The sequence below is a fragment of the Gavia stellata genome, chromosome 9 (assembly GCF_030936135.1).
Source record: "Gavia stellata isolate bGavSte3 chromosome 9, bGavSte3.hap2, whole genome shotgun sequence".
Taxonomy (NCBI): domain Eukaryota; kingdom Metazoa; phylum Chordata; class Aves; order Gaviiformes; family Gaviidae; genus Gavia; species Gavia stellata.
In genome coordinates this window covers 31,395,125-31,683,482 of record NC_082602.1, presented here as the reverse complement: position 1 = coordinate 31,683,482, position 288,358 = coordinate 31,395,125, and the positions used below count along the sequence as shown (strand labels likewise).

General features: G+C 40.2%; 6 protein-coding genes across 10 annotated transcripts; 2 read left to right on the top strand and 4 right to left on the bottom strand.

Annotated features, from left to right (window-relative positions):
- Positions 1-41,671: 41,671 nt before the first annotated feature.
- Positions 41,672-73,469, bottom strand: NHLRC2 (NHL repeat containing 2). Its single transcript, XM_059821009.1, has 11 exons — positions 73,307-73,469; positions 71,003-71,155; positions 63,667-64,122; positions 61,180-61,301; positions 59,315-59,444; positions 48,945-49,044; positions 48,237-48,468; positions 47,650-47,772; positions 46,342-46,551; positions 45,001-45,226; positions 41,672-42,161 (listed from the first exon to the last, which is right to left on the bottom strand). Exons 1-11 carry the CDS (start codon positions 73,467-73,469, stop codon positions 41,896-41,898), a joined length of 2,181 nt encoding a protein of 726 aa, XP_059676992.1. The 3' UTR covers positions 41,672-41,895.
- A 1,136-nt stretch (positions 73,470-74,605) lies between these two features.
- On the top strand, positions 74,606-92,147 carry DCLRE1A (DNA cross-link repair 1A). Its single transcript, XM_009813761.2, has 9 exons — positions 74,606-75,050; positions 76,630-78,198; positions 80,134-80,267; positions 81,468-81,586; positions 83,304-83,447; positions 84,362-84,507; positions 84,943-85,097; positions 91,159-91,300; positions 91,941-92,147. Exons 1-9 carry the CDS (start codon positions 74,633-74,635, stop codon positions 92,105-92,107), a joined length of 2,994 nt encoding a protein of 997 aa, XP_009812063.1. The 5' UTR covers positions 74,606-74,632; the 3' UTR covers positions 92,108-92,147.
- A 15,589-nt stretch (positions 92,148-107,736) lies between these two features.
- On the bottom strand, positions 107,737-123,736 carry PLEKHS1 (pleckstrin homology domain containing S1). The gene is made up of 13 exons (XM_059821539.1): positions 123,706-123,736; positions 122,364-122,455; positions 122,152-122,258; positions 120,663-120,797; positions 119,235-119,310; positions 118,452-118,559; positions 117,670-117,765; positions 113,981-114,091; positions 112,872-112,987; positions 111,349-111,558; positions 111,137-111,238; positions 109,078-109,213; positions 107,737-107,805 (listed from the first exon to the last, which is right to left on the bottom strand). The coding sequence occupies exons 1-13, from the start codon at positions 123,734-123,736 to the stop codon at positions 107,737-107,739; spliced, it is 1,389 nt and encodes a 462-aa protein (XP_059677522.1).
- A 4,419-nt stretch (positions 123,737-128,155) lies between these two features.
- Positions 128,156-153,353, bottom strand: CASP7 (caspase 7). Its single transcript, XM_059821134.1, has 7 exons — positions 153,345-153,353; positions 152,091-152,203; positions 133,679-133,827; positions 132,646-132,774; positions 131,961-132,136; positions 130,324-130,462; positions 128,156-129,681 (listed from the first exon to the last, which is right to left on the bottom strand). The coding sequence occupies exons 2-7, from the start codon at positions 152,201-152,203 to the stop codon at positions 129,458-129,460; spliced, it is 930 nt and encodes a 309-aa protein (XP_059677117.1). The 5' UTR covers positions 153,345-153,353; the 3' UTR covers positions 128,156-129,457.
- Positions 153,354-160,068: 6,715 nt separating this feature from the next.
- On the top strand, positions 160,069-211,426 carry NRAP (nebulin related anchoring protein). Of its 5 annotated transcripts, none has more exons than XM_009809861.2 (42): positions 160,069-160,316; positions 160,583-160,677; positions 161,381-161,468; positions 164,543-164,647; positions 165,192-165,296; positions 165,959-166,066; positions 166,935-167,039; positions 167,657-167,764; positions 169,328-169,432; positions 172,161-172,265; positions 174,005-174,121; positions 175,880-175,984; positions 176,920-177,027; positions 177,723-177,827; positions 180,227-180,325; positions 180,773-180,877; positions 182,470-182,577; positions 183,418-183,519; positions 184,021-184,218; positions 184,442-184,546; positions 186,043-186,141; positions 188,056-188,160; positions 188,630-188,737; positions 189,214-189,525; positions 190,589-190,693; positions 192,862-192,960; positions 194,792-194,896; positions 195,291-195,398; positions 196,186-196,299; positions 197,745-197,942; positions 199,784-199,891; positions 200,933-201,031; positions 201,804-201,908; positions 202,271-202,378; positions 204,016-204,327; positions 205,623-205,727; positions 206,406-206,504; positions 206,614-206,718; positions 208,270-208,377; positions 209,042-209,353; positions 209,601-209,753; positions 210,998-211,426. In XM_009809861.2, the coding sequence occupies exons 1-42, from the start codon at positions 160,245-160,247 to the stop codon at positions 211,097-211,099; spliced, it is 5,217 nt and encodes a 1,738-aa protein (XP_009808163.2). In that variant the 5' UTR covers positions 160,069-160,244; the 3' UTR covers positions 211,100-211,426. The 5 variants fall into 5 exon arrangements, with proteins under 5 accessions (XP_009808163.2, XP_059677391.1, XP_059677394.1 ...); XM_059821408.1 differs by having other exon boundaries at positions 209,601-209,782; positions 211,033-211,426; XM_059821411.1 differs by lacking the exon at positions 175,880-175,984 and having other exon boundaries at positions 209,601-209,782; positions 211,033-211,426.
- Positions 211,427-212,708: 1,282 nt separating this feature from the next.
- Positions 212,709-235,391, bottom strand: HABP2 (hyaluronan binding protein 2). The gene is made up of 14 exons (XM_059821357.1): positions 235,361-235,391; positions 234,675-234,760; positions 226,447-226,483; positions 221,268-221,396; positions 220,045-220,152; positions 219,479-219,595; positions 218,995-219,114; positions 217,843-218,014; positions 217,309-217,403; positions 216,933-217,173; positions 215,913-216,055; positions 215,429-215,563; positions 213,780-213,925; positions 212,709-212,885 (listed from the first exon to the last, which is right to left on the bottom strand). The coding sequence occupies exons 1-14, from the start codon at positions 235,389-235,391 to the stop codon at positions 212,709-212,711; spliced, it is 1,737 nt and encodes a 578-aa protein (XP_059677340.1).
- Positions 235,392-288,358: the final 52,967 nt, after the last annotated feature.

The following is a 288,358-nucleotide window of genomic DNA, read 5'->3' as shown; positions in this document are numbered from 1 at the left end:
GAAGAGCATAGAAACACAGAGCAAAGTAGGAAAGCCTGTGAGGTGTCAGGAAGACGCTTTTGGTCATTGCCTCACCTCCTCCCACCGCGTAAAAAGACAGTTAATTTCCAGTTTTAGTTTTCGTTAGCTAGTCATTATTTACCACACCTAATTTGTAATTGATGGCATAGATTTTATCTGCAAAGTTAATATATCACTTATTTTCCTAATAACTGATTTTGTAAAGCTTTACAATGTCACTGTGCATAATTTTAAATATATACAGGATTCCTGAATGCTCCTTCAAACAGGAATCAGAACGTCTGTGTACAGTAATGTGCTATTACACCTATGTTGCACAATAATATTGCAATCATGATGTTTAAATTGCAAGTCACAAGCATTAAGTTAGAACCAAAAACCAACACCCTTCTCCAGTTTTAAAAAGTATTAATACGAGTATGTCAAATTCCCACATGCCTCACCGATGTATGGGGCAAAAGTTGTATCCTGCAGGCAGACTGTAACAGAGCTCATAATATTGCAGGGAGTTATTTCCATCACATGTTGATTCTTCTTGCAGCCTGGGACCCTTTCTGCTGACTTCTGCATTGAAACAAGAGCTTGGGAGCTTCTCACGCTCTTGGTCTGTATCTCCCTGGGTCATATAGCCCAGCAGACGGGCTCAATGCCCGCCGTGTCACTCAGTGCTTCTGCAGCGATGGGGTGAAGCCGAAGATCCGAGGGCTGGATTCAAACCGGTCTGAGAAGCGGAGTACTGCCCAGGAGTCATAACTCTTTGTTTCTGACTTTGAACACACCTCTTCATGTGGGACATTAGCCAGGTCTACAGTGGGTCAGCAGGTGCAGGTAGAAGGCTAACTAAATACAAGAAAACTCTTCCGACTGACACCGTGGCCTTGCTGTATTGTACAGTCCTCATGACAAATCCCTATACCCCTGTTTTCTTCTCACCTGCTTACCACTACTCAGATAAGCTTTTTATTAACTCGCCTCAGCTGTAGATCTAATGCTGACAACTGCTGTGCCAATTGCAAAGGTTGCAAAGGTATTTTTAATATCTAGAGCTGACTAATGCACACAGCACTCGCTGTGCAGCAGTAAAACATCACAGGAGGGTGATATGAAGCCACTTCATTCCCTTATGCCCATATCCCAATTAAAGCTTAAAAAAAAGGCTGTGAATGCATGATTAAATATATGTGGAAAATGTGTTTGCACTCATCCACTTACATCATGTGTGTTGAGTAGAGAAATTTGCTCTCACCTCTGGTTACCTGACATTCAAAGTACTCATTTTCCATTTTTCATTTGCAACATGTGGACTCCCTTCTCTTTCCTTTAGTTGCAGTTGGCTTCACCGTGTCTTTTAGTTACCATTACTCACAAGTAAAACCGTATGAAGATACACAGCACAGTCCTTTCAGTCAACATAAGCTTTTGACAGCTTGTCCCCCCAAACCATTTATTACTGACTGAGTCGTGCTGTCGTGCGGGATGACTTCTGCTCCTGAAAGCTATAGACCTGAAGCAACTTCAACATTTTCAAAAGCGTTTCTGACACATTTAATAGGTGAGAATTCATCACCACAAGCTATAATTTCAGCCAAGGGTGGGATACAAAGGCTGACTGGACCTGTGTATGGATAAACACCACCACCGGCTGTACCAACCCTGCACAACCCCAAGATGCTAGAGGAAATATCAACACTCATGTTGAGACAGCGTCACCTCAGATCGTGTCTCTCTGTGAGACCTTACCGGGAGGCAGAAGTAACTTCCTTGCAACTTTTTTACTACCAAAAGATCAGTACCAAGTCAGACTGACAGGGTGTTAAGCTTTGTGACTGAAGGCTCCAGTTTAAGAAAAAGCACAAATACACTTGTATTGTTTTGCATACACAAATCCCTAGGAATGAAGAGCCAAATCCTCCTCTTCTTCAGTGTAAACCTTGTGCTGTCCGAGGTGCCAGAAGTCTGATTGCTTCGGATTTGCACTAGACAAAGCAGGATTTGCTCAGTGGTTTTTGTCTGAGATTTATTTCTTTCTCCTGTTTGGTCCACCTCTGATGAGAGTTTAATATGGTAAACTGAGTAACAAGAGAAGAATAGCAGCTGCCCAAACTACTCTAAAAACACCAACTTTCCCAAGTCCTTCACCTCTCACTTACTGTTCCTCATATGGCAATATTAATAAGGGCAAACTTCTGCAGCTAAGGCTTAAAAAGACAAAACCTTTAGCAGTTAAAAGAAAATTAATTTGTCAGGCGGGCTGACAGATTAGTCAACCCAAGCAGCTGTGTAATCCTACAAGGGCAAGTTCCCAGCTCTGTGGCAGCACTAGTAATGTTGTATCTGCTGAGTTGATTACATTTTCTGGTACGTCAGACTTAGCTAAAGAAGGAAAAGAGAATAGAAATTTATGTTGGCATCTGTCTGCTGCAAAGATCATCAGGAGAACTTAGGCATTAAGGAGTAGAAAAGAATAGAAAATAACCCCAAATTGATATTGCCTGGATTGCTCATTATAATTTAAGAAGCTCCCTCTGTTCTCCTTAATCCTCTCCATAAAAAAAACCTCCATTGACACATAAAAACCAACACATCCTTATGGGTACAGCTGTTATTCTTCTAGTCCTGCATTTTACTCCAGAATAGGAAGGAACCAGAGATTGAAGTTTTCTTTGGTATTTAAGCAGGCATTTGAATCATAATGGGATTCTCTGTAGGTGGCTTTTCTGAGGACTGCAGCTGAACTTGCTTCTTTAAGGTTCTCTGGACACTTCTTTCGGGTGCGGGTGTCATTAGATAGTCCTCCTGTTATAAACATCCGAATACCTCCTATAGTTATTCTCTGATCCTTCTCAGACAGGGAATTGTTCTCTTTCTCCTTCAAGGAGAATTAAGGTGTCGAGGAAGTTACTGCTCTGGATGAACCCAAGGAATCCTGGTAGGGGAGGGAATGGACCCCACAATTCAGCATTCAGTCCTCTGGTCTGGATATTGATTTTTCTGGGACAGCGGTTTTTTTTCATGGTGCAGCAATGAAATCCAAAAGCAGTCCATCACAAATCAGCTACACGTCTTGAAGGGAAAGACAGAGTTCTTCTCTTTGATGACTCTGCCATGCATCTAGGTTATTGTCTAGATCTTTTCAACATATGTGTCTTGGCCCGTGATACTATTTTCAGCCACAGGAATTTTCTTACCTGAAAGAAAAATGACTTTAAAGCTGTACAAAATTAAGCTACCTATAACTAGAAGATACATGACAGAAATAACTTGACTAATATGACAACCAGATATTCAACTAGGATTCTAATATTTCAGCCCTCAGCAGAATACATCTTGCCTTTAAGAGAGAATTTTACATGTTATCTTTAAGACAGAACTTACAGCAATTTTGTGATTTTCTCCTCCCACAGTATTGTATATAACCAGCTGCACATGGGAAAATTCTCCAAAGGGTGACAAATCTTTTCTTGTGGTACCTGGGAAACTTTTATCTTCTTAGCATTAGAAGCATGGAGAAAAGATCACACAGCAATTAGTTTACTGCTGAAAATTCAACACCTCCTTGATATTTGATGCAATTTTTTGTCTGTTGCTGAGATGTTTTGGATGGGGAAAAAAAATCACTCCAGAAGCACTACCTACTATAAATGGCCACATACAAAGTGTTTCAGAAGCTTGTTAAATTTGTGTAGTGCTATAATTCCTTGATGAAGGCAATATGTGCAACTCTGAAGATGATCTATGAGAAGAAACAGAGCCTAAAGAGATCTGAAGATTCAAGGCAGAAAGCTTTGGAGGAACAGAAAAGCAGGTATCAAAGCAACTGGCCTTGGAACAGAGAGTCCCATGCTAAACAACTCTTTTATCTGCTTGACTGGCGCTAGGGATGTAATCATGCCGTAGTTATACTGACACTGGCAGTGAACAGAGAAAGGTTTGACATTCCTTTTCCTTTACTGGGAGGGGATACCATGTAAAAAAATGGTAAAAAATTAAGACTGTAGGCAGAAAAGAACAAGCCAAAACCTGAAATATTCAAAACGTTTTCCTATTGAAATTTAAAAATGTACCATAATTGGAAAATGCAGAAAACAACCCTCAGCTGATCCAATGTATGATTGAGGGGGGTAAAGAACTGCAGAGATACCATTGATTTTCCTTCTATGTTTTTAAAATATAATTCAAAAATTCACCCATATCTTCAACATTTGTTAATGAAAGAGAGCATAAATATATCTGATAGAGCAATCTTGCTACTTTTAATCATGCTAGAACAAGCTCAAGGCTTTGATTCTTCGGAGAAGATGGACAGAATGGTTGAGGTTGGAAGGGTCCTCTGGAGGTCACCTTGTCCAACCCCACTGCTCAAGCAGAGTCACCTGGAGCAGGTTGTCCAGGACCATGTCCAGTGGATGATGTCCACTTCAAATACCATGTGATTTGCAACGTTGGGGATCAACACCGGGATAAGGGTTTTCATCCTGTTTCCCACTTGAGCCTTGTGGTCTATTTGTGTATAAACTCTTCTGGGATAACCAGATGTTCTAGATCAGCAGAAGGAACAAGAATGACAACATGAGTGAATGAAGTTCTAGGGCACAAAAGAAAACACAAATCAGCTTTTAGAGTCATTACCTCTGAATTTTTGTCATGTAAAGCAGCACATGCGAACCCTCAGATAATTTGTTAATTTGTTCTTAAAAAAGAACGCAGTACGTTTTATACTGCGTCAGCCAGTCCGGTATGCTCCATTTACAGCATCAAAGGGACGTGAACTTGAACCTCAGTTGAAACAGAGACCATTCTAGATAGTGCCCCAAGATTAAGCAATGTTTTGAAATCAAGTTCAACGTAAGTCTTCTGTCCTCTGTGGAGTAAGTTATCACTAGTTCTGCAAACAGAAAAGAATATCTTATGTTTCCCAGAGTAAAAGGGACGCCACGGACTGAGAATCCAGCCAAAATCAGAATAACTTCACTGTATATCATGTTTATTTTAGCTGTATATCTTGGGCTAATGAAGCGATCACTTTTGCAGTGGGCAAAAGGACAAAATTTATAAAGGTTCAGGCAACCAAGCATTTATGATTTTACTGTAGATGTATACATCTTTCTGATGCAACAAACATACAGCAGACTGAATACTTTTCCCCACTTGAAACAGGAGGAAAGCTGAAGAGGCTGAAGAGCCATTGTGTTCTAAATACCATGAAATGGATTGGTGCTTTTCATATCTATATTTAGTAATGATAAACATTGCACACAGAGATTTGTAAACCTAAAGAGGGTACTGAAACCCTCTCATGCTCTTGTAAGAAATACAGCAATATCTGTTCTCTTAGTGAGGCAAAATGCAGCAACTGTTTAACGTGAAGAAGGAGACTTAACAGTTCCCCAGGAAACTATCTTGTGGTTAACACAGGTGTTAAAAGACACCTTTAATTCATAAATCCTGTTAGAATCATACACCATTCTTCTTCCTTTTTATTCTAAAAGGTGGCAATGGGAGTCAAAGTCACTTCACATTCTTACTCAATCTGAAGAGCCCAGCTGTCCGAAAATCACGAGTCAGAGGCCCAAGGGAGACAGACCACAAAGCTGCCTATCTCCGACACCTAGCCTGAACCAGATCACTCAAAGTCCTGCAACAATATGCGCCATTTCATGTGACGGTGCATTATCTAGGATGCTACATCTCCCACAAACCTCAAAAGGCAGGTGTCCAAAATGTCTTTGTTCTACATGGGTGCAGATGAGGCACTTCCTTGCATGCCTATATTGGTTAAAGAAGAATGTAGAGTCAAACAGGCAAATCAGCACTGGCAGGTATGGTCACTTGTTTTGCACCTGCACGTATTCAAGTATGCCACAAAAGACTGGACGTGCCTCCCAACATTGCTGTCAAAGTAAAGGAGTCAATCTGAGTAACAGCCTGAAGTAAAATCTCTTACTAAATTTAACCACACAAGTTATTCAGTATTCTGTCTCCTTCGCCTTTGTCCGTGTACAGAGGTATGACCAACGTGCCTGGTGACTCATACCAAGAGACAAGAATAGCATCAATGAATTACTTGAGTGTTTACAGCAGGACTTGCCAGAAAGGTGCCTCATTCACAATTTTAGATAAGACTTCAACTGCAGTTTGTCATACAAAGTCCAATTGCTTTGAAATCTGAACAACTGTGACTTTATTAAGCTTGTCTCAGCTAAAAGTTGCTATTTCCCTATTTTGCATTAGCTGAACTTCCACACGGCTCTTATATTATTGCAAGCCTGTCAGAAATCTCTCAGCAGGAACAGGAAATGCCAGCGAACTGTAAAAGTGAACCATCCATTTCTAATAGCATACTGAAGGAGGGTGATAACTTGTTGAGTAGATTATCAGGAAACTTTCTTACATGATAAATCTTTTTAGTCATGCAAAAATACGGAAAGACTGAAAAAGGTCTGGAGAAAACAACTTATGCAATGCACACTCAGATCTTCCCAGAACCATCAGAGGTTTCAGCGGAGTTTTTCTTGAATCCTAGCTTTATTACCAGAGCGTTGCTACAACTCTCCAGAGAAGACTGTACACACCATATCTATGAATAGCGTAATTGTGAAACAAGGGTACCAGTTCAAGTGTTTACTGTTGTTCCTGGTACTGGAACAGCAAGTTTTCTGTGGAGAATATTCTGGTCAGCTGCAAAGACACTTTTATTAAATTTTAATTTGAAAAATGTTTTACATGAAGTTAAGTTTGGTGGTAATAATCCTCTAATGGGTGGCAAGTTAATTCATCTGTGAGAATAAGACTAGGTACAGAGCTTTATCTTTAGGTTGTTTCTTAAGGAGGCAGCACCTGGATCCCTCTTAGAAGGATAGCTACATCCACAGATGAAAAAGAACTATTGAATTCCTCCAGAAATCTCCAGGAAAAGAGTGAAATGTCTATCTGACATTTCTAGTGGTTTTCAAATATACAATGTGCCCTTCTATTTTTGATTCCTGTGGGTTATTATGAAAAATAATTCACTTTGAATCAACATTTATGTGAGAGAAAACTCTGAGAACTGCAAAAAGGCTGCTCTAGGACTCTGTGTTTACAGGCATCTTCATTCAGGGATCTCTAGTGTCTCCATTCTCCCACGATCTGAATTGCTCTACACAAATATATCTACAGACAGAAACACTGTTCAGGCATAACTATACTGGCTTGTCTATGTCTGCCATGTATAGCTGAGCTCTTCTTTTTCCCTTACCTTTTCTGGTAAGGCCACTGTGGAGTTGCTGTTCGTCGTGACCACTGCATGACTCTGTTGAGGTGGTAGCAAAGCCTACTCATCCGTGAGTCTGCTGTGGAACTTGTGGTTTCATAACTTAGCAACTTCAAACAGAAACGGGCATGATACTGCTCTTCTACCTCTAGCAAAGTAAATATCAAGTGCCTGAATGTGCTGTGACCGCGTTGACACGATCAGGTGTTGTGGAAAAAAATAGTCTCCTCTTTGCAGCCTATCATTTGATTCTTTTATTTCCCAATCCCATCCACTCTTCTATGCTTGTCCAACATCTGATCAATTCGTTAAACAAAATGTTTTAGTTCTTGTGGGTAAACATCTCTGAAAACCTGTTTTTCGGTGCTGTGCAGAATAAGGGCACGGAACAATAGACTCACCACTCCTGACCTTCATGCAGTCCCTAGCTACTACCTGTCTTCCTAACGTTCCTGTCTGAATACTATTTTTTTGATCACTTTAGCAAAACTGAAATTCAGCTCCCCATGTATTTTCCAGTACTTCACCATTCTTAAATGCACAATCTCTTTTCTCTCACTTTTCCTCGTTTACTCCTCAGTCATTCCAGGATTATCGCTAGTCCAACAAAAGCCAGAACCCACTGTGGGGGTACCACACTTCCAGCTTTTCAACTACCCCTTCGCCTTGGAACTATTAGCATCTACATACACCAGGCAGGTAAAGGAAAAGAAGTGGACAAATTGTGGGTTCTGCAGTGATGGTAGGATCGGGTATAAGTCCAAGTCCCCAGTAGGTCCTACTTCTTCCTCTAAAATCCCTTTTCTTTTCATTTCGTGCATCATGTATCTGGAAAGCCTTGATTTAGCTCTGAAGTTTTTAGGTGACAGTAGCTCACTTTGAGTGTCTTTGCAGTAAACGCATCTCAGCTGAGCAAGTGGGAAGACCTAGGCTGAGCTGGGAGAAAACTGACATCAATGTCTGTGAATCACACAAACATAATTTGCATTTCAAGCTGACCTGGTGCATCTAGCTGTTCCTTAATGAGAAATTTACTGAAATGATGCTGTGTCTGCCTACACAGCCCCCCATAACAAGGCACTGATTGCATTGGGGATCAGAGTGAGCTGCTTTCATCGGCATTTTGAGATACTTGCCAGTTAAAAAAAGAAAAAGAAAATAAGTTTGGGGGTTTTTAACTGAAAAATTGTTCCTCAGAGGAAAAGAAGCAGTGTTGCTGGTCCTCAGAGTACATTTTGCCATGATACTTATCCTTATCCTTATCCTTATCCTGCCCCTCCAGCAACAGTGAAGCAGCAGGTGCCTTTAGTTATATTAAGAATGATGGCATTTGGTGGCCATAAAGTCATTACATATGTGAAACAAGACTTGCACTACACAAAGACTGTGCTGTCAGGGCAGCAGTTTGAATGCCATCCCGCTTCCTTATGGTCAACAGTTGTTTTCATCTGAGGCTGCAAATCAGTCTCTGAGACTTTGTTGAATTTACATGAATTCTTAATGTCCATCTGTCTATATTAGAGAACATTTTATCAAACACGGTATACTTTTAGCAGAGGGGCTGAAGGAGGAACGGGCAGGAAAATTAAGCTGCCCTGTTGCCTCCTATAAGCACTCCCCTAGGCAGACATGAGTGAAGCTTGCACTAACAGGAGGTCCTAGCCAGGTCTGATGCTAGCAACAGACTTGTGCCTCCATGACTGTTAATACAACACTCTCCCACGAACTGCAGCCAACCAATTTCCTTCTTCACGCTACAGCCCACTGGGGGTGTGAGACGCTGAATTTGCACGTCTGAGCCCTGGTGGCAAAGAGACATGCTAAGTGATGGCAGATGCTTGCTCTGAGTGTACACGTGCAGTGCTTACAAAGGCGTGCGAGGAGGGAAAAAAAGAAGAAATAGCACTGGGTGCAGTGATACAGTCTGCCCTTACTGTTGCTTTAAAGTTGGGAAAGATATAAAATGAGATAGCTGGAAAACTTCAGGAGAATGGTGATTGAGGTATTAGATAATCAGCACCTATTTCTGGAAGAGATGACTTTTAGGTGGACCATAACTTGTGTTGAATTCAATTATATCTTACGACTGAAAAAGCTGATCGAGGATTTTTTCTTAAATGTAAACACATTTTCCTTCAACGGTTTTTTAAATGAAATGTTTCCTCTTGGAAACAGTGAAACTTTTTTTTTTTTTTGATGTTTTCCAAATGAAACTTGCCCTTTTGAAAAGGCATATTTTGCTAAAACTGTATTTAAAACTAAATGTCTCAAAAAAGAGCATTAAATGAACTGAATTCTTTTTAAAAAATAGAGCTTAAAGGGGAATGAAACATAAAATATTTGTGTCCCTGAAACATTCCTGTTTTGTTTTGTCCAGAATTAAATCACTTTCCTCTGTCTTTTTTTAGAGTCGGGATACACTGGATGAAAACCCCCTGTATTTTCCTACAGAGTAAAGGACATCAATAATGTTACAGAATATGAGTGGAGGTTAAGCCCTGCAAAGGCTGATCAGAGACAGATGGCAGCAATAAGCCTTTCCACAGACTACTGCAAAAATAGACCCTTGCCACTCTTAGGTCATTTTGTTTGAGGAAAGCAAAGTAAAATAGCTTAGAACAATGATACGCTGTGTGTCATTGGTAGTAGGAGCACACAGGAGGAGATCAGCAATGGAAAAATGTTCCTGCAAAAGATGCTGTGTCTGCTAGGGCTCTTTTCTCCTCACAAGCTAAGTGTTAATCAACAGCCAGTGGTGAAGACGTGACTTTTTGGGGTTTCACATAGTTGAAAAACTTACTGCAGTTGTGAAGCTGACTTCGACTGCATACATTCTTGAAGTACAGTACTTGAGGGAGGAGGGGAATGCAAAAAGCTGCATGATGTTTTTAGACTTACTAACTAAACAGAAGCTTTCTCCCAGATTTAACTGTGTATTCAGATAGTTAGACCTAAGTAGACTTTGTCTTTTAATTAACTCTCGGTGGCAATAAAGACTATGAAAAGAAAACTGGAGTTGATAATAAGTTATAGTATAGTGCTTGCAAACTTGCTGCACTAAGCACACGCTAATTTACTATGTTTCATATGAATTACCACTCCACAGAAAAATAAAGCAAGGAAGGGGCACAGTGGCTACCTTGAGCTCATTGAAGAAACTAAAAGGACAGTTCTGGGTTCCCACACTGACATGTTCTGCTTTTTAGCACATGTATCATTACATGAGTACACTAGACTGCTGTATCTCCTACATCTGTCTACATTTTTAGCACAATTCAGTCTCTAAGCTGTGTTGCCACTAAAGGAACCAGGCATCTGATCCTCATTCAAGCATCGGAAGGAGTTTGCGGTGTCACTGAATCTGTCCCTCTCTGCGTGTCATGTAACCCAGTGACGAAACGTGTCAGTGTCGGTCTCTACGCTAGACAAGCTCTTACACCTCTTAGAAGGCTGTCCCCGTCTCACAGAGCTCTCTTGTGATGCCAGCTGAGGTACCTACACCACTTCCAGTTGTGCTGCGTTATGGAGTACCACTGTCCCGAGACCTTTATGGATAAAGTGATCAACTCAGTAATTTTTACCAACCTTATCTGGGGATTCAGAGCGTGTATTTATTGATGTTAAATGGAGATCAGAAGGTCCTTTTCCTCCTTTATGGTTTTGACATCATTTTTGAAAAGCCAGTTTTGTCTTGGCTTGTATTGTATAACTCAGAGTGGTCTCTTCAGGTCCCAATTACCCAATAGCTAAAAGACCACAACATGACAGTATCTATAAAATCAATATCTTTCTACCTGTTATGAAGCAAAAAAGGTACTCAGTTCTACCAATCAGTCCTCCCTATACCAACTAGATATCACAGAATCACAGAATCACAGAATCACTACGGTTGGAAAAGACCTGTAAGATCATCAAGTCCAACCTGGACTGAGAAAAACAATGCGTGAAGAAGTCACAACAGCTTACTCAGCAAGTCAGTCAGTATGGTATTATTTAATATAAAATGTAGGGGAATCAGTCCCTCTGCCGAATGCATCGCATTTCATTTTTATTCAGCAATGTGAGAACAATTCCAAAACAACATGAAAGCATCTCTGTCAGGTGTGTAAAGGCGTACTGAAAAATGTCAGTAGGGTGGTGCTTTTAACAGCAACCTCATCTAGTATTTTATAGGTTTATAATTGAGGAGACTGTATATATTGTTTGTGTGTGTATGTGAACACTGACCTTTTTTCCCATACAGCTAGTAGACAAGCAGTGTAGTAGGACTCTGGAAATTTAATTTTTACCATCACCATTGGCCTGGCAGGTTGATTTCGACGAATTTTCTTTCAGCGCACATACCTCAAGTGCTTTGATTAAGTTTCAACCAGATTGACTAGGATTTAGATTACTGACAGTGTTGTCGAGTTGCTATGAACACCTGATCTGACTAGTTTAGCATAAAATCTGGAGGATGTTTATCTCCATTTTCTGGGAGAGTGGAGATCAGGTAAGACCAGCTTTGTCATTTCACCCTAGATCAATCTGATGTCCCAGCCTCTGGTGTGCTCTACAGAGCAGCTTTGAGCTGGAGCACAAACCAGTTCAAGGCAGTGGAGTGGACCTGAGCACAGCCAGGGAAGTCCTCAGGAGCCAGACAGACTGGCTGTGCCGTTAACTGTTGGTTTGCTATGCATGTCACATTTTAGCAAGAACAGTAAGCGATAGACCAGGAAACCTGGGATGGTCCTATAATTAATAGCTTGTGTTTAAAATGAAAGATTAAGCACGGCCAGTGTCCATTATTGTAGAAATATAGACGGTTCAAAACTGTTTTTCTAAGCAAAGGAATTAAATCACAGTGAGTTGAAGAGTTTGTGGTTACTTGACAGTGCGGCTTTCTCCAGCAGAAACCAAAGAATTCTCTTTTAATTGATGTCTTCTTTCCAGAGAAGTGTGCTCTCTCCTAACGCTTGGATCACAGACAGGCCTGATCCAGACCACCAAGCAGCACGAACTTTGGCCGGTGGCTGATGTAAAAGCAGACTCAAATCCAGATCTATAAATCCAGGAATAGGTCCCACTTCTGTCATTTGTCAAACTCGAGCAATTAGGGAGTGCATAAGCGCCAAAGCTTGTGCAGTCTCATGATTTTCTCTAAAAGACTTAACAGAAACCTGGAATTTAAACACTGCTCCATGTATACAGACTAATGCAGGAGCAAACTTAGATTTCACGAAGGTATCTCAGATTGCTCCTGATTTCTCCATCTTTATATTGACCTTCTTTGCAGCTTGCTTTCTGTAATGGAGGAAAAAAAGAGGGAAAACCTGCCTCTTCTAATCTGAGAAAAACTCTTTGGAACATAAATGGGGAGATGGGCACAGGTCCATCCTAGCTTGGTTTCTGACATAAATAGTCTGTTCTGCAGATGCTGATCAACATGCTAAGTCTTCTGAAATACAATGTTTTCTTTATGCCCCAAACTTCTTTTTAGCAGTAGAAATGCAAAGTGTTGTATTAAATCAACAGTGGTATCTCATGGTCACGGGATGGTATAGACAGTCCTTTCCATCTCTCTCTGAATATGTGAAAAAGAGCAAGCAGGTTGAGTGTAGCCACTATTCCTTGCAGATCTCCAGCTGTTTCATGAAATAGTCTATCAAAAGGTTGTAAAAAGGAGACTTCTGTCTCTGATTCCTAAGTCACTGCTGGAGACCATCTGTTCCCAGTCTTACTTTATAACCTGCCTCCAGCTTGAAAATGAAAAAAACCCAGCTTTTTTTTCATATACCTATTCCGAGGCTATTGCTTGGTTTAGAACAACATTATATTACGTTAGATGTATAATATTAGCACGGCATTAAATCACAGATACAGAGCTGAACCCACAGAAAACATTTTCCAGCACAGGCAGCCAGGCCGGCAGCTTCGCTGAGCCCGCAGCTTGCTCGATGGCTCTCGGCAGTTCCCTGGCGTGGAGGGAGCCGGGGAGGTGGGTGGGACTGGCAAGGAGCAACACGAATTCCAACAGCGGAGGGCAAAGGACAGGAGAAAGGCAGCAGCAGAAGCAGCACACAAACAGCCCTTCAGCAATCGGGTTAATTTCTTACGTGAGGTCAAGCTTGAGTACTACTTGCTTTCAGCTTCACACTTTAGAAATGTTATTGCTGGTTAAAATTTTTTTTTTTTTGCCAGACAACAATGGTGAAGATGAGCTCTTCAGCTTTGATAACACAGGCCCACCACCCTAAAGAGACCACATGGGAGCGGAAGGTCCCATAGATCTGTAGCCAGCACAGTACCCACGCACAAAGATGGGTTTGAGCTAGGCTTCTGAATCCATGCCTGACAGAGACAGTTTGTGCTTCTCAAGCTCTGTTTCTTCCTGGCAGAGCTGGAGAAATGCGCTGTCAAGCCCTCGCTCACTTCAGTGCTTCTACCTAGCCAAAAGCTTGGGGAGAAGGAACCCCCTCCATTATATTCAGGTTTTCTTTGCAACACAAAAGGACGTAAATAATTACTTCAGTTAGACTCTTTGGAAACCGATTGAGTTACTGGAGAAAGGCTGGTAGGGAAGTATCATTTCCATCCAACATGTACACACTGCGAATACAAATTGCCAAACAGAAGCTTAAGCTCCATTTTAAGAGAAAGTTCAGCGGGAGCATCAGAGGTGTTGACTTCCACAGCAGCTTGAACAAACCTTCAGGCTGACTTGAACCATCATGTAACAAAACTCTTGCTAATGCACTTCATCGCCCACAGCCCAGGGACTGTGTGTGCTTCCTATTCCACGTGCCTGTCACTTAGGCTCTTCCCCTTGATTAAAGACAATAGATACCCATTACTTCTTTTCTGTAATTTCTTTTGTTCAGGCTTGGGGCCTCTGTAATTGGCCATGGTGATGTTCATTGTGAAGGAGGTGTGAACAGGTTGGTTTCCTGGGACACTCCTTGACTGGCCTTTTTTCCTCAAAACAAAAAAAGAATGAAGAGATCGTGGAACAGTTGCCTAATTAACACAAATATGTATGGCTTATCAGGGTGTTTAGATGTAAGGAGCAGTAAAGAGGAATAAGACCTGGCTTTTCAAAAGGATTTAATTCAGCCTGTAAAGGTTTGCAGACATATCCAGCAAATCTCCAGATAATTAGGCCTGTTTCTGGCATACCAAAGCAAATTGTTTAGATCTTTTTCCTTTTAAAATCACATTGTCCGGAATGCCCTCATTGATAGCAGAAGGATGAAGCTCAGAGGCATAAAATATTTTGTGTAAGAAAACAACACAGCTGTAATGGTCTTTTCCATTAATTTCCATGAACTTCATTCTTTTTCCTGGACAGACTGCCACAAGACAATCAGGCAGGTTTCAGAGCACGTGCGTTGCCAACCACTGCTGAGCCCGTAATCTGGAGTAAGAAGGGGCAGCATCACCTCAGATGGCTGCACAAAAAGCAGCTCAAGTGAGAAAGTATCGACTGACCGCCTCGCTCTCCCTCTGCCTTCTCAAAGCCCTCTAATGCATTATCACTTCCATTACTACTGGAATGAAAACACATAGGGCTTTCCTGCCTATGGAAAATGAATGTATTTTCATCTATCGCATGCATGTGAAGCCAAGCCAAAATTAGTAAGAACTTCGTTTTAATACCATGCTGAGAATGTTTTATTCACTGAGTCTCCTTGCCTCAAGACATGCTGCTGCCTTAGAGCAGAACTCCCACACATTCTGGTTTATTACCAAAGCTCACATTTTATAGGCAATTCTTAATCCTCATGTTATTTTGTTACTCAGACAAATTTATCTAAATCTATCTGCAAATTTTTGCAAATACAGACTGTGCTGTCTGAGGATGAAGGAGTCTGGGACTAGCTGCATAAGGGAATACAAACATCATGGTTTTCATTTCCTTAGACGTTGCAAGCCAGGAAGCTCATCAGGCCATTTGAAAACTCCCTTTTGCTGCACTCAGGGAGGCAAAGGCTGGCAAAATGAGGCTTACGAACCCCACCTCAGTCTAACTCTAATGATAGGAAGTGCTCTAAACTTATAAAAGGGGACTCCTGGTCTCTCTTCCCAACTGTCACTTTTTAATTCTGGGAGTGGAAACCTTCAAATTCGTTATAACTCAGTTTTATTATTTCTAAAATGATGGATCAACATGCATCTTTACCCTGTACATTGATGTCTTCAGATGTGACAGTAGAGTGTATGACTTAGGTCTCCCTTTGATGTGAGTATTGGCTTCTGGCTGATTTTCTCAGTTTACCACAGCTGACGATCTTCCAAATAAGCATCAACATTTTTTCATAATAGCCCTTCCTTCACCAGCAATGCATAATTTAAGTGTGTCCTTCTGTTGTCCTATGCTTCATTGATTCAGAAGGATGCAGGAAAGGGGGGTTTAAGAACAGATATAATTTGTTAGCATGCATTTAAAAACTACCTAGAGTTTCTTTGGGGTCTATCAGAAAGGTTGAAAACTATGTCAAAGCTTATACAAATACTTAAGTGGAAGGATTTCCAACCTAAAGCTAAATAAAATAAAATAAAATATGTGGTGCAGAAAAAGAGAACTAAACCATTGTTTCACATTTTTTTCTGTTTGTGTATTTGTAAAATGTTTTCCAATGGATGCACAGATCCATTTATTGCAAATTGAAGCAGACCCACATCAGGTTTAATACTTTCAAAGAGCCCCACATGATGTTCCACCAAACCACAGGGACCCATGGGTCATTAGGTGGAAACAATTGAACTAGATTTCCAAGTATTTCCTTACGCTGCTCACAGATACATTCATCAGTTCCCCACACACCCCACTACAATGTAAAGGAATGGACCTGTAATATTACATAGTTTACATGGTACACATGCTGTAATTCAGCATGGTAGAGAAGAGGGTGATTGGCAGAGCAACTCAAGGCATCAGATACTACTTGCCATGAGCAATGGGAAAGAACTAGCTCCCCAGCCAAGTTCTGATGTCGGTGACATCAATGTCAACCTGAAGCAGCTGCTCTGAAATCAATGGATTTGCACCTGCATGGTTGAGAGCAGAATCTGATTCTCAATCTATAATTTAGAGGGGGATCGCCCTGCTACCTTGCTATTTTCCACATTTTGCATGGCTCTAAAGTGTATTCTGAATCTTTAATGTGTATCATTGATTTGTGGAAAAGGCATCATCATTAAACTAATTTGCTTTAGACAATTCCGTTCACCTGAAAGTTTCTATTCTTTCTATTCCATGGAAAGAATAGAAAAGAAAGCAAAAAGAAATGGACAGAGTCTCTGGAAAATCAGGGACCTTAGCCATCACTTAATTATAGTGTTGAACTAAAATATCAGCTTTCCATTTCAGGCTTGTTCAATATTAAAATTGTAGAACAGTGGTAAGAATTTGGATCTATATTACAGATACTGTTTTGTAAAAATGTTAAAAACCAGTGAGACATGGGTTTGTGTATAAACTATTAAAAACTGCATAGGAGAATCTCAGCACTAAGCAAATTACAGTGCTCTGGGCTCCCAAATGCTCTGAGAAGTACTGCTAGATTTACATGAAAGTAAACTTCATTATCATTAATTTTCAAATGTTAGACACAGAGGTTAATCAAATAATGCAGCTTTTAATTTTCCCCTTTTAAATCTCTGTACAGTACTTGTGATTTGATATTTCATCTCTAACAGTCTGCCAGCTGGGAATGCTGATGCATAATGGAAGGCTGCTTCCTCATTTTCAAACTTTGGAATAACCAAACACGTACACATCAAAAAAAAGTTGTAAAAGAAGAAATAGATCCATTTGGTGCTGCTGAAGGTTTCCCATTAAAAACTCTGTAGAGATGTAGCCAGAATAAAAACAGCATGTAATAAATAGTCCAGACTTTTTAGTGGAAAGAAGGGGGAAAGGCCGTATGAGTATTTGTACTTCTGAAGCCATAGGCTGAATTGTGATAAACTAGTAACATGCAATTTAACCAACTTTAGTTGAAGTCTGATGGAGAGAGAGGATGTTCTTTGTCCTCCTATCGAACTCTAGTTGTTGCTAGCTTGTACATTTTGCTGTTGTTTTTAGAGATTCATCTCAGTCATAAGATCTGTTTTTGAGTAATCACCATCTATGAATGCTACAAAGGGTAGCATTTTCCTCATGTCAATTCATACATTTCTCTTAGGAAGACTGATAATGCAAAAACATGGAGTCAGGTTGTTTCTAATTACTAGATTATCCTTAACTCTTTTATTTCCTGCATGTTGTTCAATGACGGCAACAGAGGGATTAATTTAGATGAAGTCTGCCGTCCACATAAACACACAGATGAAGAGCCAAGGAGCCCTGGTGTGGGCATGTGCTGGATGGTCTTCCAGGAAAACGTACGCTAACTCTGGAAAGTTACAGATGGCTTTAAGATTGAAGACCCATGGAGTGAGTCTGTCCCACTTCCAAAATGAACGTCACTGTTAGCTCTTATATCTGCTGACATTCTCAAATGCCACTCTAACATGCCACCTACGTGGACCATCTGCCTGTTCTTGCTGGAGCCTTGGTGAGTGCTGAACCACCACCAGTGGCTGGGTACAACCTCACAGGTGGCCGCTGGAGTGTATCAGCTCCCAGCGATGTAGAGCTAGGGGGAGAAAGTATTTTTATTAACAGAAAATAATAAACATAGGGAAGGAGTCCTGTGTAAACAGGCTTCTGGATGCAGCTCTGTAAATGAGCAGACCAGAAGAGCAAACAACTCTTGACACTGCTAATGAGTCACTCCCACTGTGTAAAGGACAGTGGTTTTGTGGAGCTGCTATTTCACATCTACTCCACAGAAGATAAGACCTGCATTAGGCTGTATTTCTTTTGTTCCATGATTCAGGAAAAAAAAAGGTACTATGATAAAAGCACAGGCTGGAAAGAAGATGAGGATTCCATTCAGAACTCTGTTAAATTCTTTCTTTTTGTGAGCCAGTTATTTTCCCTCTACATATCTCAGTACCTGAGGTACGTCCTTCTGAGACAGCTATACCCATGATACAGCTGAAGTTTGATACATTAATGTTTGAAAAAGTATTTAAATAGATATGAAAGATAGAGCTGCATTTAAACTGAGTTATATACACATCATTACTGCACTGATTACTATTTTTTGTATACAAGCTTCTAATAACACCATTTAGTGGGACTATTCTGGGTTCTCACTGTCATAAATAAGATTGAGATTCCACCTTGATTAAGAAATATCTGTCAGTACGAAAGGGTTGAGCAGTCTCATTCTGGTTCACTTAGTATAGGGGTATAGATAAAGCTATGCCTATAGATTAATATCACTAGCAGGAAACCTCTCAAATGCATGATGCTGGGAGATTCAAACTTCCCTTTGTAGCCACATGAAAGTGTATGATGTCATTCTTTTGGGGGTTTATTAGGAACATAGGTCAGCAACAGGACACGTACGTAAAATGTCTATAAAAATGTTGCTGCTTTTCATATGACCTGTAGAACTTAAGGTCAAGCCTTAAGGCAGAATTTAATAAAGCCAACTTCCGTCAACTCAGTTTCTACTTCTTTAGAATGCTACCTTAGCTTATTTTTCCTCCCAAGAAAAGTTTTGAAGTTTAGATTTTTTTCTGTTTGTTTCAGCTTCCCTTACTGATATTGAAAGAAATTTGAGAAGAAACCATGGCAAGTTCAAGAAAAGAGGGTAAATATTGCTCTCTGGGCTGGAGAACCATGGCTTCTTTAGAATTGCCAGCAAAAAACCAGCAAATCCAGAAGCCAGGGGAAGGGCAGTAATTTTAAAATTTCTAAGTAGCTCTGACTATCCCCGGTAATCAGCATTGCACTCAATCAACTGAGGGTGGAGAATAGAGTGACAATTCAAGCTATCTTTTCTCATGGCATTTCAGGCCCCTCGCAAGATGGTAATGACCTGCAAGTAAAGTAAGGATGTAATATTTCAAATGTTACAGCAAGCAGCAAATAGGGCTTTTTAAAGTGCTGATATCATCACTATGAGGTGTAGATAAGAAAGGGAACAAACTGACTGTATAAAAATTTCCTTCATCATTCGAAAAAATGCACTATTAACTTTGACGTGAAGTGACTCCTAAAATGTGCACTGATAAAACTTAAATCTTTGAAATACACTGTGTTGTTCAGTGTTTGAACTAAAGTCTACCTGGAGAAAAACTAATTTCACAGGTGCTAGAATTACAGGACCCAGCAATGGAAACGAAGTAGATGTCCCTGCATTGATCAGGATCATATGTTCTTGTACCTTTTAAATGCTTTGTTCAGCTTCACTTGAACAAAGTGAATTTCCACATTACATTCATTTCCATACACCTCAGAAACAAAATAATTTACATTTAAAAGCATGTTCCAATGACAGAAAGAAAGAAGCCTGTGAGTTTAATAGAAAAAGGCTCTAGTGTCTGGAATATTTAAGTAAAATGGCTACATTAGAGAAGTTAGCAAGGTGGTGCTTTCCTGCAATCAACTATTGCAATGGAAAGTACATTTTAAGGCAGAAAAGAAGAAGGAGGTAGAAAAAAAGGCACAGAGAGAAATAAAAAGCCAAATGGTAATAAAAAAAAAAATCTATAACTGAGCTGGCAAAGCTACATGCCAAGTTTCAGCTAAGGACGTTGAATTTCAGCTGACAGGTTCATCTAATTTACTGCTTTGTTTTGGACATCAGGTTAAAACAGTTTAAAGAAAAGCTGGACCAACACAGCTATGTCCTGAGTTTTCCAAGCGTGATGAGCTCAGCTTGGAGAAGGAACTGAGTATTTGACCTTACTGTGCAGAACTTGGGTTCTCAATTTTCTTTCGTTCTTATTATATTTTAAAAGGGTTATTAAATCATGTATCTTATCAAGAGAAAATGTTTTCAGGGCAAGGATTTAAAAGCTCAAGAAGGACTTCAGACAACACTGAAATAAGGACTTGTGCTTAAGGGTAAAATTCAGACTGCTTACTCAGGTGGTGTGTAAGTCTAGTCTTGGAAAGCAATCAGCTTGCTTGCACTCCACCAGTGCCCAACCCTGGAAGAACCTAACCACCACCTCCATTTTTGACTGCTGAAATCTCTACATTAAGTTTAGGCACTCACATGTGTTTGGGAGGGCCATGGTACTGAGGTGATAGTGCTTCCCTTCCCCCTGGGACAGCAGCAGTGGCCCAACAGCCCACCCCTGCTCAAGCACTCCTGCTCCATTGCAGGACTCGTGCGGGGGAGCCCTGGCTGAGTCCTTGCTCAGTTAGATGGCTGACATCTGAGTGAAACCCATTCATGCTCTGAATCTCGAGTGCACAAATGGATAATGACTGGTCCTGACTGGTGCTCATGGACAGAAGAAGAAAGGGACTTTAGAAAGACTTCCCATGCAAGGTGTTTGTAAGCACTTAATCTTCCTGTACACTCTGTGAGGAGAGAAGAGTGTCCCACTTAGGTAACACTTAGGTACCATTGGCCTTTCCTACAATCGTATAGAGAAGTCCTGGCATTTTGTTGAGGTATTCTCAATCATTTAAAGGTGTAATTATCAGTAAGCAGTTGTTGGACAAGGCATCGCTACAGTTCAGGGATTCGTGGTCTCTAAAGTGGGGTGCGCCACAGAACAACTCATGCAATTGAGTCTTCTGAGAGGTCGATTTTAAGCACGTGCCTAGCATCTAACCTAACACTGCTACGTTATTTATTCCCTTCTCAAATGATACTCCAATGCAAGGCTCTGCTCTTCTGTAGTCATTAAAAAGCTGTAACAACAGGGGTATTATCTCCAGATTCCAGCTAAGGCAGCTACTTTCACTTTACTTACATTTTCCAGGTGATAGTACGGCAGGGAGCAACACATTTTAAGTTGTTATGTATGTCATATTCCTGTATGATGTGCCATAGAATTGTGTTTCCATATGATAAAAGTGGTATATTAATATGCTGGGCTGTGTTTGTATAGCCCTTAAGTGACCTCTCAGATGAAGGGTGCTATGTACATTTAAGTACACATTAAGAACAGCAGAATCACTTCCACAAAGCCCTGTCTCAGTCAGCTCTGTTGAGATTTTAGCTTGAAAGCTTAGCTCACAATTGCAATTGTTAGTGTCATACCTCACTTTCCAGACCCTAACAGTAGGAGAGACACTTGACATATGGACAAAAATTTCCTGCCCCATTTTGCAGTAGATTGGAAAAGTTTCCCCCACTGTGTACTGTGTCTCACACAAAAATCAGAAGCCCAGGTTGTTACCTCTCTGCTGCTCATTCCCTGTCACAGTAGCAAAATTTTCAGCTTCAAATGGCGTGCCCGAGCCATAATGAGCTGCAGAATCTTGCAGCTTGCAATAACTTCTCTTTGCAACCGATGTGCATCTAGCACTGGTTTGTCATTGCATCCTAGGTCCAACTTCAAGAGCAGACCACAAAGGCAAATGGAGTTGCTTATCCAATAATATTCTCCATGGGCACATGTCCTTTTTTTTTAAAATGACAAACAAAAACCAAGATGAAACATTTTAGAATGCTGCAGCATGACTGAAGTGCTCAACCCTAAGGATGTCTAGTAACCAAATAGCAAGTGATGCTGCAGATGATGACTTAGATGAGCTGGCAGAACAGCCTAAGGTCTGTACACTCTGTTGCCTAGCCACATTTTGAAATCATTCCAATTATCAAAATAGTCTAGAAAGTCTGCTCTGTCTTCCACCTTCCCAACACAAATAAAGTCATGAACATGTTGGCTGGATTTAATCTGTGTATCTTTGCTTTCTGCACATTCTTTCTGGTTTGGGATAGAGAGGTATAGTCCTCTCATCCACAGAACAGGCCCAGTCCTGGCAGCAGCTATTCAACGTTAACCACATCTGGGGATGAAATGTACTGCGTAAAAATGGCTGTTACTGTCTCTTCAGCATTGTGCTTTAGCTCAGTTCTGGAAGGACCTGCTTAAAGGCACTTCTCTTTCCCACTTTTCTCAGTATTTCGCCTTTCTGCAGAGTCAGCCTAATGCCAGTTAGCTGTGATGATATATTCTTGGAGGTGGTTGCATGACCAATGAGAGTAGACACGCCACCCATAATAGGTATTAAATAGGTATGAGGTGGGCAATGCTTATTCGCTTCCTACTTGGAAGTCTTCCGGCCAACAAAAGTTTTGGTTTCTCACATGAATGAGCAGAGTTTTGGCAGATGTAACCTAGCTGAAAATGTTATCTATAGGAATGAAACCCACAATATTATGGGTCCCTTCCAACTCGAGATATTCTATGATTCTAATATTCTGTGAGTGCTTCTGTCCTCCTTAACACCACACAAACTATCAGAAATCTTGGTTTTACTGTTCATGGATATTGTTGCATATCTGCTGCCAGCTGTTCTGCAAACCTTGCTTGTGGTCTTTCTCTCAGAATTTTAAATCAACTTTACAGGGAGCTAAGGTCTAAGGATTTGCAAATGTGGTGATTTAATCAACTCCAGAACCACATGCCCAGGTATATATTTTCCTACAGTTTCAAAGTAAGTCTTTCATAGCTGGATGATTCATTTTCTTTCCTGTCTGATGTATAATTTTAGCAGTGTTACTTGTTGAAGAAGAAAAGCAGCAAAGGTCAAGTTTTAGCTGGAAAGCAATACGCAGTTTTGAGGCACTTGTCATTGTCAGGGGAAGTAATGTCAAAGAGACAGGGAAGTGAAAATCATTTTTGGATTCCAAGGTTGTGGAAGTGTTCGTTAAGTATTTGCATTGTGCAAGGTTCTTAAAAGTGGCATTCTGTTAGCACTTCTTTTTTGTTTTTTCTTGTGAAAAACAGCCTAGTTGCTTAAAATTTCCCAGTGAGTTTGTCTAGAATTTTCAATACCATTCAGGTGACTTCACTTCTGTTATTGCTGCCACCTTGAAGCTGTGGTCTTCCAGTCCACAGCAACTGCGAAGTAAGCTAAGTTACTGTGGCCTTCGCAGTGTGGGCTCACTTACATAACCTTGCTGATAACATAGGCCACAAATGTCCAACTGATCTTTTTAAGTTGCTGTAACTTGACTTAAGGTGTAAGAATATTTTTGTCAAAATACCCTGATGCTCCAAGGGCTCCCAGTTAAAACTTGATCCCTGTGACACGGAGTCAGCGACATTCTCAACATCCATGAAAGCTCCCGCTGTCACCTCCACCCCTTCGGTGAGGTTTAGGTGTGACGCCAAGACCCTCACTTGGGGTGGTGATTTCCAGCAGCCCCTGGCAGTTTGGTGCTCACTGGAAGACATTTCATTACTGTCGGTGCCCTTTAGTTCGAGTCTGAGCTCTCCAAGGATCCCCCACAAACTGCTAACCTATGGATGTGAAAAACTGCAGCCATACCCATCCTTGAAAATGTTGCCCTGGCTGTCTGAGCAGATTTAAGAAAATCACTGATAATAAGTCTTCCAGTATTTCCTTTGTATATAAATTTGTATCTCCATTTCCCATTTTTCCTGATAAGTTTTATTCTGTGATTTATATCCCACACAGAAGTAAAGCTTTTTAAATATAGAAGACCTCATGATGCACAGCTGTTACAAATGGTTTGTAGTTAAATTAAACATATTAAAAATATGTTCTACACTTAAAGAGATGAGTGATCTTTGTTGCCTCAGTTTATAGACACCAGAAGAAAAACAGCCTGCTGTTCAGAAAGCGTTGAACAGCCATCCTTTGAAAATTAGATCCATTTCAGGGAACGTTAGGTTGGGAGTCCCAGAATTGAGTGCTTAAGTCACCTAAAAATATTTATAACAGAGAGCTCACCTGACAATCTGGGAACACTGGAGTGCTCCCAGGATTTGGAAAGATGAAAGACTTCATGGTAGACTAGCACTGCATTGCCAGATTCCTCTTTGATATAAAATTTAATTTTGAATTTAAAGCTGCTTGGGTTATTTGATTTTTTGTTGTGTTTATTGAAGGATGTGCTCTGTGAAAGTGTTCGCAGATTTTAAAATCAAAGGAAAAGAAGAATTCCAGGAGATTAAAGATGAGAGTGCATTAACTAACTCAGATTTAGGATGACAGAGCATTGTACAGTGGACAAAATCTTGCTTACAGGATGGAGAATGTGTACTACCAAGCTGGCATGCATAAAAAATTTGACAAGTGATATTAACCACCTGGCCATACTGAAAGAATCTGTTTTAAGAAGTTGTGTAAATAAACTTTGATAGTTTGCATAATAACATGTTCTTATAATCTCTGGAGTTGATGAGTTCAAAGAGCAGGACGGAGGAGATTAGCAACATGAGCCTTTCTTTGGAAGTGAGATTCAAATTCATCTGTACCTTGAACAGACTGGAACATTTTTTACCACCATGAGAAACTCTTATAGATACATCATAGATTTTTAAAATTTTTTTAAGAAGTTTTACATATTTATTTTGTACGGTAAATGGTACCTACAGGCTTAATTCAGGGCTTTTAACTCCTTTTTCACACTGCAGAAGGTTTTCATTAAGAACGCAGAAAATGCAATGCAACCTTTCAAATATCAGGCTAAGAAAAAAAACAATCTAGGAAATGCTTTTTATGACAGGGCTATTTAAATATAATCACATATCTGTCATCATACAGGCCTGCTTATAACAGGTTGTCAGTTCTCCTGGAGAGGGGGTGATCTGCAGTCAAAGGTTTTAAATAAGTAAGAGATTTTTAAGATTTTTAAAAAGTCTATAATGGACATCTAAGAAAAAATCCGTGATTTTCATCATTTATTTCTATTAAAGCAGCACTCAGCAACACCAAATCGGGGCTAGAGCCTCACTGTGCTAGGCACATGAAAAAATTAGTGTGTGCTTATGCAGTTATGTGTTTATTTATGGGCTCTTTGCCATCAGCAGCAATGTGCCTGGACAATGAAGCATGTACAGAGTTTTGAAAAACGGGGGGCCAACAAGTAGACTCCAGAAAGATCATAGTCTTCCAAAACAAATCTTTGGTAGAATTTGTCTTCTGGGCTATTCGTCCCCAGCGACTATGTCTATACTAGCAAATTAAAGCTGTGTAGGACCTTGGCACTGAGAGGACCTGGCATGGAAGAGCACAGATGCTACTGGACTCTCTGCTTGTAAGCTGCCTGGCCCCGCCAACAACTCAAGCCTACCTTGGAAATTTTGAGAGCGGTTCTACTTGTAGGCATCAGGCAGGCCAAGGGCTACTCTAACAACTTGCTTTTGCTTACCGCGCTGAGCCGATATGAAACGTCTCGCTTTTGTTTTATTGCACTCCCTCTGTGTGTCGTGTCCAGTTCCTGCTTCTTAGTTTATTCTGGGATTATCGGTTCTTCTGGGCAGGCAGCTCCCGCTATGCACAGTCCTTCGCCCGCCACGGCTGGGCTGGGCACCTGGGCTCTGGTGCAGCACCTCCACGTCTGCCACATACAGTTCATCAGGACACGCAATTTTGTCTCTGGGGAAATGCTGACACCTAAAAATGAGTTTTCCTTCTCAGTAGGAAAAATAATATGAAAACAATTTTACTCTGATTTAGAAGTGATTTCATAAGTCAAAACTGAGAACACGCCCCAAAAAGCCAAAAGATGTTTTCAACTGAAGTTAAACAGCTAGATAGTGCGGGCAGGGGAAAGAGAAAGTATTCTAGAAAGCTGGCTCAAACACCTTGTTTACGTTCTTCTAACTGAAAAAAAATTGAAATGCCATTAAAATTGTCAGTTTTGCACAAAAATTTGTAATTTGATGAAACAATAAGTAGAAAAGCTTGCCAAAAATATTAGCAAGCCAGCACCAACACGAACAGTGCTTCATTATGGTCTAGGGGATTACAAAACTGATATGTAATCACAGAGAACTGAGTACTCTCAACTCCCACTGCCGTAATGGACAAGACTCGACTTGGGCTCTGTTGTGTTTTATGACAGTTTTGGTCAAGCAGCCTTACATTCTTGACTAAAATATTAATTGCATTAGCTATAGGGGGTTTTAATCTTAAAAGATATATGCGCAACTCTCTTTGGACTGTAAAATAAACAAACCCAAGTTAGGGTATCTGGAAAAAATAATTAAGTCCCTAAGATAATATCTTAAAATTTTTGCTGAATTTTATCGGTCTTAGATGCTTATCTCCCTAATGTTACTGTCATGTACTAGGTGCTTTACACTTCAAGTCCCTCCATTTTACAGAAAAGGGAAAACAGCACTTTGTTCCTTCCAATATTTTCCTTAGAGACTGTATTATCTTAAAGGAAAATCAACTAGGGGAAGGTGTGAAAGAGTTAAAAAGGCAGCTTTTAGTGAAAAGCTGAGCTCAGGATCCCACGCATACTGGAATGAGGCTTTGCAAGTTAGTTCTAATAAAACATGAGAAAATACGGTTAGAATATCAGACAGGAATTCTTCAGGATTAAAGGTAAAAATAAACCAGGCCAGGCCAGAAAATTTATGTACGATTGCAGAAGTTCCCCAGGAAAAGGCTTCCTGACCATCTATCTGTCTGGGTATTCACACTGCACCTGGAGTACTCCTGATTCCTCACTGACACCGAGGTCTCACACAACTCCATCTCAGGGCAAGGCTTCCCACCTTCTCCGGCTGACCAGGAGATGTCGATCCTGGCAGACTGCTGGCCTCAGTTATAAATGCCTTTCATTACCTCTTGCCTGGACTGTAGCTGTGCAATACTGAAGACTAAATCATCACTGTTTCATGAATTACAGCAAAGTCATGGCCCAGGAGTATGTCCAAACAGCAAATGAGAGATCATTACATGTCTCCCTCCTCTACTGAGACAGGCTTCCCATGGAAGAGTGCCATCTAACCGGCATTAACAGGACTTAGACCACTGCCTTTCCTCAGAAGAAATGACTTACGGTCCAAACAGCCCTCCCCTGGCAGAGGGAGCTGACAGCTTCTTAGGAGGATCCACTCCATCCTGTGCCACTCCACAGGAGCATGTGTCCCCCAGAGAATATGGGAATGACGGGAAGCAGCTTCTGATGCTGCATGTGGAGATGTACGGAAAGAACAGGTTATACAGAAGAGCAGACCTGTGGATGAGGAGATTGAATCCTTCTGCTCAAAATACCAAGTAAAATCCATGAAATTGTTCACCATCTTCCAGATGCTCAGTGCCAAACATAAAAAAGTCAGGTAGGTGTTAAGAAAGAACATTGATCGGTCACTCAGATCTCCATTATAAGGGTAACAACCAGCAGTTCAGGAGACATCCTTGTGGCTTGTTCAAAGCCATGGAGTGAACTTCTATGGGAATTAAACATAGCCACAAACCTCACCTCCTACCGACACTCCAAACACACCTTTTGCAACAGCCCACAACGGGAAGGTCCATCCCTTCACTCACATGTGAGTAGGATCTGTTGTATTTTGGTGGAAGACGGAGGTACCACAGTGCAGGATCAAACCCTATGTCTGATGCTCTTTTGTTTTTTATCCGTTTCAATCAATTGTCTCTTTACCCACTAGAACAAACTAAAAAAGCCAATAAATATTGTGAAGACAGATGCATCTCTAGCCAACTTCAACATTTTTTCAGCATGTGATCAAACATCCCTATAAAAAGCATGACAAAATCTTTGGACCCTTTAGGACTTGAACCCGGAGAGATGTCCAGCTCAGCTGAACTCCATGAGCCCTTCTGGAATTCCTGGACTAAGGACATAATCCCCCCAGTTCAGGAAGGTTTTTTAATTTATTTGCTTGTACATTGTTGAAGCTTCAGCGGGACAAGCAATGGGAGATATGTCTACAAACAGATAGGCAAGGGCAAGACATTGGAATGATGGAAGCAGAACTTCAAATTTTGCAGAAGTCATTTATTTTATTTTTCTGGCTTCTGAATCTATTTTTAAAGCTGTTTTGCTAAGATTGAGCACTGCTAGAGAAATAAACCTGTCACACCAACTGCTACTATCATTTATACTACCACAGAGTCTAGGAGTTCTTCTCAGGAAAAACTCCATGGCATTAGGTGTTGTGTAAACACATAGGGAGAAGAAAGTCCCGTATCCCCTGAGAGCTTACAACCGATGTACAACACCAGGCAACAAACGATCCAGTTCAGCCAACAGACGGAGCCTGACAGCGAACAATGAGATATTGTTGGTTTAAGAGTGAGTGATCTTAGTCCAGGAGAGCCTAAATGTTGACAATATTTCAGTGTTGAGAGAAAGGCTTTGCTAGCGTTGATGAGGAAATCCTTTTGAAAATTAAGGGAAGCCTCAGAGGTACTTTTTGCAAGGTTTGCAAGATTAATAGTGGATAATGGTGCAGAAAGATAAAAAAAAAAAATCAGAGGCTGGAGTTGGTATCTTGAAAATTAATAAAAACCCACAGATAGGATATGGCTATGCTGTGAATGGCACATTGAAATATGCAGAGGTGCAGCATAAGCTTGATACTAGCAAGTAGGGAGAGCTGGCAGTTGGATTCAAGAAAGTAATGTTTCAGTCATCACCCTTCAGGCTACAAAACCAACACTTGACAAAGTCACATTTTGGATAGGTGAGAGCAGGACAAGATTCTGTTAACTAACATGGACCTAGTGAGATGCTGAAATCTGAATGAGTGCTGAAGTTCCAAGGCTTGCCTATAATCAGCAGGATTGCTTGAAAAAGGAAAGGAGTAACATGAGGGAATAGTGAAGAGATGATTAGGAGTTTTCAGCTATATTAAATTTTATAAAGTCAATGGAAGATAAAGGATGAGACTTGAGTTTGATAGAAAGATACCATTCTGGAGGAGAGAGGTAGGACTCTTGACTCCTCAGCACAGGTGCTTGCTGAACTTTGTACCATCCAGAGACAAAGTGTGCAATGGGAAGAAGGAAGGAAGAGTGGCAGTCCAGGGGAATTCCCACAAAAAGCTGGAGATGAGGAAAGACGGATGAGGAAAGATGAGGAAATTCGGCCAAGGACGTGATGAAGTAGCCGTTTCCAAAGTATGCAGAGAGCCTGAATAAAGGGAAGTACAGAAGCAAACAAAGTGAAAATTTCAGAACTAAAAGACTGGTTGTATATGTTGAAGGCAACTGACAGGCCAAGAAGATTGAAGAGATTTGGCTAGCCATAGGTCATTAGAAACCTTGCTGAGAGCAATTTCAGTGGTCAGCATGGGGACAGCCAAATTAGTGGAATGTAATATAGAAGTGAAATAAAGGAAGCAGGAGCTCTTGCTAATAGCACGTTTCATGAGCGTAAAAAGAAAAGGGAAAGGGATGTACAGGTTTGGAATATTTTTTCCAATATGAGAGAAATTAAATTACTTTCCTTTCGTGAGTGAAAAGAGCTGCAAGTGGATAGTCAAGGGGCTACAAGCTGTGGAAGAACTAATTAGAGAGATGAAGGTAGAGTGAAAAGCATGAAGCGATAGTCATTAAGAAGAAACTCAGCAGAGATTAACGAGAGCAGTGCAGCAACGTAGGGATAAATGCATCTATTTGCTGCCTGGGTAACTCCACTCTCTGGTTAGAAGCAAGAAAATTTATTCCACCTAAGGGTTCAGCCTTCACATGGTTTCTATCATAGAGTCAAACTTACTACTAAATCTCAGTCTCTTCCCAAATTGAGGAGATTTCAGTAGACTTTAATGCTGAGATGTACTATTGAAGTGCCATGCTAGAACATAATCCTAGTGGATTTTCCTCACTAATTTCCTTGGTTGACAAAAAAATGAATAGAATATATCATTGCTTACAATAGTCCTCATATTGTTATGCTGACAGGTCAGAATTACTTCAGAATAACTTGATCACTTTTTTTCTGAAAACTTCTTTACTTGACTGTAAGCATTTCTCTGTTGAAAACATGCAACTTTTCTAGGCTAACAACATAAACTCGTTGGGATTTTTTGCAAATACCAAATTAGCTCTTTCCTGGGACCACTTTAATCATAAATACGAATTTCCTTCAAGACAGTGAGAAGCTTCAACACATATTAAACCCAAAAGAATCCTGATCATTTTTCCTTGCTGCCGTATGAGGTACTCCACAAGCTTTCTGTATGTTAGGAGAAGGTAGAAAACAAAGACTGTGACAGGTTCATCTGAGCTAGACTGTTGTATGAAAACAGACACGTGCCTGCCATCAGATGTCTACAATAAGGTAGTCTCTCCTACTGTCAAGTCCAAAACTGTGATATGAAGAGTCCCAGAGGGCATCACAGTGATCAGGCTACCACAGTACGTGAAAGCAGGAGAGACCCTGAACCGAGTGTGTAAGAAAAATATATATAACCATGTGAGTGAAAGGGGATATACTTACATAGACCAGAAGCAGGTCACAAAGTTGCTGACACTCTCCATCCACTAACATTTAAAAATAATTATTTTGTAAAATCAGCAAGCTTGCTGTATATTAGAAAAAAAATGCTTGCACTTCTCTATAGAATATAGCATCCATCCTACTTCACTTCTCTTGGTAAAGTTCTGTATTTTCCCTGTGTTTTATGCATTTCCATGTAACTTGAGCCTACTGGAAAGAGAATCATTCTGTTCAGCATCCTCAAGTAAATAAAAAATTTTAATGCCCTGCTAGTTTAAATTCATAACTAAACCTGTTATGATTCAGTAAATGTTTCATTTTACACTTACCAGTGAATCTGTGAAGCAAATTTTGTCACTCTTTGCTAGGGACTCCATTTCTGAGCATCCCAGTACATCCTCTGCACCTTCCTCTTGCGGTCTAAGACGTTCTGCCACACGCACGTCCTTTGATGCGAATCTGCGATAACGACAGCACTTCATAGCACTTCCACTGCTAGAAGCACAGCAAAAATGCTAATTAAATCCATCTTCTTCACTCAACTGCATAAAGGAGAGAAAAATTTAAATGATGGGTTTTTCAGTAGCCCCCAGCAAATTTCCCTTGGATTTAACTGTCATTTAGGCATTGATGCTCCTACGCACTGCTTGGTGCATTTCCATTTTATATTCTCTCCTGTGATTCCATTTGTTGAATGTATTAAGAGTCTGAAAAACAGTTACATCTCTCATTCTTAATGATCGCTGTATTTTAGTATCAACCCCAGACAACAACTTGGAAAACATCACAGCTTTAGTCAAGTCATGAGTGTGTCAGTGTGCATAGGGAGAGGGAGGCAAAGTGCAGAGGCCTTGATGTAACGACTGCTTACGACCATTAAACTGCCAACTCTGCTCAAAACACATCGCACCTGTGTGCCGGCACCTCAGACGCAGGGTTCGGACCTTCGCAAGGGAAGTGGTGCGCTTTCCCAAGCCCTGCTGTAGAACGAAGATGTTAAACCTGCCTTCTCCTTAGTAAACAAAGATGGTGTTAGAACAACTTTTCAGTTCTCTAGGACAATAATTGCAACGATAGCTTCAAAGATCAAAAAATAACATTGCAGTTCCATGGTGGAAGGAATTCACAAGTGAATATAGAGCACAGGAGTATATTTGACTAAATATTTGGTTTTACTGAAGCAACCTCTTCATAAATATCTAATTACTCCTTAATATTGCAGCTTTATTCAGTGTTTGGAAAATATACCCACTATTTACAGCCTGTTTTTAGGAGCTCTGGGCACTGATAAGCCCACATACTCCGCTTAAGGGAATGCCTGAGATAGTTAAATCTCTCCATGTTTTTCCTGAGGGTTACAACTTGCTAACGCTTTTCCAAAAAATGAAAGAAACGTGCTGCTGTAGCAATACTTTAGAAAGCTATTCTTTTACACCTGAAAGCCTCACCTCTGCTTTGATTTCTGTGCTTAAGGAAGAGGGCAAAGGAGAACAAACCGGCTCTGAAAGCCCAGTTACAGCGAGGGTAGAATTTCGCTGCACAGCGGCACGTAAAAGAGCCATCAGGTATCGTTTTCAGTTTCTGGTGGGATTGTGCGCATGAAATACCAGGGTGACAGGCTGAAAAGATAACGTTCAGATGAGGCAGCAGGGTCATGGTTTTGAACAGCCACAGGAAACTACTTCAGATGGGAAGGACAGGGCGGGGAGAGAAGCCTCTTAAAGCCCCATCTACCCAATCTCCGGGTAAGTTCCTCTTGGCAGGAGATTGCAGAATCGCTTGCAATAACAAGAAAATACCTTGGCCCCGCTAGCGAATTTAAAATTAAAGGCTCCTTTCCCTTGCTTTTAGAAACAACTTAATTAATTGTTTCCTAGAGCACTGACTTTGCAACTACAGAAGTCTCTACCGGGCAGTGCCTTCCTGGCTTCTAGCAAAACGCGCAAGTCCACCTCAGTCACAAAAATGCCGTTATACACACAGGCATCTATAAATTTGCACATAGAATGTGCGAGTCTGTGTACATACAGGCTTATTGTTTTAAGAATACTTAGATAAAAGTAGGAGGTGAAGGTATCATTTTGGAAATGACGACTGAAGGCAAGTAAATGATCAGCTTTATGATCCGAGGCTAATGCTAAGATGCTGCGAGATGACATAACCTTGCCTCAGCTAGCTGAGTTAGCCTTAGCAGAAGCTTTAGATCTACTTTATAACAAAATATATGAATTGCAAATAGGTTTGTTTGAATGTTTGTCAAATCTGGACTTACTGCAACAGGCTAAGCTGAATGTATTTAATCTGGATGGAAATCAAAGAAAGTTAGTTGAGTTTTATAAGTAGTATGTATAAATGTTTTAAATATTTGAATAGATGAGTAACATGAGGAATAATCTTTAGCAAGCAGGGAAAAAAAAATCAACATAGCTACACTACTCTTGCTGGGGCTTATCTATAGCAAATATGCCAGAATTTTTGGAATACGATGCTTTCATTAACGACAAATCATTGTATCAATAAAAACATGATGAGCAGCATAAATAAGGGATTATCTTCGTAGGTATGTTGGTATCGGTCCTCACTTGTATTGGTGCACACGAGAAGCCTGTATTAGTACTCTGTATCCATATGTTCTTAATTAAAGCTGCAAACCTGTTATCCAAGTAAAACAATTATAACAAAACAATTGTATTTTTTTAGAAGCTGCTGTTAAAATATGGTTCAACTATAATTATTAAACAGGTACCCACATACTGCAAACTGTGGCACAGTTTAGCCACAGTAATATGACTAACAGTGCTTCAAAGTGGAGCTCAGTGCAGCGAGATCTGTTCCAGTAGCTAAGCTTGCTCTGGGATCTCTGCAATAAACTGAAGGCTACAGTCAGTCTGTGACAGATGCAGTACACCATTTCTCATCTCTCTTATGTGAAGAAATGGAATAAAACCAGATCTCTTGTTTCCAATCTCAATGTTTCACTGCGTAACATTGAAACTGGGGAGTCCTCACAACTGCACCGTGTTTTACCAACCCTCAGGTCACCGCATGGCCGGCTGGCACCCATGGCTGCAGAGCCCTGTGGCAAAGAGTGTGAAATGAATATACTTGTTAATTAAAGGACTTTAATCAAGCTGTAACCCCTTACAGCAGATGCATTTCATAACTTCCACATCTGTGCTGAGGTAAAGATTGACAGACAAACTCAGCCTTGAAAGAAAAGATAATATTTTTAATGTTTATTTTTCCATGAAAAAGCTTTACAAGGAGAAAGAGGTTTCACAGGAGAAAGAGTACATTCTTCAATCACTGTTTGTTTGTTGAATTGAATCCAAGGCTGACGTTTCTTCTACAGTGTATTTATTTGTTCTCATAATATCACAGGACATTTACCTTTTATTTAAAAAGGATCATAATCCATGAATACTGTTAAGAACGTTATTTGGCAATGCTGTATGTGAAGAATTTACACAATCTACATCTGTAGATTAAGTGCCTACAGTTTTAATTCTTCACATATTTTGTAGTAACAAATATAAAACACATCTTCTAAATGTTCAGATATTTGAAAGGATTTGCATCACATGTAATGGAAAAACAGGAGGTTTAGTACCTCAAAAAGCAGACAAAAATATTCCAGTGTCCACAAAGCAACACTGAAGTTCTCAAGGAAGAAAAAAAAAATCGCTGTCTTTACGCTTAAACTGTATGGAGACATTTATTAAGGTGTTAAGTGCTCAAACGTGACTTTCTTCACTAGTAATATACTGCTGGGACTTTTAGACATCCCAGCATCATAACCTAAATGAAGTTACATGGTTTCACAGTGAGAGAACCTGACCGTTTCTGGCTGCCTCTACACACAACCTTCTGCCATTTAAAGAATCTTTGCTGATCTGTAGAACAGGAGAAAGAAACCCCAAAACAAAGACCAACCCTCCACCCCTAAAATACCAAGCATCATCCATCCTCACCCTTTTAGATCAATGAATGTTTTGCCTTCCATCTCACTCATACCACAATTTCAGCAAGCTGTTTGAAATCTCCCTGCCAAGTTTGTTCTGAAGTGTACAGACGAGGTAACAAATAGTTTCAGAAGTAAGTTCACAGGATTGTGGAAAAAAACATTTTAAAGTACTTCAGAAAAGTAGCTTGAACAAAAAGCACCTTAATTTCAACTTAATTCAAAAACATGAAGGAGAAGGAAAGCTCTTCACAGTTTCAGAATTAGTAGAATTAAAAAGCCCTGAACCTTGCAAACCACGAAGGTCAAACACATTATTTCAATCAGTACTCCCGCATTTCTGTAAAGATACACTTTCAAGTATTTTTATGCAAGGCACTGATTTTTTCCTTCAGCCATTATGATGTGATGAAAATGCAGAATTTCTGTCAAGCTGGGCTGAACTACTGGCCCTAAAGAGATTTGCCACTAACCTTGGAGCACCTGGATTTCACCCAGTAGCAGTTTTACAACTACCTTATTTTTCTTTATTAATTTCTTTATAAAATCACATAGATCCATCGCAGGTTTTAATGATACAATGATTAGTAGTACATTAATGGTAATGATTTACAGAAGAGAAAGTCTTAATTGCACTAATTCTCCTTTAAAAGTGAAATTGGATAGTTTTGAAGTTAAATATTCAAAATATGAAACGTTTAGCAACTCTGTTCCTCTACTATCAATTCTAAATTTTTAAAATCTGTAAGCCAGTTATCTGCTACAGGCAACTCTGAAGACAGATTCCTTAAATGTATGGTTCAAGCCCAAGTATTTAAATTTAATCAAAAGTTTGAAAAACAAGCTCTTATTTTTAAAAAACATGAATGTAAAATCAGATTGGGAATTGTTATCTTGCTTTCTATGAAGTCTGACAATGGACAGATGGGTTGTGTTTCTAAATACTTAGTCAAAAGGGGAAATATACAGTGTGGAATATTGCCCTTCTGAGGCATGTTGAGTACAGAGCACTAAATTAAGGTAGACATAGGAAGAGATTTTTACAAGTGGGATTTCTTCAGCTCAAAATTGTCGATGTTTCAAAGGAACCAGGCAAAACTTGAAAAATACTTGCAATTCTTTTGCTTAGCCCTAGGGCCTGCAATTGGACAAAGAGTTCTCTGGTATGCTTGAAAGCAATGGACCAACAAACAAGTACACTAAGCACTAAGTAATTATAGCTGCACGAACACTCAACTTACATACAAGGTTTCTAATTTTTCAGCTGCGACAAAAATGTGTTATCCTCTGAAAATAATTAAGCACAATCTGCAACAAGATAGCAAACCGGGGTATCTTGAAATCACGTAATAGCCAAAGTATTTAATTTATAGTATCAAGGTTTCCTGAAACTAAGAGCCATCAAAATCCCTGCACAGGCTACTCAAGTTTGACAGGATGCTCTGGGAGATCTAGAAACAACTTCAGGACCTCACTGGATAGGGCCAGAGGTAAAGGTAAAAATTTTGACAGTACCTGCATCAGTGTAAAGCTTGATGAAGCTGACCTGGAGACATAATCTTACCCTAACAGCACCTAGAATTATGGGGGAGGGTATACATAGGTCCTAGAATCCAGTAATTATTACCAGGTTATCTTAAGCGTACTAACAAATCAATTGATTGAAGATTTTTGCAGGAATAGTAAATGCAAAATTCTTGCCTTCATTATGGAGCAAGATTTTATAGGCCATAAATAAAAGTAGACCTAGGAAGCAGGTAACCCCAGAAAGCAGGTAACCCCAGAAAGCCAGTATGCACTGGGTCTATCCATTTTGAGAATCAGTGTCATGGTGTAACTCATCTTGAAACCCTCACCCTCATCTGTACCCTTTTGGAGTGAGCTGCCAGGTAAGGTTATCTTCGTTTGGGACAGCCCTATTGCCCTTGCTGTTTACATCCCCATCCCTAAAGCAGGGGAGGGTCAAGGAGCTGGTGGAGGCAATCATCCTACTTGGATCCCTTCATGGTAACAAGATACTGGCTGCATTTCATTCTTGGGGAAATGACCAGAGGAAAAGATAGATCAAAAAACCTAACCAAAATCCCCCATAATGTTATGACAAAAAAAAAAAGGTAAACTCAGAAACTCAATCATAGGTCTGCTGAATCCTTAAGAATGAATCCTAATCCTTAATGAGAGTAAGTGATTTTACACATGATAGTATAAAAACTGTAAGATGTAAGAACAGCTGCTGCTGCTGGAGGACAGTAGTCAAATTTGGTTATATGAACATAATGGAATGTAATATACTAGAAATACCGTTTCTAAATTCATGATCTGTTGTGGAATACAAAGACAGATGTAGTGGTTTAATTAAAAAATAACCAGGTCTCACATTTTCAACAACTGTCTCCAACTAACTGTCACCATTCTTATACTTTACCTGCTTGGGACAGAGAAGCTGCTCTAATCCCTGACAAAACAATTTCAACAAAAATTATAATGATTAATTCTAAATACTAAATCTTTGCTAACATAAATCAGTAATTTTAATTGATTATATGAACAACTGAGCTGGCAGATTTGAGTGGAGAGTTACTGTGGGTGGCTGATAAGCTGCTACACATGGTAAATTCTCCTCAGGTAGCACAACTGCAGCCTGGAGGACACATGTACAGTGTGTCATAGCATCTCTCGCACATTATACAAGCAATAAAACTTAAACTTTTGAGTTGCAATACACAGTTTACGGACACACTTCTGTGGGAGTTCAGCTGCAATGTGTCTCTGATGTAAGTCTTAATGAATAACAGTGATTTTAAAAAATTACCGATTGTAAGAATGTACCTAAATCTATGCTATTGTCTGCTAAACTATAAGCCATTTTCAACTAGGTGTATCACTCATAACTCCACAAAGTCAGACATTTAAAGCTTTCATGTATGTAGAAAACCTTGTTAGGAACCAAAAATTCAAGAGAACTTGTGGTCAATAATACAACTCTCTTTGCTAAAATAAATAGTCAATAATTAAAGGAACAGAAGGACTAGTCAATAATTAAAGGAACAGAAGGACATGCCCTTGCACGAGAAGGAAAGTCACTTTATTCTGATCATCCCCCTCCTCTGAGCAAGACATAAGGAATACGTTTTTCTTGACATTCTCACAAAAAATAGTTTTACCCATGGTTAGAGCTACAAGATTTGCCCACTGGTATTAAAAAAGTGCATTAAGAATATATACAATGTACTGGAAGCCATATGCACCTTTTCTCAGGCTAAGCAGATAAGGCATTTACGTGATGCTGTAAAACTGCTTTCTCATGTATTACTCATCTGGTCTGTACTTGCTTTGTATCACGACATTACCACAGCATTATACAAACACAATGCTCTACAAGTGGAAGATATGAGAGGCAAAACATGAAGAAGTGCATCCAGTAGAAAAGTCCAAAATAACATGTGAGAATCTAACACAAAAAGGAATCAACTAAAAATGTATGCATAAGATATGTGCCCATCAATAGGTTTACACAGTCAGCATCCCTCCTCTTCCTGCAACAGAAGGGAACAAACTACAGAAAGTTACTACTGAATTCAAACAACATGAAAAAGCTACTAAAATACATTACACTCCCCCTTCAAAACCACATTCTCTTTTTTGTAGTCTAATGAAGAATATTGTACTGTAATTAAATAAAACTTCTAAAAACATCTCATGGAACTATTAATATAGTCATTCAAATCCAAAAGCTGTTCCAGGAAAGCACACACTAGAACTAAACTGCAAACGCCACTGAACTTGTTTCCATTATACAATACAACCATGACCAATATTCTTTAGAGATTTGCTATGGTAATTTATTAATTTATTAAGGTCTCATGCAAAACCTATTAAAGTCAGTAGAAAGACATGTTTTGAAAAGGTCTTGAATTACATACTTCTACTGTAAGATACAAACCTGGGAGTGCTAAGCCATACCAATCTGCTCAGAATTTTTGTATCAGGAAACACTAATAAATTACCATACAAAGAGATAGCAGTCATCAGTATATCTGATTTTTCAGTATTGAGACAGAGTAGTAACATTTTCTGTTTTTCTGAATCATGATTTTAAGATGCTTTCTGGTACTCAACTGAAATACATTTCTGTAGTTTGTACATGTTATTCTGTTTGCCTGTCTGGTTACATTTATGGCACTTGTTGCTTTACTGTAAGAGCATCTTGTAAACTCTGCAGGAAGCAATGGAAATCGTATCCCTAAACATCATAAGCTTTTAAACCCCATGTTTTTCTAATTATAGAACATTCAAACGTCTATAGACCATAAGTGAAACAGAAGGAGCAACTCCGGGAATGTGTCTGCTACTCCTTGGACAAACAAAACATAGCATTAGGCTATATGATTAAAGGCCAATCACAGTAAACACACTGACTGAGCAAGGAGCAGAAGAATCCCAGTAACCTCATCAGCGAGAACTGGAGCACACTAAGAATCAGCTGCTCCTAAGATGATGAAGGAGAACTACTAGAGCAGTGTCCCTGTGTGAAACCCACTACAATGAGGCAGGAAAAGCAGCTCTCCCTTGCAAACTAAAGGGGTTATTGCCTAAAAAGTTTGAGGACTTCCTGGATGCGGGAGAAAAGCATTTTGAGATAATACAGCTTTTCTTTGTAAATAGTGGGTTATGTGTCTTTTTAAGACGGTATCACACCTTCTGCCTCTCCTTTAGTATAAAGCCATTACAGTGCAGCAGCAAGGAATGCTCTGAGGCTTTGCAGGAAGCGTAATAGTAGGATGGCTATAGCATACCACCCCCCCACTCCCCTAGTTCATGTAAGATTCAGTCACCTGCTGCAAGACATGGACTTAAAAGAAAAGATAAAGAAAAAAACGGTTCAAACAGATATATTCCTGTTCTCCACTAGTAAAGCTGCAACTGTTTTGCTCGAAATAAAATTGTTTAAAATTTGGCGACAACTAAATATTTAAAGGTCCTTTACAGTTTGATCCTGGACTTCAGCTTGATGTTTATGCAACAGCTTTCCTACTACCTAATACCACCCTTTCTTAATAAGCTTATAGTGGTTCTGAGTGTGTCTAGATCCAGTGACTAAAAGTCGAAACTTGAAAACAAAAAGGCTATGACTCTTAAACACACATTTATATATGTACATTTAGATAAAAAACATTTCTACAACACTGTATTTAAACATTACACAGTATAGTTAAAAAAAGTTAGGAATACACATACTTTCCCCTACAGCAATACATTAATTTAAAAGTGTCAATAAGAAAACAGATTTGTTGATTTTTTTTTTTTTTTTTGGAATACTGGAATACAGGCAGAATTTGATGATTTCATCCAACTGAAATAGACAAATATAATGTGATTTTAGTTGAAAATTAGAGAAAAAATATCCATCTGTTGAATTATATGTTCAAGATAACTGTAACAGTTTGGTTTGTTATTCTGGACTTCTGAAACTAATGCTTGTTTTTTTCAGTAAGCAACGGAAAATGTGTGAGCTAGCTGGAAGCTGATCTAAGGTTTCCCGGCTACTATCCAAAGTTAAACAAACAAACAAAAAAAATTCTGAAAGAGTGAGTTGTACTGAAGTGTAAAAAATTATAAATGCCCAGATCAGTTTCTTTACCTTCGTCCTTCCAATAGCATTTGAAATCTGTGAACAAAGTAGCACAGCTTTCTCCTTTTTCAAAATGGCACGTGAGAATTGAGAGGCTTACTCAAAGATGCTGAAACACTGAATTAGAAAAGTTGCTTAAAAAACAAACACAAGAAAAATAACAGCTCAGCCCTTGCCTTGCTGACAGGTGAGATAATAACCATTTCTGGTACTACAGAGAACTTGCAGATAGACTGGCATTTCAATGGAAGGAAAAACCACACCAGTCCATATGGTTCCCTTAAAACAAAAGCCTCTCAGGTTCATGACCAACATTTCAATCAGCCTTTAAGTAAGAAAGAACAACAACAAATCATACCGGGGATTTACTGACAGGTGTCAGGAACAATGGTGATTGTTTTAGAAAAGACTATATAAAAATTCTTTCATGACTGTACGTTACAATATATGTAAAAATACTAACTTCAAACTTAAAACAAAATCATCTCAGAACTGATCCTCATGACCAGAGCATGGAGCCTAATCCAATTACCACTTAAGCACTTTGGAAACTTTTCCAGTTCAAGTAAAAAACTTGCACCCCCTCCTGTATTCCTGCTACTTACTATGGCAAATTGAAGGAATTTTACTTGCAAAACACTTAACCACCAAGGCAGAGCTTTGTAATACAGTTTTAAAGCACCTTACTCAAAAGTTACCAATTTTCTAGCAAAAGCTCAGAACCTCTAAAAATGAATGCAAATCCATTATTACATGTATAGTTCTGGTTCAGCGGCCACTATTACAAATTGGGGGATTAACAGTGACTTCAGAAGACTCTGAATCAGACTTCAAGAGTATAATATTCTTCTTACTATTACATATTTGCAAGACAGAAGTCTTCAGACAAGTCTTTACAGAGAAATCATAAAAGTAGGGAAAGGAAAGTGATTCATCCTGCTTGAAATGGTTGACATTTAATTTTTGCAGTTTAGATATTCAACCATTATCTACCACTTACTATAAAATGTAAATTGGTATGTATCAGAAAAACTCCAGCATGGTTTTGTGTTTTTTTTCTTTATATATATATATATACACACACACACACACACATTAGAGAGAGGCACATTCTTTGTTAGAAATCAGCATGAAATTAATCTGCAGGAACTTGAACACTTCCTTTCAAAGACATTTTTTCATGAAACAATGCTCTTCATATAAGGCAGTCATATCTAGTTAAGCAAAACACTCAGTTTGCATAAAATTAGAGTTGCACCTAGTTTAAGATGTATTTTCAAAATACACGTGTCATAAATGCCATTACAGAAAAAGAAGTAAGATACTTCTTTTACAGCCTGGAGAAAGAAACTATTCGTTTTGACATTCTATTAAAATTTAATAAGGGCACAAAAGGAAGTCGTTACTGTTAGTCCAAAATGATCTAGCTATACTAACAGTATGTACAGCGCAAAGAACTTCTTCGAGTAACATCACAAAGTAACACCAGCTCTTTCAAAAGGACTCTAAAAATTGTTGCTCATTGCTTCGGATGGCATACATCCAATATATTCACAATTGGCAACAGAGTCTAGAGTATCACAATATTATTGCTGCTACTGTAATGAAAAGAAATGAGGTTGTGATGATAAATTTTCACGTTAAGCTGTAGGGAACTCTACTTCATTTTACCAAGTATATTACTTCTTAGCTTTGTCATAAGCCCCAGGAAAACGAACAACAGAGAAAAGTTTTTCTCCTGCAGAAATGGTGGATGGTAAATTAAAGCATGAAATTAGCTGTCTCTGGGTTAGTTGATTAAAAATGTGTGCATCAATTCAACTTGAGTCAAGCTGCCTTGGTTTGTACTAGCTATCTGTAAAGGCTGACTGAATGAGATTCCTTTCATCATACAGGCACTGCTACTTTTGCTGCAATAGTAGAGGCACGCTTTGATAGCCAGGATAGCTTCAGCTGACAGACAGCTCCTAGGTAACTGAAAGGGAATGACAGTTTGACAGGAAACATCCTTTATTTCTCCAGACAGACATTGTCCTTGAAGCAACCAGGTATTATCTGTAAAAGAAGAACAAGTTTTATCATTAGGATATTTAACACCATGCCTGAAACCTACAGAAAACACTAATTTTACCTACAAGACAGCATGGACTTTCTTTCCATATGCAACATTACGGGAAATTTCCTTCCCGATTTTTCCAGTTGGGGGGAAAAAAAAAAAAGGAAAAGTAATTTACAAATGCTTCTTTAGCAGTCCTTGAAAGATGGAGAGATCCATAGTTTTGCTTCAGAATTATAGGTATGTATACAGTACATCTTATTTAAATGTAATGGATCTGCAATTTGTCCTACACATTCTTAAGAGGATATGAAAACTTATTCTGAGATATGCAAGTAAAACTCCTTAAATTAATGGGCTGCTATACATTTGTATCAGTGGTCTAATACTCCAGGTGAGATATCTGCCATAAATGCATAAAACTGCAGGCAAATTATGGCATTTCCAAAGAGAAGTGTTGGCTTTACAAGTGGGTTGCTGCAATTTAGCAACGTTCAGGCTGACTGTTGCAACAGAACTTGAGTTTCACATTTATTTAAATATTTAAGAATACGTGAACTGAAAAATGAACTGCACAATAAATGTACTTAGCTCATTGCATTGTACTCCGTATTTTACTGCATGTAGGATGGATGAAGTGCTCTTTTTGGCATTTTTCAGAAAATACCTAAAAGTTGGCTCTAGAATTTATGAGCTTCAAATGACTTGTTGAGTTTAGGTTGCTTACATTCTCCAATTTTACTAAACTTTGAAGCTATCACATATATTTTTACTTCAACAATATTTGCAGATTCTGTAGGCCAAAAAGTGTGCTGATTCTCCTGGAAAAAGTCTATTTGTACTCCAAAAGCACCAACTGGGATGAGAAACTACTTTAAATCATGAGGCATATAAACAAATTGCAGCGCCTGTGCAGTATTTGTTGACTGCTTTTGAAAGCAATCAATTTAATTAAGCTACCACATGGACACTTTGAAAGCCGGCCAATAAAAGACAAGTCAAGAGATGAGGAGATGGTTACTTTCAGATCAGTTTAACTGCATCTACAAGGAGGGATAACTATTAACAAGTAACATTGTAAAAGCCAATATGGCATGTAAATTCAGCCAGAGAACAATTACTAAAAATAAGTAGAATTTTAATATCTAGCAGCATTTCTAAAAAGAAATGTTTTCCAATGCAGTGCAACAACTGAGAGAACATAATTGAAACATAAATGTTCTCTCTGTTGCTTTCAAAAATCTATTGAAGGTGCAAATGAGGCAGTATTAACGTCAAAAACTTGACACAGAAACTAAAGAAAATTACATTCTTGACTTTTCTTTTTTTAAAAACTGGTCAGCATTAAAGAGTCAGTAAAGGCTTCCTCTGCTCTATACTGGCTTAGTGGGTATCTTGTTCACTCCCTCCAAGAGGTAACAGTTCTCTGTACCATGCATCACTTCTTTAGGGTGCCTAGAGTTTAACAGAAAACATGTTCGTAAAGTTCAGAAATTTCTCAGAAAGTCTGAATGCTAAGTGTCCTCCCTTCACCTTCAAGAACACTACTTTACGGTAGCAGTTTTACCTGGGCACACAGCACCTACCATAGGATACTTTTTAGAAGTATCGACATTCCAGTGAGATAAAAAATTTTCTCCTAGAGCGTAAATGGATTAAACTTAAAGCAAACGAGTCACACCTGAGTAATTCAATAACCAGGCAAAACTGTTTCAATACACAAAGAATGTGAAAAAATATGGGTTATTCTGTATACTGGCTTTCATATAGTACTTCCAAGGGCACGGATAGATTCTCCCTTTTGGGTACAGCTAGACCACAGGAAAGCACTGTCTCCAAACACCCACTAATGGTCAGCCTGTGCAAGAAGGCATTTCAGATAACCTTGCTATTTTTGTACTGAAGAGAATTTTAGGGAACACTCACACAGTCTATTCTACCAATCATGTTATGGGCATAGTAATCCTCAGCATAAGGATGGCAACGATGGCTAGAATTAAACCACTCCAGTCGCACACCATGGGAACATGTTCAGTGTGCTCTTTTAGAACACTTAAGAGTTGAGAGAGATTAGTTTAGGCTCAGAAAACTGCCATTACATGAAATAATATTTCCATTATTCCAATATAATAATAATAATATTCCCATTTCACAGTAACCAAGGTACATATTGACTGAAAGAGTTGTCCAAAGTCACACAGGAAGTCAGCAAAAGAACTTGCAAGAAAGGCCATTCACTTCTGCTGCCTTGACATATCATAATCTATCTCTTACATAGGAAGGTGTGCCGTACTATACAAATATTCATGCAGAAATAGACAAATATGAATTATAACAAAGTAGGTTCAAAGTAGTTAGTTATAAATGTACTTCAAATACTTTCTGGAAGAAATAAAAGCAAAAAAAAAAAAAGGAATCTCTTTCAGGAATATACTTCAGCTTCATGGTGAGCTCTCTCCCAGAAACAGATGGTAGGCGATAAACTGTTCATAGAGACAGAGTGGAGAGGGCAAGCATTTAAGGGGGATGAGTACCTTTGCAAGCCATCACTGGCAGCTTGTTCCAAGAGAGTTAAAAAAAAATAAAATGCAGGATATATTAATTCAAGCAAAGAGCAGCCTATCAGGTGGGTTTTTTTAATCTTTGCACTCAAGCTGTTAAATGTATCAACTCTAAGTAACATGTATTGCATCACAGGGTCAAATGGAAACACAGGACTGGGAGAGACATTTTGATTCATCAAACTGAGATCCCTTGTATTGCAGGCACGTCATGATATAACCCACTTCATATCTTACCTACTCCTCTTCAATTGATAAAACAAGCCAGGCACTTTACCTTCTGCTGTGATAAACCAGGAATTAGGTGCTTCTTCATTCAGTTTTGAATCTGGAGGAAGAGTCAACTTTAATAAAAACTGAATTGTCTGGCCAGGAGCTACAGTTAGTGAAGGAAGTTGAACGTTTGGTGCAGATTTAGGCAGTTTTGGAAGGTTTGCTATTTTATCCTTTTGCACAGGCAGGTTATCTGGAACATCGCATGCTTCTGGATTCAGGATAGGCAACTATCAGTAGAAATCAAACAAAATATTTATTGTTATTTGTACTGGAAGCAAATAGGCTTTCACAATACAATCACAGTTTCAAAGCTGACATGGACTAAGAAAACTAACACATGATAATATGGCTGTTGGACTAAAACTTTCTGACAGATTGCAACAATACTACAATGACAAAGAAGAAGGGAAGGACAAAATGATTTTTTAAAATGAAAAAGAGAAAACCGATTAATCCAAATAAAAATAGTATTTACTATAAAAATCATAAAATCCACGACTACTTTAGAGTATCCACTACTTAAAGTATCCTTTAATTTAAAATTTTAACAGTTGCATTATATTTTTACTTTAACTAAAATTTATAGATATTTTCTTCTAATCTGGTGGTAAACTGAATGCTTCGATAATAAAATCCAAGATTTTAACCATGCAGATTGCACAATAAAGGAAAGGATAATTTCCCAGAAAAGCCAACAACATGTTATATGATAATTTAAACACACATTAGGATCATGTACTATTGAATACAAGAAACATACAAGAAGACAGTTGGACCATTATGTCATATATATATGTATGTACATATCTATGAAAACATTAAGACATAGTGCCATTGTAAGGACAGGAGCACGAATTTGTTTTGCCTTCTTGTTTATAAGCAAATACAGCAGTGCTCAATTATGACAGTGGTTTTGATTTGACAACTTGGAAGCCTGCTATGTATCCCGTTTTAAGTCACTGACCTCCCAAAATCATCTCTTACAGCTTAATTACAGGACATGGTAATCGATTTCAACTTCCACTTGTTACAAAGTGCTCATGAAATGCTTTTCATACTGAAAAACTGGGCTGTATTTTTTAATAACTCATGTTTCTGTATTATTCTTTTCTACAGGATCATCACTTTCTGTTTTCACGCAAAAGTTGCCTCTCCAAAGACTAAGGCTTTCAACAACTGTGCTAACAGGCAATGTTTATTTGCCAGATCATCATAAAACATTCTGTGAATATAGCTACTGTACCCAAAAAGTGATATGATTTTTATACTACTTGCTGAAGTCTGTAATAGTAATTTATATCAAGAAACACCACTATCAGCCTGTTGAATAAGTATTACTTGCCATGGAAAGAATTTTTGTTTCCAAATCCAGCACTTTAATCTGATGATTATTTGTGTCTGCAACGTACATCAAGCGGCCATTTTCTTCAACACACAAACCTCCTGGTTCATTAAAAGTTGACTGTGTAAAGCTGGAACCAATAACGTTGCTTGCTTCTCCTGTGCCTGCCAGGGTAGCACAGTTCTTCATCTTGGGATCTACAACCTTAATCTAAGATAAACAAAGATACAAAAAAAAAAAAACTTCTCTGAAAAAAACCCACCAAGATTTAGAAGTTCTGCATTATCTTATGCCCCACATTTTCAGAAGCCAGCATTAACTTTGAGTACCTTAGTGACCAAACGTGTGTCCCAAACGTGTGTCCCAGAAGCTACGTTACCACACTTTACCAAATGACATCTCCCATCTGCCCCCCTCCCCATTCCCTGCTGGACTTTACTTCTTTCTTTGGTCTTCATTCAGTGTTCCCTTTCACAATTTCAAAGGCACCTACCCCTCTGGTATAAAAGTATGCTGAATGGCTTGCTTTTCTCATGTTTGTTCCCTTTCTGGAAACATTTGCAAAATAGTAAAAGCATAACAAAACTGGCAGGCTAACTTCTATATAATTTTATCTAAAAACAGATGAGGGCTTTTTTTTCTTAAGGTAATAGCAAAAAAGTTTATAATGTTTTATACAATACCCGAAACAAAATTTCATTTGCCACATAAACTTCAATAAACATTTAGTGTTATATACTTTATTCTTCATATTAAAACAAATTACTTTTCTTTTAATGTATTTAATCAATGTACAGTTAACAACCTTCTAGACATGAAAGCTTATACAACATCACATAAGAACAATCACACAAAACAATCTCTCTTATCTCAGAGTTCCCTGGAGGCAACGCACAATACTTCTCAAAACTTGGGTGGCTTTTTTAAGGGAAAAGAAAGTCCTCTTGTTCTCCTAGTTTTATCAAACCTGCAGCATTCCTGACTAAGCACTCCTGGCTCTTTTGCTCTAGTTCAGCATCTTTGGGAAGATACAAGGGAAGGGTTTTAGTCTGAACTGTAACTTGGCTTTTTAAATTAACCTTCCCCAAGGGACCATCATATCAATGCAGCAGCATGTGACAGCAAAACAATGGTAAAGAGAAGGACCCATAAGGGAAGGAAGGAAAGAAAAAGAACCCACAAAAGAACTCGTATCATTTGTTTCCTCAGCTTAACCGAACCAAGCACAATCTTTCTATGTTCCTAAAATAATCCTGTGTAGTAGTAAAAATTGCAAAGCCTGTATATAACAAGCTACTATATGCTTACCTTATGATTATAGGAATCTGCCACATAGAGTAGTTTTCTTTTCTTGTCCCATGTTACTCCTAAGGGATGCTGCAGCTTTGCATTTATGCCCGCTCCATCCACATCACCAAAGGCAAACAAATTCTGAAAAAGTATTTTATTGAATTAATACATTTGATTATTCAATATTGACATGAATTTAAAGATTGTAATTAAATGGAAATTCACTGGCTTAAAAAAGATTAAAAAAAAATAATCAAGACAACTTCAAAGCAAGGATACTGAAAACTTGGAAATATGGATGCGAACCATGGAAACGGAAAGTCTCACATTTATGTTATCAATATGAATCCACCTGGCTTTAATGACCACACAATGCTGAATCAAGTTGGCTATCTTAAAAATAAGTGAAGCATTTGTTATCTGAGGAGCAACAAGCTGCACTACAACCTCAGCGTCACAACCGGCACACATTTGCATTCCAAGCAGTGGAGTTAAGAAATTGATGGCCATGGAAACTGATTTACCCTCTCACCCCAAAAGTGGTTCCTCCAGGTCAGGCTTGAGGAATATTAGTAGGGCAGTGTGGGGAAGTTTGAAGTGATTACCAATGGATCTCTCTCTCCTCCTACAAGGTGCTTCACTGCTCCGTCTTTCAAAGAGATGGTTCGCACAGTGCTGCTCTCGCTATCCGCTACAAAAAGGCAGTTCCATGGTTCCTCGGAAGCCAGAGAGAGACCTGAAGGCTGTGCAAAGCCTGCCTTATGCGGGTATGCGTTGTTTCTGTTCTCTTCATTTCCACTCCCAGCGAATCTAAGGCATACTCCTTTCTTTAAATCACTAAAGGAAAATAGTACCCAAGTTCAAGAATGAGTTTGAAATACTTCAGACATTATGCATAAACAGAAGCTACAGGACAAGCACTTGTGAGTTACAAAACCAACTCTACTGCAGTACAAGGAATTATTCAATGCCTTTGTGCTAACTGAAGTTAGCACAAAGTTTATCATTCATCACTAGATAATTCAGCAAATGCAATGAAAAGTAACATTCAATTATATGAATGTACCCTACCAAGTCACAGTATTACAGCAAAAGTAGCATATTTCATTTCATCTAACAGATATGGGAAAAAGCAGGCAGACTTTAAAGGACACACACCTTTTAGGTCTGAACAGAAGCAGCAAGCTTCAAGCTAAGTACAGCTTGAGAAAAATTATTTTTAGTGTAATTTGATCATCTCTCTCTTTGGGGTTTGAAAGCTGTTTTACAAGACAAACAGGCAATTTCACATGTCTCTTATTACAGCTGCTTACCTTCCCTTTGGTAGTTTTCCACCTTCCAACATCAATGCCCATACCTGATGAGTGCCTGCCATTGCTATCCACAAAACATCATCTTCTTGGGTCCCTGAAACTTTTAAAAAATGGATGTATAAAAACAGATGGCAAAAAAAAAAAGTATCTTTGGAAAAGTTTTATAAAACAAAGAAATCAACAAACCAACCCTGCCATCCCCCCTACTCCAGCTTACCTTCTGCCACAGGGTAGAAAAAAAACCCAAACAACAAAAAAACAGAGAAAAAGGAGAGAGAGAATGTCTTTCATCTACCAAGAACTCTGCTATTTTTCTTCTGTACTCTTCCCAAGGATATAAAAATTGTGGTTTTAATACATTTAATACATGCCTGGTAAAGGCAGTATTTCAAACAGGATTTGCTCTTTGCAACACTTTGTATTGGGTCCATGTTTCACCTGTTATTTTTGGATTCATACTGGCCAACAAATATGTACATATCTTTGCTAAGCATGGTTTTTGGGGGGTGGGTGGGTTTTTTTTTTTACTAAGCTAGTGACAAAATTAGATATTCCGAAAAACTACTGACAACTGTATACAGGTTTTGAGAGAAATAACAACGGCAGTACCTTTGTTACATTATGTACAGAGTACATAATGTTTTTAAGATAAGGGTAACTGATGCTTGGCTGTCATGTAGATTTACACTCTGGAGAGCAACAACTGTTGTTTATTCAAAGATTAGATGTGATGTGGGCAGTTACTAATGCACTAACCATCCAGTTTCCAAGTAGTACTCACTATGCACATGTACATGTGGTATCACAAATGTGTAATCTCAAAGTGTAACACTGCTATTCACCAATCCAAATCTATAAAATTACATAAAGCTTGCCCAGATAATACTTCACAAATAAAGTGATGCAAATGGAAAGAGAAAAACATGTAAGTGCTCTATAGCTTTAAACATACCACATTACAGCATAAGAACAAACGCATGAAGACAAGCAGTGAAAGACCATTAAAAAAAAAAACCAAAACCCAAACCCAAAAGAAATTTACTTATCTTAGCCTTTTCTGAAAATCTTAAGGAACAGAAAGCTGACATTTAAAAAATGCACTAAAATGGGGACACTATTATCTTTCTAACACTGTATTAGTCTATACACATTGTATAGCACTGTCCCATCTAGTCAAACAACATAAAAATGTTTTTTTAAATGAATGTATCAGGTATTGGAATAACTATTAGCCAGTCAACAGAAAAATACCTTCAAATTGCTCACTGAAACTTTTTATTCACATGAACTTACAAAACACTATGCATCTCATAGCTGTTTCTGCAAACAATCTAATGGATACCGCCCCCCCCCCCCCCCTTTTTGGAGTTTCAAAATAAAAGCAATTCTATACTAAATGCTTGCAAGCTTTTAAACGTGAGAAGTTAGTCCAAATCAATCTTCCTAAAATGAAATTACCTCTATTCCCCCAACTGAGATCCTGCTGTTGTTCTTCTAATCCTAAACCTTTCTTACATTACACACCGCAAGAGGGAAGAAAAAGCATCCTTCTGTCTCCAGAATCAGTTTTCTCATACTCTGACCCCTCTTCAGAGTAGCACTGGTATGACTTTAATGCAGTTTATCTTCAGCCTTTTCTGTTTCTTGGATCAAGATACAAGTTTCCAAGACTGCGATCAAAGGAACTCTGCTGACTCGCTCCTGCACCTCCACATGGCTCCATGTTTCGATGCAAACTAGAGCTCCAAGAATAAAAGTCAAACTTCCAAAGCACCTAAAAGCTTTTCTTTGAGCATGAAGGCTTGCAAAATGAGTTGGAAAACACGTTTTATGAGTCACCAGAGATGTTCCCGAAGTACTGGCAATGCCAAAAACACCCCAATAAAAAAATCCCCAAACCTACAGAATCACCTTTGATTAGAGCTTGTTTCTAAGAGATTTAAATTGAGAAAATGGCCAATGAATTCATTTCACTACTTCCTATATAGCGTATGTTCAAATTCAGGACTTTATGTTTCCATGATGCATATCTTGCACTTTTCAGATGCTACTATTCTGAGTACCCCAGAGTGAACAATGCTAAAATCACTGGTCAATTCAGAAAGTGAGCTTTTTATCTTGCTATGCTGTGCAGTTCATTCTGAGGGATCTCAAAAATGCTTTTTAAATTATTTAATATTCACTTCATCCACCAATGAAAAGAAGGAGTAAGACTAGAACTGAGCACTTTAGAAAAATCTATTCTATTCTTCATCTAGCCAATGCTCTAATTTCACTCACTGAAAACTCCTTTGTGACAACTGTACGTTGAAAAATTGAAAAGGTTTCTTACTTCAATTCTGCACACTGAAAGGCTTATCAAATACGAGACACAGGGAAAAAGTATCAATATTAATTTCAAATTTTACTGAGTATGTAAGATCAATAGAGAGGAGATCCTTTCTTCAACTAAAGAACAAGACAGGAAAAATAAGTAAGAGCTCTACAACCGTCATAAATTTTAACGCAATTTAAATATTTTCTACTGGATGGCAATCAGAACAAAGAGAACGGATGCATGCATGGAAACAGCACAAGCATACTGAATTGTGGAAAATATGTCAGAACTTTAATAAAAAAAAAAGTAAAAACAATGCCTATAGCTGCACAGTTAAGGTTTTTTAATCACACAATGGTCCTGACACTACAGAGTTTTATGCTTTATGTTCTGAAACAAAAGACAGAAAAACCTCTTCTTTGAGGATAGAATAGTTTGAGAACATGTCACCATTGTCATCCTTGTACCGTTCTCACAGGAGAAGGGTCCAGGGAGGACCAGCATGCTAAAATTATGGTAATGCCATCATTATCATAACTCCTTATCATCCTTGAATGGAAAGAATTTATTTTTAAAGAATTGATTATAAAACAGCATAAAAGAACAAAGCAATTATTTTACATTTATTCAATTAAGCACCACATTCCAACCTATCTTGAGTTGTTTTAAAAATCCAGTGTAGTTTCTCCTTATTAGGGTATGTGCTTTCTTATCTTTAGTGCTGCCTGTATCAAAGAGAAGTATGGCTTGCAAACGTGATATACTTATGTTATAAAGATTCACTAATAATAAACTAGAGCTCTGAATTCACTGGTGTTCCATATTATATGATGCTTCACTTACTAAACAATGATTCAGTTTCTGAATCTGCCTCTGCTATATATCTGTGTTTTAAGAATTCACAGTCCTGTTTGTACACGTACACAACTTTAAACAGTTCCGTAATACTGTTGACCATTAACTGTGAGTCCATCTGAAGGCACAGAAAATACTTTATTTCATACCAGTCAACAGCGATATCAGTTTGAAGAGATTCCATTCCCAGGACTACGCACACTTCCAGCTTCCCTGTCTGGGGACTGCATGCTTACTTCCAGTCTGGGAATTAAAAGCCTGGGAATCAAAGTTACATTTTGTGGCTGGCACCACTGACATTTTCTAAATAGATTGAAGTCTGAAAATATTATTCTTGTCTACTAATTTTATCTTTAAAAAAAATAACAACAAAGAAGTCTGTTGGTACACTCATCCTCTGCAAAAAGGGCTATATAACACGCCCTCTGGTTTACAGATAGGCACCCTGCCTATGTGCACATGTGAATGCAAGTCTTGTCTTCACTTAAGTCAGTGGAAGTTTAGCAAATCAAATCCAAATCTGACTGACAGAACAACTAGAGAATCGTTGTTCTTCAGTGAGACAGAGATAGCAAAGCCCCAAAGGAATGCTTTAGCACTGTAAGTCTGGACTGTTACATGTACACATCATCCTTTTTGGAAGAGTAAAAACTAATTTTCTTCTTTTTTTGCTGTGCTACCTGGCACTCTTTCACATAGTGTTGCATCATGCAAACAGCATAACCCTTTATGAAACAAAATGCTTCAGGAATTTTCCTCCTTAGTTAACATACCCGCCCTCTCATCAAGGGAAATCCTTGTACATAGATACCAAGGGGATGTCATACAATGGGAGATAACAGGTAGCTAAAAATGATGACTATAATGAAATATTTTCTGTTTCTTTCCCAAGTTTTCTAACCCAGGCCTTCTGACGTAATGGCAGTAAATACTTCAAAAAAATCCGAAGTAGAAGTGATAGCATTTGTTAACATGAAAGAACTAATTCAATTTAGTGTTGGGATACATCACTGTAACTACAGAAAAAGCTAAGTCTGGTCATGCATTTTATTCATTCCTATTTAAGCACAGCAAATGCATACACTTGAGGGTACTTCAGCACGGCAGTCTCCCCTAGCTCCCAACAACCACATTCCATATTCAAAAGCATTTTCAGCATCAAAGGAGAACAGTTAAAAACTGTCTCATTCTGACCCCAGCATGCCTGACAAAGACTCTGTAAGACTTGTCAAGGATGTTTATTTTCAGCAGCTCTGCATCTGGAATTTTACATTTAAAACAGTATCTGATACCTGAACTAGTGTTTAGAAATTTGATTTGTAGTTTTAACTTCTTTGTCATGAGCATACATTTAATTCACAGAACAAGACTACAGACTGGGGAACAAACAGAATGAGAAATCATCATTCCAGGTACAAATATAATAATGTTTTATAGAGGGCATTTCTATTCATGGCCTTCAAAATGTTACTAAATTTGACATCTGTTAAGATGTTAACACTGCTAATCCAAATGCTTCTTTTTACTGCAGAAAGTAATCATCATCATCATCATCCACTTTGTCAAGATGTAGAGAAGTCCAATTTACTAGAAAATTAGTCTGTCAAACTAAATTATGTGGGATTACTGTTGGATATTCAGTCACAACTCCCATTACATCCTTATGTTAAGACTTTAGTCTTTGTATGTTTCTGTCAAAGGCATGTTTATACTAAAATACTAATGTAAATATCTAATTTCTTGACCTGTTTCTATAGTGAACATGTGAAATATTAGTAACTTTTGTTGCTATTATTATTCAGCAATACCATAAACTCCTTAATCTCTTCATTTTTGCCTGGAATACGGAACCAGAGCATTCAGTCAACAGTTTAACTGGGTTCCTGTAGAGATAGTCTATTGGGCTGGTCGCACAAAAAGCTACTAGTTCTGAAAGTTTATCCCTCCTCAGTCTTCTCTCAAATGTTTAAAGTAAAAAAAATAAATCCCAGTTTAGAAGCAGGAATGAAAGCTGCTTAGGGGTGACAGAACCTGTACATAAATTACATTAGGACATGGAAAAACTTCAGTTAAATCTATTTGTCCCTCTCTGTGATTCTGCCAACAGTATGAAGCTGGTTGACCCACTCAGAGAATATACAGAAGAAAATAGTGCCCTTCAGAAGTCCTCCCAAAGCAAGACTGGGTAATGACCTGCTTCACTGCAACTTCTTAATGTCATATTTCTCAAAAGACTTTTTCTCCTTAAACAGGTCTTACACACGAATGAAACCCTGTAATAAGTCTTCCACTTTACTTCAGCCTTATCTTTAATGAAGAAGTTACTTGAAATCTCAAAGAAAAGTATTTTAAATAAAAATAATAAGCATTTACAAGTGAATTTAGAATCTAGTTCAAGAAGAGAAGACAGACAATGCTGTTCCATGTCAATGATATCTCTAACATGATTTTCTGTGCAACCGAACTTGTATGATGGCAGATGCAACCCAAAGCTGAATGGGGTATCTTTGAGTTTGTACTTTGCATAGGGAACTATGCAACACTGGAATAAGCTGCCCAGGGGAGTGGTGTAGTCACCCTCACTGGAGGTGTTCAAGGAACGTGTGGACGTGGCATTGTGGGACATGGTTTAGTGGGCATGGTTGTGTTGGTTGATGGTTGGACTTGATGATCCTACAGGTCTTTTCCAACCATAGTGATTCTGTGAAACTGCTACAAAGAGATGAGAAGGCCTTTTGTATTCCAAGTAAATCTACATTGATACATCATGCAGTCATTTTACATATGCAATATATGTTTAGAGTAATTCAAATTTTGAGTTGTCCAGAAAAATTATTCCTAACTAATCCTTGATGATCACAAAAGCAGCTCTTCTATTTTCAGCTATTACCAAGGAAAATTCCTTTCACAGGACAGTGAAGGCTAGAGCCTCAATACCAGAATAAGACCAGACTAGAAGGAAAAAGAAAAGTGACATGTAGAAAGCATACTTTCAAGATCTAGACAGTTCAGACATAAACAGTTCATATATGGTCTAAGGTCATCCAGGAAGTGCTAACTGCTTATCACTGAAGTGATTATTATTTTATTTTTTTGTAAAATTAGGGAAGAATCACCATGAGTAATTCAGAAAAAAAAGTGTTTCCTCTGGAATGCAGTGGTACTAAATAATCCTCTAGCAGAAACACAGGGAGAAAAAAAATCTTACATACTTTTGCCTTTTAAGGGCTATAAAAATTGTACCAGTATGATAAGGTAGTGTACTTTCGTTTAAATAATATCTATGCAACACCTAAATTGACATAAAAATTTCCAACTGTTTTCTGAAAGCATGGTCAATACTGTACTTGGGAGTTTCTATAAATAGATTACAATCATGCAATTTAAGACCAGATTTTGGAATGTGAAACACACAGTTATGTCACCAAGCACAGGTCATTGTCCTGTTCCTTCCAGCAAGAATGCAGCTATCAAGAACATTTCACGCTCAGATCAACTGTGCATTTAAGTTTCACTTGCTTTCAACACCCACTGAATAAAAATAGAAGGGGACAACAGAGAAAGCTAAAAAAGCACACAGTAATTTTATGATGTATTTTTAAGCTGCTGGCCCTCCCCCTGTATTTCCTGCACAATCTATGTCAATGCAAATTTCAGCACCAGCTTCAACAAAGCCAGAATTTAATCCATGGAGTTCATTCAAGAATTTTAAAGGGGGAGGGTAAAACACAAGCTCAGTGGCCACAACTGAAGAAATAAAAAAGATGACAAGGAAGAATACTGTCTGCCTGAACCCTAGCATGTATTTTGTCTCCATTAACTCCCCTACCATAAAGAGACATTTGTGCCAACTTTGTTTTAAATGGTATCTCACAGTCCCTTAACCTCTTTGCCTCAGACTTCAGCATCTGTATAAAATGAGGAAACAAAAAGCCTATTATCTCATGGAAATATCATAAGGATGCTTAAAAGCATGCTACTGAGTAGTAGCTGTTCTGAATATTAACTTACCTGTGCCCTCAAACTTTTTTCCCCTCAGTATTTTGAATTTCACAAACTATACATTAAAATTTTAAAATGCAAACATTGAAGTCTTTTAATTGTTCAATATATACTCTAAACTGTATGTAGGAGTGATCTCAAGAAATGTAAGTGATACAGAAAAAAATGTCTCTTAAGAGGTAACCTCTCCCTTTGAGACTTTGAAAAAGGTCAGCATAAGCTATTCAATACTATCTAGTGTAGTACATAAACAGCTTAAACATTTAAACTACTTTTTTTCTCCCTTTCATGTTCTGGATAGCATGGCTTTGGACATTGAAAGGAAACTCACAGAAGCATCACTTGTTTAAAAACTATAAAATCCATAAATCTGTCTTCTGAAAAGAAAAAATGCCTCTTGTACACAGTTTAAGCTATAAAGATCTAAGGAAAATGGGAACATATGATGTTATTTCCCATATTCCACGCCAGTTAACACAAAAGTAAAACTTACGAATTTTGTAATAATGAACCTAAACAGTTGAAGTGTACACTACCTCCTGCAACTTGCACAGAGATACATATAAGCATACATAAAAAATGTGCACTGCTGTGTGAATGCGAACAAAAGTAATTTTTGGAACTCTCATCAATTACTTCATCCATTCAAATGCACAAATAGACACTGGCATACCAGTTTCAATATACTGACAACAGGGTATCTACTTGTAGGACAGCACACTGAGAATCACCAACAGAAGGCTGGGTCTCTGCCCAGGACAGTGAAGATTTCCTACAAAACTGTGCTTTGCATGCATTTACTGAATAACAAATGCATAACTATGATATACTGGCTAGCAACAGAAGATCCTACTAGGCTCAAGCAATCTGCAGTAACAATACAACTTTGACTAACTCTGCTGCAGTGTTGACAAACTATTTTGATGTCTGGCAATGAATCTAAAGAAGTCACTGCAGCTCATGACAGTATCTATGCTGTAAGACAAATGCACTCCAGACTACAAGACACAGTCCTGCTTCCTCATGCTCTGGGATAGACTCCTGTTAGCATTCTACTCAATATAACCCTCCATTTTGACAACTCGCTCTGGTTACAGTTTTCTAAAGAGTTTTATATAGCTATTACAGTAATTTACATTTTTCCTAGGTTACTTTGCTCACACAAAAGCATATAGAATCTTAAAAAAAAACCCTGAAAGCACACTCCCCGCCCCTTTTATCTATTTGGCCTATTATCCTCTCACAGAAGGAATTTAAATTGATTTAATCTCTTCCTAACTGACAGGTTATATTATATTTTGTAGAGATCTAAATAGACAACTGACTGGTAGGTTCTAATTGAATATGAAAAAAATCTATACTGGTCTGAACAGAGTGTATTCAGAAGATCTGATTTTTATGTAAATGGTTATAAAAATTCAGCAGTCAGTGTAGAACAGTGCAGATGACTAATCCTCTACAGGTGACTAATTCAGTGATTACTATGTTCATGTTGATAACAATCATATCCATTAACATTTAACAAGCAGAGCTCTCAAAAATAAAAAGTATCAACAGATATTCAACTACTAGCAGAAGAAAGTATCATGAAAAATAGAAAGTAAAATTATAGGATATTTTGAATAGTTCTGTTAACCAGCTTAAGTTTCTGAAGCACTGATGAGTTATTAGTCTCTTCCTTTGCTGATCTGCGAAAAAGCTCTGCAATAACATCACAAGAAGATCCACTTGCTGGTTCAAGATACCTTGAAAACTATACCATCTAGTCACACAACAGTCTACAGGTTCACAAAAGGAAAATCAGGTGGGATAAAATTCAGCAAAACTCATGCCTTCATTAATAGCAACCCACATCTGATGAGATTCTCTTTCAGGTACTCCTTCTTTCTCTTGCAAGTAGGATTCCATATGCTTAACACAGATTGTAAGGGTCATTGATGAAGCCTTTCCAAAAAGTGCCCTTGTTTTTCTTTTTTTTAGAAGACATGTTACTAAAAGTGTTAAATCTAAAAATTAATGTTGGTTTCTTATTTAAGTAGTCAAGGCTGCTGGTGGTACACTATCCATACTGTCAATGTATTTGTACCAGAAGACTTCTATACAATCAGCACTTATGAACTAGCTTTATGATCCCTTAAATTTAATTTGAGTTTGTCTTCCTCCCTTGTACTGACCCAAGATTATAACAAATGCTTCCAGGTCAGTAAAATGTTCTAATTTACTAATCTTGTAAAGCACCTCTAATATAAAGATATCAGACTTAAATCATTCTACTTTCTCAACCCATTAATCTGCAGATTCAAGAAATCCCAATGTTGGAAGTCAATTTTTATGCCTGGAATACTGACCTAAGGGTTTTACACCACATTAAAGCATTGTTCTGTCATTGTTAAGAAACTGGCATCTGCAACTTCTAAATTGTATTGAAATGGACATATGAGAAAATAGAGTATTAACTCACAGTTAATAACAGTTGAAAACATGGCAGTTATGCTATGTCAAGCTCAGGTGTGTGTTACGTGAATTGGGAAACAAAGCTACTTAAGTCCTCAGAAGCTGATTCTTGCATCCTATTACGTAAAGATTTAATTTTTACCCCCTTCTGCTTGCAAGGTTTTTTTTGACGTATTCCTCTCCTATCAGACTCTATCATGATCTTGAGCCTAATGATTTTACATCACCTAAACAGGAATAAACAGAGGTCTCCAACTAAAATTATTTTTACTTCCTAAACTCAAATATTTACAAGTGGTCAGACATGTCTGTATAGTCAAGGAAAGGAACTTCTAGACAATGCCCACTTCCTGTAAAATCTAGCTGCTTCTTTAGTGATCCTGGCATAAAGCACTGGCCTAACAAAAGCAATCACAATTCCCTTCTGTATTTTGACCCAGTAATTATATAACTTGCTCCAGAAGTTATTTCTTTTATCTATATAACACTCTCTCTCTCTATATATATATAAAAACTATATAACTTGTTACAAAAGTTCACACCATGTAACGGTTCACATTTTTTCAGGATCCAAAGCAGAACTGCAGTTATCACTTGCAAATGAAACCACTGTTTTTAGACTCACTTGTAAAGTAAGTCTTTACTTTTCCACATCTCAGATTATTACCAAAACAGGAAAACATTTAGCAAACAGTCATGCATGTGTAAATATGAGATGTCAAAAGCTCAACTGATACAATACTTGAATTTCCGAAGACCACATCCCATGGAGAGCTGATAGGCTGCTCTTCTCCTTTTGCTCCACCTTCCTTATCAACACCTTGTATCCCAATGCCTGCTACAGTGGTCACCATCTCTAATTCCAGGTCAATCTACAAGATACAAAATTATACATGCTGAATGTACAACGTTCACTTGACTGAAGTTACAGATAATTCGAGCTAGATGTCAAAAACAGAGAGGTTTTGCTGACAAATAAAAAACAAATCCTAACAAATTTCAGGTATTTATTTATGTGGGAAAATAATTAATTTTACCGCAATACTTGCTGATATAAGGGGGAAAAGGGGGAAGCAGTGGGCAGCAGAAAAACCATGTGCCTGGAATTCTCTTCTACACGCAACAAAAATTAACACTGCTCTGTCAAGGTTTGCTCAGCAGTCGTAGAAGAAAGCATCAAAATTTTCTAGAGAAGTACTCAGATGGACAGTGGATGTGGATGTTTTATTTTAAACTTCTATACGAACACGACATATAAATTCAGATACTATAACAGTATCTCCCATCTCTATATAAAATAATCTGTACAAAGCAAATTATTTTTGCAGTTTATTTCATGCCCTGGAGCAAAAAATGTTTTTATTTTATTTCTGCAACCTAAATCCCTTTCGTTTTCCTTCCCCTTTTGCCTATTTTTTAAGTGACTTCCAATACCTCTCATGAATGTATTGTGATGATCATGTAAAAAGGGAGTCTTCCACACATAGCATCTTCTAACTATTGTAGTAGTAAATGCATTCTTTTTGCAAGGCCCATGGCCTGCACATCATTTGAAAGCACGTCCTGTAGCTGCTGTATTACTTTAATTCTTGGATACCCTCATGGCACATTTAGGTGAAAGGGAACAGCTAATTATTATGAAAAATGCTGAAGCAGTACGATCCAGATCTTCAGATGTTTCTGTGCTGTCTTTGCTACTGCAACACTTGATTTCCTGTGGTCATCAGGCTACAGTGATGAATATTAGTAAGATGAGGAACCTGGAACAATCTACTCATAAAGCAACAATGTTTCTTTACCAACAGGGAGCCTTGGTCCTTTCCAGAATAAAACCTGGTAGCCAACTACAATGAATACAGTGCAGGGAGTTTGTGGACTAGTGCTTTGAAATGAAACACGGAATGAACCTACTTAACAGTACAAAGGCACTGCAAATTGAGTAAGGATGTGCCTCCTCTGATCATGCATCAGACATATTGGTGAGGATCTGAGTACAAGATCTTCTGAGATGCATAAAATACTTTTAATAATCAGGTAATATTATATTGCTGAATTTGACCTAACCAAATGTAAGATCCAATGGCAATATATATAAAGACTAATATTCCTATGTGCTAAAACCTTGCAAGTGTTTACTCAAAAAAAAATCCACAGGCAGACAATTTTGAAATTAAAGCAGTTACCTGTACTTTAGAGACCCAAACAGCTAACAAAAGTTTAGGTATTCACTAAACCCTAGTAGTACAATAACTTTAGATAAGAATCTGATACTACTGGAAGTGAAACAAAAACAATTTCTGCTTCCAGTACTTAGAATAGATGTTTCTCATAATAGGAAAGTAAAAGTCACTAGGGAAAAAAAAAAAAAAAATCAGTTATACTAGAACGAGTGGCGCATATCATCTTCATTTGAAAGGAAGCAGAAAAGTACATGTAACCCTTTTAAAAACAAACTGCACAAATGTTTTTTTAAGAAAATATTGGGCCAAATTTCCTTCCTGATGTTGAGGGTATTTGGAGAGTAATTAATTTGGTGTAAATTTTCACCTGTGTAAGTAGAATAAGGTACAAGAGATTAAATTTTTAATTTCCTTATGGAAAATTTACCTTTCTAATTAGGTGATTTTCTGTATCAGCTACATAAATAACGTTATTTTTTATAGCAATCCCTTGTGGTGAGTTGAAACCTGCTTCTGAAAATCTTCCATCTCTCCTTCCACTGTTTGGACCTATAAATGAAACAAAGCAAATGCAAAAGTAATTTCTGAAAAAAACCCTTAAAAATAAAGAGCATACATTTAAACCTGTAAGAGAATTACATATTCTAAGAGATGCATTCACAGCACCTTGTACAGTTTACATTATTAATATTTTGTGTAGTCTCATTTTAGTCACTGTGCTATGTAATTTGCACAGTGATACTAACAGTGATACTAAGTTTTGAACTCATTCTCCGCAAGTTCTCTGCTTCTTTAAGCTCATCTTCCAACAAGAAGTCTTAACAGGGGTCTAAATTCCTCCTGTTTCCTCGCACTAAAGGACAACAGCAACAACAGAAGACAGAAATAAAAAACTACGTGTTTTTTTATTCCCAACTACATCAAAGCAAGCCAGCAGGAAAAACTTTACATTCCAGAGCTCAATTCCATTTCATTGGTTTAGATTTTGGTGTAATCACATTTTCTCATTAATAATAATAATAATTAGGAAAAAGATGACATGGAGCTAATTACACAAAAGAACAGTGACAATGATGGAGTGACAGTCTTCTGCATAGAACAATCAAGAAATAGAAAGGAACATGACCTGAATATAACAGTATGAAGGTAAGCATCGTATTTCAGAGGGAGTAACATTTAAAGTGCATTAGCAGTATGTGTCAGCAGAAGACATTTAGACATATGTATGCATCATGATTTATGATGCAAATATAGTAATTTCCACCTTTGTGCATGCTCACATTTATTACTGTATTAGCAACTTCATTACATTATTTTCTGTCCACTGAATCATTTAACTGAGTCACTGAAATACACAAACTTTTACAAGCTGCTGTCAGAAGACAATTTAGACCTTAAAAGACACGAAGCACTGAGGTGCTGGTGTGTCAGCTTCCAGTAGTTCCCCTTGGTAAGCATCAGGGTGCACATCCCCAGGGAAGGGAATAGCACAGAGTGCCACAGGAAGGAGGGGTACCAGTTCAGAGGTTAGGACACTTCCCTTTGAAGTGCTGTTTAATGACTATCCCAGAACACTAAAGGGTACCTTGTCAGCAGAGACTTCATCTCACATATCAAACACAAACCAAATTCTCTCACTTTTGTCATAAGAAATCCTGATTGTACTTTCTGTAAGAGAAGGGTATCAAGACTAATGCCTTTATCAGGTTAACCTGGATAATTAGTCTGTCTATCCAATGCACAGTTACTTCAAATAGCAAGAGATTTTCTTCCTTTCTTTAAACAGCAGTGCCACTAGTATTTTCATGAGGTTTGCAGGATCCTGCCATGGGACAGGCATTAATCAATACCAGACTAAGTAACAGAGGACACATCAGAATACAGGTCCTGATTCTGAGACATAAATGAACTGTTGTTTTCAGTGATTTGGGGATTCAACCACTTCCTAAATTTGCCTATTATGGTTGCTCGTAGATGGACTGTCCTAGCAGCTATGTACTTGGTGCATTATGCTGTAACTTTGACCACTGTAACAGGTTTAAAAAAAAAGAACAAGTCTGATGCTTCATTTAAGAAAGAGTAAAGCATACAAAGAGTGTGCAAGTTCAACTACCTTTTCCTGATTTGCATTGTAAAGCAGATAGCAATTTTACGAAAAAGTTAAAGAGATTATTTCTTTTAAAGCCAAAATGTTACTAATATAAACTTTCTAACAAATGTAACTCAGTTTTAAAAACTTTCACTATTTTCATAACTTATATAACTTTTCATAACTTCGTAACTTTATATGTTACACTTCAATTTTGGTGAGAACACAGGCCTTTTCATATATACAAAGGCAACTTCATTTTCAGGTGCCTATGTACTAGTGCAATGCCACTGTTCTTTATAATTCTCCCCTCCTGTGAAAAGCAGGAGGGGATCCTACAGAGGAATGCTCTTGATTTAAAAAACAACAACCAAACAAAAAACACACCCCAAAAACCTCCCCACCCAACACCACCACCACAATTCAACATTCGTTCTACTGGAAAGGGAGGCATTATTGCTTCTTTTCTTTTCCCTACCTTGCTGCTGGATGTTGATGTACGTCACTTAAATCTAAACCCATTTGTAACTCTTTCAGAAGAATACAAAATGTATTTTTTGTAATTCATATTGGACATCACAAAAATACAAAACTTAGTCAATGGAACAAAGGAAACAAAAATTAGACATCTCAAACAGTTGCATGAACAGAGTCTCCCTTTGCTGGTACTATGCTATATCCCTGCCTATCCAGTAAAAGTGATTTTAGTAGAAAAAAAAATTCTGGCATTATTTATAAACTGCTAGGTCCTCTAAGAAAAGTAGGCCCTGTGAACATACTCTACTCCTAAACTAAAATTACTATAATAATCTTATATACCCTTACCTCCAATAATGTGTAGAATTTCTCCATTTTTTTGAATAACCAAAATCCTGTGATGTCCAGTGTCTGCTACTACCAGCCTTTCTCCTGAATTATCTACGGTCACTTTGCCAGGAAACAGCAAGGGAGAAGGTGGGAGGGAGTCTCTGTATAGTTTTATTCCAATGGTGTTATATTTGATGTGTCCCCTTTCCTTGTAGAATTTCAGTGTTATAGAAGTAAATAAAAACAACTTTTCTCTGTGTCCCTCTCCGACAAGCGAAAACAGCATATTTCCACGAGGCCCAAGAATGACCAGAGTTGGCCAGCAGGACACTTCTAGTTCATGCCACAGTGTTGCATCTGCATCATTTACCACAGGGTGGACAATATTATACCTCAGAACAGCACTTTTAATGTTATCCAGAACTTTTTCATTTGGAAATTTCGCTGAATGGACACCAATGATAATGAGACCATCTGAAAGGAAAAATAAAGTCGTGCATTGAAACATATTTGTATTTGAATAAAAAAAAGTAAAAATGAAACACAGTTATCTCACAATGTGACTGACTGCTTTCCAGAACGAAAGCAGATCTGAATAAACAAAAAGCAATTACATCTCAGTAAGAATATATATAGCTACATATACAAAATACTGAAACTCAGAAATAACATTTCAGTAAAATTACGGAACTTTTAGACCATTACTTCCCTAGCTGGTTGACATTTAATATGTCATAAATTGTTCTTAGCTCTCGAACCTCTACATACTAAGGTAGAATATACTTTCAAAATAAGTATGGGTAAGTTGTAACAGTTCAACCGATACTTTGGTTTTTTTCAGTTGTTTATGATACCTCTTTGTCTTTTGATTCCTGTACACAACTATGGTGTTTTAGAAAATGAATTCTTTTCCACAGTGAACTAGGAATCACAAATGTAACACTGAACTCTGGAAGTCCAGAGTTACCTTGGCATATCTACTCTAGATAAAGAGAAAAAAAAAAATAAAAAAATAAATGTACAGGCTTCTGAAATCAATAAAGTATTCTGTATTTCAAATAAAAATGGCAGCACTGACAGCTATGACAAATCGCACTTGTTACAAACCAGGCAGGCTTGAACCCCTTACCTTAAAAAAAGAAAAAAAAAAAAAAAGAAAAAAAAAGAAAAAAGGGAAAAAAGGATTAAATAATTGATTTTTGCCCCTCCCCTTAAAATGTTTAACTTAATTTCTATATTTGGTTAATAGAGACAATGAAGAGTTTAGGTTTTCCCGTAGCAGGGATAATTGCACTTGAAAACCTAGTATGAAGGTGTTGCATAAGTATGAAGTAATATAATTCTGCTTATACACTGCATGCATAATACCAACCCTAAAATCGATGAAAAGCACACAATTATGAGCTTCTGTGAATTGCTTGCTTATTTTCTTAGTTTTACGAAATTCAAACACAGAAATAACAATGTATGGGTCATACTTCAGCTGCTTTTCCCTTGTGATAAGAAGTAAATCTACTTCCACCCCAAGTAGACAATTATGTAAGCAGCCCCAAATTCTCCACTCCCCCTTCCCACCCAACAGAAAAAGAATGAAGAGCCTTCCTTCAGTGAAGCCACTTTTTAGTACTTTCTAGAAGCAAGAAAAAAGGGGGGAGGGAAGACAAAAAAAAAGACTACATCCTTTTTCAGGGCTTTAATTTATGTTTTACTAGCATAATCTCTACCAAATGAAGTAAACTGTGCACATGACATCAATAGCATACTTCGTCTCACTTTGTACTAAAATAATGCTATTAGCCATAAGCATAATCTTGTTATAGTCGAAGTAACTTGTCAATTTCAACTGAAGTAAGGAAGGTAACAACAGCAACCATGCAGTTGTAGAAAGCTGAAATACAATAATTTTAAACCAGAACTGTTCATCTAATGGAAATCCTTAGGTATCAACCTTACTACTTATCCAAAAATCACTCAGGTTTCTGGATAGCACAAGCACTTTGTAACCACAAATAAACACTGGGATCTTTCTACTTCTTTATCCAAGTAAAAGTTTTAAATTTTCATCCGATCTTTTGTGGTTTTTTGAGGAGAGGAGTGAAATTAAATGGGAAAAGAAAATACCTTTAGAGTTGACACCCAACCTGAGTTAATTTTAGCACAGTATTAGAAATTATTTTGAAAAGAAAAAAAAGTACTTTTTTTTTTCCCCAGTCAGGTCTATAAAAACATTTAGCATTTATAAACCCTTTTATCAGTAGCATTCCATTATCTGTGGTGTTTCCTTCCTTCCCACAGTGACCAATGTCTACAGGTGGATTCCTTGTAATATCGTATTTTTTCAATAATACAATACCGAAAAGCAAAGAAGACTTGGAGTCTGTACAGGGTGGCACGGAGGAAGAACAGCCATTATCCAATCTAATCCAATTCTGAAGATGCTTATACTCTGAAATACAATGACTGTAGATCCTTGAAGAACTTCATAAGGTTCTTAAATCAGACTAATTCGTGCTTATACAAATACTCACTGCAATTGAAAATGCTGTATTGTGCTACTATAGACAAAATAGGTTTGGTTGAACAGCTATTAAATTTAGATAAACAGGACACAATTTAGTTACTAAGGATAAAGGCAGATGTGCAATGTGAATCTCTAAGTAAGCAAGTTCTGTTATTTGGTGCTTACTCTAATATTGTCATGCTTTATCCTGAACAAAAGCCAATGGAAATAGCCCTCCTGAAAGGACACTCATCTGGAAAAGACAACTTTTTAAATAAATGTTTTCTCAGCAAAGTTTTAAGAAGACTTAAGAGTATGAACTGTTTCAGTTACTTGTAGTAGCAGATACTTAATTTTTAAAAGGCAATCTTTTTTCTCATTCAAATATAACCATTTGTTACAACAGGAAATGACTTCATTGGTTTATCAAGGATCTAATGAGAACATAACCTAAATATCTTCAATAATCTTGCTAACAAATTTATTTCTCATCTTCTAGCTTCTCATAGTTACTAGAACAGTACCCCTCTTTCCCCCAGTTTTTCCCTCTTCACTCTTCCAGTTGCAATTGCAGTTATCAAAATCCAGAATTAGCATTCTGAGAACGAAAACCACACACAAAGTAACTTTTTACAGCTTGCATAATGCACCTTTCTCCTTATCAAAGAAAATAATTTTATTTATTTATCATTCTAGCATTTTAATTTTTAATCCACAAGAAGTGTACTTTTTTCTGCAAAAACTCACCTACTTTATAGATTTTATTTCATTTAGCATCAACTGTTATGTGTCACACAATGATTCATCTTAAACTGGAAATTTATATATCAGATCATTACTGTTATTTGGCAGTTACTACCTAATCCATTAAAGGGTTTCACTATTTGTAAAACTTCAAGCAAATACGTAAAAATAAAATGCTTTTGTGAAACAGTCCTCCAAAAGCCTGGCAGTTACAGTCAGTGGAGTTCACCATTGCAAGAACGGTGAAACCAGCCCTCTGCTCAGAGAGGGCCTGAACCAGGGCCCAAAAAGTAACAGCTATAAACAACTGCACCCAAGGACATGGTTTGGAATGGAATGTAGTATTTACTTTTATGCTTTTCTCCTACCTTTACGGTAGAGGTGCATTCTGGCTAGCCGAACATCTTTGTTCTACCCTCACCTCTGGTTTTCTGGTAGAAATGTAAGAAAGGCAATTATTTCAGGTCTTAAATAGCTGTATTATTTGAGCTCAGACAAGTTTGTTTCCTTCTAAAAACCCCCTACTTTAATCTCAGGTTGGCTTTTTATTCAGTTACAGAGAAATGAAAAACTTTTTTTCTCTTTTAGCCCTTCTCCTCAACCATAAAACAGCGTTAATGGAGAAGAACAGCATCTGCAGGAATGGTAATATTTCAATGTGACAACAGGAAAGAGTAAGTGCTGCACAATAAAAGACTTAGTTGAATATAACAATTTCACAGATACAGAATTAAAAAAATCACTATAACTGATACAGTCTTTATCAATCCTATAGGCACAGCATGTTGCAATACCAGACAGCTGTAGTTGTAGTATAATTAACTGCTGAACTCCAAACAGCAGGTCAAACATCTTAACTGTAATAGGATCAGCTGCAGCACTTATATTTGTCCTTCAAAAAATATCATTAAAGCTAGAAAGACAATTCTATACTGAACACCTGAACAGCACAAGTTAAGTTATAACATCCTCTCATGAAGAAAACTCTTGTGGAAACTGACGGATGCTATGCTGAGATACAAGAATATGCACACCATTTAAAACACTTTATTTGAAGGATTACACCAGAGTACAACACTGGACTTATGCCAAGCTATTTCTGAATATTAAAAAGCACTCCCTCTTATAGAAGTAATTTCTGGACTGCTGATAACATGAACTGAATATGCACTGGGGTTTAAAATAACTTTCTGAATGCCACTTGAAAAACAGAAATAGCACCGCTGGAGATAGCAGCAAGAACATATCAGATAAAGATGCTAGGTGACATTTAATCCTATGGAAAGCAGTCTTCATTTTGAAACAGATCTCCCAAAGTTCCAGACAACAGAACTATGTGCATATGTACAATGATATATATAATGGTTTAGAATCACCCTAAAATGACATTCTTTTGTTCAGACTTCAGCAGTGTGATCATCAGACCTGAGAAGTTTCAACATACTCAATGTAAGAAGGCATCTGGACCACATGAAAAAACCCCAAACATCAGAGTATCATACACATACACAATGTACAATCAAAAAAGACATTGCTGTAAATTATATCACTATTGAGGTTTGTTCTCAGTTACACAGAAAAATATAGGCAACATTCCTTCAAATATTCAAACAATAGATTAAAGATCCAAATGCATTATGAGATAGATGCTTTGTCAGAGTAAGATAATAAATATATTCACAAAATGTGTAAACAAACGCTATGTTTACAAATCTAAAGTTTAGCAAAGCTGCAGTTTCATTATATATTTAATCTGACTTGCTGTTGCCAAAAGAAATCGTGTTACTCATCTTTTGCACCAAAATCAGTTTTTGCAGTAACGAGCTGGTTTTGGAACTAACCCAACCAAAAGTGAACCTCTCCCCATCCCCTGAAGGGAGAAGGGACTTCCATTAACTAAAGCAGAGAGTAGATGAAAATAGAACGAAACTCCAGAGTGACGCTGAACACCAAGATACCTGCATTAATATAAAGCATTTTAAAGAATTTTTTTATATGTCCGACATCCTTTCTAATTTAGCCTTATTTTTCCAAACTTCATCTTTCTCAAGTTTCTTAAGTCAACAACTCTCCTCCTTCTCTAGTGATCAGTAAATTATGTTTGCCTTTGGTGAAGAAGATGCACATTGATATAAAAACATCTACTGGAGTATTTTCCTATGGCTTAAAAAACCACAACCTTACTGCCTTGATATATTTATACATACATATTTCAAAATATAGCCTTATACTACCGTAATGCTAAAATTTACACACCCAGCACAGCAAAGAAAGATTAAATAATCCTGAAAAGACTGACAATCAAAACATGAGAACAACAGAAAACAACCAAAAGGGAGATCTATAGTTAAAAAAAAAACCCTATTTTTCTTTTTGTTTGAACCATCAAGCACCTTAATCTCTTCCTGAATGCAAATGCTATCCTGTTTCCTAATACATTAAATTTAAGATCAGTGTTACACACACCTGCTCTTCTTTCCTTTTACCTCCACTTGTTTTTCCACGTTCGTCCCAAGTATCTCTTTTCTAACTCGTGTTCCTGTGGGAACAGGACAGCTCAAATCCAAAAAGAACTTATTAGGCTAGCTCAAACGCAAAAAGAATTTATCACCTATCAGCAAAGTACTCTCCTCAAGTAATAACTCCTATGACAGGAAGTTTAATACAAGTCAAACAAAAAAAAGAGTCTCCAAGTAGACCTCCAGTTCAGTTCAGAGTGCTGCAGCCTCTTGTACACCAGTATAGAGATGTTCAAATACTTTGAAGAGAAAGCTTGTGGGGAGAGGTTGTTAAAACTAGTTTTTTGTTATCAACTGATTTAACAGCTCAGTTTTAAAAAACAGATTAAAGATATGACAGCTATATTAATACAGTAACACTATACTACAAAATATTATTCATTATATGATGAATGTAATCTTCTGAAATCTCAATCTAGACCTTTTTCCCAGCATGCCTGATATCCACTGCAGTCCATTTACCATTTGCTAATTACCTTCCACTTAAAACTGTCTCCCTCCCCAAAAAATGCCATGAGAGTTTTTCCTTTTTAGATAAAGCTCCTCATATCTAAAACATTATATCAGATCTCACAGATTTCTCCAAAGCAAACAGTTAAGCTTTTCAAGGTAGAAAAATTAGTTTGAGTCTTCTGTAAAGTGCTATGTAAATCTACAATATGTAAGTGAACTACTTAAAGAACTTGAAATTTCAAAGACATTGTAATTTCTTTGTCTAGTGAAAGTAGGTAACACATGAAAATAAATGCTGCCAAAATTAAAATCAATCAGAAACACCAGTGGAGAACCAGAGACTTAAACTTTATAAGATAATGTTATTTTTATTACATATATATTATATTTAATATAATATTTTTAAGGCTGAAAGTAACACTGTTCTTCACCTCACTGTTCAGTCTATTAAAATATCCAAGATAAGTGAGTAGCTGATACATTCTATGTAAGACCACAGCTTATCTCTGACAAGTCATCATGATGACAAGAGACAGCATTCTAAATAGTAATTACTCTGCATTTTTATTCACTCAGAGAGAGATAAATTCACATCTGAGACAAAATCTAAAGAGCTAAATTCCCTCTCCAGAATACAGGACTACTAATGGTATATAAGGTGATGCCAATACAAAAAAAATTTTAAACCAAGGTTACATATTTTATTTCCATTAGAACGGAAAAAACAACTAATCTTAACTGTATCCATTTTAACACCTTTACTATGTTCTGCTCACAGTTGGCTCCTAAATCAAGTGTAGAGGGTTACATACGTAGATTAACTTTGAGCCCGTACCTTACATCCTTGCGTAGCTTTTTGCAAATAGCCTTATTTATGAGGATATCAGATGAGGGCTTTAAGCACATATCCTGTTTCTTTAATTATACACACCCAACAGATACCTTATTTAACCCCATTTAAAAATGTGATGGGAGTATACACAATCACCTTCTTTAGGCTACTTAAAAGATTAGAAGACATTTTTAGGCACCCCTGAAATTTTGCCAGCTGTTTAGTAACCAGCAACAAAGTGACTCAGCTACTCCGCCTGCAACACTGCCAGGAAATTCTATTCCAAGTCAGCCAAAGCACTTTTACCTTTATCAGAGTACTGGTGCTCTAACACATGGAGATCAGGCAGCAGGTGCAAGCAATTGATGCAGCAGTAAGTAAAGAAATCCAACACCACGACTTTTCCACAAAGGTCTTTGTGAAGAGAAATAGGACCTTCAGTGTTTAACCACTGTAGATCTGGAATTCAGAGAACAGAGATACCCAGTTAGGGGAAGGGTAGGGAAAGGCAGACACTTATACTAATTTGCTCAACACCATACAATGTTCCTTGTACATTTCACTGAAAAACAAGTTCAACATCACTTTCTACAGAGGTAGAAAAGCACACCAGAAGTCTTCTATTTATCAAACTCATCCTTACCTTCCACAATTCTTCATAGTTAGTAAATGAAAAGAAATATTATTAACAAGATTTAATGTAACATTGAAAGTGTGGTTTATATATTTAAATAAGAACCTTTTACTTGAAAGAAAATGTAAGCCTCAGAACAATTTTCATACATTTTAAAACATGATCTACATTATTCAACCCCTAACAATGTCATATGGGTAACAACTATTCATTTAAAATTCACATAAATGCTAGTAAACAAAAAAAAAACTTTTAAACTCTTAATGATTTTTCCAACAGTTTTGTAAAGAACTAATTTCAGAGATGACTGAAATATTTTTGCGTTTATAGTTTTGATCTTGATTTTCAAAGTTAGAAATGATAGGTACAAATTAATCCTGTTACACAGGAAGAAATACAACCCTTTCAGATATTCCCAGTAGTACTCCTGGTCATTGATTTTAACTACTTGATATGAAACACAAAAGCATTGTTTTCTCACTGGTAACTGATACTCCTCTGATCCTGTAAGAAACTGGTATCAAGCTAAGAAATAAATATCCTAGAATATGGTCTGCCATTACTATCACTCAACATTTCTGAAAAGAATAGGGGGGGAAATAGATAAATGTGATACAATGCAAAGCCGAACTATTTTTTAAGCATGTACACTGAGTAATGTAAAAATCCTCAAAACCTCCACCCTGACAGTTTCAGCAAACTAAGTTCTTATTGCCCCAGAAAAAGTTACTGCTGCTGGAGTCAGCAGGTGGCTTATTTTCTGTTTCACTATGAGGAGTATTGGTCTCTACCTCTATATATTTATAAACACAAATGGATGCACACACATTCAGATTTGGTGACAATTATGAGAATAATTTATCCAGTTTATGCATTATTTCCACATAAGGGAAATGCTTTACTGTTTATTTTTTTTAAAAAAAGAGTAACTTACTTATTTTATGGCATTGCTCCCCTTTTCACTAGAATACCTTTCATAAAAAAGTACTAGAACTTAAAAATGTTGGCTACCTATTTGAGCTCTTTTTAGAGGAGAAAGTAAGCCTTGACAGAACACAGAAAGTGAAACAATACTCATGACAAAAGTGACAATTCAATTCAGGGGTCCACATTTAGATGGAAAGAGCATTCAAATTTGGTCCATTGGTTACAAGTCAGAATTCATTCCCATGACATGCATGTGATTTTAACCCTGACGTTCAGCTGCTGATGTCTCTTGTCTTGCAGTCAAATGTGAGGTCCCACAGTTCCAGAGAGCCTCACTAAGGTTACAAGGACCCTGAGCAGGGCTTGCAAGATCTTACAAGATTTACCTTTGATTTCACACTTAGCACAAGAAGAGATACAGAAACGTGTGAAACGTGTGAAAGGGAAATGGGCATCCCACTGAAGGAGGATGACATCTCCAGCACAGTTTGTATTATCTGGGACATGAAAATTAACAAGCACAGGTAAGTCATGGGGAGAGAGAGCTGGGAAACATCCTAAGTGGCTGCAGTGATACCAAGGGAGCTCAGGAGGAAGCTGTGAGAGTTAGTAAGGTTCTCACTATGACCAGAGAAGAAAGATATTAATACACTTTACAGAAGGGAAAGGTTTTATTTAAAAAAAAAGTAAATTAATGAACCTACTAGAAATTTGGAAGAGAAGCTTTGAAGAACAATTTTTTTGCAACCAGAAGCAGGGGGAGCGTTTACAAAGGGGTTCTTTTTTCTTTTCCTTTGCTCCTGGTGCTTTCAGGAGTGACATTTCCTGTAACTAGAAGTGCCTTTTAAGAAAGCAGCTAACGGGGCCGTAATTACACGGCCCTCGCAGGCAGCGGGACTTCAAGGAAAACGCCACACGGTGAGCGTCGGAGCTCATCCACCTCCACCGGGGGAGACCCTGCAGCCGCCCGCCCGGCAAGCACGGGACGCCGAACCGCGCTCCGCCGCGCCCCGCCGTGGTGCCTGACCCGCTCGGGCCTCGCCACCCACCTCCGCCAAGCTCGGGCACCGTTAGGTCCCGCTCCCGGCTGTCCATCTTCTTCAGGTACTGATAGACCAAGTTCTCCTTCTCCTGGGGAGTATCAGCGTCGAGCAGGGCGTACTCCAGCTGGGTCTGGGCGGGCAGGAGCCCCGCCAGGCCCCCCGCCGCCATGACGCCTCCTGAGCGAGCCCGCGGCAGGGCGGGCCGCTGTTTACCAGCCTGCCGTTTCACCGCCGCACATTCGGCACCTCCCGCAGCGCTGGGGAGGAAAATTTAATTAAAAAAAAAAACCAACAACAACCCAAAACCTAGGCACAAACACGCAATAACTCGTCTGCCTTAAAGGGGGACCTTCTCATTAATTTCGTGTTTTTACATAGCTTTGATATTCACAGAAGCATATTCGTGAAGAGAATCCCCAGTGGTGATTCCAGCTCAGCAGATTCAACACAGTCTACTTTTCCCGCCCAGTTACTTTTTATTTGTAAGTGAAATAGATGTGAAAATCGGGCAGTACTGGGACAAATTCCAAACGAGGCACCAATAATTTAAACGGTGGGATTTTTTTGGTGGGGGGAATGCTATGAGAGAAGTGGAAAGTTGAGCGACAGCCGCGGTGACGAAGCTGCGGAAGCGAATACGTTGCCGCGGCGGCGAACGGCTGAGGAGAGGCGCCCGCGCGAGGAGGGGCGCGTCCGCGACGCTCGGTGCCCGCGGCGGGAGGCTGCGGGGAGGCAGCCGCCCTCGGTGCCCGCGGCGGGAGGCTGCGGGGAGGCAGCCGCCCTCGGTGCCCGCGGCGGGACCTAGGCGCGAGGCCGCTGGCGGCGGGGAGCGCAGCCCCTCCCGGCAGGGCCGTGCCGGTGTCGGCCTTCGCCGTGTGGTGACTCCCGGCAGCGATCCCGTAGCTGAACTCTTCGTCGTTTTCTTTTAAAATCTTCCTACTTCGGGGCAGCGAGGGGGCAGTCAGGGGAGCGGGGCTAGCAGGGCTTCACCTTCCGCGGCCGGGTTAGGTGCTTACGAGAAGGATAGCTGAAGGAAATGGCTCACCCTGCCAGTCTTTCTGCATCTTACAGACTCGGGTTTTGTTTAACAGCAGTAATTACAAATACTCAAAGGGACGCTCATTAAATTATTTTTAGGACAGAATCCACCATGCTTCTGTCCTATCACGGACTGCTGTTTGGTTTGTGGCCCAGTGTTGCTTTCTTAAAATGGAGTTCAGGTGCTTTTCTTCAGATAGTGAAGGGAGGAGGGAAGAGAAAATGTATTAGTGGAAGTAAAGATAGATTTGTGAACTGTTGCTTAAAAGCAAGGAGAATATTTCATGTGTTGCCATGTCTGAAGATGCTTTATTGGAAGAGGACATTTGGGAGTACAAATCCATTAGGAAGCAAAAACATCACAGTAATTCAGAGAGCATCTCTATACCTTTGCAGAAAGTAAGTGATGGCAAGTGCAGGCCAAAAAGAAAGAGAAATAGAAATAAAAAAAAATCTGTAGAAAAAACTGATACTCTACAGAAAAGCGAGCAGAGATCAAGGCCATATCAGGATGTAGATCAATGTAAAGATGACAGTAGTGTGCACTCCCAGGAAAGCGTGAGTAGCCTGACGGAACAGAGCTCACAAAACGCAAAGCCCATTCATGATGGATACTGTCCAAGCTGCCAGATGCCATTCTCTTTGCTCTTGGTCCAGACACCTCGATGGCACGTTGCTGAATGTTTGGATACTCCAGGATCTGTTGAAAAAGGTACGAATAGAGTTAGAAAAAGGCCTTCAGAGAAAAGTTAAAGGCTCCTCACATAATGTTGCTGTAAACCTTCGTTTTCATATTTAGTTCAAAATCTTAGTTGGTATGATTTTTAGAATGTTATTACTGACAATTTATCAGTATTATTTTCGTGTGAGATTTTTGGTTCTTTGTGAAGAACATGGAAATCTGACATGAAGATCTCAATCTAATCTCAAAACTTGGTAGAGTATTGATGAAGATTCATGGTTGTTTATCAAGCTCCAGTTTTAGTAGTTTACTGAAGAAATTGAAGGTGCATATTTACCATTTTAAAATAATGGAATCTGTTTCAATTACTAAGTCAGTGCCAGCAAAAAAACCTCCTTCAATTAAGAGGCTGGTACTTTTGACACTGCATTTCTTTCTCTTTAGGTATAAATTTTATTATCCTGTATCCATGTTGCTGTGTGACTTGTCCAGTTGTCTATGGACAGTTGGAAGCCAAAATCAGTCTGTTAGGCTAATTTACTTGAAATGTTAGCCCCTGATCCAGTATGCTTTAGAAATTTTATACAGAATTATACATGAACATTTCTGTATCATAAGACAACACAGTTTTGTTTTGAGTTCTGTACGAGAGGAATAAAACTGACTCATTCCAATTGCTAGTGTCTTGTGGGGAAATACCATGTCTGAACAGATCCAGCTATCCAACTTACGTTCTTAATACACCTCATAACTTTTGAAGAACAGAAAGCATGCAGTCAGGAAGCTTGAGTAAAGGCTGTTTAGGTGACCCAGCCACTTTTCTTTTTATATCTTTGTAACTTTCCTTGGAAGTTTCTTCTTCAGAACAATGAAATGTGAGCCCTTTAATCCTGATTTTGGTGGTGGTTTTAACTTAAAGCAGATGTGTTAACACCTCATTTCCATCTCTTACTCTCATAATTAAGAGATGGGAAAATCCTTCTGATTGATTTATGCATTCACCTTAAAATCCTCAAAAGTTAGGCTAGCAAGCTGTCCACAAAAAGGTTTAGGGAACAGCCATAGCTTTTTTGCTGGCATCTGAATCCTGAATACTTTTTTCACATAAGTAAATACATGACTTTTTTTTTTTTTTTAAATTTAACATGTAACCCAGCAGACAATTTGAAATGGAATTTCAGGTTGATTCAGAACCGAGATTTGGTTTGTTTTGAAACATGCCTGCTGGCCTTTTCTGGTGCTACTGCTCTGAGCTCATTGCTTGCATGTGAGACGATTCTAAACTAGAAGCTGTATAATTACATTAGCACAGTATTGAAACAGGGTTAAGTACTCTTCTTGTTAGAGGTCTGTATTAATTCAGGCATAGTGCTCTATTCGTGGCAGCTGTTTGGTTTTAGGTTGGAAGCATTCTCATTTCTAGTCAGCTCAGGGCAGTAGGTCTTGGCAGCTTGAAAATTAGTTCTTACTTGTGCCTTCTGTCCTCCAATAGCTACATTTATAAGAAAAAGCTTCTAAATTGTGTATCGTGTAATTTTTATTTTAATAATTACACCAACTATATTTGCAAATTTATTAACATTCCTTCTCTGTTTAACTGTTTTCATAGAATGTCCTGATGGTTTACTGTGCACTTCCACCATTCCATCCCACTACAAGCGCTACAGCCATTTTCTACTTGCAGCAAGCAGGGCAGGAGATTATCTTGTAAACTCCTCAGCAAACGCTTTGGAGAGGAAGAAGACGTACTCTGCTGCAAAGTCCAGCTGTTCCCCAAGTCATGTAGAGGAAACCTCACAGAATGAGAAACCATCTAATAATGTAAAAAATGTCCCAAATGATGACTGTACATTGATGGTACAGAGTTCACTGCAAATGAAGTCTCTAAATATAATTAGTGAAAGTACTTCCGCTTTTGCAGATGTTCAAAAGCCTGAACAGACGTTTCAGCTCATACAGACCACAGATAATAGTTGTAAATTTGAATTTTATGACTTTGCATCCTCTCAAGAAAGTGGAACAGGAGAAGATCTGTGTAGTCAGAAAGATACAAGTCAGCCAAGTCTACTACAGTCAAAAGCTGACTTCAGTGACTGTGAAATTTCTTATTCTCCACTGAGTACTTTTGAGGAAAGTGAAGAGGAAACTGAAGAAGAGGAGAAAAAAATAAAAATACCACAAAATAAATTATTCGAAGTCCGGAACTTTGAAGATGAAGAATCTAATTCTGTGGTGTTTAAAACATTTGATGGACTTTTCTTACAGCAGAAGCCTCAGTATGAGAATAACAAAATGGGAAGTTTCATAATTAAAAAAAACCACTGTGAGGAAGTAAATACATTGAGCCATCTAGATCATAGTGTAGAAACTTTTTCTCTGAGTCGCATGAACAGTAAGTTCTGTAATTCAGCATGTGTAGATAATCAGCATCAGCAAGAGGCACTAGCCAGTGGATCCTCTTTTCCTTTTAACTGTGAGGAGATTGAACAGCCAGAATTGATGTCCTCTGCTGCTAAAGCAGGTAACACAGAGTCAGATGATACTGGTGCTTGTGGTTTGGATCCTGCATACATGAGTTTTACTGAGACATCATCACTGCTCATCAGAGAAGGTGCTGGGTCTCTTCTGACTCAGAAAGGTAATGTTTTGAGGGACCCAAGTAACATTTTAACTAATACAGATAAAATGACTGCCAGTGTAATTGAAAAAACAGCTCACCAGGAGAGTTTGCAGTCGGTAGTGGAGAAAGAAGGAAGTCTTAATACAGCTGCTGTGTGCTTTCCTAGCCCCATCTCTAAAACAGTACCATCTCTTTCTTTAGCAAGTATGAATGCCAAATCCAGTTCTGGCAAAGAACTCAAACAAATGGACATTGGTGTTTTCTTTGGGTTAAAACCCAAAGTAAAAGAGGAAAGCAAAGGAGAGACACGTTTGAGTGAGGGAAAGCAGATATCAGGCTCAGTAACTCCCAATGGAAAGAGGCCCAGACAGCAAAAAAGGAAAGCTGAAGGGTCTGTGGAAGATGTAGAAGCAGTTATAGAAAATTCAAGTAAAAATGGAGCCTCTGCAGATGTAAGTTCTGGTGGCCCACAAAGGTGGAGAAAAAAATTTAAAGAATTACCTACTACAGGTGAAGGAACAAGAAAAAAACACTGCCCTTTCTACAAGAAAATACCAGGTGAGAGATAAGTGTTGCTTTTTGTAGAGTTTAACTAATTTTGGCTTGAGTGTTGTAATTTTTTTTTTCCTAATTGTAGGCTTCATTGTTCTTCACTCTTCATAACCTTTTGGACTGCAGCTCATAATGAATTTTATTTCCTCCATCTAAGTTAATAAAATCTTGTGTAGATGCAGATCTCCAAAAGAAGGTAATTGCAAACTAGAGTCAGCAATGGCTGAAAATAGTTAGTGAAATAGTTATCTCAGGAAAATTATTTCAAGGACTGACTTCTGAATGTTTTTGACAGAGCAGAAAAACATAAGCATTATTGAAAGATTGGTCTAATTTCTTAAATGATTTTGAATAGATCCCTTGTTTGTATTCACTCCTAATTCCTGAATTTAATCTTTTACATTGCTTCAGTTGTGCCTGAAAATAGGACTAGCAATAGCAATTACTTCCTCACACTAAGTTAAAAGAATTTAGTTAATTTTGCATTTGAAATTCAATAGTATTAGAAATATGATTTACTACAACTGTGAAAACAAAGAAATGAAAACCAGGCAGAAGAGTTTAGTTAAGGAAACAGCCAAGAATTTCTCAGAATCTCCTCAAGCAATTACGTAAATTACAGGATGATGTATCAGCAGCTTGAAAAGCTTCAGCTCCTCGCAGTTTCATTTACCACTAAAGGATTGTCTTAGGTAGTTATTTGAGGAAGCCAAATAGAAATATATTAGTGATTTTAAGTGCCAAGCTGCTGCTTGAAGACTGGTCTGTAAGTCTTTGTGGGGTTATACCAGTATCATGGGTTCTGTAGGCTTAGAGAATTTTCCATATATAATAAATTTGAAGAGCAGACCTCTATGCCTACAATGCAATTTTAAAGTTGCTTTGTTATTATCTATATTACCTTTGTTCTGAATTTTGTTACTACATTTGAAGTATGTTTGTATTTTCTATGTTGCTAATGATAACATATTTATCCCCGTGGCCTAGTATAATTCAACCTCCCTGAAGTTTTGAGTCTGATACCTCTCAAACACTTAGGGATTTTTTGGTTTGTTGTTTTTAATTAGCAGACTGCTATTTTTTTTGGAGTTGCAAATACTTGAAGTTCTAGCCTCAAGTAAGTAGAACTATTTCCATTTCTCCTAGAAGATCCGGGAAATTTGTATAACAGAAAATGAAAAATATTTGAGTGCCACCAGGTGAATTAGTTCTGTGCACTATTTGGTGGTTTTAAGAAACTGTAACCCAGTGTGAAAGGACCATTTGTCGTAATGTTTGCATTTAAAAAAGAAATACTACATTTGCAGAGAAAAGGTCTATCTTCTATACAGCTATCTTTACATCACATCTTTATACAAACAGCACCTCACTGAAAGCATACAATGGCAAATCAGTCACATTTCATCTCAGCAGATACATTTGAAGACTCCAGATTGCTTGCTTGATAATTATATGGCAGCATGTTTTAAAAGGAATATTAAATGTAGGATAATTGAAAAATTGCAGTTTGATTGCAAAATGCATTTTGTTAAGAAGTAGTTATCTGTTTTATTTTGTGTTAAGACGTTGGTATTAGATATTAATCTATGTGAACTTCCAAAAATACCAGCTGAATGCAGGTAAATGTGTTTTGTTTGCTTAACCAGTTGCAATCTGTATAGGATAGCAGCTGAGCAACAGATATTTGGGAAGCCTGTGAAAGTATTTGTGTGTGGACACTTTGTTAAATTTTTATTTTTGATAAGTGAAAATCTTGTTTGTGACTGTTGACTCATATGTAAACCATGCTTATCTTTAAATGGCTCCTTGAACTGTATGCAGCGTAACTGTATTACCTTTTAATTTGGAAGAAAGAAAAAAGAACAAAAGGAACATCTAATCAAAAACTAGTTCTGAGCTATGCATGTTTACTGACTGGCTTCTCTTCCCTTTTTGCTGTAGGAACTGGTTTTACAGTTGATGCCTTCCAGTATGGAGAAATTGAAGGCTGCACAGCTTATTTCCTTACTCATTTTCACTCTGATCATTATTGTGGATTAACTAAAAACTTCATGTTTCCAATCTACTGTAATAAGGTAAGGTTTTCCAAGATACTTTTTTTTTAGGTTGGTTTTTTTTTTTTTAGGTTCACTGGATATTATCAAATCCATATGCAACTATAATCACTTTTATACTGATGAAAGTAAATACAGCAGAGGTTCCATTGTTGGGTCAGTTAGGCACAGTGGATATGTATAGGGGAATCTGGGTTTCCCTTGTAAGAAAGTCTTACCCTAATTTGACTGATGAAGAAGATTAGTGAAACTTCCCTGTCTAGATACCATGAAAAAATTCAGGTTTAAAAGGATCTCTAGAGATCGTATAGACTGATCTCCTGTGCAATGCGAGTCTAACTTCAAAGCTAGACCAGACTGCAGAGAGCCTTTGTCGGTCAAATTTTGAAAATAGGACAGATTCCACTACGTCTCCTCACAACCTCTTGCAGTGCATACCCACTCGGAAATTTTTTCCTATATACAATTGAAATGTCCCTTTTTGCAACTTGAGATTGTAGCTTGTTCTTTTTGTGTGCATAGTGGAGAAGAATCTGGCTCCATCTTCTCTACAACTCTATTCGAGTGATGGGAGTCTGAAATTAGATTCCACTTAAGCCAGCTCTTCTCCAGACTAAGTAAATGGAGTTGTTTGAGCCTGGTCCTGCGTGTCCTGTGCTTCAGGCTGCTGAATGGCCAAGACTGCCATTAGCTATGTCCAAGCAACTCTTCTTTACTTAAAACATGGTAGGGTACCTTGCCTAATCAACCCATCCAGAACCTGCATCAAAAAAATTATTTCTCTTTTACTCTGGAAGTCTCCTGGAATGCTTGTGTCCTGTGTTGCCCTTCCAGTAGGTGTTGGGGTGACTGCAGTCCTCCATGATAAGATCCAGCGCCTGTGACCTAGAAACTTTTTCAGTTGTTTAAAGAAGGCTTTATCCACCTCCTCATCTTGACTTGGCAGTCTGTAACAGATGTTATTCCCCCTTGTTTGCCTTCTCTCTGATTCCAATCCATAACCTGTTTACAGGCTTTTAAAAGTTTGCTTTTTTAAGACAGCTTTTTTTCAGTTTGCTTTTTGAGAGGTGAAATGCTACCGAAAGGCTTGATTATACCAAGGATCTCATAGTTTCTCTCTAAGCCAGACAGTCTGGCTTTGAGAGCTTTTGTTTCTAAAATAAGCAAAGGCTTTTTTTAGATTTTGCTCCTATTCCGTATTAAATCCTTTCCCTGTTGCAGATAACTGGCAATCTGGTGAAGAGCAAACTTCGAGTCAAAGAGCAGTATGTCCACGTGCTGCCGATGGACACAGAATGTATAGTGAATGGGATCAAAGTGTTGCTGCTCGATGCCAATCAGTATGTATCATTTCATTTGTTGTGGAATATTTGTATGTGTAGAATATTAAAGATAAATAGCTGTACAAGAGACAGTTTATGTTTTCATGATTTTCAGGTTTCAGTAGATCTGAAAATTAAGGGTGAAAATACTTCACATTCCTGAGTTGTCTTAGTAACCAGAAGTGAATTAGGCATGTAGGAGCCTAAGTTTCTTGCAAGTAGTTAGCTTTTGAAATAGGTGAGTTATCTTTGAAAATGAAACTTAGGGGTTTTTTGATAATTTTAGTTTAACTTTATTTTGTTTGCTTGTAATGAGTACATCGTGTTACCACACGGAACTCCATAATTTTTAAGCTTGTTGAGAGGTTGAATGATTTTTCAGGTGGTCTGGACACTTTAATTTTTGGTGTCTAGTTGGGAACATCTTAGATTTGATTATCAGATATGTTGTTAGGTTTCTGTAGTTTCAACTGAAGATAGTGAAATCTTCAGTTAAAGAAAAACGTGATGCTTTGGATCCTGGGAGAGACAAAACCTGGCCAACATTTTGAAAATTGAATTTTAAAGAAAAGCCTGTTGGTATCTGGAACAAGACTGCTACTGGATTTGGTGATAAAGGGTGACATTTTTGTCCGTTATGCTGGCATTATGCATCATTATGTGGTGATGCTGGATTTAAAGTTCAGTAGCACCTGACTTCCAGCCCTGTGCTCTTTGCCACTCTGCCTCTTGGTACCTTATTTGGCTATGGGCTGGAGGAAAAGTCCTTTCCTTGAAGTATATACTGAAACGCAGCACTGTGTCACAGCTGGTTTGAATATTATTTATTGTAGGTTTTGTTTATAGTTGGAGAGATAGGATTCCATGAACTCCTTTGAGAACCTTTCTGGGAAAGAAAGAAGCCTTGTTGCTTATGTAATTTGGACACCTCTCATTTTTCCTGTTTGTCTCTCTGATCCTCAGCTTCAATTTAAAAGGCATGTAAACCTTAGGTACAAAGTTCAACTTCTTGGAAAGTTCACCGAGTCTGTCATTTTGGCTCTGATTCATGCCAATTTTTCCTTTTTTGAGATTTCATTTACCGTTTACAGATGATTCATGTCCAAAATAGTCCCACTCTGGTTTTCCAGTCTGAGCTCTTGCCCTTCAGACAGCTTTGGTGAGGAACTGCAGAAGGTGCAATGGATTCACTGTGGCAAATAAGGGAATTGTATTTATAACCAGGGAATTCTGGATGGAGGATAATATTTAAAATCTGCAAATAGAATTTAAAAGGAAATGCTTCAGTAAGTCCTGCAGGAACGAAGATGCATCTGCAATAATACAATTCTGTTTCTCCTGAATAAGAATGCTGCTTCTCTTTGGTGCACTGTTTCCCCTTTGAATCAAGTAATAGAACCTCAGAGATTGCAACTGAGGCAGCATCTTTGTCATACCTAGAAGACAGAGCATCCCAAAAAGGCGGTTAATGCTTGATTACTTTACTGCTGGTGTGCTTTTTTTCTTCTCTCCATATCAGCTGAGAACTCAAGCCTAGCTTGTCTATGGCCATAAGATTAGCTTTGGAATTCCTTTAGAAATCGGGCATTTCTAGCCAAATTAGGCTGCATAGTAACTGTGATTTAAAATGCTGTTCTGCACACCTTCCTGCTGCTGAAGGGTGGTATATCTCTTAAGGTAGTTTATCAGTATAGAGAACTAATGTAATTTGTATGGGTTTTTTTGTTTGTTTCAGTTGTCCAGGTGCAACAATGATCCTTTTCTGTCTACCCAGTGGAAATGTTATGCTGCACACAGGAGACTTCAGGGCAGATCCTTCTATGGAGCGCTACCCTGCTTTAGTTGGTCAACAAGTCCACACGCTTTACCTTGATACCACGTAAGTTGTGTTTAATTTTTTTTTTTTTTATATAACCCCCTTTTCAGTTTAGTAGGACTTTATATGAACCAAATAAATGTAAGTATAAGTGACATTACTGTTTTAATACTTGTTAGCTCTATTTAATGTTGAAAAAAATCAGATATTTATTGAAAGTCCATGTATTTCTAGCTTGTTCATCTGTTATGCTGTTACATGAGAGAATAAAAGTGGGTGGTGGAAAAGATGCTAAAGTATTTGCTGAGATGACCTGATTATTTGTAAGTGGTGTTAAATTCTGGGTGTCCAAACTCATACATTGAGTGTTCAGCTCTAAAACAAGAGGTTCATGGAACACTGGTGTTATGTAGATTCAACTCTCATATGAAAAGGGGAATTCAAAGAGTGAAAGAATGCCAAATGGTTAAATCAGTTGTCCAGGTTTTCATTAGACCTTTCTCTGACTCATGTGCATAAAAGTGTTTTTCTGTATATGATGACTAATGCCCAGCTGCAGTTTTGTATTTCTGTTCCATATGTTTCTGTGAATGAATAATGCCTTATGTTATGGTTTGTATGCATGACAAAAAATAGACATAAGGATGTAATTAGTACATGGTACAAATACCTAGCTTGAAAGAGCACTTGATATTTATAGAGGAAAAAACTTCGGAATTGAGTGTCAGTGTCAGACAAGTGAATAGATGTAGAGAAAAGACTGATAAACTCAATGTAAATTTTATTGCAACAATTTCATCTGGGCACCTCAGTGGTTTCTAATAAATAGATTTCAAGTAGACTGAAATTATATAGAAAGATAACATCTTTTTCATTACTTTGTTATTGTATGCATGCAGTTTTGAGGGCCTTCTTGGTGAATTCAGATATCTTTCATCTTGTGTAACAAAGTGGCGTATCTTGTTTCCATGCCCCAGATACTGTAGTCCTGAATACACTTTTCCTTCTCAACAAGAGGTTATCCAGTTTGCTGTCAATACTGCCTTTGAGACAGTGACTTTAAACCCACGTACTCTAGTTGTCTGTGGCACCTATTCCATTGGAAAAGAAAAAGTTTTTTTAGGTATGTAAAAAAAGTGTACTGGATCAAATAACTAAATAAATATCTAAATCGGTGTTAAAAGACCTTTTTCCTGAAGATATAAAGGGTTGCTTAGTCTTGTTGGTCAGATATTGTGTAAAGAAATTAAATATATTTAATAATCCTACTGCTAGTTTTTTAGTTTTCTAATCAATAAGTTTTAACATTCTGAAAGAAATATTTTTCTGCCTTGTTTACAAACCCCCCGAATATACAGAAGGCCAGTTTGGATACTAAATGAATGAATATATTTAATTGACTCTTCAATTTTAGAATATGAAACACTGTATCCCGTTGAATATGGATTTCTTTCAATAATAAAAATGATCCAATGCAATAATTAGGAATATCTCCAAAACAAGCGAAAAACGAACTCTTATTTTTCTTTATCTGATTTCTTCCCAATTAATCTTAAAGCAATTGCTGAAGTTCTGGGCTCAAAAGCAAGTATGTCCCGTGATAAGTACAAAACACTGCAGTGCTTGGAGTCAGCAGCTGTTAATTCCCTTATCACTGTGGACTGGAATGGTACTTTGCTTCACGTTCTTCCCATGATGCAAATTAACTTTAAGGTAAGTTCAGAAAATATACTCTGTTGATTAAACTGCTGGCTAATCGTACTCTTGGCTCCTCCCAACCAGTGTTGTGCTTGGTGCTTTTTAACCTCTTGTCAGAGCATATTTATTTAGTCAAGTTTTGACATGTAGCAATACATTGAAAATGAAATGCAATTAAACATTAATATCTGTCTCCAAATGTGATGCACAGAAAGTGTAATTTCACTTCAGTGCAGTGCTTGTACAAGATAAGATGAGGTTTGTTCAAAGGCTTTCTTTTTGCAGGCCTTTTTGAAGTAGATTTATGTAATGACTGCAGGATCTGTCCTATTAGCAATTAATATGTTGTGACATGGAGTCCCTGTTTTCAGCCTGTCTTTTACCTGGTATGATGTAGGAAAAGACTAAAAGGATTTTCTGCCTGTGAATCTCTCTGTTTTGAGGCAGCCTATGAACATGGCCAACTTCCAGTCTGGTGTTTGATAAAAAAGGAATAGGGTTCTCTATGTTCCTCTCAGTTCAATTTCCATGTATTTATTATCATATTTTCATCTTTTAAAAGCATATTCTCTCTCCTTCTGTGCTGATGATTTACATGGGGGTAAGGATACTTGAAAATCAATGAAAACTCACACATAAACAAATACACACATTGAGTGAACTGAAGGACACCTCATATATACGCATGCTTTAGTTTTTCCACACTGAATCTTCTCTAGTATTTGTAGCAAAAGCAAGTAAAACAGTTTATTTTAAGACATTGTTTCATCTAAGTTGACTTTAAATACACATTTCAGTTGAGATTTGAGGCAGTGGGTTTTTGTTGTTGAGAGTTTTTGTGGGAATTTCTTGGGAAGGGTGACTAATTCCTGGGGGGAAAGGAGGTTTTTCTAAATAGACTACAAAATACAGAATGGCATTAAGGCAAAGCAGCAGGCTCCAGATTAAAGGTAACCTAGAAGAAAGAGAAAAACAGTGGTCGCTTATGCTTTACGGACTTCGATTAATTTTCCTGCTTTGCTTCAGGCCTGCTGTGCCATCTCAAGCAAATCCTTCAGAGCAAGATGGTATTTAGCTGCAGGACCAGTCAAGGTCAGAGTTGACCTAAAAAGGATAAAAAGAGGCAATGCAATTTGGATGGGAGCTGCAGGAGATGGAACTTAGTGTTTTAATGTTCTATAATCTTTTCCATGGTGGGGCAGAAAATGAGTAATGGAATGTGTATGGATTTATTTTTAATGTGTTGTGTTGTCTTTAACAGTAATATATTTTAGTTTCTTCTGCAGATTTTTTTGGATTGTTATGTGATTCTGCTGTCGTTATGTCTCAGCGTGTATGGAGTACTCACATAGCTGGACTTTCAGGCTGAGTGTGTGATTGTCTAGACAGCCTTACTTGTCGGAAAGAGGCAGAGGTATTATGTGCAGGGTCTCATCGTTGAGGATAGGCGGTTCTAGACAAATCTATAGCCTGCCAGAAGCGATGCCTGGACCCTGGAGAGGGCCAGGAAAGATTAAAGGTACAGTGATCTAGTGGCTAAGAGTCCTGGTGTAATGGCCATGGCCCTCTGTACTGGGGCTTTGACTTCATGTGTGAGGTTGTTGGAATGTGGTCTCACACTGTCATTAGTAATTTTGTGTCCACGTAAGCTAGGCGTGCTAGGTAGGCTTCCAGAGTGCTAAATATCCAGTGAGGCCAGTAGCTAGATGAATGCCCAGGTGGAATGTAGTATCAGTAAAATGTGGAGAATGTTAAATGTTTAAAGATATGTTCATATGACCATTTATCTTCTGCTCCAGTAGCATCAGTAAACACGAATTCAGAAATTCTGACAATATTTTTAAGAATAAATTATCTGATCACTTGTAATCTCATTCTAGTTAAAGAATGATGAATGACATCGTCCTGTTTTTACAGACCATGCAAATGTTGATGCCATCATCTCCAGTTGCCTAGTTTTGTCTTGTGCTGGATTGTACAGGCTTTGTCCTGAATTACTGGCTCATTACTGGGAGAGCCAGAATTTTTTTAGTGATCCTCATCAGTAAATGCCAGTGCCTTCATTATCTTCTGAGTCTCTCCTACCTCTTCTGTTTTATTTGATTCCTAGCTCTACTCAAAACCACAATCCCTACTTCTTAATTTGGGCTAATTTCCTGCTTGTGTAGTTTCAGCTGTGAACCTGCAGATCCATGAAATCCTTATGGGAGTCTTCTCAGTCAAAAGCTCAGATTCAGTCTGTATTTAGTAAATTGAGTACATCTGTGATCTTGTACATCAGTTGCCTTTTTAGTAGAATGCAAATAGCAAACCCTGATGGTGTATTATAGTACCTCCTAGAAGCCCCAGTTTTATACCCTTTTTTTTCCCCTTACGCTCTTTACTAATAGAAGAAAACCAAACCTGTCTGTGCTCCAGGCTTGATGGTTTTAAGAACTGTATGCATGAGTCTTCTGCCTTTCATTATTGAAAAACTTCTCTGGTCTGTTTCCAGATAAAGAACAAAAAAAAGCTGCATAAACTACGTGTGCTTACCAAAACTGAAGCCTCCTTTGCTGTAACTGTTGATAAAACTGTACTTGCCCAGGGAAAGCTTTCATGTTTCCATAGCTGACTGCTCCCAAGGCTAAATCTGGATGCCCACAGCTTTCCTTTCTACCCCGAGTAGAAAGGAAATGAGTTCATCGTTTTGAGATGCTCCTGCATATACCTCCGTGTTCACAGGCTTTCTGCTATAATCAGGGGCTTTTTTTTTTTCCTGATCATTGAGTCTCCAAACTACTGGAAAATGTTACAAATTTTTTTTATAAAATTGATTTTTTTTTTTAATGCATAGTCAGGAATTTTAGAAGTATTTTTGCAGTCTCTATGTTGTGAATATTTTTTCCTTTTGGTGGCATTGACCAACTGTTTAATTCCAGTTTTGGGGCTATGTGAGATCTGCTTTTCTCCATGTTGATTTTCAGGAGTAATATCAAGCATGTTTTTTCATTTTGGAGTCAGCTGTTTTATTATTTGTGAACAAATAGCTTAGCTGTTCCTGTATGATTTATAAACACTGTATTGATTCAGCAGAGAGTGTCATTCACATAAAAGCCACAGGCGCTTAGAAAAGCACAGAAACCTCTCTCTGTCTTTCCCCTAGTTACCGCAGTTTAAAGACTAATGTTAGTACCTTCTACCTAGAAGTGAAGCAAACAAAATAGTGACTGTAATTGTGTTAAATCCACTGTGAAAAACAGGTGGATCAGTGAATGGTTTTTTGACAGGTTGAAAGATGATTTTTCTAAACCCACATCATCCTCGGAATACATGCTATACCCTAGATTTTCACTTGGCCAAAGACTTTGTGACAATAATGTATGGTGCATTTCCCTTTTCTGCTTGAGCTGTCTGTGTCAAGATGTGCACGTTTCTATATAAATGCAGCCACCATGAGGGAAACTGTGGTACTTGGCTTGAATGTTTCCATCACTTCTTGTCTTAAAATATTTATTTGAATATTGAATTCTGGGCAATTTTCTATCGCTGCATCAGGAGTTGCATCACTGTCCCAAAAGTCTCTTGAAGAAACAAGTTCAAATTTCAGAAGAAAGCATATCTTTTCTGCTTTATTAATTCACATAGGTAGTCTCAATCTGTAGTTAGGATGACAGCAGTCTCATTTATAATGTTGAATACCTGGCAAGGTATCACCATACTTGATGTTTTTATCTAGGCCTTATGACTGCCCCCTTGAAAAGAACCAGTACTTGAAATCAGAGTTTGGCTAAGGTGTGTGAAGTCTGAAGGGTATTATTGTATTGCTGCTGGATTGGGTGGGGTTCTTTTTGTTCATTTGGTGTTTTTCCTATGTATAGCATGGGCTTTCTTGAGGAGTTTGTTTTTTAGGAGTTGATATCAAACTTTCTTCAGGTGCTGCCTGGGTCAAAAGTGAGATGACTGCTCTAGATTAATGTTCTGGATATTCTTAATGGACAAAATTTACATAAATTTAAAAAGTTATAATTTTTATATGTGTGATTTTTTTATTAAAATATTCATAAAACTAAAACATGAATTGCTGTAATATTGCAAGTGTCCTTGATACAGATGTGGTACTTCACTGCAGTACTTGGTTTTACTCAGTAAAATACAGGGATTGCTGTGTGTACTGATGAATAGCTGTTTGTGAATAAGCCAAATGAGTTTAAGTGTTGTTAAGGCTGATTGTAAATTAACTATTTAATCATGTTTGAGTCTTCTCCTACCTTATGGAATCTGTTTGCATGTACTGCTGACTTTAGCAACACTGTAGATAACAGGCTGTCATGGTGATTGAAAGAGATTGATTTAGCAATGAAATATATTTTCCATTTTAAAAGGATGAAGGTTTAGAACAGTGTTGGCTAAAGAAATAGAAGAGATTAAAATGTGTATTTAAAGTGGATTTGTTATAAAGAAATACTGTAGTAATTTGTTTTGTGGAAAGAGGCCATGTCTTCTAAAATGCATGCATGGTTCTTTTGCAATGAACAGTTCTTTGTAACAGTCAAAAATTGAGGCTTCTGCCACTTGAATATGCAGTGGAAGATTTCCGGAGAACTGTGGTCTTCAGGTCTGTGCATCTCTTATGTTGCTTAGCTCAGTAATGTCTTACACTAGCATTGAGGTGAGATTTTCCAAAGTGCCTGTGATTGAAATGCACAAATACTTTTTGATGAAATTGAAATTGCATCCTTAATGTGAATGTTGCATACTTGGTTTATAACAAAATTTGAAAGCAGATTAGCATTGGTTAATATAATATTGTATTTGAATTACTGTGTTTAGATTTCATTAAAGCAAGGGAGCAAATATGTGAATTATTACCTTGAGCTATATTAATCTTCCTAAAATGAAGTGTGAAGGAGAATTAGACTGCTACAGTTGTATCTTTAATCTAGTGAGGACTGAACATTTGCAGTGTATTGAGAGTCATGGCAGCTAGCCATAATTCCTATTGCTGAATGAAATGTGTGTTGTGGTAGGGTTTTTTTGTTGTTCTTTATGTGCCCAGTTTGATGGATGCAGTATGTTGCTGCTGGATGTTGTACTGAAGGTGCTATTAAATGTGGCAGTGTCACAGGCAGCTTTCCGCTTCCCTGCGTAATTAATTTTCAAGTGTCTAACAGGTTAGTGTTCTATCACAGCCTATCCATCCCCCTCTCCCCCGTTTTTTTTAATCAGTCTTTGTTTTGTATTCCTCTTCCTGTTGCTGATAAAAAGTTTATGATTTTGAGTTCTGTAATCTTGTAGGGCTTTCAAATTGAGAATGTGCCTTTAAGATTTTATACAAGGCACATGAAATTGATTTTTCTATTTTTGGTTTGAAATAACACTGATTTCATTTTATCCAGGAATAGGATGGTACATTCCTTATACTTCCCTCTCATCCTTTTCCCAATCCTAGCTTAAACAACATTGAAGGCTAACTTAGCCAACTTGGGAACTTTTTCAAGTTAATTTTTTTTTAGAGTGAAGAGATGAGAGGTAGTTTCCTTCCTATCATGAATGGAGATGTGGTAAAACATGGTTTAGTGCTCAGAGCAATACTCAACTCATGCACTGGCTTGCTGCAATTTTTTGGGTAGCTTACTTAATTAACTCTGAGCACTTCTGGGCGTAAACAGATGTCAGGATGTCAGTGGCACTTCAAATTAACCACATAATTTTGCACTGAAGCCGACTTTCACCATCTTTTATCACCACTCAGCTGCAAGAGTGCTGACCTTCAGCTGAGAGGAGGAAATGAATGACTTGGGGAGCAAGATCTACAAGAAGATGTGGTTATGCTGTATGTGTTCTGATCTCTAATGTGTAGCTGTTAATATGTGCTTATTCAGATGAAGCGATTGAGATCCTAAGATACAAGGTGCTCTGCAAATGTAAATATTTATCATTAAACATTTACAGGCAGATGGTATTTAAAATAAAAAAGTTCATATCAAAACATGAAAATAAAATTTAGTCTGAAGTTTCTCCATTGTGAAATCTCCAACCTTTAGACTAACGAGCTATTTAATAGGATTCAGCATGTGTGATATTCTTTTCACAGGGCTTGCAAGATCACTTGAATAAGTTTTCTGAGAATTTTGATCAAGTTCTGGCTTTCAAACCTACTGGGTGGACCTATTCTGATTCATGCCTTTCGCTGGTGGATATCAAACCTCAGACAAGAGGAAAGATCACCATATATGGTATAAGAGTGGTATATTCAGTGCGTTTAATTTTGTGTGGATGCTTTTCATATTTTTATTCTGGAAACTCCTACTGTTCATTGTAACCTATACTTTTTCTGCTAACTCGTTGAGAAACTGAACAGATGGATCTCTCCAGGAGAGATGTGTGAACTGAATAATCCAGAACACTGTAAGTGCAGATTTTTAAATAGATTTTGCTCCTGTCCTCATCTTGCAAATAAAGGCTTTTATCTGATATATGTAGAGACTTCAGGAAGGAAATCTTGGCCTGACTGATGCTGGTGGCAGTGCAGTTCCAGAGCCAAGATTTCATTCCATACTTCACTCATTTGGGAGCCTGTGGGTCTTCCTCTCAGTTCTTATTGGGGGGTGGAGTTGAATCTCTTAAAATTTTAACATACGTTTAAACAAATGCTTGGTGTCGCTCAGTTTGCACTGATGAATGACTTGGTAGCTTAATGCAAGGTAATTTTTCCAGAAGGAAAATCTGGGTTTTCATTTTGCCTTAGCTATAAAGTTTAGATCTCCAATATGAATTTAAAAAAATATTATCTAAAGTATTTCTTAGCTGGAAGGCTTGCAAAAGTATTTTGGCAAGAAGCTAAGCAGACTGACAGATCTCTGTGTTTCATTTCAGGGATTCCTTACAGTGAACACAGCAGTTACCTGGAAATGAAGCGTTTTGTTCAATGGTTGAAGCCACAGAAAATCATCCCCACTGTAAATGTTGGTGACTGGAGAGCCAGAAGCTTGATGGAGAAGCATTTTAGAGACTGGATGATTGAGGGCAGTAGGCATAAATAAATACAAGGAAGAATGTATATTTCAAAGGAGGTAGGCTGGAGTGGGAATTGTGAGTTCCTGTGAGTTTTATTTAACTCCTTTTTCCATGGAGCTTTCTTTAGGGAGGACTAAGCTGCCATTGCCCTGAGAAAGCTGAATTGGGGGGGGGGGGGGGGGAGGCACCTTGCTTTCTCATGTACCTACTACTTATTTTTCCCATAACTTAATAACTTTTTTGCAGATGCATATTTCAGGTTATTTTTATCTTACTCCTTTTTCCCCGTTCTTAATTTTTCTCAGATTATGGAGATGCCCAGATGTATAGTGCTGGGGGAGAAACCACCTCCAGGTTAATAATTTCTGAAAAGAAGTTACTGTAATAAATGAGACAATACTAAGCTTATGTCACATGCTGTCAATTCAGGCTTCAGAGAAGCTTGTTTCATGAGGCAGAACTGGCTATTGTGATTTAAATCTTGTAGAAAAAAAAAAAAAATTTACCTTGTGAGAGAGGATTGGCTCGGGCTCTTGCAGCATATGTACTTTGTAGAATGACTTTTATAAAAGACATTGCTACGTACATTCCGCTCAAGATTTGCTGGGGTTTTTTTTATTTTTTAAATTTTTTTTAAATAAAGAACCTACATGAAGCCTGCGTGTTCTTTCTGAGCAAAATGCATTTCTTCTCAGTACCATAGTTGCTAATCTGAGAAACATGTCTGTAATATCTTCGGTGAACGTTCTGTGTCTGTTGCATGTATAAGATTGCCCCTGCATCCTGGTAGTGCAAATTCTCAGCACATGGTCAAAGCACAGAAGTGGTTCCTCTCCAGGTAGTCTCCTACAATGCATTTGTGTTTGCTGGGTTGTATGTACAGGTTTGTTACTTGAATTCTGGAAAAACAAGAAAGGCAAATACTAGTACTGGCAGCAGAAATGTAAGTTTCATTTTGCATTTTTTCCCCTGAATCCTACCAGATCATCAGTGCTCCTTTTTCTGTATCTGCTTGGTATTTATGATACTGAAGTATGTGGTTGCATGCAGGCACACTAGTATGATTAAAAATATTAAAATAAAAACCATTCCAAACTTCTAGGACTTAGAAAAGTTGCATCATGCATAAAGATTCATCCCCCAACCCCCCAGAATTGCTCATCTGAAAACTTCAATGCCATTTTTTTTTTGGGAAAACATTTCTTTTATTGTCAGCGTAAGTATAAACAGATCCTTGTCTTCGAGTGATGAGCTCTGTGATGTGAAGTCACTTTGTTTTATTTATGTCTTCTGAGAGAAATAACTGTGTCAAACTTGATGGAAAAAAAGTTCTTATACTGATTCACAATTCTTTCAGTACATTCACTGAAATATGGCGTTTCTATTTTATGTAATGCATTATGATACCTCTCCTTATCATAAGAACTCAATCCTACCAGATCATCAGTGCTGCTTTTTCTGTATCTGCTTGGTATTTATGATACTGAAGTATGTGGTTGCATGCAGGCACACTAGTATAATTATAAATATTATAAACATAGTGTGTCCAGAGAAGGGCAACGAAGCTGGTGAGGGGTCTGGAGCACAAGTCTTATGAGGAGCAGCTGAAGGAACTGGGGTTGTTCAGTCTGGAGAAGAGGAGACTGAGGGAAGACCTTACCGCTCTCTACAATTACCTGAAAGGGGGTTGCAGAGAGGTGGGTGTTGGTCTCGTCTCCCAGATGACTAGTGACAGGACAAGAGGAAATGGCCTCAAGTTGTGTCAGGGGAGGTTCAGGCTGGGTATTAGGAATAATTTCTTTACTGAGAGAGCAGTGAAACACTGGAATAAGCTGCCCAGGGAAGTGGTAGAGTCACCCTCACTGGAGGTGTTCAAGGAACGTGTGGACGTGGCATTGTGGGACATGGTTTAGTGGGCATGGTGGTGTTGATTGATGGTTGGGCTTGATGACCTTACAGGTCTTTTCCAACCTTAGTGATTCTGTGATTCTGTGAACTGCTGTCTTGAGTTGGCATGCTCATTCCTAAGATTCCACTCCTTTTTCGGGTAGGTGTGTGAAAAAGTATCTTTTACAGCCCTTGCAAATGCTGAACCTGAATTAATGCCTTGTACAAGTCAGAGCAAATGTGAGGAATCTGTTTGTCAGGCAAATGCTTCTAGCAGTTGAATCGTTCAGAAATTACGGATGGTTTTTTGGCTTTTCAAGTCTTTTTCCTGACTAATTTTGCACCAAGTATGAGGGTGACCCCAAAGTCAAAAATCTTAGTCATAATTCTGAAATCCTCTTGCTTCCATAGTTGCCTTTTCAGGAATGAATATTCCTGCTGAGAATGAAGATGTGTGTGGGCTCTTGACATGCTGATGCTGTTACACTGCAGCTGGTGGGTGCAAGACACCTGGTGCCTCTCTGTGGCTCTTTGCTTCTTGCTATCAGTTTCTACCCTGTTACCCAGAATGAAGGGTTGTTTTTTTTTTTTACTTTTGAAAGCAAACTTATTTCTGAAACTAACCACAAAAATGATGTATCTTGGAAGACTCTGACATTGGCATCTGCTGGACTGACCCAGTTAATACTGCCCTGATTTGCAACAGATGCTGGTAGGCTCACTTCAGTCAGCAAAGTAGAATGGCTGTTGCGCTGGGTTCCGTTTTTTGTCTCTGAGTGCTGGGGTCTGTTTCCAGTTGCCTGCGCTGCTGTAGGTATTCCTGTGTTAGCCCTCCGGTTGCTTTCATTCCTCCCTCTTCATGGTTTGTATTTACACTTCTACCAGCTGTTTTTTGTGGGTAGAGTTGAATTCTGCAGCATTTCATCCACCTTCATGTTAGGAGATCTCCATGTTACCCGGTCACTTGGCCGCCTCCTTATGGAAAAAAGTCTTTTCAGAATCCAAACTCAGGAAGAAATTATTATTTTTATTCTCATTATTGTAGAGGAAGAAGATTAGTAACAGGATTAGATCTCTTAGTTTGCCAAGAAGGACATATAAGCAGATGTGGAAAACCATTTAATTAAACAAGAATTTTGTGGGAAGATTTATAGCAGGACCTTTTCTTTTCCCTTGTCTAGATTGTTCCAAGGGACAGCTCTCTGATCACAGCAGTTTAAGTCTGTTGGGGAGCACAGACCTATGATAAACCTTAGTCTGGCATTATTGCGCAGGTGTGATTAATTAGGACCTAGGGCGTGGCTCAACTTTTCCTAATAAAGGAGTGAATGTGTTGTCAGTCTTTTGGCAGCATTGGCATTATAGACACATGAGTGAAAGCATTTGTTATTTTGGTTTAGAGTGTTGGCTCTAACTACAGTGAAGGTACCGCTTTTTCAAAGTCAATAGATGGGGGATTTTTGGTCTCCGCATTACCGAAACACTGGACACGAGTCCCCTGGCCAGTGGGGTGGATGAGTCAGTCTGTGTCCTTACCTTCACATGAAATGAGTATCACGTGCTGACATAAATAATACTGGATTTTACTAAAGCAAGATGGGCCTGTGAACATGCCGGAGGCTCTTCCAGTTTGTCTAGTGCTGACAGACTCAGGGCAGAAGCAAAGCAAATGAAAGGGGCAGCTGTAACACTCACTTGATCAGCGCCCAGAATGGCTTTCAAAGCCAACCACTCTAAAGAATCACTTTGTATTTCCCATCAGGACTCCTGCTCTGATTACATATCGCCCCAATAGACAGATAAATGAGCTAAAAGCACCGCTGTTTGAAAAGGGTAGAGGGAGGGGAAAGGGGAGAGGAGGAAAGCAGCTCGCTCACTGTGCTGACTTGGGCAATGGGTTTCAGGCTGGCTGCGATAAATGAAAGCAGCTACATGCACCCATGGCCCACAGTTGCCACTGAGGAGGGTTCTGGGAACGCAAGTCTGAGGACATTGCAAAATAAAAGCATATGGACATTTAAAGGGAGCTTCAAGGGGCTGGGTATCTTTTAAAACCTTGATGTGAAATGATGATTGATAGTAACATGGAGTGAAGAAAGGAACTGAGATGTCTTTGGGATGGTTAAAGCATTTCTCTTATCTGATCAAACCTGTCTACTCATATGTGCTTAGTAAAGGCTATTAAGATAAATTGCCATTTAAGTTTGTTTGTTTTTTAAGATAGCGTGACTTCAGATACACCCTCAAGCAATTTGGGATTGATTTTTACTGAGACTGTGTTTTGAATTTGGAGACTACTTAGGGGGATTATGTGGGAGACTTGTTACCACATCAGGCTGAAGATGCAGTTATTGCCTTGATGTGTTTTCTGGGTCTATTGAATAATTTTTGGTGAGTTTTCTTTGGTAGGGGACAAGAAGCAGGTGAGTTTTGAGAAAAAGAGAATGCAGCCCAAACTACCCCATCTTCTCTTAGCCACAGAAGACCACCTGCTTCTCATTTCAGAATCAAAACAAATAAAAGCATCTTTCGAGGGTGGGGCACAGGCTGCTTTATGTCTTTGGGATTTATAGTGAAATGATGTGATTTGAAATTGTATTCAATATCTGCCATTCCAACTCAACTGTGTTTGCAAAACACTCGGTATTTGTAAAACACACAGTGTTGGGGAAATACGACGGGTGAATGAAATTCACAGGAATCCTTGAAAGTTTGTCAGTACAAATATTAGAAATTGATGCTCTTTCTTGTACTTAAGTTACACATGTTGGTTCAGATTATAAACGTGCATTTGGAGTGCTGAATTTAATGCTCTCCCCAGAAGTGCACAGAAAAGCTAGAAGGAACTTGCAGCCCTCTAACAGAAATGAAGGGACAAGACGGGCTGTCACTACAGGTAAGGAAAACGGCACAGAAGAGCTAGCTGCCTTCCCACTGGATCTAACCCAGCTCTACCTGCTGCCTGCCGGCATGCCTTTCAGTGGAGGAGCTGTAGCCTGCAAAGGCAGAGTCCTGCTCCGCCTGGATGCCTTCTCTCTTTCCCATTCCTGCTCTGAACCTTTACCCGCAGTTGTACAATGGCACCTTGTTATCGAATCTCCAGCAAATACTTTGGCAGGGAAGAGGCTTTTCCACTCTGTCACATCTGCTCTGGTATCTCAGAGCAGATAGTGACTTATTTGTGCCAGTTCCCAATAAGTACTTAAATAAAACAAACAGTTTTTAAAACCTCTAAGCTTTCCCATTTTGCATTTGAATTTCATTTTATTCATGTTTCCTTCTGTATGTTGTATTGGTTGTTAAGGATGGAAGAAGAAAAAAATTCACCATCTCAGGGGAAAAGATACTAGCAGTGCACGTGAGGAAAAGGTGACACAAGGACACAAATGCAAACAAGGGTGACTTCGGAGCCGAGTTCAGCAAGATCAGGGCTGGCCATGAGGTTCTGCGTGTACCAAGTCCCATTGCCTCCCACCCCTCCTCGCTGCCCCCCACCTTCCTCTGTGCAGGGAGATGGTGATTTCAATGAACTCTGTTGTGAGAAGCAAAATTTATTTTTTCTGACCACTCCAGCTGTTTGTCAGCTCCTAGCAGAGACCTCCCCAAATGCAGTGCTACTGGTAGCAGGATCTAACCCACTTTCCCCCTCCTGTTTTAGAGAAGAGATGGATTGGGGCATTTATCCCAGCAGGGCTTCCTCAATCAGAGAAAGACAGGTTGGATTTCACTTGTTACAGAAGCTGTGTTATTTGCTTGGCTCTCTGCCCTGCTCCTGGTCGCAGCTATTGCCTGAGCAAGGGTGGTAAAGCTGAAATTCAGTTCTTTGTGCTGCGACCCAGCGACTGTCTGAGGAATTGAGCTCTGTAGCAGAGCAGGAGCCTGGTTTTTCTCTAACACCTTCATGGTCACTCACAGCACAGTTCATTCCTCCCAGCTCTTCCACAGTGAGTGTCGCTGGGGCCCATGGCCGGACAGGGGAGAGTGGCATCCCACTGCATCGCTGGGGTAGGGACCAACAGCCCTGGGAGGGGCAGAAGTGGGGTCCTGGGCCATGCGGGACACCTTGGGGGGGCTGGGCAGGGCTGTTATGGACTATTGGTGTCCTCAGGGCCCTGACAAACATTTCCAGCAGTGTGTGTGAAGGTTCCTGGTTTTCTGCCATATGAAAACAAAGTATTCCGTTTTTGACAAAGAAGCAGCAGTGACAGAGGGAGAGGGACAAGCACGGCAAGAAAGTGGTACGCTTAGTGACAGCTCATTAGGTAATGACCAACTACCAAACTGCCCTAACAGATTAATGGGGTGGGGGCAGCAGGGATGGCATTTGGCAAAGGCGGTCTTGCACCGCTGGAAAAGCCAGGCTGAGGACAGCAGGGCGGGAGGCGAGCAGGGATGGCTCCGTGGAGCTGCTGTCAGCAGGAGCTGGCGGTCCGCAGCCTCCCCGTAGCGGTGCCTACACCAGCACCACCTGGAGACACCCCCCCCGGCCACTCGGTGGGTGTTTGTCCTGTCTCACCTGCCTCGATGGCGTTTCTAAACCTCCTTGCCAAGCGCTGTGTGCTGGCGGTGTCCTGGCTATGTCCCACCTGGAGGAGCAGGGCAGGAACCTGCTGTGAACCTCCCCTGCTCCGGAGAAGCCGGCAGTTGGAGATCTGGCAGCTGCTCTCAGGTCCATGAGCTCTGTGAGGGCTCTGGATGGGGCAGCGCAGGAAATCCAGTGGCCTCTGTTAACCTGGTTTCCACACCAAACACAAGCAAAGGGACAGCTGCCATCCACTCAACTGTTTCCACTGCCTGACTCGTACCACTTCGGTCAAATGCAGCCTGCAAGGAGCTGCCAGTGATCTGCTCTCACCCGTGAATGAAACCAAAATCTCTGGGTAAGAGCTGGGGGACACCATCAGGCTCATAAAACACCTCATACACCAAGCAATTCAAATCAAGTAATTTCCTTCTGTTGACAACTCACTTCTTTCTTCCTTTTTTCAATCTCCTTGTTAATCCTTGGAGGAGTACTAATTTTGACTGGAGATCCTCGTGTGCAAATCGGAGTCTAAGCCAAAGGTGGACAGAAAAGACGGTGAAGGACTCTGTGTGCATCTGTAATAAATATGATAGTGGCAGAGTGAGCTGGAGCGAATGAAGATTTGAAAGCGTTGCACACCGCACCAGCCATGAAATGCGATGCTTAATCCAATAGGGAATTACACAGCGACAGAAGTGAATGATCAGTGACTTCAGTCAAAGCCAGCAGGTGTTCGGTCTCTCCTGTCCCAGTGTGGTGCCTTCCAGTTTGCTCCCATGATATTCCTTCAAACAAGCAGCCCGATTCCTACGCCTGCTGGGGACGGTGAACATCTTACCTTTGTCTGCTACAGATTCGGCCGCGGCCCCGGCCTGTTCGTCAGGAAGCACCAGGAAGCACCGGGAACAAACGCGACGAGGCAAAGGCGAGCAGGAGCCCATCATGCAGGACGGCTGCTCGCTGAGATGAACTATGGCTCAGCCCACGCCCCCACGTACACCTTGAAGCTGCTAATTTTCTTTTCTTTACCCTTCTTGGATGTTACAACACAGTGCCGCAGCCCCTGGGGACAGCCGGCGGGTCCCCGGCGGGGAGAAAAGCGGTGACCACAACCGCTGGGTACGTTGTGTGACGTTACCCTCCCTCCTCTCTGCTGCAACGCCAACACCCCTGCACTATTCCCAGCCTCGTGATCGTCAGCATCAGCAGCGAGTGCCATTTGCAGGACTTAAACAAGACAAAGACAAATGCATGGAAACTCCCAGGGTGCCAGGACCACGGAGCGGTGGATGTTTCATCACGGTGCCAGAGAAACCGGACATATATTTACTCTGAGTTATTTCAGTGCTTTAGCGGACCTTGTGGAGCAGGTACTACTGCCGCTTGTCTGATGCCAGGGAATAATCTTAAGCTAATTTTTTTTTTTAATCACCAACTAAAACAAAAATGTATTTCCAGCACAGAACTCCAGTTTTACTGTCTTTGACTTGATTTTTTCCTACCCCCAGTCTCTCTTGCTGTTTGTAGCTATTCCTCATGACTCACTTTTCCTTCCCCTCTGTTCTCTCCCCCCAGTTACCTTTCCACTACTGGGGATTTCTCAGAAACATTACACTGCCAGAATTCACCTTTATTCTTAGAAACAGGAGCACAAGGACATTTGCTTGGAAGCAAAATGACACCTATGAAGAATGACACGGGCTTTGGACATTGAATAAAATAGAAAAGGGGCAAATCAGAGGGCAGAAGGCCAGAATTCCTGTGGGACATTTAATTAGTTCAATGGCATTTAGCATGCAAATGAGGCTATTTTGGCAAAATGAGTCCTGGTGTGGAATATGTGACTGATCAGTAGGGCTGCTGAGGAGCAAGTACTTGAAAACATGAGCTCCTTCTGGGTCAAAAAATTGTGCCACCTTCATTGTTGATGGTAGTAGTAGCCTTCTAAAAGCCCTCGGCGGGGGGCGTAAATCATGGTTTTAAGCTGTGTTTTATAGGCACAGACAGAAACGGAAACAGATTTCATGGAAAAACTTACAGAGACAGAAGAAAACCAGATGTAGCTTGGTGATAGCCATTGTGGTCGGCTGGGTTTCAGAAGGATGTTCTGTGGCATTTTGATGTCCCTTCTGCCATGCAAAACCCACAGCTCTCTTCCTCTGTCCTGCAGCACCGGTGTGAGCAGAGCAGCGGCAGTATTTGCAGCTGCACGCAGCCAGCCTGGCTGCATGCCGTCTGCTTTCCTCTCCATCCCTGCGTGCTCCACCTGCATTGCTGCTTCAGATATACCCCTGGCCAGTCCGTCAAACGATCGCTTCACCAAATTTACCTCTCGTGTCAGTGACTCGAGAGCTGGGAGTTTCAGATGGGGGTTCCCCAGCCAGGACTATTTGCATGGAAACCAGTTCGTGGACGTGCCCCTGTGCTCACACCCCGCGGCTGCTGTGCTGTGCTGGTTTTCATGTGGGTCTGCACAGACCCTCTTCGCAGCACAGGCACGCCAGAACTGATGCTTCATAGAGCACTGGAGCTGGTCCGTGCACAGATTTGGGATGCTCAAGTGCCCAGAAATCCTGGGCAAATGTACAAGATCCTTTCAGCCTGCCAGAACAACATTTCCAGGTGGGAAAGGACACGTCTGAGAAATGCAAACATGTGGTGGGCCTTTCCAAATGTGTTTCATAGCCTACAACTAATAATTCAGTGCTTTTCACAGAAAAGTAAGGGCAGACAAGGCATATGCTCTAATGCTTCCAAGGTTTTTGCCCTTTGTCTCATTTTCCTTCTGGGATTACAAGAGGCGGAGGCTTAGATTGATATTTTTTTCTCTTCTGGAGCAAGGGCTCACTTTTATAAGGAACTTCTGCCATGTGGAGAAAGGTCAGAGTCCTTTTTGCTTTGGGTTTTTGTTTTGGGGTTTTTTTGTGTGTATTGTTTTTCCAGTTCCCAGGGCCATTGGAGACAGGCCTGCGCTATGCCATGGTGGTTCCAGATAGATGCTGTCTAGAGTGGGGCTACAACAGAAGAGGGCTTGCAAGAAAGATGATGGTCTGCATCTCTAGCTATTTGGCCGATCCCTACTCACAGTAACACTGCTGAAAGAGGCAGCAGCTTCCTTAGTGTTCATGGCAGCGGCTGTCTCAGATTTTCATCTAGGCTTGATTACAAACCATGTAATTATCCTACAGCACTGCCCGGGATTATGTACGCTTAAAACTGCATTATGCAGCAGCAGTTTGTCTGGCACGATCAGCGCTGACGGCCTCTCTTGCTGGAAGTGTCAGCCCCAAGGCGGAGCAGGCGTGCGGGTGGCTTGTCCCCTGGGAACCGCTTGCCGGACTTTGCTCTTGGCTCTTATCTCCTTTAATCAGCTTTGTCAACCCCACTTCCTCATCATGACGGAAGAACTGAACTGAACAGGGAAGGGCAGTCTAAGGACACCTTGCAGACTGAAGATCTGGTCCCTTGCAGAGGGTTTGCTTGCTTTGGTGGCAGAGGTGTTGAGTTCTTCGGGGGAGAGACCCCTGGGTGGGCAGCCTGTGACTGGGGCTCTGGAGCAACTCTTGAATGATGACAATAGAAGCACTAAGCATTTTAAAACACAAGATCAGCACCACTGATAGCCAGGGTCTTAGCACTCTTACCCACTGCTTAACTTCTTCACCCTCCAGTGCTGGGTTATAAAAGAAACCAGTTCCCTGGCACAGAGTGACCCAGGCACCCCAGGATGGAAAATTCAACACGGCCAGACACTTGCTGCTGCAAACCCAGTCCTGCTGCCACCACAGTGGCTTGGTGCCTCCCGAAGAGCTGGTCCTGCTGTAAGATGGAAGACGGCTGAGTCACTGAGCAGCTGTTAGCAGCAAGCAAAGGGCTTCTGGCCACTGAGCATCCTCGCTGCTGCAGTGCGGAGATGCAGTTTCTCTTAAGGTGTTTTTGCTGAATGAAAGATTTGCATCAACCTTGGCTGGCCTCTCCTTTTCTTTAAATGATGCAATAAATTAGAAAGTGGTTAGGGGCTAAAGGGAACATTTGAAATTCCAGTGGCATTTCTAGGAACTGCCTGGCACACTCCAAGTTCCTCGCAGCGACCTGCTGGCTGGCCTGCAGGAGGGAAGCAGCTGGCTACGGCGAGGCACGTACGTGGGACGGCTGTTCATCCCTGGGAAACAAACCAAAACAGCCCTCAGCACATCTCAGATTACGTTGTCAGCTCCCCAAACCCCAAGGTAGATGGTCCTGAGGTTAAGGCTTTCTGCTGAGGATTCAGTACACTCTTTCTAGCCCCTGCACTGACAAAGGGAGCAGCAGCAAGAAGTGCCCTTGTGAGTATTAGTATTTATGTCCCCTAATGGGGCTGAGGTGCTGGATGAATCCATTTGACTGAGAAGATTTCTATAGACCCTGCTCGGTGCAGCTTTCCATGAGCGGCACACAACTGGGGTGAGCCCGTTCCCTGCAGGGAAGTGGGAGCATCAGCTAATATTCGCTCATGATGGTGCTGTCTGAAGGGCGACTGAGGGTAAGCCATGTTTCTGCAGGGCACTAAGGGTGGCTTCTCCCTTAGCACTGAATGGGAACATCAGCATCTCCCCACAGCATGGGGCGTTGATGCACCAGCCCTCCCGCCTGTAGCATACAGGTCTGGTGGAGGTATTTCCAGCACGTGTTCTGGGAGGGAAAACAATTTGTAGTATTGAATGCGATGCTGGAGATTATATTCATTGTAAGAAAGAGATAGCATGATGCAAATGTGTCTGAAATCACTTCTTGAATTTTACTGAGTGTGTGCAAGGAAATGGCTCTCCTGAGGTCACTGGAAAATTTGGGGCAAAACATAGATTAAGCACCTGGTGTCCCCAGCTCACCACTGATCCGCTCTCTCCCCGGTGTGCAAGGTGACATCGCTCTCATTTATTGCAGCCGCTCCTCTATTGACTCCATTTACTGAAAGTCCAGCCACACTGAAGCACGTTGGGTTGGGTTGGGTTGGGTACCCCAGATTGGAGGGACTTTAAATAACATCCTGTCCTATGCATTGTGGCCAGATGCTGCACTACGCAGAGCTTTTCTCTGGCTCGGTTCAGGATGGACGCAGACAGCACAGATACCCTTTCCTGGCTGGACCCGCTCTCCTGCAGGACTTGTGCTCTCTCTGATCAGTATATGACTCTGAGCCCAGTTCTCGGTAGTGTTGCCCTTGAGAGGAAGTGCAGGGGCTGTGTGGTCTGGTTTATGCTTACTGTACAATGGGCTTTTTATTTTCCTTAACTTCAATGACCTCACACCAATTTGGAGACTTCTCTTACCATTACTTTTTCTCTGTTCTGGAATTTGCTTTTCTCCTGGACAATTGCCATTTTCCTGCTGCAGAAGGGTACTAGAGTGGTAGAAAGAGCATGATTCATATTGGGGAATTCAGGCAGGAAAATTAGCAGCCACTAATGACTGAGTGCAGCACGGGAATCTGCCATGAATCAACATCCAGGGAAACAACCTAAGGGCACTGGCTGTATTCAATGACAGGAAATAAAACAGTGAGGAGCATATTAATCGTTAGCTAATCATGTAATCTATGTTGCAGTCGGTTGGGTTTTGTCTCTCTTGTACACGAAGTTTGCAGATGCTGAGTGACTCAGTGGCATGTGTTGCAGCCAGCAATGGCCCCTGCTTCCAAGCAGGTTACTTCATGGAGTCAGTAGTGCAAGAAGGTTTCAGGATCTGCAGCCTTCTTCCAGCTTTGTTTTACACGGATTCGCTAGTCTGTGGATTCACTGAATTTCAGCTCATGTCAATTTAAACATCTGTGTCAGGAAACCTCCATAGCCCAAAACTTACCTGGAGATCAGCTAAGAAAAGATTTTGACACCACAGAGCATGCTGCAAAAAGAAGCTACAATGTCACCTATTTCTTTAAGAGTGTGTACTTACACGACACATTTAAAATGCCTATAGGCAATCTAAAAAATTACCAGTTACCCCTCAGATGGCATGAGTTTAAAGACATTCCCTTCAGGTCTTCCAGGACTAAAAGGGAGCACTGGGTAGTACCATGTGTGTAGGCATTTCTCTTTGCTGTCGCTTCTAGAAACAGCCCAGAGATTTAGCAGAATTTGCTCGTTTGAAGAAAGGTAAAATTTTCACATTGGGAAAAATGTTACAGAATGAGGTTGATCTCGTTTTTTAAGGGTAGCTTTTTTAAAAAGGGCTGTTTGGTTACTCGGCTGCAGGTTACTGTGAAGTTGCAGGTAGTCTTTGGAGGACGAGGAGGGGCTGTGTCAGGAGAAAGTGAGGTATTCACAGAATACAATGTGTTGTAAAGTGTTAACACATTTATGTGGGCAGACAACTTCACACACCCTACCAGAATTTACTGTACCGAAGTCAGTTCCATATTGTATCTCTGTAAGTGTTATGAATCAGCCAATATGTGACATTAATTATCTGCATTTATCATTGTGAAAACTGACATAATAATCAATTATGGGGTAACACACCAGTAACTGTTTAATGAAGTACCAAAGTAATCACCCAGCTTTCTGAAATATTCTGGAATTATCCTGTGCATGCCTTATCCACCCAAATCCTATTTTTGTCCAAAAGTAACATTCTTCCATGGCTGAGAGGTGCAGCACGCATTGCGCAATGTCTGCTTCAGCAACAATGCCGCATGGAGGTTCCACATCAGTGGCTCTCCTCCCACCACCACGTACAGTTCACAGCTTCTTCGCCAGTCCACCTCTTTTTGGAAATGTTTCTCTATGAAGTTCCAGGAAATTGCAATATGGCTGTCTCACCTTTGTTCACCCATAACTGGAAACACGAGGTATTTGTCTCGCAGTTCAGTGACATATGACCACTTTCAGGAAATGTTTGAAAAAATGTTGAAAGAATGCAGGATGTTTGGTCAAAAAAAAAGAGAAGGGAGAACAGGCAGAAAAAACAACTTCCAGAATGAAGATCAGTGGAAATCAAGCATTCCTCATGCCCACTGAAAACAGGGCAAGAAAAAATCAGGTTCATTTTCTGAAAAGATCATCTAGGATAAATATTAGAAAAAATTCTTCCTAATTATACAGAGAGATGAGTCTTGGAACAACACAGGAAGGTTTGGACTTTCCTTTTCTAAAGTTCAGAAGAGCTTAGGCAAACCTTGGGCAGGAAAGGTTGAGGGTGATACCTTCAGTGGATACTCGTGAACTAGATGATCTGTGATTTTAGGATTCAGGCCTAGAGGACTATCCTAGCAGACTGACACAGTTACAGAGCTGGAAGAAGCCCTGTATGGTGATGGCCAGCCACCCCATCCCTCAGAGACTCCTTAGGCAGAAATGGATTATTGGTACTCAAAGAGGCAGTGCAGAGCAAAGGAGTAGCATAGCAGCTTTGGAGAAGAGCTCCCAAGGAATGTCTTTTCTTCCATTTTCAGCCTCTGTAGTTCTAGAACTGGGGTTTCCTTCTGTCTTATGCAGAATTCAGCCTTTGAACACCACTGAAATAAAAATATCAAAAAGTGATCCTTTCCCACCTTGAGAAATAAGCATGTCCCACTCTTATCTCTAAAGCAGGCAGGCTGTGGACACATTCAGTCTGGAAATTAATTTTTTGATTAGGAGCTGAGACTGAACAGATTGTATACATATTTGTGTCTGTTCATTTTGAGTTACCGATGCTGTTTTCATCTTCGGCTAAATAAAATTTTATAATGATTTTTGAAAAACTCCAGACTGGATTTTAAAGAAAATATACAAAGCACATTTGTCAAATTTACTACTAGAGTGAGTGGCACCAACGCTGCTTTTAGTGAGTGTAGTTTCTTGCTGTAGTAGCTGACTTGGCCTAATTCCATTGGAAGCTGGACAAATACCTCCTTTGGGCCACATCCACCTTAATCAAAGCTTATATAAATCTCTTAATATCAATAATCCTATGCCTAGTTATTTTGGTTGTATCTGGCAACATAAAATTATCTGTACGCAAAAACAGTGATTCGGTTTGTTGCCACATCGTTGTATATTAATACCACCTATCTTACAGCAATATATATGTATGTAAATACCCCCGCACACAAACATGTATATACAAATGTGTACGTATCCATATAGAGAATAGCTATGTGCTCTGCACACACACCATACTACTCCATGTTTCTGTAAGCAACAGAGGTTGCTGTAATACAGGACAAAGCTCCCTTCTGCCATCCACCAAAGGCACCCCTGCAGGCAGTTCCATATTAAGGACCAACACCTTTTGGTGTGATATTAGCTGAAAATCAGTCATGTTTCTATGATAGCAATGGAAGCAAGACATATTCACAAATAAATATTTACAGGAAATGTCCTTGTTTCGGAAACAAATGAGCACTTGCTCTGGAAATGCTGCGGTACCAGTGACATCCCTATGGTAGTACCTGGTAGCATCAAAACTCTTTCAGTGAACGCTGTTTGCATTGGGCTGAGTGCACATGCCTTCATATACATCATTTCTCTCTCTGGTTTTCCCAGCTTTCTTTACCACTAACACTTTCAGAGAGCAGGCCAGCCCTCCTCTCTCCCAAATCCATTCATTCATTCTTCACTTAGGGCTTATTTTGCCTGCCAATGAACCCAAAGGTGCTCCAGACACATTCCTTTTCTCCAGCCAGCTCTTTTTCCTGTCATCCCTTGAATGTATTTTTGTGGCTGTAACATAAGAGGAGCATAACACATAAGGAGGCCCCACTGAATCACTACACAACACTTCATTTACCAGCCTTCCTTCCAACACTACAGCTCTCAGCTTGCCTTTGCCTTTCTGTAGCTAAGGGGAAACTAGGGAAAACATGGCTTTGTTCCAAATGTAGGTTGTTTCCACACCCCTAACTGATTAGGAGTTCAGTATAAATCAATGTCACTCAGTGTAAAGAGACGAGCAGAGGCGTGAACCAGTACTTTCTACTGAAGTACAAAGTATACACAGTGCAAAGGTTTCATAAATGATTTGACCATCATTTTTTCCCCATGTAACTGAAATACATGCCAACATTAAATACAAGCCAAACACATGCCATTCATGACAACAAAACAAGTTATTAGGACATAAAATGAAAATGAAATCCATGTTCTCTATTCTTTGTACTTCAGCAACAAAAGGTGTTTGGCACCTCTAGAAGATAAAGATTACCTCCATGCACTATATATCACATTATTGTCCCTGATCTTTTCCCTTGAACTTTGGCACTTACTTAATCACTGAAGTCTTTTTTCAGGAACATGAGCAGCCTTTAACATGGAAGATATCTGAATGTGGAATCCTACATACAGTAAGTTTCACCTTAAAAAAGGAAAAAAAAAAAAAAAGACAAACTTTTATAGTTTGTAATATCTGATCAATAGCTGGACCTGAGTTGCTGGAGCATGTCCAGAGAAGGGCAATGAAGCTGGTGAGGGGTCTGGAGCACAAGTCTTATGAGGAGCGGCTGAGGGAACTGGGGTTGTTCAGCCTGGAGAAGAGGAGGCTGAGGGAGACCTTATCGCTCTCTACAACTACCTGAAAGGGGGTTGCAGAGAGGTGGGTGTTGGTCTCTTCTCTGAAGTGACTAGTGACAGGACAAGAGGAAATGGCCTCTAGTCACACCAGGGGAGGTTCAGGCTGGATATTAGGAATAATTTCTTTCCTGAGAGAGTGGTGAAGCATTGGAACAGGCTGCCCAGGGAGGTGGTGGAGTCACCCTCACTGGAGGTGTTCAAGGAACGTGTGGACGTGGCATTGTGGGACATGGTTTAGTGGGCATGGTGGTGTTGGGTTGATGGTTGGACTTCATGATCTTACAGGTCTTTTCCAACCTTAATGATTCTGTGATTCTGTGAATATTTGTGCTGCTATCTGACTTGCATTTTAACTAGATAAATAAAAATACCCTGTTAAGAGAGATGAGTATTTTTTTCTTGCTGACACTGGATTTCTTTTCTTTAGATGGCAACAGCATCTGATGACCTCAACTTTCTCAGCAGAATTCAAATATGAATGTGTTCAGAGAACTTGGATACTGAAGTATGAGTTCATCTGGGACAAACATAGGTATCAACATGTAGCAGATCACAGTGGTGTTAAGGCGTCACTTAGAAATCTCCCACATTCTTCAAAAAAAGGGGTATCACACAAGGACATGTGTAGTGCTTGATAACCAACAGGAGGTAGGTGTCTAGGGCTCTGCCCTTAATACCTGAAATCACTATAAGCAACTACACATCCACTGGAGGCAATTGTTTATTTCCCAAAGTTTGCAATTCACAGGCCTTAGCCAAAAAGTACCAAGTAAGTCTAATTTATGGTTGCCTGGTAGTATCTCTTGGGGGTGCTCAGACTCTTTGAGATCACCTCCTTAAACACAGCAGTGCTGACCTTGTATTCCCCAAATAGCCCAGAAATAAGAGATGCTACATCAGAATGATGCTGAGGAGCTATTTGGTATTGAAGTTATCCACGCCAAACTCAAAACAAAGTAAACTGGTTTGAATGAAGCCGCTTGAAATGCAAAAAGCAACTTGCTTTCTCACTTGGCTTGATTCATTTGACTATCACCTTCAGGTTAGTCAAGCTTACCTCCTTTCTTGTGGACCTGCTGATGAAGAAGTAAGCCTCCTCCACGTCCTGGGGTTGCAGATCATTCACAGCCACTACATGGTCTCCGTGATTAAACAAACATCCCAGTTGGCAAGGTCCAGTCCACTGTGAGACACTAAGGTATTTGGAGGACAGACAATGAAACAAACATACGGGATAGCCAGTTACTGCTAACAGAATGACAATGGCTGAACAGGATTTCACTTATGGTACTGCCCTCTGGAAATAACACACAGGTTGAATGACTTTGCAACTTTTTGATCTGGTTCTAGCTGAAATCAAGCTGCTTCATCCGTCCCAATGGGTCCTCCTAAAAGCGCACATGACAGTGACGTTGCAGCCTGTTAACAAGTGAGACTGGTGCCACCAAGGTCACCAGTGAGACTTGGGGATTCCAGTTTAAAAGCGTCGGCCAGACTCACTGTAGGTACATGTACGCTGCTGCAGATGTTTTAGCCCTATGTTTGACTGAGATGATTTCCAAAGTCATCCCAAAAGAATGGAATTAAAACTTATTATCATGTGTTTTATCTATGATATAACTGCAAGGGTCAGAGATCCATTGCTGTCCTGACAGGACCCTTATGGAAATTCCAGTATCTCTTTCTTGCTGGTCTCTGATAGACTCTCCTTGATGACAAGCTATTTAGAATTAGCTGACCTGACAGTCAGACCTAGTTCTCTGTTCCAAATTCTTTCAATATGAATTTCCACTGAGAAAGCTCTGTAAATTTAGATGTAGATCCAACTATTGAGATGGGATCCCATTTCCAGTCCCTTTTACAATAGTATTTTTTCTTCTTGCTGACAGTGGCTGAAACAAAGTGACTTGCTGTGCACAGAGTGCCCCTGATCGGCGTGAATATGAGAGCAACAGCAAATGGCAGTCTCAGTGCTGTGTGGCAGTGAAGGATCAACAGGTAGCACAGGAGTACATACTGAATGTTTTTTCTACTCCCTCTTCTTTATCCTAGTCATTAATATTGAAGATCTAGGGAGAGCACTAATTTCCAATGGGACTACTAAGAAGATATATGTGCTCTAGCCCATTACACCTACTTGTCAAAATCTCTGTCTAGCATTCATTCCTACCACTGAACCAGTGCTAGGATTAATTTGGAGATAATTTTATGCTGGCATCCAACTCAAGTCAGCTTGATTTCTGTAACATAATTTTTCACTTACAGCTCACACTTAACTAGAGAGTCTCAGAATGCTTTGCAGGTGCTACTACTTAAATTACAAAATGAAGTGATGCAGGTCAATAATATGAGGGACATGGGCTAATAGGTTAAAGGGAAAAAAAGATAAGAAAGGATTTGATGAAAGAGAGTGAATCGCTGAATTTAGTAGGTTCGGAAATGGTTCCCTCTGTGCCCATAGGTTCCATGTTGTCACCCTTTCCAGTGACAGACAGGTTTTATGGCTTTCCAAAGGCCTGCCAGCTCTTTCCACAAATACCCTTTTCCTTCATAAGTCTTAAGTGTACATAAGGGGGTACAGAAGTCAAATAAATGGGACTTGAAGTCTATCCCTTGTATGTGCTTCCTAATTTTTGGCTTTGTCATCAATAACGAAGGGTTATTAGCCACCTATCCTGAAGGCTGCAAGATTTTTGGTTGAAAGGCCCCATTTACGCTATCACAAGATATATCCCCTCACTATATCTCTGAGACATGCCATCATTGTGGTTCACCAAATCAAAGGTAAAACTGACTAGCAGTAATTAGGTGATTTCACACCAACATTAGAAGAACAGCTTTTGGGGTGGGACTTTATCGCTAATTATTAGACAGCATGCTACAGGATCTCGAGTCTATATAGCCCTTTTCAACAGCAGTGGAAAAAAATAGAAACTTAAGTACGTGAAGAGTCAGAAAGAGCAGAAGGGAATCACTGAAGTACCAGCACACACTGACCTTGCCCTGTTCTGCACTGCCAAAACTGTACATGGATGTGTATTGTACACTTCTGTACCTACACTGATTGTCTCTCATTCACATCTGACAGGCACCATCACAAGACATCCAGAACTTACCATATTTGTCCTGCTGCTTTGGTAAGTTTTAGGTGACTCTTGATATCAGCCAGGGGGACAAAAATATCCAACTTCTGCAGCTGGGTCCCCTCTGTAACTTGACTGTGAGAGAAAACATCAGAGACCAGGCATGCTCTACCAGTACCTCAACTGAAATCCACAGAGAAGACACATCTGTCTTCTCTGCAATGAAAAGTGGAGAAGACACTTACCTGAGCAGTACAGACAACTGAACCACCGAAAGTGGTAATGAATTTTGCCTTCTCTGAAGGGTTGGCTGCTGGCTGGTGCTGCTTTCTGGGAGTTTTAGGTCTCTGTTTGCTTCCAAGTCTCTTGAGCATGCACTGTTGTATTGGCATATGGGAGGAGACAGGAGCCCATCACGTCTGCACGTGAGCTGGCAACTCTCATCCAGCAACCTACTGAAGAGGAATGGTGGTAAGAAATCAACTGGTTTGGTGATTCCAGGTACTCTCGCTGTGTTTGAAGCTAGATCAAACAGCCATCAGTGAAGCAAAGAATAACAAGTTCTTGCAGAATATCCAGTGGACAAAATTATAGCTAAGTAAAATAAACTCCTTCTAAAAATAGATCATAAGTCCCAAGATAAACCTTTTCAGTATTTAAAGACTATTTATTAAGCCTGAAAACATTCCAGCTAACAACATGCCTTGACAAAGAAACAGTACAGATTGTTGGCCTTGGCTGTACTGGCTTCTGCAGGGATCTAATGCTGTCCCCTGGGAGATACAATAACTCAGATATGCTTGAATGCTTTTTAGGTTTATTTGAGGAGATTTGTAATGCCTGGAGCTCACTCCCCTCCACACCCCAAACAAGACTGGTGTTAGTAGCAAAAGCCGCTCTTGGTGTATTTTAGCTCAGATGGCATAGGCTTGTGAGGTTGCTATAGTAATTCCCTCCAGGGGCCCTCAAAGACACAGACGAGCTTGAATAAATCTATTGGAATAAAATGGTTTGTGGGTCTGCATTTCCAATTACCTCCCACTATGTGGCGTAAGAGTTGACTGTCTGTAGGTGGCAGGCTATAGCTAAAAGCTAACGACCAGTCCTCTGGCTCAGGAGGTATGGTTTTACCGTGTAGGCACACTTCTCTTCAGTATACTGTGCTATATCGTGGAGATTGCAAAGGTTGCTTGTGGCACTACAACTGTGACACAAAGATCAGGTCTTTCTTTGTGACATGCCAAAGACTGCACCTTCAAAGTACACAGCATCAGACCTGTTCTTTGGAGAGGAAAATGGAAGGAAGGAGATGACCTACTCAGGATCACATAATTTCTTATTGGAAAAGCTGGGAGCTAATGCCCCATGTCCACCTTTCTCTTTTAACCACTAGATAGTGCTGCCTGCTTTGGAGAGTACCTGTCTGAAAGGTTGCTGGAGCTTGGCTGTGGTATCTGAATAAAGTGGTAGGCTGTTATGTCTTGAAAACCTAGAAAAAGTAGGAACCAACAAAAAGTTCTGCATCCTATAGTCAGAGCCTGTCTAAATGCATGAGTTTGCAAAGTGAGTTTAAATTTCATGTTGATGAGTTTGAATTTCGCTCTGGCACTCCCATGAGTTCTGAACTTTCTGAACCAAGACCAAGGAAAGACTCATTCAAACAAGATGCAGCCTCTAGATATTGGTTTGCAAATATCACAAATGACAGCTCTGTCTTTACCACTATGTCACTTTCAATTTGCAAAACCTTAATGAAGTTGTTACTTACAGTGATTTCATTGACATATAAATGTTCTCCTTTACTGGGTTTTTCTGCACTGGCTTCTCTTGCACAGGGACATAAGACTCAGCTGTAGGGTCAGGCTTTGATGCTTCAACAGTGCACTGTTGGAAAGACATAACAATATAAATATCCTTGCTCTGCCTACAGAAAAAATCTTCTTAATTTCCTTATTTTGTTCAGTGCTCATGTTGTTTAAACACATTGGCTAATATAGCTTGGCTCTCCCCAAATAAGTCACTTCCAAGAAACCGTGAGCTAGAAAGGTGGTTGAAACTTAGAAGTTAATGTTATCCTGTAATATTGACACTACCATTTGCTTTCCTTTCAGGCTGGGACATAAACAGCTATATTCTAAAGTACTATCACAAAAATTTTGTTACATTTTAATTTAAGCAGGTTGAAAAAAGAGTCTTGTACTTTGGGTGTGTTTAACTTAAAGCACTTAAATTATATGACAAAATCATATTGTCAATGTCCTTCAGTTAGCTGTATAGTCTTTGGAGAGAGGCTGTGACTTCTGTAGAAGACTGACCACTTAGCTTCTCCTGACCACAAACTACGTGGGAAGCCTAGAGAACTTAGCCTCCCAAATTAGGTGCCAAAATTTGTTTAAAATTACCAGTATGATTCCTCCTGCTCCATTGTTTCACAGCAAAATGTAGATACCAAAATGTTTTGCAGCGGTTTTAAAGTACTGCTTCATTTTATGCAGCTTACTGATGCTTCTACAGAATTACATTTTAATATATATAAAAATAATATACAGCTACATTTTCCAAATGAAGTTTTCACTTTGGAAAAAAAAAAACCCAGTAGGCGAAAGCCATTTACAATGAAACAGTCAATTTGGGGAATTTCAACAAAATCAGCAATGTTTTTGTCAAAATGCCACTTTCTACCAGAAAGATCCTTTGAATGAGTCTAGTTTATTTTTTCTTGTACAAATGAAAGCTCTATTACCTACTGCTTTATCTATGTATTTCTTTTGCAAGGTACTAGTGGTTCCTCATAGTCATTCCTCTTTGGCTCATTAAACATCTCCTGTCTCCTTGGAGCCATTAAGAAACCAGCAGAACTCACAACTGATAAACTACCTGTGCTAAAATATTGCTGGGAGTTTGGTAATAGTCGTCTTCATCCTTTTTGATGTCTTCTTCCGTATCCGATGACAGCAGACTTTCCTCACTCTTTCCCAGATTTTTATCCTGTTAAAAGAATGGTTTTGTATTCAACAGGTTCAGTTATACAGATTGTTTAACACGTATTTTTCCATTTATGTGGAGAAGTAATAGAATCAGCAGATATCCACAGAAAACATGGGAAGACATGTTTCTCCTTAAAGAGAGATACGCTCAGAGCCAGTCTGTTTTAGGAACAAGGTTTCTGCAGTTGTGCTCCTACTTATACTTTTAAGATCCACTGTACCCGGACAAAACTGGCCACTAATATTAGTACTTCTCATAGATGGATTTGTGGTAACCAGGCAGTTGCAATTGATTGTATGTTCACAACCTGTTATTTTGTTTAAAAATCAATTGGGTTAAACACTTCATGTATGAAGCTTCATGCATTAGGGTCACTTGTGTGCAAAAGATTTTTTATTTGCATTCAGTTCTGAAATCCTTACACTAGGAAAAAAGATCTGTAGGAAATCTAGAAGTGGATTGGGAGATATATGTCCTTTTTAAGAACTTTTTAACTGCTATCAAGTAAAGAATGAATTTGGGATTTCCCTGACTAATGAGAAGTCTATTAACTCATACTTCTCCATGAACTAGAACATACCCCAGAGGGCTGAAGATCTGACATTGAATCCTTTGTGTCCTGAGTGATATCCTGCCTTCATAAATACCTGAAATACTGAGTTTGCAGCAATTTGATAAGTCAAGGAGAAATTAATCCCTCTACCAATTTTACCTTTCTAAGTCACAAAGGTAAATTATTTATTTTTATGTCTCCTTGTTGACTTCACTATAATGAAGAGTATTTAGCTGCCTCCCAATACAATTCCCCTTGCCATGTTTGTAATGCAACCATTTTTTATCTCTCCACTTACATCCTTGGTTTCCACGGTGATCATTTTGATAATTGCTAAATATGCTACAGAATACATTACTGTTTTCAAGGTAAAGTAAATTAAACTAATTACTCTCTTACATGTAAAGAGAAGAAATTGGCATTGAATAGAAATTAAAGATGATGAATGTATTTTTGTTTCTTGTTGGTATAAATGACATAAAAACCACATGCTGTAGGAGTCAGAACAAACCTACAAACGGTCCTTCAAGAAGTGCATAACAAAACCCCAGCAGGAACAAGACTGGCTCTGTGGTAATGATATAAAGTCATGAACAAGTTTCCTAGTGACTCTTCAGGGGCTTTGGATCAATCAAACAAGTAAACACGTGGCGAAAAAGGGGAAGAGGAGGTGATTTTATTAAGTCTTGAGATCTCCAGCTCCTAGGAAATTTCAGAGAGCAGACAGCACTCATCAGCTTCCCAAACTGAGCCTTCAAACACTGACAGTGGCTACCTTTTGCCAAATGCACCATTTCCCCTTGGCACCATTGCAGATTATTGGGACAATGGGAAGGAGAAGGTTAAGCTGCAGCAGCACTGTTTCGCTAAAGCAGTTTGCCAACATCTCTGTTCCTCCAGATGCTTTACAACCAGAGCAGTGCATTTAACTTCAGTGCACAATTATTCTCAGACGTACAGTTAAGCAAGTTCCTTAAGTCTCTGTTGAACAATGGTGTGGATTTACATGAGAGAGAAAAAGATGATGCAGAAAATTGGCTGTAGCACAAGATGGCAATGATACCTGGAGAACAACTGAATAATTGTTAGTTTTAGGGTCCTTAGGGAAAGGGTCAAAAGTTATGTGTTGGCCTTGGATAGAGGAACTTCTCTTTCAAAAAATCAGGTGTGTCTAACAGATACTGAAGCCAGACTCCTGACAAAGATGCCTAGGTGCCTGCAATACAGTAATAAGCAGTACAGGGTGATACATGTCAGGGCTCCTTATTTTGATGCATTTCAGGTATTGAAAGCTGTGTGTCGAAACAGCTGATACTGAATTGCTGAGTCAGATGTGGTTTGGTAGCTCCAAAATGTGGATTGAAAGGGAGTCAGGCCCCCAAACCTCTCCTGGGTGGCGGGGTCCCTGCCTGCGTGACTGGACTCAACTGACATTGATAGGCCTGTTTGCATGACTAATGGCTACTGACCAAAGAGTTTTCAAGATCTGGGCCTGGATGAGGGAACCACCGATAAAAAGCAAAACTAATCAGATACTAGAAATGTGGAGTCATACTTCTAACAGGATGTAAATACAAGGGATTAATCTGGAAGTCAGCTGTCTAGACATCACTGAGCAGAGAATAGATCCGGAGATGTTAGCAGGTGCTGAACTTATAAGGCAAGTGAAATATTTTTATCGAATGAACAATTTTGTTTCTTGTTAGATCTATGGCAAAGTTATTTATTTTCACACACGCTGAAATAGAAGTGTGAGCTTCCTGCTATTCCCTCTGCTTCAGGCTAAAAAGATAAAACCCAGATTCCTTATCTTTTAACCCTCATGGTCACTCTGCCCTAGTTTGAACAGCTGCATGCAATGCATGCTCTCTGAGGCACCATAAGTATGAGACGAATTAATGAATGAGACAGAAAAGGCATGCATAAGAAAGAGACAGAAAGAGCGCCTTGGTATGCACCCAGAGCAGCACTGGTTAAATCAGACTAAGGGTTAACTCAATGCATTTCAGAGCTGCTCACAATTGAATTATTGCAGTTTCATAAAGTACTGTGCATTGGCTGAGCTGTGCTAACTGCCCATGGCATTGCAATGTAGTTTTAACTATTTTCACTACTTTCCACTAAATTTAGCTGTATTATCTCATAATTGCTGCCAGCCTGTACACATGGATGGTGACTGTAGCAAGTGATTTACCACCCTGTTAGCTATGGTAGCAGAATAGATTCTCTTCCCTGTATCTCAGCCACTCTAGATCATAGTCCAATGCATAAACTACTAATAAAGATGGGTTTAAACTCAGCTGCCAAACTGCATACTGGTGTGGTGGAGCCTTGGTTGTGCTTTCTATTCTGTTGACTCCGCTGCAAAGGCAGTAATATGGGGCAGAGGATAGGTGAAAACCATCTGAAACTGCTGCAGATGTTTGTTCAGGGAACACAGGTTAGAACACTTAGCCAATAATACATGATAACATTCATCATTGTATCTTTTTAAATCATTCCTGCCAGATATGGAAGCTAAATTACTTGAAGTCATATTTATGCTTACAGAAGGCCAGCCCTGAGGTGTGCCTCAATTTAACAAGCCCTTGTTCTGTAGCTCAATTACATTGATTCAGTTGTTACTGGCAGAGGCTGCAGAAAGAAACCATTTAGGAAGACTGTGGCACAGCTGAGAACTGTGATGGGAGGAGCAAATCCTCAAGCAGTGCAACTTCAGACTTTTCTTGATCAAGTTTATGAGAGCTACCACAAGTTGCAATTGCTGCAGAGAAACTCTGAGGATCTGCCTCTAAGAAACAAAGTAAACAAAGGGTATTTCAAGCAAGTTCTTAGAAGGTTCTTTTCAGTGCTAAACAAAACAACAGACTAACGATATTTAGGAAACATTCATAGTGAAAACCAACTCAGCATGCTTGGAAAGTAGATCAATAATCTCTAGTTACAGATACTCAGGGGAGACAAGAGCCAATAGTCACTTCTGCTGACTGAACAAGTCAAGAGCTGTTTGATTTGTTCTGCTCACCAGATTTGGAAAAACTCCTCTTGGTGAGTCACACAGAGCCTGATGAGGGCCAGGGTCTGAATTAGGCCTGTTCTTGTCTTCTGAGGGACCATTCTCCTGTATACAAAAGAAAAAATTTGACTCCTCCTAAAGGTGCTTCACCTGCATTCAACTTCCTCCAGCTGGGTCATTTGCATATGACTTTGTGACCGGTGAAAACCAACAATCCCTTGGCTGCTATTCAGCCTGTCCCCAGAGGACAGGGACTGCAATTGCTCTGGGACAGCAGCAATGCTTTCCTTCCTTTCTATTTAAATATTGAGGGAGAAGATCTGGAAGGCACAGAGGAACTGGACCTGAACTCCCCTCTAGGCTTTACAGCCTGAAGAGAGAGATGAAGAAAAGCACAGTCACAAAACAGGAGGAATGTGGGAGGCAGCTGTCAAAACAATCATCACATGACTTTGCCAAGGCATGTCGAAACGAATCTGCAGGGTCTTATTTTATGCCCACTAATCTCTGCCAGTCTGTTGAGGCAGCCAATGAATATAATTTCTCATTGCCATCAACACCTGCCTTTACTTACATGCAGACTTTCCTCAAAAGTCTTTCCTTTGTGGGGACTTTCTGATGTTATCATTCAGGTCCTACCCAGGAACCCCACCAGAGAGCAGACCAGACCACCCAGGCACCCATTGCACAAGCTCTGAAGAACTTTTGATGAAAAAAAGCAACTACGCAAATCAAATTTCACAGTCACCCCTAGGAGCAAACTCATTATTAAGGATGGCCACTCTGTTTACCTTCTGGTAGCTTTGCCGTTCCAGGAAACTGGTTGTATCTACAGAATTCAAGAATAGTGGCAAAGAAGAGGGCCGGCTTCTGACTTCTGGATTTGGAAAATCTTGGTTCTAGAAATAAGATGACAGCAGTGCAAGAAAACAAGCACCTGATGAGCATGGACGACAATGTACCAACGCATCCCGCTAGTCCAAATTTTACTTCTAACGGCTCAGAGAGGTAGTCTACATGGCATTTTTCAGGCAGATATAAATTTGCCCTGCTTGCACTTTGAGCTGAGTGGAAGCTGTAGGGATGTAAGTAGCTTAGTGCCGAGTCTGAACTAGTAGGCCTGGCTGGCTGACAAGGTACAGAAACCTGGGCCTGAGCTTGAACTAACAGAGCTTCCAGCTGCTCCTACATTGACAGAATAGATGTGGATCAGTTTGTAAACCAGCATGTAAATAGAACCACAAAGAACACGGTAAGAATAATACACAAGTTTTCATTCTGATGCATCAAAGGTGCAATTCATTGCAGCACAGTATCAATCATCTCCTAATTTCCATGTGGCTTACTCTTCAAAGAGATTCATTCAACGTAAAATCAATCCCAGCACAGACAGACTGTGCAATGCCTGCTTAATGCATAAAGCCAGGGTACAGGATTTATATGGAAAATGAATTTCTGATTAACCAAGGCAAGAGCCAACTTGCAAGGTCAAAATCAGGAAAATTCCTTTCCACAGGTTTCTAATGAAATTGCAAACTTCTTTCTTTCTAAAATAAAGTGCAGTAACATGTCACCTGAGGGCAGCATCCACCTCTTTTGGCCTCCCTGCAGATTGAAGATATCACAGTGACCCAGTCCTCTGTTTCCTGCCTGTAGGTTGGAACAACAGAAATTAAAACCTACTCACAGGTAAACACAAGGAAAACCCAATTGCCTACCTACTTCTTCCTATGGGGCCCAAAATAATGCTTCCTGAAATCAACGGAGAAAATCTGCACCTTCCTTTCAAGACAGAGTGCTTGGGTGGATATAGCCAGATGGCAAAGTTTGACCTCAGAGAGGTGCAGCCCAGGACTGGGAGCTAAAAGGTATGCAGGATGGGCTGTGTGTGCCTGTGCAAGAGACACAGAGAGGGAGAGAGATGGAGAGGTGGGACAGTGCTTTCTGCTCCATTTTCTGGGTGTAGTGCTGTCTGCCAAGTCCTGCTATAAAGACAGCTAACAAGGCTTGGGAATGTGTTTGGGTGAGCAGGATGAGAAACATGCCATGAAAGGACCCCTGAAGCCCTGTTTCATGCTTGTGGTGGATTTAGTTGGATTAATTCTGGAATGCTTCCCACCGAGTGTGGGCTGTGAGAGCAGTGCCCTGGGGGAAGGCTTGGGGTGGCACGCTCAAGTAACACGCAGGTATGTGTTTTTCTTCTGCGCTTATCAGCATTTCACACATCAGCTGCTCTTCTGCATAAAGGCAGAAAACCCCCTGACACGCTTGTGGCTGGGAAACTGAAGATGAAGCTGGAAAGCAGCAGCAGAGGAGCACTGTGCCAAATGTCCTCCTTCACCTAACCAAGCTTTGGCTGATCACCTCGACAGCAGCAGTTTCTGCCCTTGCTGAGGACCGGACTGCAGCCTGGGGGAGCAGGGAGCACACCACCCTGCTGCAGTAAAAGCCTCAGGCATTCCTTTTAGGATCTATTTTCCCTTGGGAGATATTTCCCCTTCAATCTGCTTCCCTTGATTAAGAACCTACTTTCCAGGGCAAGATTATTTCCTGTGATTTATCCATAAGGAGCAGAAGCTTTCCTAACTCCCAGGAGCTGCTGGGTGAGAAGACAAAGCTCTCTGCTCTTCCTTGACCTTTAACCGGTACAGTTTGACATGGCACCGCCACACCGATGTACTGCTGCTGCCATCCCCACTCCCAGCCACATGCTCCCACTACTTTCACATGTTGGACGTTGTAACAGTGTGGCTGCAGGGAAGGTTAGCTCACCCATCTGAACCAGCAAAGATTAACCCGGCCACAGGGAGAAAAAAAAAACAACATAGAAAAGATCAAACAGGTGAATTGTTTCATCCTGGAGCTATGCCATCAGTAGCTGAGGCACAGGAAGGGATGGGAGTGGCTGTGAAGGAGTAGGACCTTGCCTTGGGGCAGCGGCTTAGTGCTACTTTAGCTTAACTGTAATGTCATACTGCATTTGCACATCTTTCTATGCCTACCTGCTGCTCCCAATGAGGTAGTAACATCTGTTTCCAGTACTGATGGACATCAACTGTTCAGGAAGGCATTTAAACATCTTCCTCACCGCTTCCATAATTTCAGAATTGCTTATGCCAACTTCAATATTTATGATTCTGTTAAGATAACCATACGAAACATCCTATATAACTATACATGCATACATACAAACATACACACACACATACATATCTGTGTGTATGTGCGTATTTTACTCTAAGCATAGCATAATATGATGAGAGCTGCATGGGAAAAGGTAAACAATTTTCCACAGAAAAAATTATCAAGAAAATAAGTGCACACATTCAAAACAGGTGGTCTTTCAATGAAGAAAACTTCCAAGCAAAAAAATAAAATCAACTTTTGCAAAGACTTGTGTCCAGATTTTGGATCCTCATTTCTGAAAAAAAAAGGGGCTGTTGGTCTAACATAGAATCTTGAAAAGAAATGATACTAAGAAAAATTCCTGGCAGATGTTTTTGAACCGCTACAGAACAGTACATTTGATTTGAAACTAATTGTATATTTACAGTGTTTTAATGGAGGGGGAGAGGAACCAACAAGAAGTACTCTTAATGGATACTTAAATGGAAGCACTACTACTGTTAACTTCCAAGCAGTTAAATTAGTAAAAGTAATAACAACAATAATGATGGTAATGATGTAACCACATACCACTGAACAAGCTGGAATTTTTTCAAAAGCTTCGCAATGCAAATCTTTTAACGGAAGAAGCATAACAGCAATGTGAGTCCAGTGCCTAACAATTCCAGAAGCCTTCATATTAAGCTCCAGGTCTGACTGGTAAAACCTTTACTTTTCCCTTTACATTTACTGTTTCCCACATGTGACATGGCAAAGGGTGCTAGTACAAAGCCAGTGACAACCAGCCTTGCTGCAGTGGGCACTGGCCTGAGGGGAATGAAATGACCAACCCAAAAGAGCCAAGCAGAGCAATTTCTCAGCAGAGTAAGAGGCAGTGGGGCAGCCAGCATGAGCCCAAAGGGCTATGTGAAAGCCAGGAGACCTCTGCACAACTTGCAAAGCACTTTGTAAAGCCGTAAGGTGGGAAAGGTGTGCCACAGTTAAGAGTGGCATAGCTCATCCTCACTCACATGTGAATGAATGCATAGCACTGCCCTCACAGGAGATAAAATATCTTCTACTACAGGAATACAGCTTTTGGGATCACGGAGCCAAGGTGTCTGGTTTGCAGATACCACATCACCCTAATCACTCACACAAATGTACCAAATTTCATCAAAGTAATTCAGGATTTTTACTTCTACATATATCATACACTGTAAGTTGCACCCAAAGCCTACAAAAGCCCAAGGGAATCTTTTCTGGACTTCAGCAGGATTTGGATCAAGAACCTCAACTGGGAACAAGCGTCTGTACAGTCAGTGGTCGTTTAAGAGCGTTGATACATGACTTAAAATAAAAAGGTGGTGCATTTGAGTTACATACTGATCGACAGCTATGGAGCCTTTTATGTTCTGGCCTTTTAGATACTTCAAGATGTAATTGCCCTTGCTGGATTTGGACAGGATGAAAAAACGCCTTTTCCAGGAATTCTGCCGAAGAGAAAGTAATTTGTGTCTCATTAAAATCCAGGATAGCAGAAATAACAGATTCTTGTTGAGGGATTGCTGGAATAAGACTGATCTGTGGTAGCATACCTGTGAGCTGAAAAGTTTAACAGGTGGTGATTTGATGAGGAATCCGTGCTTGCAGACTCCACCTTCAGGGCAAAACGTATTTTGAGTTCTCACTAATCAAAGAGAAATGAACGGCACCATTACTTAATTTGTTGCCTATTAATCTCTTACAAAGATCTGCTTGAACTGGAAATTGTTGCTGAGCGTTGGGTTTCTGTGCTTCAATGGCCATAAAGCACGTTACAATTAGAGAAGACAAACACAAATCAAGGCTATAAAATATAGGGCCAGGCCACACTTCCCTGATGTTAATGTTACTGCTGACAACTGGCCCAAACTGTAAACAAATGATAGTGACAATGTAGGGGGCTCGGAAGATATCTGTCTTATGTAACTGGTCTTATTCAACTTCTGGAGTCTGGTCTTATTTAACTTCGCAATTAGTGATCTGAAAGACAGTAAACAGCCCCCTAATGAAATTTGTAGATGGCATTCAATTTGGATAGGTTGTAAACACAGCTAAGGATACATCATCTTACGCTGTGAATCATGATGTGACAACAGGAAAAAGTCTTACAAGTAAAAGATGAGCTAAAACCTTGGGGGGAAAAATGCCTGAATGTATGTATTTGTTCATGACCCTTCACACTTTGTGGCCAGCTGTAGTTTGAGATTCACATTTTCTAATCACTGGTGGATTTTTGATCAAAATATCAGTTTTATTAATGCACTTCAATACCCAGTGAAAGAAGTGGTAATCTCATTCCATTTTTTAAGCTATAAACCGTGTATGGGAAATTAAGATTTTTTTAAGAATCCAGTGACTGAAAGGAGCACAGTCAACCTCAATTTGGATCTTCCAGTCAGGGACAATAGAGAATACACATAAGTTCTGGGAAATAGAACATGACCAAACTTTGTAGTAATGTAAGAAACGCTTGGTTCTGAAATCCCATTTACTACTGACTTCAGTGGAGGTGACTGACTTCATCATCAGTGCTTTAGAGATACTGACTGTATCTTCCAGTTCCCAGTTAATTTTTAAGGATTTCAATGTTTTTTACAAATGTCAGTTCAACCTATGTGTCAGGGACAAGAAAAATTCTGCTATAAAGGGAAATGCTGCATTTAGGACAGATTCTTTATGGAAGGAAGCAGAGGGGCAGAATTAGCACACAGTGTAAGTCCAGATGAGATGTCCAAATTTTTTAGTATGTTATTTTCCCCTGTTTTTCACCTATTGTTTACCACAAAATCCTTGGCAGGTGGAAGGCAAAGAGAACGGTATCATATATTCATAAGAATGGATTGAAACCTGATTCAACCTTACTACTGACAAATCTCAGTAAATGAAATCTTGTACCTGCAGAATTTCTTTTACTTGTAGAAGCCATCCTGATAGTTTCTTCCACTCAGACAGTAAAGAGAGCAAAAACCTTGAAGCTAATTCCTTTTGCTTTGCTTGCTGCTGAGCAGCATTTCACTGCATGCGCAGTTGCCTGAGAAAATAACAAATATTTCACAAGTGTTTATTTTCATAGTGATGATTAAACTATATAAAATAAACATAGAAACATCTATAATACACTGTATAAATAATTATAATAATTATTATTCATTTAAGCATACTATTATAAATCATAATATTTTATATTATAAAGTAAATTATACATTATATGCTATAATATTATAATCTATTTATTCTAATATAATTGTAAAATTACAAATAATAAAAATTATAGATTTATATAGGCCAAAGAGATTATTTGCCTAGGAAGTGGTGAGACCTGCCAACAGAACTTCATTTTGCCCCTTCCTTTGCACTAGACACAATACCTGTAACCTAGGAATATTGCATCCCATATATGTTTCTGACACTGCCTTAGCAGTGTTATCAGCCCTGTTATAATATAGGCATAGCTTGGTCTAAAGAGTTTACAATCTATTTAGAAAATCTAGTCATAATACTATGGTAATTACAATAATTTGCAAGTCTGTAACATTCTTAATGCAATGCCCTTAGAGCAATTTGTAAACAGTGATGAAATAAACTTCACAGCTTTCTAAGAGGTGGATTAGTATTATGATTTTTTTCAGAGGGGTAAACAGAGAGTATCTGTTTTTATTTACATCAATTTATTTTTGCAATGTTTCCTCCAATATTACCAGGGAAATGGGAATCTCACTGTAAACCAGAGAAGAAATAACCTGCTCATTGGCATAGCCAGGCTGTGGCAGAGATGGGAATGGAGGCTGGGACGGAGGCAGAATGCACCAATGCATTTCCATGGACTTCTCTGAAATTTTGTTAAATAACCCTTTAACAAACCATGCAGGCAGCAGTCTGTGGGATTAGATAAGTGCAGGAAGACAAAGATGGAGCATTTAGAAGGTAAAAGGTGGGTTTGGTTAATAGGCTTCCATTGGTGGTTTTTTGAGCTAATTTGCCTTTTGGTGCTTTCCTTCAAGAACACCACCATTTGGGTGTCAGGATAACAGAGCCAGACCTCCAAAGTACTGCTATTTCTTCGCAATTCGTATGTCAGCTCTGCACTCCTCCCAATCGATTGCATGCACAGCACTACATTTTGCACACTGGACAGTTTTTTATTATCTCACAATTGCTTTCTTGTTTATTTAAAATCACATCTAGTTTCTCTCATATACTTAAATTTCCAATTTGTAATACCATGTCTATTTGTAGCATAATTTAGGAAACTTTTCAAAAGTTTCCCTTTGCCTTACCCCAAAGCTCTCCTTCCTTGCAAAATCAAATCCTTTCCTTTTAGTAACTTGGCGTGACGCTGTTTGTTAGCTACAACGAGGTTACACAGTCTCCAACATGTGTGCTACCTGAAGCTGCAGAGCCTCTTCTGGCAAAATTTGAACAATTGCCAAGTGCTGTTCTCTAATTCTTTGCTGAGCTCCCTGGGTGGACTGAGAAATTTAAGGTGTTTCCTTTGCTTCTGTTTCTTCAGTGGTTTACTCCATGGTGCCAGAAGTAAACATCAGTAAAAATCAGGAGTCGTGGTCAGAAATGGTTCGTTATTTTCTGGCCTCACTCACCTGACATGGGGTGGGTTACACACAAAATTTTACCTCTGACACACAACTAAACCTCAACACCTCCTGTTCCAGGCAACACCATGCTGTAAATGAGAATGACCCACTGCAAACTTAGGTCCACTGGAGATCTCTGCAGAGCATTTCTGCCTCTATTTTTGGGTGGTTTTTTTAGGGAAACCTTTGCAATTTTGCCTTTTTGGGAGAAAGATTTCTTGTACAAATGCTCTGACAGACTGTTATAAAATTTATTGCTAGGGTTTTCATCTATTGCCTACCAAAATAAAAGGACAAAAAAGCAAGTTCCAAAACTAAAAACGACTGCACGCAAAGTCAAATTGTTAGTGTCAGTATTAGGGGCACACGCCTGGGGTTGCAATGAAAGGCAATGTAATATTCTTTTCAACGTGACTCACAGAGTCACCATGACTGGCAAACGATGCAATTCTTGCAAAACAATGTTCCAAGAGCCTATGACAGGATAAAAGTCTTTTCTAGGTTTCAGTAAAAGTCAAGATTTGCAGGTGGGAAGACAAAAACCTGTAAGATTACAGTTGTCCTATCTCACGCTGCATTTTGGGAAAAAGTTTTTAATTGTTTTAATTGTCTTTTCTCTTAAATGGAAAGTAACATCTTAAACAGGTTATGTCTAATTCAGAATAGACAATGCCAATTCCATGATTATACCCCCTCAGATTTTTGTACGCCTGGTATTATGAGATTTGATTGCTTTCAACCTTTTGAAATGCAATGTGGCACTTCAATCAAAATGCAAATTAAATGCTTCAAATTATTAAGATTTAGGCTATTATAAAACTTCAAAAATGTAATACCAAGATAAGGAAAACAAACTGTATTAATACTTACAGGCAAAATGTCTTTATGGTGTAGAAGGTTTTAGAGAAATACACCTTTAAGTATTTCCAGATTCCCTGTATTGCCTCCTGCAGCAAAACACGATGTGTCCTTGCCTGCATTGTGACTGCCTTCTTATAGCTCCTGTATAAATACAAACACCCTGAAATATGACCAACAAGGAAATTCCTGTTTCTGCCATGGGAAGCAAATTAAAGACTGTTCTGAAAGGGGAAATCCAGAAGATTAATATTCACTTACAAGCAATGAAAAAATATGCACATTTGAGGCAGCCATAAATGTCTCCCATGCAGAAAAAAGACTGGAGACAGCTTGTTTTTGTTGGTTCAGCTTTCTAAACAGTCCCTTCATTTCCCCTGAGCTGTGTCTAAAACATAACATCCACCCATGACTGGAAGATAAAGCAACATTAAGAACCCTAAAAGATCATAAAGTACCATAAAATGTAACCAAGTTCAGATTTAAAGTATAGCATTTACTAAAACATACAATGGTGAAGCAGGATTTCTTACGCTACTTATGTACTTTCATTGCAGTGCCAGTGTCTGTCTTGATTGCAGGTGAATTTTTTGGCTTCTCTCCAGAAACACCCAGAATATCATTAATGATAATGATTTTACAAACTAAACTATTTGGCTAATCCTGCAGATGGCAAGGGAATTGCTTTTAGACAGAAACTAGATGTAAATTTGATCAGGAAATAAGCTAAAATGCCCTACGGCTTACAAGTCACTATTCAGCTACCTGGCCTTGGTCAAGTGAACGGGTCAGGCTTCCTTATTCTGAATGGGTTCCTTCAGGCTCTTGGGCTGGCACAGCCCTCAGCATGTAAACATCACCAGTCAGATGTGACGTCTGTTGGTGGGAAATTTTCTTCTTAAATAATATTAATGGGTTTTGGACATGATCTAAGGTAATGTTGATGAACAGCTTTTACTACTCATAGAGGAAACTCACTAATATTAACTCCTCTTGATCCTTTCTCAGCAGTCCCTTGTAGGCTGGACCAGGGAATATTTCTAGCAATTTTTATATTTTCCCAATGCTTCTAAGCTAAGATAAATCTGCTATGGCCTTTTTTAAATAAAAGATAATTCTCAAAGAACCTTTAAGAAAAAAGCAGTACACAAGAGGAAATGTGCTCCTTACCTGTTATGCTGTTACATTCCTTGGCATTATTTTAAAAACTTAAATGACCTGTTTCAGAGCACCTACTTGCTCCTTTATTGTTCCCAAGGCTCTCTAGCTTCACAGCTACAATGTGTCTGAATAAAAGGATAGTTTCGGAGACAGGAATATTGTTAACAGAAGTTTAAAAACAGGCTAAACTGTAAGCAAATAAACGTTAATGAACTATAAAGACATGAAAGAGCTTCCAGAGAAGTAACAAATACTGAAATGTTGACTGGACACATTTCTCATGGTAAAACAGGAATAGCTCTAATGTCAGAAAATAGTTTAAGATGGAGCTATTTGCCAGAAGTAATAGGAAGAACATTTTCATATGAACTGCTAGACCACTGTGCAGTTTACAGTATAAAGACATTTTATACACAGGGCAAGATTAAGCACTGGTAGATCAGGATATTTCCATTAAAATATTTTCAACAATTTTTGTTTACTCTACGAGAGGATGTGGCCTGCCTAACCCAAGTTACCCAATGCCAGCTTACTTTTCTAAACTACTTTTCAACTGACACTGTAAATCTTATCTTGATGCCGAAGACCATCTGTATTCTTGGCTGAGAAAGGTTTTGGGATGTATTTTGGTTGATTTTCGCTTCACCAGATTGAGTGACAAACATGCAAATATTCATAGGAAATTTAAAAAAAGGTCTTTATTGATTTCATGCTCAAGATGTCCATAAAAAAATCATTTATTTAATTCAAACAACTGTAAATTTGACTTATGAAAAAAATATATGCCTCACTATGCCACAGTATTTGTAAGAAAATAAACTAAATAATTTGGTAACTTGACTTTAATAGTATACAATTATTTTCTTAGAAGATTTCAAAAGAGTATAGAGTACATTAACTGGGAAAATGGTGAACAACTAATCATTTACCAGTTTAACCAAGTCATTAAACTTACTTTTTTGAGCTAGCTACCAACTTTGAAGAGAATATAAAAAGTAGGAATATAAACATCACCGACGTAACTCCAAAATACAAAATCAAGATCATACAATAACTAAAAAGGCAATTCTGGTTTCTGATTCAAGTAAGAAGTTCCAGTCTTGGCAAAATTCCTCACAAATAGGAAATATATCTAAACATACATTTGTTACTGGAACATATAATTCTATCATTTCAACATTAAATTTCAATGTTTTATAACAAAGCCTTGGCATTAACTTTCTGTTGGTTCAAAACTTCTGAATCAACAAGCAGACATTTTTATTTCTGCAAGCAGAAAAACTGCAATACCACTGTTTCAGGCCATTCTATCAGTTAACTGTCATTTGCAAGCCAAAAATCTTTACAATGGTGCTTTAATAAGGCATCACCCAATTACAGTTTGCCAATCTTTTACAAAGATTTTCACTTTGACTTTTCCATTTGTTTTATTTCCATACTATTCAGGTAGATCATGTACAAATACTGATTTTTTATTTATCCATCTTACGCTAGAGTGATAACTAAGTAAATTGACTTCCAGATTAATCACAGAGCAACCATTAGTCTTCATTAATAATGTTCCAAGAAACACCCTTTTAAATAGCTACAAACTGTTTCATCACTGGACATACCCATAATATGATGATTGGAAATTTCTGAGGAAGTTACGGTTCCATGAGCTAGAAGTGAAAGAAAAGATGGAGTCTCATGATTTAATTTTTTTGTTCTTAATTTACAATCTGTTTTCTGGAATAAACCTTTATGGGTCAGGTAGCTGACTCTCAGAACATCTTCAGTAGCCATAAATCATGACAGCCACACTAAGGGAAATCAAGATACAGTAATTAGTATTAGCTGTCAGGTTGGCCCGCAGCATTTATTTCTTCTTTAAAATCTTGCATATTGTCCATCCATCAGATACCTCAGCTTATAAATATAAAAATCTAGTGTAATTACATTTCTCTTATTAAAAATGTGTTACTCCAGTTTATAATCAAATCTCCACCCAAAACCATATCCTGATCTTTCATCACTGGCTGCATTAAAATACACTTTCAGAAGTAAAGTTCCTTAGTGAGCATAGAGACCACGCAGGGAATCTGCTTCTTCTCACTGAAGCGTGGATCATCAGACTGTGATTCAAAATTTGTGGCAACCACATAGTTGACCCGTGTGAGGATCTGCATGATCTCAAGTTGTTTTCCATGCTCATTTAGCACAGAGCACAGAGACTGCACAAACCAGGAGCCTCTTCCAGGATTCCTCCAGGAGTAATAACCTTACAGGAAAGACAGATAAGAAAGTACATGGGGTTATTTTTCCTCTTTTTTCTTATTATCTTGTGCTGAAGAATGGAATGGAAGAGAGATATGTACTAATTTGTGTGAACGATTCTGAGCAAAGAGTAACAATGCACACACAGAAAGTTTAATTCTTACCACTTGTGCCACATATCTTACTTCATTAAAGTGGCGAATAATGTGTATTAACTCTCTTAACCTCACACTACTAAAGTACCATGCTATATTTTTGCATTTGGGAAACTGCAAGAAATAAGATTTCATGTTTTTGCTCTCTAAGAATAAGTTTCGTGCTGTAACTGTTCTGCTTCCTGCCTTCATCACATATTCAACATACTCACTAAACTGGGACATGGAAGGGCAGGATTCCCAGAAATAGAACTGCCTTTGCCATTTAGAATGTCTGCGTCTTCTCACCTGCCAAATCTGGGTTTTCTCCTGATTCCGCTACAGCTAGTGTAAAAGGGGTAGATACAACACACTGGCCCAACATACACTGGACCTTAGTGTTTTGTCAATCAAGGTACAGTGTATCATCAATGAGGGTCAGTCTACAATCAAGTCAATATAGGTGATAAGTTTTTAGTCTTCTATCCCCACCGTGAGCCTCTTTTCTTTACCTGGCACTGTGGAATATGCAAACAGAAAATCTGCTTCTACTGGGATTTTGTATCTCAAATTGGCGTCTGTTTCCAGAGTGTCATTTGCAGGTCCAGAGTCAGTTTGTATACCTTCATCAAATTCAGAGCCTCTGCATGCCTGAAAGCAGTGAAGACAAAGAGAACTTGTCCAATAAGAAGAAACAAGGTGTTATAAAAATAAGTATTCATTAACATTTTTTAATGGATACAGTTTTAAGCAGTACTTTGCATGTATTAGATGCAGAAATGCAATTCTGTGTGAAACCTAATTGTTCAGTGATGAAGTTACTAGCTTACCCATTTCAAAATGTACTTCCCATACAATAAAGGGAGGTAATGCTGTTGCAGGCTGTGGATCTCAGTGGATTGTCAAAGTGCCAAGTCAGTATTAGATTATTCTAACCATGATTAATTTTACTAGTATAGAGTCACCCTCAGCACTCCATTATTACATAATGTCTTGTGCAGCATGACTTCCGGACATTTTCTTTACAGTGGACTACACATTGTCTTTGGTTCCTGACATGCACTGCTGTAGCACTAGATTTCACAGAATAACAAAATCACATCCCGAGATCATCTAGTCCAATCCCCATTCTCAAGCAGGAATGGCTACAGCAGATGTCCAGGACTGTGTACAGTTGAGTTTGGAATATCTGCACAGATGGAGACTCTACAATCTGGGCAACATGTTCCACTGTTTGACCACCCATTTCAAGTATTTTTAACATTTTGCCATTTCTCTCTTTTATTCCTAATTTCTTAATCGTGTGCTTTAGCTAAAGGGCACACTGGGACCACAGTGCAGGTTGGTAAGTTTCAGCTCTTGATTAGTAGCTTTGACTGACAGCTTTTGCAAAAAAATAGCAGTCTGATGGGCTTATATAACACAAGTTGGTTGCCTTTATTAAGATAATTTCAAAGGCAACAAAGTACCCATTCCAAACTCATAATTAAAATAAACATCACTTCAGTAGTATGAAGAGTCTAAAACAGTCACAGTTTTCACTTTGAGGGTGAGGATTAATTGATGGAACAGCCTAGGGAGAACCACATCTGCTGCAAGTCCCATACGTACATAACACTATGATAAAAAAAGAGAATTCAGACCCATGGTATGTCAGTTAATACTGTTTGAAATAGCTGTCTTTAAAAGCTTAAGTAACATACAATTAATTATATGCTAATGCAATAATGCAGTATAAATTTTTAGGCTACTGAGAGAGAGAAAAAAAATATTTCTTTTAGCAGAATGCAGTAATTTGTAGAGACAGCCTTTATTCAAAGAGAACTGGACAGTATTATTTCTATTGATAATCACGTACTGTCCTCAGCTGTTTGTACAAGAAGTTTATCTTTCTGCTTTGAAGTTCATATGTTACCAAGCACAAACAGAAACCATGTACAAAATTACAATGACAAAATATTCTTTACACCTGTGAATCTTGTATATCAATTATCTTCACCCATAGTCAATTTCTCTCATCACATTCTTTCACAAAACCTCCAGCAAAATCAGTAAGTTAACCTACAGGGCTCTTCTAGAGCAGACAACCAACACAGCATGTTTTCCCCACTGCAGCAGCAGGGTACTATATTTACCTTAGGGCTATTACCTGAATGAAAAATAATTTGGGTTTGCCTATAAGGCTTTTACACTTGTCTCCTCTGAATAGCGCGGTCAAACTCTTGATAGCCATGGGTCCATCAGTGCCATAGATGAGGCCTTCTTCCCCATGGCTTAGAAGGATACAGGCAAAACAAGCGGCATCACTGTGATTCTCCTCAGCAGCTACAAATGAAATACTTATTAGCCAAAAGGAAGCAACCTTTTAAATAAAAATTATATTTAGCAAACACATTTTTCTGAGACTAAATATACATTAGGCCTCTACTGGAAGGCATAAGAAGGAGTGGATAAAGATGACACAACACACTTTTTAGTAATGTGATGAGTACCTTGAATACATGAATGCATCCTTCACTTGACTCCAAGTTTAGCCCACTGGAGTCAACAGGCTGGACTCTTTATCTAATATGACAATGCTCTTCACCTAACACACAGGACAGGCGCTTCACCTAATATGACACGAAAACTGTGTATTTCTGAATTGACGCTGGAGGAAGAGGTGGGGAATTACGCCTAATCCATTCAGAAACAGAATCCTCCTATACACAAAATTGCATGTAGTGGGGCCTAAGCAATCTGTTCTAATTTGACCTGTTTTGAGCAGGGGGGAGATTCGGTGACTTCCAGAGGTCTTTTCCACTCTAAATTATTCTATGATTCTAAATTTTTACCTTGCTTCAGTAATTTTTCCATATGATCACGGCTTTGGTCATTGTATACGGAAACCTCAAAACCTAAGTTTTTAAAACTCTTAGCTAGATCTCCAGCATCTTTATCAGTGCCATTGCGTGTACCCATTCCTGCCAGAAAACAAAGAATATGGTTGATTGCACATTACATAATTCAAAATAATTCACATGCGCAGAGGTAAATTTTTAGATTTATAATTAAACATAAACAATGTCATGGTGACGTGATTTTAAAACAATCCTCTAAGAGCATTCTCAGCATTGAGAACAAATTGTGAGATCTGTTTTAATGCAAAATAATGCAAGGTTCAACAGTAACACCTATCTTATCTTGAAAAACGTTGGCATGCATCCAGCACCTTGCAACATAGGACCTCTGTGGATGATTCTATCTCCTTTTGGTTATGCAGTGTAACACGGCAAGGAAAAACTGTTGAAAAGAGTCCCTATTATACCCACGTAAAAGAAAGTGATGTAAATTCTTTGGAGTAAACACTTCATTTAATGTGTTTGCCAAGCGTGTAGGAAAAGACCTATAAAGCTGACTATAACACAAGTATCTGTCTGCTCTGAAACCATACATGGTCTGAAAAGTTACATGCAGGAGTGTGAACAGAGCACAGCTACAGCTATTAGCTTTTGTAGCTCATAGCTGTAGCTCAGGGACAGAGAAGTTATAACATGGGCTGCAGATGCCAAAGTTCGAATTTTAATAACACAGCCTTAAACTCTGGGACAAAGGTTTAGTTTGAAGTTGGTAGAGCAAGGTGACATGCTCTTTGAAACATATCCTGCTAAGAAGCTACAAAGAGCCGCTCTAATATAAATATTAAAGAACAGGAATAAATTGTATGAACAACTATTTTTCAAAAAAGATAAATATATTAATTAAAATTCCATGTTCTAAAAATAAAATGCTTATTGATTAATGAACATATAAAAATTCTAAAGTCTGTAATGAGTATCATCAAAATTCTAAAGTCTGTAATGAGTATCATCAAAGGAAGAACATTACCTGTTTTGTCTTCAAAATTTTTGTTGTTTATAATAATACATTTGCCAACTTTCTTGTAGTCCATATTATACTGGAATGTGGGTGTAACAATTCGGTACTGATTACTGAGAGAGGACTTTGGCTGTTCTTCTTCTCCATTCTTCTTTTTTCTACGTGAACCAAATGAAATTATTGTTAGTGGCCAGTCACATACTGTGTGCCTATTTATCTTAATTCAAACGATTCGGGCAGCCCTACCCAATGTTTTTTCTTCTCAAATGTTTGTTTTATTCTTTCGTATTTCAGATCGAGGCATAAAGATCTTGTGATTTCCATGAAGTGATTATTGTATGCGATTGGATTCTCATGATGGTAAAAAGACTCTAGAGTGAACTGCAGCCAACAGTAGTATACGCAGATCCTGACCCACAGATAAAACAAATGGCCTAAACATAAAGTCAGGCTGGCAGTAACCTTTCAAAAAGTATGGTTCTGGACATATTTTACTTTTACTATAAATAATTCATGTAAGGACAGACAGATCTCCCTTAATAACTATTCCAAGCACAAGAAGATACGCAGTTTACCCAATGGCGTGACAGGATTTATTTACTGATTCACCATCATCCCTGAATTCTCTGAAGATTAAGACTGAACAGTAGGTAGTTTCTACTGATAAATGTTACAGATGTGAACAGGTCATGTGTTAATTTGGTCTGCGAAACAGTAGTCTGAACCTATGCAAAAAAATAAGCACATTTTAGTGTAATCATCAACACCTGAACCTCACTTAAAAAAAACCCCACCAAAACAAGATGAGCTATATATGTTCTCTGTTAATATGACTGTGTACTGACCTTTCTGCTATGTGCAGGAGTCTTAGATTGGATTAGAAAGAGATGCAAAGGGATAGCACAGACATTAGTCACCATTTTATTCTAAGTAGTATTAAGAAAAAATCAATTACAACTAGCATTCACACCTGAAGTGTAAGCATGAGGAACTCAGCAGTACTTGCTTTTAGAGGTGGACTTTTTGGGCCAAGCAGGTGGCTTCAGATGTTGGTAAGATCTCCTCAAGCAGAACTGAAGCCAGTGAGAGCCTATAAAGGGTCTGATTCAACCTCAGAACTATAAACAAGCTTTGGAGCAAACCCAGTTAGAAACAATGCTCAGGAAAGGGCAGAAGTTATCAGCACCTCTCTTACTTATTTGGTCCAGCATCCTGCTTCCAACAGTATTTATTGCTGATGTCTGAGAGGAAAATGTAACCTACTTTCACAGCACAAATAACTGTATAATACAGTTTGTTTTTAAAAAAATTAGATTTTCCCCATAATCTCAATTAATTTAAGTACTTTCACTATTCTCACTCTGACATCTTTCTAAAGAATTACTAAGCTATTTGCTTCAGTAATAGCCTGTAGACATGAGACTGCTGCAAATTGATTAAATGTTGTTTAGGTAATCTACTTTCTTACCTTCCTGATTTAACAATTGTTGTCTTTTAGATTCAAATGTCCTCTTTTTTATTATTAAAGGACAAGACTAATTGGAAACTATAACAAACCTTCTCTAGATGATGCATTGTGTTTAAATGCTACTGCAATTCAATTTTAAAACAGCTTCTTCCTACCTTTGAGTGTCCTCATGTTCTGTTATAAAGGGCCAAATTAAATAGCTGCACCTGGCAGGCTTTCCCTGTACTCTTTTTACATGGGACCATCCTAATATCATCTCCTCTCTTAGACTTCTCTTAGAGACTACAAAACAAGATACTGAATTATACCTACTTGAGGATTTTGTCTGATACTCTGGAAGTACAGTTTTTTCTGGCAAATGGCAAGTATTGGTATTCTCCTTGCATACTGCTTCTTGAGGGCTCTGGGAGCAATAATTAAATATGCTTTTCCTCAAGAAAAGATCTTAACCATTTTAAAGAATTATCCACAGCTGTATGATGTTAATATTACATTTGACTTTCAAAGAGATCTTGGATTTTTATTTTAGTCTAAAATTCCCCCTGGTCCTACATCACTAGACAGCTCTCTGGCAAAGATGTAAAAAGAAATTTCAAAACAACAAATAACCACTCAGGTCAATGAAGAGGCTAGTTTCCTCAGTCCACACTGGATTCAAGTTTCTACAGATTTATCTGGCTTCACTGACTTCCTGAAAAAGCTGTATGACTAACAGTGGCTGTTACACACCATAGGATATTTTCAAGGGGATTTTACACAAATTTCTGTTTATGTGAACACGAACAGTTGTGAATACTCGGGACAGAGCCACATGAGCAGTACGGTATCATGTTTGCACTGTCTGCTCTCCTAAAATGCTGGAAGTGATCTCATTCTAGTCTAGAAGTCACGTAGCCACGTTACCGCACAAGAAGCCTCACTGAAAATGGCAGCTGGGGTTAAGTGGCATAGTAACCTAGCCACACAACTTCTCTGAAACCACTTCACTTCTGAGTTCAATAGTTTGCACTCATTCACACAGGAATACTTGGGAGTTTAAGAGATGTAGCTACTGCTGGTATTCCCAAAAGTACACCAGAAGCTCTATGCCGGTCAACACCAAATGTCACAGACAAGCCTCGTCAGCACGGTAGCACACATAACTCCATCATTTCCCCATTCCTTTACAGAGGATAGTATGGTTTTGTTCTAATGATTCCTTCCAAGCTGAACAGGCTAACAAGATACTAAGTAACCACAGCATTCTTTGTGGGGTTACGCCTATGATTTCTTTACTGGCAGACAACAAAAAGTTCCAGAAATCTTTTGGTATCTGTCCAAACTGAACAAATAAGGAAGCAAAGATTCAGGTGTATACATACCCTGGGCCTGCAGTCCAGAGAGAAATTGTTTTTTGAAGATTCTGTTTTCTGTGCCAACATAGTGCCATACGGGAATTGCCTGAGTGGACTAAACTGACAGTATAAGGCCCAACTCTCCACTTTCAACAAGCTCAATCAGACCTTGTAATAGTGACTAATAAAGTAACAAAACATGTAATAATCAGTCCTTAAGGGAAATGCCCTGTCAGTGACAGGCTGGCTTATGAGTGAAAGCATAAAGCTTTCCAGATAAATTTTTATTTTCTAAGCTTTGAACTGGACACATGTTAACATAAATGTTTACTGCCGTTCTTACTAAGCTTTCTAATCACCGTATTTTCTGAAAGGGTTTCCACAGGTTAGTTATGTGCTGTTATAAAATGTTTTAAACTATTTGCCCTCAGTTTTATTTCATTTTGCTTCTCTGACACCCAATGTCTTTAACTTCCCTCCTTTGGGATTCAAACTTGCCCAGACTAAATAGAAACTTGACTTTTATGACTGTTTACTCTATCTTTAGGTTTTAATTACAACTCCTCACTCCGCTAGTGGGCACTGATCTTTCCCTTAAACAGAAATATTCTTCCTATCAATGCTCTCACATATGTCATATTCTCTCCCTTCGGTCAAGAGTTCAGCAAAACTGAAACTCCATTCTGGCATCCTCATACAGCTTGCATGTTTTCACCCTTACTGTGCCTCCAAATCCAGGCCTTAGGCTTGACAACGGTATGGCTGGGTCTGTGATTTCATCAAGTCTAGACTCAATCAGTGTCAACCCTGGGAAAATCATTATTATCAAATTCTCACTTTTCAAATAGAAAATTAAAGTTACCCATACATCATTTCATTATTGAACTTTTGAATAGTAAAGGCCAAATTTCTTATCACCATGAGTGGTAAGAAAATTCTAAAATTCTGTCAAAGACAATGGAGACACATCACTTGCACCAGTAGTGAACTTGATTGTCTAAAGGACTGCTACTTATAACAACAAACTTTCTTTTCTGTTACACTTTGGGTAAATTATGATTTCAGTATGTACGCATATCAAGGTTTAAGGATAAAAATATCACTGTTAACATTTAACTATACCTAAAAATTATTTTCAGTAAGAATTTTACTGAAAGCAGTGTTTCTTAGCAGGTGAGATCTCCTCTCCTTTGGCTTCCTTTCTACTGGCATCTTCCTGCACTTTTTTTGCTATTGTATATTAGTATGACATACCAACATACTAAGAATCCACATGCAGAAGAATGGCTTCCCTAAGCGCTGCAGTCTCTCATCATCTCTCCCATCTGCTGCAGCCAAGCTCTTGGGCTCAGGTCTGCCAGCCCTCCAGAGCAACAAGTGTTGCAGTGAGAACCAGCTGCTTAACTTCAAGTGTAGTGGGATGTGTTTCTATGGGGAGGGTCTTCACTTTCCATCACATTACATAATTAATGTCAGCTGTGTAGTCTGGCATTGCTACCGTTGTGCAAGGTGTAAAGGCCAGTGACTGTAAAAAAACCTCCTGCTCTAATAAAGCTGGTCTGCTGTAACTATATGGACTCCCCTTGGAACAGTATCAGCATAATGCAGGGAAAGTTCTCAAGAGAAGAGTGGATGAAAGGGAAACATTAAGATGAAAGTGGAATCTCTAGGGTAGAAACTGTTACAGCAACCCATTTACTAAACCTCAACATTAACAGTGATTAAAAAGAGACTGATAGTAACTGACAGACAATAGAGCTCTTCTGCTCTTCTGAAAACATGAGCTGCTTGGTCGTGAAAGCAATGTGATACTTAGCATACAAAAGAAACAGCTCTCCTGGAAAAGAACGGTCACTTAAATAGACTTACAGGCAGAGTATTAGATGAATAAAGACAAATTTCCTGATCATCACTTCCCAATCACAGGATAGGAGGAGTTTCCTGTTTGGTTTTTTCCTGTTTGTTTGCTTTTCTAAGAGGAAATTAATGTGTTATTCAAAATGAATTTAAAAAATGATATTACAGAGGGATATCTGGGCTTTGAAAACAGCTATAGTCCCCTTCTCTCCCAGGAAAGTTAGGGACTTTTGTTGCTGTACTGAAAAATGTAAGCAGATTAAAAAAAAATCTACAATTACGATACTATTCAATTTAAGGAAGTTGACATTCAGAGGTGGGTGGAAAAGGCTAAACTGATTACATTCATTTCTATTAGAAGTACACACACACAAAAGAGAGAACTCTGTTCTACTCTTGCTCTATAAAGTCCAACAAATTTGGGCTTTACTTGATAAGGAATATCATTAGTTTTAAGACCTCTGAAGAAACTTACATAGCCTATATTGCTGATTTAATTTTATGCAGTTGTCTGGCTCTATGCTGCTCCTTCTGTCCAAAACCCCCCACTCCTTCCATTATTCGATGCACAGTATAAATGATGTTTGTGGCTACTGGTCATCACAAATGCTAGATTTCCTCTCCTGGGGAAAAACTGTGTAGTGGATTTTTTTTTTTTTTAATATGTAGTTAAAGGATAGACAGGAAACAATGACAATGCAAAGAGGAATGCGTTTGAATTCACAAAGCATCACCAAGCTATGCATAGTAAAGCTGAGTGTGCTGGAGACCAGTTCAGATTTATTCTTCCAAAAGAAGTGAACAGGAAACAGAATTCATAAATTAGACAAATCAAGGTTCAATATTTTGTTCTATGTTTCTACCTTAGTCTCAATAATTAGTGGTCTATTCATATGTCTGATGCTTTCTGATGATCATGCATTAATATGTCTTACTCCTACATAACCTTCTCTCCAAACTGCCAGCTTTAATACTTTTATCCAGCTTTAATACTTTTATCCAGTCTAATTTCACCATATTTAGTACACCTCAATTACTGTACGCTCTTACCTCTTTGAATTTTTTTTCTCTTGAAACCTATTGGCACTAACAAGCAAAAGACACTTGTTAAACTTGACTAGAGCATTTTAGATCTTAAGTTCTTTAAGGCAGACTCTTTGTTCTTTGTCAGATCCGTTTTGGTAAAGTGTCACGCAGATTCAGAGCTGCATGCAAATAGTAGATTATCCTGTTGCCTTTTCCCATTAATATTGCATCAGGTTGGCAGAGCAGCAACATTTCTGGACAAGAAGAATGTGCCACTACTTGAATTGTCATTTATAAAAATGAATATTCCTTTACTGTTAAAAATCAGAAAGCATAAATTATATGGGATAAGGACTAAGCATTAACCACAAGGACTAGACCAAATACTAAAACTGTATTACACTGCAAATGACTACTGACTTTGATAGACTAGCACCAACAAAATAAACAGTCCTTAGAAGGCTACCTTTAAATATGCTCCAGATAAATGTCAAAAGAAAATTTAAAAAATTCCTAATAAAAAATTTCCTAATATTAAAGTCAGAATCTTTTCAAGATAATAGAAAGTCTTCATTTAGAAGAGAGAAGAAAAGTGGTCCTACAAAATAGAGCATAAAAGTTCCCCAAAAAGCATCTAAACATTATTTCACCTGTATTGCTTACTATGTCAAGGAGATGTCTTACACAAAAGGGATGAAAACTGACAGCTGCAATTTAGAATAGCAAACATGAACACCATAATACCAGAAAACCCCCAGAACATTAAAACACAAAAACCAGTCAAATGGTCCTAGAATTCTGTTCCCTCTTATGGCCTTGTTTTGTCTGTTAAAGAAATTTTAAATTACAGTGAAACATGCCAAACTGATAATATTGGTGTCTCAGGTTCATATTTATCAATGACATATAAAGTCTGGCCTTCATATACTTGCATCTTCATATACTACTCTGCTGAAGTGCCTAAACCTTGAAAGTCATTTTTGGGAAGGGCTGGAATAAAGGGAAATGGCAAGTGTGCTTACTCGAACACCACAGTCCCTAATGAACACATCCCGCTTTCCTCCTGGGAGCAGGCCTACTAAAAGCAACAGGTCTAGTCAGGCAGTAAAATACTGCCTGTTTGTAACTGTTTTCAAGATCAGGGCCATAGTAATTATTTAGCCTCCAGTTTCTTTTTGAACTGCCAATTAGTTCATGACTTCTTAAGGACACCTTTGGAATTAGACTGTCAGCTGACTAAACAAAGCCAGTTTAAAAGTCACCAGAGGCAGAGCCTTTTGCTTGAATAAACCTGAAACTAGGAAGCTAATGGAGACAGTACCTCTTGTTTCTTTGGAAACCCTTGTCCCAAGCCCTCCTTATAACTGTAAACACACTAATTTTGAAAGGAAAATATTGCTGTAGTAGTCTTGAACAAAAAGAGTTAGGTAAACAATGGGATTATTTCCTTGAACTTATAATAATAGAGCTGGGAGGGACCTAAGCGATCATTAACAAATTCTTTGCCCAAGACAGGACTGAGTTCATTCATCCAATAAAACAGTATCATATTAAAAACCTACTTTTGTTCTTACTATTATGTATGTAGCAGTAGTTACAGATTTTGCAGAAAATTCACAAAATAAAATGCTTTAATTTTTTTAAAGACATCCTGGTATTTCCCTAAGTTTCTTGTAGCATGCTGTATCACCTCCAATTGTAGAAAACAAGCCATAATATTTATTAAGATTATATGCTAGCTATGCTTTGCTCAGTTAACTTGATGGAAACTATTAAACAAACCAAATGCTCAACTGGGGGATATATTCTGTTATCCTCTAAGAGCCACTTAGTTGTGCTCTGGATGGAGAACTGAGTGTGAATCCTGCTTCTGCTACAGAAAAACTTTGGGAGAGTAACTCCGTATCTCTTGGTCTTAGTTTTTCCATTACAAAATGGAGCCTCAACAAACTTATTTCATAAAACAATTGCAGATCTCATGGCTTCTTTCCAGAGGGATAGTAGTGTACAGTGAACTAGAGAATTAATTTAAAATCCACTATTTTGTACATCTGTACAATGTTTAGGTCCAGAGTGTGTAAGGTAGCTTACTGCCACATGCCTCCTGGAAAAGAACGCTTGAAACAAAAGCATTCTTACTGTCCACTATGGAGGTTTACAGTAGATCTCAGTCCAGAAACAAATTCCTATCTTTGGTTACTGCACATTAGCTTCCCTGAGCAGACAAACCTGCTAGTGCCTGCACATGATTATTTAACGTCAACCGCAAAAAAGACAGGGTTGCAGTCCACAGAATATGGCATTTCCCCAAAGTATATTATAGCCCTAAAGGCCTCTGGGACCTTGGCTTAACAGTCAAGGTATCACAGCTTACCGAATTGCAGCTACTTAGCTGAACTACAGCAATGGCTATTTCTATGTTCCTTTGCAACCACAATCTAGAGTGTATTAGCTTGACTTACAATAAGGCCTCACCTACCACAAAGCTTCACAACTGCAACAGAGATGAACAAAATCAACTAGTGAGCTGCAACATGCTAATTGCAGTAGCTGACTCACCTGAGTGTGAGCACACTTTTCATTTGATCTCTTGCGAAGCAAGCTACAAACCCTTATTCAGTAGTTTCTACAAACCTGCAGCTTCTGTTTATTCTGCAGAACACCTTTTAGATTTATACCCAACCTTTTTTTAAAAGATCCATTTATGGATCCATTGGATCCATTTATGAATTCTTTGCTTACAAAAAGTGCATCTTATCTTCTGATATCACCTATATATTTGTATAGTACACTATATATTTGTATAGTACAAGCAAATTATCTTTCAACTTTAGTTAGAGAAACTAAATACATTTAAAATCCCTCATTAAAAGACATTTTTCAGACCCTGAGCTACTCTTGTAGCTTTCTTGTCCCATTTTAGTTTCAGACCCTTCTCCAGTTAGGAGGGCGAGTCTTCTCTAAGAACTTGGAAAACAGAGAAACCCAGTCCAGGACAACTGGAAACTCACTGTGTAATGAAAGGAGTTGAGCTGTTTGAAAAAGCAAGCCTCAGACTACAACTTCTGGCATACTTTGTATATTATATATATCTTTGGAATTCTGATAGTTACATCTAAATATGTCTTCTTCTCCTTTTAACTATGTGTTAGTGATGGCCTTAGCATAATTCAAATCAAAACCATGGCTGCAATTTTATTTATTACATACAAATGAAGCAGACGAAACGCACTGGGGCTAAGCTAGCTACACTTTGTCCACATTTTGCAACAGTTAAAAAAAGACAAGAGGAAAAAAAAAGAAAAAGGTAGCAGTATCCTAGTCTTTGTGCACTTATTATTTTAAGTATCATTTATAGCCTACATGACAATTTTGTGGTGTAATGCCTGCAGCAGAGAGGACCAAAACAAGGTAAGTTCTAAACCCTCAACCATCAATTTGTAATTCATCTTCAGCTTCCTAATTAGCTGTGTGGTATCTGCTGTGCAGGCCTCATAATACTGTATGCAATGTAATATTCAAATAACATTCAAAAGGTAAAATTTTACAAATAAAGAATATTGCTTGCTGAAAGGCTTTCTGCTCATCTCTAGAAAACCTGCACATACATACCTTCCATGGGTGTTCTGGAAATTGAAATCTTGCATGATCATATCCTAGGTAGCGTAATGTACATAGGCAACTGCCAATTATGTGGAAAAAAAGATGAAGCCTCTCTTATCTATCATAGATCCTAAGAGCAATTAACAGGTATATATATTGCTATATGGACTGCTTGGAAAATGACTCAAAATAAAGCAAACCCCCCCCCCCCCCCAATTATTTCTCAGAGAACACTCTGGCTAGGATTAGCAATTGCAAAATGCCAGTAGAGTTATAATTAGCTTGATATAAGCACTGAAACTGAACTGGTTAACTGGTTTAGGGCATTCATTCATGAGATTTCCAAACAGGTGGCAGAGAAGGAAGGAGATAAATAACATTCTACAGTACCTTGGCTCTTCATCAAATGGTACTCCACACTGCATCTGAAAACAGCTTCAGCTTGTCCTCAAGAGCAAGTCTAATCTTCTTTGCTAATGCTAGGAGCCCACCATGCTCAGGGCTACATTGGAGAGTGAAACAGGTTGCTCTCTGCGTTCAGGCCCAAAGATTCGCATGTGTCAGCAGTGGGTCACGCTGGACTTTTCTATGGGGCTATTCAAACCCTCATAGCTATCACCCTGCAAGCTGAGGTCATGCAGGCCTGATCTACCTTTGCTGACAAGTGGAAAACACACTCCCATCGCTCTGATTCTATCATTGTTCCTGTGTAAGAGTGTAGGAAAATACAGCATATCTTGAGATGGAGGTGGGACAGCAGACTTCACTTTGTAATACATCTTTCTTCCTTCTCTCAAATCCTGATCCATCATTAGTACAATATTTACACAATGAATATTTCTAAGAAAATAATGCAAATTAACACACACAGTTTACAAAACCTCTTTGTATTCTAATTCATAGAACTATTTCCTATATATTCACCCTTAAATAGTTTTGGTTTCTTATAAATTTGGCTTAATTTGTTTTTGATTCCTTTTAAAGCTTAAAAATGACACTACATAATAGCTTTCCTCCAAATTTTGTATGATGATAGCCCAGAGTTTGTTGTAATGAAGGAAATAAATTACTACACTAAAAAGTAATTAGGATACTTGACTCAGTGTTGTGATTGCTACAGATACAGTTCATGGATAACCCAGTGTTTGCTGTGCTTCACAAGATAAAGTCTCTAAGGAGACTGGAAACAAATATTGACTGTGAATTAATGAGTTGTTACACTTTAGACTAGATACTATTTCAAGATACTTGGGCATTTCCTATACAGTACATCTAGTAAGCATCCAAGGGAAAGTACAAGCACTGACCACAATTTTCACTAATTGTTCAATACTCCCTCAGTGTTCTCCAGAAGTTGAGTTCCAGATCTAACAAAAACTGCAATAACAAAAAATAAAAACCACCTCTGGCTTAAAAGAGAGGAATGAAAATGAAACATCCCTGTTGATCTATGTTAAAATCTCTTTATTGTCTTTCTAGGGATTAACTTTAACAGACTATAGATGCCAGAACCTATTGCTTCTGAAATTTTATGTTCAGCACTTTGGGGGAAAATACTGATATTTAGCTTGTGCAAAGCAGAACCCACAAAATCCAGACAAAATTAAAGCTATATTGTGCTAGACTTTGGAGTTAGGATAGTCAAAGGAAAGACCATCACCCTTTTACAGGATAGACTAAGGTGCACAGAGATTTGCTTAGACACATAAAGGAAGCATGAGGCTGAACCAACAGTTCAGTTCAGACCTCTGAGTTGCAGCCCAGAGCATAACTTCAGATAACAATTCACCACCTGTTATTTGTTTTAGAGTAACTTGCTATTTTTATTCTGTCTAAGGATAAAAGAGATACTTTTCTTAGCAATATTTATTTTTGAAAGGTCTGTAATACTCTGTCACTGAAAAACCTGTAACAGAACTGCATTTTTAATTTTAAAACTCTAAAAGTTATGATAAAAAAGATGAGGTATCATTCAAGGCATCATCTGGATTTGAACACATTAATTTCAAGGCAGGAACAGCTGACATTCATGCAGTGGAGGCCAATATAGTTTCTTCATAAGCATACGGTGCTAGCAGTAGTACTTTTTCTACAAAGCAAGCAATTAATTTCTAAGATCAGGCCCAAAAAATACAAAATGGGCAACTCTGGAAAACATATGCATCTGCATTGCTGTGAAATTGTTCTTCATAAAGTTCTTACCTGCAAAGCAGCTTCTTACAAACCAAATAAAAATAAGCTGTTGGTAATCAAAAGTGGATGGAAAACAACTCCCCAAAAGACAGAAGAACAACAGAAGAGCAAAGCTGAAATAAAGAAAACTTTCCATACCTGTTACAGTGCCAAAGTTGAGGTTCAGCTGAGGCTGAATCGCAAAAATGAATATTTATTCTCTGAATGACAAGGCTATTTCTTTTGAGAAATATGGCTATACTGAGACAAGGGTCATGAAGTTAAAATAGACAGCTTTGGTAACATCTGTGTTTCCCCACTTTGATGCCCTGTAACCCAAATAAACACTGTACAAATGAAAAGAGAACCTATATATCCATGAATCTTTTTGATCTAAATACTAGTTTACCTGGTAGATATCATAACTATGTAACTGTCATAACTATTGAACTATAGAAGGCAAGATACACACTGATGTTTCATTAAAATTAAAAGTCTCAAACTTTATAGTGGCTTGATTTGGCGGAAATAAATACCTTACAGATATTTTGGGTTTGCAGTGTTAAACAGTTGAAGTACTCTTGGTGACTACACGTCAGTGTACTCTACAAACCTCTCAAATTCCTCAGTGGGATTTCCTTACAATATATTTCATGTTTCTGCATTAAGGGCACTACAGAATCACACAGTTTCAATTGTAGCTAGGTATTTGTAAGAATTCCTAAATATGTATTTAAATTATGTTTTTCATTTCCAGATGAGAAGGAGAATATTGACTGTAAAACAAGACAGTAGGGCTGGAGTAGATAAAAGTAAACAGAGGACAAATGGTTCTATAGAATTAAATTAGAATAAAACTGGTACCTAGATACTACTAACAACCACCCTCTTCTGCATTATGCTTCTTCACTGAAGCCCACAAACAGCCACGATTACTGACAGCACAAGTGAGAGTCTACCAAGCCTCGGGAATTTTCAGATGCAGCTTTTTCAAAAAAAACCAACTTTCATTAGGAGTAAGAGAAATCTTAGCTCTACTTAATACAGTGGAACCACAGTTTTGTTCTGTTTCATGTTACATTATGTTTCCTGCATGCTAAAATAGGTTTGCTGCTATCAATCTCCCTAACAGAGTTCCCCAATAAAAGACAAAAGATAACAAATGAAGATATTAAATCATCCTGTGGAGAAGTGAGACTACTTTTAAAGCCTCAAAAGTGTAACAGAAGCACGTACAACATAGAAAAGAAAAATTTCTATGGGAAAAAATCTCTTTGTTTCTAACTAGCACATAAAGAATTAAAAAACACATTTGAAATCCTTAGCTCAATCTTTGTTTAACCATGTTTTAAAATTGTGTTGCATGCAGGCTTGCCAGAGTGTATCCTGCTATTCCTGCTTTCTGAAACATAACTTTTTGCTCAGCTGCAATGCTCCCTAATTTTTGTGGTTTTGCAATAAACAAAATTGATATCCTCCTGCCATCTAGTGGCTAAGAGACCCCCTAAACCAAACACCACTGTCAGATGTTAATTCAAAACTTATTTCTTTCAACTCTTTTCCCCACCAACACTAAGTACTATCACTTTTTCAAAGAAAAGGAAATACGTAGAAGATAATTCCCCTAAGCTGTGGTGCAGCCAGAAGAACCTGCCCACTCCATGGCTTGTTCTGAGCCTCATGGTGTCCATGGTAAAGCAGGCTCACAGACTTCTCAGAGAGAAATATGCTGTAGTGAATAAGATTTTCACTTATTTCTACTTACTGCTCTTGCTAGATAAATCTCCAGTCACAGCCAGAGAATGGTGAATTGGAGGTGTGAAGCTACTGGAAATAGCTGGTCCTTCTGCACGGCTTTGACTTCAGTTTCTCACTGCTCTGTTCTCTTAAATTAAAATTAATGTGCTTATTTAACAATACAAGGTACAGCTCAACAGCTTTCCTGTTGAGCTTATGTATTTTAAGCAATAATAAATGAAATACAATGTAGAATTTCATTGAAAATAGTGCACAGCTGGTAAAAACTGGGTTGCTAAAACAAAACAAGGGACAACAAAATGGTAGTCAGTCTAAAGCTTTCTAGACATCTTATTTTACAGGTATTAATTTCATGTTGCCAAAATGAAGCCTTGGCAATCAAGACACAGAGCCATGCTGGTTCCAACTAAAAGTACATCTAACCTAGTATCTGGTACTGACTAAGTAATGAGTTTTAAGAAAACAAACAAAAGAAATTGGATACAGAATATAGAATCACAGAATCATTAAGGTTGGAAAAGACCTTTAAGATCATCAAGTCCAACCATCAACCCAACACCACCATGCCCACTAAACCATGTCCCACAATGCCACGTCCACACGTTCTTTGAACACCTCCAGTGAGGGTGACTCTACCACTTCCCTGGGCAGCCTGTTCCAATGCTTCACCACTCTCTCAGGAAATAAATTTTTCCTAATATCCAGCCTAAACCTCCCCTGGCGCAACTTGAGGCCATTTCCTCTTGTCCTGTCACTAGTTGCTTGGGAGAAGAGACCAACACCCACCTCACCACAACCCCCTTTCAGGTAATTGTAGAGAGCGATAAGGTCTCCCCCCAGCCTCCTCTTCTCCAGGCTGAACAACCCCAGCTTCCTCAGCCGCTCCTCATAAGACTTGTGCTCCAGACCCCTCACCAGCTTCATTGCCCTTCTCTGGACATGCTCCAGCACCTCAATGTCCTTCTTGTAGTGAGGGGCCCAAAACTGAACACAGGATTCGAGGTGCGGCCTCACCAGTGCCGAATACAGGGGCACAATCCTCTCCCTATTCCTGCTGGCCACACTATTTCTGATACAGGCCAGGATGCTGTTGGCCTTCTTGGCCACCTGGGCACACTGCTGGCTCATCTTCAGCCGGCTGTCAACCAACACCCCCAGGTCGTTTTCCACCAGGCAGCATTCCAGACACTCTTCCCTCAGCCTGTAGCGTTGCATGGGGTTGTTGTGACCCAAGTGCAGGACTCGGCACTTGGCCTTGTTGAACCTCATACAATTGGCCTCAGCCCATCGATCCAGCCTGTCCAGATCCCTCTGCGGAGCCTTCCAACCCTCCAGCAGATCAACACTCCCGCCCAGCTTGGTGTCGTCTGCAAACTTGCTGAGGGTGCACTCTATCCCCTCATCCAGATCATTGATAAAGATATTAAACAAGACCAGCCCCAGTACCGAGCCCTGGGGAACACCACTTGTGACCGGCTGCCAACTGGATTTAACTCAATTCACCACAACTCTCTGGGCTTGGCTGTCCAGCCAGTTTTTTATCCAGCAAAGAGTGCACCTGTCTAAGCCACGAGCCGCCAGCTTCTCCAGGAGAATACTGTGGGAGACAGTGTCAAAGGCTTTACTAAAGTCCAGGTAGACAACATCCACAGCCTTTCCCTCATCCACTAGATGGGTCACCTGGTCATAGAAGGAGATCAGGTTGGTCAAGCAGGACCTGCCTCTCATGAACCCGTGCTGGCTGGGCCTGATCCCTTGGGTGTCCTGCACGTGCCCTGTGAGCGCTCTCAAGATGAACCTCTCCATAATCTTCCCTGACACCAAGGTCAGGCTGACAGGCCTGTACTTCCCTGGATCCTCCTTCCGGCCCTTCTTGTAGATGACGTCACATTGGTAATCCTCCAGTCGTCCGGGACCTCCCCCGTTAACTAGGACTGTTGATAAATGATGGAGGGTGGCTTGGCAAGCTCCTCCACCAGCTCCCTCAGTACTCTTGGGTGGATGCCATCAGGTCCCATAGACCTGTGAGTGTCCAGGTGGCACAGCAGGTCATTAACTGCTTCCTCCTGGATCACGGGGAGTTTATTTTGCTCTCCATCCTTGTCTTCCAGCTCAGGGAGCTGAATACCCTGAGGATACCTGGTCTGGCTATTAAAGACTGAGGCAAGGAAGGCATTAAGTACCTCAGTCTTTTCCTCATCCTTCATGACAATGTTCCCCCTTGTATCTAGTAAAGGATGGAGATTCTTCTTGGCTCTCTTTTTGTTGTTAATGTATTTGAAAAAACATTTTTTGTTATCCCTTATGACCGTGGCCAGATTGAGCTCTAGTTGGGCTTTTGCCTTTCTAATTCCCTCTCTGCATGACCTAACAAGATCCTTGTACTCTTCTTCAGTTGCCTGCCCCTTCTTCCAAAGGTGATAAACTCTCCTTTTTTTCCTGAGTCCCAGCAAAAGCTCCCCGTTCAGTCAGACCGGTCGTCTTCCCCGCCAGCTCTTCTTACGACACATGGGGACGGCCTGCTCCTGTGCCTTTAAGATTTCCTTCCTGAAGAACATCCAGCCTTCCTGGACCCCTTTGCCCTTCAGGACCGTCTCCCAAGCGACCCTCTCGACCTGTGTCCTGAACAGGCCGAAGTCTGCCCTCCGGAAGTCCATGGTAGTGGTTTTGCTGACCCTCCTCCTTACTTCATCAAGAATTGAGAACTTTATCATTTCATGGTCACTAAGCCCAAGACGGCCTCTGACCATCACTTTCTCCCACCAGTCCTTCTCTGTTTGTAAACAGCAGGTCAAGCAGGGCACCTCCCCTGGTCGGCTCACTTACCAGCTGTGTCAGGAAGTTATCTTCCACACGCTTCAGGAACCTCCTGGACTGTTTCCTCTCGGCTGTGTTATATTTCCAGCAGATGTACGGGAAGTTGAAGTCCCCCACAAGAACACGGGCTTGTGATTGTAAGACTTCTGCCAGTTGCTTGTAGAATGCTTCATCTGCCTCTTCGTCCTGGTCGGGTGGTTTATAACAGACACCCAGCAGGATATCTGCCTTGTTTGCCTTCCCCCTCATCCTTACCCATAAGCACTTGACCTTGTCATCACAATCGTTGAGCTCTATACAATCAAAACACTCCCTAACATACAGAGCCACCCCACCACCTCTCTTTCCTTGCCTATCCCTCCTGAAGAGCTTATATCCATCCATTGCAGCACTCCAGTCATTCGAGTCATCCCACCATGTTTCTGTGATGGTGACTAAGTCATAGCTGTCCTGCTGCACAATGGCTTCCAGCTCCTCCTGTTTGCTGCCCATGCCCATATTCTCACAGAAACCTGACTTAGGAACACCTTGCATCGAGGATTTTAAGATCAATATTCCCACTGGATTTTTTCTTCCACAAATACATCTAATCGCTTCTGAACTTATCTAAAATCTTGAAATCTACATATCCTGTGACTTTAAGTTCTACAATTGCATTCTGCATTATGTGACAATTACATCTTACTGGTTGTTTTAAACCTACTGCATGAACTTTTCATTGGATGTCCCCTAGATTTCCTGTGAGGCACAAGGAATGATCATTCTCTATTCACTTTCTCCTCCATTACAGTCACGATTTTAGATCATATCCCATCTTCCTTTATCCTTTCACATTCCTCTCCTATCTTCCTTCAGGCCAAAGAGTTTTAGCTTCTATAAGACAAAGACTTTGTCACTGTGCTGGGATTTTTAAGATCTTCCCCATCAACCAGCTCATTCCTCTTTAGGCAATCATCACCTTCTTCAAGAAACTTTGACAGATTTCTCAGACTTATTTTTTTCTCTACAAAATTTAAGGTGAACCTTCTCAATTACCTCATATTTAATCTGAGAGATTTTTTACTTCTAAACAAAAAGTTTCAAATTCTATCTTCAAGGAGTTCCCAAAAGATGAATGCCTCAAACAGATGCACAGCCAAATTATTTGAAAAAATTCTTATAGGAAAAAAAGTAACAGAAATGCTGATTATTGTCTTTCCTTCAGGAATTATTAACTTTGAGTTGCATAATTTAATAATAGTATTAGCATATCACCTCTTATAAAGAAGACAGATTCAGATATTAAAACACACATTTTATAAAGTTTAAAAGAAACCTTTGAAAAATGTTTGGCAAGATTTAGAAACAAGTGTTACATTTTCTATTTTGCATGGCGTGATTCTGTTAAAATTAATAATACACATACATACCATAAAACATATCTGAGGAATGATGAAATGAGACAGAGAAAGTAAAGTGATTTTCTTAACAGCACATCAAGTCTTCTAAGACTAAAGCATCTTCACCTCTCTCACAGATTTGTTACCCCCATTAGACTCATATAATAAGCAGCAAAAATAAAGTTATATTCTCTATGTACTTTCTCTGAATTGTACTGTTCACTTGCATGTGAATGTCCAATAGTAAAAAAAAATCAAAACCTCTCTGTAAATACAAGTCTTTGTAATAAACACCTCTAATAAAATCTGTCTAAATCCATGAAGTTCATGATGTGAAGTAGCCATTTGCTGATATTCAATAGTATTTGTAAATTTTGCATGTTCATTTTTCATCTTTTGCATTGTCAATCACATTTATCTAGTATTTTCAGGAGTACAGACAAGCAATACATAGTTCTTGCTTCCTATACGTTTCACGAAAGTAAGCTTATGCTTCAGTGAGACTACTATGTTTTAAAATGAAAGGCTTTTAATTTATACTGTAATGGGTTACATCTCTAGACTCAGTGAGGCTTCTTTGTGCTACAACCTAGATGGCATATCCAGGCTTTAAACTAACTTAAATAGTCAGCAGGGGATTCCAATGATGCAGAAGATTAGCTGAGCTGAATGCAGTAAAATAGATAATTAATGGCATGTTTAATTCCCAGCTCCACCGAAGGGCAATGTTTAAGATGAGGGACTGTAATTGATGCTAAATGAACTTAGTGGTCTCTTGACTACCGAATAAAGCTTATGGGAGATACTATAGGTCTCTCTATAGGGAGATACTATAGAGGGATGCTTTAAGGTACAGACCAGATACATTAAACTTACACAACATAAACCATCTCCCTATCCAGACCATCTATGACATTGCGGACATGGCAAACGGAACACCAAAATCCTATTAGAAGGGTAGTATGACAACTACTAAAACAGTAACAGGAATAAAAGCAGTAACTTACTTCCCAAAAAGTGAGAATCTGCTACTTCTGTCTGGCTTTGCATCAACTACATCACCACGATCTTCATCACCTCCCTCTTCAGTAGAGTGATCAACATGCTGATCTCCCCACATCTACAAATAAAAGTACAAGAATGTAAGTGTCCCTCAATGAACACTGTAATTTTAGAAATACTTCTATAAACCAGTTAAACCATATATGTGTGAGGTTGTTAGTCAGTTATACTGTATAATACTTCATCAAGTAAGAGTGGCTATAGATTTCTGGCCCTGAATTAACATGACATTGCACATGCTCAGGCATCTGTATTACCTTGTAGCAGTTACCAAAAGTGACTTGTCTAATACCACTCTCAAAAATGCAGATAAGAACAAAAGTAAAAATAATTTTATGGTGAAAGATCTTACAACTAATTCCCAGGAAATTTTTCACGGTCTGGAAAGAAGTATGTTGGGAAGAAAGCGAGGACAACTAACATCAAAATATTTGTAACTGCAATCCTATCCAGTACAAAGACACCCAGAGAGCTCCTCTGTTTTCATGTGCATATACACAGTCAAATGTGCATAAGAGAAAAAATCCTGTATTATCTTCCATGGATGGGATCTTAGATTTTCATTTCTCCATTTTGTCTGTCAACACTTAATATGAATTTGATATTCTTCTCATAATCAATATGATTGATTAATACACGTGTACAGTTGTGAAGTGCTTCTTGGAAATTAAAAAGTATTTTCATTACTTAAAGCAGCTTCTTACACAAATTGCTCTATTTCAGCCAGGTTTTTTTTTTTGTTACTCCAGTGTAAGCTTGGAACATCTTCACTCATCTCAAAAGTGACACAGGGCACCACTAGACAAGGCTGAGCTGATCTAATGACTTTTTCCTGATGAAAAAATGGTGTCTCTCTCTTCTTCCATGCACTCAGTTGCCCACTCAGGAAATTTATTTAGACCATTAAGCCAGCAGAAAACTACAAGAAGAAGGGAGTCATTTTTCTGATAGCGCAATGATCTGCACCAGCTTAGCATGGGGTGAGAAGAGCAGCAGAGATGGCCTTGTGGGACCCCCACTTTCACTTGTGGTGGGATGCGCTGCGCCACCTTGTTCAACTCCGGCTCCAGGTTTTCACGAGGAAAAGTAGCAGCGATTCCTGCCCCTTCCCCATATTTAGGTAGATTAAACTTGCTTTTATAATGCATTTACTCAGAAGAGTACATGTTTACATGTAGTTTGAAAACCACCCTGCTGACCTTGCAGCAGCTCAGAGGCCTCTAGCCGGGCCCTGCGGCTACATGGCCACCAGCCCTGCCCCAGCCGGGGTCCGGGACACTGACTGAGCTTTTCAGGTCCCTGACAGTAACAGCAGTTCCAGAAAGCTGGGGTCTAGGTTCGGCTTGGACAGACAAACACATTTGTTAGTCATCTTTTAAAAAATAAGAATTGAAGAGCAGGCAGGCTGGAGGTGGGCAGTGAGGCAGCCGAGGAGGAGCATGGGGGGCCGCCCCGGGGAAGCAGCCCCACACCAAGGAAGGCGCAGCCGTGAGTGGAGGAAAGCAGCAACACCAACGCTACCAACTACACACATTGCAACCCCCCCGCAAGTACTTCTGCCCTCTCTCAGGAACTGGTTGTGCCGCCAGTGCAGCCACCTGAACGGCCCAAGTGTCTAGTGCTGAGGGACAGCCGCTTCCTTCCACCCCTCTGCCCCTGGGCGTCAGGTAAGAGTAGCGAGCAGCGGCCCGGGCCCGGGGCTGCCAGCCAGAGGGGACAGGCTGGGGACAGAGGGGACAGGCGAGGGGGAGGAGCGGGAAGGCAGCGCCGGCTGAGCTGAGGGGAAGGCGCGGGAAGGCGGCGGCCGGCTGAGCTGAGGGAAGGCGGGAGGCGGGAAGGCGGCGGTCGGGGGCGCAGGGGAGCGGAGCGGGCTCCCTGAGACGAGCAGGGAGGGCGGCCGGCGGGACGCGGAGGGGCAGGGGGCTGGGAAGGGGCCGGGGCTTGCCTTGGCGCTGGGCTCCGGCGAGGCAGAAACGAAAGCGAAAGCGGCAGCGGCGGGGTGGATCCGCACCGGCCGGCAGCGGGGCGGGGCGGGCTCCGCTGGCCCGGGCCTGACCCGGCGGGGCCGCGCCTTCCGCCCGCTACGGGAGGAGTGCGTGCCCCTCCGCCGGGGCGGTGGGGCGTCGGCCTCTGCCTTCGCCCAGCGCGGCGGCGGTGGGGCGGGTGCGGGGTTGTCTGGGGCTGGGGGCAGCTAGGGGCCCTCCCGCCCCGCTCCCCAGCCGGCTCCCCTGGCAGAGCTGCTCGGGCGCTGCCCCCGGGCCTTCTTCGCTTCTCTGGTAATGACGGCTCCATCACAGCAGAAAGGAAATACCCGCTTTTTTATAGCTGTGCTCTGTCACACCCCTGTGAAATAAGAGCATTAAGTTTCCTGGTGACACGAGATTGTCTAGATCTAAGGAAATTTTTTCCTTCATATAAACTTCAGGGGCATTTCCTTATCTTTCCAATTATTCAGTGTGTCGCATCTCTGCTAATTACGATATCCTACTGTGTAGCTGTTGCATCAGGCCCAGCAGTCCAGCACATGGACTGAAGATTGGCACAGTCTTGCTAATTACTCCTGGATGCGGGCTCCAATCCTGCAAAATCATACACCTACCCAGCAGTGTGTGGTGTTTAACATTCACTACCTGAAGAGATTTACATCAAAGCAACATTTTTCAGTGTAACTGCCTCATAATTGGCACAAAACACAGGCATGGTAACAAACAGCCTTTTGCTTCACGACAGGTCACTGCTTCGATATGATGGAGGAGCATCTGAACGTCGTGGTGGCTCTTGCCGTGTGTCTGCATGCTGCTGCTGGGGCTGGTCTCTGCTTCGTGGGATTATGCCTGTAGCTCCTGGTTGGATACGTAGACAAAGTTTTCTCCTGAAAATCAAACTAACAGAATCCCATAGTTCCTTTCTGCCATCTGTTAGCTGCTTCTATTCAAGAAGACAGCACCACTTCCAAATCCATAATGGATCATTATGGACAACAGAGACACTGGAAATGCATAGATCTTCAAGTAAATGCATGGAGAGGAGGAGATGAGGGAGACTGTGCCATCACCAGCAATGACTGGCGGTGGCACCTGAACTTCAGAACATCCAAACGGGGTCTCCTGATGATAAGTATGGGGGTTACCTAGGAAATCCAGAAGCCATTTGCCAGCTGTGACCTTCTACATCTTGACGAAAATGTTTATCCATTGCCACCTGGCCCTCACAGCAGAATTAGCAGACCTAGAAACGGCTTTTTTCTAAAAGTCATTGTATTGCTATTGAAAAAGTGGTCTTGTACCTGGTACTGCTTGCCAATTTTAGAGAGTTTAGTCTTCTATGTATTGTGTAAGGGGAATTTCTGATTCAAACTGTTGATGAAACCCCTGTTTCTATTTTCTTTTCATGTTGGTTGCTGGCATTCACAAAGAGAAAGGTTGATTCCTCAGTGTGGTGCAATACCTTTCTTAACTACATGTTAGATTAACCAGTTTTAATGCAGTATAAGGTGCTACATTTTTCAGAAAATCTTGCTTGTTTTCAGTAATGAGTAAGGGAGAAATTAAAAAGATCGTAGAAATAGAAGGAAGTATCTTGCTTCAGGGCATGGAGTGATTGCTACCTGGGGAAGGGTCAGGAAGGGAAAAATTTGTCATGTATAATATTGCACAGCTGGCCGTATGCATTACTGGGCAGGGCGAAGAGCCAGCAATGTGATACCTATAGCGTCAGCATTCCTTTTCTTATCCCTGGAGACTCACTCTACTCCCTAAAAACATTAACAATGAAGCCTTTGGCTGGATATTTGCATTGCAGAAAATAAGTATTTAACTATCATGTAAGCAGCTGCAGGATGACAATGGAGCATGCCTTTGGGAAATTGAAAGGTAGATGGCAGGTACAAACTAGAAGGCTTGAGGCAACTAAATAATACCTGTCTGGAATAATAACTGTGTTCTGTGTTCTGTGTCACAACATCTGTGAAAACAAGGATGGGGCTTTGCTGAGACCTGGGAGGCAGGTGTGGGGATACTTTCAGGATGGAGGATTTGAGCAACTCAGGAGGTGTTCCCTCCTAAATGACAGTTACTAGCATTTTGTATATTTTGCAAGAAAGGATGGACGGTTTTGGTATGCTGCGGGGAATATGGGGGCTGTGTGGTGTGATTTGGAACACCACAACTTTATGAAATTCAGTAGAATCTCAGTCAGCTTGGTGTATGTATTTTGGTGGGATTTCTCTGCAATCAGGCAGGGATGATCTGTTGCACATGCCATGTTTTACAAGTTTTAAACTTGGGTCATTTTTAGGTTATGATACATGATAAGTAGGAATATTTGGACACTGGAGGTCTCATTGTATGCACGTGGGCTGTGCTGTGCATGCTTTGCACGCATTTCTTCAAGCTTTCAGCTTAAATTGTAGTACGTCCTCACCAGTTCTTTCTCTGCTCTGTAATGGTGATGCCTTCTTGGCCTGTTGGTTCTTTTTTCCATTTCTCTCTACTCCCTCTCTCACTTTCTCTTGCTCTATTAGAAGCATTTACAAACTCCTCACACTCTCAAGTTTTCCCGACGCTGGCAACAAAGGGAAAATGTAAGCACAAATCCTTTTAGTCATGAAATGTAGGCAGTTGTTGGTTTCCAAACCAGAAAAAATGTAAAAAGCTACTATGCAAGTTTGGAAGACAGTCCCTTAGAGGTTTTTCTTCAAGTCTTGGGAGATCCTGGTGTTGATAAATCTTTTCTAGCTTTCTTTTGATGTTTTTGCAAGCTGGATTTGCTACTATGCTAAATTTGATTAGCATAGAGAGACTATATGAGACGAAAGGCCCTGAGCCCAGCTAACTAATTAACCACATGGTTCAGAGAAGGTTATGATGAGGCTGGGCTAGTATTTGAGCTTTTGCAGGCAGCTTTTAACAGTGGGTAACACCCCCAGTTTGAGTGGTGAAACAGCACCCTTTTTTTTGCAAGCAGAGGAAAGATAGGGTTGCCATAATTCATGGTGTCTGGCTTCCCACTATTCATGTGGCTGGAAGGGCACAGCCCCTATTCAGGAGTGACAGAGAAGGCGGCCCTGACTTGAATATCTGTTAGGAGGTTACTTTGTCTAACTAATGTGTGGTTTTTAGATTCAGATTCAGGATGCAGGCATGCTCCAAGTTTTCTATGCAGTTAATTCAATGAATTTAAGGAGGTTGGAGAGGTAACAATGTTTCTTCCTACTAATTTGCACTTTCAAGGTACTGACTCCTTGTTCTTTACACGTAACTGCAGTACTTTTAAACCACATTGATTAAGGTTCTACTGTTAAGTAAAGCCTTTTAAGATTTTCATTGATATCAAAGAGCCTTTATGAGGCCTTACTAAAGGAGGAAAAAAGCCACAATGAGCTTTTAACTGAGAGAAAATATCTTGCTAAGATTTGTCAAGATAACAAACTTGCACTGGTTTTGTGATTTAATTCCTTACATGATCAAAATGCAGTGCATACTTTGTAATGAGACCATACAATGCTTGTTTTTCAATGAACTCTTTTCTGTTAGCAACTCAGTTTTAATCCAGAGTGTTGAAGAACAGACCATGCAACAGGACAGTTTTGAGGTGCTCGGAAATGGAGAAATCTTCAATATACTCCAGCAGAACTAGTGCACAATGGATGTGAGGGAAGTAGCGTGGCTGGGAAAGACATTAGCTGTATCGGGCATTGTTGCTTACTGTGTCTCTCTTCTTGAACATGCTGTAACTTGGGAGAAGCAGGATAACTTGGAACATGTATTTACTGACTTCCAGCCAAACTGATAATACGTGTCACTGTAAAAAGAAACAAACAGGCTTTGTATATCTTGACATGAAGTAAGTTTTATCTGTGAAATAAAAGGCTTCTAGCTGTCTGACAGGCCTCTTGGAAGGAACACGTGGTCTCATTCTTCTCAGGGACCTCTAGTATGCTCTCTGGTTGCACAGTGCATAAGTTGCACAGTGGGCTGTAAACACTGATGCTCCAGGCTGGAGTCCTGTCCAGATCATCGGTGTTCAGGTGACTCCTGGATGAATGATTTGTTCTGTAGTTGCCAAGTCTTTATGTTTTTGTGTGATACAGGGGTGTCCTGCTTTCAGCACCTCCCAGAACTCATTTCAGGAGTGTCTTAAGCAATGTATTGTCTGTGCTGGGACAGGAGCAGGTTATGCATCTTTTTTCTTGCCAAAGTGTGAGACAAGAACTCTGGTATGGATTCAGATAGCATGAAGACAACTAGGACTATCCAGAAAATATACAGAATATCTACTTTTGGAGTAGATGAACACAAAGATGCAGCAGCTGGTAATGTGCCCAGTGCTAAATAAGGAGGGGACAGCCTGGCCACTGTGACCCTAATATAGGTCACTTTCATAAACAGAATGGCAATCTGGGACAAGATGAAAAGCTGTGTGAGAAGGGAACTGGAAGACTTCCAAATTATTTTGTTTCACAGGTGTGAGCGTGGTAAATATTATTGTGATGTAACTTGGTCAACATAAAATCGCTTCTGATCCCAAAAAGAATAACATGAGGTAACTCAACAGTTATTTTAATACAGGAAGTTATGTTCTATGAACATTTTTTTAAAATGAAAATATGTCTCTTTATATACTGATATTAATTACTTACTTTGAAAGGGTTCAAGTGTTTTCAGGACTTTGTGCCATACCCATTGCTCTTCAGATTAGAGGCTCTATTTTCAGCACACCAGTTGCTGACAGTACGTTGTGCCAGTATGTTGTCAGCATTCAGTAAACGTAGTAATAATAAGTTAAGCGGAACTGCGTATGTCCATAGAGAGATGAATAGGAGGCTCTCTAAGCATACCCAGAAGGTTTAGCCAGAAATTATTTTGATTGAATTGTTTGTAATTTACAGAAAAGTGCTTAGCAATATCCCAGGACTGCTGCAGGCACGGGAAGTGATGCAGATGCATGGACAACTAAGTAGACTTTTACTTGGCTTGAGATAACTCTTAGCTGTGTCCCAGGGTTATGGAGCCCTGCAGCTGGAGGTATTATGATTAGGTGAGATGTAAATCTTAAATCCTGACCATTTGTAGCCGGTAGAATTTAATAGCTTCTTTTGTTCAGAGTAGTCTTCACAACCCTAATAACTTGCTTGAATGCTAAGACCAGGCATAACAATTCCTTATCGTTATTTGACCAAGGAATTTTTATATTGTTATCTATGCCAGCCTACTCTTTGTGAACGCAGTTAAATAGCTGCTTTGTTCATTCTATTAAAAAGTAAATGGTTCCTTTCTGAAGTTTTTCCTGTAGAAGACAGATGTTTGGATTTGTACCCATCATGTTTAGAACTCTTTGACATAAGAGGCTCTGCCCATTTCACTGTGCGTCCTCCTGCACCTGGAGATGGAATGATAAGTTGATGAAACAGAAAGACATGAGAAATGAGTGTGCTCTGCTCTGCTGCCCATAACATACAAGGTGAAACTGAGCTGTCACCAAGGGAAAAAAATAATGACTTGGCTGGGACAATGGCAATGTACCTCTTCTAGAGCCAACGAAGGGCCATGAAGCTCCAAACCCATCTCTGGCCTGTGTCAATCGTGATACCTCCTTCTAATATGAGGCTGTTCCTAAACACAGAGTAGTCCCCCATGAGGTCACTTGCTGTATATCAGAGTGAAGAGAGACTGTGATAAATTCCTGCTGCTGCTGTATATACTTTTCATCCTGGGCTTATGATAACTGGCTTTACAGCAAAACTGAAATACTAAATGATCAGACACTAACGTTCACATGGACATGATTCGTTTCTGTGAGTTCATTCTTCTATTTAGAGAAAGATATTGCTACCCTCCCTTACACACTGACACAGTTGCCAAAATAACCACTCTTACTAACTGGCAGCTTTAAAAGCCAGCCTGCAGCTGACTTTGAAACAGAAGGTCAGCAGACGGAGCAACAGACTTCAATTCAGAGCTTTAATGGGAGCCATTGACCACAGCAAAAGGCCTTGACTGGAGTGTCTAGAGTGTGCTTTGCACAGGCCAAAAAGTCACTTTCATACTCTTTGAACCTTTTGTATAAACCTATATACTTTTCACTCTGTGGATTTCAAGATGAATGTGCAGCCGTGTGCTAGATGTGGCTATGGGGTTTACCCTGCTGAGAAGATTAACTGCATAGATCAGGTCAGTTGTCTTTCTTTACTATTTTGGACTATAATAAATGTATAGATTGGCACTTTTAACACAGTGCAAATCTCTTGGTTCCAAAAATTCTTTACTCATAACTGGGTTCAGAACTGTAATGAGTTAATAATAGGCATATATTTGAAAAAGAATTCTTCAAATTCATGAAATGCGTGTTAAGTATCAATACTGAGATTTAAAACTCAACCGAATAATAATTAAATACAAATCATGTCTGTTTGGTTTCTGTTTTGTGGTATTTCCAGACATGGCATAAAGCCTGTTTTCACTGTGAAGTATGCAAGATGATGTTAACAGTAAACAACTTTGTTAGCCATGAGAAAAAGCCTTACTGTCAAGCGTAAGTGTGTTTCCTTTTCTTTTTTTTTTTAAAGCAAAGGTTTAAAATGCCAAGTCATTTTAATGTAATGGAAGATTACTGTTTGGACTCAGCCTGGTCCCATGTATGATGTTAAACTACGTATTGTTAGTGTCTTCTTGCATATCTTTGGATTTACATGAATCACAAATCATGGGAAACTCCTGTTACTGTATATAAAGCTTCTTCATTTGTCCAGTGTGTTAAAAGATACCAAATTAAGTTCCATTTCAGTATTGTGGAAAGAAAATAAACCCAACCATAAAATTCAGTGCTTTCCAAATCAGTGGTTAAGAGTTAACAAGGTTGAGCTAATCATCAGGAAAGTGTATAAAATGCAGATTCTGGAGTTGGTTTGTTCTAGGACGTTTTTATTTTATAATGATCAATTCCTGTCAAATTTGTCAGCAGAAAAAGGAGAGATGACAGTTGTTTTTTATTCTATTATTCTCTTTTGTTATTAGAAACACAGCATTGATATGACTATCATTAAAATTAATTTTGCTCTAGGCACATACTCCATACAATAATAACTTGAATGTAATCTGAGATCTGTGTATGAGTGGGGGGAAAGTTATGTATAGAGGGGTGGAGGCTGGTATTGTGTTTTTGAGTACTCAGAAAGAACCTTTCTGGTGGGCTCTCTGGTACATTCTTAATATCCTTTTACACTTTCCATTTTTAGACATAATCCAAAAAACAATGCGTTCACAAGTGTATTTGAGACACCAATAAATATAAATGCAAAGAAACTGTCGGAAGTGGTAAGTGAGGTAAGAAGCTTGAGGGCCAAATGTATTTAGCTTTGTTTTGCATTTTGATATCATATTTGTGTCTTGTTTTAGAGATGTATTCTTTACGTAATATCGATATGTGTTCTTTACTTACCCTCCTGTGTTCTTTTAGAGCAGTAAGATCTCAGCCTGGGTTTGAATCATAATTTTAAAAATGCATTCATTCGTAAGAAAGAAAGGTTAGATCTGAATTTACTCCTACTTTCAGAAAGAAAAATGGATAGCAGTTTCTCACCTGCCATATCTGATAATCTACATGGAAGCACTTTTTGCATAAACTGCACGAGATACTACCCAAGCTATGTAAATTTAGTAACTAAATCAGGGGGTTTTACACAGCCATTTGAAACAAGAATGACCTACTTGCTTTATGAGCTCTTCTGTGACTGATACTAAAGGGCACAAAACAAAAGAATAAATTCTGTCTAAGTAGGATGTAGGCAAAAGTCCTCATAAATACTTTGTCAAGTATTTCTGACAAACCTGAGATGATATTTCCCTTTTGTGAGAAAACACAAAGTCCAGGGAGCTTTGCATGCTTTTGCTGAAAATGTTTTGCTAAAACGTGAAGGATGGACTAGCTTTCTATGCCCTTTTAACTGCATCTATCCTCTAAAAGACTGCTGTACCCCGGCAAACCTCTAGGGATGCTCAAAGTCTTCTTTTCAAATGCCATTCTTTTCTGTCTTGCATTGTTTTCCTCCAGATACATTTGTTTCAAACTTGCATTTCTAAGAGTTTAATGGAATGAGTAACACAGAAACAGCCAATAATTGATAACTATCTCACTTCCATGTGAAATACTATTTTCTTGAATGTCATGTGTTTTCATACTCTAAAATAGTACTAGTCATTGCATGACTACACTAAGCAACCCAATGTGTTTCAATGTGATTAGCTATCATTAAAATAAAAGAAAGAAGTTGTATTTCTTAGATTATAGCATACTACATTCATTCTGACGTTCTGTATTAGCTGTACAAAGTTGATGTACATTTAATAGCCTTTATCAGACACCTATCTTTTCTTTATCATTCTTGCACAGTATTCTTATGCATCAGGATTTGCAGTAACTATTTCAGCAGTGACTAGCACACTTACTTTAAACTGCGTATGACGGATCTGGTCAGGAATGAGTTTGGGATTACTGCAGGTTCTATTTCTGTTTTTAGGTAGTGATATGAGACTCTGATACTTCCAGTGCATGTGAATATACACGCCAGACAGATTATAGCTCAAAGATTGCTTTCCCTTGTTTTTTACACCTAAAGCACCTTCTGTCCTTTTCAATCACATAATGAGGTTCTGCTCCAGAAAGAAAATTGCTAAGGCTAGTAAAGAAGCTGATTCTGCAGTACTTACTTAAAGGGAGTACTTCTGTAGAAATATTTCATGGGTAAATGTATGAAATAATGTTAACTTGAGAAAACATTTCGATTGCTACTGTAGTTTGTTGGTGTTTTTTAGGTAAGATTATTTCTTATGCAAAAAATGTAACGTTTCTTCAATCCTAACATAATGTTCTCACATAAGTCTTATGTTGAGACATTGATTCGAATGCAGAGATAAAAATTAAGCTCCCTCCCTCGACACAGAATTTCTATTCATCTCTCTGTACCTCTGTACTTAATTTATAAAAGGGGGATAATGGTACACATGCTCAGTGATTTTTCTGTCCAGCCAGCTTAGATTTTGCACTCTTCAGGACAGGGACTGTTGTTTTTTGCATCTGTAAAGTGAGTTGTCTAAGAGAGCTGTAGTATTTCTGTGTGCTGTCATGATAAAATAAACAGTAGGAAAATGATGACCTGGGACTAAATAAAGTATTCATTTACATTTACACAGTCATGATACTTCATGGCCACTGTGCAGGGAAATAGGAGAGTAAAATATTATCACCAGGTAATAGTTCTTTCATCTAATGCTGTATTGATGTGTTCTGCTTAAAAATTCTTGGGTATTTCAATCTTCATAGATTAGTTCCCCAAAAAGTATTACCGAAAGACAAAATTATTCTTTCACAACTTCATGCCAGATTTCAGGTTTAATATGCTGCTCCTTTACAGATGTGCAGCTCCAATAACAGCAAAAAAAACTTTGGTGGAATCTGGGTGTGGATTAGAGAGTAGAGTTTTGACCTTAGGGCTAAACCCAATCTTCTCTTTCATGGAGACTCCTTTTCCAAGATTGGGTGGCATGGAGCAAGTACTTATGTAGTCTTTATATGACACAGAGCTACAGGCTATGTGGCCTTTTCGTACATAAGCAGGTTGTAAGTGGTGTTGGTCTAAAAAGGGAGAAGGAGGAAAGGATGGAGAGTTTTGCAGGCTCTCAGAAGGTGGTTGGTATTTTCTTGTGGGCTGTGGAGATTTGATGAATCAGGTGTGCTTGTCATAGTCCCTTGGTTTCTGCATTCATATCATATATAAATGTGTCTTCAGGGCAAAATTATTAGTTGGCACTGAAAACTGGGCTGGTTTGTAGCAATTGGAGATCTAACGCACAGACACAGGTAAACATTATGACTAGAGTAAATCATCTTAAACCGAGTCGTGTTGATGCTGCCACCCAGAGAATTAGTTCTGTGCAGTCACATTGCTCCTCTGCTTCTCTTGTGTTGGTATTGATGATTTTTGCAGTGAGGCGGATGAAGAGACTGATATAGCTGAAAGCTAACACAGCAAAAGCCTACATACTAATTCCCTGATCCAATTTCCCTAACATACGCCTGTCTGATGGTGTCAGCGTGTGAGAGACAAGAAGAAGAAAGGTCACCTAGTAGGGACAGAGGTGGTTTTGGAAGTAGTCTTCCTTTACACTCGTTTAAAACTAGCAGGCACTGAAGTGGATTTGTTATGGTGGGAATTGCACTCTTTTTGTTGTTTTGCCTTGCATTCATCTCCTTTTGTTGCTGCAGTTCATGCAGACTCCATATCACTGTGGACTAAGAGATTGTGCTCACCTTGTTTGTCTCCCTTCTTGTTCTTCTCCTAAGAGGGGGATGTGTTAGTCTGTATGAACAAACTACTAATACCAAGTACATTTTTTTTTAGGTAAAATATCAAGAAGAGGGTGAACAATTCAAATCAGTCTTTCAATGGGATGTAAGATCCACAGAAATTGAAGCTGCCTATAAAGCCCAACAACTGGCCACCCAGGTAAGAAATATCCTTCAAGTCTCCAAGCCACTAGCATGCAGAAAACCAAGGATTGGCCTTGGCAGTCCTGATTGTTAGGGTTTTACTCACAGCATTTCAATGCTGAAGAAAGCCATTTCTTCTCATTTGGCTAAACTTTTCAAGGCAGCATAGCTTGATTATAGCTTAGGGTGCAAGAATCAGAAAATGAGGAAGGAAGAATGTATCTATACAGCTAACTGTTTGGACTGCTGCATGTACAGCCATACTCAATGTGTCTTCTTTCTACTGACATTGAGGCTTCACAACAAGTGGTCTGATTCCCAGGGGGAATTATTTGAGTCTCACTCCAGGATCCTAGATCCTGACATCTTGATGTCAGTTCTTGTTATACAAGCTCTGCCATGGTATTCTGAAGGTATGTGGAGTGTAGGCCTTGTGCTGTACATCTGCAGACAGTAAATTTCACTTCCACAGCATTGTTTGTGTTTCCTTTTTTCCTGTCAAATCAGCTCTTTGTGTATTAAAACAAAGATTGGCAGTTATTTAATTTTTTTTTTTTCAGAATGCTTACTATGCTGCCTATGAGGAGGGAAAATCATGGTACTCGGGAACCATCCCAGACCCTGAGGTGGTCAGGGTAACACAGGCACAGAAGACTCTGAGTGATGTAAGTGGACTGATGTTTGGAATAGCTTTATTTTCATGGGCTGTCATATTCTGAAGACTTACCAGTCCATCAAAGCCAGTCTTTGGTAAGATGTTACCAAAGGAGAGACTGACATGTTTACTTCTGTCAATAACAATATTTAACCATGAAAGTGATTAAAGTCACATAACAATGCTATTGCCCATCCTGGAAATCATACATTTATATATTTATGTAATTGAAAAGCACTTCAACTACTGACCAACGTTATCTGAGGTGACCTTGATTATATCCTGATCTAGCAGGCTGTGGTGTTTCCTTCAGTAGAGCAGAACTCATGATGAAAACGTGTCTTATTTTCCATAGAGTAGAGCTTTCATTGACTGTATTTCCATGACTGATGAAAACCATTTTTGAATTGTGACTGATTGTCTATGCCCATAGAATGGGTTAGTGACTCAGTCAACATAGCCAATTAACAGTGGATAATTGCTATGAATGGGGAATGTTTTCCGTTGTATGTAGGAAATATTTCTACCTAACAAACTTATAAGGTATAAGCTCTTTAATTTGTTTACTTTTAAATAAAGTGATACATGCCTTTAGGAAGCAGGCATTACAAGAGGAATCACATTAAACTACAGTGGGTTCTTCTGTAACAACAAAAAATGTTCATTTTCTAGTTTCAATATACAGAAGAATATGAGCCGCGGAGAGGCAAAGGCAGCTTTCCTGCTATGATCACTCCAGGTTATCAGGTTGCTAAGAGAGCCACCCAACTAAGCAGTAATGTAAGTTGCAGGTTTTTTAATTGTATGTTAGACTTCTGAATTTGGAGAATCCTGGGTTTAGGCCATTCACTGTAGACATTAGGTTCTATGATGAATATTTGTTGTACTGTTAATTCTACAAAGTGAGAAAACTTTAACATGATGCAGAAAACAGGGTTAACAAACTACTTGGCTTAAGAGGACCAATCATATAGGATAAATGGCAATGTAGATATTTCCTGAAAGATGTAGCAACTTTTGCTGTAATTCATCAGAACCTGAAAGAGATTGTGACTCACTATAAAATGTTTATTTAATTCATTACCTTTATTTTCACTTTATGGCTTCATTAATCTATTTATTTACATCTGACTTTTTAGCTTTTTTATTATTTGAAGTTAAATACTGTAATATTGAATAAAAATACTGTAATATTGCATTTAATTAATATACAAGCTACTTTAAATATATGCACAGAAAATTGCTTATTTATAAAAATAACAATTCAACTGAAAACGGCCAAGTAAAAGTAAATCCTGTAGAAATGATTTTAAAGTATTGAATTGTTTTCTGCAAACACTGTCTGCGTTGTCGTTGCAGTATGATCTTAGTGTTTTGGGCCATTAATGACTATTCTCATAATATTTTAATCAAATGTATGGCTCACATAAATCTAGTGTAATTTGAAAATTTGATTATCTGGGTCCATTTCTGTCTGCATCTGGCTTTCACTTTAAGGAAATCGGGCCTTAAATATACTGATAGCTTGACTGTACAGTGAGGAGTGTCATGACTGCTGTTGCTCATTTTGTCTTGAAGCCTTCTAGAAGAAAATGCGTATTTACTGCTTATTGTTTGTAATATGTATTTTAATTGTTTTCTCCCTCAGGTAGAATACAAGCGGGGACATGAAGAGAGACTCTCAAAGTTCACCTCTGTTGTGGACACTCCAGATATACTTCATGCAAAGGTTGGAGGACAGCTTTCAAGTGATGTAAGTGAAACAAAATAGGTTGACCTGTTTTTGACTCTGCAAGTGGCTCTTAGGACATTTATAAATCACTTAAAAATATGAACATAAAGAACAGTAAAAAATCAGTATTTGAAAGGCAGACTGTTGAAATGTGTATTACCTTAAAATATTTTTGATACATTTTGCCATTAAGGATATAACACTTCCAGTAATAAAGACTATATTCAGTTCTAGACTATTTTAGGAACCAGCTGGCTGTCACAACTGAAGGCAGAGAACTAGTCTGTTCTATATACAGCAACTGGCTGCCATGCAAAATAAAGAAAGAAGCTACCTGACTCTAATATTAATAGAGCCGGCATTGTGCAGACAACTTTAGTATTTTCTTCAAACAGCTGTGATCCATCCTATACCCTGAATGAGAAACAGAGGTCCTGCAGAAGATACATCATCACGTGGTTAAAAGCTACATTATAAAGCATACACACAGAGGAGGTAGATTCAGACTTCATGGTTCGTCTTCCTTTTGGCACATGACAGCCATTGAACACCTGACTTTGCAACTTTAAGAACTGATTATGTGTGTAAGTAAGATACATTTAATCTAATTGCTCCTGGATTGTCTTGACTTTTTACAGTTGAAATACACAGAAGACTTTGAAGAACGGAAAGGGAAAGGCAGCTTTCCTGCTATGATGACTCCAGCTTATCAAATAGCCAAGAGAGCGAATGAATTAGCCAGTGATGTAAGTGTCCAAACCAAAGTCTCTTTTTGGCAAGAAAAGAATTAATTCTCACACAAATTTTGGATTAAAATGTTTACCTGCAGAAATTCTGTGGGCATTTTAGAGTTATGTTAGCAGTGCACTTCATACACAGATTTTCAAGTGATTGTCTTTTGCAGAGACAAAGTTGAGTTTAATGCACAAAGAGAAAATTAGGTGTTTTATTTGTGAATCTACACTGTGGATTTTTGTGGGCAAAAGCGTCCCCTTTACCCAGCCTCCTGCTTCATACAACTGAGAAGGAAGACAATAAGGAGGCAGCTGGAGGCCTTTGATTTTATTCTGCCCAACCCAGTATGAGTTAGAGGGACTGAAGTACAGCTCTGATATACACAGCCACAATATTTCTGGGTGACCTTGTATCAGGGGAGGGCTGTGTTTGCAGAGCCCTGCTTTGCCATGACTTTCCATGCTCCCAGTGGGTCCTTACAGTTCATTCTTCTATTCATTCCTTTGTGCTGTTGCAGGATGAGGCTTTTATGAAAGCAGCTTCTTCAATAGCAATTATATATATAAAGTATATATACACACATACACACACACAAACACATGCATACATTTGACATAGATATAGATTTATAAAATATAGCTTTCTATTCCACTCATTTTACTCTCCTTACTGTTGTTTTGGGGTTTTTTTAAACTCCTTGGTGTACTGATCTTTATTGGCTTCCTTTTCCTCTCCTAACATAACAAAACCACAACACCCCTGTATTCTGTAAAAAGCATGGTAACAGGGCATTAGTATTGCTTCAAGATGTACAGTTAATGGTATTTTGTCATTGGAGACTGAAAGGAAAGCTCTTTTTGTTGGAGAAGATAACATTGTACTAACTAAATGGAAGTGAATTTAAAACATTGTTAAGAACCATTGAGGAAAATAAGAAGAGATCTGTAATTCTGAAGGCAAAAGCAACTGACTCTAAAACATTTAAATGTTTTTGTTTGCCTTTGATCTATGGAAAACCCTCATTTGTGTCAGCAAACACACATGGTGATTAAAGGGCAGCATCAGGTTATAGGCATTACTTTGACTTCAGCAAAGGTAGTGTAAATCTTGGTCTAAAGTTGAAGGTTGATTGCCTAAAATTCCCTTGATCACTGGGGAGATCAGCATCTTTCAGAAACAAGCCCATTTATTAATGGTGTTCAGCTGACCCTGTGGTAAAAAAAGTGCTCAGTGGTAACTATGAATTTACATTACAATTAGCTCTATTTTTTTAACCTGCTGGAGCATCAGGGGTTACCCACTGACAAGCAGAGGGTACTGAACATGCTGAACTAATGGTCTGGGTTGAAATAGCAAGTCCCATGTTCCCAGTGCATTATCAAAAAGTACACCACTATTTTTGTTTTTATATCTTCAGGTGGCATATTTGATTTTACTGTAGATTGGTGGCAATGGGAATTTTGACAATCTTTTATTGTCAACATGTGCATGTCACTGATTATTTATTATGCAGCATCTGTGTACCAGACTAAATTCATCTGGATGATTCTTTTCCTTTTCTTTTTTCCTGTTAGGTAAAGTATCATCAAAGATATGAAAAAGAGATCAAGGGAAAAGCCAGCCATACAGCTGGAACAGATGTTACTTTTGCAAGAGAAAATGTAGGTCAATATGGCCAGGTATGCAACATTCGAGAGAGACCCATGCTGATGTTGATCATTACTATTGCTGATTGCTCAAGACTTTAGAAACTGCAGTGAGACCTATTTTCACTTTGCTTTCCTGTATGAGAAAGCAAGGTCTCAAAGAAAAAGATGGTGTGCAACAGCACCATGCTCTGAATGTGTAATGTATTTGGCATTGGCAAATACAAGATGAAGCTGCAAGGTGCATGCACTGTCACTGCATGATACTTATGGTAGGGTTATTCCAGAAGGTAAGCCTTACCTTGGCAAATTTTATCTGTGTACATGTATGCACTATACATTTCTATTGTGGTGTTGTTAAGTATCACACTGAAATGTATTTACTTGTGGAAACTTGCCATTCCATGAGAAAGAAAATGTAAATTCAGGTAGGAGAAAACATGAAAGGGCTGTGAAATGGTAAAAAGTTAGTAGATAGTTAAGCATCTTTTCCCTGCCAGTATTTTTAGAAATCTTAGGAGCTTTGCAGCTCTAAATAGTGCAAGTGGCACTGAAGATCATACATGATCTCTTAGATTTCAGCTCTTCTACACAAGTGGTATTGTAAGCTTCTGCATTTGTGGACTCAAATAGGCTTCAGTTCTGTTTTGGTATGTGGCATTCGTTTTGCTTTTATTTAATTTTTAAGGGAATGCAATTATTTTTGTGGTCTCCCAAAATGCACTCGAAGTTCTATTACAATTAAGTTAGGGAAATAGTGCAGCTAAATAGAACTGAATACAGCTAAAGAGAATTTGAAAGGAATTGAATAGTGTTTTTGTATAAACAAAACTGTATGGTTAGTCTTAGCTTTTTCATCCTAGCTCCTCATGAGACCCATTTATTTGGAGATATGAAGGAAGAGGGAATATGTTGTCCTAAGACATATGGGAGTTTTACATTTCTTCACTTCTTCTGTCCAGATCTATATCTTGTAATGTGTGCAAAGCTAACCATCCTTGAAGAATACGAGTTTAGAAAATGTAGCAATGAAACCTTCAATTAATTTCTGGTTTTTGAACTACAAGTTTTAGTAAGAGTAAACAAATAAAATGAATTTGAAAAAGCGCTAATTGCGTTTTCAAGCATTGGAATGCTGCTATCTTTAGAATTAATTAAGGTTTTTTTCTTTGAATGTATCTTTGAAACTTCAGTCACGGACTTCAAATTTAATTTGAGTTTTAATCTTCCTAGATTGGATTCTGATATTTCTATTCAAATAAAACAGAGCCACTGAAATTAATGGATCTTTCTGAATGAAGTGTGACTTAACATGGGTAAAGGGATTAGATTTCTAATTGTCAAGACCATGAGGCTACAGCATACAAATATATATAAAACATGAGACAATTTAAGGAATCTCACTGTAAAATTCCTGTGTGCTGAACACCTGTTTTGTTCATGTTTAAAAATCTTAGAAGTGGCTAAAATTAATTATCTGGAACTTTGGAAATACTGTTTTGTAGTATGAGCAATATTAGAAATAATATAAAAATGTATTTGAGAAAGTTAGAAGAAAAAGAAAATGGTAAGTTAGTCTGAAGAATTCAGACTCATGAAGGACATTTTAAAAAATTAACTCAGCTGATTAGTCAAGGATATTTTTTATTTTCTGTGCCTGTTTATAGAAAAATTTAGATGCAATAACTATAATGACATAATATTGTTCACAAACTTATGATATGACCTATCTTATCATGTGACATTGGTGGTGCACAAAATGACCTACAATGGATTGTTTTGCATTGAGAAGTCACAAGGGAGATACCCCAAATATAGTTCTTTCTATCTGTGCTCTCCGTGACATTCTTGACATGCCACACATTCTTTTTTCACTTAAACTGGCTCTTTACTACAAAGGATTTACAAAATATTACAGAGAAGACACATTACACTATATCTTACTTGTTTGTATACTTACCATGTTCTCCCCAGATCTTGCCATAGAAAGCTTTGGGATGGTGATAGTGTATTAATATTATGAAAAAAGCTCCAGTATTTTGTTATTAAACTATCAAAAGGTTTTTCAGATAGTCAAACATTTACACATAAACTTATCTATAGATAGATTTAAGAGTATTAATTCCACAACAATTGTTTTTTTCAACCAAGCAAATAGAATTTTGTGATTTTGTTCCCTAAGGAGTTTACCACTTTAATATCTAGATATTTCTGCTGCATTAATGAATCCCTCTTCAAAATATATCACTGCACTAGAGAAATATTATTTTTGGTCAGATATGATGTGAGAAATGGCCATGGAGAGATCAAGAAACTTCTGTCAAGTCACAGAGGAAGGCTCATCCTATGCTAAACTTGGAAAGTTTAAGCAAATCTCCTGGCTGCCCGAACCATTAGATATTTTTATAGTTTTCCAGGGAAACATATATTGACAACGACAGAGGCTAGCAGATATCATCTCTGGAAGAACTGAGGTGAGATTAGAAGGATGTATATCATTGTATACTTGAATGCTGTCTTGACCACAGCTAATTGGTACCTAAATTTCTCTTGCAATGCAACACAAGTAGTTTTTCAGGCACAGTTAATTTAATGGGTGATTTTATTCTTAGAGTTGGTCATTTTATTATCTTTTTCATAAAAGAAAATAATAAAATGAAGGAATGAACTTTCCTACTAACAAGGACTATGGGGCTTTGTGAAATCACCCATGGCCCCACCTGCTCATGTATGATGATTAAACACTCTGAATTTTCTTCAGAATTATATGGATGAGTATGAAGAACGCAGAGGGAAAGGAAGCTTTCCTGCTATGATCACTCCAGCTTATCAAAATGCCAAGAAAGCAAATGAATTGGCAAGTGATGTAAGTATGAAACCTGAATCAATACAATTCATAAACAATTAAAAACAGCAGTTTGTCAGAGCAGTGCCTGGGAGAAGAATGCTAAAATTACACTTGAGAAGTAAACAACAGTGACATTTCCTGCATTGCTGGGAACTGGATGGCTCAGGGGATTAATAATATCCATTAATAGAAGGGGACACAGCTCCAACTTGCATGAGGGAGGAGATGGATGTAGCAACTAATGGGGATCCCTACTGCTAGGTTAACCCTCCTGGCAAATCTGCATCTGTATTATTAATGAAACCTTCAACTGCATTAATCATCCTGTGGACTACTGTGGTATTCCCAGTAGTGAATAAATGGAGGATGAATGAGCTGAACTGGTTTTGATATTTTGATGTATCATGCCTCTAGCACAAAGAAAGTCATATGGAGGAAAAGAAACCATGGAGTATGACACTGTCAATTCACAAGACTGAGCTTATTTCTAGGCTGGGGATTTTTAGCTTTGGGTGGTAAGCTAAAGAATCAGCAAAAAAGGTAATGTGCGATTCTTGCATGCAGCCCATTGATTAAAGAGGCTCAGTCCTATTTGAGGAGAGCATTTCTAGTAGTAACAAAAAATGTGTCAGTCTGTAGGTCACTACCCCGTGGCTGCTGTGAAGGGTTCCTGTGAGTGACAACCTTTGTAGTGTGGACACCCATCCTCCACGGAGCTATCTGAGCTGATGGGCTCAGTCTGTTTTCTGGGGAGCTAACAGATGTTACTCCAGCAGTAAACTAGAGTGAAAGGATCAGTCATATTCTGTTACTTGAGCTTATGACTGAGAGAATATAAAAAACCTGAAACCTTCTGTGACCAGTCCCTATTTTGATGACAAACTCAGTAATCCCCTGTTTAAACATGAAATGTTTAACCTTTCCAGATAAAGATGACAGTTTCATAGGTTTTAAAAATGATAATGGTCAGTAGTTTCCTTACTAATTTGTAATACTTGGAGTGAGGAGAAGGGTTGGTTCATGGCAGTAGTATTTGCACACTAGAGTACTTATCAAGCTGCTTCACATCTTTAAAGCCTGATAAACTGTGTGCAGACTTGGAAAATAAAAAACCCAAACATTTTGCACTTCTAAATTTTTTTTTTAAATGTTTTTTTCTGGACAAAGTTTGGCAAAGGCCAATATAAATATTATATCTCTTCACCCATCCTAGCTCAATTTAAGTCAATAACCTGATGTCTAAATTAAATTAACAGATTTCTTGTTTCAATATTGATTTGGTAGAGAAATATAATTGTCTTAAAACATTATGAATACAAAAAAATATAGCTTTCTCAAAAAAAGCATCAGAGCATTTCATGACTATCTTTAATTCTCTGACTAGAAGTCTAAAATTGAAGTACTAAGAATTAATTTCAGTAATAGAAGAGCACACAAGCTCCAACCAGTCACTAGCCAAGAATATGCTAGTTACCTGTTCAAGCTATGAACAACAACCATTGCTGTTCAATCTATGTAAAAAATGGGTTAAAAAAAAATGCTGTCTAGTGAAGTGGCTTGACAGGGATTGTTAGGGCTGTGATTTTATATGTTGTTTATTTCAGGAAGTAACAACTTGTAGTGTTTCAACTTAGCAAGTTCTATTTGCTTATCAAAACAAGAATAGGAAAAAACTTATCCCGACTCATGAAGCCAGTCTAACTAGCAATGGTGAAAAGGTAAACATCTATTTTATAATTTTCCCTACTTCTTTTCAGATAAAATACAAGAAAGATCTTTCCAAGATGAAAGGTGCAGCTCACTTTCACTCCCTAACGGCTGAAAACAACTTAGTCCTTAAACAAGCCCAAAGTGTTAACAAGCTTGTCAGTGAGGTAAGGGGTTGAATCGATCTGTCAACAAGTTTGAGAGCAGCTCATACAAACATTTGTGTCTGATGGGTAAGGACTACAAATATAAAAATCTGTTGTTCTTATTGCCCCATATGTAACAAAAATGATCTGTGTGTAGCACAGTAACTAGAGGGAATGGTGCAAGAACAGACCTTCAGGTGCTGTTATCTGGCACTTCCAATGATCTGTATGAAAGTATGGGAAATTAATCCCAGAAGAGTAATTCTAATTCTGGCCACGTAAGGAATAGAAATCTAAAAAAAAACCCCTGAATTGTGCTGTTAATATACTGTGAAGTTATAATCATAAATGCTTTAGGATGACTTGGTTGTGTACCTTAGAGTGTTTCAAAGAAGGTTCTACAGATAATTAAAAAATAACACCAACAGAGCCAAAATTTGTACCATTCTATTAATGCAGGTTTTTGTTTTCTTCCATTATGTGAAAGACTGTGAGTTACTGATAATGCATTCTTCTTCCACTTGGCAAGGGAAGATTGCTAGGGAATTCTCAGTAGATTCTGAATTATTAATTTATTTATAGTGTCATATCAGCTATAAAGCTATTAATAAATGTGAGTTTCTAGAGCTTCCCATGGCAGTTTAAAAACATATACTCTTGAGATGTCAAAGTGTAAAAGCTTCAATAATGAAAAACCCCTGGAAGTAGGACTGGAAGGGGCCTCCTGGGCCAATGATTCCTGGCTCCTGCTGTTTCAGCACATTATCATGTAATCCTCTTCTTCTAATTTCTAGCCTACATTTATTCCTGTCCACTTTATTACTATGTGCCAATATTGCCTTTTAGTTTAAAAAGTTCTTCTCCCTGCATGATTAGCTTTCTCAGATGTTTACAAATGGATATAATTTTCTTCTCTCTGCCTTTGTTTTCCTAGACTAAGCAAGCCAAATTCTCATCTCTCACAGTCTTTCACTGCAGCTGTTACAGGCCGAGTGCATGTTCCTTAAACAGGAATGACTGTAAGAGTACATAAGTTCTTGATGAGGTCTTGCTGAAACCTGGTACATAGCACGCGCACTTTCCGGTGCCTGCTCAAAAGTCTCTTGCTCCTGCTTTGGACTGCATTTGCCTTTTTCATGGCTGTGTTACTTTGGCATCTTGCCGTCTTTTTGTGGTCAGCCTACATACGAACAGTTTTCTCCTTCTTAGCCTTTCCAGGTGATGAGCTGTTATAGCTGAAATTTTTATGACTACTCCCTACGTATATTAACCTCTACATTGCTTAACTTAGTCCCGTTTCTATTACCCCCTTTAATATCAACTGCAGCATTCCTACTTCAGAGAAAAGGTACTTAATGAAAATATTAAACCAGTTCTGTATTTAAACTTACTCTGAAGAATTCTGCCAGTAAGCTTCCCCCTGTTCAATCCATCCTGTTGAAAAACACCCATTGCTTTTTCTGCTTTAATTTTCTCCACACTCACCTTAAAATTCCTTCATAGATACTTGTTTTGTTAATAATTTTCTTCATGGCACTGTCTCATACACTTTGCTGAGGTCCAAATGGATGAAATTGATTGCATTTCTTTTGCCTCTGAAACGAGAACTGAGTATATCAAAATCATCTTTATACTAATTTTCATCATATGCCATCTGATGAAAGCCATGTATCAAAATCTCTGAACAGTGGGTCTGGCTAATAAAAAACATGTGAAGGAACTTGACAGAGCAGTTTAAGGTTTTACCATAGCTTTCCCTTGTGCATTTTTGTCACTAAGGTGGAGTATAAGAAGGATCTTGAAAACAACAGAGGCTACAGCATGAATTACTGTGATACTCCACAATTCAAGAATGTGAGCAAGATGTCAAAATACACCAGTGATGTAAGTTTTCAGTACCTCATGTGTGGCTTGCTTAACTTGGTAGCTGCTGGCATCACAAGTCATCCGTGTGTGTGTTTCAGATAAGCGTGTGCTGGGAATTTGATTATAACTGATTTTAACCCATGTCTGTACAGCACCTATCCTAGTCTGTCCTGATGGATAACTGGGGCTTATTTTATATAGGATTATAAAAAGAACAATTATGATATATGGAAGAGAAGTTACTTACAATGGACTGCTAATCTAGACAAGTAGCTGTCAGTTGTTACTGCTATGTATCATAATTATTACTTATTTCATTGTGTATATCCATTTCCTGACTGGCAGAAGATACTTTACCAGAGTTAATATCAGAGAGAAACATGTTTACTGTGTGAAAGTAATCAATATTAATAATTACACTGCTTCTATCTCATGATACTGAAGTATAATTTTGCTTTATACTGCTTGCTACCATTCTCTGAAATCCAGGAAAAGTAAAACTTTTGCCATACAGATGAGATGGTAGAGTGGTTAATTTATCTTGTTGAATTTCCTACTTTGGGCTTGGTGAAAGCTGTACTAAAACAGTCCAGTTTTGGTAGATGATTATCTGTTTGTTTGTTAATGTACAAATATTGCTTCCCTGTAACTTTGTTCTAATATTTATTTCTAATGAAATAATGTGCAGCAATAGAATGCGGAGGCATCTCCTTTATGTGGCATCCACGTGATCTGAAGAATATGTAAATGACATCTTGTAAAACAGGAAACTCGCAGAGGGTTTTAGTTTTTCTTTTTTAAAGTGCCAAGGTGGTTGTGTACTCATAAGTTTCTGTAGTGGTGCGACACTAGTAGACCACAGCTGTAATAATTTGTCTTACTGCTGTAACATAAGGAAACTCATAGAAAAACTAAATATATGTTCTCAGAGTATTTTTGCTTTTTTTGTACAGCTAAAATACAAAGAAACCTACCAGAACCAGATGAAAGGTCATTATGTAGGTATCGGCATGGACAAGCGAATGCTACATGCCATGAAAGTTGGCAGCTTGGCAAGCAATGTAAGTCTTTTTTAATCACACTTCTATGGTTGTTGCTTTCTTGTCTTGAAATTTTTCCAGAATTAAATTGATAGAAAACTTTAGATCATATTGTACTGGGGATCTGAAAGATATTTTGAGAAGACGGGAAATTCTGGAAACCCTTTTGTACTGATTTATAGCTCCCTGTGTGGAAGAAGTTAAAATAAGAAAATTCAGTGATCTGGCAACATATTGAGCTCCTTCAGTTTTCTTTGACATCAGTAGGATGCTGAAGGTTGCTTGCTACCACCCCCAGGGTCAGACCTTTGCTGAAAAAACAGTCTTTAATGAAGATTTCTGGATTCCAATTTAATTTACTGGGTTAGTCAAGAAGCTATTTCACTACATACCATTCCTTCAAGTACATTATTTACAAGTGTGTAAGAAGCTTGAGAACTAAGCAGAAAGATAAAAGAGATGTGTCATAGGTGGAAGTTAAGTTAATGCTCCCACTGTTGGCATTGGATTAATTGAGGAGCTGAAAAAGAATCAATTAGTGGTTAAACTATGCAAATAATTTCATTTTCTTTGTCACTCATGACATTGAACTTACTTTGTTTCCTGCATTTAATATTAATATTATTGTTTCTCCTTTCCTCTTCACTGATAATTATTCAAACAAATGACAGCTTAAAAAAAAAAATGACTTTTTTTTTGTTCTCCCTGTATTTCAGATAGCCTATAAATCTGATTACAAACATGATGGTGTTGACTACAATTACCCAGCTACTCTCACTCCTTCATATCAGACAACAAGGAAGTTGGTCCCTTTGAAAGATGTAAATAATTTTATGGGTTTTTTTTTCTATGACTTGCATGGCTCATCATCTCTCTGTAGGAGAAATTGTGATAGATTGCATGTGTCAAATGATGATTTAATCATGGAGCAAACAGCTAGTGATAACAAAGTTAAAGCAAAAAAGTGCAGGGAGTTAAGAGGGCTCAGAGGAGTAGAAAGTGCTGCCACCTCCTGTCATTGGCTTCAGTTCAGCACAGATTGTACAGTGATGTGGAATGAATGAGTTCTGCCCCATCCCTAGTCTGTGTTGCAAAATGTCTCACCCTCCTGGGCAGCTTCAACAGCAGCATCAAGCACTGAAAGGACAGGGAGACTTAAACAGGCTTCTCATCCTTTGTGAATTCCTTGAAGATAGGTGTTCACCTTTGAAAGTGGTCACATAACCTTCCTTATGCCTCTGGTCTGTGCGAGAGAGGTTCCCTCTGTGCTTGGGGTTGAGTTACTGATGGAACAATGTGAAGAAATTTGTGTACTGCTGTGGTTATATGTGTTCTACAGGTAAATGGAGGACGTTAGACTGTAGAGGATACCATACTTTCACCTCTCACAAGCATTAAAGGCTTGATTGATCTCATCTACCATTGGGAACTTAACCTCTGCCTTGGTTAGGAGCACAGTCACCAGGCGTTACTTAACAGAATCAACAGGAAAAGAGCAGCACCTCCTTAGGGCATTTCTGACTACCTAAGATGTATATAACCTGTTTTTCCATTGAAATTGCAAGAAACCAGGGGCAAGATGCCTTAGAGAGGCCATTAACATTATATGAGATTTATCTGGGCCTAAATACCTCTTCCAAGAAAAAGATGGTGACATGAAGAGGTAGAATTGAGAACCCTGATGTTTTTGAGGAAGTACATGATATACTTCAACTGTAAGATGCACTATTGCCTCTTAAGCAGTAATTTCAGCTTTGTTTTTGAAAAAGCTTTAAAAAAGCAGTTCACTATTTGATTGCTTATTGTGTGAGACAGTTGTATTCTTAAAGAGTTCAAAGTAAGCATGAATTCATGTCCAAAATGTACAAAGTAGTTCTACCCACTCTAAACATTTCAGCACTACCTGTGGCTCTACAATTCATAGTCAGCATCTGGTTTTAAAGCACGTAAATCAATTGGCCACAGAGACTCAGTTGCAGTACTCATGATCATCATCCAGTAGTTCGAAACAGTCTCAGGGTCATCTGGTCACTGATAACCAACATGCTTACTTTGAACTCTTTAAGAATACAACTCTCACACACTAAGCAATCACAAGTAGCAATAAATACACAGTTTCAGTTAAAAAGAAATCATCCCTTTCTCTGGACGTAAAATTCTCTCTGTCTCTGTAAAGAAGTAAATGAACTGTTTTAAGTACCTTGATCACTTTGGACCTGTGAGATAATTCAGGCCTTTTTTCCTAGTTTTTGTCATTATGGCAGAAAGAACGAAGTTTACATGAGATAAGAAGTTTACCTGAGATAAGAATGTTCTCATTAAAATGGTTTCAGTAACTCAAGGTCTCTAGAAATATCCTCCACTTTATTGGAAAAAAATTTTCTTAAGAAACTAGTTTTAAGCAATGTGATTTGCAATGTTTGCAAAGTCGTGATTAACTACAGTGAATATTGATTAAGGCCTACAGAGAATAATAATTGTGTCCTGCAGTGTAGCACTGAGTCCTTTGGCAGCAACATGTTTGAAAGAAAGCTTCTCCACGATTTTTTATCTTGCATAATTTGGGGATTTAAGTTATTTATTTTATAGCTTATTATTCCTGCTACCATGTTAATATTTTTAGAATTTAGTGGGCTCTAATCCTATCAATTGCTGACATTAAAATGATTATTTCTAGTACCATAAATATGTATTTTTCTTCTCTAATCGTCCACACAAAACTCTTACCACACAGGGAAATTCCGTGGTTAATTATTACATTAAAACTCAGTAAAAACAAAATGTAAGAGAGTTCATTTGCTCTGCACAGCATTACAGTGGGCAGACCTCTTAATAGACAGTTACAATGTTCCTTTATAGAGACAGTCTGATAAAGATAAAAATAGTCTGAGTGATGGTTAAGGATATCAGTTTGATAGGAATGCTTTGGGAACCAGCTGAAACTGCATCTTTTTAAGAATTTGTGGTTTTGAGGAGAAGGGGTGAAGTTCATTTTCAAAGTGGAATAAAAACTGTGACTTCAGACTAGGAAATTTTCAGACCCTTAACTCAGATCTCATCCAAGAGATCCTGGCGTTTTTTCTCATCTCTGTTTATTATGGTTTAAATAATGATTTATCAAGAGTATTAGCTAACGAAACTTTGTCTACACAATCTCTCATTTTCCAGTTTGAACATTTCTTCCTTTATTAAATCTTTTTTTAATTTTATTTTAAATTAGGTTAACTACAGGCAAAGCATAGACAAGCTGAAGTACAGCTCTGTTGCCAGCACTCCACAAATCGCTCAAGCCAAAATAAATGCACAGCAGCTCAGTGATGTAAGTTTTGTCATCATTAGCCATCTTTGTTTATCAGAATTATGAGATAATTTCATTGCATAGCATTTGTTGCACTTAACTGTTTTTATTGTTTTAACCAGTAGATTTAATATTTTCCTCTATTTTTAAGATTTGTATTAGTATGCTTTTTTAGGGATTTACCTTCTGTGTATTTATTAATGCATGGGTTTTTTAATCAGATATTTTCGACTTTTAAACAATGAGTAACTATTCTGTTTATAGAATAATTATTCTACTTCCTAGTACTGAGGTAAAAGTTATGATTGCCTTATTGCCCTCATATTTATGTCAGCCATACCTATGTGTCTCTATAACATACGGCACTAATAGCCTGAAATTCAACAGCAGTCAATCAGTGTAACGGTCATATTTTTTAGTGCGTTAAAAATAACTGAGTTTGTTGTTGACTTTTTCAATATATGGCAGTTGAACTACCGAGCCCAGTACGAGAAGACAAAAGCAAATTACACTCTACCTCAGGATGTACCTCAGCTAGTCAAGGCAAAAGCCAATGCTGAGTTATACAGTGAGGTAAGCCAAGCAATGTGGAAATATTAGTATTCATGCTGCCATTAATAGACAGAAATGAATGTAGAGATGATGACACTGTTTCTGGAAGTATTTAGCGTTTATCATTGGTCTTTACTAAACAGCATGAGATATGGTAACCAGAATAGATAGGGATACAGTCTCAAGTACAGTGAAACTGCTAGACTTTTTTTTCAAGACCTTTTCAGATGACTTGAATTTGTTTAGTAAATCAATGTTCACTTCACAAGATGAACTGCTTCTGAAGTGGTATTTGTTGAAAGAATCAACATTTGCACAACTCAAAACTCACTGAAGTAAACAGAAAGAAACACAGTGACTTCAGTGAACTTGGATCAAGCCCATTGTTGCTGCCATTCATAATTCATGACAATATATTGTGATTTACTTAGAGACCTGGGTGTTCAAATCAAGCACTTGCAGGAAAAGTTTAATTTTTATTTAATTTTTAAAGTATTTTTCAGGCCTCCATTTTTGTAGATAGTTTTGGAGGGAAAAAAGCCCAACAGGATAAATATACACAAAACCAGAAAAAAACTCCAGACTTACTACTGGTGTGACTGTTATTTTTTAGCAAGTTTCATAATTTTTCATGGTTTTGAGTGGGCATTACTGCAAGTTTTTCCTGGGATATTCATATGTTGTGTTCTTCCCCTAAGTTTTATTTGAGTTGCATTGGTGGAGTGTTGTGGAGCAACACTCTTTGTGACTGTAATGTGTTGGGATGCATGCTCATTGTTAGATACTGGTAAAATATAACCATACAAAAAGCCAAATCCAGAAATCAGGGCTTCCTGGATACTTCATTAGGTGCATGCCTAGTATGCATGAAGGCATACTTGATCCTGCTCTAACGGAATTTCAAGTGGAACCTTGAAAAAGAGCTTAAACATCTAGTACTTTAACTTCCATTAACTTTCAGAAGTTAAGCATGCGATTCTCATGGATTTCATCTACATTTGTGATATAGTGTGGCTCATGAGTGTGCTTTTGAAGCAAATCTCCTGATCATAAGGGTTGCTTCACTGAGCTTTGCTTCAAGTTGTGGGGTGGTCTGAGAGCACATGAGTTCGGTTCCTTTTGAATGGAGCCAAACTGAAAGATGCTTTCCAGCAGCTCACACAAAGAACTGCGGCTACAAATAGGCATTCAGTGCATGGGATCTGACTAGCTCTAGTTTGGCAGGGGGACAAGAAAAATCCTGAAATGAGTAGTGTGATGTCTGATTCTGAGCACCAGCTGTTCCGCCCTTTAGATCAGCTCCTATTGACCTACAGTATTTGCGTACATATACATAACCACAGGCGCTTTTGAAAAACCTTCCCTCCCCAACACCTGTCTAAAATTGAGAGCTATTGGTGCATGTTCTGGGATTTTATTCCAAGAATAAAATTCTTGACTCAATCCTGGCCAATTAATTAGCTCAAAATGATAATGAACTGTGACTTAAGAAGGTTCCAGTTTGTGGGCTGAGCATATTTATACTTCTGTTTTGCTCTTAGTAATTTTAATGTTCATTTGAGGATCTTGTGTGTTTATGTGTTAGTGACACGTTGCTGTCTTGTCTTTCTCAGATTAAGTACAAAGAAGGCTGGGAGAAGAGTAAGGGCCGGGGCTTTGAAATGAAACTTGATTCTCTGCCTTTACTTGCTGCCAAAGCTTCAAGGGATCTTGCCAGTGATGTATGTGATATTTAATTACCTAGGAATTCTTCTTTATGTAAGCTGCTATAGCACAGGGAAATAAAGCTTAGCTCGCTTCATCTGGATTTTTAAGTAAGTCCTGCATTTGGCTGTTCATATTTCTCAATGGCTGATGAACAGTTGGAAACTTTCTCAGACTCTGCTATGAAATTTCACTATCTGAAAATTATTTTATTAAATACAAGTGTACAGAAGGAAGCAAAATTTGCAAAATTACTATGGGAGGATTGAGCCATTGTTAAATTCAGTGGTTTTAAATGTTTCTAGCTTCAAAAATGCTCTTATCATCCACTGCAAAGAGAATGCATATTTGTTTAGTCTGCTTCTTTAACGTAAACACATGTATATAAAAAATTTTCCAAACGAACTCTTTTTAAACAACTTATCTCATGATACTTAACCTGTGGAGAGGCAGAAAAGGAGGAAACTTTTCCTGCAGCTGGGAAGTGTTCAGCAATGATTGTGATTCCAAAATCCCACCTCATTAAAAAGATCAAATCTTGAATTCCTTGCTTGGTTTTTACGTGACTGATTTCTTATCTTCTGCTTTAAGAACCTGATAATTTAGCTAATCAGAAGACTTTAAGTTTATAAGCATATCCACCTGAGAGGAGTGAGCCTTAAAGAATGAGGTTAAAGACAACATAAATGAAACCAACCTCGACCTTTGAGAAAATCTGGGAAATCTGAAGTGGCAAAGTGAGAATCAGACTAAGCCCTTGTAAATTTTGACCATCCAAATCGCCAGTGAAAACTATACTGCTTATCATCTCTTGGGTAATGGGAAACGTTCTTTGACTTAAACTACTTTCTTCACAGATTAAATATAAAGAAGAATATGAAAAAACTAAAGGAAAAGCAATTGGAACCAAAGATTCAAGACTTTTGCACTCTCTGCAGGTGGCCAAGATGAGTAGTGAGGTAAATTGTTTATTTCTTTTACTCAAAAGGTGTTTTTCATAATTATTAATCTTTCGGCAACAATATGCGATCTACCACTGTTACTGCTTTCACTAGAAATTCTTGGAAGCGTTTAACAAAAACTGGTTTTCTTCCTCAGTCTGTTAATCTGCAATGATTGCACAGCATTTTTGTTCTCATAGGGAATTTTGGGATGATGGTATCCTTATTTTGGGGCTTGAAAATAACATCCTGTTAAAACCCCAATATAAACACTTCTGCGTAAAACTTTCAAGCAGATAAAAGTATGTTCAAAAGATGTACTGTCATAGAGAAGATGTCTCTAGAGTCTGCAAAATTCATCCTTCCATCTGTTTTGTTCATCCCTCATAGGAAGTGATTTCTACGTGTGGTTTTTTGCCTAATCTGCATAAGGACCCAAACAAGAGTGGAGATGTAAGATCGTTTTGGCTTTGCAACACACTGATACAGACAACTTATTTTCATTCCTTCTATTTCTAGATTGCCTACAAAAAAGATTTTGAGGAGAGTAAGACCCATTTCCATCTGCCTATGGATATGATAAACCTGAGACATGCTAAGAAGGCCCAGGCGCTTGCTAGTGACCTAGATTATAGAAAGAGACTCCATGAATACACAGTGGTTCCTGAAGATATGAAGACCAAATGGGCAAAGAAGGCCTATGGTCTTCAGAGTGATGTAAGATGATACATACTCAGCTTAACTGTTACAAGCAGTATGAGTGTTTATAGACTCTTTCAGTTTGACATTATTTCTCATTTCATATGGATGCTGTTTGATTTGCACTATGACTTTTTAAGATGTCTTCAAAATGTCTTTGAAACTGGAAAGTGTGCACATGTTCACATGCAAACATTGTACCTGTGTTTCCCATGCCAATAAATGTCATTTTTCTCTGCAGCTTCAATATAGGGCAGATCTGATGTGGATGAAAGGAGCTGGATGTATCACAGAAGGAAGTCTTAATATACAACAAGCCAAAAAGGCAGGAGATTTGGTCAGTGAGGTAAGCAAAGGGGTCAGGCTTTTGTCTGATGCTTATTCAAAGGCTTCTGCACACTTATTCAACTACATTATGTGGAATAGGTAAGGAATTCCTAATACAGAAAATCTGAGAAATGGAGGAACTGATGGACATTGTTTAGATATTATACAGTTTAGGAAATCCTGGGTTAGAGGTTAAAAATATGTGTTCCAATCATACGATTATTGATTTCTGTCAAGCTTGTGAAGCAGAAGTTCCTATAACTGTGCTTCCACCTCTTTTCATTCACCTGCCCATTTTGCAGAGTAGCATTGAAAGGAATCAGAAATTTCTATGGTACATGCTACATGAAGTGCATAGAGTTTTAAGGAACAATGCTGAATTAGATATTTGTTAGCCATGTTTGGAAATTGCCTTGCTCTTCGCCAAATAAGGGCTGTGAGTTTACTGGCAACTTCAGCTTGTGCTGTTTTTCATTGCTTTCCCGTGGTTAATTCATGGTTTCACACTGCCATTAACCTTATGGAAGTACACTTCCTCAGCTGCTTAGCTATGCTTGAGTTGTCTCACTAGTGCTAGGAAAACTAGAGGACAGATAGAGGAATAAATTAGGGGAAGTTTGACGAGAAGGATAAAATCCCACTTAGTGCTGGAGGAAGGAAAACAAGCCAGCTAGTTACTGGAAATCACACTCTCTGATACCTTGGGTCTCTGACATCCTCTCACTGCTCCAGCAAGGGGAAAAAATACATCTTAGAAACAAAAGAGAAGCTATTCTCAGATCCAGTGTCTTACTAGAGATAGACTGACATCTGTTGCTGTGGTATGCTGTAGTAATATTCACTTCCGCAAACTTTTAATCCATAATAATCTGCCTTTTCATTCCAGTGCTGTGTAAGGCCAAGAGATGGCTGACAGTCACTTCAACTGGAGACTGGTGGATATTATTTTAGAGATCTCTGTTACCGTACAGAGCCTGGCATTTTGTCATTTCTTTGCAGAATGTCACTATATTGTGTTCCATACAATGTGACAAAACATGCTGTTTTGTCTCCCTCCCTTCCAGGTTCCTAAAATAAAGTGAGGAGCACCTCTTTGAAGTGCTGCACGCTTGTTTAACTTCTGTTTTGTGTTCCCCTAGCAGAGACAAAGTGTAAACTGATCTGTTCACCCATCAGTTCAAACTGAAGGATTTCTCTCCTGAAATGCTAGATAATGAAAAAATGCATTTACACCCTTCCTAGGTGGAATGCCCCACTTCATGGTTGAACTGTTAGAATAAGAATTGGACTAAAGTATACAAGAAGTGTTTGAACTGTTGAATAAGAATTGGACTAAAGTATACAAGAAGTGTTTGCTTGGTCTCCCCTATCATACTGTGGTCTTGAAATAGGGTGCTGTGTTTCCTTGTACTGTCTTTTGGCTCTATAAGTCATGTACTTTTTGAAAGAACTACGTTTTTTGGGGAAGGTAAATATTGTAGAAACTTCTGTGTAACCTGTTTTAATTTCATGTAGAAAAAATACAGACAGAAGGCTGATGCTCTGAAGTTCACCAGTGTGGCTGACAGTTCTCAGATCAAGCATGCCAAGAAAAGCCAGGAACTGCAAAGTGATGTGAGTCCTTGACAGAATTTGTCTCTTTGCAAGTAGCTTACTCATAATATGGTCATTCCTGAGATATGTACATTGAGATAGATGGTGGTGGAAGAGAACCTAGTCATGAAACCTTTCAATATATGAAATTTCTTGAGATTTATTTCTAAGGGGTTTTATTTGTTTATTTGATGAATTCTCTCATTGAATTCTCTGAACTAGAACAACAACAACAAAAATCAAACCCCAATGGGAATGGAAATATGCAAGTGAGGCTTCTCATAAATTACATCAAAGGCCAGAGAGAGACAGAGAGAGGGGGATGCCTCTGCAAGACAGTCTTGACGACAAACCTGTGGGTGGTGCAGGCTGGATTCAAGTATGGCTGAAATGTGTTCATGAAAGGATACCTGAGTATTCCTGAAACATTAATGTCATCTGCACGAAAATTGGTTATCCATGCAGTAGTAAAAGTGAGGAAGCAAGCTGGAGGGAAAACACAGTATTCCCAGCTGATTCTCAGGCAGTGCGTCAAAGCAAGGTAGACATTAGCACAAACACTGATATACATCCACCCGAGGTTCTGTGTTTCTCTCCACTGAGGGTCCTGTCAGACTACTTAAAGCTATATCAGCCTTACTAGACCACCTGTTCTTCAGCTGTTGCCATTAAGGTACTTTTAGTAACATGATAAAATAGGCATATTTTCCCAAACTGTGTGCCTTCAGAATGCTCCCTATTCTTCCTTGGGGCTGGGTGACCCTGGCAGATGGTATTTCAGAACTCCTTGGCAGGACTTAGCTGACAGCAACTCACTTTTAAGTTTCCAAAAGAAGGGGAACCTGTTGTTAAAATTGCTGACCAACTAATTTTGAAACAGCAGTGACTTGCTAAGGTTTTTTTTATTACTACTTTTAATATGTTGTGCCTTGAACTGAAGATAATGTCAGCTTCTCAGTTGTTACGTGAATGAAGCATTATTGCTTCTTGGTTGATCTTTTTCAGCAGCTACCATGTTTCCTTTTTTTGCCTCTTTGCATCAGTAAAAACCTGACACTTACTTGGATGAGTGTTGCGTGTCTCAGAGATGACACCAGATTGAATCAGAGAACGCTGGTCTCCTGATTCCTGTTACTTATCTCCCACGTACTGGACAATGCTGCCTTTCTGTATGTGTATTGCAGTCAGAATAGTAACCATGGATTTATAGCTTTATAGTAGGGACTTTTTTTTTCCTGAGATGTAAGAAATGTAACACTTTGTGAAATGGGACATCTTTTCATAGCTTTTCAAGAGCTCCTCCAACAGCTTTATGGGCTTCTGAAACAGAGCAGTTCACTTCTCTGTTGATGTTGCCCTGGGACATAAAATGGAGATGATTGCTACTTGGATCATAAAAGGTCCTTGATATTTTCATTTAAAGTTGGAATTTTAGTCCTCACTGGACTATTATGCCAGCAATCACATTTAAGTCACAAATTTTCTCTGCAGATTCAATTGCTTTGTTTTCTTCATTTCATGCCTAACATTCACTACTTCTGTGTCCTATTAAAAACTTTCATTCCACCTAAAAAGTAGCTGCAGTTCAATATTGGATGAAATATATTCTTGCATACATTTTATACTGAGTATGAATTAATGTCAGCTTTATAGCCAGTTAAGTAGCTAACTTTAGGAAAGAAAATTAAAGTATCCTGACATGTATGTTGTTTTACTGTTTCCCTGAAATGTAACCATGAGTAATTTGGTCAACCTGACTCTGTTGGTCAGCTTTTAAATTCAGATTTGGCAACAAAAGTCATGATGCTAAGGACTAACTCACCAAATAAAATAACCCTAACAAATCCTTGAATATTTGGGGTGTTTTAATCAGAATTCCTTCAACATTAAACACGGACTACTGCTTGTTAACCATGCTTTGCTTTTTGTGGACAGGTTGCCTACAGGTCAGGAAAAGAGCAGTTTCTTCATCAGTACACCATCAGCAAAGATGATCCTGTATTCACACTGGCCAAAGCAAATGCTGCCAATATCAGTGAGGTACTGTGTGAGGCAGAGGTTTGGATTTCCTCACTCCTGTGAATAGTTACAGCTCCTGCTGAAATGTTTGTTCTGTAGATAAAAGTTAGGTTCTTTCTCTGAGAAGGTCCACATATTTTAAATGTAAAAACTTTATATCTAAATTTAATTACTTGCTCTTAATTAAATACTAGTCACATCTGCTGTCCTGAAGACGAGTGACTTTTAGAGTTTGAAGCTGTATATTTTCAACATGCTTACAGATGAGTGGCACATGGACAGTTTCACTGGAACCAGTGAGATAATGGGGATACAGTATCCACAGTTCCAGTATGTAAGCGAAGACACCAGGATCTGATCCTTAGACATATGGTTGCTGGGCATGGAGTGTACACTGGTCTGGTGTTACTTGAGAGCTTTCACTGTGACTATAAAACAAATAGAATATATTGTTAGTAATAAAAAGACTGTATTATTGTCATCTTTTTAGAAACTGTACAAGAGTAGCTGGGAGAAACAGAAGGAAAAAGGATTTGTGCTTCGTCTGGATGCTTTGTCATTCTTGACAGCTAAGGCAAAGAGGGATCTGGCAAGTGATGTGAGTATGGACTCCATCAGCCTTCTTTATTCTTAGAACAGCTGACAGCCCAGGTTGCTACCAAAGTGTTGGGGATGTGTCACATATGTCTCAGTGCCCTGAGCCACCCTCACTCGATTCATGCTATGGAGCAATGGAGGAGTTGTCTGGGTGATTGGCATTCCATAATTAGTCAGAAAGTTTGCTCTGAGCAATTCAGAGTTTTTCCCCACATGCTGACTGTGTTTTCATGTTCTCATTTTGACCAGAGGGTGAATTTTAGAACTCAAAATGAAGTGGAAATCTCCTGTGAAACATCGTAACTTAAGACACCTATGCCTGGCCAGAAAATTCCAGTTCTCTTTTGCAAACAGACTTCTTGCTTGTATCGAGGACCAAGCATGTCACAACACTGATAGACCATTGCTTTACTACTAGCGGAGCTGTCAGTTTGGCAGCTTAGATCATTTACTCATGGTCTATTTTTTTCTTCACAGATTAAATATAAAGAAGGTTATGAGAAGATGAAGGGTAAGTTGATTGGAGTAAAAGCTGTGGAGGAAGATTCGCAGATGGCTCACTCCCTTCAAATGTCAAAGTTGCAGAGTGATCTGGAGTACAAGAAGGCATTTGAGGACACAAAGAATCAGTTCCAGGTCTCTATGGATATGGTTAACCTTGTCCATGCCAAAAAGGCTCAGAATTTGGCCACAGATAGAGGATACAAGACAGCTCCCCATCACTACACAGCCCTGCCTACTGACATGAAAGTGGCATGGGCCAAGTGGGCCTATGGATTGCAAAGTGATGTAAGTCCAGAGCTTAAGGTATTTCAGTACTCTTTCATTCAACCCCTTCAGACACTCAGGGCTGAGTTTCTTCGTATGTTTATGCTTTTAAAGCCATGACATATTTATGCACCTAATTTTTAAACTATTAAACTATTAAATAGTTAATATTAAAAGAGTAAATATTAACCACTTATTTGCTCAAGAGATACATTTAAGGTGTGTAGTATTTTTGAGGGGAGTTATAATCCTGTTTATGAGCATGACTTCTTCAAAGCCTACTTCAAATGTTAATAAAACACTAGGATTCATATATGATGTACAATTATTTTTTATACCTAATGTGCAGGGAGGTTAAATAATTTATGGTGATAAAATTGGTGATAAAATTCCATATGGAGACCACATGCTCAACTATAACCATCAGATGAACTGTCTGATACTGTAAATGGTTACTGTAAGTCAGACTTCCCATTCTGAGGTTTTAAGTCAGAACTTTTAAAGGAGACTAAGATATGTGTACAGGTCTTGGTGAGGTATAGGTGCTGAAACACTTCTGGCTTCTTTGAGAAACCCAGCTTATAAGCTTTTGGAATTCAGTAGACTGTTGGTAGGAGAGATTTTGTGAGGAAAGCGAGAAGTACTTCTGTACTCTTCATCCTTAAAGACACATGGAAAAACCAAAACAAAATGCTTTCCCTCCAGTATAACAAAAGGACAGGGGCTGGGAAATGCTAAGTATCGTTTTCTTATCATTGCAAATCATTAATGATCTTTTAAACAGTGCACTATGTACAACAAACCTAAAGTTTTTGCCATGTTAGAGTAAAAATTACAAATGACAGTAAGGTATAGACCACTTCTAAAAATTACCTTGCAAAGCATATTGCACAAGTGCTGGTGAGTCCTGATAGTTCTATTTCATTCTGTAATTTTTTTGCTTTCTTTGCAACTGTGCAACAGTGAATAAAACAAAAGCAGGCACTGATTTGACTTGGTTGTTGTTCCTGATATGTCTGAATCCTTTAATGGCATTTTCAGTGTATGAGCACCAACATTAGGACTTTTTTCTTTTCTTTGTCAGAACCGATACAGAGCAGATTTGAACTGGATGAAAGGAGCTGGATGGATAGCCACTGGGTCATTAAATGTGGAGCAGGCTAAGAAGGCAGGAGAACTCATTAGTGAGGTGAGATTTTATGACAGCATGTAACTGAATTTGCTGCATAATGTGTGCAAAATGTCTGTATAAAATTAAAATAATTTCCACTCAAAGGGGAAAGAAAAAGGCATACCACATGAAAGCCCTCAAAACCAGGGATAGGACTGGTAATTAGAGGGAAACCAGATACCAAACACACACCAGTAGGAGTCCATATAGCCTTTGCAAAAACAAAGTCGGTGACAAATGATATTATGAATAATAATGGCAATCAAACAGTGCTCAATTGCTACCCACTAGCCTACCTTTTTAATGAAGCAAAACAGGAGAGATGATGAAAAGATGCAGTCATTGGACCCAGAACCTTGTTCTGTAACAAATACATATTTCTTCTTGCTCTTTTTTCATATATAGTCACGTTAGCTATTGAAATTCACATAGATATCTCTGTCTGTAGCTATCTATAGGACCAAGTAGTTTTCATCCTTATTTCTCCCTATAACCAATATCACTTAAAGGAAAAGGCGAACTCTAGAATCCTTTGTGCCAGTCCCATGAAGCCTTCAAAGAAGGTTGTGGTGGAAATGGTTAGAAGGTTCATAGTGTTCTGTTTCTGTTATTTCAGAGGGAGGCCTACTGGCCAAATCTGCTGCAGTAGGAGACTGAATCCTGTGATTTTTTAGGTAACCACTGGTGATGCAGGAATCATCTGTCCATTCACTCAATGAGAATAGCAGCATATCACTGGTGTAGCATCTCAGAAAAATGTGGTCATCCTTTCATGTCTGCCTGATTTCTAACACTATTTTTTTTGTATGTAATCATCTACAGTGAAGAAGGATGGGTTTTTTAGACACAGTAAACTAGATCCTCAGCTAGTATAAAGCAAGGTAGCTATATAAAAGCTAGTACAGCAATGCCAGCTGGAATAGTAACTGTGAATTTCTATAGGTATACCATTTTGATGTTATAGTAGTGAAAACTGCCATGCAGAAATTTGACCTGCTAGGTTGTTCATCTTAACCTTTTTGTGAGTACTAAATAATCTTAGGTGGCTATGAGCCTCCTCCCTTCTCATATGCATACAGTGACTAGCCCTTGTAATACTGCTAAAAAGCAATTGCCAGAATATAATTTCTAGGAATTTTATGTAGACATGTTCTGGTCAACCCTTATTTGTCTCTACAGCTATTCAGGACAAAGCGTAAACCACTTTTGTCTCCAGTTAAACTTAGTAAGATTGCTCATTTTTAAGGGATTTCTTTCTGAAACTAAAACACTGCTCATAAGCTTGTAATACCTTAAAAGAGTTGATGTGTTTTACATCAGTGTTTTGAGTCCCCAAAGAATCAAGATGTTGCCTCAAATAAACTTCTGTGGATCACAGCTCAATTTAAAGGAGAATGATATGTCTTTAGTCTCGAACGCTGAGATATAAACAATTTCCAGAAGAGCCATGAACATGCTTGTTGACTTGGGAGTTCATCACAGGCATTGGGAAACCTTAGTAGACACTATTTGAAGAAGAGTTAAGAGTATTGATGGGTATAGGACAACTCATGCAGGAAGGGAAGCTTTTATTGACCTGGCCATGTGGAAAAAGTGTCATTTTGCTATCAAACAGGCTTCATCTTAATTATGTGTATATAACAAGATCTCTGAGAAGCTACTATGGGTCCTTTCAAGCAAGCAGAATTAATATTATCTAGAAGATATATGATAACAATTAGGCACAATGTTAATGGCTGCACAGATTTGCTACAGGTGTTAGGAGGAAACCTAAACCCTGAAACAATCAGTTCAATGGTTGCCATTATTAACACACTACAATTGTATAGAATTTCTTGCTTAAAGAAACTATAAATAAAAAATATAATCAGTCATACTGTTTTTGAAGTAATCTGAAAAAGATTTTAAAATCCTGAGTACTGGAGTATTTAGGTAGTCAGAATCTGATTTTGAAATGTTTTCCTTGTATTTAGGGAGAAATACTTTAATGTTAATCGGCAAAAGGTTATTGTTAAATTGAAACAAATATTAATCTGAAAGTACCTAGGACATAAAGATGAGGAAAGAGGAATAATAATTATGTTCACAAATTCACTCTAATCTCCAGCAACCTATGATTTTTCTCTTTCAAATAGCATGAAAGAGCAGCACAAAATTCACAGCTTTGATCTTTTTCTGCTCAACAGAAGAAGTACCGTCAGCATCCATATGCTTTGAAGTTTACCAGTATTAAAGACACTCCTGAGATGATCCAGGCTAGAATTAGTTATAACCAGGCTGTGGATGTAAGTTATAATGTATATACATTATGATTATAAGAGTGGTATCCTCTTTGAACGACCTGATTGAAGCACTGGCTTTCTCTCTCTTTCTTTCTCTGAGATTATCCTTGGGAATCATGAAACTTCTGTGTTCTGGTGTGGTGCATCTCATGAAAAACATGTTTCTAACTTGGAATGAGAAATCATAGAGATCCCACTGAAGTGAATGGGAGTTTTGCGTAAAAAGGGCTTTCTGTCCAATTTTTTTTCAGAAGTAAAATTTAGGACTAAGACTGACCTCTGACCTTTAGAGACTTTTGACCTTTTGAGATTCCTTGAGGAAGAACACATTTGGGGTTCTTTCCCCTTTTCAAACAGATCTTTCAAATTTCAGTTTCTGCATATTCTTTGGAAACAAAATGTAAGGCAGCATGACAAGGAAGCAAAAATAAATTCTTTCAAGCTGTCATCCTGCTGAGAGAGAAATCCAGGAAGGGAAACCTTAAAGGGAAGAATTGAGGCTGTTTGGTGTTTAAACATGTTTATTTTTAATAGAAGAGCGATTTAAAAATATTGTCGACTTAACTGGGATAATACAGAAGTGAATAATAAGCAAAAGTCACTCAAAAAAGACAAGTTTCAAACATGAGAGGATGTTTTATTGTGAAAATAGATATTTATAAAGTGAAGAAGAAGATGAAAGACTTTATGTAAAACACATGCTATTGTAATACTTATAGTGTCTATGCCTTTGGTTTAATTAATAAGATCCAAAAGGCTTACATCTCAGGCAGGATAAATATAAGTCATTTTGTTCCACTGAGCCACAGTCAAAATCAGTCTGCTGCTCTATTTCTTCACACATGGATTTCTCATTGATTTTCCTCTTACGGAGCTGCAAGACAAGTGGGCCTACTTGCTAAAGAAAGTGGCAGCAGGGTGAAATGGAGAGGTTCATTCTAACCTAGAGGGTCTCAAACTATCACACAGAAATAACAGCTTGGGAAAGGCAAGTTGGGTAGTCAAGACATGAGTCACATCTAAGGCCAAAAAAATGGTGGCTATCTGTACTCATCTGAAAATTATGGTGTTAATGTAAGAGGAAACTAAACTAGGAAAGAAAATTAACGTGAAAGAGGTGAAGTCTGCATAGCCATTATAGGGGAAGTTCCAGTTAACTGCATAGAACTTCTCTTATCTGTCTGCAGACATCCGAAAGTTAGCTAGTCCTGGGCAAACCCTATATTCTTCCTCCAACGATTGATATGACTAGCCCACACAGACACCTGTTTTACAATGGGATCAGTCACCTTCTGAGGTTTTTTTAATCTCTTGCCATTGACTGTTGAGTACCCCCTTGCAACTAGCTCTGGAAATAAATTTGGAGTAATTACACAGATAATTGCCATCATATTTATCTGCTAAAAATGAACAACTTTGGAAAGATGTGTTTGGCGAACTTCAACTCCCCAGATTTCTGTGGAATTTCAAAGTGTTGGTGGTAGACTTGTGGCTGCACATCCGTAATAAATGCTGTTTATTTTCCCTCTCTTTAGTCACATATGTTGGAAGTCTTATCAAATTAATATTCAAATATCTGCTTTTCCATACACATTGATTTATACACTCAAAACTTCAAGGAGTTCCTCTCTAGCATACTCTAGCTGATAGGTGTATCAGACTCCCAAAGCTTTTTGAATACATTTTGGCTGATACAACTGCCTGAATTTATTAATACTGCTGTCACTTTTCTGTAGTCTTTGCTTTCCATAAACCTATTTGTTAATGTTTTTGTCTGAACTAGTGATTGAATGTGTAGTGAGTACTCGCTACTGAAATTCATCTCTGTTTGCAGAGGCTGTACAAGGAGCATGGAGAGAGTGTAAAGCATCAGTATACACCGACAACAGATCTTCCTGAAATCCTTCAGGCCAAATTAAATGCTATGAATATCAGTGAGGTATAAATCTGACCTTTAATATTTTAAAGGAAAGTTTAAAAGTTAATAGTGCTTTGCTGTTTGTCCTACACAGGAAATCATACTAAATTTCTTTCTTTTCCCCAGTATATGATCATTCTATGGTGTAAAAGTTTCTGAAGTAATATGAGAAATCAAATTTCTTATCAAACTTCTCCTAAGTGAGAAAGATTAAGAATGAACAGACAAATACATTTTTATAATGGACATTTGTCATGTGATTATTCCTATTGTGTATTGATAGTTTCGTTTATGTTAGCCCTTTCTGTTAGAATAGAATGAAACTAATGTGGTAACATTGCTAGTATAGTAATAATGCTGGAGTGTCAACCCTCTGAACAGCAACTCTGCTTTATTCCTGTTCCATATTTCCTAGATTCGCTATAAGGAGTCCTGGAGAAAGATGAAAGATGGTGGCTATCAACTGAAACTAGATGCCATTCCCTTCCGGGCAGCAAAGGCTTCGGGTGAAATCATAAGTGATGTATGTGAACTTACTGCTGATATTGTCCAGTGGGATATGTCAGTCACTCCAGACTGTTTCTGCTCTGCTGAGTGACTCTTGATGGAAACAGCATGTCCAGCCAACTCTGCATCTGAGAGACATCTGGCCTTGGTCTAGTTAGTTGTGCTTTTGGAGGTGCAGACACAATGAAGTGTTATTGGTAACTAAGCAAAGGAAGGTTTGCTAAAGCAAACACCCATTACCAAAGTTGACCAACTTACCTGCTGTAGTGACTGGGCAATCATGGGGATTGCTCAGGAGCTGTCAGCCACCGTTAGCTAGGCAAGCTTTGGAAGAGAGAGCTTATTAAGGAAGTTCTGCCCTTCAGGGTTTGTCTTGTGTGTCCTTTACATGTTGTAGAGATACACAGTTTAAGTGTAGGAGACTAGTTTTTCTGACTTTGCTAGAGACCTGATGGAGAGAGGCTTTGTAGAGGTTGATTCTGAGCACCTGCACCAAGTTCTTGTCTTCCACCACCTGTGTAATAACAGATAACTAACCCAAGCTATTTGTAAGTGTTCGTTGGTGTATTTTTTTGTGTTTTTCTCTAAATAAGGTAAAATATGAAAATGTTTGCACAGGTGACGTCTTCCTATCATCCACTAAAGGTTCATTCAGATTTATTATCATATTGAGTATGGCCAGAATTTATTGTCCATAGCTCTTTTTCTGTAATATGAAAACCCTTTATTCAGGTTTTAACAATCTGACTAATACTTACTTCTCTTCACCTTTATTCACATTTCTGTTCTTAATTCCTTTTTAGCACAAATATAAGGAGGCATTTCAGAAAATGAAAGGACAGATGGTTGGCTCATGTGGCCTGGATGGTGATATTCATATTGCTCATTCCATCCATGCAGCATCACTACAGAGTGATGTAAGTACAAGAAAGAAGATGTGGGCATTTTGGAATTGGTTTCCTAACTACCAGTAGTTCCTCATGGAAGATGCATTTAGCTGTGGACTAGCTGTGGAATAACTCGCTATGTAAAACTCAGGGCTTTATCTCCCACTTTCCAGATATTGTGATATAATCATCATATTCTTACCATTTTTTTACATTATTTCCAGTAACATTAATTTGACAGTAAAAGAAGACTGTGCATTCTTGCACAATCCCCTGCTGCATACCACTGTTGCCTAGCATAGAATATTTTACTCTGTAAAAGTATCACTCAGAGGCAGGTCTAACTGAGACTTAGTAGTGGTCTTTGTATGGAAGTAAATTAAATTTGGTAGAGATACAAAGTTATTCAGTGATGATTTTCAATTTACTGTTTTCCTGAAAAACTGAATGATGAAAGAGTTTATGGAATTTCAAGTTGAACTTTTTTGGTTGCAGAATGGTTCCCACTTGGTCTTGGGATATGCTAAGAATTATATAATTTGTTCATTGTCTATAAGAATTGTAACCGTTCAGTGCGTTTTGAACACTGTGGCTTGATCCAGAAAGCAGTGAAATATTTGTCTGACTTTAAGCACATAAATAATCTAAGAACTATTTATCTTCTTACCAAAACTGTCCATAGTGAGCCTGATTGTGGCTATAGATGGGAGAGTGTTCATGGATTTCAGTGAGTGCTGGGCTCATACTGGGATTCTTTCTTGTGTGATGGTACGCTTAGTTTTACAGGTAACAGTAAGTGTATGAAGAATTCATCCATCTGTCAGGTTACTCTAAGTCAGTTTGATGATCATCAATAACTCTGGGTGTTCATTATCTGGATGAACAGCCTGAAAATCTCGAATTTGCATAATCTGATAGGGAAATGTCATGTGAAAAAAATTCTTTGAAGTTTTCTATGGCTTTCTTTTCCTGGACAGAGACAAGAAATGAAAAAAAATCCAACATTAAAAACAACATTTAAAACTGTGAAATGAAACTGGCCAAATGAATAGAGACCAACAAATATTTTGAGTGAGGATTTGTACTAATTCTAATATAAATATAACTTTTTGCATTTTATCCTCAGGCAGTAGCTTCAGCTCTTTGCTGTGCTTTCTAGAAATGCAGTGAATTAAGAATTCATTTATCAGTTTGGTAATTTTATAGATTCAATGTGTATCCAGTTTTTACTAAAGTAAAAAGTATAGCTTAATTGAATATAATGTAGACGGCTACTATTTTGATGAAGAATAGGCTGCCACATATTCTAAGTATTGGTCATTCACAGTATAGTTAAATAAGTTAGGGAACTTACTTTTAAAAAGAATACTTTATACTGGAAATTGGAAGAAATACGGAGAATGTCTCTTCTGATCAAAACCTGAATTCTTATTACCATGTTGTGATATCTATGTGATCTGTTTTTAATTTGATAGGTGAAATATAAGCAAGGTTTTGAGGATACAAAGACTCACTTCCACCTGCCACTGGATATGATAAACTTGGTACATGCCAGGAAAGCCCAGGCTTTGGTCAGTGAACAAGAATACAGACAGCTGCTACACCACTACACTTCTTTGACTGATGATGTGAGATTGCGGTGTGCCAAGAATGCATACAAACTACAGAGCGAGGTAATTGCAAAACATTCCAGCTATATTTCCCTTTTGGGTCTGATGCAAGATAGTTCTGTTCCAAATCATGACAGCTGATGGTATGTATTTGAGCAGCAGCTGAAGGATAAACAATGGCTATTCCCCCTTGATTATGTTCAGGAATGAGATATTTATCTTATTGGGCAGTTGTACAATATGTGTGATCACACCATACTGAGAGATGAAGTATAGTAGTCTTTGGTGATTGGGCAGAGAAGTGTTTGCAAGTGGGGATGATTGCAATGTTGGTGAAATACTCTTTTTAAGGTCTTGCTAACATGCAAAGTGTTTACCAACTGGTATTTGAGTTGGGTTGCACCTGGGTGAAATTCATGTGTACTTCCGCAAGAAAGATACCTATTGTTAAACATCTGATTTGTAAGAGACTTGTAAACTCTGGACCAAGACATAACCATTGAAATTCTGAGAAGGATGGGTTTAGCTCCCTACGTAATCTTGAGTAAAATTAACTGGATAATGAGTTACAAATTCAAGGTTAGGCTGTATCTGTAGGCATAGCCCTGAGCAAAGGGCTTTTAATAGACTACATTGCCTCTGGAGACCTCAGGAGGGGCTGTATCTTAAAAACAAGTCTGGCCCCAAAATGCTGCTGTATATCAGTTTAACACTTTCAGCCAACAGTCTTAAAGATGGCAGACTGTATTCAAAAAAGCTTAAACATCAGATGCCAGTAGTGCTGCCTTAACTCGGGTGAAAACACATGTAATAAGAGATTCTGAGGCAGGTTTCCATCCATGTCTCTCTTCGGAATTGGGAGTGAAATGCTGGTTGCCAGCAACATGTCTCAGAGTGCAGAATTTAACTCTCTTACTAGCTGGTGCTAATAGCTGGCAAGGGGTGAGGACCAAGCTCTAGGATTGTCCTCTCTTCCCTTCTGACTCACAATGGATATTTCCTATACACAACACCGTGATGCCTTTGAGTCTAGAGATTAGCACCGGACAGACATGGATGGAAGAGGAGCTGGTTCTTTTCCATTTCCATTATAAGTGGATGGCTGAACGAAAACACCTCATTAACTAAAGCTAGTTCTTCCCTCAGTAAGCAGTAGCAGTTTCCACATATCCATCAGGTAGGCAAATCTGTGCATTACTAGTTGTTTGGTCTTTATAGCTCTTTTAAAGCAGAAAATACCTCATTCTTCTCATCATCAAATGAAATAATATTTATTGTAATGTATCTACCAGTAACTTATTGATAACTTCTGGAAAAGTAATATTTACAATAAATCACTGCTAGGTTTGGTGGTCTGGAAAATATTTTAAGAAAGTCTGTACAGTGGCTTAGTGCTATTTTTCCTTAGTGTTCCCTACTTATATTATGACCATTCAGAACTGTTTAAAAGCAAGGCTATTTTGTCTGCATTTCCACTTATTAAGAAGTTACCAGCTTTTATTTAAAAATATTTTCATACACTTTTCTAAACTGATCTTATTTTATTGATATTTATAAATAAATAGTATGTAGCTGTGATTTATGTATTGTATATGAAGAAAATACATGTATCTAGGAAAAGTTTTTTCAAGGTTACAAATGGAAGTTAGGAGCCCAGGTATCGTTTGGTGTTCATGAGGCTTGGTACTCCTAAGAATCGTGCACCTGTACTGTAGATCTGTCAGTGCTGTATGCACACGGACACATATATAAACACAAGAATGCAGGGTAATGTATATGACTCTCTCTGGTAGATACTAACTATAATGGATTTATTTGAATACCATTATTGTGTATTTTTGGATGAATAAATATAGGGCATCTCAAATGTAAACTTGTAATTACTTCTGCTTGGTTTTCCTTAGAATTTATACCGATCTTTATACATGAACTTTATGCGAGGAGTTGGATGTATTACTCCAGGGGCCCTAGAGATTGAAGGAAAGAAGAAAGCTTCTGAACTCATCAGCGAGGTAACAAAAGAGGGTTTTGATTTCTCCACTACAAACAAGAGTTTGTCAGATGTCTTTCTATTAAACTGGGCTGGCAAAGTGACTCACTGGATAATGCTAGGCTCCCTCCCCTTGTGTTTGATCATTCCATTCATGTCCTAACTGCAGACGGGTGAACCTGATGGAGTTCAAGGTTTTGCAGACTTTGTTAACTGTTTTTGCCAATTTTTTCTCCTGTGATTCAGACCCAGGAAGTTGTTATTTTATGTTAGTTATTTTCGTTAAAATGGGCTTTTTAAACTAAAAATAAGGCTGTGCATATCTCTAATAAGTACCTTGTACTGTTTCTCAAAAATTAGACTGACCTGTGGAGCGCCCAATACATTACACTGTCCTCAGCTCTGCTCCTGCTTTACAGTCTTAGTCTGTTTTTCACTTGTTGCTTTTGTGTGCTATTATTTTTACCCCTCTGTAACTGGATTTTTATCTCCTCTGTCTTACAGTCTCTCCTAGTTTCAAATCTTGGATCTATTTCCCATATTCACATAGATGTGAAACTGAGAAAAATAAGAGTGTTCTTCCTAGTTGTGTTCTCGTGAATGGATCCCTGCTTGCAGTGATCTTGTAGTTATTTTGTTCACAGTTCTGACATAGGACCACAGGCCAGGTGGAACCTCATTTTTCTCACAAAAAAGTTCAGCGGGCTTGTGCAGACCTTCTCTCTGGATTGGATTGCCTTTACTGTAATTCCACTAGCCAGGGTTAATGACACCAAGAGTGGAATAACCTCATTACTGTATTCAGCGTATCAGCACTTTTTACACTTTTTTTTTTTAACACCTTATTCCTTACTTACTTTTCATTTCCCCAGTGAGACTGGAATGCATCAAATTCAGAGTAGCAAAAGGTAAATTAGTCTAACAGGTAATAGACACATACCCTTTACAAAGTAGAGTTTTAAGCACAGGAAGCAATACTAGACCACTGGTACTGGGAAAAAAGTCCCTTATCTGACAAGACAATTTAGTTATTCTGTTCATTTTTCTTTGTGTGTGAACTCAGACTAAATATCGTCAGCAGCCACATTCCTTCAAGTACACATCGGTGACAGACTCTCCTGGCCTCCTTCATGCAAAATTCAGCAATATGATTGCTAATGAGGTAGGCTCTCCTAACGTGAATCAGAAAATATGCTTTTCAAAATGCAGCGAGCTAGGGATGGAAGAGTGGGAAAGAGTTCTGAAAGCAAAATGCATCAAAAGGAAAGCAAGCATCACTGATTTGTGCTTTTTCACAGTTAGATCACGCTTCATTATTTCCAAACATTTAATACCATTTTTGATTTAATAGCTTTTAAAAATCTTAAATAGTACCCATACAATAGAGTCCAGTTATCAGGGGTTTTTTTACATGAAACAAACCCTGAAAAGATCAGTTCTGCGGGGTGTTCTTGAGGGAGCTCATTTGCATAGCATGGTCCACTTTAGAGGGCTCCTAAAAAAATAATCTTTTTTCTCATTTTTGAAAAACAAGACAAAACCCATAGGCAAATTATCAAAATAATCTGTAATAACATGAGGAAAAATCCAAGCTAGAAAATATGGCCAGTTTACCAGAAATGCCTGCCCTTTTATTTAACACACATTCATGGCGCCCTTAATGTTCTTAGATCCACTTTTGGCCTGCTGGGAACACATCAGTGCAAGGCTAAGAATGTAGTGGGTTGGCATCACGATGTGTGTATAAAAATTAATGTAAAAGTTTTTTATGCCCAGAAAAAAAACCCCATGCAATTGCAATGGTACATTCTTAGCTGGTTTTTGTGCTGCCTGACTATAGTTGTCATAATCATAAACAACTTAAGTCCTGCTGTTATGTTATTGAAACTATAGAGAAAATTAATTGCAATTGTCTATTTTGATCTCTTTCCTAGCGCATGTATAAAGCGGCAGGAGAGGACAGTCAGCATCACTATACACCAACACTGGGTCTGCCTGAGTTTACACGGGCAAGAATAAATGCAGCCAACCTCAGTGATGTAAGAATTTGTTCTGTATGTCTTATACTTACTTGGGATGGAGGATGAATTGTGCAGCGGCGAGGAAGATGGATAAGTAGAGGACTTTTTAGATCTATTCTATTTATGCTTTCCCTGATTTGATTATAATGATATCTATCTCCATTAGTATGTATACAATTGTGAGTAAATTAAATCTACATAAAGAACGAGACATGTTTTGTCTGAGTTAGTAGGAATTCCAAAAGATAATTTAAAAAAATCCTTTGATTATGAAGAATGAGACTGTAACGCAGAATAACAAATGAAAGAAGGTTCCTTTGTTTGTTCCTTTGTGCATTTAAAAGTGAAACAGCAATCTACATGTGCCTTTCCTACTTTAGGCAAAATACAGGGAATCTTGGCATAATCTGCGTGCTCAAGGCTACAAGCTGACAATGGAAGCACTCCCATTCCAGGCTGCCAGGGCCTCCAGAGAAATTGCCAGTGATGTGAGTTGAATGATTCAACCTTCCTTCTTGCCTAATTTCTGTTAACTTCATGTAAAACAATGTCTAAAGCAGATTTTACTGAATTAAAGCAACTCCATAACCATGTGAGACAAGTGTGAGACAGAATACATTACTTATGAATGAGATTCTTTGTGAGAATTAAAAAAAAAAAAGAAGAGGAAGAATCACTGCTAATCGGGAACCAAGCTCAGTTAAACATCTTCCAGTGGGAAATAGCTAGTGAATTAAAGTATTTGCAGACAGACAAATCCGAGGGATCCGGCTCCTTTCCAGGCTTTCAGCTCCTCATACAATAAAGTGCCTACTAATTCTGTCCACCCAGCTTTCAGCTGACTTGTGGAAGTGCTTAGTGCTCCTGAATTGAAATGAAGTCAGAAGAAGCTGAGCGTTCTTTGAATCTCTGAAAATCAGGACCTGCCTGTCTGGTTAGGAAGTGAAAATTAGTGGATGCTCCTGTAAATACATGTCCTTTTAATTTCTGAAATAGAGGAAACAAATCTTCTTGCTCTTAAAAATATCCTCTCATTTGGATAGTTGTTTGCAAAACTCTCAAACATGGTGGTATCAATTTCTCAGAAAGCCTAAGTTCATCTCTTCCTCACAAGTAATTTAATAAATCTAAGAAAAACTGACAATTAAACTAAATTTAGTAAAAAAAGTCTTCATTTTGTCTAGTATTTAGTTGCATATTTTATCTCTAATGTGATAAAATATGAATATATTTCATGTGTATTTGTTTTATGAAGCAACTATTTCTAGCTGTAATTTATAATGTATACTTAACCATATTTTGCAGAGTGCTTTTGGTTACAGCCTCAGATCTGCTCTAAAGGGTACAAGTCCATAATAGAATTACATCCACTTACAACAGATCTGAATTTGGCCCTTCATCTTGGAAGCACTTTATAAACATTAGCTACTGTAATTTAATCCCCACAACTCTCTTGTGTGGTAGATAAGTGTTATTATCCCATTTCAACTACATTATGAACTCTTCAGGGCCCAGGCCTTCCCTTTAAAGTTCCAAGCACCCTGTTGATGCTGTATAAATAATCATTATCATCATCATCACTATTTCACAGAGACGATAAATGCAAGATCATAGGGAGAGTCATAGTCCCAGCTACGATGAGAATGAGGGGTTGCTGGTGCTTATTCTTGTGCTCAGACCACCATCTTAGGCTTCTCAACATAGTTATTGATCCAGGAAAACTGAATTTACTCTTTAAAATAGCTGGGTGGCATTAGCAAATCTGAAGGCTACAGAGTGCATGATGTTTCTCTTTTGTATAGATTTTTTTCTTCTGTCTTTGTTTGTTTCTCTTATGTTCTCATTCCTAGTGATGGGAATAAAATTCTATGAGAGATAATAAAAGACAAAATGCTTTGGGCATATTCAGAGAATATATTGAGATGCGCTTAACTTAAATGTTGCAACTACTGCGGTATTTAAATTTGAGAGCAATGAGAGATTCATATAATTACTTTCTGGTGCTGCATATGTTGGCTGTTTTTACAGACAGCATAGATGTTTCAGTGACTTATCCTAAGTTAATTAGCTAGAGTAGCCAGTCTAAGTTTAGCACTTTCTCACTTCTACCCTTTTTTATTTTTAGTACCAATATAAACACAACTTTGTGATGGAGAGAGGAAAGCACATTGGTGCCAAAAGTGTTCTGGATGACACCAGGTTGCTGCATTGCTTGCATGCTGCCAAATTACAGAGTGAACAGGAGTATAAGAAGGGATCCCAAGAAGTGTGGTCTCAGTACCATCTGCCCATGGACATGGTGAATCTTGTCCATGCCAGGAAAGCCCAGGCCTTAGCGAGTGATCAAGAGTATAGAAAGAGGCTCCATGAATTTACAGCACTCCCAGAAGACATGAAGATGAAATGGGCCAAAAGAGCCCACATGCTACAGAGTGAGGTAAAGACTTTCCTTCAGCAGTAAAAAGCCTTTGAGTGACTGGCACAAATTGTGTGTTGACGTTGGGCAGTGCTTTTAGAAAGACCATTTCAAACTTATGTATGAGTAGGAGCAAGATTGAGCTCAGGATTTTATTGCGAGACAAAGTGATGGGATATTTGTTGGATTTAGTCAGAACTGATGAGCAGATATTAACGGATATTCCAGTTATGAAACTCACAATGGCAATCAAAGCACTGGAGAGCTTGTATCCTTCTTTCTTACTCAGTGTACTTGCTATCTGGTATCCCAAATGTACTCTTCATTGCCAAAACTTTTTTGGGATATTCTTGGGATGGTATAGAAGCTGTTGCTAGATGCGGTTCTTTGCCTTTCCAACTCCCATTCCTGCCTTCTCCTGTAATGGCTAACAGATGACATACAGGTAGTTAGATCCAGGAAGGCAGTTTTTTTTACTATTTACTGATGTGTGATGGTGGCTCACATGATAGGAAAGTGGCATTTCCAGGGACTTAGTCCTTAGATCCTAACAGCATGTACTTCAGAGCTTGCCTACAAAGGGACAGGATAGAAGATGACTAAGAACCTCAGCATTTGGCTCTTTGCCTTTAGACCCCACAGGTTAGGAATCCAGAGAAATGATGAAGGTGGTTTTGTCTGACACCCTCACTATCTAGTAGAGTAATGTACAACATGCTTGAGCTAGCTGGCTATTATGTCCTTTTGCATATAGGGAAAAAAAGAAAAAACCTGAAAAAATGGATAATTGGATTAAAGTCACACAGTAAGCCACTGTCACTCTGAAGGAGAAGTCAGAATTGTTGGGATTGTGGGTACTTTACTGGCTTTCACTTTTTATTGGTCTGCCTTGTTTTCTTTACTGGATTAGGAGGTAGAGCAAGCCTTTAATGTGAGTAAAGAAAGAGTAATGTGTCCTCCTAGAAATGGGGTTAATGAGGAAGCATGCACCAGATAAAATAATTAGTATTCCTGACTTGAACTCACCTCAGAAAATTATTTCAAAAGGGGTTCTTTTACGCCCAGTACAAACAGGTTATTACTCACTGCTTTGAGTCATACTAATTCACTCATGGGGCCTTCTCTTGTAACTTGCATATGATACATTATTTAATTCCTGGTGGAATGAACAAATGCAAACAGTTTGACTTTACGATGTGATATGTGCATGGCAAATGAAAAACCTCAAAATGTTAATATGAATCACAGAGTCTTTTTAAAAAACCTTAATAGTTGTAGATACAAAACTGATAGCTAACGATTTTCATTTTTAACAGCATCGCTATAAATCAGACCTGAACTTCATGAAAGGAGTTGGTTGGATGGCTCTGAGATCTCCGCAGATAGAAAGTGTAAAGAAGGCTGGAGAGCTCATCAGTGAGGTAACTGATAAATCTTTCATGGGATAGCACATCTGTAGGAATTGTTTACCATCAAGGCTCCTCGTTACATGACACTTACGAATGTAGCTTATCATTTCCTTTTGATGTGGGAGCCTGTTTATACAAGGTGTAAGTTACCAAGAAGCAATACGGGAGATGCAAGTCCACTGTGTGACACCTGCTGAATATTTTCCATTCCGAATAAAACACAGGAGTATAAACAAAACGTGTAGCAATAAATAAATGCAGTAAACTCCATTATGAAATTCTAAGCAGGTGGTTATAGAAGTGATATAGAAAGATACAGCATTGACAACCACACTGAAGAGGCATTTGCCTGCTCGGTATCAATCATTAATGGAGAAAAAATATGAGCTGTCCAAAGTACAGTGTTTGAAAGCTTTTTGTATGTGAATTTTCAGTGGGAAGTCCTTCTTGCACACACACAAAAAAAGAAGTTTGGTGCCTGGGCACCACAGCAATGATGCAGTGGCATCCCCATTCCCTAGCTGAAAGAGCAACTGAGACTAAAGCAGAACAGTATGTTTTTAATAGTGTGGCTTCAGGAATGTAGCTTTTATGTTTTACTCCAGTTATCACACACTTGTGATGTATCATTAACAGAAATATCCTGTGTTTTTTTTTCTTTGTTTGTTTTTGTTGCCTCCTCCGTCTCAGATAAAGTACCGTCAGAAGCCAGAAAGTTTTAAGTTCACTGCCGTGGTTGACTCTCCAGACTTGATCCATGCTAAGAACAGCTACCTCCATTGCAGTGATGTAGGTTTCATTTTACTATAAGTGATCTTAACTTTTGTTGTACTACAATGCATAGAAGAATTGATTTTGACATTGCTTCAGTTGCATTCAATGACTATTGATTCCACAGAGACTGTACAAGGCTGGAGACTCTGAAGCCAGGCACAGGTACACCCTGCCTCCTGATCATCCAGATTTTATCCGAGCCCGCCAGAATGCACTTTACATCAGTGATGTAAGTAAGCCTTTTACTTTGGGGAGTTGACTTGGTAACTGTCATTAAGGAAAATAAACTTGCTTGGGAATGAAAAACTTCTATGTATATGTAGAAACCAGGTTGTCTGAGCCTGACCAAAACTGAAAAAGCCAGAGGCTGTGGACAGCCAACGTGTTGCTAGCTTTGGGCTGGAGGGATCAGGAAAAGTCTGTTGATTTTTCTTTTGAGAATTGGTTCTGCTTTCTAGGGCAGGAAGCTATTATTAAGGACTTCAGTCCTTCAGTATAGGTATGGTTAGTTACAAATCTAAAACTTTTTACTTATGTTTGGGTGGGAGAGGATGGAGAATCTTCTTTCCTTGACTGTATCATCTACCTTCATGAAGCTGCAACACTCGTGTCGAAGTGATCCCTTAGGCACAGTTGTCATCAACCTGGATGCAGCTGAATCAGTGACTGGAATTGGTTTAAAGGGATTTTGTTTCCACATTGTCCCAGACAGAAGCACTCACTCTACTCCTAATCTACTGTTCACTGATTAAATAGCTGCTGTCTTTAACTGTAGGGTCAGAGTGGCCTCAGTTTGTAAGAAGCTTTGAGTTCCTTGTTTGGTGATAGGTGCTCTATAGGTGAAAGAAACAAATAAGATTTACATTCTTTGAAGTGATAGAGGAGAAGGTAAAAAGACAAAGGGGTGATTGCACACAAATGAAAGGTCAGCCCTAGACCTGTCAGCAGGGTGTATAGTAATGCTTGCATTGCTTCTACCTAGGTTGTCTTGCAGGATTTCTGGCATCTCAATTTACCTTCAAATTAAGCATCACCTAGCACTAAATTCACCAATGAAACAGAAGAATATCTTTTGAAATGTGAAGTGGATTTTGTGCTTGTTTTCATATGGTCACAAACCCCAGAAAGGATGAATCAGACTTACAGAAAGCAAATTAATAAAATCAGAAAGGGACAGCCAAAAGTGTCAGCAGGACTTGCAGACTGGAAGCTATTTTAAGAAAGCTACTAACGGAAGAAGAACCAAATCTAGAGCAATTTCTCTTCAGGATGTGGATGTATTTCACATCCTCAAAGTCACATTAAATATGTTAGAACCGACTGTTATTCCATATGAGTTAATGAAGCCACATGTGGCTGGGGATAGAGGCAGGGATCATTTGAAAAGCTTGAAATAACTGGTATTGAAATTACGATGCCACGAAACCCAAGACATTGCAAATGGATGCATCAAAAGAGAGAATAAGGGCAATATCAATGCAATATTGATGTGACTGATGCATCACAGTTTCTAATAGAAATTAAATCACATCAAAAACAACCACATTCAAGTACAAAAGGAAACCCTGGTGGTGCTTTTCAGATGAGGCATTTTATCATTGTGGTGGATAGAAAAGAAGTTGAAGTGCTATAGAACTGGATAAAAACCTTGGAGATGGTACTGATGACTCTTGATACAAATAAACCCAGTAGGATAAAACATTTATTATTGCAGTTATGGGACTGCGTTTAAGAAACTGCAGGGGGAAATGACTGTTTTGTTCTTTTCTTTTCAACGCAGAAATTGTATAAAACATCTTGGGAACAGACAAGGGCATCTGGCTATGATTTTAGGATTGACGCCATCCCATTCCAGACAGCAAAGGCTTCAAGAGAGATTGCTAGTGATGTAAGAATTGTTCTGTTTCAAACACTTCCCAACCCTCTTCCCATGCCACCCCCACCCTGTAAAAATGGGTGAATTCTGATGTAAGTGAACCTTGTTCTGGTTTGGAAAATTGGTGACCCAGTGAAACCAAATGCTGGTTGAGTGCAAAGATTTCCAACTAAAGGCTCCCATTAATAACGTCCAATACCAGGCTGCTCTGTTTCACTTCAAAGAGTTGTTCTTGGGAAGGAAGCATATTATGATGTAGTTAAATAAAATAGGTACTAGGCTATGAATAGTTAAAGCATGGTCTAGAATAAAGTGGGTCACCTTTGAACACAGAAGACCACAGTTGGCAAGAAAGCTGAAGATGGAGGAGCTTCATTGCTTGAGCTGTGTATTGGGTGTGCCCAAGAGTGCAACAATAAAAGGACGTCTGATTGCTTTTGAGAGATGAGTATTTTGGGCTCCCTAAGTCTTTCTGCTCCTTTAAAAATTAGCACAAAGGGCATTCTTCCAAAGTGTATTGATAGATTAGGAGATGTAGTTTGATATCAAACAAACCCTTGGTCTTTGTGCACTACAGGAAGCATTATTGATATCTAGGGGAGGGTAAGTTATTTCATAACAGAATTTGAACGTAGTCTGAATGTGAAAATGAGATTTTCCTATGCACTTCCTGCAGTACAAATACAAAGAAGCCTTCCTGAGAGACAGAGGCCAGCAGATTGGATTCCTCAGTGCAAATGATGATCCCAAAATCAGGCATGTCCTCAGAGTGGGGAAGCTCCAGAGTGACAACCAATACAGGAGTGGATATGCCCAAAACAGGGTACAGTTCCAGAGTCACCTCAACCAGCCAGGATTCCTCCATGCTAAGAGAAGCCAGCAGCTTGCAAGTAATGTTAATTACAGGCAGCCTTTGCACCAATACACTTGTGATCCTGAGCAGCTAAATGTGAAACATGCAAAGCAGGCCTACAAGCTGCAGAGTGATGTAAGTATAGCTGAGCGACATTGTACTCCCAAGTGCTAGGATCTGTCTGTGGCAATGTGCTTTGCAGACCTTACCTATCAACAAAATCACGTTCTTGAAAGAACTACAGTCTGTTTGCTGAAAATGAATAATTTGTTTATTATCAACTCTGTTGCTCTTTATATGGTCTTTCTTGAATAACCAGGGCATGTGGTTTGATTAGAGCCAAACAAAATAATACACACTGGTGTATGTTTCATTCTCTCAGGTAAAATACAAGTCTGACTTGAACTGGCTCAGAGGCATTGGCTGGACTCCCCCAGGTTCTCACAAAGTTGAAATGGCAAGAAGAGCTGCTGAGTTGGCGTACATTCGGGAAATGGGATTGCAGGGTGCTTCTGCTCAGTATGGATCTGGAGTTGTAAGTAGAGTAAACCATTCTTCTCACGAATCCCAACAGCTCTGCTATCTAGAATGCAGACAGGCACACATCCTATTTAATGCTTTTGAGTGCTCCCTGGAGTCTACAGTTCTCCCCATTATTTGAACAGAATATATATACTTCTCTCACGAAGCTTTGTGGCTTTGTGTATACCTTAATTTGAAGGAACCTCTTGAGAATTCAACACTGTCATGGCTGAGGAATTCCTGTAGGGACTAGGAAGTGCCATGGGATAGGATTTACTTATACAATGGGATGTGTTTCCCTTAACTTGTGGATGTTGTCAGATCTCCAAGTGTCCTGGTACCTCCATGGAAAGCAGAAGTAGAGGTGGAAGGGACACCCGGTACAGCTCCCCCTCTCTTTTCCTAATTTCAGCAAGTCACATCTGTGTTGCTGTGTAATCTCCACTGGCAACTATATTGGCAGGCTCAGTGTAGACTCCTAACAGCATAATGTGTGCTGTGGGAGGTTCCCCAATACTGTGAGAGGCTTTTTGCAAAGGGGGAATGCTCCAGCCTCTTCCATCTCTGTCAGCCCAAGGTGCAAGAAATTACAAGCTGGGATCTTTCGGCTTTTCCTTCTCTCTGCCTCCACAGAGGTGAATCCCAATCTGCAGTGTCCCAGCACAAGAGAGCAGAAGTCCATACAGGGACTTTATAGACCCTACAGCTAAGAAGCACTAAGTTACAATAAAAGAGAAGTTCTGCACTTTAAATACTTGTTTCATTTAAGTTTTAACTTTGGCAACAAGTCAAACAATAAACCTGCCCAAGAGAAACAGGGCATATCCATGATTTACATTCCCATCTGAAAAGTTACTCAGGAAATAAATTGTAACTGTGGTTGAGGAATGCAGGCAGTGGGAACTGCAGGCAATGTCTTCTTAAATCCTACATATGATAATGATCTGATGATCCCAGGGAAATCTACAGGTGTGCAATCCACCTGGTTTGCTCTTTATTTAGGGCTCAAATTAGAAACTAGGACTTGAGCACATTCAGTCCTTCAATATGTGTAGTATCTATCTTACATGAATGGCTCTGGTTTTTGCACTTTTCCATTGTAGAGATTTGCTCAGTGCAGAGCAGTGATTCAGATTTTGCTCATTTGTTTGCCAGTTGAGGTAATTTTTAATATACAAATATTTTTATAGAGTAATTGTTAAAACCTTCTCCTGTCCACTGGCTGTCCTCACAATTTAGCTGGGTTTGATTTAACAGGACCAATCGGAGACGGAAGGATCTCAGCAGGTCACAGTCAACCCTGATGCTTCAGAAATTCTGCAAGTCAAGAGAAGGAAAATGCAACAGTATCAGAAGTAAACAGAAACATGACATAACACAAATAGGTATTCATCTTGTCCTGCAAATTCTGTAGGTTTTCCAGTTGTCTGGGAAGCACAATAGATGCCGTCTAAGAACTTTTTGTTTTAAAAAGCAACCTAAACATTGCAATCTATAACATCTTTCTATTTTTGTGTGGATATTTTATCACTGTATGTATTACAGAGTCTGATATTTATTTAAAGCTGTAAATGAAATTAGTACTAGGTGACTGGTAGGGTCAGCTTTATACTACAGATGAATGAATGTGATTGGTAGAATATAAAATAATTTGTAATGAATAAATCAGATGAATCTTGTTCCATACTTGTAATCTTTGGAGATTTTTTGTATTTCTGGATTACTGGCACCATTGACCTAAGAGAATACAAAAGCATGATTCAGGTGGCTTAACAGATGAACAAGACAAAGGCCAGTGGAAGCAAAGTTATCACTGACTAACCAAGGGCATGCCTTTTAGCGGACATCAGAGAATTTGTTCTTGATTAACAGGATGTATTCAGATCACAATGAGTTCCTCAGTCTTTTTCAAATCTTCTGAACCAAAAAATCAGGATTATTTTGTTAGAAATTATGGCAGTAGGGGTAGCTATTGATAGATTAGGTAGCTGCTTAGAGAAGGTTGTAAACCCTGGAATTCAGATGAAAGGGACATTGCTACTTTAACGAATTGACTCTTCACAAACTTGTCTATTCTTTATATCCTGATTTAATACCAATCCCCTGTTTTTCAAATTTCTGTATAGGGTTGCAGAATCATTGGGCAAAAGAATACACAATTTGACTTGCAAAATTGTGAAAAGCCAAGAATTATCCAATAGCCTTAGACACAGTTTTTAATGGCATTTAATATCCCCTATGTCTCAGTGGTATGAATTGAAGTTAAGCCTATATATACCATTGTAGATCTGGAGCATAATAAGTAATTATCCTCTAATCAGGAATAAAGTGGATAATTCTAATAGTGAAATTTTTTTTGCTTTTTCAATCTAGAATGCATCACTGATGGAATTTGTGGTTATTTGCCCTACAGAAGTGCTTTTAAAAAGAATTGTCCTCCCTGATCCTCCCTCCCCGGATAATTCCAATGGCCACAGTCTTGCAAACATAGGCACATGATAATTTTTATGTATGTGAAAAACGGCACTGGCTTTAGGAGCACACACCAATAGCTTTTAGGTGTCAGGGTCTGAAAAGCGCAGAAAAAACACACCTTAGCCAGGGGCATGAGGGGAAGAAGGAAAGGGTGGCAGTAGCTGAGCCTACAGAATTTTCAGGGCTTCAAAAGCAAAACTGGAAACATTGGCAACTGCGGCTCTGATTGATTTGGGGAAGAACTGCAGTTGCTTTACTTTCTGATCTGTTTTGCCTACAAAATGTGGGCTTATTTCATAGACCCCAACAGGAAAACTGTCACTGACATTCTAGCAAATGCTCTAAGGCTATTTTCAAAATGGTGATGAAGGATGCCCCATGTAGGCCATGAAGAAATATCAATAACATTTTTGATTGAAGAGGAGGCATTTGGGGAAATGAAAAAAATACGTAAATATCTCAAGCTTACCATTTGTCATTCCAAAGCTGTCTCCTAATGAAGTGACCTTGACTCAGACCGAATTTTGGATTTAATCCAACTGACAAATGTTGTCACCTGGGTATAAACTCCTGGCTTGTTTTTTAACCCGCACTTATCGCCCCAGCTCACAAGGCCATATACGTAGTAGGAGCCATTTTCAACACAAGTTAATGGGCCTCCAGAGTCTCCCTGAGAAAAAGCACACATGTTCAAAACAAGAAGCAGAATGTTAACCAAAATAAGAATGCTTCTCTCCCATCATAAGACTTTGAAGCTGTAATGATGTTTTTTTCCTGTCAGATGTACCATCAGATGCTACTCAGTTCCTGAGTAGGCTTGCAGTTCTGGAACCAGGTCAAATGATACCAAACTTTTTGGATGTAAGTTTTTGTTTTTTCAGGTCTGTGATGTATATCTGACAAGGTCACATGAAATTTCCCAGGCATGAAATAACCAGGGATTCAGAGCCTGAGCTCAGAAAGATGAAGATGTGATCCTTGACTAAAAGAAAACACTTGATTTCTCCCACACCCCTCAAAATAATGTTATTCTGAGCTGGTTAGTCTCTTTTTTTTTTATTGGTGATTTCTATTGCCAAGTATGCTTGCAGGGGTAGTTTACACCTCAGGAAGCATTGCTCAAACTCTTCTCTCTCTTACAACAGTATAAATAGGAACTTGTTTCACATTTTCACTAGCTGTAATGAAAAGAAATATCAATCCTGACTTTCCTTGCAAGTCTTAGCTCTGATAGTGAAAATCAGATTAGAATTGGTGCTCATGGCAGAGGCCATAATAAAATTGAGAGAAAAAAGGCAAGTTTTCAGGTTATTATGACAAACTGCCTCTGAAGCCAAACTTTCCAGGCTAGTCTCTATATTCCACAGATCTGCCTGTGGCTGGCAGTGACAACATTAGCTCTGGGGATATACATCTCAAACTGTACTGAAGAAAGACTATGGCTGTTGAAATACACTGATGGGAGAAACAGATACATATGCAGCACCCTGCCAAAGCTATTACCCTGCACAGCCTGACTATTTACACAAAAAATTAGTGTTCAAATACACAAAAAGCAACAGACCTGACAAGAATCAGCTCCGAGTCTCTGAAGATTTCCTGCACAAAACATGCTTTCATCCAGTATGTGATCATATGCTCTGGGTGCATTGCATTTCCTCTGCGAAATCAGCTTGACATTGGCATCTAACAGCTGACGGGATATTTCATCTACAGGATGTGCACCAAAAAAAAGGAGTCACCTTCCTCCCAATCCTGTTACATGTTGTCTTTGCTCGAAATAGGAGCTTGCTTGCCATTTGGATGGGAAAGGGGAAGAGCAGGGGGGGTGCATGGGTTAGCGTGGGAAGAAAAGAAGTATCTGTCTGAAATGATAAGGGTTAGAGTTGGAACCTGGAAGCTTCACTCAGGACACCGAATTGTTGCCTGAACAAAAGCAAAGTCAGGTATTCAGAATTTGGCTCCGATCAGCTCTACCCATGTAATTCTGCTTTTCAAAGGTGCTGGTTATCTGCAGCTCCCACGGGTCCCAATGGGACTTCGAGCTGCTCAGCACTTCTCAGACTGGTGCCATTAGATGTTTTAACACACAGGCTAATGAAACAGATGAAAACTGAAAATCATACAATATTTAAGGGCAATGATTAATTATAATGAATCTAAAGACATAACTTGACATCTAAAGGCAATAGCCAGAGTTTCAAAGCTCTACATCTGTAGATAATTAAAGGTGGTTTATAAGTTTAGTTCTGCTTGAGTTTCAGGAAATATTCCATTCTGCAGTGATTTCCTGAAATGCTAATAATAGCTCTGCTCAAAGAAGGAGCCATCTAGTTTGAACATGTACAGGGTACTTGATATTCTTTGTTGGGAAAAAAAAAATTTCCCCGTACCCTTTTTAAGAGAGGCTTTTTATTTGGAACTTTTAAAAAATGTCCATTAAATTCTGTTGGTGCATTCTGATCAAATGAACACGCTTGTCTCTTGTGGACTTCAATGAGAGTTACATCAGAAGGAAGAATTTGGTCCTATGTATCCTATCAGGCTGTATCAGTCACAAAGCACTAGGACACCTACTGCAGCCTCAGTGACACATTTTCCTTCTGCTGCTTTACAGCAACACATCAATCAGAACATGAGAAAATGCATTTTTCAGAAAATTGCCATTATCTTTTTTTAAGCATAGTAATTTCTCCCCTTAGGATTTACCGCGGGCAAGAAAGGTTTTGGATAGAGCTGGTTGAACTTGAAAAGCTTTGGATTTTTTTTTTTATTTTTCAGCGCATCTGAAGATCCAGATGCTGCTTCTGAAAAGTGTTATCTGACCCAATGGGCTGGAAAACCATGTGAAAGTTCCCATCTTTCTTGGTCCTGTCTTGAAACACACAAACTATACAATAGCCTCTCTCTTGATACCTTCTTGCTTCTATTGCTGGCTCCAAATGAAATCGTAACATGGTGTGTCAGATGGCAAACAAAAAAAAATGCATCAGGGATTTTTTCAGAACTCTGAAAGGTTTGGTTGGTCTAGCAGTTGGAGATTTCTGCTAATGAGTAATTTCCACAGCAGGCTTTAGCGTCCTTAGTTTTGAATTCCATGTCTTGGTTTTACTAACTGCCTAGGTCCACGCTTGGGTCTGGCAATTGCTACTGGAAGTACCAGCCCACCTTGCCACGGAAGTACCCACTGAAATCCAGCTAGCCCATAAATACCTGTCTCTGTCGCGCCCCATCCAGAAATGAAGCAGTCAGTCCCAACGGGAAAGAAGAAGTTAGGCAGACATGCTGTTTTCACATACTTTGTTTCCACTGCACAGTGACCATCAACTGGCTTCAATTTAAGTAGTGCTGGAGAGAAGATAAGCAACAACAAAAAGTATTTGTAGCTAATTTTAATCCCTAGCCATCATTATCAGTCTGTAACCCGACCTTCTGCAAAGCTGCATATACCTGGCGTGCTGTTTGCACTACGTGCTGGACCTGCCCCTATTTTTTTACCTCCCCCCGCCAGTGACTTCTGCCTGCCCATCACAATTCACATCCCAAAGATTCAAATGGGTCTAAACCACAATTTGGCCTAATTATTTCCAGAGTATATTCTCAATGGGAATTTTACACTGAATTTAGTTGGAGAGAGGTGTTTCAAACAACTGAGGTTGGAGGTGAGCCACATGAATATTCAATAAAAGGAATTTACCAATATCATTGTGTGGGACACCGTTCTTCTCTCTGTATTTGTAATGCATGATGATCTTCTCCACATCAAATACTTGCTCTTGATGCTCTCTCTTCTTGAGGTCTTGCTTTCCAAGGGCTACTTGGAGATTTTCTGCTGGTTGTCTGCAAAAAAAAGGAGTAAATTACATGCGGACATTGTCTACCAGTGGTGAAAACCTGCACCTTTAGTATCTGGAATTCAAGATATTGCTTCCTCTTTTAGAGCATGGCCAGAAGATTTCCTAAGACTGCTATAGGAGGGCTTAGTCAGGGAAGCGGTGGTGTTAGACAATACATGTGCTCCTAACTTGTTGCAGTCATGAAATAAAATGATTTAAAGCTACATGAATACTCATTTCTTTGCTTTTTGGGGCAGAGTAGCAGTGTGCACGGAGTCTATTATTGTGGCTGTGATCATGAGTGGTACCTCATGGAGCCATGGGAGTACAATTGCTTGCCATTGTCTGGGCATACTTAAAATCATCTGTGCTGGAATGATCTCCAGTGTGTAATTTACTACTTTCAAGGGTAGTAGTATCCAACCTGTTCAACAAAAATGTTGAAGGAAATGTCACATTCTAAGGTAGCTGACACATAAAAAATGAATGTGAAAAGCATATTTTGGCTGTTCTGGAGATCTTAATTATGATGCAATATGTGATGTTGATTATGGTCTCCCAATATCCCCTGAGGTTTTCATGAAGTCCTTCTTTCATAAATTGCAAAACTTTGTTACATTCCTCCTCTTTTCCTCTCACACAACTATTTTAGCTCATTTTAGGTGAGTGGGGGGTAAGTCTAATTTGTTATTCCAGCAAGCACCAATTTTAAGTATATGTATATTTTCATGTATGTGTTCATTTTTTCACATATATGTTTGCCTTTCAGTTTGATCCCCAGCAATCGTTTGAATTGCAAATAATTTGGATTCCAAACTGTCTTTAATAATCATGCAGATTTTTATACGTTTATCTGCTCTAGGCATAGGACATGCACCTACTCAATACAGTGCCCAGCAGTAAGAACCCAGCATGCTTTAATTAGCACTCCACCACAGAAATGACTGCTCCTTTTTGAAGTCTTTATCTGCAGAGATGCCATCCAGGGGTGTTTGCCAGCTGTAGTCTTAGCTCCACCATAGATCCTCTTGAGTGTCCTTTGAATTTCTGGTTGTCCACATGTTTTGAATAATTCATTTGATCCAGGTGGGTCTGTTGGGCTGTCTGTTGGCCATGGACTCTCTTCAGCTGCATTGGAAGAGACAGCGGATGTATAATGCAGAGATAATATCAGACTGGAGGAGTTAAGTAACAGGGGGTCACCTGCTCCTCTGGACCACCAACACGCTGCCAAAGAGTTCACTTCTAATTCTTTACCTGTTCCTGAGCAAGGTGAAACATCACAAAAGTCCCATTCCACTTTGTGATTTTTTCTGATGTAGCACCAGGGTTTTTCATCCTCATCCGGATTCCTGAAGGGAACAGTTGAGAGCATCAGGCAATGGGAATGAGGAAACCTCCATGAAACCAACGAAGGAGCAGAGGATTCTTGGGAGAGCAGCCTCATGCTCCCATATGAGAGCCAAACTTCAAAGATACTCTTTCATAAGATTTGACAAAGAAGATGCCTGAGATAAGGGAGTGGGGCTTCTGCCATTTTACTATCCCCATATCTATCTTAACCCAAAGAAAAATGAGGGACTGATTCAGGGAAATGAGGGCTGCTTATGGAAAATTCACATCAGTACAGTGACTTAGGGAATGCACCTCTAACATCCTGGTATTTTATAGACAGGCAGTGTCTAGAAAGATGTGAGATCTTAACACTATCAGTTTGCCAAATTAATGAGCAATTTGTCCTCAGTGCTCCCTTTGATATAGACCTCTACAGCTGCTTCTTCAAAATATTACCTGCAGAAGTTATGTTCACCGATGCCATAAGAGTCAGCATCCTCCATAAAGGCATTAATAGGGTTGTTCAAGAGGATGTGGGAATTCCAGTGCAGGCAGGTCTTGCCGTTCACTGCTTGGTTCACTCTTCCTCTGTACATAGAGGAGGCCTCTTCATAACAATCATCCAGTCCTATAGGAAGACAATGCTAATATGAAAATGACTTTTGTGTTGTTCCTTGTGCAAAGTGGTTCCTCTTCCTCCCTTTCCTTGCCCTACATTCATTTTATGGAGGATCAGAACGACCTGCTGGGTCATGTAAAGATATCCCTTATCCTACGGAGGCCAGAAATAAGAGTAATGCCCCAACATCCGTCCAGCTTGAAGTTTGACTAAATTCAAGTGCCTGAAACCTCTTTGCGTGGTAGACCTAGCAGCTAAGAGGTGTCGTAATGCCAAAGCAGAATCTCTCCGTCAGTGGCCTGGGCAAGAAATTGTATCAGCAGGATTAGACAGAAGTGGGCACAGAGCTACTATCATGCTAGGGCAATGGATGTGCCAAAAGGAAGGTTGTGGGATTGTGAACCTAATCTGTAGGCGAGGTGGAAGAAAAGTCACCTGCAATGTGGCATATGAAGTTTGAAGTGCAATCAACTTTTAAAAGGGAAAGGAACAAATCCTTCTCCTTGGAAACATGTGTGGGGTGCGGTGACTGTGGTGGTGCTGCAGAGGCAGAAGGCTCTCCATGCAGGGTGGAGTAATCCCATGCTCTTGGCGACCCATCAACGTATCCCAGCCCGGGGAGTCACAGGCAACTAGACATGAATCTTCACTACATCAGCTTTCAGGTGTTTAAGGAAAGCCCAACATTACTTCTCCATGGGACACGTGCAACCTCTGGGAAATGTGTGTTTGCTCATTATATACCAGTGGGACCTTGCTGAAGCACACTTAGAAAACATCAGTATGGGAACTGTTTTGAGCCCCTTTGCTGATGGTGGCTGCAGAAGGCAGACTCTTCCTCCATCACTCTCCCCGAGGAGGCTGGTGCCCCGGGTGCAGTCAGGTACTTGGTGCGATGACGGCATCAATCAGTCCGACTGCAGGGTGAAGCCAGTCCTTGGCTGTCTGGAGGCTTCGCCTCTACCCTCTCCCCTTGAGCTGTGACCTACCGATCTCACAGAATCTCCCTCTGAAAGGTTTGGGGCACTTGCAGGTGAATTTCGATCTGATTCTGTGCCGTATGCAGATACCTCCATTTTTGCACGGGTTTGGTCTGCATGGTGAAGATCCTGTCAACGTGGAAAACGCAGAACAGCCTTGTCACTCGGCTGAACGCTATACAGCCACTCGCATGCCCGACGGAAACTGGGGAGAGGTCCCACTTAGTCTGATGGCTTCAAGTTTTTATGAACTCTTGAAAAATACTATCACCGGGGGTCTCGCCAGTGAGTGAACCACCACCCTGTAAATCCAGCATGACTCACCACTGACCAGCCCCACGGATGGCAGCCATAGCAGACTCAGGCTGGGTGACCAGGGCAGGACTACCCTCTGCGATGGGCTGCACGTGAGGTGACCTCGCCATGCAGTCCCCGCTGCAATTCACTCAGTGCCCCGCTAAGCGGGAGCCTTTTCTGATGGGGCTGTGCTCACCTTGTTGGCAGTCAGGGAGTTTGTAGGGATGATTGCAGCTGCACTGGAAATAAGGTGGAGTTAAAGTGATCAGGCAGTCTCCCCCACGGCACCTCTTCTCCAGACACATGTCCTCCACTGTAGAAAACAGAGACATGAGGTTCTTCATCAGTGTCTGTGTGTGCACAAGAGCCGTGCCCTTGTGGAGATCATGGGAAGACATGTTTTCTCCCAACGCCTCGAGGAGGCTTTCATCTGGCTGGTGTGGATGTGGCATTTCCCTTCTTGTCCACAGTATCTGTGGCAAAAAATCTGCAGGACCGACGAGCAGCTCACCACTGCCCACCGGGTAGAAGACCACTTTCTGCACACCTGAAGTCTGTTTTACCGGATACCACTTTAGACAGACTTTGGTCTGAACAAGGGCTAAGTGTGACACCTACAAACAGGACTGCAGTGGGCTGTCAAAACCCCCACCCCAGCAAACAATGGGTTTATAAAGCCCTGTGTTTGCTTTCATTGACAGAGCTGTAACAGTAACATTAGTTGCCAAAATAAGGAGTGTAAGTTAACAACAGAGCGATTACCTTTCTCGCACGTAGTCCCAGCATATGGCTTGGGGCAGAGACAGCTGAAGCTGCTTCCTTTGTTTTCACACCTACCGTTGTTCTTGCAGGGGTTGGAGGAGCATGGGTCTGCTAGGGTAAAGATGGAGATCTTTTAGTTTAACTTTCAGCTTCTCCACCTCCAACACCTGGTTTTTCTTCTCGCATTTTCCGACTGCAGAAAGCTGCCTTTCTGGCCACAGCATCCCTTGTAACAGGTACCGCATTTATGCATCAGCTCATCAGCCGCAGGAGCAGCTACGAATTGCCGCAGAGCTTATTGCAAGCTCTAACAGCTCGCGGCTTTGGGTCTGGAGCTCCTCAGCTCCCTTTGCCATGTCTACGATGGAGCTGTAATGGGGCAAGTCCCTTCCTTTGCTCAGGGCCAGGTTTGCCTCTATGGCAGCGGCAGAATCAGGTGCCTTAAGAGCCAGAGCTGGCCCTGGGCACCTGCCTTCATGCACTTACTGTGGAGGGGTCTGTATTTGGCATTGCCCTGGTTGCAGCATGGCACTAAATCTCCTCTGGAAAAGCCATCCACCACCACTGTACTGTATAATACCCCTGGGTGGCTATTGCTGCAAGGGAGCAGGCACCTGCTGAGAGTCACCTGAGTGCTGCTCCTTACACCATGCTCAGCCTCTCCACTCCACTCCAGGCTGCCAGGATCAATTGGTGTTGGGGACAGCCACACACCAGCTCTGCTTTCTTTGTGCTGGGGGATAACACAGGCAACTTCCCTGTCTCTCTTTTTGTGTTCCCTGAGCAATCTCACGGATCCTTTCTTGCTCTCCAGAAGTTTAGCAAAACAGAAAAAGAAAGGAAAAGAAAAAAACTTGCAATTGAGAAAAAAGAAAAAAAAAGGAAACCTGCTCTACATTTGATTCCCAGCATAAATACAGAACATATATCCCATGAAAACAGCAATTACAGTGTCTATAGACAAATAAGCCTGTGGTTTTTTGTAGTAGCAATCAGAAATGTTCTGCATGATCAGAATCCATCCTGTGAAACCCGGAGATAAAACACAGGCGCCTTACAAGAGAAATACAAAGGAGAACACTGCAAACAATCCTCCTAACTCATCCCTTTGATGCAGGCATTTCGAGAGCAGGCTGGCAGCCGAGGCCTGCCACGCTCATGCTGCAAGTGCAGGGTTGGGATTTTACCCCTTCCTCACCTCCCTGCCCACCTCTCAGAGGTACCTTTTCTAGTATCACTGTAGCCAAAAAATGCCTCAAACCAGTCAGGGTCCTCCGAGGGCTGCTGCTGGAGGAAGGGGTTCTGCTCTGGTTGTGTGTACTCATCGTAGTACTCGTAGTCATCAGCCTCGTCTGTAGGGAGAGGTGAAAAGAGGGTAGACAAACAAAGGCATTAAAACTGCTAGAAGGAGAGAAGGTATAAAAGAAGTTATTCCCTGGGATGGACAGTCCTTTTCTCCTTCAGCTTGTTTGGGGTGTCAGTGGGTCTAGAGCTTGCATCGCCTTGAGGACCGAAGGTGCCATTCATCTCTTCCTTGGAGTGGGCAGAGCTCACCCAGCACCCAGTATGGGCACCCCTCGGCACCGCTGGCCCCAGCTCTGCTCTTGCTGCTGCTCCTGGAGGGCGCTGGGGCCCCGGATGCCCAGCCGGCTCCTGCGGTGGCAGCCGGGACACCGTGGAGGGGACACAGGCGGGGGGCTCTGCAGGCATGGGCACGAGCCCCCTGTGCGGCACCACAGCCAGGGGAGATGCTGATGGCTGTTGCCAGCACAGTGAGAAAAGGAGATTTGGATTCCTACCAGAAGGGGTTTTCTTTCTCCACCTGCTTTGATCACCAGCATCACCGCTGCTGCAGCACGAGGCAAGACCTTCACTGGCATGTGGGGGGGCACAGAAACCCATTTCGAGGGAAATCGGAGGGGAGCGACGGCCCAAGGCACCTGCACACATATGTAGCTCCCCGTCCACAAAACCCCTCTCTAGGATCGAGGCCCGGCTCAGCAGACATGCTGCAAAGCCCGTCCTTGCCTCAGCAGAGCCTGCAGCCTCCCAGCAGCCGGCATCCTCCCGGGGAGCCCAGCGCCGGTGGGACCTGCAGCTTTGCCAGCCTGCATTTGGGGGGTCACTTGATTAAAGTGGGCTGGCAGCTCCTTGCACAGGTATGGCTGCTGCTGGTGGAAGCCACTGCAGTGTTTCAAAGACAAGCTATGGTAATGAGCAAAGCTAAGCTACGCACAGAGACATTTTAAAAAGCTCTCTCCTAGGGCTGGACCGATGGCCCCATGGATAATGCTCTGCCTTGAACTGATTATCAACTGCATTATCTTAGTTTTCTCTCCTCATTCATTCACTTGCAGCCTTTACCTTTATTCTTTCTTTGCTTCTGAAAAAAAAATATAGAAATTCCACTTTTCTACAATGGGTGTTTCATATTTCATATTAAAATAGAACCATCTTTTTTTCTTCTTTTTTTCCTACATGCCAACTCTCATTTCTCACCAAAAAAAAAAAAAAAGAGGAAAGTTTCACCTCATTTATTGCTATGTCAAGTCAAGACTCCTTTTCCTCAGCTCATTATTTCCAGAGGAGCTGAGTCTCGACGGTGTGCAAGTGTTGCAGAAGTGTGTGCCTTGCTGAGGAACAGAAGGATCTCACTGGAAGATAAGGACATTGTCTACAGTGAACAAAATTAAATTTAATGTGATGTAGTTAAGGAAGAAAAACAAGAAGAGGGTTTTGCCTGAAATGCAGCCTGCAAGCTCACTTTGTCGGAGGGGAGATTTTGCAAGCGGACTTGAGTTTGAGGGAATTGTCTGAAGGAGTCTGATTTTGTTTCCCCTGTTTATTTTCAAAATCTTAGTGGGGAACATTGGCTTTTATTCCACAGATGCTTTAAGAAGTATTCTGAGGGATGGGGTAGCTCTTTGTATGGAAAAGATATACCTGTTTAAAGTTATGAAGGATGAACAGGGGAGTTACGGCTGCCAAAAACAGACTGCAAACACGCCCAGCATGCTTTACAGAGGCTGGTGAGGACTCTCTTGAGTCGACAGAGGAAAAACAAGTGCTCCGAATGAGCACAAACAGCTAAGCCGCTGTAGAAGCATCTACCATGATTTTTAAACCAACTGCTCAGTGCAAGTATGGTGTTAAGAAATGACAATACTGTCACTTCATTTTGTTACATTGGCATAATTTCTTAGCAACAGATTAGTTGTTTATTGACAACACTTACGAAATTACTTGTTGACCCATTATGGACTATTTTAAGTGCATCTCTGCAGTAAACCCCAAGTTGGCCAAAAATGCAGTTCACATTTTGCAGGACATTCGCTTCTGGTGGCTCTGAGAGGTGGAAGAGCACAAACCCCTCTTTGCACTGATGGGGCAGATGACCCCTGGGCAGTTTTGGGACAGGCTAATGCACACCTGAGGCCAGGCTGGCATCTGGCAGCCCTTAAGGAGGGCACTTTTGGGTGGCCAAGGCTGAAGTCGAGCGGGCGGGACCGAGCAACCCCCTCATGGGCTGGCAATTACCAGTAAGTGAAACTTTACGACCAAGCTGTGGAGTTAAGGGCGCATGTGGAAAGGGCTCGGAAAACATCAGCAAACCCTTTTGGGTACCCTGGCCCCCTGTGTGAATAGTGGGAGTCGGTGAGCTGAGCTGCCTGGCCGGGAGACCAACCAAGGTGAATTGAGAGTGCAGCTGATCTGAGAAATCACCAGCATCCCTGCTTTCTCCATTGCCATCCCTCTTTACAAAACTGTGGAAGAGAAGTAGCTCCTCCAGGCCATGTGAGTGATGCTTCCCATCTCCCAGCTACTCCATGTCCTCCCCAGCTGCATGATGCGGTGAAAAACAAAGAACAGAAAGCCCTGACTTGGGTGCATGAATCACACTAAAAGATGTCTTCTTATTTATCATTCCTCCAACACTAAATAACTATTTGGCTTCCACATTTCTTATTTAAGAAGTGCTCCCTTTCCATTTTTTTAATTATTCATAACAAGCCATAGGTTTAGTAAGCAAAAACAACACTTTTTTTTATCTGAGCACATAATTAACGCACAAAGTCTGATACACTGGTTGATTTAAACATATTACTAAATCAGAGTGTTCATTCTTTGTAAGTGCTGGAAAACCTTAACATGCTTAAAAAAAGCAGTGATCTGACATTTGTCACTGAAATGTGACTATTACATGAAATTAAATTAGACATCCTGCATGCAAATTTTCAAAGAATAACTTTCCTCTGTGTAGTACAAAAAAATCCCCCCATAATTGATAGGCAGAGATTGACTTTTAAAGCTTCAAATCATCTTTGCGGTCTGGGTGATCTTTTAAACTGCTCAAGCTTTCATCTGCAGTTTTTCACATTGCCAAGAGCTGTCAATCAAGCGATGGATTCTGATCAATATCCCCTTGTTCATTAGCTTACTCGAGCTCTCTGCTATGGAGAGAACAGATATCCCAACACCGGCAGTCACACTGTTTTCAAAACCTTCACTGGATCGAGTCATGACTAATGTTCTGAGTGGGAAAGTGATGCATTAGGATGCCATCGAGTGACCTGAATTGCAAGGTAACTTTGTTGGACTGCAGTTGTCAAGATGAGTGATGTGCAAAGTTAAAGTCTATTGCCAACACACATCAAGTGCGCCAGAAAGTACCCAGCGTTTATTCAAGCTCTCTGAACCTCTGGGGATTGACTGAAATCTGGCCTAATTTAAGCAGGATGAGTCTTCCTGCCACCTTTCTAAATAGTTTTTGTCTGCAGCTCTGAGAATAATGTAGTGTTATTTTTATGAGGCTGAAATCCTGACTGTATTTTAAATAATGACATGTCCTCCATTGAATTCTGCAGAGACGAGACCTCACGGTATTTCCTCCCTTCCACGCGGGCTGTGGCTGGGAGTATCTGCGGCTTCAGAAAGAAATAGCAAAAGAAGGGGGAGCAGCAGGCCTTTCAAATAGCTTTATGGCAGTTACTTAAAAGCAGTTTTGCAGTGCCTTTTCCTTAGAGGGATGGGCGCTGGGCGAAGGTGGCCGATGACGGCTGAAGGAGTGGGGACTTGCAGGAGGATGGGGAGTGGGAGATTACAGGGACAGTGGAGGGACCGAGGTAAGGACCGTAAAGCATAGGGAGAGGGAATGAATTAAGAAATTGTGAAAGCTCCACCACTGAAAAGCAAATCAGCCGGTTTGCACAAGACTTGTGCTTAAAGCCTGAAGCCAGGTGCACGACTCCATGGTCAAATACTTGCAGAAGCTAAATACTGAGCTTAGATGCACAAATGATTTGGAAATTTGTTTTCCACACACATCGTATTAGAAGAGCAACATTGATTTGGGGAAAGAAGCAGTGCTGTATGAGCTACAAGGCTGCTGGACTCGCAGGTTTGACCTGGAAGCCAAAACAGTGCTGGAATGAAGAGGAATGTGGCTGAATGATGAGTGCATAGTAAAAGCCACATTCTTTTTTTGCAGAAAAAGGAGCAAAATTAATTTAATACTTTATTAGCTATAAACTATAAATTCAGATCTAAGAGCCACTGAAATCAAGAAAAGGAGGAGCAGGGCTTACCCGCAAAAATACTAAACTCAGCAATAAAACCATAATCCTTTATGTGGACCAAGTAGGCTGCAAAAGGATGTAAAAATCCTCACATAGTATCTACAGATCCTCACACAACATTCATCACAGCTTTTCTCTTATCAATATCTTAATGCTACACAGCTTTCAGTGATTTTTACTTGCATGAGCTTGTAAACACTTTTTGAACTTTCTTGCACTCTGCGTAAAACCTTGTGGAAATAAGTTCCACGGTTAGTTGTGTGCTGCAAGGGAAAGTTAGCCTTCATTTATTTGACCTTCAATTTGCATGCACAGATAGACTCTCTACTTATCTACTGTGAGGTTTGCAGCCCAGCACCATGACTTCTCTTCCAACCCGTGACCCACTGTGTCACCCATGGGTCCCCAAAGCTGTGTTGAGCACGTGAGGCCACAGAGTGGCAGAAAAGTTCTGGCTTGGAACAGAGCTGTGAGTTGCAGGTGTGGTCTAGAAGTACCCTTTGTTCAACCGCAAATTGGTACTGCTGCTGTACCACTGTTTCGGGCTCCGGTGTGCCAGACGCGCTCCTGGCTGGGACCCGATGCAGTGTTGTCTCCTGCACTGACACAGAGCACATGTGGAGGTCTGAAATTGCTCACCATATTACTTGTCCAAAGTCAAACAGACTCTCTACTTGATCACAGGCTTGATTTTAAGCTCAGCAAAGCTGTGCAGAAAGTTAATAAAACTCAGCGCCGGGCACTAGCAAAAGCTCTTGATGGACCAGCTCACCAGCCTCTCAGTTTTGTATGCAGAAGTTAAAATGAAGAAATGGAAACCACTTACCGTTTAGGAGGTCGGCCAGGAAGAAGAAATGGGAAGCCTGCATGACATAAAAAAGGGAAGAGAATCAGTTTCTGGGGAAAAAAGCGAGCATGGAGATTGGTTCATGGCACAAAGTTTCTGTTTGCCCCAGTGCTGAACATCCAGACAAGCTCGTTACTCACTTTGGAGCTAACTGGGCTGGATTTTAAGAGCTCTTTCAAAAGGTTATCAAAATGTCTTAAAAAGCCCACTGCTCCCAACAACCTGGGCGGGAGCTCTGGCTTTTCTGAGCATCCAGCCCAAGCCGCAGGGCTGCTGTGCTTTGGGAAAAACCTGTCCTGAACGAGTTAAATTGCCTTTTTGCTTATCGAGTGACCACGCACTGACTATTTGTCTAACTCCTCTGAGATACGGACAGAGGCCACGCTCCAGCCGGCTGCCAAAGCCAGAGACTGGGACATGCTCGGGCAGGGCAGAGAGGAGGTCGGGCAGCGTGGCACAGCCCTGGAGCCTGCACCTGGTGCAGCCGGTGGGATCTGGACCTCCGAGCTGGAAGGCTGTCGACAACCTCTGGATGGAGAACATTTCTGGCACTTCCCGTGAGGAAATGCCATGTGTCCGACCTCCAACGTGGGGCTCCAGCCTTTCCTGTTTGGCTCATGATCAAGGGCAAGCGACAAAAGGGAACAGAAAAAGGAAAACAGCTCTCAGCCTTTGAAGAGGGTGAGTGAGGCTTGTCTGAAAGGAGATGCACTGACTCCACACTGGGACGCATCCCCCGCGTGAAGATTTCAGCTCGCTTTCCCTCTTGCTCTAAATCCCAGCTGCGGACAGGATTACCTGCCTGTAACGAGAATAAACATGCTAACAGCGGGTGTAAAGAAGGAGAGTTGGAGCTGCTATTCTTCATCCCTCACATGATTTGTGAGAAGAAAATGTATTTCTAAACAATTTAACACATGTAATAAAGACAGCATACATACACACACGATTATTATGTGCACCTACAGATTGCTGCAGATACAATTAACTGTAAATATAAGCCCTGTTTAGTTGTGCGTTATATAGGAACAGTATATAGAAGGAAGGCAGTCTCAGCTAACACTGATTATGACTAAGAACGAATGAATCAGAAGCAATGAATAAGAAACAGGACAAAAAAGCTCAGAATCCACATTTGCGAATATTATCTGGAATATATAAATGAGTTTTTGCTTCAGGCACGTTTGCGTCCCTCTTGTGTTTGAGCCAGGGAGAACAGACACTCCAGCGCTCCCTTTCCCGATGACTTTAATGAGAGCGATGTCCCCTGAACAGCTCAGCGGAGCCTCTTTCCAGGTGCACTTAAGTGAGCCACACACATACAGAACTAAATCCTTTGCAGCTGGAAAGACACACACACTCACACAATTGCCCCTCTTGAATGAGAGCAGAGATGACGGTAAATGAGAAGGCTGTAAAAGCTCTGCCCTTGGTGTATATGTTTCTTGAGGGCAGGTACGGGGTTCGTCAGATCCTTTGCCAGACCCTGGATGCAATGGAGACTGTAGAAAGAAAAGGTCTAATTGCTCCATTTACAATTAGTGGTAGCGTTCATCCATAAACACAGACCAAAACAAACCCTGCAAGTGTACTCCTTTCTTTTGGAGGAATAGATGAAACAAAGAACAAGGAAGCAGCAACGGGAGCAGGATGAAGCGAGAAACATTTCCTCTCCCCCCCCAGCTCTCCGCGGTGCCCTGTTGTGCTGTTTGCCGGATGGGGTTGGAAAGCCTTTGGGGGCAGAAGGGTGTGACTTCAGTGAGGTTGCCCCTGCACTTGGGGCAGCCCTTGGCACCGCATGGGAATGCCAGAGGGTTTCAGCCCAGGCTGAGCAAGGTGCAGGACGAGACTGCATCATGCTTTTCTGTGCCTCAGTTTCCTCCAGCTGTGGAGCAGAGATGATAGCCTGACAACACCCAAGGGGATGGCTCACACACCAAGAAAAGAAGACGAGAGACGTAGCACTTTGCTACACTACTTTCTTTTCCAGATGACCCACCTACCCCTCCTGCCCAAGCACTCCTCCATGGGCAGAGCTGACTGCAAAAGGGCGGCTACCCTAAACTGCCTCTTGCAACAAACTGGTGCCCTAGAAAATGTGCAGGTTTCCAGTAACATCCTTCAGAGCAGGCAGTGGCTTGTACTCTAGTGTGGCTGAGTCCCAAATTTTGATTCCTGCTTTTGGATGAAAGCATCTACCTGCTGCCACAGTACAAATGTTATTGGGAACAAAAGCTCCTGGAGCACCCGCCACAGAGAGTCCAGTTAAGCCCAATCTTTACTATAAGGCTCTGGTGTCCCGTTTTGTCCTGGAGCTTTTCCCCATCATGCGCCTGTCACAAGCTGCAGCAGCAGAGCCACAGGGGACAAAACCCCAGGCAAATCTGACCTCTGGGCATGGAGACTTTTCTCCTCCCCTCTGAGGTCTGCTGGACCACTCACTGGACCACACTGGTTTTGAAGTATTTTCACCCTCGCCAGCCCAAATTTTAGCCTTTTGGCTCCTTGCATGAAGCTTTCCATGGCGGTGCGCAGGAGAGGAGGGAGAAGCGCTCGCCTCCTCTCTCCTGCCCGCTTGAGCTCGCCCTTTCCTCTGTGCCATGAGGGGATGCGGGATGCAGGATGCGGGATGTGGGATGCAGAAGGCGGCTGTTAGGAGGGCAGCAGAGGTTGGTTACTGCAGAGTGGGGGGTCCAGGCGGGGGTGCGGGCAGGGACAGTGAAGGCAGGGCATCCTGCCTGCCGTGCCGTATTGCTGGTGGCCAGCAGAGGAGGATCTTGTCTTTCCGACGAGGTGCGATACTGAGCCCAGCCAGGAGCAGGATTCAAACAAAAGGGGGGGGGAAGAAATTAGGCTGTGGGGCTGGTTTCACCAAACAGTCTCCTTGCTGCAGCTCGACACCGATACTTTGTGTGCTCTCTCTCAAGAGGGAATAAAATCTCTGGATCCTGTCTGCAGCAGGTCCGCAGAGATGGGGGACGAAGCTGGAAGAATTCGCAGAGAGCAATTTTAAATTTTATTACTTTAGGCTCATAAAAAAGAAACCCTGCAAAAAAAAACCTGAGGGAGACATCTTATATGGGTACCAGTGCATTGCTGAGCATGGAGCTGATTACATTTATAGGGCTTCTAGAAAAAATGGTGGAAAAATGGCTGAAATTCAAAATATCCTAATTTCACCTGACCTTTGTTGTCTGTCGTCATCATTGCAATGATTAGCACTTCACTAAAGCTTCCTTTCCTGAAAGAACTATCCAAACTTTGCTAATTAGGCTTTGTACCAAGGTTAAACGCTGCAAATACATGATACTCTCCATTTTTCCATTTCAACTCCTCAAGAAAGAGAGACTAATGAAACATAATAGATTTCAAACAGTAATGCCAGAACCATGAGCTTTCTTGGTCTCAGGACAGAATCCTACGGCTCTTTCTCAGACAAAAATGTCCAGTTAATCTCTGGTGATTCTTTCTGAATAAAGCCAGGAAGATTTGACCCCAAATTCACGGGAAATTACTTACAGCTGCCAAGGGCATTCTGCAGTTGAACTGTTTATTTTGTCTTGGGTACATTTGCTACCCCTTATTACAATCAAAATGAATAATTAAAACACAAAAGCAGGTGGAGAAACAGACAGCACAAAGGCAACAACCCAGGGTTAGGCTGTGAATTTACATGTGTGCAAAACAGAAGTCATTCCAGAGAAAACAGTGTAGCTACTCAAGTTGGCATGTATGACTAGCAAGAGGGATGAAAACTACCTCTACACATACACACACTTTGCAACAAAGCACTACAGGGGTTCAAACATCAAACTGCATTGGTAGGAACTGGCCTATTCACTTTATTGCACGAAGTCGTGCAAATTCTCCTGCAACTTACAACGAAGTGGCCTTCGCGGCAGAAAAACAAATATTACCCTTTTCATTTGTTCTTCTGTGCAGTCATGGCTTTGCAGCTGAGAAGGAGGTGGGATGGGGATGAACTGGAGAATGAGGTTGGATATTTGATCAACTTCCATCCACGACTGACATAAGGCATGAAGGAGCCATGAGGGCAGACACAACTACTGCCTTTCGTAGTGAACCCCTTGATCCCGCTGACAGCTCTCAGTGGGAATCTTTGTCTGGGCTTCTCGCCAAAGGAGGAGGGAATCGACAGTTCTGATGCTCTTACAATCGGCCAGATTTTTGCCTGCAACCATCTTGGGTAGTGGCAGTCTTTGAACTTCAAGGGAAAGTGGCTTTTCCAGCAATGACATTGTATTTCTCAGCCAAGGCCATGGTTGCAGTATAATGAAAGCAGGGCATATTATCATCTGGAGCACACATGCAACACATGGTGTATTTTTAGCCTGGGAAACCATTCTCTGAAAGGATTCCACCAAAACCTCTGAGTTCTTCACCTCGCTGCTCGCAAGACATCTCCTGCCTCCACGCTGAACGGCAACGTGTGCCTCAGAGTAAATGACATGTTCCTTATCGACTGGTCCCTGGGTACCCAGAGAAGTTTACATTTAAAGTCTTTGTTTGGCTGATTATTCAGTTGTGAACCTTTCCCATGGTAGCACCTGATTCAGAAACCACGGGGATCCAGGAAAAAGCAACAGCCCTCGGAGGTGCTGCTGAAACCAGCTTGGTTCTCTGCACAGGAGTTACCTGCTCCTGTTTTCCAAGAGATCAAAGATTCCAAGTTAATCTTTGCACTGTGAGAGATGGCCTGGTAGCAGCTGGGTGTTTTTAAAGTTGCTCACCTGTGGATGAGGTGTGCTTGTGCTCCCAGGTGGAAAACGGGGTCAGCCTTAGATGCCACAGCAAGGGGAAGCTACAGAATCTGTTTCAAGGGGGCTGCAGGAGCCAGCCTTCTCACACTAACACGAGTGTGCTGCACTATCAAACGCTTTTGCAGCCGGTGCTGGGAATGCAGGTTATACTGCTAGACTTAAAGCTTATGCAAAGTCATTAAGTCCCTTTAGTTACATGGGATATCAACCTGCACGCTTCAGGGCATAAGCTGATTGCCTTCAGGGGTCAGCGAGGAACGCTTCCCTCTCTGAGAGCGCGGTGCACAATTAGCTGGGGGCTCTCCCAAGGCTTTGTTGCTTTCCTGCTGCATCGGGCAAATTTAGGTGAGCGCTGCAGAAGGGCATTACACCTGACGGGCCACAAATCGAGACGGGCTTGACAGTATTCACTTCTCTTTGCAGTGATCGGTTCGCGACGCAATGGAGCATAAAGCCCTCGCGTGAGTGGTGCAGCACTGGAGAGAGGCTGAGGGGAGCAGAAGTGGGAATTTAATACAGGAATAGATCCATTGGGGGGTAGAAAAAGACGTCAGACAGAGTTCATTTTGGGACACCCTAAAATGTCGGTCTCTAAGCACCTGAGGCAAGGAAAGACCTGTACCGCTGGTAAAAGCTTCCTATCCGTGGGCCGGCTAGGAGATAGGCACCCATGATAAGTTTTCTTTGCAATTGTTTGATATTAATGTGATACTTTAATCCTTCCCTTTCCGCTACTGAGTGCACTTGGTTATTGGACTGGGCACGGCTAGTGACTTCAAAACACTTTCCATCACATCTAAGCACACATCAGTTTTTTGCAGTTCCAAAATATTCAGTGAAGAGCCACTTCTGCTTCTGTGACTCCTGCATTCCTTCCTCTCTGCTGCCAGGGGTGTTGAGTTTGGAGGGAACACTGATACGAGGAAAAAAGCCTGATCTGAACATCTGTTGATTTAAAAATCACCTTTTTTTCCCTGCAAGCATGTGCTGAAGCACTTTAGACTGTTGTTAAATGGGAGCTGCAGCCTGGTGTACGAGCAGCTCCTTCACCGGAGTGTTGTGGGACTGAAATTGGTCTCGTCCTGTTGCGGATTTCTCTAGCCCGACTCAGCACAACGTTTAAGCATACCATTTAAATCTGTGTGTATTTCAGAAAAGTTGCTTCAGTACAAGCCCAAGTCAGGGAGGGTGATAGGCAGCTGAATTGCTGTGTCTGAATGTTGATAAAACCTGCTGCAGCAGAGCTCTTTGGATTTATTTTTGGCAAAGTAAGGAATACTTAACAATGCAACACCTTATGGCAGGCATAATTCTGCTACAGTATCTTGCTGAGCAAAAGCATATTGATTTCTCTAAAAGCTCCTGTTCATACAATGCTGATGTGTGTATCAGTGAGGACATAGTGTAATTAAAAGCAAAAAAACCCCAAAACCCCAACCTGAGAAAACATGTCATGTCTGAAGACAATCTTTGGTGCAGTTGCATCATATATGCTAAAATAAAGGACGAAATTTTGTTCTCACTTGCACCAATCATGCAGCTTCCTGCCTTTTATGGAAATAGTTTGGATTCATGCGGGTGAAATCAGTTTCGTTTCAGGTAATATGAAAGAACCGAATGGAAATATTTGCCTTAGCATCCTGCTCCAAACCCGCCAGATCCATGAATGTCTGAGTGCTTTCCTGTTCTATTTTGATTGACTTGATATGAGCTACTGTCTAAATCTGCATTTGACTTCCGCTATATTTCACTAATAACATTTATTAATCAGAGTGTTAATTTCAAAAGCTCCTAAAACCAGATTTGAACAAAAACGAGAATGATGAAGATAGATAGTTCTGGGAAAGTATCAAAATAGAAATTTAAGGATGTTTTTCACAGTTTCAGCAAAGTCTATTTTTTTTTTTCATTCAAACTATTTTGGTGTAACTTTTTCTTTGGACCAAATCATTAAGGCAAAAACGTCCTTTCATAACATGTTTGTCATGCAGTGGTCACGTCACGGCGACTCATTCCCCTCTTTTTTTTCTGGGATCCATGCCAAGTGCTAAGCCAGAAAACCTTGTTATATTAATTATGAAGAAAAAACATGTTTTATTAAAAACTAGCCTGCTGAATATTCTGTCGTGCTGCTTTTCAGTGACAGCAGAATTGCTTTTGCATTTTAGCAATGTTAATGAATTTTCAGGGGCGGGGGGAGATATACACTACATTTTCCACAGCAATATTTAGAGCAAAGTCAGATTAGGATTGTCAAAACTAATGAATCAATCTAACACTTAGGACTAGCTAGGAAAAATCTGTGCAAGACTTTGTGTTGTCTAAGACTGCACCTACATCTTCCTCACTGAGTGTGAATTAACACAACCGATTCACTATGAGCTTATATATATTAGATTGGGTTCCCACAATGTCTGTAAAACTGGCATTGAACTACCCTAGAATTGATCCCCCCAGTAAGCTGCTACGTGTACCGGTGCATCAAGTATGCCGTATCCACTGCCGTCAGCGGATAGATAGTCCTGATGATACACTAATTATTAAATACCCTATTGTGTTGTGAAAATCACTGATCGTAAATTCATGGAGCTCTTAAAGAAGATCTATAACCCATTAAACCCCCTTACCATATATTTTTCCCGAAGGACTCAACTTAAACATGTCAACATCTGAAATTTTGCAACGCATTTCAGTAAATACGAACCTGCATGCACAGGAACTGTCATTAAGAAAGCAGAGGTTTGAAAGAACCTCAAATTCTTTCATAAGAAAATCTACTTGGTTGCAGTGCTTGGAGGGACAAAAGAAATGTTTTTAAAACTGACTTTTAACTTTGCTTTGGTTGCAAGCCATTCTTTCAGTCTTCTTCAAAGAGGAGATGAATAGATTTGGGAAAGTATATCAAGCTCTGCCAGCGCAGGGCTCTGGCCATCTCTAGCTGTATTGAAATTTTGCCGCTAACCTTTCTTCCACGTTAGTAGCAATGATAATTCAGCCATCCAAAACATATGGCTGGGGTAAATTTTACCTTTGACGAAAGACCTTGCAGAACTGCCAAGCCAGCGCATACCCCTGACCTCTTTAATCTTGATATCTAGTCTCTTCAGCATGAGGCTGAGCAGCCCATGCTGCAGCCCAGTAGTTTGGAGCATTGCTCAGCGCCCAGGGCTGCGGGAGTGACCGCACTCCCCACCGCACACCCCGGGGAGCGGGGTGGCCGCCGAGCGCACCCCGATGGGCCATTCCTTGTCATTGGAGATACCTGCTCCAAAAAACCATGGGGCTTCCCTCTTATGCAGCGTTTACTTGGGCACCTCAGTGTCCTGAAATGCGGATACTCAGCTACATGCTCCAGCTGCCCAGGAAGGGCTCAGCGAGGAGCAGAGCTGGCACATGGCAAGAAAAGTAATATAAAAACATACTCACACACAACCAGCTGTTCCCTAGGAGAATGACCAGTGGAAGAACTTGAAGGGTCAAAGCACTGTTAACCATCCTTACGCTCGTTTTTTCTTGAAATTAGCTTTTTCTTCTTGCCTACGTTTTTCCAGACAAGTCGCAATCATTCGAGGGTGAGATAATTCAGTGCAAATAATTAACCATGCTTCAAATATTGTTTAATGTTCAACAGATTTCCCTGATCAAATAAGTGCATCCTGTCCAGATAATCACTGCATTGACCGCTGGTAAATATTTCAAGTCAGTAAGTATCAAAGATGGGAATACTATAAATTAACAATGAAAAAAGTATTTTCCTTCTATTAGAGCTATTTTTCAACTATTATTGTAAATTGAAAAAAAGTATGAATCAGACTTAACCTCTCTCCCTTCCACCCGAAAAAATAGTGAATTTAGTTATAAAATAAAGGATTTTTTAAATACATGAAAGTGTGCTTCTTATGATTTTCTAAATTTCAGACATCAAGGTTCACGTTCTCAAGCATTTTTCCACAAATGTGAGAACCTGGAATCTTTTTTTTAATAAAAATTTAAATTCTTGAGTAACCCCCAGTCTCCAGAAGCTGAAGCATTTGTGACAACAGTAGGAACTGAGGAAATCACAATATTATTGCAAGAGTAAAAACCCCTCTATTGCGGAAATGCTGACAAACTTTCACTGATCAGATCTTCTTTGTGCTTCATGTTACGAAAACAAGTGAAAAGACATATTCTTTCTCCCAGACGGTTTAGAGCCTGAGTAGGAAGAAGGAAAAGGGTGATAGAAATACAGTGTTTCCACATCACAGCCCAAATTCACAAAGAAGTCCCTAGCAATATGTTTTCTCTATGGTTATAAAACAGTTAAATAGGATAGTGCTGAGCACATTACACAACACCAGGAGGAAAATGAATACGGTTGTCTTCTCAGGAGGACCTGAATAGTGTACAGTAAATAAAATGGATGGGAGGGGTGTCCACATGTTGAAATATGAGGAAGAAGACAGTGAAATTGCAAGGGCCTCATTATTTTTCAACCTGAATGCGACTTTCTAGTGAAAAAGATAAGATGTGAGCACTTGAGTGCAGACGCAGTGACAAGTGCTGAAATTTGGATGTCAGGGAACCTTATTTCTGATGGTTCCTCACTTTGGAGCCTGAACATCCTAAAGGAGATTTCATACATCAAAAAATACACAAAGAATTTAGGTATGCTAATTATGCCACACGTGCATAATTTAAGCGGGTGCCTACAAGCAAAACGTGTTTGAGATTTAGTATGTTGGTGGCCACACATACAAGTTTAAGAGATTCCAGATTCTTCAACTAGTTATAAAGACAGCAAGATAAAAGGAGTTAGATAACGCACGACTTTATGTAATGTGTCCTTGAGTAAGCTGATTTGCACTGAATTTTAATAGAGCCCTGATTCATCAAATCTCAAACAGAATTAAGGTATGGACTGGATCCTAATAACATCATGCTTTATATCCATGAAAGATAAATTAAAGGATGCAAAACTGCTATTGACAAACATTGATTATATGTACTTTGATGGACTTTGAAGTTGTGCCAGATGCATCTTGTCAGCCTCCAAAGTTTTCTTTTAAATCTCATTGCATAAGGCTTTTACTTTTTAATTATTTTTTCCCTCAGCCTCTTTGATCAAGAAAAAATGTAGATCATATTTGCGTGATGTTATTTCCTATGCATTTTATTTAGATATGCCCTTGTGCGCAGCTCATGATATGTAAAAAACATTACATGGCACATAGTCATCTTACCCTGTTATCCTGGGTGCTATTTAACACTTAATTTACCTTTTCAAGCTGCTGAGTGAAATCTCGCCATGTGCCGAGGGCTAGCATAATGCTCATATCTTTTTGTGCCACATAAATCTACAGAATAAGACACAAGTGGCAGGGTTGCTGGTCTCTCTTTGTTCCCAGGAGAATTCTGACCAGTGAGAATGTTCTATGGATCCATTTCATTCAGCCCCTCTGTCCGTGGCAAAGTGGTCCTCATGTCAGACCCTATGGAAAGGCAAACCAGCTTGCAACTTCTGCTGATTTTAGAATATGGAGTAAAGTTTAAAGAAGTGAAACTCCTTCTTCCTCTCTCCTATGTGTGGAAATGCCTTGTCAGTAAGGAGCTTCAAGAAACTGAAAAGAAGATTTGGAGCCATTTTAATTCTTAAATTTTGTGAGCCCACATGTACCATCTTGCTTTCCTTGCCCATCAGGAAGGATGCCCATTCAGGGCATGGGAGTGCATAGAGTATATTGCTCTGCACAGCAAAAGGCTTCAAAGGTGGTGCAGGATTCGGGTGCAGATGTACTTTTTTGGGAATGGACCCATTCCCTACTTCTCCAAGCCCATCTTAGTGATGATGGCTTGCTCATCAGACATGAAGCACTTCTCTATGACAGTCTAGGTGTCTTCAAACAATAAATATGGAGAACAAATTAGTTAAGAACCATCAAATCCTCTTAAATTGAGAATAAGCATATGAAAACAAATGTTTTAAGTCATCAGAGTCACGGATCAGAGCCGTCTATACTGCCTTGAACAAATATTTACTCTCAATGTTCTTTCATTCCCACCTGAAGAGTGTGGGTAGTAACTTCTCTTCTTTCACTGCGTATTGCTTTTTTAGATATTAAACTGTCCTGGCTCAGTATTTTTTCCTATATTAATGAGTATCTCTAGGCACAAGAGGTGCCCCATCTTGGCTGTGATGTCTAGTATAAAAGAAGGAAAATAATAACCTGAAAGACTGTCGTCTCAATGATTTATTCGGAATTACTACCAAATATTGTACTCTACAATGCTTGAGTAGTTTTGGTTGCCAAAATAAACAGCAGAAACATTACTTTGTCCTTTTTCTTTTCCCCTAAAATGGGAATTTCCACTGAAAAAATAATTCCCATGGACATTTTTCTGCCACTGTGCACAACACTTGAATTCCGATCCTGGAAAGCATTTCAAGTCCTTCCTGTCTGATAACTCTTCTCCATCCTCCAACACGAATGAAGAGTATTCTGTGCTATGTGTGTCTGGTGTGTGTGGATTATTACGGTGTTAGATACACTACCTGAAGATCTAGTTATTAACATCAGAACAAATAAATCATCACAGCTGTGAGTGAAGAGAGAAAGTTCCAAAGGTAAAAGCAAACCAAAAACATTTACTATTCAACTTTAATAAAACCAGCGATTCTAGAAATACTTGCCTGCATCAGCCATCAGCACCGTGCCCACAAGAGCATAAGCCAGTCTCTTTGAGGGTCAGGAAATCTTTCTTCAGACCCAATAGCAATGCATGGACTATGCACAGATGGATGCTTTAACTTTGGCCTTTTCCACTGCTACCATTTTGTGGCTTTCTTTAATTAACGTAATATCTCAAAAGCCCTATACATGTTTGTGCTTCCTTTATAGTGTTCCCTCCACTTCCATTAAATACAAGTCTTTTTCACATGTCAAATAAAAATAAGAAAGCAGAAGCCCTATTATTCCTCTTTATACAGAAGGACTGGAGTTGAGTCAGAGCATAGGGAATTGACTTTTAATACAAAATCTGGGCAAGGGAGGAGGGGTATTGTCTTTGTGAAATTCATCTTGGTGCAGAAAGCCAGCATGAGGTCTAGACACCACTTAAATCAACATTTAAAATGTTGCGGTTGCATTTTGTTTCATAATTCTCTCTAGCAGCACATTCCCAGTGATGGTTTCAATTCTTGGGCTCAGATCAAAAGCACAGTAAAATTTTAAAGACAAACAAACAAACAAAAACCAGAGTAAGTGCAGGCAGCAGAAAGTTCTGCTGGATGTGCAAAAGGGCTCTTCCCTCACCCCTGCCTCTATAACCCAGAAGTAGCTCTTCAAAGGCTTTATGCAAGCTCAAAGCTAGTGCAAGAAGAGGCTTAGATAGTTTGGGAGAGAGGCAATCCCACTCCAGCGGTACACACCAGGACCAGCAACCTCTCTCGGACGCTGATTTAATACCAGACTCTTTCTCTGAAGGTGCATAAACACCACTGAGCCCTTGAAGAACAACCTGCCATGGTGGAGCTTTGTTCCTGTCTGCAGTCAGAGACCGGTGTATGCCCTAGCCAAAAGGTTTTCTGTCCCCTTCTGTCCTCTTGGGTGTTCTTTTAAATCTTTCCTATAACAGCTCCGGATATTCTTGTTAGCTGTGCAGCTCTCTGAGCCCATTTTTGTGTCTTGGAGCCGCCTGCTAAAAGCATTAAAATTGTAAAGTGGTGGACAAAGGAAGACAGTTTTGCTTTCAAGCTGAAAAACATGCATCAAAGCTCCTGTAGTAAATTTATAGAGTATTAAAAACAAACAAAATCTGACCGTAGGGTAACATCATTTTAGGAAAGATGCAACAGCCTACCTCAAAGTCTGCATTTAATGTGCACAGCTCTCACTTAACCTGCCTAGGCTATAAATCCCAAGGGCCGAATTCTGTCCAGCCATCCTAAAACAGAGACGTTTTTACACTGCAAAGATAAAGCTAATGTAGTCTCTCTTCCCCGGTTACCAAGCGCCTGCCCCACATGCTCTCTGGTCCTTCTCCAGACCAAGTGGAGAGCAGGGAATGTTAGTCCAAGGGAACATGTACAAGCCATGCCTCTATAAGGTGATGTCTGATGGGGGAGTTAGAGGTGGGGGCAGAGTCAGGGGAGAGCTGGCAAGAGCTGACAGTGCCATCCTGCTGCTTCGGGGGAAAAGGTGGGTTTTCTGAAAGATACAGCATTTGGTTTTTAACCTGATGGCAGTAATAAGAACGTAGGAAGGAAAGAAGATGCTGTAACCACCAAGCCCAGGTGATGCTGCTGGACCTGAAGGACCCTGACAGTAGGACCCAGCACTGCACCCACCAGGATTTTCTTCCCTGGGGGGTGAGGAGCCGCAGCACAGAGGGGTGGCTGGGCTTGGCAGGGCACTGGGCAGCAGCTTGCATAGAGGTGCAAGGACCTACCCTGAGCTGGTCAGAGCCAGGCACCTCCAAAACACACTAAATAGCAGCTTGCAAGTTAATGGACAGTAGGAGCCTCTGCCTCCTGAAAGGCGGTCCTTGTAGTACGGTGGCACAGACCAGCTGCTGTGGGCTGCATTCAATGGCCCAGTTTGAGGTGGTCCTTGGCCCACGGGCTCATGAGCTGCCCGGAAAGGACAGGAGACAAAAAGGGGTTACAGAGGTGCATGGGCTTCCAGGGAATCTCCACCTCCTTTCTGTACTCTGAGAAAGGCACAGACCCCACCGGGCACCCAGGGCTGCAAAGCTGTAATGGCTGCAGCCCTGGAGCTCCTCCATGAAAAGCTTCTGCAGTCTTGCAGGAGTTGTCACACATCTCGGTGCCACTTCAGCCAGTATCCATGTCTTGTTTCCTCTCACACTGCAGTGTAGATGACACCACTCTCGTTACTAATGTATTTTTACAATCCCCAAACAAGCTGAATATAATGAACATTATGGCAACTACTTTTTTCCTGATGAAGAAAAACTGTAATGAAGTCTGACCCCCATGCTATTTTGCATGCATTTAGAGGCAAGCACAAACTAGGAAACACTTGGATTTAAAAAAAATGTGCCTCCAAAATATGTCTTTAAAAAAAATTACTGTAATTTTTTTTATGATTTTTTTTTCTTCTTTATTCACCAGAGTGCTGTTACCTTAAAGAGAAGTCACACATTGTTCAGTGTGATATCATCTGTTTCCAGGAGGGGAATCCAACAGGAGGTCATACAGTAACACATACACTAAATATCTGGGAATTCTTTGGCAGAATAATTTAGTATGTTATTCAATGAATTGTCTAAATGACTAAAATAACAGACACAAATAATTTCAGGTGCAATGATGCACAGATGTTATCAGTACTGCTATGCAGTTCTGATAGAGCCAACAAATCTTCCTTGAGTAAGAACTATACACCTACTTTACTCTCTTTAGGTATTTACTTTTTCTTGTGCAGCACTCTGAATTAGAATACACAGAAGATTTTCAATTTTCATATATTTACTAATGTGTTCATCACTACACATTGACAGAGTTAGCCATCTGAACAGCCGGCTGAATGGATGCACAACTGAAGCAGCACATGGTTGTAGTCCCTGCCTTACCTCCTTGGTTCTCACACATGGAGGTGATGAAAAGTGTAACAGCTCTAGTACTTATGCCATGTTTATCTTGGCTTCGTGTTTAACTTGGCTGGCCTAGCGTGATGAGCAGGGCCAATTTGGTTGAGCATAAAGACATTGATTTCATTTCAAGCCCAGCTTCCCCAGGTTACAATTCCTCTTTTTGATCCATCATCTTGGATCTATATTTTGACCCTGGATTTTCCTTCTGAGAAGCAATTTTTCTATGGACACTGATCCAGTATTCAAGCTCATTTTTTACATAGTTGAAGTCGAACAAGTGGTTTTTTAATTTAAGTGTCTGAAACTTATGAGAGAAGCAGCACAGCACTGTTTGCACTTTTCTCCATGTAGCAGTGGCAACCACAAGTAAAATTGATTATGGTTTTTATAAGACTGTCTGGGATAAGAAAGCTGTCGCTTGAGCAGCAATGCTAAATGTGAGCTCCGGATCGATAACTGCAGGGCTAATAGCTTGTAAATTAGTCACTGGAATTGCGAGCAGATCCGAAGGGATTTTGTGTCCCGCTCCCACTGAATTCCCCCTTACCTTCCTTTGAAAACCCCAGCCACTGTTCCTCTCTCTTGTTCACTGCGTTCACCACTATTTGCTTGCTTCCCTCCAGTCATCTTTAATGGGCCCTTTTTTGACTAAGCTGCTCCCAAATATCTTTGTTCCCTTTTCCACTCTCCACTTTCCTTCTCATTGCGGTCAAACCAGTCATCTTGCAGGCTTTAAAGTTACATCGATGGTGGGTACCCGGAGCCAGACCCGGTGAAAGTGATGGGAGCAAGATGCTTGCAGCCCAGAGGGTCTCTGCGCCTACACCACCAGCACAGCGTCTGAAGAGCCAGACTGGGAATGGACACCAGCACCGTGAAATGTCAGCCTCTGGGGTTCATAAAGGGAAACACAGACACTGTCCGGGGAGCAGCCCTCATTCATAGCCAACAATTGTATCAGCTCACTGGAATGTCAGCATGGTTTTCCTGCTTTGGAGTCCTAAACCAAAAACTGAGTATTTTTAAGGTTGGGAAATTTTGGTATGAGGCTACTATCACAATGTTTCACAGCAGCAGTAGTCAAGTTCCTCCTCCCCTAACCCTCAGTAGTAACATGGACCTCCTGGATGGCAATCTTCCTGTGAAGCATCATAGTCTCCCAAAAAGCAGAGAAGAGGTTAAGAGTCACCATGCTCCTATGAAATGCTTCACAAAAAGGATATTGGTGAATCCTTTTGGTTGTTGTTAAAAAGAACTTTCTGGGAAGACATTGACATTTTGTGTGGAACGCAGCACATACAGTATGTTTAGACAGATACCTAACTTTTCACTGCTAATTTTGAATGTTGAGGTTCTGGTTTGGGTGGCAGCATGTATCAGTGTTTACATTAAAAGTAATTACAGTCATGTTATAATCATCCCTAAGCCAGGCATTGCAAAACTGAATAATTTATTGTTAAACTTAATTCAAACATGCTCCAAAGTGGAAATGATTCCTGAACAGCCTGATCTTGGCTCTGTAATGACATCCTGAAGCCAGCAAAGCAATATGGTTACGTTATTTTAAAGTCTGTGGTCTGTGCTTAGAGTACACCATTTTTTAAATGTGTATTTATTTCCTCTTTTCCCTTTCCCATGGTGCCTCCCATAAGCACAACGGTTTCTCCACCCTGAGACCCATTCCCAGACATCCTCTCCTGTCCTCTAACACCCTCCGTGCACAGCCCTCACCACACAGCACACAGCTCTGCTGCAGCACCTGCACGCCGGTCCCTCTCCTCTGGGCTCCTCTTCTCGCTGCTCCCCATGCATTGCCCCGAAGCTGCCCTTCTTGCTGGGATAGCTCAAGGAATGGCTGAGGGAAGGCAACAGCTCCAGTTCACCTCTCCAGCTCCCAGAGGAAACCTGTCATATATTGTTCTTGCCCATGCTAGTGCTCTCACTTGTGCACCTAATTGAGTGGGACCCAAAAAGTTAAAGCAAATGACCCCCATGAGGGACGGAGCTTTCACACCATGTACAGGATGCTGGAGAGGAGGCTCCAGGCAGGAGGACAAGCTAGAAAACCAAGCTGCCCTGGCCCCTGAAGCTGCTCCTGAAGCTGAGTTTCCCATGGGAGAGCTGCCCAACTCCTGGTGTCACGTCCAGCGAGGTCTGACAGACAGGCACTGCACATAAAACCCCTTCGCTCTGCATGTCTTCGGGACCATCCTGCCAGCAACCTGTCCCGTATACTCAGTGCTAAAATAAATTCCTGGGGAAGGAAAAAGCCTGTGTGAAGTTACCCCTTCCCTTTCCTTCTCTGCCCTTCCCTCCCCAAGCAGATGTACCCGCTCCACAGCTCCACATTTGCAAACTTTTTGCTTCTTTGAGGGATTTTTGTACTCCGAAACAGCGTCATTGAATTTTGCTTAGTTAAAGCAAGACGGCTCATGTCAGAAAATGTTTGCTAGATTGGGTCTCATTTTGTAACATTTTCCCTCAAAGGATCATTCAATGATGCATCTTAGAATCAGATTCCAGAGAGGGAACTAAAAGAAACATCAATAAAAAAAGAAACTGTGAGGAAACTAAATATAGAACAGGCCAATATGAATTAAACAACATCCTAGAAATCTTCACACAATAATTGATTTGCTCATTTGTACTTCTTTCTATTCTTTAATCTTTCAGCAGGGCTTCAATCCTCCCCCCATTGCTTTTTTAATATTCTCTGTTCATCTGTTGTCTACAATATTGTTTCTGATCTCTCTCATCCCATCAATCATCTATAAAAAGAGACTAGTCCACACACTCTGGTCTCCAATCCTAATGACTGTAAAGAACTAATCACCTAAACTGAGTGATGTTCATTGTTGTAAGTGTCTCTTTGATTTATTAAACATCTCCGTATAAATTTCTGCATGTTTTGCAAGTTGTTTCCTAGAACCTGTATGAAGGCACTTTGAAATCCTAAAACTGTCTGCTTATGGGGTTTTTGGTTCACCTAATAAATGGTTTCTTGTCATGAAAAATGAGCTTTTACTTAACTGAAAGGACCACTCAATTCCAAATTCAGGTCAGATCCTCAGTTTGAGCTTTCCCTGAATAGACAGCAAACTTACAAAGGCCACTCATATACACTTTATATTAATTTGAAAATGCTGTGTGCATCGCTTTAGCATGTCTGCCTGCTGATGGAGAGCCATAGACATTAGGAAAAACTCCTAATGATGGCACTTTCCCTAGCTGTCACTTTCACATGCTGTTGCGAGCTCTTCGGTTGAGCAAGGAGACTTCCAATCTGATTAAATAAAGTTAAGAGCTGAATGTGTTCACACTCTGTTCGAGTCAAAACGACGTATTCAGCACCATGCCGTCAGTGTGCAACTATTCCTCGCAGTCACGAGGTTTGATCTGAGTGCTGAAGTCAGCCTCTTTGACCGTACATCAGTGGTGAGGCCAGCAAATCCCCACCAAAGGATCTGGGTGTCACCAAATTTGGGGATTCTCAAAGGGGTGCAAGATCCAGGTTCTGCCAGTCACGTCGAGGAATGCCTCCCCATCTATCCTGGTCTAACTTGAAAGAAAAAGAGATGCTAAGGACAGAGCAAAATTCAACATGAGCAAGGTGTCTCTGAAGATGGCATGAGGCTTTTGAAAGAGACCCACATGATATTCTCATGACCTGATTGTGAAAATGGGAACTAGACAAAATATTATACGGGCACAGCTCTTGGTAGAACCACACTCAGGGGACAACACTCAAAATGGAGGACCAGTTTGACCAACAACTCATCTCTGGATCTGCCTTAAGACTTGGGTTATTCATGTGTTTTCACCAGCACCTTAGGGTGCGGGACTAGAAAGAAAAGGTATAAATGTTTGAATGATGCCATTCTGGAAAGCATTCTTTGCCAATGAGATGCTTATAAATTCCATTCCCCTTTCCCATGCTGGATTTGCAGACAATATCGAGTGCCTGCTAAAAATAAATGCATATTCCTTAATGTTTACAACACTCTACAGCAGTCCCTGCTAATGAACCAGCTACTGTTACAGGCAGGTGAGTTTCACGCATTGATTGCCTTAGTGCCTCATACTAAGTAAAAAAGACGTTAATAATCTTATTATTACAGAAACATCATGGAAACTCATAAATATAGATTCAACAGTTAACATCACAAATCCGTGAAAACCCTTTTTTCAGCACAGTATGGGCATAGTTATGCTGGCAGGCAAAAGAGGTGGGGGAAAATTATGTATAATTTATTCTATAGATTTGCCCACTTTTTCTGTTTACAAGACGTGTATTAATACCTTACAGCTTTTGTGTTCTGTAACCGTTAGCAAAACACTCCCCTACAGCCCTCTGGTAAGGGTGAATTAAGCCAGGCTGGTAAATCTTGGTTTCGTGTATAGAGCTCATATGGCTTTCCTTTCACTGCCTGATTAGCAGATTGTCAAGTGTTACTCTCAGAATGAGATTTTGTTTCCTTACATTCACTTTAGCAGCCAAAATTTGCTTTCTGCGCGTAGCTCAGGATCTCATGCAAACATCAATGTTTTTGTCATTGCAGTTGTCAGCTGGAGTAGCCACAGAAAGTGATTAGCTCCCCCACAAGTGCATACACTCAGAGAGGGCTGCAACATAGAAACACAGCAGAAGAGGACTTTTCTCTCTCTTTCTGTCTCTCTTTTTTTCTTTTTAAGGAAAATGTGGCAATGGTGTTGGGAAAAAAAATATATTTTGTCCCCCCAATAACTGAAAAACAAATACAGAGAAAGTAGCTTCAGATTTCTGTTCAAGCAAATATTCATGGAACTGATTCATGAGGTTTAAAATGTCCCCATCATCTGTGCTCATATATATAATGTTGCTGTAAAAAGGTATTTCTATTAATATCAGGTGAGAGAACTCCATTACCCAGTCATGACAACATAAATAAATAATAACCATCCACAACACTGGTGTCAGCATCTTTATAATAGATGCTGATTTGGACTAGATGATTTCCAAACTCTCAGGAAGGGAAGACTCATTTCTATTCTGAGAGGCTCCTACTCAGAGGATCGTCACGAAAATGAACAGAAATCAGGAACAACCAACAAATTTCTCGATGTGTGAACTCACTGCACTACAAAAAGGATTGCAGAGAGAAATGTTTTTAAAGAGCTTAAGAAGTAAAGTGCAGGCAGGATAAAGGCTTTATGTTATGAGAAAAAAAAGCATGAACAGGACAGTTGAAAAAACACAAAGAATTTAACTGCCAAGCAATTACAACCAAAACATTTGCTTAGAGTCCTATCACACCAGTCTGCAGTTGGCTCACCTATATTTACACTGTATACTTAAAATATCTGTTGATGATAGAGTCCGTCTACACATTCAGTATCAGTGATTTCACTGGGAAATGGTCTGTGATTTTTCTGTGTTCAACTACACTGACAATTTAAAGTCTATTATCTCACAACCTATCTTGGGCTTAAAAATGAGTTTTTGCTCTCTTCTCAAACAAATGATTCCCAAGTCTCTGGGGGATAAATATGGTGATGGTTTAACCCGTTTTACAATCTATTGAGCTTTAAACATGTCAGCTCATCTAAGAATGGATATTATAAATTTTACAGCTCTGGTTTGGGACAAAACCCCGCAGGTTGAAGAAAAGAAACAAAGACTTCCCTTTTCTGATTGGTGGGGGTTTTTTTGTTGTTGTTTTGGTTTGGTTTTGGTTTGTTTTTCCCAGAAAGATGGTTGCTGCTTGAGAGGCACTGAGCAGTAAAGAAGGCTGGAAGTAGTTAGTCTTGGTGGAGGTGAACTGTACGGTTAGAGGGCAGAAAAAAAGGTCAGAGGTGTATATGATCAATACAATATTGCACAGGAATTGCCACAGAGGACACCTCATACCTACTTTGTGTGTGCGCTTATAAATACCTGTCCGTATCGCCAATCCCTGGCTCAGCTGAAAAAGGTTCTGTATCTTTGACGTGAGGCAAGAAGATCTCCATCCCCTCAGTTCTACTGAGATTACTCAGCTGTGAACAGATAACTTGATACAAAGAAGAGGAAGAAAAAGCAAGGAAAAAAGTAGAAGCAGACAATTTCATAGAGCCCAAACCAGACAAGACTCTCTCTGATGACCAAGGGAAAAGCTTTGATAAACGGTAGGGCAGCTCCTCAAATCCAGGTCTCTGAAAGTGGGGGTGGAACACTGCAGGAAATAATATGAGAGTCCCTGCTGTGGGAGTCAAGGGAGACAGGGAAAATAGTTCAGGTAATAAAAAAAATGTTAATATTACAAGAGTGGAATGCATCTGAGTATAATTCCAGACTTTTAAGTTCAGTTTTCAAATCTTGGAGAAAGAAAGAGACAGCCCGCTGCCATCTCACTAGTTTGTCACATTGGGTTTAAGGTGTGGAATAAATCAAAACTTTTTTTTTTTTGGAACATGGTACAAAGAAACGCATTAATAATACATGAAAAATATTCATCACGTTGGTGTGCATCAGTGGAAACACTATTTTAAAGAAGCTATGAGCAACACATGAAAAGACTTGACCTAGGTTTCACTTCTGATGTGTCGGGGTAGGGGCAAGGCAAGCATTTCTCTTACCCACTGATGTGCTATATCTGTGACTTCCCGCTTGGGTAGAGAAGTTGGGTTCTCAAAGCAGGGATGATTTTTTTTCCCCACAAGCAAGCAAGGAAGTTTGAATCCTCTGAGCCATCCCCTCTAAGTGCATTCAAGAGGAAGAGAGAGAGAAATAAAACAAAACCTCTCAGCTAAGTGGTAGCTGCCATGCCTTTTCTTCCTCTGCATGATGAATGTTTAAATGTCTAAAGACTCTGATGTTTGCCAAGAACAGCAATCATTTTTGTGCTCAGCTCTGCACACTGTAGTGCAGAGGACTGGGACACATGCACATGCCCACATCCTGTGCCTTTCTAAATGGTTTTGCTTTTCTTCCCTTTAGCTTTCAGATACGTGCTTTAAAAAAAAAAAAAAAAGTTGTTCTGATTAAAAGTATACAATTGCTATTTATGGAAGAGCATAGCTGCAATAAGTATTTGTTTCTAAGCTAGCTGAATCTATCAGCAATCAGAGTGTGGAAAAGATCAAAGGGAAGAGAAGGTAAACACAAAAATGGCATTCGTGATTTGGATTGTGGTAGCACCCAAACACTCCACACAAAAATGAGGCCTCCTGCAGTTGATGCTGTACAGGCAAATAGTAGGATTTTCTTGTCTTCTGAAGTGCCAACAGTTTCAACAGGCAAATTGGACCCAAGGGGGATGAAAACAGACAATTTCTGATAGTGAACAGAGTGAGGAAATGCTCATTTTGCCAGGACATCTCTGCTCCTAGGGTTAATTTGGTCTGCAAGAGCTCTGGGCACCATTTTCCCCAGCCGGTGGTGTGATGACAAGAGATATTTGGGTCCAGCTGCCTCCATGGGGCTCTGTATCCATGAGGGAACCCTTTGGAGTCCTTGTGCTTCAAGAATGCAAAAGCTTTGGTTCCACCAGCTCTTCCATGAGCTCCCTGTCCTCTCAGGGCTGGTCAAATGCAGTTGAACCGGACAATTTCCTTTGCTTGTGGACAGAGAGAGAGAGGGGAAAATGGATGGTCACTTGGCTGTGCAAACCCACACCGCAGTCTCTATCGTGCCCTGCTCTCCCACACATGTTGGAGGACACTTCAACCATGCCTGGGCAAGCACAGAGGGAAGGTATGTGCTCTGCATTGCATCCTACCAGCTGGAGGAACCACAGCTGACGTGCCTTCACACGGCGCTTTGCGTGTGTTTCATTCCCCTCTTCCCACGCACTGCCATTCCATCGCCTTCCTCTGCCTCTGAGGAGCCCAGGGGTAAGCATGGTTGTTGTCAGACCATGTCACAAGCCACACACGAGGACGTGGCCATGGGACCTCTGTGCAGTGACCTGCTGGTGGCCATCCCCTCCCTGTGGAGCCAGAAGAGCAATCCTCAGCAACCCCATAATCCTGAGGGAGGAGTGGCTCAGCATCCAAAAATGACCCTGTCTTTCCCTGCTGGACCCTGATTTTCAGGTGGAGGGTATGGGAAAGAGGGAATTCACCTCTCCAGCACACACTCATTGCACTGCTTATAGATGCCTTAAGCCTGTTGTCACCATCTTCATTTGTAGTTTTGTGAACTACTTTTACCTTATTTAATAGACTCTCACAATAGGAAAAAAGACCCTAAGGAAAGAGAATAAAAATTGTTACAAGTTTGAGCTCAGAAACCCCAGAGAATGCAGAAGAGATTAATGAAAATGCTGAGAATCACCATAATAATTCCAGCTACCCACACCAGTGTCAGCAGGCTCAGCAGGGCCTGTCATTAGAAAGCCCCCTTTTAAAACGGGTGTCCCTCCTATTAGTTAAATTATCTAGACTGTGGCGAAGAATATTCCAAGGTGACAGAAATCGGAACAGTACAGACCGCTAAAAATGAAAATCAGATAATTGCTCATAAATTACTTCTGGGGTCTTTCAAGATCTTTCAGTCTTGCTGACTGAAAGGCAAGTAATTTGGAATGCAATAATTAAAATAAAAGCTGCAACATACAGGAAATGTAGTTGGAAGGAAGATATTAAGAGATATATTGTACCTGCATAAATTATCATCTAGTTTTCAATAGCATCCTGCATTTGCTCTTACTCTTCTTAAAAAGCAAGTACGGGTGAGAGCCTCAGCATGGAGACCAACCCTGGCGCTGGTCCCCAGTCTCCTCCCTGGACTTCACACATATTCCAGCCAGGGGGAAAGGGGACGGATATTATTGTCCTTCTTCACGCTTTTTCCCCGGTGCTGTGCCTGGTTAATGCTCAGTGACACCCACCCTTCACACAGGGGACCAGCAGATCTTCAAGGGTGTCATGGCAGCCCTCAGGTCCCCTCGTGGCTTCAGCCCCTCTGGAGCTGGAGACTGCCTTGCTCACGTGGGTTGGAGGGACAAGCCAAAATATCCTCCCTTGGGATGGGACCTTGAGGCTTCACCAGGAAATATTTTAAACAGAAGGCTTTTTCTCCTAATTTGCCACATCTGAGTGTAAAATTAATGTCATTTGGTATTCAACACAGCCACCTCCATATTAGGTTTTTTCGGTAGTTTTAGATGAAAGCTTAGAGGCAGAATGGGTGCTCTGGTGAGCTGAGGGTCAAGACATAGTCACCTACATTCTCTCTTGGTTTTTTGATCATCCCACACAGCTACCAACTGTTTGGAGGAGGATAGCAATGTGACTCCAGAAAATGTCTGTTAAAAATCTCTTTGACACTCATTTACTGCTGACCACGTTTGGTCTAAAAACATTAAGAAAATATTTCACCCCTCTTGGCATTTATTGGACAACAAGGAGATGTTTTTTCAGACTTTTTTTTTTTTTAAAGCCAGACTATATTTTGTTAGTTGCCCAGAGGATTTCATGCATGGGCTACTCTATAAATAAGACTTATTATCCCCCAGTGGCGAATGTGGTTTCTTTCTGAGAAGTTGCGTAATAGCTCAAGTGGGATAAACAGGAATTTTCTGATGGTGTTAAGTTTCACAATTAAACAGGGGACAGTTCCCGCTATAAGAGGAATGGCTAACTGGTTTTTAAATGACCTTTTTATTTTGTATTGAAGCCAGCTAGTCCTCTGCCCATGACTTACAGCTGGGCAGCGAGAAGGGGAGGATGTGAGACACCAACTTGCAATTCTCTGTGGTTCCCCAGAGATAAATTTGGTTCTCCCAAGCAAATTTATAGCTGGGAGGAGGTAAGGGAAGCTGTAATGTGTACCACTGGGCTGGCACCGTTATGCCGGTCTCAGCAAGGCCAAGGACTGTAACAGCAGCTGAAATACCCCATGCCGTTCGAGGCGAGGCAGGAGGCAAGCCTGCGGGACAGTGATTCTACAGTGTGAATGACACAGTCTATTTCTGGGAAGGAAAATGGAGGATTTCTGTCTTCAGGGTGGCTTCACTGCACATTTTGCCAAAATTAAATTAACCCCACGAACATAGAACGAACGTACATATATTATGGAGCTTCTTTCATGAATAAAGGATGCCGGTCACCTAACCTCCATCCAAATGAGCAGCGCAGGAAGGGAGAGAGGAGAAGTGAAGGTAATTTGAAGTTACAATGGGGAGGAGACAGAGGTTTGCTCACAGCTGAATCATCCAACAACCCAGTCTGTCAGAAATCAGCAAAGAAACACACAAATTCACACGATCTTCGTCAATCTGTCCCCTGCTTTAGCGCTGCCAGAAACTCCTCTATCTGGCTCTCAGAGACCTTGCATGGTGGAGATGCCGCAGTCTCCCAGCACAGCCCCTTCCAGCGCTGATCTCCCTGCAATGCTGGGCTTCAGCGCAAAGGAAGGGTCAGGGATGATTTCTGCAGTTATGACATAACTTCCCCACAAATGATGCCTTTCCCCAATCCCATCACCTAAAGCTCCCTTAACACCTGGTGGTTTAGTACATGTTTGAAATTTCCATTAGAGTGAGTCTTTACCTTTCTTCCTGCTCTTTAGGCTTAGAAAATACTTTGCATAGGATTCAGGGCATGCAGGTGAGAGTGTTCTTGCAGGCTGACCTTTCTATAATCTGTAATTCTCAGCGGTCATGGTTTCACTTTTATCTGGAAACTTATAGGAAAAAATGTCTTTTGGAAAATGAGGAAAAGGCTGATAAAATAACTGCCCATCAGCTTCTGGGATGTGCGAGAAGGATGGTTATCCCTCAGTGAATGCCTGAAATCAGCAGTGAAGAACAAATAAAGAGCTCATACTCCTGTTTTATGACTAGATCTCAGCGTTACATTGAAGTCAAGTCAGCTATACCGAGTGGTACCTGGGCCCTTCAGAGTTCGACCGCAAAAGGCACCATGGGGCTGGTGCTCAGAGGCACCACTGAGGTGCGTGTCTCCAGTGCATGCACCCACTCGTAGGCATGTTTAGGGGGACAGGGTTCCTAGCTAAATCCCTTGAGATGGACTGTATGTTGTCATTATGTATGAAGTATGTGTGTGAAGCTCAGCAGATATCAAATTCATTTGTACACAGGGGAACTTTGAAGTCTTTCAGTGTGAAAACTCTCTAGAGAGCAGAAGGATATCAGGCTGCAGAGTTGGTATTTTATGGCAGGTCTCAGTTCCAGCAGTGCCAGTCTCACGTGCTCCTCTTACATTTCCCTGCTCACAGAATCACAGAATCACAGAATGGTAGGGGTTGGAAGGGACCTCTGGAGATCATCTAATCCAACCCCCCCACCAGAGCAGGTTCACCTAGAGCAGGTTCCACAGGAATGCATCCAGGTGAGTTTTGAATATCTCCAGAGAAGGAGACTCCACAACCTCTCTGGGCAGCCTGGTCCAGTGTGCTGCCACTCTCAAAGTAAAGAAGTTCCTCCTGATGTTTAGATGGAACTTCCTATGATCAAGTTTTTGCCCGTTACCTCTTGTCCTCTCATTGGGCACCACCAAAAAAAGACTGGCCCCATCCTCCTGGCACCCACCCCTGAAGTATTTATAAGCATTGATAAGATCCTCCCTCAGTCTTCTCTTCTCCAGACTAAAAAGACACAAGTCCCTCAGCCTTTCCTCATAAGAAAGATGTTCTAGTCCCCTAATCATCTTTGTAGCCTTTTACCACACTGTTTCTATATACTTTTGAAAAATATTTACATGAAAAATGTTCATTTTCAAAAGGGAGAGAGGTTAGCAAAACTGTTGTCTGGGGTAAAAATATTAAGTAAATTTTTACCAGCCTCCATGAAGTAATAGATATCTAGTGCTCCTTACCCAGGAGTTCTAGCAGGCTGCTGTACCCACAGGAGGGGGCTTTCTTAGCTTGTTTTATGCATCAACTTAATGTAGAATAATTTTTTGCTTCTGTAAGTGAAGAACACACGTTTTATGATGAAGATTGCCTACCTCAAGGACAAACTAAATGCAGATCTTCAGCTTGGAGAACATTACCTTTTGTGCAATTTAGCCAGCAGATGTAAAAACGTGTTTACTCTTGAGGACTTTCTTCAAGCCACAGCATATACATCCTCAGACGAGACTGTGAAAATGTGGTGACATTGAGTCTGAACTCAAAGCTGAGTACTTGAACATGTATTAGCCCAGGTCTGAGTGCTCCATTCTCATGCATTTTGAGAGGTAGACCTTTACATTCATCTCTCTACTCAGACATGGCTTCATTTCCCTCCATCAATAGCAGGAACCCCTCCCTTTCAGATAAGCATCCTGCCACCTATATCCCTGCATCTAAGACAGACATACTGGGACTGTTTTGGCTGCCCTCCCACAAGGTACTCCTATGTTTTCCATCTATACTGCCTCAGCCCAACTAATTAGGACTCATCCCTGCACCCAAATGAACTGGGCCATGTTTTTGGTGAAGAAATGGTGAAGATAGATAGAAGAGTGGGTGCTGGCTGAAGGAGAAGGAATAGAAGGAATAGGGAGGGAGCAAAGCTGCCAAACGCAGCTGCAGCACGTGACACGGGGACAGACAGCAGAGAGGGGACAAGTACTTGTGGGATGGAGCAAATTATGCAGTTTGTTTACTCTGCGGTGATGAAACAGAAAGGTCAGTTTCTATACACCCTGGCTTATAGGCTGGCATATATGATTCATATATATGTATTTTAAGTCTTCTATATCTCTCCAGCTCAGGCTGCCACTCGTTTCTAGTCTTCTAACAAGCAGGCTTTTGAACAGCGTTCACGCTCACTTTTCAAGTTTCGAAAGAAGTGTCTCTTGCTGTAGAGGCTGCTGCTAATGAGAGATGAGGCAAAGCGAGGAGACGGCACTGCTCTAGGTAGTCTCTGTGTTGTGCCATCCTGCGCTGTGTGAGCCGATGATAGCGACGCTCTCCACCGCGCTGGCTGTGCCGTGTGGGTCAGAGTCTGTGTTAGCACACACGTAACCATTAACCTGGCCTTTGCCGCTGGCTTCCAAAAACATTTCTGAGCATTCACCTCTCGTTCAGTAAATAATAGTTGCATTGAAGGAAATGTCAGTGAGCAACAAGATCAGGCTCACTAGAATAGGAGTCACAGAAAAGCAAGGTCATGGCAACAGACTTCACTCCAATCTGGGCAAATAAAGAAACTCTCTCTCACAGGCTTGATCTGTGCGAAGCGAGCTGCTCGGGGACTGGCAGAGCAACAGTGCATCTGCACCTCAACTTACAGCCACAGGAACAGGCTGCGGCCACAAAGTGCCTCTGCTCTTCCCACCACTGGGAACATTTGAGTGTCATGACCTGCAAGTTTGCCTGGTCTGCACTGGGAAGACCTATTGAAATGGGTGCTCAGCATCTTTTATCCCTTGGTCCTTTGGGATTTTATTCACAAAGCAGAGAAGTAACTCCTCTCTCCAGCCACATCCACTTCAGACTCAACACTAGAGGTATTTTAAATATTGAGGTCTGACAAGAAGGTATCCTAGTACGTACATGAAAGGGTATCTCCCCCTCTTTTATGATTCACAAAGTACAGGATTGAGAACTATGTGTGCCCAGTATTATTATTATTAATGGATGCAACAGAGCTGTCCGGCCAGGCTTGTTGGATTGTCCCGTTAGAAATTTTGCCTGTTCCTGTGGCCGCATCTGCTCCCCTCTGCCCTCTTCAAAGACCAACCAAACTCACCAGCAGCTCCCTCGAGGTTCCGTCTCCATGAGCAAACCAGTCATGCAGTTTTATGCTTCTGACAGAGAGGAACATGATGAAGATGCTGGCAGGGCTTTGCTCATGACCTTAACCCAAAATCTTGGTTCCTGCATCCCGAGGTGAAAACTCTGCTGACTCCCTCTTAGTGAAAACCTGGCCCATGCTGACCCTGCATAATACCAACGTAAGGGACAGGGAGGAAAGGAGATCACCCCTTTCCGTAGGTGATGACTAGCAGTGTAAGTAGTGAGCCTGGCACCTGCTTGTGTGGAGTCACCTGAACCTTCTCACCGAGCATCACAGGAGAGCAGAGGTGGGTGGGGGTCACAAGTGCAGGACTGGGGACCTCTCCCTCAGTTGCCCTGTGAGGAATGGGATTTTCGCCTCCGAGAAGTAGGCAGAAGTGGCAGCTACCTGCAAGTCACTGCTGTTGTCAGGGTACCACCTAAGGATGCCTCCAGCCCTGCCTCAGTTCCACCGACAGTTTATAATCCCTAACCAGTAAGAGCCAGCACAGGCATAGAGTCCCAGTACCTCTCCTCCTCCTCTTTCCAAGAACACCTTTATAAGAAACCTCCCAACACCAGGAACATCAGTTCAGTATCAGCGGAAGATAAAACCAGTGATGCAACATCATCTTACCGGTGAAATTCCCACACCTTTGGAGGACACCAGTAACAGAGGAAAAACTCTACCCAGACCTGGTTTGGCTTTGATTTGCTGTGTCCCTCAAAATGAAAAGTGATGTCTACACAGTCTCACTGAGACCTGAAAAACAGAGGAAGGAAGGACGACTCTTGCTCACTTAAATTTTTCTAAAAACCAACAAGCATTCTCCGCCTGCTATCTCTTTCTCCACACGAGGCTCCAGGCGCTGGGCAACGCATCGCTCAGTGAAACGGTTATACTAAACATTGAGCAAAAGTCCTTCTCATTTACAGCTCCCCTACCTTCAGCAGTGTTACAGCAGGGACCAGTTTCACCTGCAATATAGAGCTGTGCAATTTACGCACCCTCCTCTGTCTTAAAATTCCCAAGCTGCACCGTACAAGCAAGGAAGCAATAAAAGACACGGTGCGCAGACAAGACTTACAGCTTGCACTCAGTTCTGATGCTGTAAAAAATGCCTCGCTGAAACAGAGATCTAAGTTTCACATCATTTATTTAACTTTCAAATATCATATCCTAGCTTTTATGGTGATAGGCACTACAGAAAACATGATGAGAAATAGATGGGTAATTATGGTGGTGGTTTTGACTTTTACCATCATCTAAAACTGTAGTAAAGTCAGAAGACACAGGTTTTCTGCTTCTTGAGATATGTGTTTAAATCTAGTTTGTGTCATAAGTGATCTGAATGTAATGGTCACAGCTTGACTCCTAACCAGGCTCAGAGAAGTGACTTCGATTCAGAATTAGATGGGTTTTTCTGTGTCAGAGCATGTGTACCACATGGTTTGGTACAAATCAGCATGACCGGCAGCAGGTTTTGGGACTAGGAGGGAGCAAGAAACTTAATTACTGAAAGAAAGTTGTGGACAGTGACGTGCGTGGGATGCTCCCTCGGCATCTCCCCGTAACCTGCCTGTTCCTCAGCCTGCAGCCCCTCACATCAGCGCTGAGCACCGCAGTTTGTGAGAGGTGCTAGTGGTTTGGGAGGAAAGGAAGGGGCAGACAGAAGAAGCTGGTGAAAAGAAATGTTAGAAGAACAAAACAGTCAGGAAAGATGTTTTAAATGGCATGTACGTATAAACCACGGGGGAAGTCTGAAATGCACGATGTAGTATTGAAGTGGCCATCATACAGTCCATAACCCCTGGCTGTTACAGAAACCCCACGCAGGTAGGTACCGCTGGGGCTGCGGCATCCTTTGATGCCCGGGTACATGACAAGAGCGTGAGTCATCACCCGGCGAGAGACCAGACTGACCAGACCCACTCCAGAAACGGGGTCAACGGCGAGCATCCCCCACAGACCACGATGACGGTCCCCGCTTCCTCCCGGAGCAGGTGACGGCGAGGCTCGTCCCCCTCAGTGTGGGTGGCCCTGGCCCCTCTGGGGTGTGACTCGGGGCACGGGGACCTATGTGGGGTGATGGCTGACCCCCGCCAGCCTGTGTGACCCCACGGGGATGGTGGCGATGCCCACGCGGGGTTGCTGTAGGGTGCTGATGTGACCGGCCCTGCCGAAAGCACGGGAAGGTGACGTGGGGTGGGAGGGGTGCCCACCCGAGGGGTGCTGCGTGGGGGCATCCCTGGGTGGCAGTGTCCCCGCGTGGGGCCGCCTGTCCCCCGTGTCCCCGCGGCGTGCGAGCCACGAGAGGGCACTGAAACATAACCGAAACGCGCTCAGCCTCCTGCGCCAAAGGGGGGTCTCCCGTCTGATGCCACTGCCTTCCTCGTAACTATATCTTTAGATAAAATTCCAGAACAAAGGACCGATACAAGGATATATTCATTGCTGTGTGTTTCAACTGTCCATTATGAGGTCTGAAACAAAACCAGGGTTCATAAATACCCTACAATGAAATGCTTCATGCGTCGGGAGCTCGTACGATGAAATATGACTTTCTGTTGTAGTTGTTTGTCAGGCTAAGACAATAATTGTATTGAAATTCATTTTTAATTAAACTGTTTGCTGTGCTCTGGGAATCTGAATTGGCATTTATGTAGTGTCCGTCATTGCTGTATCGGTCTGCTTTATCTGCACAATCAGTTAAGCTTAGTATATTTTAATTGAAATTCTTTCAGTCTTTCAGCTGTTACTTCCCCCTTCAGATTATCATTCATATTATAGCTGCATTTCATGCTTATCCTATCCTGAGTGATTACAAGAATTATTCTGCCATTATTTTTAATTCTTTCCTACTTCCCCCTCACTTTCACAATCCCTTTTTACTATAAACTCTTGCTGTTATGAGGGAATTTGGTGCAAATCAGTTCACACATTATTTTTTTTAAACTATAAACCAGATGTAAGAAATCCCAACATTAAAAACACGCAGCACTGAAAGACTGTCATCCTTCAGAACTGAGAATAGGCCACTAAGATAATACAAAATATTTTAAAATACAACTGGAATATGTAAGATGTAAGTACTGAAATAATTTTAATAAAATATACCCTTAAAATTTCCAAGAGACAACCTCTTCAAAAAAGGAATGAAGAGACATCCTGTTACTGTCTTTTTTTACACAACATATTTTCTTTTACTTCATATAAATTCAGTTTCTTTTAAAATTTTTGTTAAGTGTTCTTAGCTCATCTTACTATAAAAAAAGCAAAAAAGAAACCAGGAGATTCATAGATTTTTTGCATGAAAGAAAAAGCTTAAAATCATAATTACTTGAAGAAGAGAGATTTTGATTCGCATTTGTCCAATAATTCCAATGTATTAACTTAGTTAAAAAAGAAGTTCTGCAGATAGTTACATCAATTAATACTCTTTTAGTGGTACATTTTTTACTGAAACCCCTGGAAATATATTTCATTGTCTCTCATCTCACTGATATGGCACTATTTACAGTTTAACAGCCTTGCTGCTGAAACTCCCGATCCTGAACAGCCTGCATTCCTAACCTCTGTTAGAAACAAAAGAGGCAGGATGTAGAGGGAAGCTCAGAGGAAGGAATAACATCAGAGTTTGTTTTTACTTCAGTGGGAAGCATCACATAAGTAAGAGCAATTTGTGTGAATAAGGTTTTGCAGGACCAGAGTCCACATCCGACGCTGGCAAGGGAGAGGACTTAACCTAATAGGTTATTTCCACATCTAACTACCACGAGCCTAAGTAACATCCACCATGTGCAGCCTAAACAAGGCATTTATTTCAACTTCTGAGAGCTAAATTCTTCCCAATCGTAACAGCATCATTCTAGCACTCAGCGTGGACCCTCAGCTTCTGTTAGCATCTGCAAGGGCCCTGGGAGCAAAGCCGTACCAAATAACCCACGGACACCCGCTCAGCGGGATTCAGGGAATTTTGCCATTTGTTCGTCAAATCTTTAGACCTTAGGAGTTTTTATACGTCTAAGTCCAGATCACTTATGTGAGTGTGTGTGTGTCAGTATGGCAGGGAAAAAAACCTTCTCTAAGAATCTGTATTGCCTAGTGATGGTTTCCCAAGGAAAAAATAGGTTTTGTCCTGGCTTGTGCTACATTTCAGAAAGCTCACACCAAGCTAAAAACGCAGCAGGGACACCTCTTTGTGGCTTCAATGTAAGCTGTGGAAAATTTTTTCTTGGGCTTCCAAACAGCTGATTTGCATCCACAACGTATCTCAAAATATAGAAGAAATATATAAACACATAGGGACAATACTTGCATATATCAGAGCAGTATATATTATATATGATTCTATTATAGGTCTATATATGCATGCATGCATGGAAATTCTGCCTACCGCAGAGGCGGAACAAAACACTGAAAATGCATCCCAGTTTAGTCTGGTAAATTCCTGGTTATATTGATTAAGGAGAGTAAAGATTTGACTGGCTCCTGGGCGGATGACCAGTCTGTAGCACACTCGGTATTTTCCAGCTTTAAATGTCCCACGGCCCATAAAAACCTTTGCAAGTATTTCTTATTGTTAACTGCGGTAGCTCACGATGCAGGTAGAGCTGATCTCTTGAATGATTTCCTCCCACTGAACTACCCAGCGAAGCAAACCTGACATCAGCACACCCATCTACACACGCTTCTCTTCTGCACCACTGGGAAACACACTGAGCGATATTCTGCCCTCCGGGAGCAAACGCCAGCCCAGCGGTGCTCGAGTCGCACTCTCCTTCAGGGGAGGGGGGAGAAAAAAAAATCTTTTCAAAATCTCTGGGAAAATTCGACTTCCCTCCCCCCCCTTCTTTTTTCCCCCTCTTTTAAATGTCAGACTCCTACACAGTTTCTTTGAAAGTTAGAACAGTTAGTTAGATCAGTCTGGAAGCAAAACAAACCACAGCACATTTCACCTTTTGCAGAACTTTCCAAGAGACAGCATGCATTTTAGAGCAGTGACTATTCAGCATTTAGCTCTCTGGGGCTGGGGTGTAGACCTAAAATTCAAAACATTTTTTTGTACATCTGTGTTGAATCAGAGCTTATTTCTGATTAAGGTGGCTGAATTTTTAATATTAAATTCTTTTTAAAATTGATCACTGTTGTATTTAGGGACATCAGATGGAAATGGATTGTTCTGCTGTAGAATTGCTCACTCTGCTTAAGATCCAAGTTAACTGGGTTGGAAGGTTTCTGATTTTCCCTTCAGCTGTGTTTTGCCTGAGGTACAGCCTGTGACAACAGAGCCTAGACTCTTTGACCTACTCGTGGCATTTTCTTTCACTGCACGTGCTGGGAGATGCTCAGGCTGCTGCACTTTCCCTTCTCCTGATGCTCGATGGGATGTTCATCTCCTCCACCTCTTCTGGGAAGGCTGGGTGCTGGAGCATCCCAGGCTGATGGCACATGGGGCACAGCTGAGATAGGGCTTCCCAGGCAATAAAGAACTGGGGGAGACACTGGTCTGGCTTTGAACCCTGAGCTTTGGAGGGGAGTTGCTTCTGCCTCCAGCTTGCTGTGAGATCCCAGTCAGAGCAGCGAGCTCACCACCTAAGTACTGGGAAGAGTGAGGGACGCAGTGCAATCACCCCCACCACTTGTTGTCGGGGGCCTGTAAGCAGCCAAACCCACCCAAACACAGGGCATAAAGAAGGGGGGGGACAGAGGAGAAAAACAGGTTTGAGTCCTAAGTGCACCAGGTAGCAAGAGGAGCTTGTGTTTCCCTGTCCTCCATTCCCAAGAGCTGAACTAGCAGCTAGCAATCTGCCAAAATCATCCCTGGTGTGCACTGGTTTTGTGTGTGTGTCATCACCCCAGCAGCATCAGCTGGGAGGGTCCCTGACACTTTTGGGGATGCACAAGTGGACATTGCTGTGATAAAGAAAGGTACTTAATGAGCAGTGGTGGATCGGAAGGGCCCAGGTAATGATGCGTGGCCGAGGCAGATGACGCTGCCAGCTCGCACATCATACACACAGGCAGTGGGAAATGCCCAGCATGATGCTCCGAGCGCCATTTACTAACTGCTAAATGTGGGTTAGCGTGTTTATGCCATATCCAGGAACCAGCAGGATACTCTCCGGGCAGCAGGCAGGGCAGCAGGCTCATGCGGTCCACACTGGAAAAGGAGTGCAGCAACGCTGTGTGTCCAGCGCAGCCAGCGGAGTGCATGGGGCAGAAAAACATCCTGCCTCCCAAAGTAAGAGAAAGCACTCCACTTATGAGTAATTGAAGAGGGGTTGACAGCGGTTTGGATTCACCAGGACCTGTCACTGTGGCTCCCGTTCCCCTGGACCAGCGCTGCCACAGCAGCTGCCTGCCAAAGCCAGGATGGAGGGACAGGAATGCCTCTGCCCTTCTGTCCCGTCTTCACTGCCAGGGTCGGTTTGTGGCTAGAGTTGATGGCACAAATTTAGATGCACTTAAAGGTAGGAGGTTGCTGTGCCAACGTTAATCGTGCTCATATCAAGTTTCAATAGCTGCGCTTATGGTTAGGGAGGTGAGGGCATAGGTGGAGGCTGGCAGCAGGTAGGCAGCATGCTGGGAAGTAAAGCTGCCTTCTGGCAAAACCAGTCGGATTGCCTGGCATGGTGGGATGGTGGGAGGTGAGTGACAGGGACGTAAATCACGTCTGCACAACATTGGTGATCACGGTATACTGCAAGTCATGTCTGGCAGCACTGCTTGCCTGGAGATGGTAGCTGAATCCACCTCCCCAGTATTTTCAGACTGTTCCATGTCTGGTGTTTGTACATGCTGAGATAATGAAGAATTCCGTTATTTATTTTTTTAAAGGAATGCATCATAAGCCTTAACAACCTAGAAAATATTGTGATTTATCTATCTGCAGTCACTGAATTTGCCCACCCCATGTCAAACTTTGTTATTCCCTGTCATCATCCATCATGCAAGAGGAATGGCCAAGGACACCCTCTTCTTAGCCCTGAAGCCTAATTCTGTGGCAGCCTAACATTTCGCCTTAACTCTTTGCTCTCCAGACAGAATCCCCTCAGATCTGAATTAAAGAGATGACAGAAGCACTAAAAAGAAGTGTCCTTCTGTAACAACTGTGACTTCAGAATAAGTGGTCTCTTCTTCTCAATATTAGCAACACAGAAACACTCTTGCTACCAAGCTCAACCCTGTGTACAGTTTGTGTATAACCTTTTAAAGAGCTTTTGCTGTAAAACACAAGTCTGTGTTTGCTGTAACAGAAGCGTTTCATTCCTCACAGCAGAATAAAAGAGTTTGCTGAAAGAGAAAGGGCATTGCAAGTCCCTGCTTTGTGCTCTGAATTCTTTTCCAGCATCTTCCTTTTAATACATCGCAAAAGGGGGGAGAGAAGAAAAAAACACATTAAAAAAAAAAGTGTTTTAGAGTGTTTTCCCAAGAAATATCACACACTGAATTGAAACACCTTATCTACAAGGAGGTCCTGGTGGCAAGTGCAGAAGCAACACAGGAAAAAAATCAATACAGCCTGCAGAGATTAAAAACATACTGGAAAAACATAAGAAAAATGCAACAATTAATGCCAGTTGTACATATAATACGTGAAAACAAAGCAGAGAGGCATTAGTGTCTACACACAGATCTATTGGATAGGTAATGCTTTTATCTCAACTTGAAAATGGAAGCTTTATTAGACTGCTTCCCATCAGGAGGCATCATACCAAGAACAGTATAAAGCTCTAACTAGCTAAAAACCTCTTCCCCCCACACCTTCCATCCCAATCACTTTGCATACGGGTGAAATTCAAAAGGCTCAACCTCAGACTGAGGTGGTGTGAAACGGGGTTTCAGATTTATCAGCTTGGGTAAAATCATACACTTCCTCTCCAGTGGAAGACATGAACCAGCCAACCAAGATGCCCTGTGGTAGGTGGGAGCATTTGCTCTGTGATTTAAAAAACTCCTCCATGAAGTTACAGCTAGAGATTGTCTTATTGTCACATTGTGTTACACTGTATCATCTATTATTACACGCTTGACGAATAAAATGTCTTACACAGGTTTTAGCTGTGGAGGGTTTCATAATAAAATAAAGATGCTTACAAAAAAATTAAGCAAATATTTAAGGTGTGGCTCAGTGGAATGATTCCTCAAAATTCTTCCCAGCAGCTTTGTATCCGTACAACAATTAGACCAAGTTTTACCAATTTACCCAGTATCTTGAGTGTAAAGCTCAGGAAAAGGCATCATATCTAACAACTCTTTCGTACTCCACTGCCTAATGTTAAAGTACATTATGAAGCCTAAGTAGAATATATACATCCTTAGTTTTCTGAATCAGGAACAATAAAGAGGAATATTCCCTTCTCATAGACACATAACATCAACACAGATTTCAATAAGACTACGCAAGCCTCACAGCAGGGCTATGGATAAGGATAAGCATCGAAGAGCTTGGCAATACTGGAAGAGTAACAGTTTAACCTTCCTCTGCAACCATCCCATCAAAATAAATCAAGGTTAAAACCTTTCCTTTTAAACAGCAGAAACATGACTTATGGTTTACTCATCCCCTTCCTGACACCGGTGAGTAGAGAGGCAGGCGTAGAGTCATACAAGTGCCGGTGGCCTGGATGCTTGGTACTACTTCAGGGCAGTAGAAGAGCTAAACTGACTAAACCACCTGAGAGTCCCCTCTGTGCAAGGACTTTAAGAACTAAGAGAGCATAAAACAGCCAGGCCTCTAACTCACATTTGGTACAATTTATATCCGAATACATCCACCATACTCTCAGGATGGCACAGAGGTCAGCAACATAGAAGCATCTTTCGTGGAAGTCTGTGCTGCACAGGCACAAATAGGGACAATGCACACAGAGCTGTGGTTATATGCCGCTGCAAAGGGAGGGATTTCATGGAGTTAGGAGCTGTGTTTCGGATGAATTTCATGCACGGCTCATGAGCTAAGCTCCTATTTTGTCCTTGCTTTTTGTGGCAGGGGCACCTCACGCTTTGGCCAGGCTCCCATTTTAGCATCATATAAATCCAAATGGATAAAGAACATACTTGGGCACTGGTGTTCCCACTACGGACAGGCTGCTTGCCAGCATGGATAAACAAAAGTACTTTTCATTTAATAGTTACTAGATTTCATTCAAACTCCCAGAGCGCTGATTCTTTTACTTTGGACCACATCCCGTGCTTCCACTGAAGCCAGTTGTAAGATTCTCCTTACCATGTTGAGAGCAGATTCATTTGAAAATCATTTTAAAGGCTCAGTTCTGCAGTTCTTACACAAGAAGGTGTAAAGCAACTTCAACGGGTTATTCCCGAGGATGACTTTGCATAAGCCAAATTTGCAAGATTTTAATGAGCCTTGAATAAGACCACTAGCTTTTTTTCAGTAATGCAGTCCGCTCTCAGCAATAAGTAATAAACATTCACAACACCCCATGAGGCAAGAAGTCATAGCTGGGCCTACTTTAAGATGCATAAGCTGCAGAAAAGCTATTAAGGCTTCATAGCAAGCCAACACTGGAGCCAGCACTCCGAGTGCAGGCAGTCCTGGCTCTTAATGCACATATGAACCTGTCAGTGCTAAGGTTCAACTTTGTCCTGTCAGACATCTCGAGTGTTTACTAAATCCAGATGGCCTGAGGAAATAAATGAGATTAAAAAGAGTCTGTTTCATTCTCACACTTCCCAAAGCCCTCTGAAAAGTATGGAGTTGCTCCAGATAACGCATGTACGTGAGGGCAATGGTGCAACCATTATGAACATGCTGAGGACTTAATTTAACATGTCTTCAGCAAAGCTTAAAAGCCTTTAACACTTCCACGCCCGTAAAGAAGAGGAACATGACATTCTGCCTTCTCTGTTCATTTTGACAAATGTTGCCTAATCTCTGGTTTTCAACTGTATGGCACCTGGGAAACATTTTCACTGACATGTCCAAGAGTCCTTGGTAGCATTTCCCAAAATGGGAAGGATGGGGGGGATCCTAAGCTCCTTGGAGGGCACAGGAAGGACGCACAGGGAACATGGGCTCTGCAGTGATGGAGAGGTGGCAAGTGGAAGCACTTAAGGTTAGAGACACCCTGCTCATGCTCAGGATACACCAGTGTACAAATTGCCTGGAACTCACCAGCCCTGCCTAGAAGCAGAAAATCATGGGTTTGCTTGTCTAGCACAAAAGAAAAAGGCAGAGAGGGCAAAATCTGCCACATATGAATGGCTGTTATAAAAGAAGGATGAGTGACAACCCTCTGCGTTCCCAGGGGAGGTAAAGACAAGTTGAGTTTGGGCCATCAGCCCCCTGGAGTAGCAGGAAGCTCAGAAATAGGTCCATCAGGAAAGGCCCAGGAATGCTTGATCCCACCTCGGTGAGGGAGAAGAACTAAACAGCCTCCTGAGGCTCTCCCACAGGGTACGTGCAGGGATAAAATTAGCCCTTCTGCCCTGTATATTGGATGCAGAAGGGGAGAGGGGGAGCTTTGTGGCCACACAGTCTGTAAAACAGCAGCTGGTTGTGCTCCGTACTGGCTTCTAGGAGGACGGCATTCAGACATGGGTCCTTCAGGAGAGAGCAGTACCACGCAGGACTGACCACTGCTGTGCTTGTGGGCATAGCTGTACAGGGGTGCATAAACACCAGGAAGGCACCCAGGGTGCTGGAAGAGTGAGGAAGATGATGCAGTCAACTCACTCACCTCCTGCATGGTGTTTGTGGGCACAGGCTGGACAAGGAGGTCATCTTCGTAGCAAAGATGGGCGAGATCTTGATTTTTCACTTTCAATAGCTACCCTTTACTTGTAAGCCCTTCTCAGATCTTCTTCCCTATGACTCTCTTCCTTCTTCATTTTAATTTGATGAAACATTTATCTTTTTGTAAGAAAAAGGCATCAGGTTGAGAGCTTCATATAGAATGAGAGGAGGGAAATGTGCTCGGGGTAAGGGGTTGCGGCTTGGGGAAGACCAAATCACTGCTACTAGAGACTTGGACAGGTCTCCTGCTTGCTCCCCACTTCAGCTCACCGCTTGCAAGTCAGAGATAACAGACTTCTTTTCTTTCAGCCATTTGTCTGGGAAGATTTGGGGTTACTGCACATCCAGCAAGAGGTGGCCCAGGCCTCAGCGGAGATGCCGACGCTTTACCATTGTACAAACAATAGCACCTCTGAGAAGCAAACCTTTGCTTTGTATATTTACTTCGTTTCTTGTTCAAGCTTTGTTAGGGAACTAAGGCACTTAGGCTGGTTACTAAAATAAAGAAGTGCTATAAAAAGAGATCAGCTCTTGCAAGGAAATCCAAGCTGCAGAAACATGAACAAAGATCCATTGAAAGGCAGGGTTAAATAAATACAAATTAATTTTGCATAGTTCCAAAGTCCTTCGGTCAATACACGCCTGTTCTCATTATTATTCAATAACATTTAGCTAATATATTTGGATTTGCAAGGCCAACGTTTTCAAACATTTTTCTAAATTAGCACAAATCTTCTGCTTCGTCTTTTCTTCATCTACTGTCAGCAGAGCAAATAATCAGAGAACAAATAGATACGTACTCCACTTATAAATTCTTCTTGCTAAAGACTCGACCTCTAGAGACTTGACTTCACATTTGCTTTCCTGTAGAATTTAACAAAATTAGTCAAGCGTGATTTGTTGCATGTTTGTTTCTTTTCAAATGACGGCAAAGCTCAGAAATGTCTAGCTCCGGTGATTAAAGGAAGAAGGGAGATTTTATTAATAATGCTTAAGTGGAAGGATATTAGAATGCCAGAAATACTTATTAACATCTTCCACCTGTTAAGCTTATAAAGCTTATAAAATTTCATCTTCTGTGGAAGACTGAGGTCATATCCCACTTACTGCCACAAAGTTAAAAAACAAGGGGACAAATCATAGCCTCAGATACCCCTGCATCTTCCTGGCTGGGCTGTGGGTAGGATAGGCCAAATATTAGATTTCATAACAGAATAACATGCAAAGCACTTGCGTGATATGGCCCTACCCCAAGGCGCAGAAAACCTGAGAATCTCATGTATCATCAAAAGTGCACCCTTTCCCCTCATTCTCATTGGAGCCAGAGGAACGGACACTGGCTGGACCATTTGCTGCATTCTGTGCAAGGAGGATGCACCTGCATTTCAATAGGATACTTGTCAAGGTTGACAGCAACTGGAGAGCTACTTGTTATAATGCTGTGTACTACAGTTGCCACAGCCATACTGTATGTCTCTGTTTACTGCAAGTGTACTCACTTGTCATTTGGAGGCCTTTAAGGCGTGTGGCAATGGAGGCTCAGACGCCGCAGAAAGGGAGGAGAAGCAGAGGACGTGGCCAGCTTCTTGGACATGGTTGTACCTTCATTTTTATGAATCAGCCCTTCTGGTCTCAAATGATAATAAATGGAGGGTTTGGAGATCAAAGTTGATTTGATTTCTCAAAGAAAACTAACTGTGATAAACATGCTACCTGGGTACATTTTAAGTCAGCAACATTAGGGAAATTATTCAGTTATTGCACTGATGCTTCCTCTGTAGAAATAAAAAAAGTCAGAAACTAGCCATCCTGCTCTGTTCACTTAGGAGGGGCTGTCCAAGCCATCCCACACTGGCCAAAGTCAGCAGAGCAACGGGGAAAATGTTTGGGAAGAGTCCCAGCTGTCAGCACCCGGCAAGAAATGGTAGACACTCACCAAGTGATAAAGAATTACTTGGTTTAATGGAATAGAAAAAGTATATGTATAGAAAATTCATATCTGTTGCAGATCTCGCCTTCTGCACCCTGTGTTCATGGTCCTAGCAAGAACTGTGTATAATAATCAGTATTACTCCCCAATCCAAAAAGATTGACATTTGCAGCCATGCCAGCTCTAACGTGCCACATCTAAATCAAACAGGATTCAGCCAGTATTTTGGTATTTCCAATAGAGAAGGTTACCCTGGAAGTAGAGTTAGCATCTCTTTTTGCCAGCCTCTGTCCTGGTACTAAAAGGAGCTTCAGCATGGCATGATGACACCCCAAGTGAGTGAACCCTCTGATTTTCACTTGAACAAGAGCTGCTACAATGTACACCACCACCATTCAATATCCCATTAGAGCCCTGTGGAATCACACGCCATTTTTCTCTATGAAACTGGAAAGTGCTTCATTCAAACCAACATTAACAATTATGTTGAGTGAAACCAGTATCTGAAAACAGTGTCCAAGCCAGTAGTTGCAGCCAGTTGCTCTCCACATAATTGGAGCAGAACAGCTGATAAAGCCTCCTCTGGAAGCACATCCTAGTACCGATCACTTAGCGCTAGCTGTCTGACTATCTGTCTTTTTCTTTTCATCTCCATTTCTTCCATCTTCCTACCTACTGACCTCTTCTTATCCTCTTATGCCCTGCCTTTCCTCCTACCCCTTGCTTTTGTGTTACTTTTCCATCACTGCCTTTCAACATTCAGCTTATTCCTTTCTAATTCCACTCAGGGAAAAATAAAGGTTCATGAACAACATGCCTATAGGCTGCTTCAAATATGCCTTATCTCAAGTGGTCCATTCACCCCTGGGCCATTAAGTAATACCTTCATAAACACAGCAAGTTCACCCTCTGAAAGATATCTGAGCAAAAATACAGATACTGCCCACTTAGTGCATGTCCACATCCAAGGGCATTAAACTCAAAAGGGAAGGCTGCCCTGTGGGTAAGCTTGCCAAGGCAGGATGAGCACGGCAATCTGCTTTGCTTTTTGCACTTTTTTCCTTCCTGTGTCTGACTAAAGGGAAGTCCTTGGACTGCATGTCTTTCCAACAACGGTACCTATAGGTGACCATTCCTTTGTTTGACATCAACCCTTCTTTCTTCATAAAAGAGTTCTTAATTTCCCAAAATTTTAGAAAGAAACAACCCCTCCCCTTCTCAAAACACGTGGGGAAAAGAAATTTCTTGTTCTTTTCACTAGACAGTTCTGAGCTGCTGACGAGGCAAACAGTCGGGGTCAGCATTACCCAGGTGGTAAGCAAGTTGGCAAAAACATATGTCTTTTTACTCTCTACGAAGACAAGCATCTTGTTGGGACAGACTTGTGCATTTAGGAGACAAATTGTGGGAGCACCTACTCTTGTGCTATTTGGAGAAGTGTAGACCTAGATAATTACATATTGTAGCCAGTTCAGTAAAGCCCCCAATAAGTCAAAGACTTTCTTTTGAAAGACAGAGCAAAAGACTCAATTGCACAGTGAAATGACTCTTCCTGACAGTAACCAGGGAGTCAAGATGTGTTAGTTGTTACACCTCACACTGGCAGCCCAAAGACACGAGTGCTTGGTGCAATGCAGCTGGGCTCCCGGGTACAGCGTCTTGCGTCACTCCCATGACCAGCAGCATCCCTGCATGCTGGGCCACCTGGAAACGCTGCTGGAAGGAGAAAAACAATTGTGGGAGCTCAATGAAGGCTTCACTGATCCTCTTTGATACTGGGAAAACTTATTAAAACCAAGAGAAAAGCAACAGAACCTTCTAATCACCCAATGAGCAAATCTCTCAGTGCAGACAGAGCTTTTTCAAACACATCTGGGTGTTCCAAGACAACTTTTATGGGCCCTCCCTAGCCTCTCCTGATGAAGCTCTGGAATTCAGCAGCTGCCAAGGCCTAAAATGGAGTTGCAGGGTAACTAAGACCTGCCTTTTGCTGGGTTAAGACTTAAATAGCTGGGTCTCCAAGCAAATCCATCACCCTCCTTCTGTGCACTTTGGGAGCAAATGGCAGCCCTGCAAAGCGTGTCCCTTCTGGCTTTCCCTGGTCTTCCGATGTTCCCAAAGGCAGCAGCAAACCGTGTGCTTCGATGGACGGAAATGCACAACAGCTCTCGGCAAAAAAAGGCACCATAACACGGATCAAATGTTCGAAAACATTTCAATAACCTTCTGCAGCTGGAAGCCTAGTTCACATTAGTGGTTTCAAGAACTTCACCCCGTGTTTCAGGTAAATTCAGAAGATACTGGATCTAGCTGTAATCAAAACAAAACTTTGAAACTGGGCCTGTTTCCACTGGCCTCAGCAGGCCTTGGATCAGACTGACATTTATGTTTGAAATAACGTATTTAAGAGCCTGTACTAAGTGAGTCTGTTCTGAATATTACCTCAATCATGTGTTTATATGGAATTATTGGGCTCCTGTTACTTCACTGAGCATCCATTTATGACCAAAATAGCCATTTTTTTATGATTCAAGTTGTCCAACTCCTCATAGTAGATAGAGGTACCTCTTAACCTAAGGGACAGCTGCAGATGACTCAGAAAAGATTGAACTATTTTAAATGTTTTTGCTTCGAGGATGAAAATCACTTGTCCTCATTCTTTTAAACACAAGCTTTTTAGTTTTGGGTAGGTTATTTTGTTTGGGTTTTTTAATGGCATGATTGGCCTCCTTCTTTCTTAAGAAAAAATCTTAGAAACAAAACCAAGATGAAATAACCTGCTGTAAACTTCACTGAGCATGAAAAACACCAGAGGCTCAGTCAGGTGCTCAGAAGGAGTTAAGCTTGCTAGGGAGAAATTGCTAAGCACCTTCCAAAATAAATAAATAATAAAAAATAAACAAATAAAAAGTTTGTCTGTCTTAATCTTTTGTGTTATCACTATGTTTGCCCAGAAAGCTTCTGTAATTTTAATAATTGAAAAATAGTTTCTTTGTCCTTATGGACAAAAAACTGTTTTCAGTTCATTGTACACTGGAAAAATCTCAACTGTAAGGTGCTTTGTAATTTAGTTCTGATATACACCTTGGCTCACAGGTGTAATTAAAAACCCATTATAATCATCCAACAAGCAAATCAGAGCAGTCCCGAGAGGAACTGAGCTGTGACAGCCTCTATTTATGCAATCATATTTAATGTAGTCTTATCTCTACACTGAACAATCCATCTGCTTAACAAACTGTAAACAAAAATATTAAGGTTCCCTGGCCTTTTTGTCAGAATGACTTATGACATGATCTGCAACATATGCAATTAAGGTGTAGCAGAAGAACTGCCTAATTTCTATGGAAACAACTACAAAAATATTGTACGTTTGCTCCTGGTTGATACTTTCAGCTCAGGAGTGAGAAAACAAGGACTGATGGGGGGGGAGCTGGGGGGATTTAAGAGGGCTTGGTCAACAGTTTGCAGCCTCTTGGGTTTTTTTATGCCTCAGCCCAGACAAAATAGAGGTGGCAACATTTTTTTTTTCTATTATTTTGTCTTGAGACTGCAGGGAAAAAACATGTTGCCTCAAGTGTTAATGAGCTCAAATTAAAAAAAACCCCATAAACCAACCACTACCAGCACCATAACAGAGTAATAAGCATATTTGCATAATCCACTCTCTCCCATGCATTTATAGATAACCATGTCTTACATCCAGAAGATGAGATGCAGTTTGTGCTACCATGACGATAAAAATGGGAATATAAGCACTTTATGTTTTAAGAAGTTAGACTAAAACAACACAATGAGACCAACAGAAACTGGCCATCAGCTGTTGTCAGTGTCATTCCAGGAAAGTCAAGCATGAAGTTAAAATCTTTTCCACTGCCCCTGTGAAATCATGTCCCCTAGCAATATAGTGAATTTAAAATTGGTGGATAGACACTCAGCTGAGTGCCAGGATCAGGATGGACATTCATGAGTGGTGCTGCACTCAGATGCTGCTCTTCCTGGTAGCAGGACAGATCCAAGCAACACCGCAGCACAGCAAAACCCCAGGTCTTCTGCCTGTCAGCGGGAAACGCACCAGCACAGGCAACGGTGCTGCAGAGTCAGGGTTCCTGGGGAGCTTCATGGACCAGAGTGGGATATTACACCTGCATTCATGTGCGCATCGAAAACCAGAGTAAGGGTCAGTGCTGGATCTGGCGATGCTCTGACCAGGTAGACTCCGGAGCTGCTGCTGCTGCAGGAGCCCAGCACCGCCCATGCCGGTACACCCTGCGCCTACGGCACCGGTGCTGCTCTCACAGGCAGGGATGGCTGGAGCTGTGCCAGGAACCCACGCACCCTGAAGCACCCGCTGCTTTATGCTAGCCTGGACCAGCTGTCATCCAAACCTGGCGTGCGGGCCTTTCTTCCAGCCCATGTGTAGTGATTACCCTCTTCTTGCTTCGTTTTTGTCCCTTTGTTAGGTCGGAGAGTCCCATTGCAACTACACCCCTGGAATGAATTAGCTTCTCTTTAGGGATAAAGCTCTGTTTCCCTAGTTTGTTGTGGCCAGGCTTTTATAGGGGTGAACATTGAATGCAGCAATAATTATGTTTTTGAGTAAATAGATAATTGCCTATGATTACATGCTGATAAAGCACAAAATGCAGATGAGCAGCATCCCAAGAACCTGAGGAAATTTAATCAGAAAAGCCTTCACTTCAAGGACAGAGTTAGACAGAGAAAGGAACAGAGACATCCTACACTGCCTGGTTTGTTTACTTCCATTTTCCACTTGGAGACAGTATCAGGCTCTTTGTATGGTTTCCGCTTGCTGGAGACACTCTTTTTTGGTATGTTAAAATGCCAACATACAAATGGGAAGCCTCTCCTATGCAAAATCCAGAAGCAAAGAGTCAGATGGCACTTCAGGTTCCTTCAGAACTGCCTGAATGTGGTAAATGTGTAAGATACACAATTGCTTGCCTGGGCAAAAAGGTGTCCTTGAACTCCAACTTGGAAGATCATGAAATGCTGTATTAAATGATTAGAACAGGAAACCAAATCAACACAGGGTAAGGCAGCAGCATGTATCAGTTCATTGGGAAAATGTCCAGTTGTAACATTCCCAAAACCCAATGGCAATAGGTATGCTGTGCTATCGAAGCTCTTCATAAACAATCCCTTGCTAAGTGCACTTAAAGCCATGGCTGAAACTCCGGGGCTACTGAAGTCCATGAAAAATTTCTGACACGCATAAGGACAACAGGATCCTTCCCTGTGCGAAGTACCTGTGTTAAACGGTCCTCTGTGCAGGGACGTGTAGTTAACTTTCAGTATCTGCTCCTGTTGTGAACTGGCGCAGAGGGTATCTTAATTCAGACAGAATTGATTGATAATTATTGGCTCTGGAGGTCTCGTGGCTGATCCACCTGCAGCAGCAGAATTACAAGCTGCATGTTCATTTCCAAATGGGTAAGTTGGCAAACAGACGGTATGTGGCTTGCTGGAGATTACATGATTACAGTTAACAGTAAAATATACCTGGTTAAGAGAAATTACAGGACAATCCCATTTACAAGTGCCGTTTTCCTTTGAAAACACTTCTAACCAGCTCTAGCTACATACCTGAGCCATTTCCCTGCTCTTCTCAGTAGCACAGTTGAGTGAAAAGGGAAGGATTTCCTCTGATGTTCACTTGAGCCAAAAAACCAAAACAACCTCAGAGCTGGATTTACCACCCTTTTGCAACCACCAAGTATCAGAAGGGACTGTCTGAGATCACAACCGACACACAAAGAAATTAATTTGGTGTTGACACTTCGCAGTGCTTTGAGATTGTAAATCAGAGGCTGCTTGGCAGGTAACAAACACCACCTCCCTTAAACACAGAAACACAGCAGCCGAGGAGACCTTTCTGAGTCATCAAGCACAATCCCCCACTATCATAGATTGCAGCATCTAATATCCCTGCTTCCTTAATAGCCCTCATTATCACAGCAGCTAAGCATCTGGCAAAGTACACAACACTGGCACTGCCCTCCCACAATGATCTGAGCCTGTGTGTATGCTAAGAGGAAAGAGATATTCAGTCGTACATTTTGATATACCTGTGAACTTCTGAAAACAGACAATAGTCACTTATAGCCCAATGGAAACCTGGGCAGGAAAGATCTTTGAAATATTTTTCAGGTGGTTGAGAAAGACAGAAATCAAGCAAATTATTCTGTCCCACTCTTACACCTGGAAGGATCAGAGTATATTTAGGCAACACATTCCTCCCATGCAAAAATTTAGTCCCGAACATTACAAAGAACAAATAAACCTTCCTAGCCTTAAAAAAGTCTGTGTACTCAGCTTAGATGGGCACATGGCAGTGTCAAGTGGAACATGTATTCTCTGTGATAATAAATCTCATAACGGAAATCAAAGCCAAGTTGAACTGCACGTTAGGCATTAAGTGTCCCAAACTGCTCATCTCGCTAAACCTTCATAATAAAATAACATTACAGTCTATAATTACACGGTGTAATGATGCCACAGGAGTAAAGCTCAGGAAAGGCTTAGTTTTCCAGGCTTTGCAACAAGTGTGAATTGGTGTGAGGCTTAAAAGACAATCACAGTCTGGATCCAAGCCTAGGTGCAAATAGAACTATCATATGTGACATAAACCAGACAAATGGTACAAGTTCATGATCAGAGTTGCTAAGCAAGCACTGGGAAGGGAAGTTCCCAAAAGCCACCCAGATTTATTGGTGCAGCATTGCAGCAATGGCTGCCTGTTGCATCTATGGTGTTGTTTCTGACAGGTCTGAACAGAGGGACCTGGAAAGGCTGGGAGACTTTTTGCACTGTTGCTTCTGACAAACTGTGAAACAGCAGCAGCTAAAACTGGGAAATGAAGAAAGATTTCAAAAATACAAATTTTACTTTTTAAAGGATCCTTTTTGCTAAAGCCCCCAGATGTGACCATTTGTGTTTTTAAAATGCAGGGCGCTCTTCCAAGTTAAGAGAACCTCAAGACTCTTTTGCCCAACACTGATCTGGTACTCATACACAAAAATGCAGCAAATTATCTATAACTACCCTGACAGCCCGTGGTGGCACTGGGGTGTCTCCAGCAGCCAAGGAGCCACCCCAGGTACTGTGCTTGGAGCGGGCTGCTTCTGCTTGAGTAATTCAGCCATCTCCCAAGCAACACATCCTGCAAGGGCCTTTGTCTCCCCCTTTTACTTGCAAAGTGAACAATCACCCAAAGTTTTCAATGCTGTCACCTGATATTCTCAAAAAAATCACCTGAATGTTGGGTTTAAAGTTTAATGTCGTAAAATAACACTTCAAATTACCTTGCTCAGAAAAGAGGTGTGGTTTTTTAAGAGTGTTTTATACCTACTGAAGGTCTAAACGCTAAGATAAATCCGTTACCTCTCATTACAGTAGCAATCTCAGGGGCAGGATCCCATTTTGGCAATGCAGACTGGCTGCTGAAACAAACGATAAGGTTCAAGTCTGCTGAGAAAAACTATAAGGACATGCTCTAGTATTACAGAATAATTTAGGTTGGACAGGACCTCTGGAAGCCTGTAGTCCAACCTTCTCCTCACAGCAGGGCCAGCTTCAACAGGTCAGGTTGCTCATGGACTTGCTCAGTGAAAATCTCCAAGGGTGGAAACTTCCCAGCCCCTGTCCCGGAGGTTGAACATCCTTGCTGTGAAAATGGCTTTTTCCAGCCCAAAATCCAGCCCAAAACTTCACTTCCACTGAGTATTGCTTCTTGTCCTTTTGCACAAGGACAAACCATCCTTTTTTTGCTTCAGCACAGGACAAACCATCTCCTGGAAGCGCCTCTTTTTGTCAGTGCCTACAGAGGGACACTAGACAATCTCAACTTTCAGATCACTAAAATTTGGTTAAATCAATCCTTTTGCTCAGCTTTTCCTTCACCTTCTCTTGGAACTTCTAACCCATGGGATACTCCACCGTTGTGAAATCAATGTAAGATGTTGAAATATCATCAAAAAACTCATGGAACAAATTGTTTGGGAACAAATGCAGTCAGAAGTAGTAAAATGTTTAATTTCAATATCTGACTAAAACAACATTTTGGGGATTATGGCAACATTTGATATTTCTTCTTCCACTGACCTGAAATACTTTATTTTGAATCAAGACATGCCAAAACCAAAACAAAATTAGATCACTGTTGTACTAAGCTGAAATAAGATGGCTTGTTTAGACTCTCCAGAGAGAAGACCAGCATGTAGAAGGAAAGCAAGTTTTTTCCAATCATTTTGATTTTGTAATAACATTGCCTTCCCATTAAAATCTTCAGAATTCTCTATCAAGCCCTATGGCTGCGTGTGATGCTAAAGTTTTAGATGCTTCTGCAGATTTTTACTTTCATTATGCCCATGAATCAGAATTTAACCCTGAAGTCCCACTTGAAATGAAGTACCTGTAAGTATTTCAGTAGCCCACCTTAACCTCAGAAGTAGTTTTGGGGTTTCTTTAAAACCAGACTTAACTAAAAATTTCCTGTTACAAATACAGACTTCATTATACAGAGCTAAAAACTAATAATAGGAACAGATTTAAATATCTAGGCCTCACTTAGCTATGACTTCAAAGTGCAGGAATTACACATAAAACAACAGGTCTCATTTGCCATTTGGATGTTTTCTGCATATCCTGCACCGTTTTTCTCCACCAAACTTCTCCTTGAGGAATGGGTGCAGAATATGCAGCAGATCCAAAAGATGGCTGAGATCTGCGCTGCAGATTAGAAAGGATAATTTCAGCCTGCACTGCTAAGGCTGATGAAAACACACCACAGCAAAGAACAGAGCATCAGACCTAAAGGTTTTGGGTTTGAATACAGGCTGCAGGGTTGGAGGAGGCATCCCTGCCTTTCCCTCCAGCAAAACCAGGCCAGTATTAGCAAGCTGCCTCCCTCAGTCTGTTTGAGAGTTGTATCAGCAAGAAGGAACAAATTAAATTTTCTGTGTTCAGGTAATCTGCACGGCAAAAGTTGATAACAATTTCTGTTTTGAAAAAAATTCAGACAGCTGTAATTTCAGTAATTGTTTATACAGGGTACAGTGGAAGCTGTATCTCCTATGTATTGTCAGAGATACATTATGCAGCATCTTTGTAAGGCTCTGACTGCTTTACATGCTAATCACACAAATGCTTACGTCCTCACTTATGACTTATGTTTAGGTGCAGACAAGGAGTGCACCAAGTATACGTATGTATATATATAAAATACATGTGGATGTTTTTAATAGCGATTAGATTCACCATTCCTCAGTTCCTCTACAATGGTTGCTGGTTTTCCTTATGTTGCATAAAGGGTACAAGCTGGTGGATCTCTTAGCTGGATTGGGGTCATAGCACTCACCTTGGTTCCTTGCTCTGCCCAGTAATGACTAAAGGCACAGGCGGACAAAATCCTGACCTTAAAAAGTCCATCATAAAAAACATCCATTGACTTCAAAAGGGCCAGGATTTCACCTCTGTCTTTCCCGTGGTGCTCAGGTATTGCCGCAAGAGCTCTCAAACATATCCAGGGACCCAGGTCTCTTGAGTACTAGTAAGTATTTTATTTACAGACATGTAAGACCCATAAGGGTCACAAAGATAGCAATAGGGGAGTGAAAAGGTCATGGCTCTCCTACAAAAAGTCTATCCATTACTGGGCACATGGCGACAGGTCAATCGTGGGGTCCCCTGAGCCACGTGGGAGCTGCATCTAGGTGTCTGCACAGCTCCCTCACAAACTCCGGCTGGCTTGGAAGAACTTACTCATTATAACACCTCTATAAATGCTTTTGTATAATAGGATGACTATGAGAAGCAAGTCTCCCTACAGACTTCTCTGATACACTCTTCTCTTACCCACTTTTCAGATGCTTTTGACAAACACTAGTGAAAACAGACTCTTGAGGTGTGGGGTTAATTGTTCTCCCTTTTCTGTTTACATAAGTATTCTGCAGACTGAGAATTGCTATTTCCAGAAATATACAAATCAATTAAAAGTTTCATATCCCCATCTCAGGGATAATTTCAGAGCCTGAATCATCTGGTTTACAGCAATTAAAACAAAGGATGCTTCTTCTAACGCATTGTTTTCACACTAGAAAGCCCAGTCTGCCTTCAGCTGTCTTCACCAACTAGGAATTCAAGAAGAAAGACGCTATTAAAGTTTCCTCTACCCAGTTTAAATGTGGCACAACACACATTCCCGGCCAACTTTTCAGACTAAACATCTTAGTAAATTCTTCCTGACAATAGTTAGTGACAAGCATGTCAAAAACAACAAACTCAGTCACATATAAGGGTTATCAATAATTTAGTCTTTTCCCCCCACGAGAGACTGTGTGTTTTGCAATAATGAAATATATGATTTTAAAAATAAATAATAGGCTGTTGTCAGACCGATTGTAGCTAGAAGTTATGAATTTGATTGATTGATTGAACATTTGACTTCATTCTCTCTAGCAAGATCAAAGCGAAACTCTTCCATTTGCCCAAGGCCACTTGCAATTTATTTAGAGATTGTGTTCATATCCCAGCAGGTAGCAATATTGGACTGAGGTACACAGAAAATCAGCTCTTTGAGGTTTTTTCTGAGTCCAAGGGATGCAACAAATGAGATTTTTTTAGTTCATTAAATCATTAACCACTTAATCACTAAAAACCACATTAGTTGCATTTTCCCTTAGCTACGTGTAACAAGGAAGCAGTCATAGTGTTGAAAACCTCTGTTTTAACATCGGTGCCTTTGTCAAATATGGCAAGCCTGTATTTTTCATTTGTATGGCTATTTACCCTCCTCCCCTTTTTGGTTTAATTAGCATGGCAGGAGGCAATGACACCCAAAAGTGACAGGCATATGAATTGCAATGAGAAATCCTTCTAAGAGTAACATGGAAAACAGACATACACGTGCATAAAAGCGCACAAAAGATGTTTCTATAGCAAATATTGCAAATACCCTAGTGTAAAAGAGCCCCAAACAAGTCAGCCCAGACTAATGTGAAACCTTCAGTCACCATAAGATGTAGCCAATATCAGCTGCTTTTTTCCCCCTCTCCAGATAACATTCACATGCTGACTACAGACGGTTGCGAGGCTTCCTCGCCAAAAAAAAGAATCGTTCTTTAGCTGTCCTGTATTCGTCCTACATAAGATTTGGGGATTAGCAGCATTAAAAGAAACAAAACCCAAACCCAACCAAGAAGGGTCAGCGCAGGCGGCCGAGCGGCAGCTTGTTGGCAGTGATGCACACGCATGCAAATCAGCAGCGGCTGCACGCGTGGGACCTCAGCTGGGCTGCCAGCAACAAAGAGCCAGCAGTCCCAGAAAGCCTGTACAGACACAAATACAAGGATGAACAAATGGGGGAAGGAGGACTTCCAGGAGTCAGGTGAACCACCTCAGAATGAGGCAGAGAGTTCGTAGGAACCACAGCAGATCCAACCTGGGTGATCACCAGCCGAGAGGAGTGCAACACTGCAAGTGTTCAAGTCTGCAACAAATCATGCCGCTTGTGGCCTTAATGCCTTTTGCCACTGGACAAGACCTGTATCTCCCATTCAAGTGGCAGAAAGACATCCCTTGATCTGATGACAACTTGGATGAGGTCTAGATTCAAAGCACCGGTCAAGTGCAACTTCAATGGGCTTTGTCTACCCCAATGAGAGCCTGGATTGGGAGCAGAGACCTATCCATCCATGGGTCAATGAGCAGCAGTCCTAGGGTCTTCTCCAGAGGGCTTGGCACTATCCAGCTAAAGGGCAGAGGGTCCCCAAGGCAGCTGGCATCTTGTACTGTCTCTGCGACAGTGCTCCTTGGATCCCTGAACCCCGGCTAACAGAAGCAGAAACAAGGAATTGGGGATCCAAGTTGTTGTTTGGTTTTTTTTTAAATAAAAGATCTACTCGTAAAAGTGATCTCACAGTGAGAGCTGGAACACAACCAAGCAGTCCCAATCCTCCTGTTCCCAGTTCTGCTCGTTAGGGAGAGCAAAGTTACTCCAGCTGTGGAGAAATAAAATTAGACCAAGTAACACTGGTTGCAGGTGGGCTACTCCAGACCAGGGGAAAATGTGGCATCAAGGTTTATCAGGGAAAAGTGACAGCTATTATCTGCTCCTGCTATCTGGAAAAAGAGGGAAGGAAAAGCTGAACAAACACAGCAGTGACAGAGGGGTTTCTCACATACAGTAGCTTTAATAGAAGTATGGAGCTAAAAGGAAATAATAAAGAGTGAATGTTTTCTCAAAAAACAAACTTCATTAAAGTTTCCCATAACAGACCAGCACCATAAGTGGACAAAGGTCCAGCTAAGCAACACTTCAAGACAGACATACAAGACGTTTACCAAAGAATACACAGGCTTTACACAAAGTACAGCTCCTTACAGTGATCACCAGTCACTAGAGGGCATTTATGTCCATGAAGCTGTCAGACCCAATTTTTTCGCTGAAGGTATGATTAGTTAATGAGGCTTGACAGTTCCTAGAGTTCAGCTAAACAGCTGAACATAATCATGTGGAAGCAAACACGTAAGCACAATTAGCGGAGTTCTCCACAGACTTTCAGAAATGTTGACAGTGAGTTACAAGAACAAGCCTGGCTAGTTTTCTTTGTGGTACAGCCTGAAGGCGAGAAAAACCAAAAGGCTTCAGGGTCCCAAGGCAGAATTAGTGAAGATACAACTCCCGTAGGATAAAGGGATGAGAGCAGAGATGCAATCTGCCTACAAAAATGACCTGAAGGGACGACCAGACCCTGATTCAGAAACAGGAGCCTAATGTGAAGAATGGGAATAGTCTTTTGGACCTCAATGGGTATGAAATGGTCAATCTGGGCACCTTATCAGGTAGGACGTTCATCAGGAGCTTACATACATGTTCCATGGTGTCATGACTTGGCTATAAATGCTTCTCGTATGAATCAGATTTTATTTAATAACAGACTAGAAGGACAAAGCTATAGGCAAACCCAATAAAAGCTTAAGAACGACTTAAGAACTGCCTTGAATAATATGAAGGAAGCATGACAGAAGCATGCCAAAGCTATTATGTTTTAAAAATTGTATTTCCATTCCATCCAATCTGCAAGACTAACTTTTTTTTTAATAAATGCTAATGCCCAGGTGATTAAGAGAAGAAAAGGAATCAAACTAGACCACTGACACCCTCTGAGAAATATGAAGAAACTAGATATGTTTAGAATAATTGATGGAGAGCTAGAGAATAACATTTTTTTTTCATTAAAAAAAACCCTTTTCTCTAAACATTGTCTTCCCACCATTAAGATAAACCATGGTCTGGTTCTAAATTCTTTGGTGATTTCAGTGACAGATTGCAAAAAGGTGTGAAACACAGGTTGATCTTCCATGCCAACACAGATGGTGAAATGAGTACTGTAAGTCAGAATCTAAGTCACAGAACTGCAGGGATTAATTCAGAAAGTGAGCCTTAAGGTAGTGGGCAGAGCAGATGCTATCCTTTAAAGAAAGGAAAACTATTAACTTAGCCTCACAGAAAGGGATGGAGTGACTGAGCTCATCTCTATGGAAGACTCCAGCATTTTTGCCATTTGTGCTGGAAATACAATTGCTTAGGTTAACAAAAACATTAAATAAAATGTTCTGAAAACATCAACAGTCTTGAATTGTTTTAAATCAGCTTTCATTTTTCTCAAACTTGCTAATCTATTATTTGTTCAACCATGAATAAATATTCTGAGAAGAGAGAAAGAAATCAAAACCACTGAATCATAGAGCAAATCTGAGCAAAACCCCTGTAGCCTTCAAAGTCACCTCCTAACTCATGAACAAAATAATTAAGGTCTTGCTAATGACAAAGGATTAGCATGATTGTGGTCCTGCTAGTCTAAGAGCACAAGCAAGACCTTGTAAGACCTAAGTAAGGAGGGAAGAAGTTACCTTATATTAAGCCAAATGGTTTTGCCTCTCCTTGTAGACCTTGCTTATATACTTAGACAGTCATGGCTACAACATGGAAGGTAAAGGTCACTATCTGAAAGGGTGACTACCAAACGTTAGATAGATTAACAGCAATATCTGCTTTCTAGCTGGTTTACTAAAAAGCTTTAGTTAATCCCACAAACTGTGCCTCTTTACAAACACAATATCATTTCCCCCAGCTGGGTAGTTTTGCCCCCTTTCATTCCAGCTTTCTGCACACATAGCCCATGGCCAAGGCAAAGGAAGGAAAGTTTGGGGTTCTGGATTCCCTGCCTCTCTCTAAATGCAAAAAAAAAAAAAAAAGATCCAGTGCAGAGAAAGTTTTACCATCATCTAAGAACAGCTGAAACTACACAAAGGCTGTTCAGCATTCAATGTCCAAGAAGGTTCATGCAAGTGTAAAACAACTGAAATCAATGAGACACAATTTCAATCCTGAAAAAAATTATAGGCTTAAGGCCTGACGGAAGTTCCTGGGTAAAAAGATAATTTGAAGTTTTGTAACTGAGAAAAAGGAAATAAAAGTCATACTGCACATCAGTGAGGTGGAAGAAAGTCCTGGTTATCTACATTGGCAGGGAAATGGTAATTAATGAAAATCACTCACATTCTCTGCCTATTGCCAGCAATGGTTGACAAGCAAAGACTGGCCTGTGGTGATAGGCCAAAAAATGCTGCATATATTGGCAGCTCTTACTTTTCCTCCCGGTATCCCCCAGGTGCTGAATTTATTTTTAGTTTTAGAGATTTTGGATTTCTCCACCAGTCTCCTGTTGTTGCTTTGGTACTACAGCGTGGTGGGGTCCTAGCATAAGTTCCCAGGCATTTAAAAATTAATAAATAGAATTAATTGTAGCTGTAGTGGGCAGGCTAATTCAGAGTAGCTATTCGTGTTTACCCTGTGACAACAGCTGGACTTGCTTAAGCAGTCATCTTAAGCATGATGAGACAACTTGGAGCTAGCTCCACAAAGAAAATTGAGTCTTGGAGCTGCAACTTCTAAATTATTAACCATCTAATGAAGGCGGTAGTGCAGAGTTAAGCCTGCAGGGAACACTACCCACCTGAGAGCATGAGCCACAAAAATCAAGGCTGTGATCATAAGCCAGTGGCAAGTGCCAAGGAAAGGTATAGGAGCCCTGCGTAAAATCAATCAGGTGCAGCAAGCATTTCAGAAGAGTACTTCACCTATGTAACTACTGAAGCAGGAGCTTCTTGTCAGGCTTGCTTACCCTTCCCATCTGCAGACTCAGTATCTTTCCTATTTCTCACCCTACATATATGGTTTGCTTTCCATGTCACACAGCTGCTGGAGGCTGCTCCTCCTAAGAGCATTTGCTGATGTGATAGTACGAAACTTTATTAATTGGTTCAAATCAGAGCCACAAACAGAGCTTCCCCGAAGGAAGCTATGCATGTGTAACAGAGCCAAATTTGCCCCTTAACATCCGTAAAATGCCCTGGAACATTCAGATAAAAGGCTTTACAGAAGTTGACAGAGTGATAATTAAAGCTGACTGCTCCTATTTCAGCCACAGACATCCTGACCTTTAAGTTCAGGCATGGAAAAGCTGGCAGTCAAAGCATACCTAGATAGGTGCTGCACTAACCGTGAAGCTACAGCAATGTATTACGACAGCAGAGCCCACAGTGGAATTCAAGGGTTTCTCCTTCCACCACGTTGTGCAATGAACGTAAAGCATGTGGGGCTGGAAAACCAGCCACCATGCTTGTGCTGAAGACCTGAAAGGTCAGCGACAAATCACCACGTAGGATACAGCTCCTGTCTCCCCACTTTTTTTTTGTTTTCCAGAGCACACTGAAAAGAAATCAGTGAACCTACAAATGTGCTGATATGACCTCTTACATTGTTCCCTTGGGCTTAGACGCCAGTGCTGCTATGAAGCAGCTCTGCGCTGGCATGGCATTGTGGCATTGACATGCAAATGAGCAAAGCCAACGGAATATCTTCCAGTCCTTATGAATGCCTGATTTTTGTTATTTTTTTTATAGGTTGTATTTACTTTTTGATGCTTTCATAGACCCCCAGAATAACTTAGATGTATTCCTACTTCGACTGCTACAATTTTTTTCCCCAGCAGACTTAGAGCCTTAGTGTGTGTTTGTTTATATATACATATAGATGTGTGTAAATTCAGCTTACTTTAGGAACAGGAATATTTTAAGCATTTCAACCACAAGAAAAAGCATGTGATGATTCTTTGAAATTCCTTAGTGTAAAACAACTGCAGCTGCCCCTGTCTTGCTTTAAAATCGTCAGAAAATCTGAGACCTAACAACCAGCAATGATTATTCAGCTCCCATGAACTGACAGTCTGTGTGCCATTCAGGAGAAAAAAAATACATTTCCCCCCCCTCCTCTTTTGGCTCATCAGGGATGCACCAAAAACTCAAAAAGTAAAACCTTGACTGAAACTTTTACTGCAAAATTGTTCTAGAAATGCACTTTTTGCATAGTTTAATTGTCTGGGTTTAGATCCCCCAGAGTCAAAACCAACTCCCCTGACCCCTTCTAGCAGAATTCTAAAAGAAAAACACTGAAATCTTCACTGGGCTTAACTGACAATGAAGATATGGAGCAGGGTTTACCCAATCTTCCAGATAGTTAAATCCAGAGTTCTGGCTGATGTCTGAGGAGACGCTGAAGTTCAGGGTACAGTTTACCTTGGAGATGTACAGTGGACAACTGCATCTTTTGCATATAGGCTACAGGAGAATCAGGAACACATTCATCCAGTACGGTTGAGTCAAAAAACTTGAGCAGGTTTTTTTCCCGCTACATTAGACATCAGGGGACATTGGAAACAATGAAAGCAATAGCAAGGCACTTCTGCTGAAACAGCTAACTCATTTTCAGATGCCGTAGAGATGTAGGTTGCTGTAAGATGTGCTGAATGCTATTTGGTGCTGTTTCAAAGAGAAATGACATTTGCATCCTCTCAGACGCTTGCTGAGTGCCATTTCTACTTTCTTCCACCTATTCCTCCCCAAATGGTAACTTTTTTACACTTGTCTCAATTATCAAAAGTGAAACCTGACAAACGTTGTAATGAACTCTGGGCCAGATTTCTCACATCATCTATTACTTTGTGCAAAGCTAAGGAAGCATTGTTAGAATTGGGCCAGCAAAAGGATCTCATGGCTAAGACGTGTATTTTAAGGCTTCTCTGTGTGCGTTTATTTTTTAAATGTATATAGCAATAGATATTAAAGCACTCAGAATAGCTGAAAATTCTACCATTGCTTAATAATACCATTTATTTTAACATCCTTGGCTATATATAGGATCTTGAGGTTCACATCCAGAGGGAGGGTTTGTTTTGTTTGAACCACAAAACTGCTGTGCAGTGGTCCAGTCAGTCCTAATTTTATTTAGCTTAGGAAAAAACAGGAGACAAAGTGTTTTCATCTCCAAACATCTTCAATAAACCCATGGTTTATTGCTAATACCAGACCTCTATGAATCTCATCCCCAGGCTCAGTATTGCCATTGATTACCCTGAGGTTTTCAACAAGCTAGCAGGCCGTGATTCCTCCAGAGGATGAGAACAGACAAAAATAAGGTGGGTGGGGTAAAAAGGAAGGGGATGTTTCAACTCAGAGGATGCTCTACTAGGCACAAATTGGCTTGAAAGAAGGGGAACATAAACAACACACCACCCTTGGCAATGAGGGAGTTAGCAAACAAAAATACCCCAGGACTTTTTGTAACAGTGCCTGATAAATATCAGAATGGCCTTAGATTTCATGTAAAAGTTAGAACTGAATTTGGATCTGAAAACAAAGGATAAACATATTTCTTCTGACATTTAATGTTGTCTGATGACATGCAATTTCATTGCTTTTTCTTTATGATGTAATTTTTGTAAGTGATACCAGTTGTCATCAAACATCATAAAAGCCAGACTTGCCTCAAGTCATTGATATTTATTGTTCTCTTATAACAGAGCCTGTTTTGAGTTTGGTGCGCATGGCTTTAATTGTTTAATGGAAGAGTTAAGCCCAGCCTTTCCTAGTATAAAATATCAGGCTGAGATGGATCTGTTGACATGATGCAATTGAGATATTCTGGCAGCTGGTGCAGCAAATGCCCTTTAAGGAAAAAACAAGGGGGAAGAGATGGGGATCTGGCTGTATGATGGGATTAGTAACAGGATAGTGAGCCTTTTGCCTCTGGGTCAGTCATTCAAATCCTCCCTGGGTCACGAGCACCCACCAGCCCCCTGCCACCACAGGGTCACACTGGGCCCCCGCGGGCCGGGCCAGCGAGTGTCCCCAGCATTACATGAGGCATTAATTCACACCACGGATCACGGGTGAAGCCAGGAGAGACCGGTGGGAAACAAACCTGCCCTGGAGGGGCGAGTGTGTTGAGAGCCAAGACCAGCCTGAGCAACTGCGATGCCTGCGATCATCAGAGATGCACATCCACCAGCTCCTGGAAAGAGCAGGCCCTCCAAGCAGACCCCTGCTCCTTCAGCCTCTGTTTTGGGTCACAAACACTATATGTGATGAGGTCACGGGGAACAAAACCAACAAAAAAAACCCCAAAACAAAACCGACACCGTCTCTTCACTACTCCTTGTTCTTCCACTGTTGTCCAAACCCTACCTATCATAGGAAATCATGCCCCATCCCGCAGAAGCACTGCCAGGGATGCTGACATGGAGGGACATCTTATCCCACAGACACCCGTAGCACCAGCCTCCCGCAGAGCCGTTCTGTAAGTTTATTCTCTCCTTTCAGTCAATTTCTAGATCTTTGTGCCCCTCTCCTTTTGACAAATGGAAGCAGTTTAACTCCACGGCTGTTTCAGGGCTGACTGGAAGAAAAACTTTGGGCTACATACACTCACTAAAACACACAAATGAAGAGCAAAAGCCCATTTAAAAGAGACAGGGACTAGAGCAGTGGAAGTTTGACAAGCAGAGGGATGTAACAGAGTGAAGACGACATTTTTGGAAGGAGCTCTCTGAGCTTGAGTGTCTCTGGAGAGCTGCATAAAATTCATGGGAGCAGCTGAAAGCAAGGAATAAAATTCACCTGACTTGTCAGGAGAACATTGTTCACAAAACCCGGCTAATTTGGCTCTTAAAGCACACAGACTAACTCACATATGCACAGGCTCAGGCACTTCTGCTCGCTTGCCACATTTAGTTTAGCTGGGTGGGTTTTGTTTTATTTATTTTTTTTTTCCCACACAGCTGGTAGAGGGAGCCTGTAGCAGCTTCAGCTCACATTTGTCTTTGTGAATATTTTATGTTACCACCCAGGATATCAGTACTAGATCACCAAACCGCAGTGCAGCACACGTGCTGTACCTCTCAGATGTGCCTAGGATTACACATCCTAAAAAACTCATGCTCAAAAAAAAAGAAGAAAAATTGAAATTTCAAGACTTTGCTTACAGTTTTAATTGGCTCTCCAAGTCTCCTCACACATGGCATGAGGCAGACTGGATTTTGCTCACAGGCCTGCAACATAGGGAGGTTTGGTCAGGATCTATTAAATCCTGTTTTCATCACATGCTTGGTTTCCTTTAGCAGCGCTCTGAGACTGCATGGTTTTATTTATTTGTTATTTCACATTTATCCACCCTGGGTCCTTCATGCACATTCATTAAGGAGATCTCTCAGCTTGTCTGTGAATTGTGTCACTACTTCTGCTCATTGCATTTCACGTACAGGTAAACCAAGCTGAGCAACAGAATGCCTCCAAGGGGGAAGATCAGGATTTGGTGTGGAGTCTGGCCCTTTGGAGGAAGTTTTTGGGAGAACAGAGAGGCTGTGGCAGTCACCCATGTGCCACCTTCCTAGCTGTGCTCAGGGTGCTACTGTGCCAGTGGGAACTGATTAAGCCACCGTGTTTCTTATTGTTGGCTCTCTATCCATTTTTGTAGCTGTAAACCCCATCAGGGGTGTGATGGAGCAGGTCTGTGTTGAGCTGAAGTGGGGACCACAGATGGGGACCCCTGCCAACAGCCAGCCACTGGAAAGGACAAGGGCTGAGCCAGGACGGCAGTGTGCTAATGGGGTGCGGGGTAGACTGTACTCAACTTGGACATAACCAGCCTGCTGGCTTCTGTTGGTGCAGACGCATGCAGACCAGTTGCTTTCATCAACACAGGGCTGCTCTGTGCAAGGGGAGGGAAGACCAGAGCCCCAGACAATAGCAATGGGATTGCCAAGCTGATTATTTAAAGCATTAGAGATGATTGCGTGGCTCTACACTTCCATTGATACCTCCTGGGGTTTTGGTAGGCAGCAATGGTCTGCTACAGTCTCACAAAGGCCACCAGCTCAGGGTGGAGAGCACCATGGCCACTCTACTGTAAGGCCCTTAGCAAGGCTTTCCTGCATAGTAGGAACCACAGAACAACCAAGTCCAACAGAAGAAAGAGAAAATATACTCTTCATTAGACCATGTGACAGTACCTAATCTGGAGAACTCCCCTTCCTTGCCCAGTTAGGGGCAAGATCTCAGCTCGGGGTCCAAGACCACCAGCTCAGAATACAATCCAGCATGATTTCAGCAAAGTCTGCACTGGGAAGTCCTAAACCCCCAACCACTGACCCCAAACCTCCTCATCCTCAGAAGTGATGCACTCCAAAGCCTTTTGCAAGCAGCAGCTCAGCTTCCTGCCAGGCGCTCCTATATGCTTTCTCTGGAGCTGTGCCTCATCCGAGATAAGCAGCACTTGCCTGAGGGTGGGACCCATCCCAGGTGGGGTCGATGTCAGCCTACTGGCTGACGGTGCATGACAAGATAACCCAGGGGAGCCAGCTGTAGTTGCCCCTTTCCTTCTTCTGCTCATCAGGGTGGTCTTTGATCATTTCCATTTGTTTCATGCTATGTATGTTATACAGCTGGGGAAAAATCTTCTCTATCTCCATCCTTGTCCCAACTCTGTGATAATGGGTTGTCTCCAAGAAATTTGCAGGCAGATGAGAACTGAGTGCAGAGGTGGTGACACTATCTCTGTTGGGACACGAAGCTACTGTATAGCTTTTGCTCAGCTTGGAGCTTGGGTTCAGTAAGCTTGCATCTGCTTTCAAAAACCATGCAGCAGCTGTTCCACCTACTCTCATTTTCAAGTTTTGATCAAGAAGCCAGTGGTTTTCTCGCTAAGAAGTCCTGC

Bases quoted from the DNA above. Each gene is read 5' to 3' on its own strand.
- DCLRE1A (XM_009813761.2), top strand. From the start codon at position 74,633: ATGTCTGAAGATGCTTTATTGGAAGAGGACATTTGGGAGTACAAATCC. The intron at 78,199-80,133 runs GTGAGAGATAAG...TTTTTGCTGTAG, and splicing joins TTTCTACAAGAAAATACCAG to GAACTGGTTTTACAGTTGAT. The intron at 91,301-91,940 runs GTATAAGAGTGG...GTTTCATTTCAG, and splicing joins AGGAAAGATCACCATATATG to GGATTCCTTACAGTGAACAC.
- PLEKHS1 (XM_059821539.1), bottom strand. From the start codon at position 123,736: ATGGCTTCTACAAGTAAAAGAAATTCTGCAG. The intron at 118,560-119,234 runs GTGACATGTTAC...TCTTATTTCTAG, and splicing joins GAGGTGGATGCTGCCCTCAG to AACCAAGATTTTCCAAATCC. The intron at 111,559-112,871 runs GTAAGTAACAAC...ATTCCTCTTCAG, and splicing joins TATATGTCAATGAAATCACT to TAGGTTGCTGGATGAGAGTT.
- CASP7 (XM_059821134.1), bottom strand. From the start codon at position 152,203: ATGTGGGGAGATCAGCATGTTGATCACTCTACTGAAGAGGGAGGTGAT. The intron at 133,828-152,090 runs GTAAGTTACTGC...TGGTTCACGTAG, and splicing joins AGATTCTCACTTTTTGGGAA to AAAAAAGAAGAATGGAGAAG. The intron at 132,775-133,678 runs GTAATGTTCTTC...GTTTTCTGGCAG, and splicing joins AAATTTTGAAGACAAAACAG to GAATGGGTACACGCAATGGC.
- HABP2 (XM_059821357.1), bottom strand. From the start codon at position 235,391: ATGAAGCACAAAGAAGATCTGATCAGTGAAA. The intron at 220,153-221,267 runs GTACCTCTGAGA...TTACCCTAGCAG, and splicing joins CTACAGTGATACTAGAAAAG to ACCCATGCTCCTCCAACCCC. The intron at 217,174-217,308 runs GTAAAGAATTAG...ATGCAGCTGAAG, and splicing joins TTCACCTTGCTCAGGAACAG to AGAGTCCATGGCCAACAGAC.
- NRAP (XM_009809861.2), top strand. From the start codon at position 160,245: ATGAATGTGCAGCCGTGTGCTAGATGTGGCTATGGGGTTTACCCTGCT. The intron at 177,828-180,226 runs GTAAATAATTTT...ATTTTAAATTAG, and splicing joins AGTTGGTCCCTTTGAAAGAT to GTTAACTACAGGCAAAGCAT. The intron at 182,578-183,417 runs GTATGTGATATT...CTTTCTTCACAG, and splicing joins CAAGGGATCTTGCCAGTGAT to ATTAAATATAAAGAAGAATA.
- NHLRC2 (XM_059821009.1), bottom strand. From the start codon at position 73,469: ATGGCGGCGGGGGGCCTGGCGGGGCTCCTGCCCGCCCAGACCCAGCTG. The intron at 49,045-59,314 runs GTATTGTATCAG...ATTTTTTAAAAG, and splicing joins TGTGGTCTTCGGAAATTCAA to TTTCAGGGACCCAAGAAGAT. The intron at 47,773-48,236 runs GTAATCACTTCA...ATACTTTTTCAG, and splicing joins GAGGAGAGAGAGATCCATTG to AATTTGTTTGCCTTTGGTGA.